This window comes from Bos grunniens, chromosome 27 (assembly GCF_055505025.1).
Source record: "Bos grunniens cultivar Pamir isolate PY7600 chromosome 27, Bosgru_T2T1.0, whole genome shotgun sequence".
Classification (NCBI taxonomy): domain Eukaryota; kingdom Metazoa; phylum Chordata; class Mammalia; order Artiodactyla; family Bovidae; genus Bos; species Bos grunniens.
The window spans coordinates 28,474,181-28,727,699 of NC_141191.1; the positions used below are offsets into that span (position 1 = coordinate 28,474,181).

Below are 253,519 nucleotides of genomic sequence, written 5' to 3' on the forward strand. Positions count from 1 at the left end.
ACAAAACTGAAATAGAGAATACAGAAAATGATTGACACTAAGTAGAAAGTGACATATGCGAGGTGAACACATAGTGTAGACCGCCTTATGTGACAAGGAATTATGGGAATACATACGCATAAGACCGTGAAAGAAGTCTTCACAAAGGCGGTGTTAGTCAAACATTGTAAAATGAGTAGATTGCCATTAGTGTGTGTGATTACAGATGGCCACAAATTTACCACTCTTCCCAATGACAGCTGAAGTCCAATTCACTCCCTCTTAAATCCTCTGTGACTTGCTTAACTGATAACACAGAGTATTAGTGACATTCTAGAACTTCCAAGGTTAGGTCATAGGGCTTGCAGTGCCTGTCTGGGAATCCTGAAACAATCTCTGGGAGCCCTGAGCTTCCATCTATCAACTCAGAGACGGCCATGCTAGAGAGGCCACACGTGGGCAGTTTGGTTGACAGCCCCAGCCGAGCCCAGCCTTTCAGCCAGTCACCCCTGTCCAAGTGTCTGACACATGGACGATTGTTTTAGACTCACTAAGCCAGCCCATCTGCCATATGAACACCACCAATTGACTTTTATCAACATCAACAGAAGAGTCATCCTTGCAAGCTCCGTCCTGCTCCAATTCCTGACCCGCAAAATTGTGAAGTGTAAGAAAATGATTGCTAGGTTAAGCCCGTTTTCAGGCAGTTCATTACGTATCAATATATTACCAGACCATCAGGTTTAACAAGTGGGAAAGAACATTCAGCTAACACATGCTCTTCAGCTCCAGTCAAGTTGAACTTTATCATTCCCCATGTATACGTGGCCATCTCTGCCCCGCTGTACCTCCCACATCCTCTGACCTCCTCCACAATCCCCAATTCCAAATCCTACATACCTCTTTCTTAGTTTTCCCAGAAAACTGGTAGTTTCTGCTTCCTCTGAACTTGTATCCTTCCACCTCTCCAAAGCCTCACTAGGATGGCACTGTCCCCTTTTCCCACAAGAGTACAAATTTGTGTCTATGGTCCCAATTAATTAAGAGTGCCCCTCCCACTCCCCAAGTGTCCCATTCTAGTCAATAGATTATACGGTCACTCTATGCTTAACACGCCGCTTTGAATCCCAGTTATTTGTGTAGAATTCTCCCTCTTATGCTAGATTATATGGTTACTTGAAGAAACCAAGTACTATAAGCTTTCCTTCCTACTGAGCACCTACACCAGGCTGCCTCATGTATCTGAGCCTTCACTCGCAACTTGGGTGATCGGCTTGCAGGCTGGACTGAGCTGAGGACTAATGAGAAAGATGACTAACACTTGGAAAAGGTTATTTCCAGGTTGGTGTACTCTGGAACCAGAAAAAAGGGAGTGTGGGGGGCTCCTGCGATAAAAGGAAACCCACCAGGTCAGCGGAGCCCAGGACTGCAGGCCACGACCTTTTGGCCAGCAGTGATTATGTCAGTTCACGTCCAGGTTTTTAGACCCTGTTTTCTCGATGACAGATATATAACCTGGTTACTAGTGACAGTTTTCTTTTGTTGAGACTGGACCTACTTAATCCATCAGTACAGTGGCAACCTGGTCATGGCTAACCAGGAAGACATTCAGTAAAGGCTTAATGACAGAAGTCAGTAGCACTAAGTCACTATTGAAAGCCATGGGAAAATGTAACCAGCTTACTTAACCTAGCTGGTAAAGGCTAATGGAAATAAAATGCTAAAAACTTATGATTTCTCAACCATTATATTCACTAAATGTTTCTATTATGCCTCTGGTCTTATAAAAGCAAAATCTCTTTTCTCTCCCATAAGGCCTTAAGCCTACTCAAAGTAGCTCACTTTGGCCATCTGACCCTTCAATCTGAAATATTCTTAGAAAATGAACTGTCACCCATTAACTCATAACAAATATTATAAGAAGAAAAGACTGTGATTTTATTTTCAGATTTTTGGAAACAGTTTTCAAAAAAATAAAATGACAAGAACACATACAAAAATTGCAACCATTCATTGAACTATGAGCTCTTGGCAGAGGAAAAGCCTTTGGAAGTATTTGAGTCCCTCTCCTGAAAGCCAGGATCACTTCTCAAATGTCCTTCACGCAACCAGCCTCCTCAAATCTTTCCCAAATTTGATGAACTTCATCTCTTAAAAGTCAACAGGAATCATTTTAAATCATTTAGAACAAAATAAAGAATAAAATACAGGAGGTATGCCTCTTAAGTTATATGTTTTTAAAGAAAACTCACATCCTTGAAATAGCTTTGCAATATGCAGAGCACAGTACTGGCTTCATAAAAAACAAAATCACTCTGTACTTGCATTCTTTAAATGTGAAGAGCAACTGTCATCTTCCTCTATAAAAATTAGCAAGCAATATTCATTCAGGAACATTCATTTAACTGTACTTCATATAGTTTTATACTTAGGATGAGGCTAAAACAAAAACACAAAAACCAGCCAGCCCAGAGCTACTAATAAAACAAACAGTAATTACTGAGAGATGTGACCAAGTGAAAAATCAATCCTGAAAAACAAAACAAATTTCTAAGTACAGAAATAGGCCGACTGAAAATTTCCACACTTGGAAGATCCTGATGACGATAAAGAAATACGGAAAGTGGGAACAGTAAGTAAACGTGATGATTTGGTTCCTTCCCGAAGGTCTACTGGTCCAGCTGCCGGCCACACAAGTCTCTGGGTTCTCAGCGAAGTGTGACCAGCTCTTCTGAAGAGGTAGGATGGATAGCAACCGTGTTGTCAAAGTCAGATTTTGTGGCTCCCATTTTCACTGCAACTGCAAAGCCCTGCAGCATTTCATCACATCCAATTCCCTGCATATGAATTCCAACCACCTGCAAAAGAAAAGAAAAAAATGTTTTTACCTCCACAATTGCATGAGCCAGTTCCTTGTGATCAATCTCCTTCTAGGCATGTGCACACATGCACACATACATTTGTACACTAATGATTTTTTTATTAGTCATGAGAAGTGAAGTGAAGTCACTCAGTCGTGTCCGACTCTTTGCGACCCCATGGACGGTAGCCTACCAGGCTTCTCAGTCTATGGGATTTTCCAGGCAAGAGTACTGGAGTGGGGTGCCATTTCCATCTCCAGGGGATCTTCCCGACCCAGGGATCGAACCCCCTTCTCCCGCATTGCAGGCAGACACTTTACCCTCTGAGCCACCAGGGAAGTCTAGTCATGAGAGATACCTGGTATTTAAAAACCTCTAAAAAAACTTACATCTTTAATCCTGATATAGCATAAAACAGCCTACATGTCCCTGCATAATTCTGCCCCAACATCCTTCCACTGTCCACCTCACTCAGCTCTCCCAAAGGCTCTCCGCTTTCCAGCCTCACCAGCTTTCCTCCCAACCTGAGGATTCACTACGCTCTCTCCTGATGGAACACAGGCTGTTCCCTCTGTCTGGACACTCTTTCCTCCCCTCTCAAGTGTTAAAGTCCCTTCATTCTTCAGATGGCTACACCTGCCTTTCCGACCAAGTTAAAGCACCCATGCAAGCACTCAGTCCCAGTATTACTCCATCATGGTTCTATAACAACTGCAAAGTTGTATTACTTGGGGACTGGACAATTACAGTCTGTCTTTCCCAGCAGACATTAATCTCTAGATGGAGGGGACTCTGTCCACTTTTGCTTTCCACTCTATCCATCTGGCCTAGCACAGAGATAGCTCTTAGAGGCACTCAACCCACACGTGCTGGCTGACTGCACAGATGACCATCAAGTGGCATTTGTTTCAAATCACACTTTCCAATGAGGTTTCTAAATATATTTGAAAACTAGTTAGTGTTCATCTAAATATATTTAAAAACTAGTTAATGTTCATCTCCAGCAAATATTTTTAGGGCATGTAGTCTGCTGAAAGACAAAGTTAGAGAATATAAAGTTTCACCACAAAAATATTGTGCTTCAAAACAAATCAGGAATATTCTTAATATACCTGAACAGTACACTTAAAGATGGTTAAGATGCAAATTTTGTTTTTTATATATATATATATATTTTTTTAACAGTTGAAAAAAAGTATATCTCAATATAAGACAAAGAAATCCCAAATCACACACTGCATATATTCAACATGGCTAAATTTTTAGATACGGTGATCTAAAACTGAGTTCACAAACAGCTTCTGGTGATGGCATGAGTCTTATGCTATTTCTGTTCATATCCCAGTTCTTAGCCTTTAGTTGACTGTCAGGTAATGTTTACCAAATAAATTAATGATAAACGGTATAAAGAAATAACAGATATGAAGAGGTAAGTAACGACCTCACTGTTTCAATAACTGGACATCTCAGGCTACTGAGAACATTCAGGGCAAGAAACGGCAACTTTTATCTTGCTGCCAAACTACTTACTTCTCTTCATACTGATTCTCTGCTTCTGTTAACTTTCAGTGATACTGATTTTCATAAGCCAGGACCTTGTCTCATGGCTTTTAGTGTAAGGGCCCAGTTGATTCAGATACAAACTATGTCCTCTTTCATAAGAAAAGTTGGAACCTACATCTGAATCTTTAGGTATCATTTCTCACAGAGCCATGTTCCCATATTGCTAAGTTCCACCTTAGTATTTAATTCAATTTCTAGAAAAGTCCAATAAGCTGACCTAATATCAAAACAAAATCCATTTTTTAAATTATTAAGAAAAAAAAAGGAAACTGTTCAACTTCAAACCAAAATCACAATGAAATACCACTTCACATCCATTAGGATGGCCACAATTAAAAACACAGTAACAAGTCTTGGTGGAGGTGAAGGGGACCTGCAACCCTCGTATGTTGCTAAAAGGAACATAAAATGGTGCAGTCACTTTGGAAAACAGTTTGGCCGTTCCTCAAAATGTTAAACCACAAAAGATTATCGATTATCTCAGAACATTTTACTATATAAACTTCTTCCTGACTGATTGGTTACGTTAAATCTAAACTTCTTACATTAAATTCTTACACTTACCAATATTTCTGAGTTGCCTATCTGTTCTGGCCTATTGGTCAATGACATCCTTTTCCACTTACACTTTTCTTTTTTGGGGCCAAACCATGTAGCTTGTGGGATCTTAGTTCTGCAACCGGGGACTGATCGCAGGCTCTAACAGTGAAAGCGCCAAGTCCTAACTATTGGACTGCTAGGGAATTCCTCTCCACCTTACATTTTCAATGCAGTGGAACCCTCTTTCTATGTGAAACATTATGAATAACTCCAATATAGAGAGACAGATAAAAGAGCCACTGTGCTGGCTGAACCAGAAAAAGCTTTACTAGGTCTCTTCCCTTCCCTCCTCATGAAAACACCTCCACCCCTGCCAATCTTGAAGACGCTCTTCGGCTTACTGGACTTGGCGCATACCTTTTCCTCTTTGTTGGCACAAACCATTTTCATCACACATTTTGTTTTCCTTTTGGTAACTGCATGATACATTGGGGTAAAGGTGGTAGAATAAGTCTTCACATTTTCTTTTCCATATTTATAAATGGCTTCATCTGTAAGGCAGGGGGGGAAAAGCACCTATCAGAAACTGAAACAATTCCACCGAGCAGTCAGAGAGATGGCCAGAAATACATAACCTGAATCAAGTCATAAAGGAAAATTACTCAAAACGACAAGGAAGGACATTCTACAACATAAACCTCAGTATCACGAAAGACAAAAGACAAGCTAAGGAATTCTGTCTCTTGACTAAAGGAGACCAAAGAGGTATCAAAAGTAAATATATTGTATTATCCTAGAATACATGCAAGACTTGGGGGGAAATGTTAAATATAAAATTATCTGAGGTAATTGGCAAAATTTGAATAAGGTTTAAAGTTTAGATAATATTGCATGTATTTAAATATTCCCATTTGAAACTGCTTCTGTAAGGCAATGGCCTTGTTCTTAGGAAATAGATACTGAAGTATGTGTATGCAAACAGCGAGAAAACGATAAAGCAAAAATGTGATCGGCAGACAGGAGTCCTCTGGTGTTTCTGCAACTCTTCCTTAAATTTGAAATTAGTTCAAACTAAAAAGCTTTAAAAAGTCAGACAGATAAAATGGAGTAGGGAAAAGGAATTACACTTTCAAAGTACTAACAGTTGGGGAAGAAACTGGAGATGTGATAAGAAGCTAACTACTGTGCTGGCCCAAAAGTTCATTCAGGTGTTTCTGTAACATCTTATGGAAAACCTCGAATGAATTTTTTAGCCAACCCAATAAAAAGAATTATAATTTGGGGGGGCTGAGATAGATTTAGTCAGCAGACAGACACCTAGCTAAAGTTAGCAGAGAAGGGGAAGAAACCATAAATGACCTTCGTTTTTAACCACCTACCTTCTGTGAGTCCCACTGTTCCAATAGGGGGGTGGCTGAAGACCACTGTGGGGATGTTGTCATAGTCTAATTTGGAATCTTCTTTGCACTCAAAAAGTCTATGGGCAAGTTTTCGGCCAGCAGCAATTGCAACTACAAAGATATTTTAAAATTAGTGTCTAGCTTATTGTTCATTTTAACATAGCAGAATTGTTCTACTAATCATTTATTCATCTGGCTTAACACACAAGTTTTAAGTTTTTCATCAGTGCTCATTACAATATTCATTTCTATATAATAAAGACCTATCAATGCCTTAGTTAACAATCCAAAACAATTTGCTTATACGAATTCTACACATTCCATTACGATCCCCCCACACATTTGCAAGAAACACATTTGCAAGTTTGCAAACATCTGGCAGTTATCTATTTTTTTAAATTAAACTTTTTATTTCATATTGGAATACAGCTTCTTAAAGGCTTCCCTGGTGGCTCAGATGGTAAAGAATCCACCTGCAATGCAGGAGACCTGAGTTCGATCCCTGGGTTGGAAAGATCCCATGGAGAAGGGAATGCCTTCCGTATTCTTGCCTGGAGAATTCCATGGACAGGACTCCGGCAGGGGTTGCAGAGTTGGACACGACTGGGCAACTAAGCACACACAATAGCTGATTAACAATATTGTGATAAGTGTCAGGTGGACAGCAAAGGGATTGAGCCATACATATACATGTTATCTATTCTCTTCCAGTGGCAATTACCTCTTAATGAGGATATTAGCTTTTTGATACAATATTTATGGAGCAAACTATCTCAAGCATCTATTTCAAGCATCTTTACTTCTACTTTACAATCAGCTACTTCACAGGAATATTTTAAGTTTCTTTTAAAAATTATTTTTATTTCTTATTAATTTTTAAAAAAGTTTACCTTCCTTAGCCTGTTTTTATTCCTAACAGTCTTTTAGAACAAATGCCTGAGTTCAATATAAGCTCTGGTTTTTAATTTTATTGACTTTAAATTGACAAAAAGTTTTTTTCCAAAGTAAGGCATCAGTAGGATATTAAAGAAATTTTCTTCACTCCAACAAAACTTTTGGCTGTTCAATTATGTTATGAAGTCTTTGAAACTTTGCTTGTTTTGCTTTTGTTGAAAGAACTTCCTAAAGGAGGTGAAGGGCTTGGGGGGTGTGACCAAGGAAGTTTCCATTGTGAGTAAGAACTGGGTGATTATGGAAGGGCGGGTGAGGCCCTAGAGGGGCAGAATGAAGGTGATGGAGGGATGCTGCCAACAGAAGCGGATAGAGAGCCTGAAATGACATCAGTTAACTCAGGCAGTAGGCTGAGGCATGAGATTCAGGGGATGGCGATCAGTCTTAGTTGTATCAAGACTAACACTGGGACAACCCAGAGGGATGGTATGGGGAGGGAGGAGGGTTCAGGATGGGGAGCACATGTATACCTGTGATGGATTCATTTTGATAGTTGGCAAAACTAATACAATTATGTAAAGTTTAAAAATAAAATAAAATTAAAAAAAAAAAAGAGAAAGAAAAAAAAAAAAAGACTAAATAGTCAGGGTAGGAAATTGGGAGATTGGGATTAATATGTACACACCACTACATATAAAACAGAAGGCAGAGAAGGGGACGACAGAGGATGAAGTGGTTAGATGGCATCACCAACTTGATGAACATGAGTTTGAGCATGCTCCAGGAGTTGGTGATGGACAGGGAAGCCTGGCGTGCTGCAGTTCGTGGGGTCGCAAAGAGTCGGACATGACTGAGCAACTGAACTGAACTGAATAAGAACTACTGTAAAGCATGGGGAACTGTTCTCAGTCCTCAGTAATGACCTATATGGAAAAAGAATCTGAAAAAGTGTATATATGTATAACTGATAACTTTGCTGTACACCTGAAACTAACACAAAACTGTAAATCAGTTATACCCCTATAAAATTCTTTTAAAAGACTAAATAGTATGTAAGAAACATATAAGATTAAAATATATATTTTCTTACAAAAATATAGGAAAGCCACTCTAAATCACTAGTTCCCAAAGCCACTTCCTTCCACGGTCATGAACACAACTCGGATTCTAATTTCCAGCACTGTTCAGAGGGTGACTGTATTATCTGTACAAAAGTTTCAGTCTTCACTAAGCATTTTAAAAATCTTTGAAAGAAAATTGAATACTACTAAAAAGCATTCTCCAAGCAAAAATGGAAATTATTCAGAAAATGTCAGGTACCCAACCAACATCCATATCAAAACATTTTTATCATAAAGACACTCATCTTTTTAACTTTGCTTGAGCTGATTTGACTGTAGAAAGCTCTATAGTTTTATATAACACACAGAGCCTCCCTTATCCGCCCCCAAAAGAAGAAACATTACCTGGAGTAAGAAGAGCTTTTCCACACACATCCCCAACTGCATAGACACCTTTTACGTTAGTATTCTGGAATTCATCTACTATGATGTGACCTTTGTCATCAGTTTGAATCCCCTAAAATTGTAAAGGGACATCAGGTAAGTATTTGGCCATCTATAAAACACAGCAGCTCACATCTCTGGATCCGCCTCACTTCAGGCACCTCTTCAGCCTGAATCTCTAAGAAACCACAGGATGAAAAACATCCTTTCAAGTTGGCAAGTTTGCTATCTTTTGTTGGACTTAAAAGGTAAATATTTTATCCAATTTTGAGGAGTTTTAACAGGATTTGACTTTGTGTTGTATGATTCAGTGGGCCAGAGAAGCCTGAGAAGGAATCACTCAGCTGTCATACATGGAAACTGGCATCCCTGTGGAGTCCATCTAACACAGTGATTTTCCATTTTTCCCTTGGAAGCACTGCTCCTGAAGCATGCTAACTCATACTTCAGACGGGCATAGCCTGAAGCAGTCATCAAAAACAGATTTCGTTGAAGTTTACAGTTTTATCTTTAAAACGCCAAGCAAAATTTCTATTCTACTCTAAAAACACATCAATGTTGCCTTTAACCAAATTTTTTTGCCTATACGTTGAGTTGAATTTTTGCTCCAAAAAGATGTATGATGCTTATCTTGTGGTTTTGCAGATCCCAGGTGTATATATCCCCAGAGGAGAAGTAGAGAGGCAGCAGGCATAGGGAGAAGGTAGTGTAGTGGTGAAAAGTACAGCCTCTGGAGCACGGAGATCTGGGTTCAAGTCCCAGCTCTGTCACTTACTACTGATAGCTATGAGACCTCCCGTTTATCGACAAATACTTGCACTTCAAAATGAGGCATTAATGTAGTCACTGTGGATACAGAGGTAAATAATACAGACATCTCTATTCTCTGCAGAGTTTACCAGCCTGGTGGACAATTTCTTATCTCTGTGCCCCTGGGCTCCTCACTCTTACCCCTGAAACAGTTGTTGGCAAGAATAAATTAGGCTAGTATAGCACAGCAAACTCTTCTCAATACACAGTAATGACCTATATGAAATAAGAATCTAAAATAAAGAGTGGATATATGATGCTGTGAAAGTGCTGCACTCAATATGCCATCAAATTTGGAAAACTCAGCAGTGGCCACAGGTCTGGAAAAGGTCAGTTTTCATTCCAATCCCAAAGAAAGGCAGTGCCAAAGAATGCTCAAACTACCGCACAATTGCACTCATCTCACACACTAGTAAAGTAATGCTCAAAATTCTCCAAGCCAGGCTTCAGCAGTACATGAACCATGAACTTCCAGATGTTCAAGCTGGTTTTAGAAAAGGCAGAGGAACCAGAGATCAAATTGCCAACATCCGCTGGATCATCGAAAAAGCAAGAGAGTTCCAGAAAAAGATCTATTTCTGCTTTATGGACTATGCCAAAGCCTTTGACTATGTGGATCACAATAAACTGTGGAAAATTCTGAAAGAGATGGGAATACCAGACTACCTGACCTGCCTCTTGAAAAATCTGTATGCAGGTCAGGAAGCAACAGCTAGAACTGGACATGGAACAACAGACTGGTTCCAATTAGGGAAAGGAGTACATCAAAGCTGTACATTGTCACCCTGCTTATTTAACTTCTATGCAGAGTACATCATGAGAAATGCTGGGCTGGAAGAAGCACAAGCTGGAATCAAGACTGCCAGGAGAAATATCAATAACCTCAGATATGCAGATGACACCACCCTTATGGCAGACAGTGAAGAGGAACTAAAAAGCCTCTTGATGAAAGTGAAAGAGGAGAGTGAAAACGTTGGCTTAAAGCTCAACATTCAGAAAACGAAGATCATGGCATCTGGTCCCATCACTTCATGGCAAATAGATGGGGAAACAGTGGAAACAGTGTCAGACTTTAATTTTTGGGGCTCCAAAATCACTGCAGATGGTGATTGCAGCCATGAAATTAAAGACACTTACTCCTTGGAAGGAAAGTTATGACCAACCTAGATAGCATATTCAAAAGCAGAGACATTACTTTGTCAACAAAGGTCCGTCTAGTCAAGGCTATGGTTTTTCCAGTAGTCACGTATGGATGTGAGAGTTGGACTGTGAAGAAAGCTGAGCGCCAAAGAATTGATACTTTTGAACTGTGGTGTTGGAGAAGACTCTTGAGAGTCCCTTAGACTGCAAGGAGATCCAACCAGTCCAACCTAAAGGAGATCAGTCCTGGGTGTTCATTGGAAGGACTGATGCTGAGGCTGAAACTCCAGTACTTTGGCCACCTCATGCGAAGAGTTGACTCATTGGAAAAGACTCTGATGCTGGGAGGGATTGGGGGCAGGAGGAGAAGGGGACGACAGAGGATGAGATGGCTGGATGGCATCACTGACTCCGTGGACGTGAGTCTGAGTGAACTCCCAGAGTTGGTGATGAACAGGGAGGCCTGGCGTGCTGCAATTCACGGGGTCGCAAAGAGTTGGACACGACTGAGCGACTGAACTGAACTGATAAGTATACGTAAAACTGATTCACTTTGCTGTACAGCAGAAACTAATACAAAATTGTAAGTCAACTCCACGCCAATAAATTTTTTTTAAAAGCTTAAAGTAGGCTAGTACCATATTGTGAAGACTTAAGCAGAGTAATCATTCAATTTGCAGTCTAAAAATATATCAACACTGAACTGAGGGAAAATCTTTGCCTCATTTTTTAAAAGTTCAGCAAATATAGTTGAAAACTGGACTAGCAAAGCTTAGGTCTGTGTAATGGCACAACATCTCTTGAAAGGTGAAAAGCTGGGTGAATAGCTTCATTAATATAAAAATAGATTACTGATTTTACTAACTTTCACTGAATAATGAGATTAAAATCAAGTAGAACATGTCCCTGGATATTTTATTCTTTTTAATTATGAAAAATGGCTTTTAGTGAAATGAAAAAGGGATGGAACTTAAAACAGATACTAATATTAGAATATAAACCAAACTGTCACACACTCCTCAAGAGGCTCCATCAAATACATAGTGAAAGTCACTCAGTCGTGTCTGACTCTTTGCCACACCATATAAACCTCCACCAAACATATAAAATATTCTATTATTACTAGTAGAAGAGTATAGCATATCAGAACAATTATCATTATCCTCACCATCAGCAGCAGCTGGTTAACACTGGCTGAGTTCATACTATAAGCCAGCATCTAGACAAGCTAGTTTGCATGCACTTTCTCATTTACTTTCTGTCTAACCCAATGTGACAAGTACTATTTTTATTTCCATATTTCCATGAAGCAGTTGAAACTTAAAGAGTAGCTAAGCGACTTTCCTAAGGCCATGAAACTAATATAAGGTTCAAAATTGGGTCAAACACTGGGACCCACACCCCAGGCTACTGTACCAGACTATCCTTTAAAATTTTAAAGGACAAGTAAGAACGATGGCACTGGTAGGTCAGCTTCACATGCGTACCCATCCCTGAGTGCCACAACGTCCCAGACAAGTCACACACCCATCCATCACGATGAGAGCTGCAGAGGGTAAGGAATAATTATCGGGCTTTAAAGAGACAGCTATCAGAGTACGAAGGAAATCTGTAATGAGGAGGCTAGTCAGGAAATAGCAAGACAACGACCTGATCTAGAGTGAGGACACCAGAAATGGAAAAAAAAAACAAAACAACTTTTAAAGAACTTTCAAAGGCAGAAGCAATGGGATTTGATGACAAATTAGACAAATGAAAAGAATTGAACAGAACCCACTCAAGTTTTGGGGGGTCTGGGACTGGATCAGGGGAAACCACAGGACTACCAACTGATTCAAGAATGTTTTAGGCAAGGAGGGTGGTCAAAAACAAACTTCTGGTTACAGTATAAGTAAGTATTAGGGATGCAGTATCTATAGTCACAAGATGACTATAGACAACACTGCTGTGAAGAGTGTATGTAAATCCCGAGTTCTCAACATACAGAGAAGTATTTTTCCTTTTCTCTTTCCTACTTTCTTTTTATCGTATCTGTATGAGAAGATGGATGTCAGCTGACCCTTCTGCGGTAATCATTTCACAATATACATAAATCAAACCATCATGCTGTATTCTCTAAACTTACACAGTAAAATATATCAACCATTTTTAAACAAAGTTGGAGTGAGGGGAAGAATATCACAGGCAGACTAGGTCAACTTACCAGTTTGTTTAAATTCAGGCCCCAGGAGTTTGGGTCCCGCCCAATGGCCCAGAGCAGGCAGTCAACATCTGCAATAGTGGTGAAGGTGGGTTCCCTACCCGGAACTGAAGTAACCATGCGGAGTTCCAGGCCCGAAGAAGTTTTTTTAACTTCCCTGACCTATTGGCAAATACAAGTTATTAACTGGGGGTGGGGGGAATGGGAAGGAAAGCAAATAAACAGGAAACTAGAATTCTTGACATTTAAAAACTCTCCACTGAATCCTGCAAATGATTCAGGATTCAGTGTGTGTGCTCAGTCATGTCCGACTCTTTGAGACCCCCATGGACTGTAGCTTGCCAGGCTCCTCTGTCTGTGGAATTTTCCAGGCAAGAATACTGGAATGGGTTGCCATTTCCTTCTCTAGGGGATCTTCCCGACCCAGGGATCGAACCCTCATCTTCTGCTTGGCAGGCAGACTCTTTACCACTGAGTCACCTGGGAAGCACATATATGAGTCCTGCTGCTGCCACTGCTAAGTCGCTTCAGTCGTGTCCGACTCTGTGCGACCCCATAGACGGCAGCCCGCAAGCTCTGCCATCCCTGGGATTCTCCAGGCAAGAGCACTGGAGTGGGTTGCCATTTGCTTCTCCAATCATACAAGTCCTACATGCTGACAATTTACTTCTGCCCAAAGGCTGCCCACACTAGAACTCTCTGGAGCCAAGACAGTATCCTTGGTGACCCCAAATCAGACAGCCAGTGGCCAGAAATGTCAACTCATGCCAAGACCCTAACACTTCAGCTTAAAAACAAAGTATTTTAAAGTGTACTTCCAAGTTGTGATAAAATTTTAAATCACAAATCTAAGCACAGTGATTTGCAACTGGACTCGGGGGAGGAAATGGGCTGTAGCAGCTTCATTAAGAATTTTCTAAACTGCACAGTCCTTGCTTCTCCCAGGACACTCTTAGGATCAGGGAGGAGGGTAGGATTAGGTCAGGAGAGTGAAGGACATACAATGTTTAGCGGGAGTCCCAGGGGGATTCTGATGTTGACTTTCACCACCAGTCTAGACTTCAGCATTTACAAAGCAACTTCACATTTATTATTTTGCTTATAATATGGCCTATGCTGAAAGGACAAAGCTTTTGGGGGGGAAATCATTATTACAAGGCTCATACTCAGGGAAAAAAATCTGACAAGTTGGTGATTCCCTGAGAATAAAAAAAAAAAATATATATATATATATATAGTCACTTTGTCATTGTTTTCATCTACAAAACTCAATGATATGCTTTCAAAAGAGATTCCATAATAATATTTCCTGAAAAAAGTATAAACCTGAAAAATAAGGATGTTCAATGAGGACTGTGGTTTTTTAAAAACATTTATTATTTTATCTATCACATATTTATCTAGCTGTTCTGGGTCTTACTTGTGGCAGGCGGGATCTTTGATCTTTACTGTGGCATGTGGGACCGAGCTCCCTGACCAGGGATCGAACCCAGGCCCTCTCTGCTGGGAGTGCAGTCCTAGCCACTGGACCATCAGGGAGATGAGGACTCCCTGAAGAGGAGGAATTGGAGCACAAAAATTATAGTTTTAGTTCCAACTAAACTAAATTCAACTACCAGATTCCTCATCTTTTATACCTTAGACTTCATTAAAACATCAGTGTGAAATACAGCTTCTTAGGGTACAGAAAAGACTTGGAAGTACTCTAGAAAGGAATAACGGACTGGGGTAGATGTAATCTGTCTTGATAGAACCAGTGAGATGCAGGACAGACGGATGACCAAGGGTGGTAAGCTCGCCCAGGGCTCGGTCGTACCTGGGAGTACTTCAGCACCTCAATGCCAGCGTTCTCCAGCTCTTCGGTACAGTTGGAACTGATTATTGAATCAAAAGTTCTGAGCACCTATATACAGAGGCAGCCGAGGGATGGGTGGCAGGAAAGAATAAAACCTGATTAAAGATATGCTACAAACCTGGGAGGAAATTTCAGTATCAGTCCCCCTGTCTTCTTCATTCATGGCCACACTGTGAGTTTTTTTAACCATTTAAAAAAACTAAAACACAGTTAATTTACAACGTTGTACTAAGTTTCAGGTGTACAGTAGAGTGAGTCAGTTATGCGCACACATTCTTCTTAAATATTTATTTGGCTCTTCTGCATCTTTCATCATGCCATGTGAACTGAGCTGCAGCGTGTGGGATCCAGCTCCCTGACCAGGGACTGAACCCGGGCCCCCAACACTGGGAGCCCTTAGTCTTAGCCACTGGACCACCAGGGAAGTCCCAGTGGCGAAAAACACAGAGCGTTAAATTTACCATATAACCATTTCTAAGGACACAGTTTGATGGTGTTACGTATATTCGCATTGTTGTGCGACCAGAATCTTCCCCCTTGCAAAACTGAGACTCTGGGGGTGGGGGAGCGATAAATTAGGAGGCTGGGATTAACATATGCACAGTAGTTTATGCAAAACAGATAACCCACAAAGACCCACTGTATAACACAGGGAACTACACACAGTATTGTGTAATAACCTATCAGGGAAGAAAATTTGAAGAATATATATATGTATGTATAACTGAATCAATGGTGAACACTTGAAACTAACATATACTGTAAACCAACTAGACTTCAATTAAGAAAAACTGAGACTCTGTACCCACTAAACAACTCCCCGTTTCCTTTCCCCCAGTCCCTGGCAATGCCACTCCATTTTCTGTTTCTCTGAGCATAGGTACTCCAGATACCACATGTAAGTGGAATCATAATATTTATTTTTTTGAGATTGGCGTATTTCACTTACCATAATGTCCTCAAGCTTCGTCATATTGTGTAGCATGTGTCAGAATGTCCTTCCTTTTAAAAGCTGAATAATATTCCATTTTGTGTGGAATGGAATACCATTTATTTATCTATCTAAGAAACCATACCTTTGTTTATCTATTCACGTGTCATCAGACACTTGCGTTGCTTCTACCTCTTAGCTATCGTGAATAATGCTGCGATGAACATAGTAAGCAAGTATCTTTGATGTTTCCTTTTAATGCAAAGAACGTACTAAATTTTGACTGAATGTTAATACTCCAATACTATCTGGCCAAATGAAATTGATTTTCAGAATAAGAAATTAACCTGGCAGTCTGCTCAATTTAACTAATATTAATGTTTAAGCCTGTGTGCCTTATTAGGCACTTATTAGTATACCCACTACTTCATGACAGAAACGCCAGCTGGGGTGCCCACTGTTCTCAACTAGCAGCTGGTGGCTGGGAAGAACACTGGTCCTAATCCTGCCTTCTGTGCAGCTCCATGAGGAACAGAATACACGTGCTGCACCTTCTATTTATTGACAGTGAAACAGGAAACGCTCCTTGTATTTTTATTTTTTGGCTGTGCTGGGTTTCACTGTTGCACATGGGCCTTCTCTAGCTGTGGCGAGCGGGGGCTGCTCTCTACTTATGAAGCACAGGCTTCGCTGACTCAAGGCATGTGCACTCTTCCCAGACCAGGGATCAAAACCCAGTCCCCTGCACTGGCAGGCAAATTCTTAACCACTGAACTGCCAGGGAAGCCCTCCCTGTAAAATTTTTAAAAGATTAGCATCAAGAACAGATTTTACCTTATCATGCCGTATCATTATTGATGTCTTAGAACCCAGGGCAGACAGGATGCCAGCTATTTCCACAGCGATGTAACCAGCACCAACAATGACACTGCGGCTATAAGAGCAGAGGGTTAAGATCGGGAAATAAGCTCATTTTTGAATAAATGTAGATTTATAGAAAAGCTAAGGATATCCCTGCCCAGGTTTTCCCAATGTTAACATCTTATATTCATAGCAGCACTACTCAGAATAGGCGAGACATGGCAACAGCCTAAATGTTCATCGACAGACGAATGGATAAAGAAAATGTGGTGCACATATACAATGGAATACTACTCAGCCATAGAAAGAATGAAACGATGCCCCTTGTAGCAGCATGGATGCAACTGGAGGTTATCATACTAAGTGAAATAAGAGAAAGAGAAAAACAAATACCGTATGACGTCACTTACATGTGAAACCTAAGATACGACACAAGTGAAACTTATCGACAAAGCAGAAACAGACTCATAGAGGACAGAGTTGTGGCTATGGGGGGAGGTTGAAGAAGGGATGGACTGGGAGTTGGGGTCAGTAGATGTAGAGTGGATGGACATGGTCCTTCTGTATAGCACATGGAACTATATTCAATGTCCTCGGGTAAGTCATGAAGAAAATCAGTACCAAAAACAACGTACAAATTGCCTAATGGGTCACTTTACTGTAGAAATTAACACAATATTGTAAATCAACTATACTTTAATTAAAAAAATAAAGTTAACATCTTACAAACCGTGGTTTCCGCAGGACTGGAAAAGGTCACTTTTCATTCCAATGCCAAAGAATGTTTTAACTACTGCATAACTGCACTCATCTCACATGCTAGCAGGGTAATTCTCAACATCTTTCAAGCTAGGCTTCAACAGTAGGTGAACTGAGAATTTCCAAATGTAAAAGCTGGATTTAGAAAAGGCAGAGGAATCACAGATGAAATTGCCAACATATGCTAGATCACAGAAAAAGCAAGGGAATTCCAGAAAAACATCTACTTCTGCTTCATTGACTACACTAAAGCCTTTGACTGTATGAATCACAACAAACTGTGGAAAATTCTTAAAGAGATGGGAATACCAGACCACCTTTCCTGCCTCCTGGGAAGCCTGTATGCAGGTCAAGAAGCAACAATTAGAACTGGACATGGAACAACAGACTGGTTCAAAATTAGGAAAGGAGTATGTCAAGGCCATATATTGTCACCCTGCTTATTTAACTTACATGCAGAGTACATCATGCGAAATGCCAGGCTGGATGAAGCACAAGCTGGAATCAAGATTGCTGGGGGAAATATCAATAACCTCAGATATGCAGATGACACCACCCTTATGGTGGAAAGCAAAAAGGAACTAAAGAGCCTCTTGATGAAGGTGAAAGAGGAGACTGAAAAAGCTGGCTTAAAACTCAACATTCAAAAAAAAGAAAATCACGGCATCTGGTCCCATCACATAATGGCAAATAGATGGGGAAACAATGGAAACAGTGACAGACTTTCTTTTCTTGGGCTCCAAAATCACTGCGGATGGTGACTGCAGCCAGGAAATTAAAAGACGCTTGCATCTTGAAAGAAAAACTATGAGAAACCTAGACAGGATATTAAAAGTAGAGACATCGCTTCACTGACAAAGGTCTATCTAGTCAAAGCTATGGTTTTTTCCAGTAGTCATGTACAGATGTGAAAGTTGGACCATAAAGAGTGGTCCAATAAGAACTGATTCTTTTGAACTGTGGTGTTGGAGAAGACTCTTGAGAGTACCTTGGACCGCAAGGAGATCAAATCAGTCAATCTTAAAGGAAATCAACCCTGAATATTCATTGGAAGGACTGATGCTGAAGCTCTAGTACTTTGGCCACCTGATGCTAAGAGCCAACTCAGTGGAAGAGACCCTGATGCTGGCAAAGACTGAGGGCAAGAGGAGAAGGGGGCAATAGAGAATGAGAATGTTTGGATGACATCACTGACTCAACGGACAGAGTTTGAGCAAACTTAGGGAGATAGTGAAGGACAGGGAAGCCTGGAGTGCTGCAGTTCATGGAGTTGCAAAGAGTCGGACACGACTGAGTGACTGAACAACAACAAACCGTGGAACAACTGTCAAAACTGACTCTGGTACATTACTGTGGACCAAACTCCAGACTTTATTCAGATTTCATCTGTCTTTTCATTCATTTCCTTTTTCTGTCCAGTTCGGGATAACATAGTCATCTTAAGCAGAAAATATCCTTCTGTAGAAGGGAAATATATTTTTAGGTGTTTAAAAAATTCCTTAGCTTCGTTTCTTCAGAGAGGAAATAAAAAGCCTTTGAAGCTAGAGATGATTCCTTATGCAATGATCTTCACACCTAAAACTAAAATTGGCATAGTTCTAAACACTATTATTCCCCTCTAGCTTAGTATTTCTCCTTGATCACTGTTAAATCCTATCAGTCTCTCCAAGATGATGAAAGGCCAATTGAAGCATTTTAACTTGTAGGATAGAGCTGCAATGAAACTAGATGTCCTGAATAAATTCTGGCCTAAGAAAGCAACTTAAATACTAGATAAATGTTTGGACGAAGGTCTGAGTCCACAACGGGGAAGCTAACCCCAGTCCCCAACTTCCCCACTGCAGCCTACAGAAAAAGTGCCCCCTCGGCCCCTTTTGGGATTGGCGTTCTCTCAAGCTTCGAACACGGTCGCACTACTAGCACAATGCTTGGGTAAGAAGTGAGCAATCAGGGGACAAGAAAGGAAACCCTTTTTTAGTATCTTCTACAGGTAAGGTGGGCTTCCTTTGTAGCTCAGTTGGTAAAGAATCTGCCTACAATGCAGGCGACCTGGTTCGATTCTTGGGTTGGGCAGATCCCCTGGAGAAGGAAATGGCAAGCCACTGCAGTATTCTTGCCTGGAGAATCCCACGGACTGTAGCCTGCCAGGCTCCTCTGTCCATGGGGTCACAAGAGTTGGACACGACTTAGCAACCAAACCACCACCACCACCACAGGTAGGGTATCCATGCTGTGAGTCCCTGTCTTTAGAGGGCTTCAGTGTGGATGGAAGATGTGGTATGAACCCGAATGGCTGGGGGGAGGTGGAGCACGGATCCTGTGGAACACTGTGGGGCAGGGAGTTCTCCCTATGGTATGACCAGAGGTAAGAACTCTCTTATACAACCCAGCGCACAAAAAGAGACATGTCTAACTCGGAAACTAGGAAATAGCTCTTCTTCCCTCTCTACCGTCCCTTTTTCTATGTTGACTCATTCCTTTCTTTGGGTCTTTGCTCCTGAGTCCCTCCTCTTCCCTCTCCATCTTCTCTCTCTTGCCCAAACATTTCTTATTTAAGTCCTACTTTTGTTAAGCGTTGCGCTGGACGCCATGGGTAGCAATCCCTGCACTTGAGGTTTCCTGAGGGGAAACATGCCCAGGGGTCCGCTAAAGCACAGAGAACGACATGCAGTTCCAGCGTGAGAGAGGTCACAGGAAACACTCCTGATTCAGAGATGTATTCTCAGCAGAAAGGATATACAAGAAATAGGTGAAAAATCTTCAAGGAGCTCAGTGTTCCCCTCTCAGCTTCCACAGGCCCCTCTTGTCTACTTTTTACCACTAAAGTAACCACTGGAAACAATCTTTTCATTTGCTTTGGTTTAGAACAAAAAAAGGAATGTATTGATTCATGTAACCAAGAAGTTCTGGCTTCAGGGATGGCTGCATCCAGGTGCTCAGATGCTGTGGTCCCTTAAAGCCGCTCAGCTTTGCGCTTCAGGCTGGCTTCATTCCCAGGCTCCACGCTGTGATACAAAGACTGCCAGAGGAATGAAGACACAGTGGCATGGTCTTAAGAAGCTGAAGCTCAGGCTGGGGAGCATACACCCAGGCTTGTGGAGTCTTGATTTAAAACACCAGTGTTCAGTAGATGAAAACTCAGTAAGTTAGGTAAAAATTGTGAACCAAGAACAACCTCCACATTCTCCTTCTTACCCTAAATGCCTACAGGTCTTGGAGAGTCTCCAGGAGAGGAGGGGGGTGGCCACGGCTCACCCTGGGGACACAGACACTTTGGCTGCCACCTATGGGAGGCCTCCACCACGTGGAAACAGTCTTATATTCTGCTAGGTCCCCAGAGCTCTTCTCTTTCCCTCATCACGGCCCTCAGAACTCCCTGCCCCACAGTATTCCACAGGGTCTGTGCTCAAGCTTCCCCTCAGCCATAAGCTCAACGAGGACAAAGCTGGATCATACAGCCCAGAGCACGTGTTAACTTCACCTACAGAATTTGTTCCTTCTTTGATTATTCACTTACTTATCAACATAACAATGATAAAGGAGTCTTAAAAAAAGACAAAAATCATATACCAATTGTTATTTTCCTGTGTTTCCAGAGTCTTATTTATAACATGCATATATTCACTTCTGAAACTTGCATTGCTACCTACACGTTTCATAAATGGTTTAAAAATATGTAACGGACAGATATCTAGAATGAAGCTTCTCTGAGTCTAGACTGAATTATATCATTTAAACACCATGAGTCACAACCACATTTCTGCATGTATTCTCACGTCTCACACCTGTCATCCCTAAAACTCAAAAGATCATGAAGAAAGGCTGCTCTCTTAACATGCTGCCATGTCCCAGCAAACCTAAACAATCTGCTTGCTCTTCTCAAAGTCAGAAGATGACCTGGTCTGAATATTGTAATGGGACATTTTCACAGCAGCCACGAAAATGCCAGGACGCCCTCTTGTCCCTTGTGGACAGTCTGCGGCTCCAGGTGAATCAAGGTAAAGGAGCGAGCAGGGATTATGAGTCACCCACCAGGAAGGCCTTTATGTAAAAGCTCGGGATTAAGACCTCACAGTGGACTGGCAGCGCCCACCGAGGGAGCAACAGAGTTGAGCAACAATAACAATGACTCCGGGAGTGAGTAAGCGCTACTCACAGAAGATAAAGGCCAGTCTCTGGGCTAACAGGGCCCCTCCTCCTGTTCCCTGGTGCCCCAATTCTTAGCATGACTGAGGAGAGCACCCCTCCCATCTAGGAAGCCTGCAACTGGGAATGTCTTCAATAGGAACTTCCCTGGTGGCCCAGTAGTTGGAATTCCATGCTTCCACTGCAGGGGCTGTGGGTTTGATCCCTGGTTGGGGAACTAGGATTCCATGTGCTGCGTGGTGCAGCCAAAAAAAAAAAAAGAGAAACCATCTTCCTTGTTATCTTTTTTCTCTGTGTGTATCTAAACCAGTGGCAGAGGTTTACAAAGGTTATTTGGATAAACACATATAAATGACACTTTCAGGAAACCTATTTTTGTGGGACTGACGGAGGCTTCATTTATCCAGAGGCCTCTGCACTAGCTGCTCTGAAAACCTGAATGAGTCACTTTAGACATATCATCAACGGATGCTCTGTCACGCTGAAGAGAGAAGACAGTTTTAGGATTTCAGTGCTTATTTTCAAAACACCCCTGCATTTGAGTCTGGTCCTAAACATCTTGGACTGAAAGCATGGCCTTGGACCGAAAGCATGAAAAGATTTGAGTCGTTTATTGAGGGGTGCTCATGGATGAGAGACCCAAGGTCATAAAAAGAAAAGAGGTGGGAGAAGAGAATCTAGGAAACACCTACACATAACATCTGGGAAGAGGAAGTAGAAGAAATGTTAGGAGACTGAGGAAGAATGAACACGGAGGTCAGGGAGGAAAACCGCTTACCGAGGCAACTCTTCCAGCTGAAAAAACCCATCACTGGTTATTCCTAGGCTGGCACCTATGTAGGGAAAGGCAATACAGGTCACACCAGTGGAGCTTTCTCTTGTAAAACAACCATATTCTATGCACAAACCAAACACCTCCTCACCTCATCACTGTTTTGATGACTTCTGTTGAGTCTCCACTCAGGAAGCTGCCAATCAAATCTTCCCAAAGTCAACATTGTAATTTCCTCTGCCATGATGACTAAATAACTATTAAATTTCTTTGAGAAATTAAGATCTCAGGTCCACCCCCAAATGGCTCACTATCTTGGTTCTCTTCTCTCTGCCTTTTTTCCTTCAAAGGTTTTAACCAACTCTCCCTTCATTGCGGGGAGACTTCCAAATGCATAGTTTCAGTTCTGACCTTCTCCCCAGGCTCCAGTCCCATATTTTTAACTGTCCGGCTATAAGATTCTACTCTGCTTCAAACTTGCTATTTTCTAAATTGAACCTTAGTTTTATAATATCTCCCAAACTATATCCCTTTCTCATTTACCACTTCAGTTAAAAAGACCACCCTCCATCAATAATCCAAAGTCTTGAGCTTCCCTGGTGGCTCAGTGGTAAAGAATCCGCCTGCCAATGCAGGAGACAATGGGTTCGATCCCTGATCCGGGAAGATTCGCGCACGCCCCAGACCAGCTAAGCCCGTGCACCACAACTATTGATTGAGCCTGTGCTCTAGGGCCCAGGAGCCAAAACTACTGAGCCCACGTGCCCTGGAGCCTGTGCTCTGCAGCAAGAAAAGTCACCGCATTGAGAAGCCCTTGTACCACAAGTAGAGTAGCCCCTGGTCTCCCCAACTAGAAAAAAGCGCACACAGCAACGAAAACCCAGCACAGCCAAAAATAAAGAAATATAATTATTTAAGAAAACAAATAATCCAAAGTCTTGAGTTCTCAATCTGTGATTCCTTCTTTAAACAACCATCTCATCAGTTATTAAAAATACTGCATTTTGCCAAATTTAATGCACAATGATTAAGGACACAACTTGATTTCAGAAGTGTTGAACATTTTCTAAAAATGTGTCTTGGAATCAATGAAATAGAGTAGCTGGCTTTCCCTTCTGTGTTTCCTGCCTGCTCTCTTCTCCTAGTGCCTGGCATAGACCAGTGGCTCAGTAACTGTCTGCAGAGCTGAACTGAGTTCTTCCACCACATTTCAGACACTAACACTGTAGTTCAGAACCTATTACCACCTCCTGCACGTTCTACTCTAACAACTTTCTAACTGGCCTTCCTCCTCTGTAAGTCACTGTCAGATTAGGTTTCTAAAATTACCACTTAGATCTTGTCACTACCCTATTTATAAGCTATTAATAATTGGTTTTCATGAATGACAGAGACTCCTTAATTTCACTTTGTAAGTCTTCACAATTTGGCCCTAAGCTTCTTTCAAGTTCAGTTCAATGTATTTTGGGGGGCTTTTTTGCTGTACTATGTGGCATGTGGGATCTGAGTTCCCTGACCAGGGATTGAACCTGAGCCCTCTGCCTTGGGAGGGCAGAGTCTTGACCACTGGATCACCAGGGAAGTCCCAGTTCAATATATTTGCTTCTAGATTTCACTGCTAGAAAACTGGTTGAACTGACTGAATGTCCCTTAAAGACCTCATCACCCACTGGTTCTTCTGGCCTTTTTCTTCTTCAGCACATAATACTCAAATCTGTAAGCCCTTCTCCTGGCAAGTCTTTTTGGTCTATGCTAGCTCATAGTAATCCATCCCCCCTTTCAGCGACCCAACGCTCACTGTCTGGCAATCACCTTGGAATATTTACATTTCTCTGCATTTATTATTTATTTATTTATGTTTGCATTTATTTTTATTACATGTTTTTAATAAATGTATGTTTTAAAAAACTCAAAAAGCACCAAAGGCCACTGTGTGAAAAGCAGGTTGCTTTCCCACCCAGGGCTCTGGTGCTCTCCTAGGGTTTTGTGTGCCCTTCCAGATACCCCGGTGCATCTGCACAGTTTCCCCGCCTTTTTAAAACAACACAAACTGCAGCATATTATACACATTGTTCTGTACATTGCTTTCTTTCTCTAAACAATCCATTTTTAAAGCTGTTCCCTATCAGGATGTTTATATCCCATCTCACCAACTAAATTTTAAGTTATTTGACAACAGTATCTTTAACATTTTTTTTTTTTATGCTATAAGTTTATTTACAAACATATCTAGGATGCTGAATTCAAGGGATTGATCCTTTTAAGAGACTGCACCTCTTAATATGCTCCTCTTCCTATCTGTCTCATGGATTACTTTTTAAGCAGTTGGTGTCTTACTATAAAGAAAGGTGCAGCAAATCCAGACCCAAAGAACAAAGTCATCATAGCTAGTAATCTCCACTTGTTTTCCACTGAAAATGGTATATTCTTCCCTGGACCCTCCTCATAGTGGCTCCGACGAACCACTGAGGTTGTGAACCTCCGGATGCTCTGTCCCAGCATAGCGATGTTGGACGCTCTACCAAAGATCCAGAGACCGGAGGCGGAAGAAATGGCGGCTGCAAACCTACCGCTCCTTGCCTCACGACCTTGCTCCTCTAACATTTTTTTTTTTTTTTTACACTAGTTGTTCTTTAGCTTTTGGGCCACATATCCCTTTTAAAAGCTTATGAAATTTTACAGATTCCCTCTCCAGAGAGAAAGAAATACCTACATGCATAGAAACTCAAAATTTTCCATATCAGTTCAGGTTGGTCGTGGGTCTTCAGAAGCCAATCCATGGAGAGACTTCCCTGGTGGTCTAGTGGTGAAGACTGTGCACCCAATGCAGGGGACCTGGGTTCAATCCCTAGTCAGGGAACTAAGATCCCACGCGCTACATGGCATGGCCAAAAAAAAAGAAGAAGCCAATCCATGGAGAATATAAAAGTTTTATAAACCACGATCATCATCTATTAAAAACAAAGGGCTTATAACTAGTTGGAGAAAAAGATACAGTGTTTTCTATGACAGAACACAGCAATACCTTATGATTCCTCTCTGTGTATACAAAGTAAAGGCAGATGACTGTCGGAGATTCATTACTGCTTTAATTTCTAATTCTTTACATGAGAGAAAAATACGCATATAAGAAGGCTTAATTAGCGGATGAAGTTATATCTATACAAGATTTCTCTCCTTTTAACAAAACAGTAAATGTCTCACAACAAACTGAGGCTAGAAACAGACTCCACTGTGCCGAGAGGGGAAGGATGGGGCACTTGCTGATTTTTCCTCCTGTGTTACCTGTAGCCTGGAGCTGGATGAAATATATCTTTCTTTGCCCCATCACTGAAAAGTCAAAGTGTTAGTCGCTCAGTCGTGTCCGACTCTCTGCGACCCCAAGGACTAAGCCTCTGTCCATGGAACTCTCCAGACAAGAAAACGAGTGGGCAAACCATTCCCTTCTCCAGTGGATCTTCCCAACACAGGGATCGAACCCAAGTCTCCTCACTGCAGGTAGATTCTTTACCATCTGAGCCACCAGGGAAGCCCTGCCCTGTCACTTAGGCACCACTTAAACCAGTTACATTCAGGTTCTGCAGAGGCCTCCTCTCAGGTGTCCAAGACAAAGAACTGGCAAGGGGCAGATGCCCTGCTGTGGCGGGTATGGTGGGAAACAACGGTAAGGGCTGTCTGACTGTTATTTGTTAGCAGATGCCTTTGGAAGACTCACCGGGGATCTGGCTCTCCTGAGGAACCGAGGGCACACCTCCTGTGGCGATCAGGATGTGAGGAGCGGTGTATTTTTTCCCGTTGACCTCCACTGTGGGCTGAGGATCGCACGTGAATGCTGCATGGCCATGGATGATGTCTATGTGGGACTGGAGAAGAAAGCACGGTAACATTAGCCTGTTTGTAGGACTGAAAAACAAGGGAGTGGGGAGGGAAGTACTGGGAGTTTGGGGTTAGCAGATGCAAACGATTATATTTTGGATGGATAAACAACAGGGTCCTACAGCATAGCACAGGGAGCTATAGTCGATATCCTGTGATAAACTGCAATGGGAAACAATATGAAAAAAATATATATGTATAATTGAGGTACTTTGCATTATAGCAGAAATTAACAGAACACTGTAAATCAACTATATTTAAATTTTTTTAAAAAAAAGAGAGAGAGATTAAATAAAAAGATTAAAAAATTAAAACAAGGGAATTCCCCAGTGATCCAGTGGTTAGGACTTGGTGTTTTCACAGCCAGAGCCAGGGTTTGATCCCTGGTTGGGGAACTGACCTCAAGCTGCACGGCACAGCCAAAAAAAAAAAGATCCTCCCCCCCCCCCGCAAAAAAAAGGCAAAACAAAGCTTGCAGCAACTTATTTTTTCCAGTCTCTATGGAGGATTTTGATTTATGGCTCGCTGATGCCAAGACAACTCTCTGACGTCCGAGTTTCTACAGAACTTCTAACTGTTGATTGATAGTTAGGTTGGGGGTTGCCATTGATGCTGAAGTATAAAGTAGAAATAAAGATGGAATCTTGGGTGAAAACCTAGAAACTAAAAAAGTATATATATATCCAAGTCATCCCATGAAGAAGAAGATTACATGTTTGTTCCCAAAAGGTGAAGGAGAAAGCCCTCCTCACTTGGAATGAAAACAGACTGAAGAACGATGTGTCTGGAGGAAAGAAGCCTGAGAAAAACAAGAAGAATAAAGGGGCAGGGAGCTGAGGCCAAAGCAGGGAGAAACACCATCCTTCTCTTCTCAAACGAAGAGGGGAAGAACATCACAATTACATGACTGTGAAGTTTTACACAGAAGGGGTTCAGAACTCAGATCTGATTTGCTCTCACTGGCAGCCTCCATGCCTGGGACTGAGTCTGAACTGCCAGCAAGTTTCTGCCAGCCATGATACATGCACAGGCAAAAAATGTGGGCAACCCACAAGGACACTGGAATCTTGTAAGCACGATCACGGAACAGGATGGTTTAAGTTTGAGCATACCTGGTTCTAAATTGAGCTATTTCCTCCTTTCTAATCAGCCCTCCAGGCCTGTTCTGCAGATGCCCTGCTTAATCAAGGTGAAACAAGATTGATGCCAAAAGCCACAAGGCTCCCAAAACACCTTCCTTCATGAGGTAATGATTTCCTATTGCCATGTTAGACAAAAAAGGGACTGAGTCGAGTGGCAATAAATATACGTAATCATTTAGGAAAGAAACTGATGAAATTTTACTTTTCATTCCCTAGGATATTTAACAGAAAGTTTCCTATTCTGAATTTCTGGATGACCTATGGTTCCTTTCCCATATGAGGTCATGGAAATTCTGCTACACACCAAGATTTGTGAGTATTAAAAAAATGTTGTTTCCTGAGTAGTTTTCCATTCTCTTTTGCAAAAGTATTTTAAACAAGTTCCATTAAAAAAAAATTTTTTTTTTTTTAACTTGGGTGTCTTAGCATATAGCAAATGGCATCTCACATTCATGTCTATCAGCCTTAAAATCCCATGAACTCAGTGCACAGGGATCTGAAGACCAAATATGTTCCCTTTGAACTGGGCTTAAGGTCCGAAAATATCACCTTCTCAAAAAGAAACCTATAAAAATATAAACATGCTGCTAAGGAGATTACAGTGGCCCAAATATAACCCAACTATACTGATCTAACATAACCTAAGCGATGCCGAAGTCTTAGAAGCTGCAGAGTGAGACCACAAAGACCAACGAAGGATGGTGAGAGTCATGCCGTCGAGAGAGTTGGGAATTCCCTGGTGGTTCAGTGGTTAGGACTCTGAGCTTTCACTGCCCAAGGCTGTGGGTTCAACCCCTGGTCGGGGAACTAGGATCCCGCAGGTCGTGTGGCCCAAAATAAATTGATTTAGAAAAAATAAATAAAAAAGAGGAAGGAGAGTTGGACGGTTCATGGTGCACAGTTCGTCGATGTCTCCAGCACAGTGCCATGGAAGAGGTGTGACATGGAAGCACAAAGGGGGGGCTTCTCTGGTGGCTCAGGCGGTAAAACACGAGGCAGGAAAGGCCTCAGGACAGCAAAGACCACCACAGTGTGCTGAAAGCAAACACACCGCGGCCTGATTTTCCTTTCACTTTTAGAGTCTTCATAGATATGTTTATTAATATACACATAGATAAGCATAAACACATGTATTTCCTTTCTTCATTGGCCAAGAGGGCCTAAAACCAATAGTAGTAGCAATGAGCACATCTACAGCCCAGTTTATGTCTGCCTAATTTTGCTGACCGAACTACGTTCACAAAAATGCCCTTCTGAACCACAGCATGTCCTGAGTAGATCCAGCCACCAAGGACGGGGCTGTTCTGAGCAGGTGAGCAGTGGCAGCGTTCCAGGGAGATAATGGTCCTGAATTTAATCCACAAACTGGCACACTGTTACATAAATCAGGCTCTTAGGTGCTTGGTTTCTGGAACTGAGTGGAGGGCCAGACAGGTGCAGGCAGGTATTCGCTGAGACCTGGCACATACCACCATCTCTCCACAGAAACAGAAACAAGATTGATCTACCGAGTCCAATTTATGCTCTGACAGATCAACATCAAAACCATTAATCATAAAGAAAGAAAAGAGATAAATGTAGAGGCTGTGTTTCAGCCTGGCCAGATTCAGTTCTCCAGCAGAGAACAGCTCCTTCTCAAAGTTCAAAGCCCGACACACTCACCTTGGTTAGATTATTTTGATAGATGGTGTTCAGGCGGCTCACATAGGCGTCCCGCTTTTCCTTTATAATCCTGCAATGAACCAGAGTCAGTACTGAGGATCCGTAGTCTCCTTGCTCAGTGGTAACTAGGGCCTCTGACCATGAACACCCCAGAGCAGAGAATCAGACTATCCACGAGAGCCCTGGGGGTGCGTGTCTCTAAAGGCAGGCGCCCCTTCCCCTGTGTCTGTCTGCTTTCCGTATGCATGCAGAGAAACCTTAATCTACTCCAGGGAAAACGTTCAGTTAACACAAACTGTTCATAAATTTTTTTCTGCACAAAAAGCAAGGACACTGCTTTGGCACAAAGCCTACTATGTCATGGCCACTCATTATTTGCTCAATAAATGAATAAATAAGCTAACTTTTAAAATGTATGGCTTCAGAGACGTTTATACGAGGGGATTCCCTGGCAGTCCAGAGGTTAGGACTCCCCATTTCCACTGCAGAGGGCATGCGTCAATCCCTTGGAGAACTAAGATCTTGCATGCTGCAAGACGCAGCCAAAAGGAGACCAAAAAAAAGTTTATGGCAGTTCCTTTAAAAGTTAAACATAGGGGATTAAGAGGTTCAAATTATTATGCATAAAATAAGCTACAAAAATATATTGGACAGCACAGGGAATATGGCCAATGATTTATAATAACTACAAATGCAGTATAACCTTTAAAAGGTGTGAATCACTATGATCTACATCTGAAACTTATATAATGTTGTATGCCAACTATACCTCAATAAAAAATAAACAACAGGTATAAAAGCTTCCCAAAAAAGTTAAAATATAAACTGTCACAAGACTCGGCAATTTTACTTCTAGGTGTAGACCCCAAAGAACTGAAAACAGGACTTGCAGACCAATGTTCATAACATCATTATTCACAACAGACAAAAGATGGAAAAAACCCAGGAGTCCATTGAAGGATGGATAAATACAACACAGTATATAAACATTAGGGACTATCACTCAGCCTTATAAGGAATGAAATTCTGACACATGCCACAGCATGGGTGAACTCTAAAAATGTTAGGCTAAGTAAAATAAGCCAGGCATAAAAGGACAGATATTGTGTCAGGTACCTAGAATAGGCAAATCCATAGAGACAGAAGATAAAGTAGAGATACCAGGGGTTTGCATGTGGGAGGGAAGACTGTTTAACAGGTACCCTGTTTCTGCTTGGGAGGCTGGAAAAGTTCTGGAAACGGATGTTGGTGATGGCTGTACAACACTATGAACATACCTAATGCCACTGAATCAACAACTTTAAAATAGCTAACATGGACCTTGTATGTTGTATATGTATTTTAAAACCACTTTACTGAGGTATGATTGAGACACAAAAAGCTGTATGTATCTAATGTATACAACTCGATGAGTTTAGAGACAAGTATACACCTATGAAATTATCACTGCAGTCAATGCCACAAACATATCCATCACCTCCAAATGTTTGTTATATACCGTTTACATTAATAATAATAATACGTCCCCAAAAGTTTATGGTTCACTTCATTATGAAAGAAAACATTCACGCTTATAAACAGAACCATCTCAGCATTTATACATACCGCCAATTGAATTTACTTTCACAACTTTGAAAGCCATAGTCAACGTGGTCATGCATGAATTCAGAGTGGACAGCAGTGTTCCACATTACCTATATCAAAAAAAAAAGTGGTGCCTGAGTCTTGAGAGAAAAGAGATATTTTTTTCCTATAGAAAAATATAACTATATAACAATAGATAAAAATACTGATCTTTAAGTCACAAATAAAAACATAAGAAAAATAAATAAATAACAAATAAAACTAAACATTTTTAAAGAGAAGTTCAGAAATATGACCAGATAGATTTTCTAGTGAGGTTTCTGAAACGTTGGGGGAAATTACTTCTGCTCTTGAATTCATTCCCTAGTTTATAAGCTCTATAAAAGCAGAATAGTATATGCCTCACAGTTCTATTCACTACTGCTTACATTCATTCTAAGTTTCAGATTTCTTTAACCTTTTGCATCTATAACTTTAAAGTGACTTGGAAGGAAACTGTGAGATAAAAGTGATCACTGGAAACTTTAAAAGAACGGACTCTTACTATGTATTCGGTAACTACAATATGTCTTTGTAAGGATATATGTAACCAGACACCTGGAACTCACAAGATTTGACTGGGATGTCGCCTATAATCTGTAAAAACTTTTTATACCAACTGATTGTCATGATAACTGAATTAAAACTGGCATCCAGAAGTCTAGATGGCAAACTGCCATTTTATTGGTCAGAAATGCCCGAGACTCCACTTTTAACAAGCCTTTGATTTCTTCTTTTTGCTTTTCTCCCCGTGTGCCTCAAAAAGAATAAACTGATGACTCTGCTGGACTCTTTTAACTGAGGTGCAGTTCTATCAACTGCTTACCACCATGGCATCCAAATACTATCCTCAGAAACATCATTCAAGCAACTTGAGAAATTCAATTTTAGAATGGCCAGGAGATACCCCAAGTCACATGACGCATGGTTTTAACATGGATAGTTTACAGGGCAATAGATTCCTGCTGAAAAACAAAAACTATCAACATCAAGATAAAACAAAACAAAACAAAACCCCGACAATCTTGACACATCTTTTCAGGAGAAAAACCGTTCTAGTCTCCCTGAGAAAAAAATCAGAGCTGCACTGGAGCAGGTGAAAGACCAGATGGATTGAGGCAAACACCCGACTCTGTGCAAAGTCACTGAGGGTTCCAGGTAATAACTGAAGCCATGTGTGTGAGCCACACCCATCCATTTGCTACCCTCAGCTACTAGGTCTTGGTCATTTCGGCACTTGGGCTTAGAGTTGGATATAATCGTTTTTATTTCCTGGCTGGACCTCCCTATTGAGAAAAGGTTATCCTGTGCAGACAGATAATGCTTTTCTTTAACGTCATGACTATGCACATTTGGTCGGCCTTTGTTCCTTCTAGACCATCAGAAGTTGGAGACGACACTGTGTTCTATTCCTGGTTATCTCCCCACTGTGTCCCCAAAGGAACTTTTTCCCTGTGAGAACTTAACCACAAGGTGAATGGTCAGGATGAATTTCCCTTGTATGTATGATGCAGTTAGTATCCAGGAGCTAATATTTTGTGGTTATCTCTGCAGCAGCCCCTCCCTCCCTTTCTCTGGGCTGAATATGCCGTTCACTTGCCCAGTCTCCTCTGCAGGGGTAGCTTGCCCTGGCCAGGAGAATCTAAAGCCATCTGTGGGGAAAGTGCTGGGTGAGGACATCCTGCCTGGAGCTCCACCAGCCATCCTGTGGGTTTGGGGCATGATACTACTGATCATACACTGAGGATACCAGAGTGGAAAGATGGAGAGAAGCCAGGGGTCTTTCAGATACTCTATCCCCAGGCATCTTTTCTCCCTCTTCAGGCTTCTTAATAAATGTTATCTGTGCATGCTCAGTCGCTCAGTTGTGTTCAACTCTTTGTGACCCCCTGGACTGTAGGCCACCAGGCTCCTCTGTCCCATGTGGATTCTCCAGGCACGAATACTAGAGTGGGTTGTCATGCCCTTCTCCAGGGGATCTTCCTGACCCAGGGATCGAACCCTAATCTCCTGTATTGCAGGTGGATTCTTCACAACCAAGCCACCAGGGAAGCCCGAATGATATTTACAAACACAAATAAAAACTATCCTGTGGTTACCGTTAGTAGGTTTCTCAGCTCTTTTTTGAGGCAAGGATTTTAACTGGTACATCTGAAAATAACCTTATTCTGATCACGATTCACCAAATATGCCCAAGGGGAATGAAAGGAAGGAGGAATAAAAGCTCTACCTTTTTGGGTACACATCCGACATTCACCTAGAAAAAAATAAGAGGGACATATTTTAGGAAGATTCAATTCAAAATCATCAAAGAAACCTACAAAAGATGAAACCCAAGCATCCACCCTGGAGATTTACTCCCTTTTTTCTATTATAGAGTTGAAAAACTTATGAACAATACTTCCTTGTGCGAGAAGGCAGAGAATTTTACTTATCAGCATTTTGTCAAGAAAAGCAGTGGGTTGCAGGGGAGAACAAGTCCATTTCTGAGGCAGGGCAGTGGGGAGGGAGGCACTCCGGGGATGATACAGATCAGGAGGTAGCCAAGGTCAGAGCTTGCACAAGCCAAGAGGGACAAAGCAGAAGAGAAAGAGCAATGCAGTGGCGAGAGGACCCACCAGCTGAACAAAGGCAACTGAATCATTTGAGCAGCTGTCCTAGAGGATTTCTGAGAAATTTACTATAGCTTATGCTGGGTAAAACACCCAGAATGTCTCCTCTGAGAAAATCTATAGCAGAAAATTACATTATTTTTCAAGATCAAAGTATGATGATGAATCAAGCAGTAAAGTTCATCCATTATCTCTCTCTATGCTTATATACATGAAGATAATACACCATTTATACACTTATTTTCATGTATATATATAGACCTTTATGTCTATATGTTAGAAACAGACCATAAACTTGACTCTTCGTCTTCTAGCAGCCAGTACAAAGGAGAACACAGATAGTAAGATTTCAGTAAAAACCAGCCAGATGTTTAAAAGCATACTATTAGATTGCCGGGAGAAATATCAATAACCTCAGATATGCAGATGACACCACCCTTATGGCAGAAACTGAAGAGGAACTAAAAAGCCTCTTGATGAAAATGAAAGTGGAGAGTGAAAAAGTTGGCTTAAAGCTCAACATTCAGAAAACTAAGATCATGGCATCCGGTCCCATCACTTCATGGGAAATAGATGGGGAAACAGTGGAAACAGTGTCAGACTTTATTTTTCTGGGCTCCAAAATCACTGCAGATGGTGACTGCAGCCATGAAATTAAAAGACGCTTACTCCTTGGAAGGAAAGTTATGACCAACCTAGACAGCATATTCAAAAGCAGAGACATTGCTTTGCCAAAAAAGGTTCGTCTAGTCAGGGCTATGGTTTTTCCTGTGATCATGTATGAATGTGAGAGTTGGACTGTGAAGAAGGCTGAGCGCCGAAGAATTGATGCTTTTGGACTGTGGTGTTGGAGAAGACTCTTGAGAGTCCCTTGGACTGCAAGAGATCCAACCAGTCCATTCTGAAGGAGATCAGTCCTGGGATTTCTTTGGAAGGAATGATGCTAAAGCTGAAACTCCAGTTCTTTGGCCACCTCATGCGAAGAGTTGACTCATTGGATAAGACTCTGATGCTGGGAGGGATTGGGGGCAGGAGGAGAAGGGGATGATAGAGGATGAGATGGCTGGATGGCATCACTGACTCGATGGACGTGAGTCTCAGTGAACTCCGGGAGTTGGTGATGGACAGGGAAGCCTAGCGTGCTGCGATTCATGGGGTGGCAAAGAGTTGGACACAACTGAGCGACTGATCTGATCTGATTCATCATAAAAAAATATATAACTATTCAGACTCCTTAGAGAGAAATTCCTCCCAACCGTCCTTGTAAATTGTGATGTATATGTATACACACACATTTTTGTGTACATTTGTTTACTTCCTTTTGATCACACCCTAAAACTTATAACTTGAAAAAAACTGTGGCTAAGAGTAAGACTAATTAGTACTTAGGCAGCAATATTGTACTATAATTATGTAACATGATAAATATTCTTATATTAGGCAATCATATTACAATCGATAAATACATCAAAGTGACAGGCTATACACCTTAAACTTACACGATGTTAACACATCAAACTTATTCAACTATAAATATGTATTTTTTAAAGAGTAAGCCATTAAAACTGCACATACTATTTGGCACACACCTTTAGAGGTTAGCAATTCTAAATTTAGGACTGTATAAACGGTCACATATTATGTTCCAGCATCCAAAGAAACATAGATAAGGATGTGCATTCACTGTCACAGGGATTAACCGGAAACAAGGTAACTATCCATCATTAAGGAAGCATTATTACAGGGAAATTACTGTACACTGAGCCTATGGAATACTTTGCAGTCCTTTAAAAGGCCACAGTGATTTCTATTTACTGTTACAGAAGGGTTTCTTAGAATATTAAGTGACAAAAAGAAAGCTGCAGAACAATTTGTTCTGTATATTCCAATTTACATTTATATATATTTGAAAATGTGCACATACAATTAAACACTTTGAGCACATACTCCATGTTATTAACAGTAGTCATTTCTGGGGAGGGAGAAAATGTTCATATTTTACTCCATATACTTTCTATAATGTCATTCCTTACTTGTGTAATTCATTTAGACAAAGAAATAAACCAAAATGATTTTATCTGGGTAGTGGAATTTAGATGGTTCATTCTTTGACCGCTCTTATCTGTTTTCAGTATTTTCTACTATACAATTATTTTTCTTTTACATGGAAACATTTGTAACATTGGAATAATTTATATCAGGTGCTCATAAGCTCTGCTGACCACGACCATAGAGAACTAGGCAGGCTCTCTGGATGCCTAAACATTACAGGTCTGGGGCCAAGTGTATGACTCTTGAGTAGTTTATTTTTTAGAAGTTTAACCATTCATTCATTCAGAAGTACTGATTAAGTGCTCACTCACTAATGCCAGAAATGATGCAAAACAGAGCACTAAATGGACGCAGACTCTGCTCTCATGGAGCCACAGTCCCAACCAGAAGGAGGTGCTTGGCCTGTCCAAGAAGCCGACTCCAGAGGCAGCAGCAGAATCACCCACATTCCCTAAAATCGCACACTCTCGGGCCCGAAGTCAAAGGAGGAAGCTGGTAGAAAATTATGAGCTTTAGGAGCCAGAGAATCTGTCTAGCACACTTTGGGACCTGGGGCTAGGGCTGAATGCAAACCCATGACCTTGACGTACTCCTCCTCCTATTTTGGCAGCTCCTAGTGACAGGCCTCCAGGGGTTTCCACTGGTTTCCAAAACCTCAAACACTTCAGCGCAACCCAACTATCAAATGCCTCTTTGACGTGGAAGGAGAAAATGATTCGTTACCTACAAAACTGAGGAAGCTGGGGTGGAGAGCTCTACGCAGCCCTGGTCAACCCTCCTTCCCACTCTCTAGCTGAGGTTGAGCACAGACATAGAGTCAGACAGACAGGAGCTTGAATCCTCTGCTTGCTGGTGGTTAGGGGTAAGTTTCTAAACCCTTCTGAGCACAGTTTCCTATCCCATAGAACGGGACTGATAATACTTATATTGTAGAGGTTTTGAGATGATCAGAGATGATGTATGTAAAGCACCTATTTTCTAATTCATGATACTTCTGATGATGCCACTGACCTCTCTGAATTATTTCTGCAGTCTGCCAGCTCTTCTGGTTATAGAAAAGCCATATGGAAAAGTGTGTGTTTTAGTCATTCAGTTGTGCCTGACTATGTGATCCCACAGACTATAGCCCACCAGGCTCCTCTACCTATGAGATTCTCCAGGCAAGAATACTGGAGTGGGTTGCCATTTCCTCCTCCAGGGGATCTTCCTGACCCAGGGATTGAACCCGCGTCTCTTGCATTGGCTGGCAGATTTCTTACCACTGAGCCACCTAGGAAGCCTGAGAGTCCAATGGTACCTGTGGCAAAATTCATGAGCTTCACCATTTAACCAAGGTCTGGCCTTCTAACCTACAATTCTGCCCAGACAAGTAAAAACGTCACAGTAACTCGGCTAATCTGCAATCTCATGGGTCAAGAATGTCACTGGTGCTTAAGTAACAGTAAGCTTCCTTCCTCTGGTTTCCCCCTTACTGCCTCCCATCACGAGTTGCCTATGGTTTCTTCCATCCATTTTCCTTCTTCACAGCCTAAAATCTAGCTCAGGACTGAGGCAGGAGCACTTAGCAAATGACAAATCGTCATTCACTAAGCAAAACTCTATCGGTTCATCAACAGCTTCTTTGAGCACAATCTTTCAGTCATGTTGCACAAGATACTGTTCTAGGGGCTCAGTGTTGATGACCAGAAGAGATAAAGATCTCTGTCTTTGGCGAGTCTCACCAGCTTTACATCCACAACTAATAAGCCCCTGGACATCACTTACCCACGTCCCTTCACAATTCTGACCACTCCTGATGTATGTTTTATTTCTCCACAATTTAGCTCCATTCTGACAGCATCCATTGGAGACGGGATCAGATCTCAGAGGTGAAGGGCTCAGTCCTACAGGACTGCCCTATCTCCCATGTCAGTCACCCAACACAAGTCCAGATTATCAGCTGTGCTTCTGACCAACCTGCTACAGATCCAAAGTTTCAATGACTCCACCTCCTACCGCCCTTTCTTGGGTTTGATCACTTTGTAAGAGTGGCTCACAGAACCTAGAGAAACGTGTGATAAAACATTTTACTCACGAGATTACCAGTTTATTGTAAAAAGCTATAACGTAACTCAGGAGCAGGCCAATGGAAGAGACGTGCAGGGTGAGCTATGTAGGAGTGTGGAGCCCTCGTGCCCTCTCTGGGCGCACACGCCACTCTCCTCAAATCTCCAAGTGTTCACCAACCCAGAAGCTCTCTGAATTCTGTCCTTTTGGTTTTCTCCGAAAGCTTCCATTACACAGTCAGGGTTGACTAAATCATTGGCCACTGGTGTTATTCGACCTCCAAACCCTTGTCCTTGCCTTCCCAAGGTCGGGGGTTAGGCTGATTCCTTTGCCAACCAGGACCTATGCTTACATTCTTTCCATCAGACACCTCATTAACATAAACCCAGGTGAGGCCGAATGTCAAGGCACTCATCATACAGTAAACTCCAAAGGTTTTAGGAGCTCTGTGCCAGAAATGGGAACAAAGATCGAATACGTATTTCTTATTATAAATCCAATTATCACACCCTGGCACATATTAAACATTTAATATCCATGTCTTTTACCTTCAAATTTCAGATGAAAGTTAGTCTGGGAAGGCATCTAGCTTGAAAGAAGAGTGAAGGTATTCTATATAAAACAGAATCTAAAGCAAGAAAATGAACTTATATAAGAGGTATTCAAATGTTAGAACTAAAATTGTTTGAGCTCAATTCTTATTTTAGCAGATCCTTAGATTAACATATAATCTTCCAGTCCTAGGGATCAAACACAAATGAACTCCTACTCTGGGGCAACCAGGAGAAATCAGATTCAGCTATGTGAGACAAGCTCCTCTAGGGTGTCACTTTTCTCTACCACCTGACACCCACTGAGTGATATCTGGTCCCACAGCTCTTGCTCACCCCCAAAAGAAAAAGGATCTAGGATCCCATATCCTATTTAATATCTCATGTTGCAACATTCAGTGAATAAATGGTTATTAATTGTGACTGTGTGAAATCTGCTTAGAAATGCGGAAGGTCACTCATATTTCCATAAAATTCTTTAATTCCACTCGACCAGAAAAATTCTGTTGCTACTTGTGCAAAATACCTTTTACACGCAAGCAGGAACTCTGAAGGATTAAGAGGCAGCCTTTCTTTTACCGGCCTTGCAAATTTAGTGGGTTCTGAGGTGGATGGCATAACAACATTACTAAGACTGTTGCAAAAGATTAAACAATCAACAAGGTAAATCAAAAGACTTCAATAATAGGATCTGCCTGCTTCAACGAACCCCACCCTTTCTGATCACTCCTTTCTTTGGCACTTATGAACATAGGTGTGCCTCATTTTATGAAACTCTCAACTCATGAAACAATCAGGATTATTTTCTGGTTTTGAGGGATCTTTGTCAATACTGAAGGAACTAATGGCAAGGTTCCCTAAACTGAGCTCTCCTTTTAATAAATGTTCATTTAAAAATGCATGTTCGACCTTGGGAAAGTGTTAGTTGGTCAGTCGTGTCCGACTCTTTGCAACCCCGTGGACTGTATAGTCTGCCAGGCTCCTCTGTCCATGGGACTCTCCAGGCAAGAATACTGGAGTGGGTTGCCATTGCCGTCTCTAGGGGCTCTTCCTGGCCCAGAGATGGAACCTGGGTCTCCTACATTGCAGGCAGATTCTTTACAATCTGAGCCACCAGGGAAGCCAACCTTGGAACATCGTAGTAAAATAAGACAGTCACAGAAAGATAGCTATTGCATGATTCCACTTACATGAGGGATCTAAGACAGTCAAATTCAAAGAATCGAACAGCGGAATGGTGGCTGCCAGGGCTGGGGGTGGGAGAGGGCAATGTGGATTTACCAATTAACAGGCTCCAAATCTCGATAAGCAGGATGTTTTAAAGATCTGTTGTACAACACTGTACCTACAGTCAGCAATACTGTTGTTGTTCAGTCGCTCAGTCGTGTCAGACTCTTTGCGACCCCATGGACTGCAGCATGCCAGGCCTCCTCCCTGTCCATCACCAACTCCTGGAGCTTGCTGAAATTTATATCCATTGAGTTGGTGATGCAGTACTGTACACTTAAAATTTTGTTAAAAGGGTAGATTTCATGTTAGGTATTATTACCATTAAAAAATATGTATGTTCAGCCTACTGGGGCTACAGATGCTATAATATCAAAGTACATGCTACTACCTCCAAGTTAGTGTATGATTTACCTGTTATACCACGTAATTGTTTGCAGCCTGAAGTGAAGAAGTGTTAAGTTGCTTAGTCATGTTCGACTCTCTGCGACCTCATGAACTGTAGCCCACCAGGCCTCTCTGTCCATGGGATTCTCCAGCCAAGAATACTGGAGTGGGTTGCCATTTCCTTCTCCAGGGGATCTTTCCGATCAGGGGCACATTCTTTACCATCTGAGCCACCAGGGAAGCCCTGTAAACAGCCTAGATGAATACAGACAACAATTTACCAGATGGCTGTTTCTCAGGCCTCTTTTAAAGCCTCTACTCCTCCTGCTGGTCTCTCCAACTGGTGTGTACAGCACAGCTCACTGTGACATTAATGATCAAGAAGACTTTTGCTAAGTGCAAACTTTCCATTATAAAATAAGTAAGTCACAGGGATGTAACTACATACAGCATGGTGACTACAGTTAATAACACTATTTGAAAGCTGCTAAGAGGGCAGATCTTAAAAGTTTACAAGAGGGGACTTCCCTGGCAGTCCAGTGGCTAAGGCTCCACACTCCCAATGCAGGGGGCCCAGGTTCTATCCCTAGTTGGGAAACTAAGATCCCACAAGCCACAACTAAGAGTTTGCATACAACTAGGACCTAGCTCAGTCAAATAAATTAATTAAAATAAAAGTGGGAAAAAAAAAGTTCACAGGAAAAACTTGTAACTATGTATTGTGACAGATGTTAACTACATTTATGGTGGTGACCATTTCACAATATATACAAATGTCAAATTATCTGAAAGTAATATAATACATATAAAAAAAAAGACTTTTTGTCCAGGGATCAACCTGGACAAAAAGTTACTCCCTAACTCTCATTGGTTAAGAACCTCATACTGATACACTAAAAACTGGGTTAGTCTTTATCGCTGCATCAGTACACTCAGCAAGAACTCCTGCAGGCCCTGGGGCAAGGGAATAGTAAGTCAGAAAGAAGGGCCCTGAATCACGGCGACCAAGCTCTCAGAAGGCTCTAGTTCACCCTGGCTTTGGGCAACCTCTGCATTTTCCCTTGGTCTGCACTTGATCATAAGACAAGCATGATACAGGCAGGCCTCGGAGATATTTCGGGTTTGGCTCCAGACCACCGAAATAAAGTGAGTACCCCAAGAGTCACGTGAATTTTTTTGGTTTCCTAGTTCATACAACAGTTATGTTTACACTACACTGTAGTCAATTAAGTGTGTAACAGCACTGAGAAAAAAGGCACAAAACTAAGAAGCACTTTATTGCTAAAAAATGCTAACCGTCATCTGAGTCCTCACCAAGTCGTGTAGTTACAATCAGAGATCACTGATGGCAGACCACCATAACAGATACAATAATGAAGAAAAAGTCTGAACTACCACGGGAGTTAAAATGACACAGAGACACGAAGTGAGCAAATGCTGCTACAGAAATGGCACCAAGAGATGCGGGCAACGCAGAGCAGCCACAAGCCTGCAGTTTGTAAAAAGGAAACACATACACAGAATCTGCAAAGTGCTACAAAACGAGTCACGTTCCTATTTACCTTTTTGGAGACTCCACAGAATGAACTCAAAAATTATCTCATGTATTCTCCAGCCCTCAGAAATGAATGACTTGCAGTAGGCAATACAAGATTACTTACTTCTGATTGAATGCTAAAAAGATGATTTCTTTCAGCTTCCCATTTTTAATGTCTAACCTGATCCAGAAAAATAAAGACTGATTTAAGAGTGGAATCATGTTATTAGAGCTGCACAAGCCTTTTTCCCTAGTTCATCCACTAGACGTTTAGTAGCAGTTCTAGCCTTCACTTATTTCCACACTGAACTTGAGGGCAACAGAATGTGGTACTCCAAAATAGTGGGCCACCCTACTGCCCATGCCACTCCTCCAGCATTATTTTGAGGTGAAGACAATTTAGAAACAGCAGACAGGAGGAACTCTGATCTCCCCACCTTTGTGCTGAAAAGCAAAGCTAACATTTCCCTTAGTGAAGGTGTTTCCCACCCAATCCTATACTAGCTGGAGAAAAACCCTTATCACTGGAGATGGAAAGGTAGCAATGAGAAGAATCTGTGCACGCACACACACACACACACACCTTATAAAGTAACTCTTATCTTCTATTAGTTTCCCCCCATATATTTACCTTCCCACAATTTATTGCCTCTAGATGTCCAAATCCCTCTTCCTTTGGTTACTTTTCCACAATTTGTCACCCTCTGTTAATTTGTATTAAGCTTCCAGGTCTACGAGTTCCTTTTTTCCCAATTCTTTTCTATGACACTCATGTGTGCATGTGAAATAAACCTTTTCTCCCATTAATCTGCCCATTGTCAAGTTTAATTTGCAGGCTCCAGCTACTGAACATAAAAGGGTGGAGGAAACGTTTTTCCTTCCCTACAGAACACAGTATGGGACATAGTCGTCTCAAACCTGAGTTAGTAACAGTTTAAGGTGATAAACTCCATCAAGGAAAAGTGAACTCTCAGTATACCAACACAGGTCACTCATCCTGAAAACACCTGTCTCCTTGGAAGGGGCCGACCCCATTATATCACAGAAGGAACAAAAGCATCCAGGAAAAGGAAAACTGTATATGTGGCAAGCAGTCACACCACATATACACCCATGGAAGGCATTTACTCTGGAAGCATGAAACTATGAAAGCAGGGAATGACTCTTGGACCAAACTCATTATCATCTGACCCCGACAACTGTGCAGGGTTCACCAGATTCGTTCTTGTGCTTCCATGGGGTCGAATTCAGTCTTCACACAGTTCCTGCTTCCCATAAAGCCTGCAGCATTGTGTCTGGCTCAAGTATACCAGAATCAGAATCGGGCTCTTCATAACAATACACCTGCCGGGGCTTCACTCCAGACCTGCTAAATCAGGAGCTCTGAAGTGGACACCCACCTGGTAGATTCCAAAGCAAGCGTTTTTTGTTTTGCTTTGGTTTTTAATTTGGCTGCATCAGGTCTTAGTTGCAGGATCTTCGTTGTGGCATGCGGGCTCTTTCGTTTTGGAAGGTGGGACCTAGTTCCCTGACCTGGGATCGAACCGAGGATCCCCACATTGAGAGAGTGGAGTTTTAGCCACAAAATGATGACTGATTCCTAAGAGGCAGAAGAAGTTTCCTTCTGTGTAGCTGAGAAGAGTGATTAAAAATGTTTATCAAGTCATAAATTACTCTACACAATGACACCAAAGCCACAGCTTCTGATGGCTGGGCTGCTAATTCCATAGATTATTTTATGCTTGGTTTGTTTTCAACCACATTTCAGCTGACACTCAATTTGCTCCTTGGTAAAAATGAGGGTCCTAGGCTAGAACATGGAGAAGGCCCTGGCACCCCACTCCAGTACTCTTGCCTGGAAACTCCCATGGACGGAGGAGCCTGGTGGGCTACAGTCCATGGGATCGATAAGAGTCAGACACGATTGAGTGACTTCACTTTAACTTTCCTGCATTGGAGAAGGAAATGGCAACCCACTCCAGTGTTCTTGCCTGGAGAATCCCAGGGACGGCGGAGCCTAGTGGGCTGCCATCTATGGGGTCGCACAGAGTCAGACACAACTGAAGTGACTTAGCAATAGCAGTAGCAGGCTAGAACAATGCTTCTAAATTCCTATAAGGTTCTATGTGAGTCTGATCCTTAATGAAATGAAAGCAACAAGGCACATGCCCCATTTTCATAAAGCTAAAAGTATTTAATTTAAAGGACTGTCAGGGCTTCCCTGGCAGTCTAATGGTTAGGGTTCCGCATTTCCACTGCAGGGGGCATGGGATTGTTACCTGGGCAGGAAACTAAGATCTCATAAGCCACACAGCATGGCCAAATAAATAAAGAACTGTCCTTTACTTAAAATTATAAGCTTCCTACTTTTAATAAAAAAAATTCTTGATAAAAATGATAGTAATACAATTTTTTCAAATGGTCATTAAAAAAAATTGAGTCAGCAAGCTTATGTTAGTGCTTCCTATTTAAAAAAAAAAACTATAGTAAGACTGAATTAGTAGAGCTCCAAAATCATTTCCAAGTTCATCAATCCTTGAGTCTAAGCTTTCATGAAGGAAGGCTAAAAACAAAAATGTATACTTTTTTATTTGTTAAAAACCACATGGAAAATTTAGAAATTACATATAATGAAAGGAGATCAGCCCTGGGATTTCTTTGGAGGGAATGATGCTGAAGCTGAAACTCCAGTACTTTGGCCACCTCATGCGAAGAGCTGACTCATTGGAAAAGACCCTGATGCTGGGAGGGATTGGGGGCAGGAGGAGAAGGGGATGACAGAGGATGAGATGGCTGGATGGCATCACTGACTCGATGGACGCTGAGTCTGAGTGAACTCTGAGTTGGTGATGGACAGGGAGGCCTGGCGTGCTGCGATTCATGGGGTCGCAAAGAGTCGGACACAACTGAGCGACTGAACTGAACTGAACTGATCACAATATAAGCTCCATGAGGATGGGGATTTTTATCTGCTTTGTCTGTTGCTATGACCACAGCATCGAAAAATGTACCTATATACCTGGTATACTAATAAACGAGCAAATAATTAAAAACAAAACGTAATCCCACTCCCTGTAAATTACCACCACCACTAGAAGGCTCTAACCTGAAACTTCTGTGTGAATTCACCTACAGCAAAAAATTTAAAAATCCACCAAGCTTGAGATCTATATATTTTTTAAAGTTTATGCTCTTGAGAATTTTTAATTTATTTATTATTTTTGGCTGTTCTGGGTCTTTGTTGCTGCGCATGCAGCCTTCTCACTGTGGTGGCTTCTCTTGTTACAGAGCACAGGCTCTGGGCGCCAGGGCTCCAGTAGTTGCAGCACGCGGCTCAGTAGCTGTGGTGCACAGGCTAAGTTGCTTGCTCCATGGCATGTGGGATTTCTGGACCAGGAATCGAACCCATGTCCCCTGCATTGGCAGAAGGATTCTCATCCACTGTGCCACCACGGAAGTCCCTAGATTTATATATTTAAGAAAAAAACTGGTTGGAGAGTCAAAAGTAAAGAAACAGCTATGTCAATTTCCCAAGGGACATCTCTCAACAGTATTAATACCTTGACCATAAAACCACTTTTACAGTGTCCTTTTCCTGCTCAAAATCCTTCCATAGTTAACTGTGCTTCCAGAAACACTATATTTTTACTACCCCTGCCCATCAGCTTCTCTCTCTCATTGGAGACACCTCTGCTCCAGTCAAATTTGATTACACAACACACCCTGCCTCTGTGCCTAAGCCCCTGACCTACCCTGTCAAAAAATGATATACATCCAGTTCAAGTTCACAAAGATATTATTATCTCCATCCCCAAACTATCCAATGTGCCCAAGCAGACGTGATCATTTCTCAACTACTCTAAGGGAACCTTACTCTGGTGCCATCGCACTCTGGGGTTGACTGTCTACAATACGTTTTGCTCCCCTATCATACAGTAAATTTCTAGAGGGAAGATACCTTTGCCCACAAATCTTGGTATCTACCCTTATCTCTCAACCACCTCCAGTCCAAATACTTCGCACTTAAGAGAAGTGAAGTGAAGACAGGAACAAATGAAATGTGCTTCCATTTTCCCTACACCTGTTTGGAAATCACTGCATGTAAGGAGTTTGTTATGGCACCTGCAGATAACCCAGATAATGAGAATCCTGCTGCTGCTAAGTCACTTCAGTCGAGAATCCTAGGACAAATCTAAACTCACGTTTTATCAATTAGTTACTATCTTCTCTGATAGTCAAGGCATACTACACCCTTCCTGGCATTTCAAAACCAAATCCAGTTTGATACAAGCCCAAATGGCACATCATAAAAATATGAAATGGGGGATTTTCCCCAAGAGATCAGTGTTTACTGAAAACTAAATTGTAGCAGCAGAATGGGATAAGGAAAGTGAAAGTGAAGTCACTCAGTCGTACCCCGATTCTTTGCAACCCCATGGACTATAACCTACCACGTTCCTCCATCCATGGGATTTTCCAAGCAAGAATACTGGAGTGAGTTGCTATTTCCTTCTCCAGGAGATCTTCCCAACCCAGGGAATGAACCTGAGTCTCCCGCATTGTAAGCAGACACTTTACCGTCTGAGCCACCAGGGAAGTCTGAGCCACCAGGGAAGTCCGAGATAAGCAAAGCCAGGTTCTTTATAAGGAAACAGTGAGTGGCTAATTCCTAAGCTGTCCTTTGCTAGCTCTCCAAAGTAGTTGATTTTTTTTTTTTTAATTGGAAGTAGCTGATCTCGTAATTCATCTATTTACGTTTCTAACAGGAATCTACAAGTGGGGGCATCCCCTTCTTGATTAATACCAATTAATCAAGACAATTTAATCAAGACAATGATAAAGGATGCCACAGGCTGATTAGGACATTCACGAGGAAGAAGGAAAACGGAAAAGCAGAGAGGGACTAAAATGGGCAGCTATCAAGTGATGTCACCGGCTGTCCTGGGGGCCTCTTACTGGCACCCCTCCATCTGCTTTCTGCAGTCAGACTTCTTCGAGGCTCCGTCTGGACTAAGGTGTCACGGTACAAGTTGATCATTAAACTGTCATTTTTCCTTTCGTCGTTCCCACTTCCGTTTTGAACTTCAAAAAAGAGCACTGGACACTGGAGACAGTGTCCTGTCTCCTTTAACCTTTCACAGCTGTTAATTTTGAATTTCATTCACATACGGTTACTGAGCAGGGACTTTGTTAAAGTGATAAGAGGCTGAAAACATACAAACCCGCTTCTGCCTTTAAGGAGTTCCCAATGTAGTGTCATTTAAGCATCTCTCTCCAAAGGAACTTCAAGAACCCATTCCCAAGTCAAGGGACTCTTAGATACAACTTTTCTTTCTTTCTTTTTTTTTTTTGGCCGCATGCGAGGCACGCGGGATCTTAATTCCTGACCCAGGGATCGAGCTCACGACGCCTGCAACGGAATCGCGGAGTGTTACCACTGGACCGCCAGCAAAGTCCCTGGGATAATACCAACAGCAAGTACCTCACCCAAGTCCTGCAACAGAAAAGCCCTCATCAAAAACTTGGAAACTAAACTTGTTTTTTAAATGAATAGTTTCTGAATCGCTGGACTTACAACCCTCTTTGGAGGAGAGGTAGTTTTAAAATTCCGCACCACCACCCCCCCCCCCAACGAAAGATCTGTAAAATCATTTAATAGTAAATCCTACATCCACGTAAACTGCAGTCGGTGATTCTCAACCTTGGCTGCAATTCAGAATCGCCAAAGCCGAGGCTGCACCCGGGTTAGGCAGAATTTTTTTCAACTCCTCAGGTGACTTGAATGTGTAGCCAAGAGAACCGTTGCTGTAACTCATTCTGCCCTTAAAACTGAAGGGAGAGCCCCATGATCCCCAGTGAACTGCACACGCTCCATCTTTCCTCCCCCCGTCCCGGAGAGACGCGGGCGAGCGGCAATTATTCTCCACGCAGTTTTACGTTTCAAGGGTCTGGTGTTGAGCTCCAGCATGGAATACAATAATACCCTTCCACCCAGAGGAGTGAGGATGTAGGAAAGTTCTGTTAAATTTAATCACCTCGGGCCACCGTTAGGATGACACCTGCGCCAGAAAGGATGCAGGCTTAGCTTCGGGGGTCGCGGATAAGTCCTTTTATACTTCCTTCCTCTATACTCGCTGGGATCCTGACTCTGACCGGCGAGGCGAAGCGGAAAGCGCTGCGCTGGCGGCGGGGGGCGGGGGTGGAGGTGGGGGTGGATCGCACTAGGGAAGAACGGAGGCTGTTCCTGCAGAAAGCAGCGGACACAAAGCGGGGCTTCGGAACGCTGCTCAGCAGGGACCCAGGAACGAGGAGAAGCGCCAGGAACCAGGGATACTCACGCATGTGCCGCCCAGCTTGTGTCTCTCCACCACGGCCGCCCGGGCGCCCAGCTCCGCCGCCCGGCGCGCGCTGGCCAGCCCGCCCGAGCCGCCGCCGATCACCAGGTAGTCGTACGAGATCTCGGCGCCGGCGCTGAGCGGCGGGCACGGCGGCTGCGGCTCCTGCTTGCATGCCATGGCGCGGGAGAAGGCGCGGGCTGCCCTGGCCGGAGGTGGCGCGGAGCTGGGGAAGGCGCGCGCCACCCGCAGCCAGCAGTGTCCCGCGCTCGCGATTAGAGTCCGGGCCAGCAGGGCCATGCGCGCGGAAGTGCGCGCCTTGGGGGTGCGGCCGGGGGCGGGCCCCCGGAGGGAGGGGGGCGTGCTGGCCCCGGGGCAGGCGCAGCCTCACCGTGACTAAGCACTCAGACGCCGCGCGGTGCTCCGCTGGGAGCGGGGCGGGGTGGGGGTGGAGCCCTCGGGCACTGCTGCCCTGGGGCGGACCGGCGCCGAGGGGCGGTGTCGACCCCTCTGCGTCCCCTCGCGCTCGGGAGCCAGCCCTCCCTGCTCCAAAGGGGGATGTCTTTCCCGATCTCGCCGCCTACGTGTTCTCCCCAGCACCTGGGTCCCCGCACCCGAGTGGCATCAGCCGGATGTAGGTTTCTGAAGTCGGATGGATGGAGGAAGGATGAATGCCCCTTTTTGTTCCCCCAGCCTTTTCTGAGCGAGCCCCTTGGGAATTGCCAGTGGCGCCCGACTTCTCCAGGAAAGGAGACTTGCCCACAATCATTTTGAGGGTGATGTTTCTCAAGGTTTAATCCGCAGGCCACCTGATCCCTGGACCCTAACCCAGATCTACTAAATCGGAAGCTTTGGGGCAGGACCCGAGCAATCTACATTTTAAACCCTCCACCCAGCCCCCATCACCACCACCAGATGATACTTTAAGCACGGTTTGGAAGGCTTTGGAACAAATGTTTTTGTGTTCAAAAGTTGAAGCATAAAGATAGCGTAGAGGTGGACACACAAAAGCATTTCCTCCCAGGGTGTAGAGACTGGGGTGTCATTTTAGAATATCTGGAGGCTCTCAACGCCACTCCACTTTGTGTGGCCAGCGCCCGTCACTCACGAGGCTGAGAGCGTTGTAGGCAGAGGAATAAAGGTCCGGTCTGAGAGAAGCTTAGGCCCTGCATGTGCCAGGGGAAGGAGAATCAACCGCACTCCAGTTAGACTAGTATCCGATTCTTTAAGTTTTTGTTTGGATTATTTTTGTTTTCTTTGCCTGACTAAAAAGGAATACAGAAAAAAATGGGAAAGTTCCTCCTTTCACTAGACGGCCATGTAGTAAATGTAGATGAAACTGTTGAGTTTTTAAAAAAAATCATTTTACAACTATCATAGTGATCACTGTGTCATTAAACATTAAACCATTGGGTGAAAGTTTGAGGAGGAAAGTTATTTACACAGTCAGAATATGTCCCCAAAGATTGCTTACTGATCACAAAGGGGAAACTGGTGGCTTTGCAGTAGTCCACACACCACCCTATTCCAGTGGTCAAAGGCGAATATAGTGGGACAGCTCTCATTGTGTGCCTGGCGATGCAATGCAGTAAGAAGAATACAACTTCACTTATGTAGTATTCCTGCTAAAAATCTATAACCTGAATCTATTCATGAAAGCCACCTGAATCTATTCAGAAAAAGCCACAGGGTTGGAAATTATACAAATAACTGACCTGTACTCTTTAAAAGCTGTAAGTGTCTTAAAAACAAAGCAAGCTCAGGAACTATTCCAGGTTAAAGAAGATTGAAGAACTAAGAGAATGAAGGGCCAAGTTTGATCCTAGATGGGATTCTGGATGGGGAAATTTTCCTATAAAGGATGATTGGTGAAATTTGAATATGGCCTGTATAATACGTGAACTGTGAACTTCCAGATGTTCAAGCTGGTTTTAGAAAAGGCAGAGGAACCAGAGATCAAATTGCCAACATCCGCTGGATCATGGAAAAAGCAAGAGTTCCAGAAAAACATCTATTTCTGCTTTATTGACTATGCCAAAGGCTTTGACTGTGTGGATCACAATAAACTGTGGACAGTTCTGAAAGAGATGGGAATACCAGACCACCTGACCTGCCTCTTGAGAAATCTGTACGCAGGTCAGGAAGCAACAGTTAGAACTGGACGTGGAACAACAGACTGGTTCCAAATAGGAAAAAGAGTACGTCAAGGCTGTATATTGTCACCCTGCTTATTTAACTTCTATGCAGAATACATCATGAGAAATGCTGGGCTGGAAGAAGCACAAGCTGGAATCAAGATTGCCAGGAGAAATATCAATAACCTCAGATATGCAGATGACACCACCCTTGTGGCAGAAAGTGAAGAGGAACTAAAAAGCCTCTTGATGAAAGTGAAAGAGAGTGAAAAATTTGGCTTAAAGCTCAACATTCAGAAAACTAAGATCATGGCATCTGGTCCCATCACTTCATGGCAGATAGATGGGGAAACAGTGTCAGACTTTATTTTTTGGGGCTCCAAAATCACTGCAGATGGTGATTGCAGCCATGAAATTAAAAGATGCTTATTCCTTGGAAGGAAAGTTATGACCAACCTAGATAGCATATTCAAAAGCAGAGACATTACTTTGCCAACAAAGGTCCGTCTAGTCAAGGCTGTGGTTTTTCCAGTGTATGGATGTGAGAGTTGGACTGTGAAGAAAGCTGAGCACCGAAGAATTGATGCTTTTGAACTGTGGTGTTGGAGAAGACTCTTCAGAGTCCCTCGGACTGCAAGGAGATCCAACCAGTCCATTCTGAAGGAGATCAGCCCTGGGATTTCTTTGGAAGGAATGATGCTAAAGCTGAAATTCCAGTACTTTGGCCACCTCATGCAAAGAGTTGACTCATTGGAAAAGACTCTGATGCTGGGAAGGATTGGGGGCAGGAGGAGAAGGGGACGACAGAGGATGAGATGGCTGGATGGCATCACCGACTTAATGGACGTGAGTCTGAGTGAACTCCAGGAGTTGGTGATAGACAGGCCTGGCGTGCTGAGATTCACGGGGTCGCAAAGAGTCAGACACGACTGAGCGACTGAACTGAACTGTACTGTATAATATACAATAATACTACATTGATGTTAAGTTTCCTGAGTTTGAGAATTGTACTGTGGCTAAATAAGAGAATATCCTTGTTCTTAAGAAATATTCGCAAGTACTTAGGAGTAAAGAGTCTGAGTCAGAGAAACTTGGTTTCGTATATGCCTCAACACCGCCTCCCCCACCCCAAAGGCACTATCATAGTCACTTAATCCCTCTGAGAGTCATTTCTTCATGTGTGAAGTAGGAAGACTGACAGAAAGAAGACAGGCATGTCAAACAAAGAAAATAACTTAGAGTGGAGGAAGTGAGCTAGCAGTAAGAGGAAGTAGTAAGCAGAGCAGTGCTGATTGGCTGAACCATAGGCAGCTTGAAGCGGGCGATGGGAGATGGGTGGAGGAGTCCTGGAAAGCCTTGCTAGTAAGCAGGCTAAGGTGTTTAGACATTATTCCACAGGCAGTAGCCTCTGGAGATTTCTCAGAGGTGTCTTTCCCTGGAAATAGATGAAATGGATTGGAAATGGTGAAACTGGCAGTGTAGGAGGCAAAGCTAATAGGTATTGAGAACAGACAGGAAGGAACAGATTGGACAAACTAAGGAAGTGAAATTGACAGATTGGGGAGAGGGCACAAGAGTCAAAGATGACAAGTCTTGAACCAGGAAATATGGGAGGACAATGATGCCATAAAGCAAACATAAAGATGATGAATGGAGGTCAAGGTCTATATCTCTGCTGGTTTTAATAGAGAAAACTTTCCATCCCCTAAGTACATAATCCCATGCAATATGTTGAACAAAGATTCATAATGTATTATTTGAATCTAAAATATTTTATGGTCAGGACTTCCCTGGTGGCCCAATGGCTGAGACGTCATACTCTCAGTGCAGGGGACCCGGGTTTGATCCCTAGTCCAGGAACTAGATCCCACATGCTGCAACTGAGATTGAAGATACTACATGCAGCTAAGGACCCAGTGCAGGCAAATAAATAAATAGATAAAAATATTTAAAAATATATATTATATTCATGTAAATGTTTTTCCTTTTTGAACTTCTGACTTAGGTGGGAAGGAACAGGAAGACTTCAGACTGTACCTAAACTCTCTCTTCTTCAATCAAAGAAATATTAGTTAAAGAAAAAATTTAGTAAATGTAGCTAATAAGAGGTAGTTTCAGGATGCTGAGAATGAAAATCAACTAAGTTATTCAAGTGTGGCAGTCTTATGACATCATTATAATCTACCATAATTTGTAAGGAACAGCAGAGGAAAGCATCTATTTCATGTTTTAATAATTTCATCATTAATTTTTTCTTTTGACCACTAGACAATTTTAGGTGATTTCCACAAAGACACTGTGAAATATTTGTCAAAATAATAAAGTGTAAGTGAAAGTTAGTCACTCAGTTGTGTCTGAATCTTTGTGACCCCATGGACTGTAGCACACCAGGCTCCTCTGTCCATGGAATTCTCCAGGAAAGAATATTGGAGTGGGTTGCCATATTGCCAGTGATTAATATGGATTGAACCAAGCACTGTCCTGAAGAGCTTTCTTAGGGATTTCTCTGGTGATCCAATGGCTAAGATTCCACGCTCCCAATGCAGGGGGCCTGGGTTCGATCCCTGGTCAGGGAACTAGATCTTGCATGCCACAACTAAAGATCCCACAAGCTGCAATGAAGATTGAAGATCCCACATGCCACAAATCAGGCCTGGCACAACCAAATCAATCAGTCAATATATATATATTTTAAACATAGCTTTATTAAGCATGATGGTAAGAGCTTTCTGTTATCCCCTCCTGAACCCAAGAAATAAATAATATTATCATCTCCATTTTGGAAATAGAGACCAAGGCGCAAAGACAGTAAATGCCTTAACTTGAATAAGATGACACAGTTGGTGAATGGCAGAGCTGGGATTCAGATCCTGACTCTAAACCATATTTTCTTGACCATTACTGGAAAGAAATCATCAAAGATATTGTCTCAGTGAGAATACAAGATCCAAGTTTTTTTAAGTGGTTTTTTTTTAATTTGTTTTGTAGGAGAAAATGTTCAATATCGCTTTTTATTTTGTTAAAAGAACTTGTAGCCTCATACTTCCCTGGTAGTACAGAGGTTAAGAATCTGCCCACCAATGCAGTAGACACTGGTTCGCTCCCTGGTCTGGGGAGATCCCACATGCCTCAGGGCAGCTAAGCCCATGCACCACAACTGCTGAAGCCTATGCGCCGAGAGCCCAGGGTCTACAAGAGAAGCCTCCACAGTGAGAAGCGCAAGCACGGCAACTAGAGAGCCACCCCTGCTCACCACAACTAGAGAAGGCCCTCACACAGCGACGAAGACCCAGTGCACCCAGTAGAACATTTCAAAAATTGCTCTTCCCTTCTGTGGCCATCGCTGAAGCACTATCGGCCAAAATGAAGTTCAATCCCTTTGTGACTTCTGACGGAAGCAAAAACCGAAAAAGGTATTTCAATGCGCCTTCCCACATTCTCAGGAAATTTATGTCTTCTCTTTCTAAAGAGCTAAGACAGAAGTACAACATTCAGTCCATGCCCATCCGAAACGATGATGAAGTTCAGGTTGTATGAGGGCATTACAAAGGGCAGCAAATTGGCAAAATAGTTCAGGTTTACAGGAAGAAATACGTCATTTGCATTGAACGAGTGCAGTGGGAGAAGGCTAATGGCATGACTGTCCATGTGGGCATTCACCCCAGCAAGTAGTTATCACCTGACTAAAACTGGACAAAGCCTGCAGAAAGATCCTTGAACGTAAACCCAAATCTTGCCAAGTAGGAAAGGAAAAGGGCAAATATAAGGAAGAAACAATTAAGAAGATGTAGGAATAAAGTCATCTTGTCTATAGCTTTCATTAAAAACTGTTAAAATGAAAAAAAAATTTAATTGTAGCCTCTCCCTATGCCTCTCCCTTTTTTCTAAAGTGTAATTTATAGGAAATGTATTCATGACTCATAAGAGATATTTATATTACAACTCTGTCTTCTTGTAAGCTAATAGGTCAAGAGCTATTGTTAGAAGGAAGGTAGAAATGGTACTCCAATAAACAATCTGAGAAGTCCGTACAGGAAATAGTAGTACACAAAGAAGCTTGCACATCCCAGTTGCTCAATGAAATATAAATTTCTCATGATGCATATGTGAAAATAATTACAGTTATTTATAAGAGGGATAGAAATAATGAGAAAAGAAATAATATAAGGATTACTCAATTACACAATTTCATTGTTTCGTATTGAGAAAACAAATGAATACTGAAGAGACAGAGAACAATAACTATAATTGAATGTGAGATTAACAAAAAGCAAGTTTTATAATAAGAGGAATTTTTCCAAGGGAAAGAGCAAGGCTCCTTTGTTGGAAAATGGGCCACTCCCTCAGAAGACATATCGAGACAGAAATCATATACGCACTGATTACCCTTTTGATCTCTAATTGTTTTGCTAATGTATTTTCAAAGAATATAGGTGGGGGAGATTATTAAAAAGCTTTAGAAATAACATATACATATTCTGAATCTAAACACGTTTTATTATTTCTGTAATCACTTCTTTTTTTACAATGTATATTTCATCCCCATGACTTACTTGTTTTGTAAGTTTATGCCTCTTAATCTCCCTCACCTGCTCATTCCTCTACCCATCACCTCCCACTCCAGCAGCCACCTGTTTCTTCTCTGTGTATATGATGGTTTCTGTTTTGAGTGTCATTTGTTTTGCTTTTTAGATTCCACATATAAGTAAAATCATACACTATTTGTTTTTTTCTGTCTGCCTTATTTTACATAGCATTGTACCCTCTAGTTTCCTTCATGTTATCACAAATGACAATATCCCATTCTTTTTTATGACTGGGTCATATTCCATTTCATTCTTTATCCATTCATCTATCCATGGGCACTTAGGTTGCTTCCTTATTTTGGTTATTTGAATAAGACCGAGATGAACTTATGGTTGCATATACCTTTTCAAATTAGTGTTTTTGTTTTCCTTGGGAAAATATCCAGAAGTGGAATTGCTGGATCATAGGGTCATCCTATTTTTAATTTCTAGAGGAAATTCCACACTGTTTTCCATAGTCACTGTCCAATTTATATTTCCATCAAGAGTACACAAGTGTTCTCTTTTCTCCACATCATCACCAACACCTGTTATTTGTTGTCTTTTTGATAATAGCCACTCACAGGTGTGAGGTGATATCTCATTGTGGGTTTGATTTACATCACCCTGATGATTAGTGATGTTGAGCATCTTTTCATGTGTCTGTTGGCCATCTGTATCTCTTCTTTGGAGAATGTCCATCCAGATCCTCTCCCATTTTCAAATCAGGTTGTTTGGTTTTTTTTTGATGTTGAATTGTTGGAGTTCTTTCTATATTTTTGATATTATATCAGATATATCTGGACAGATCATCCAGACAGAAAAGCAGTAGGGAAACACTGGCCTTACACAACACATTAGATCAGATGGATACATGTAACACTCCTTCCAAAAGCAGTGGAATACATTCTTTTTTCAAATACACATGGAACATTCTCCAGGATACATCACATGCTAGCCACAAGTCTCAATAAATGTAAGAAGACTGAAATCATATCAAGCATCTTCTCCTACCACAACGCTATGAGACTGGAAATCAACTATAAGCTAATGGGCTTCCCTGGTAGCTCAGCTGGTAAAGAATCTGCCTGCAATGTGGGAGACCTGGGTTCCATCCCTGGGTTGTGAAGGTCCCCTGGAGAAGGGAATGGCTACCCACTTCAGTATTCTGGCCTGGAGAATTCCATGGACTTTCCATGGGGTCACAAAGAGTTGGACACAACTGAGCTTTTATGTAACTTTTTAAGTTAATAAAAAACCTGCACAATAGCACAAATACATGGAAGGCTAAACAATGTGCTACTAAACAACCAATGGGTCAATGAATAAATCAAAGAAGAAATTTTTAAAATACTCAGAGATATGTGAAAATGGAAACACAATGATTCAGAATCTATTGCTGTTGCTGTTTAATCACTAAGTGATGTCTGACTCTTTGCAATTGCATGCACTATAGCCCACCAGGCTCCTGTGCCTATGGAATTTTCCAGGCAAGAATATTGGAGTGGGTTGCCTTCTCCAGGGGACCTTCCCGACCCAGGGATTGAACCTGCAGCCCCTGATGCATCTCCTGCATCGAAGGCGGATTCTTTACCCCTGAGTCAAATCTATCGGGTGCAGCAAAAGAAGCTCTAAGAGGGAATTTTATAGCAATACAGGCCTACTTCAGGAAACAAGAAAAACCTCAAATTAGTAACCTACCTTATACCTACAGAAACTAGAAAAATAAGAACAAATATTACCCAAAGTTAATAGAAGGAAAGAAATAAGAAAGATCAGAGCAGAAATAAATTGAGACCTAAAAAAAATTTGGAAAGATCAATGAAACTAAGAGCTGGCTCTTTGAAAAGATTAGAAAAAAAATTAAAAAAAACAGATAAACTTTTACCCAGATCCATCAAAGAAAAAAAAAAAAAAGAGCAGGCCCAAATCGATAAAATCAGAAATTAAAAAAGAGACATTATAGTTGACACCATAGAAATATAAAGGATCATAAGAGATTACTATGACCAATTATACACCAATAAAATGGGCAATCCAATCATTCCAATCCCAAAGAAAGGCAATGCCAAAGAATGTTCAAACTACCGCAGAGTTGCACTCATCTCACCCGCTAGTAAAGTAATGCTCAAAATTCTCCAAGCCAGGCTTCTGCAATATGTGAACCGTGAACTTCCTGATATTCAAACTGGTTTTAGAAAAGGCAAAGGAACCAGAGATCAAATTACCAACATCCGCTGGATCGTGGAAAAAGCAATAGAGTTCCAGAAAAACATCTATTTTTACTTTATTGACTATGCCAAAGCCTTTGACTGTGTGGATCACAATAAACTGTGGAAAATTCTGAAAGAGATGGGAATACCAGACCACCTGATCTGCCTCTTGAGAAATCTGTATGCAGGTCAGGAAGCAACAGTTAGAACTGGACATGGAACAACAGACCGGTTCCAAATAGGAAAAGGAGTACGTCAAGGCTGTATATTGTCACCCTGCTTATTTAACTTACATGCAGAGTACATCATGAGAAACACTGGACTGGAAGAAGCACAAGCTGGAATCAAAATCGCCGGGAGAAATATCAATAACCTCAGATATGCAGATGACACCACCCTTGTGGCAGAAAGTGAAGAGGAACTAAAAAGCCTCTTGATGAAGGTGAAAGTGGAGAGTGAAAAAGTTGGGTTAAAGCTCAACATTCAGAAAACTAAGATCATGGCATCTGGTCCCATCACTTCATGGGAAATAGATGGGAAAACAGTGGAAACAGTGTCAGACTTTATTTTGGGGGGCTCCAAAATCACTGCAGATGGTGATTGCAGCCATGAAATTAAAGACACTTACTCCTTGGAAGGAAAGTTATGACCAACCTAGATAGCATATTCAAAAGCAGAGACATTACTTTGCCAACAAGGGTTCGTCTAGTCAAGGCTATGGTTTTTCCTGTGGTCATGGATGGATGTGAGAGCTGGACTATGAAGAAGGCTGAGCACCGAAGAAGTGTTGGAGAAGACTCTTGAGAGTCCCTTGTCCTGCAAAGAGATCCAACCAGTCCATTTTGAAGGAGATCAGCCCTGGGATTTCTTTGGAAGGAATGATGCTAAATCTGAAACTCCAGTACTTTGGCCACCTCATGCGAAGAGCTGACTCATTGGAAAAGACTCTGATGCTGGGAGGGATTGGGGGCAGGAGGAGAAGGGGACGACAGAGGATGAGATGGCTGGATGGCATCACTGACTCCATGGACGTGAGTCTGAGTGAACTCTGGGAGTTGGTGATGGACAGGGAGGCCTGGTGTGCTTCGATTCATGGGGTCGAAAAGAGTTGGACACCACTGAGTGACTGATCTGATCTGATGTGAAAATGGGCAATCTAGGAGGAATGGAGGAGAAGGCGATGGCACCCCACTCCAGTACTCTTTCTTGCCTGGAAAATCCCATGGATGGAGGAGCCTGGTAGGCTGCAGTCCATGGGGTCACAAAGAGTCGAACACGACTGAGGGACTTCATTTTCACTTTTCACTTTCATGCATTGGAGAAGGAAATGGCAACCCACTCCAGTGTTCTTGCCTGGAGAATCCCAGGGACGGGGGAGTCTGTTGGGCTGCTATCTATGGGGTTGCACAGAGTCGGACACGACTGAAGCGACTTAGCAGCAGCAGGAGGAATGGACAAATTCTTAGAAACGTGCAATATCCCAAAACTGAACCAGTAAAACTTACAAAATACGAGCAGACTAATTACCAGTAAGGAAACTGAATCAGTAATTTAAAAACCAGACAAGAAAAAGAAATAAGAGCAATTCAAATTGGAAAGGAAGAAGTAAATCTGTCCCTGCAGATTATACTATATTTAGAAAATCCTAAAGATGCCACCAAAAAATTATTAGAACTATATATATATAAAATTAGTTCTATATACTATACATATATATATACATATACACAGTGAAATACTACTAAGTCATAAAAAATGATGAAATTTTGCCATCTGTAACATCATGGATGGACTTGAAAGGTATTATGCTAAGTGAAATAAGGGGTGGGATGTGGGAGGGAGGCTCAAGGAGAAGACATATGGTTGATTCATGTTGATGTATGACAGAAATGAACACAATATTGTAAAACAATTATCTATGCTTCAATTTAAAATACATTTTTTAAAAAGACAAATACTGTATGGTATCACTTATATATGGAATCTAAAAATAAAGCAAACTAGTGCATATAACAAAAAGGACTCACAGATATAGAGAACAAATTACCAGTTACCACTGGGGAGAGAGAAGTGAGAAGACGAAAGATATGATTAGGGGATTAAGAGGTACAATAGATACACTGTTAGGTATTAAATAAATAAGCTACAAGGATATATTGTACAACATAGGGAATATTGCCAATATTTATTAATAACTATAAGTGGAGTATAATCTTCAAACATTGTGAATCACTATGTTGTACACCTATAACTTATATAATATTGTACCTCAACTATATCTCAATTTTTTTTATTTATTCTTTTTTCAATTTTTTAAAAGGGAAAAAAAAATAATACAGTGAACATCCACACATTTTGGCTTAAGAAATGAAGTTTTACCACACTGTATAGCTCCAAATATCCATCCCTTTTCCATCCTCCTTCCTCTCTTCAGAGGTAATCACTATCCTCAACTGGGTCTTTATCACTTCTCTTTTCTTGGAATTAAATGTTCCTCATCAGAAAAACAGACATCCATGTTCTTATATTGGAATACTATGCATAAGTGAAAATAAATTCAGTTCAGTTCAGTTCAGTTGCTCAGTCGTGTGCGACTCTTTGCGACCCTATGAATCGCAGCACGCCAGGCCTCCCTATCCATCACCAACTCTCAGAGTTCACTCAGACTCACATCCATCGAGTCAGTGATGCCATCCAGCCATCTCATCCTGTCGTCCCCTTCTCCTCCTGCCCCCAATCCCTCCCAGCATCACAGTCTTTTCCAGTGAGTCAACTCTTCACATGAGGTGGCCAAAGTACTGGAGTTTCAGCTTTAGCATCATTCCTTCCAAAGAACTCCCAGGGCTGATCTCCTTCAGAATGGACTGGTTGGATCTCCTTGCAGTCCAAGGGACTCTCAAGAGTCTTCTCCAACACCACAGTTCAAAAACTTAGGGCTATACATATTAACTTTGAACAATTTAACATAACATTAAATGAGAAAAGAATATATTAAAGTTTGCAAAACAATATTATTTTACTTAGAGTTACATAATATGCTAACATTTGAAACTTTTCCGTATATATATATATATATATATATTTAGAAAATTTAAAAAATCATCCATAATTTCACCACTCTGATGTAGCCATTTTTCCTTGTTGGCCTATTTTAAAGTCATGTCTGCTAATTCAATCATCTATGTAATTTCTGAGTCTGTTTCCCCTGCTTTTCTTCTGCTTATGTGTCACCTTCTCCTGCTTCTTGTCATACCTAGTTATTTTTTAATTTAATGGCTGAGGGACTTCCCTGGTGGTCCAGTGTTAAGACTCCAGACTCCCAAGTCAGGAGGCCCAGGTTTGATCCCTGGTCATGGAACTAGGCTCCTCCCTGGTGGCTCAGATGGTAAAGCATCCGATTACAATGCAGGAGACCCAGGTTCAATCCCTGTTTCGGGAAGAACCCCTGCAGAAGGAAATAGCAACCCACTCCAGTACTCTGCCTGGAAAATCCCATGGTTGGAGTAGCCTGTTAGGCTACAGTCCATGGGACTGCAAAGAGTCAGACACGACTTAGTGACTTCACTTCACTTCATGGAACTAGATCCCACGTCCTGCGAGAGCCAAAAAAGCTGCCACAGCAAAAAAAAAAAAAAAAGTATTTTAAAAAATGTAATGGTTAACATGATATTGAATATCTGAATTTTGTTCTTTTTCTTTAAAAGTGTTGCTCTTTGTTTTTGCAGAAAGTCGTTACTTATGGATCAACTTGATCCTTTTATGACTTCTTTTCTAAAGTCAACTTGATCCTTTTGTGACTTCTTTTCTAAAGTTTTTTTAGAGCAGTTCTAAAGAAGCCTTTAAGTAAAACTCTCTTGTGGTCTCATAAATGCCTCACAGAATGGTCAGAAAATCATGGTCTATAGGCCAAATCTAGCCCATGGACTGTTTTTGTAAATAAAGTTTTATTGGAACACAGCCATAACCATTTGATTATTTATTACGAATGGCTGCCTTTGTGCCACAATAGTAGAGCTAAGTATTTGACATAGAGACTACATGACCTGCAAAGCTTAAAATAATTTGCTATCTACTCATTTATAGAAATGACCACTACCTGGTCATTTACATAAAATGTTTGTTTATTCCTCTCCTAGAGGGGGGACTTCCATGCTGGTCAGTTAGAGTCTAAATGTTTCCTTACTAACATGAGCTGTATGGTTCAATCACCTTACAGCTCCCTGATTAGTCTTTGCCTGCCCTTGTGGAGTTTCTCCCTCCACCTGTGGAGCTTAGGATCCCAAGTAGATTTCTGGAATCACTTTGAAAAATAAATATGGCATTTTCTTACAAAACTAAAAGTGTGTTTACTATCAGTTCAGTTCAGTCACTTGGTCATGTCCAATTCTTTGCGACCCCATGGACTGCAGCAAGCCAAGCTTCCCTGTCCATCACCAACTCCCAGAGCCTACTCAAACTCACGTCCATCCTGTCAGTGATGCCATCCAACCATCTTGTCCTCTGTCGTCCAATTCTCCTCCCACTTTCAATCTTTCCCAGCATCAGGGTCTTTTCAAATGAGTCAGCTCTTTGCATCAGGTGGCCAAAGTATTGGAGTTTCAGCTTCAGTCCAATATTCAGGACTAATTTCCTTCGGGATGGACTGGTTGTATCTCCTTGCAGTCCAAGGGACTCTCAAGAGTCTTCTCCAACACCCTACTTCAAAAGCATCAATTCTTCTGCACTCAGCTTTCTTTATAGTCCAACTCTCATATCCATACATGACTACTGGAAAAATGATAGCTTTGACTAGAAGGATCTCGGTTGGCAAAGTAATGTCTCTACTTTTTAAGATGCTGTCTAGGTTGGTCATAGTTTTTCTTCCAAAGAGCAAGCATCTTTTAATTTCATGGCTGCAGTCACCATCTGCAGTGTTTTTGGAGCCCCCCAAAATAAAGTCTCTCACTGTTTCTATTGTGAGAGAATAAATAATGATACACTTAACTTGTATAAATCTCAAGGAGTGTATATTGAGTAAAAAAAGACCATGAACTCCTTATTGCCAAATTCAGACTTAAATTGAAGAAAGTAGGGAAAACAGGTATGACCTAAATCAAATCCCTTATGATTATACAGTGGAAGTGAGAAATAGATTTAAGGGCCTAGATCTGATAGATAGAGTGCCTGATGAGCTATGGAATGAGGTTCGTGACATTGTACAGGAAACAGGGATCAAGACCATCCCCATGGAAAAGAAATGCAAAAAAGCAAAATGGCTTTCTGGGGAGGTCTTACAAATAGCTGTGAAAAGAAGAGAAGCGAAAAGCAAAGGAGAAAAGGAAAGATATAAACATCTGAATGCAGAGTTCCAAAGAATAGCAAGAAGAGATAAGAAAGCCTTGTTCAGCGATCAATGCAAAGAAATAGAGGAAAACAACAGAATGGGAAAGACTAGAGATCTCTTCAAGAAAATCAGAGATACCAAAGGAACATTTCATGCAAAGATGGACTCGATAAAGGACAGAAATGGTATGGACCTAACAGAAGCAGAAGATATTAAGAAGAGGTGGCAAGAATACACAGAAGAACTGTACAAAAAAGATCTTCACGACCCAGATAATCACAATGGTGTGATCGCTGACCTAGAGCCAGACATCCTGGAATGTGAAGTCAAGTGGGCCTTAGAAAGCATCACTATGAACAAAGCTAGTGGAGGTGATAGAATTCCAGTTGAGCTATTCCAAATCCTGAAAGATGATGCTGTGAAAGTGCTACACTCAATATGCCAGAAAATTTGGAAAACTCAGCAGTGGCCACAGGACTGGAAAAGGTCAGTTTTCATTCCAATCCCAAAGAAAGGCAATGCCAAAGAATGCTCAAACTACCGCACAATTGCACTCATCTCATACGCTAGTAAAGTAATGCTCAAAATTCTCTAAGCCAGGCTTCAGCAATATGTGAACCGTGAACTTCCTGATCTTCAAGCTGGTTTTAGAAAAGGCAGAGGAACCAGAGATCAAATTACCAACATCCGCTGGATCATGGAAAAAGCAAGAGAGTTCCAGAAAAACATCTATTTTTACTTTATTGACTATGCCAAAGCCTTTGTGTGGATCACAATAAACTGTGGAAATTTCTAAAAGAGATGGGAATACCAGACCACCTGACCTGCCTCTTGAGAAATCTGTACACAGGTCAGGAAGCAACAGTTAGAACTGGACATGGAACAACAGACTGGTTCCAAATAGGAAAAGGAGTACGTCAAGGCTGTATATTGTGACCCTGCTTATTTAACTTCTATGCAGAGTACATCATGAGAAATACTGGACTGGAAGAAACACAAGCTGGAATCAAGATTGCCAGGAGAAATATCAATAACCTCAGATATGCAGATGACACTACCTTTATGGCAGAAAGTGAAGAGGAACTAAAAAGCCTCTTGATGAAGGTGAAAGTGGAGAGTGAAAAAGTTGGGTTAAAGCTCAACATTCAGAAAACGAAGATCATGGCATCCGGTCCCATCACTTCATGGGAAATAGATGGGGAAACAGTGGAAACAGTGTCAGACTTTATTTTGGGGGGCTCCAAAATCACTGCAGATGGTGACTGCAGCCATGAAATTAAAAGACACTTACTCCTTGGAAGGAAAGTTATGACCAACCTAGATAGCATATTCAAAAGCAGAGACATTACTTTGCCAACAAAGGTCCATCTAGTCAAGGCTATGGTTTTTTCCTGTGGTCATGTATGGATGTGAGAGTTGGACTGTGAAGAAGGCTGAGCGCCGAAGAATTGATGCTTTTGAACTGTGGTGTTGGAGAAGACTCTTGAGAGTCCCTTGGACTGCAAGGAGATCCAACCAGTCCATTCTGAAGGAGATCAGCCCTGGGATTTCTTTGGAAGGAATGATGCTAAAGCTGAAACTCCAGTACTTTGGCCACCTCATGCGAAGAGTTGACTCATTGGAAAAGACTCTGATGCTGGGAGGGATTGGGGGCAGGAGGAGAAGGGGACGACAGAGGATGAGATGGCTGGATGGCATCACTGACTCGATGGACGTGAGTCTGAGTGAACTCCGGGAGTTGGTGATGGACAGGGAGGCCTGGTGTGCTGCGATTCATGGGGTGGCAAAGAGTCAGACACGACTGAGCGACTGATCTGATCTGATCTGATCTCAAAAGCCAATATTAAAATTTTTAATATGACTCAATATTTTTTTAAAGTTTTTAAAAAATATTTATTTATTTGGCCGTGCCAGGCTTTAGTTGCAGCATATGGGATCCAGTTTTCTGACCAGGGACCAAAGCCAGGCCCCTGCACTGGGAGCACAAGAGTCCCAGTTGCTAGTTTGTTTTTAAACATGCTTATGTGGGTACTCAAGGAATGGTACAATTAATATAAGTGAATTTTAAAAAAAGATGTGCATTTCGTTGTAGTTAATGAACTCCAATATTCTGGCCTGGAGAATTCCATGGGGTATAGTCTATGGGGTCGCAAAGAGTCAGACATGACTGAGCGACTTTCACTTCATGTCAATGAATGCTGTACAATTTCACTTTACATAATATTCTTGAAACAACAAACTTAAAAGATGGAGAACAGATTACTGGTTGCCTGGGGTATGGTGGTGATGAAGGATAGAAAATGAAGTGCCTGTGGCTATAAAAAAGTAGGGCAAGAGATAGTGATGGAGCTATTATTATGTGTTATGTATCTCGACTAGTGGCGGTCACAGGAAACACAGGTAATAACACCGTATACAGCGAAATACCCACCGACAAATGAGTGTACGTAAAACTGGTAAGATCTGAGCAAGCTTGATAGATTGTGTCAATATAAATTTCCTGTTTATATAAATCCTGTACTATAATTTTGAATGAATTTGCCAGTGGGGGAAACTGAGTAAAGAATGCATGTGCTCCCTCTGTATTCTCTCTTATAACTCTATGTGAACCTAAAATTATCTCAAAATAAAAAGTTTAAAAAATCGTTATGTGTATACAAAGCTTAATGAAAACAGCACATTTTCTATCATTCCATTTATAGAAGTCCTGTGTGTGCGCAGTTGCTCAGTTGTGTCCAACTCTTTGCAACCCCATGGACTATAGCCTGCCAGGCTTCTCTGTCCATGGGATTTTAAATGTTTTAAAAGAGACAGAGCTAATCTATAGTAGAAAGAAAAAATCAAAACAATGGTTACTTTCTGGGAAAAATTTTGTTATCTTGCACTAGTATATGAGGTTAAGAAACAAGACAAGAGGCCTAAAACGGATTGATTATGAGAATCCCCACACCACCAAATGCAGAATTTACTTACAGCTTCAGCTCTCCCAGAAATGGAATCACCTGATCAGCACTAGGTAGGGAATCTACTTCTTGGACCGCTGCCATCCTCTAAAATAGCCTTGCAATAACCAACCTGCTGTTTTGCCTAAAATAACTTCCGTGTTGCTCTTCCCTTTTGCCTAGTAAAGTCCTTCATTTTCTTGGCTCCCCAGAGCTCTTTTCTATCAGGAGAGAAGGTTTGAATCAACTTTTGCTCAAACTCTCAAAATTTTTAACATGTTTCAGTTTATCTTTTAACAATGATTATGTTGGAATCCAAGGAAGGGTAGAGTTAAGATGTTAGCTTTTCAGTGTAGTTAATGAAATGCATGCTGAAGTATATATTTGAAGTATGCAGACACATATGATATAGTTAATGATACGCACAGTGAAGTATCTTGGGGAAAATGTTCTAAAGTCTCCAACTATGAAATGAATCAAAATAAGACCTATTGATGAATGGATAGATTGACAGATATATGATCATATGTATACATATGATCATATGTATAAATGTGGGCTTCCCGGGTGGCTCAGAGGTAAAGAACCCACCTGCCAAACCAGGAGATGCAAGGACACAGGTTTGATCCCTGGATTGGAATGATCCCCTGAAGAAGGAAATGGCAACCTACTCCAGTATTCTGGCCTGGAAAACCCCATGGCAGGCTACAGTCCATGGGGTTGTACAGTCATACATGACTTAGCAGTTAAACAACAAACGACATAATAAAATGTGGGTGTATGGATAGTCATTTTAAATTTATTCAACTTTTTTGTCTGAAAATTGTCATAAGCTATAGAAAAACTTAACTAGTTTTTTTTAAATACAAAAATTTCAAATATTAGGTAACATAAGCAGTTCTGTTGTTGTTACTCAGTCACTCAGTCGTGTCTTACTCTTTGCAACCCCACGGACTGTAGCACACCAGGCTTCCCTGTCCTTCCCCATCTTCCGGAGTGTAGATTCTCTTAATACATACAATTCATGCTACGTGTTAATAAACATTTTCCCCCCAATCAAATATGATTTGATTTTAAAATGTGATGGCAATCCTACTTAAATTTTTTTTTAATTTATTTGGCTGCACCAGGTCCCAGCTATAGCACACAAGATCCTTAGTTGCAGGATGTAAACTCCTAGCTGTGGCATGTGGGATTTAGTTCCCCAACCAGGACCAAACCCTGGCCCCCTGCATTGGGAGTACAGAGTCCTAGCCACTGGACTACCACAGAAGTCTCGACAATCCTACTTTTTTACACATAAAGAAAACTGGTAGCATCACTTCTTAAATATAAAAAAATGTGAAATTTGTGTTTTAAGAATGCTAATAGAGAATGACTTAATATAAACTATCAAGATTTAAAAGTCCCTTCCTCTTATACCAGGGTTTCCCTGGTAGCTCAGATGGTAAAGAATCAGACTGCAATGCAGGAAACCCTGATTCAATCCTGGGTCAGGAAGATTCCCCCAGAGAAGGGAATGGCAACCCACTCCAGTATATCCATACCTGGAAAATCCCACGGACAGAGGAGCCTGGTGGGCTACAGTCCATGGAGTCACAAGGAGTTGGAGATGACTGAGCAACTAACACATCATTTCTTCCTCTTATGCAATACTCAAAGTGTTCATATAAGATTTTATTGTAAGAACTGAAACACCTATAAACAATAGCTTAATTATGATCACTGAGAACTGTGACCTTACATCAATCAACATGACTTTCCTTTTTGTTCCAGGAAATTCTTGCCAACAAGGATAGCTGTAAATCAGCACATAACTTAATTGCCTTCACTGTTAGCTTTATAAACTTCCTGAAAATCTAATTATGTGAACAACAGGTTACTCATCTGGGTAAAAAGCTTCCCTCTCATGCACTAAGAAGCTGAATTGGTCACTCAATTGGGAAAATTCCCGTTCTTATCAAAAAGAGGCCACATCTGCCGTCAAGTCCTGCATCTTGCTATGTCCACCAGAACTAAACTCTTATACCATGTACTATGTCTAATCCCAGTTAGAGCTCAACATCAAAAAGACTACCTTAAACCCTTCCAACCTAGATTTGAAAAGCCTTATAAAAATCATCCTTGAACTCCCCTCTAAGACACTACAAAAATTATGATACATCAGTATTCTCCCTTAATGCAGTGAGAAACTTGGTTTTAGTTGAATAGGTTAGTTTGGTGGTCTGGTGGGAGGAAGGGGTGGATAGAAGTAGATAACTGCGGTGAAGAGACTTCACAGTCAACAAAGTTTGGGAAATGTGTTAAAACATCATGCAAATCTTAGAGTATGTGGGAAGCTCCACTTTACTGTTCTGACAGAGACTCATTGCTGTCATCAACAGATTATACTAGGAATACAGAGAGAGGAAGCAAAATGCTTAAACAAGGAAATCACACCAAAATGAAGACAGATAAGAAGTGTGGAACTTCCTTTCTTTCCTTTCTTCATGTAGACAAAAAATGAGAAGCTCTGAGTCAATATAGTTAATTACTTCATTGGTATGCCATATGAAAATTTATAATACTTCATCTAGACTCATTTTGAGTTTGTGCCCTCCTATTTTGCACCTTTACTTCCAGGATAAAGTTCTTAGCCTACAAAGCCAAGCCCTGTGTGCTCCTAACTGCAACCTACCTCTAGGCACCTCCACTCAAATTTGAAACTGCAATATTTTAATTCCTGGATTTTCTGCATTCAATTTCCTAAACTTGAAATCCCACTCTTCCTCTTGCCCCCTTTCCCAATTCCTAACCTTTAGGACATAATTTAGGCATGATTTCCTTCAGGAAAGCCTTCAAGCCCTCGCTGGGGATAGGGTTCTACAGCCCCGTGCCCATCCTTATCACAACACTCAAGCACTGGCTGTATTTATCTGTTTACAAGGCTACTAAACCGAGTTTCTGAGCTTTCTGGGGGCAAATTCACTAACTTACACGTATTTGAGTCTCATAAATCCTCCGGGCAGCAAACTGTGGGGCTCAATAAATGTTAGCTGAACTAAATGCCAGGGTGGGGAAAATTGATGGCTAGGTCAGAAAATGAACTTTCAAAGCATGAAAGCTTGTAAACTGCAAGGATCTCCCTAGCTTAATTGCGCTGTAGGTTGGCAGAAGCGCCGTGGAGGTGAGTCACGGGATGGCAATGAGGTCACAGAACTGTGAGGCCGAGTTAAGTCTTTAACAATAACCCTGCTGGCCAAACTAACCCGGAGCGGAGAAGGGGTGGCGGGTCTCCAGGATTAGGCGCCAGGTCTCACTTTTGAATCACCTTTCCACAGGAACCAGAGACCACGAAATGGGCCGGAGACCGTTGAGGCGATGAAGAAGGTGCTGCGGCAGAGTGGCGCTCAGTTGCTCGGACCCAAAAGTCCAAAAGCACCCTCTACGGACACAAGGCTAAAGGGCCAGGCTGCCTCCTCACAGCGTCAACTGCCCTATCCTTTCCATTACGCCTCATTTTACTCTTGACAACTCTTTTTCACAGTCTCCGGAATCCAGGTGCGGTCAGCCTCGCCAGAGCCCACGTTTGACTTGACAGAGAGCACGTTTGACAGGACTTGACTAGGCGGGCGCCAGCGAGGCCGTCTTACCGCCCACGTGACGTGAGGTGTCCTGCATTTGTTCTAACGCTACAGATTATGAGTTCAAAAACCTGGGCTCATCTCAATCTGACCAACGACCCGCCGGCTTCAGGGTCTAGCTGTCTCCCCAAATTCCTCCCTTAACAAGGGCTCCACTCCACTTTCCCAGGGAGGCGTAGCCGGAAGGGGCGGGCCTTCCGCCCGGAAACGGGGCTCCCGTCACTATGGCTTCTCGTGGGGTTGTTGGTATTTTTCTACTCTCTGCTCTCCCCCTCTTGTGTCTGGAGCTCCGACGTGGGAAACCAGATCTCGGTAAGTGTTGGCTTTTCCCTTTTGACCCTCATACTCGGGTAACGGCCCCATGAACACTGCATTGAATTCCCGTTTCCCAGCCGCGATGCCTCTGGGCGGCTTTGACTACGACTCCCAGGTTGCACCGCGCCGGCCTCCCTCTTCCGGATCCAGGTCTGGATCGGGTCCGGGTAGGGGTTTGGTAGGGGGAAAGCGAGACTCCCGCTTCATTGAGGAAGTTGACTGCAGGTGGCTGAAAAAGTCGCCCTTGATCTGGAAGTTTTGCGTGTAAGGGAACAAGAGGCAGAAAGCACAGGAACAAACATATACAGGACTTTCAAATTGTGTTGAATGCTCAAAAGGAAATAAACTGACGTGAGGTAAACCTGCTGAGGAATTTAAGCCGAGATTTAAATGATAAGGAATCAACCCTTTGAAAAGCCGGAAAACATTCCAGACAAAGGAACTGTGACGCGTTGGAGGGAAAGGATGAAGATCATTGAGGCTGGATCAAGGAGACATAGAGGGAGATTGGCTCAAGATAGTATCAGTAACATTCATTTAGCACCAAATTCTAAATGCTGTTCATTCATTATTTCATCTAATCCGCTTTACAATCAATATGAAAAGGCAAAAAGATGGGTATTATTATAATCCCTATTTTTGTTGTTCAGTCGCTAAGTGGTGTCGGACACTTTGACAGTGACCCTATGGACTTCAGCACACTAGGCTTCTTTGTTCTTCACTATCTCCTGGAGTTTACTCAGACTCATGTCCACTGAGTCAGTGATGCCATCCAACTATCTCATCCTCTGTCACCCCATATCCTTCTGCCTTCAATCTTTCCCAGCATCAGGGTCTTTTCAAATGAATCAGTTCTTCGCATTAGGTGGCCAAAGTATCGGAACTTCAGCTTCAGCATCAGTCCTTCCAATGAACATTCAGGGTTGATTTCCTTTAGGATTGACTGGTTTGCTTCCCCTGCATTCCAAGGGACTCTCCACAGTCTTTTTCAGCACCACAATTGGAAAGCATCAAGTCTTCTTGTCCTCAGCCTTCTTTATGATCCAACTCTCACATCTGTACATGACTACTGGAAAAACCATAGCTTTGACCATACAGACTTTTGTCAGCCAAGTGGTGTCTTTGCTTTTTAATACACTGTCTAGGTTTGTCATAGCTTTTCTTCCAAGGAGCAAGTATCTTTTAATTTCATGGGTGCAGTCATCATCCGCAGTGATTTTGGAGCCCAAGAAAATAAAATTTGTCACTGTTTCCACTTTTCTCCCATGTATTTGCCATGAAGTGATGGGATTGAATGCCATGATCTTACTTGTTTGAATGTTGAATTTTAAGCCAGCTTTTTCACTCTCTTCTTTCACACTCATCAAGAAGCAGTTTAGTTCCTATTTGCTTTCTGTCATTAGAGTGGCAGAAACTGAGATATGGTGAGGTTAAGGGACTTCCTTAAGGCTTTTTAGAGGTCTCTGGGTTCTGTGTGGAGAATGTTTTGCAAGGATGCTACAGCAGAAGCAGTGAGGCATGTTAGGCTTCTGAAGTAGGGAAGTCATGATGACAGTTGGCCCGGACTAGGATAACAGAGAGGGCAATGGCACCCCACTCCAGTGCTCTTGCCTGGAAAATCCCATGGACGGAGGAGCCTGGTAGGCTGCAGTCCATGGGGTCGCTAAGAGTCGGACACGACTGATCGACTTCACTTTCACTTTTCACTTTCATGCATTGGAGAAGGAAATGGCAACCCACTCCAGTGTTCTTGCCTGGAGAATCCCAGGGATGAGGGAGCCTGGTGGGCTGCCGTCTATGGGGTCGCACAGAGTCGGACATGACTGAAGTGACTTAGCATAGCATAGCATAGGATAACAGAGGAGGTGAAATGCGCACAGATTTGGGATTTTAGCCAAGTAGAATCAGCAGGGATGTTGATGGATTAATGATTTGGGTGATGGAAAGCAGAGATTCAAGGATGACTCCTACATGTGGCAAAGAACAACTTCAAGCAGTTGGTGGTACCAGTGATAAAGGGAAAAATGAAAGGAAACGTGGACTGGTGGAGAATTCGTTCATTTTTGGACATATTAATGATCTGTTTACATGTCTGTCTCCCTTATTAAACTCACTTCTAAAATTGGCCACTGTGAGAATTCCCTGGAATTGGTTAGGATTTGCACTCTCGCTACAGAAGGCAGGTGTTCAATCTCTAGTCGCTGCATGCATGCATAAATCAATGACTGGATGAGAAGGAAAGAGAGAGGGAAGAAGGGAATTAAGAGACCATGATGAAATTTAACTCTGTATATTTCTTCTCGTTACCCCTACCCCCAAGAAGTCAGGTACCCAGACGTTGTTTAAAATAAGAAATTAAAAAAAATGCCTTTTAAAAAATCTATAGACATTCTCTAGAAGTTCCCAGCCATATTGGACTCTAACAAGACCTTTATCTAAATGATAGACAGAAATGTTAAATTCACGCTTATTCCAGAATCTACCTGCTTCCTTACCTTACAGAATTCACCGTTACTCTGCTCATCTATAATCTACTTTGCACTATTATTTGAGTCACTAGTCCATGAGAAGGTGGTTACTCAGTTGCAGAAGGAGATGTTCACACGATAAGCTCTGACCACAGGATAATATCCTTGAGCACAGAGCCCCCCCACCTCCTTCTTTTTTTGTATTCCCATCACTTATCACAATATCTAATTTAATAAAAGTAAAAAATTCTGGAAAATGCAACTGGCCTCCTGGTAGCCTTTCCACTTACAATTGTGAACTGGTAGTTGTCTACTTTGGTTTCTTGTTACTGGTTCTGCAAATATCCAGTAACAGTGTTTTAGTCTATTTTAAAAATCATACATCTCAGTGCAACAGCTGCAGGGCTAGTTATGTTTGGACCAGAACTTAGAGATACTGCTACTTTTAGCTGGAACTGCTAATTGAATTACCAAAGATAATTCAGACATGTTCATTCACCTGTGCTATATTTTTGGACATATATTGAGAAATGATCCGTTTTTTTTCCACTCTGTAAAAGCATTCATTGCTGATACATTTTTACTTATACTTAAGCTAAGTGTTTTAATGCTGGTTCATCACATTTGTTATCCTTTGAAGTGTCCTGCATATGGGCTCTTGAGCATAGTATAAACAAAACATCTCAACTTAATTTAAAAATTTCTTACTTGAGAGGTGTACACATAAATCTAGTTCTTTTGTATTCCCATTTGAAATTGCTTGCTTGTTAGAACAAAAAGCAGTGTTATAGAACATAAATTCCATAAAGCATTTGTTTCTCTAAATATGAATACTCTAGGTATCAAATTACTTTTACTTTTGAAATGATCATAGTTACTCTAGAGTTAATTACATGTCATACTGAACAATACTTGAATCAGTAGTTAATGCTGGCAAAGGTTGGAAGGACTGTAATGCAAAAGAAAACAAAAAAACTTTAAACAAATTTAAATTGCTTATTTTTTTAAGGATGATACGTGTGTGTGTGTGTGTGTATATGTATGTGTGCGTGTATATATGTTTTCAGTTAAAAATAAAATATTTAAGTCTGTATATATGATTCCTTTGTAAATTCTTAGTTATTTGACTAACTGCCAGCCCCCATCACACTGGTAAGATGGTTCCTCTGTACTTTTGCCTGGTAACTTTTGAGAATTACAAAACAAAACTAGAAATTCATGGAGGGTGGAAACCATTTTTAATCCAACTTTATACGTACACTCTCTACCATTTGGCAAAGTGTATTACACAAAGAAGGTACTTGTTACATTTTTGCTGGTTAATTTTCATTTGGTTCTTAAAATAATAAAAGTACTGAAATTTTAATTTTTTCTAGGCAAACGTGTATCTAGTAAATTTATTTACAAATGATGAAGTAAATATTGAGCAATAGAGAAGTACAGAGTTGCATAATTTACCTGTGAGAAGAATTTCGTGTTTCAATGGGAGTGGCTTTTTTTAAATAGAACTAGAATCTGATAAGATGATACTATCACAATTTAGTTCCCAATTATGTGGATTATTTTCTTTCCTTCTCTGGGCAGAAAGGAAACCAGAATTTATGCATTATGGATAGTCATATATTTATAATGTAGCCAGTCACTCAGATTATACTTATATTCCTGAGAGATAAGATGTTCTAGAATCGTTTTCTGAAAACTTGTTCTGGTAATGACAGTCATGATGAATTTTGTTGCCCAAAGGAGACTATATGAAAAATCTTAAGACAGTTACATACCTTAAATTTTACTATACTTTTCTAGACAGATAATCTTCTGTCTAATGTATTAGTACTCATTATTAGTATCAAGAAAAATGTTTTGAATTGTAATTGTAATTTTTTTTTAACCTTTATAAGGAATCAAAGATCTAATTTTGCTGTGTGGCCGGATTTTCCTACTGCTTGCTCTTCTTACATTAATTATTTCTGTGACTACCTCATGGGTTAACTCATTTAAACCTTCCCAAGTTTATCTGAAAGGTAAGTTTACTCTTTATGCTACCCTTTTATACTTTTCTACTGAAATTTCTTTCCTTTATTCGAGAACTTTTGCACAATAAGCATTATTTTACCATTCATTTGTGCTATGTAATTTTATGGTAGAGTAATACTTACAACTTTAGTTAACAATTTTGAATGGGCTATACCCCAATATTTTTATGAGAAATTGTTCTTTTTTCTTATATATATGTCTGAAACTGTATCATTTCTAACCCAAACTTTAAAAGGTCTCTACAACAGCAGAGATCCCTTCTCTTGACATTCAGTGGCTTATAATCTAATATTGGTTAAGTCACCGAAAGGGTTGCCACTCACACCCCACGTTGAGAATCTAGGCGTATTGCTTTTACCGTCATGTCCAAGGGTGACCAAATAGCTGGAGCACAGTATTCCACACCTCATGTGTGAGAATGGGCTTCTGTAGAGCTGCTAAAACCCTATCTGGCACCTGCAGGAAAAAACCCCAACATCATTATTCTTGAAGTCTCCCTACCAAAACTGTAACACGCAACATTAATACATGTCAGAAAGTTTTTGTTTCAGAACAGACCTTTTCCTACAGATTGACATTTCTTACAGAAAGAAATTTCTTGCGGATTTCTTTGTTTCAACTGTCTCTGTCTATCTGATCTTTATTATTTGAAAAATAAATCTGTTTTTTGAAAGCTTTTCTCTCCCCAAATGTGAGGATCTACAGATGATTTTCAGAGAAAATAACATTCAACTTACGGATACATGGGAATTAAAAAGCACTTATATGTTTTGATATCTTAGAAGAAGAAGAGAAGAACGAGAAAAGGCAAAAACTTGTGAGGAAAAAACAACAAGAGGCACAGGGTGAAAAGGTAAAGCCTACTGTTTGGAAAGTATTATATAGAGAAAATACAAAAATATCCGGGGGAATTTCAAATTTAGGTCACAACTGAGCGACTTTCACTTCACTTCAGAGAGCCGTCTTCAGACTTCACGCCTGGCCTTACTGCCTATCACCCTTTTAGCCCATCTAAAAAATTAAGAGGTTTAAACATTGAGAAGTGAAAGTCGCTCAGTCATGTCCAACTCTTTGCGACCCCATGGACTATACAGTCCATGGAATTCTCCAGGCCAGAACACTGGAGTGGGTAGCCGTTCCCTTCTCCAGGGGATCTTCCCAACCCAGGGACCAAATCCGGGTCTCCCGCATTGCAGGCAGATTCTTTATCAGCTGAGCTACCAGGGAAGCCCGTGATTCAGTGGCGTTTAGAATATTCACAATGTTGTACAACCACTGCCTCTGTCTCGTTCCAAAACATTTTCATCACCCCAGGAGAAAACCCCAAACCCATTAAACAGTTGTGTCCCCATTCCTCACTCCTTTCATCCTCTGGCAGCCAGCAATCTGCTTTCTGTTTGTATGGATCTGTCTGAATGTTTCATACAAGTGAAATCATATAACATGTGACCTTTTGTGTCTGACTTCTTTGCCTTGCCTAATGTTTTGCAGGGTTCATCCATATAGCATAAATCAGCACTTCATTCCTCCTATGACTGAGTCATATTCCACTGTATGGATGGATCAAAACTTGTTTATCTGTTCACTGATGGACAGTTAGGTTGTCTCCACCTTTGGACTATTGTGGATAGTGCTGCTGTGAATATTTGTGTGCAAATATTTGAGAACTTACTTTCAATTCTTTGGGAGTATATACATAGAAATGGAATTGCTGGGTCATGTGGTAATTCTATATATTAACTTCTTGAGGAACTGCCAAACTATTTTCCACACCATTTTGTATGTCCACCAGCAATTTCTGAGGGTCTCAGTTTCTCTACATTCATTTCTGATTTTGGTAGTCATCTCTTTTTCTTAGTCAAGTTAAAGGTTTGTTAATTTTTTTTCAAAGAACCAATTTTGGTTTCATTGGTTCTGTTGTTTTTCTATTCTATCCCGTTTTTATGTCTTCTTTATTATTTGCTTTCATATGCCAGCTTTGTGTTTAACTTGTTCTTTTTCAAGATTTTTAAGATGTAAAGTTAATAATTTGACATCCTTTCTTCTTTTTTAATTAGATATTTATAGCCATAACTTTACCTCTGAGCACTGTTTTTGCTTCATCCTATCCAAGATTGGTTTTGCTAACTAGAAGTTGCATTTACCATGGATGATCATTTAACAGTTATTTTCATGATCTTGAAATATCAGGTAGCACTTGGGCATACTTATATCTCCAACCCTAGTAAGTTTTTGTTGCACTGAAAACCCATTAAAGGATGTATCAGCAGACTGCCAGACAAGCAGAAGGACAGAACATTTGGTTTTCTTTGCATTGTGTACAAATGCAAATTTTTAGAGAGTAATGCAACAGTGGAGGATGTAGGTTTTTTGGCAAAACTGAATTAGTGTTAAAACACCACTTCTTACCTGGTTCTTATTTACAACTTTATAGACAATGTAAATAGAATCTTAGGGTTGTTAGTGTATAGTCACCTGATTTTTTTTTTTTTGAACAGGTCAGCAGATACATAGAGAATGTTCTAAAACCTAGCCAGGAAATGAAACTGAAAAAGCTGGAAGAACGCTTTTATCAGATGACGGGTGAAACCTGGAAGTTAAGCAATGGTCATAAACTTGGGGTTAGAAAATATTCTCATTTCATATTTTTTAATTCTGCTATTGTTTATGTTTAACATATACTAATTATTTTAAAAATTGTAAATTATTATTCTAGTCTATTTTTAGGAGTCTTTATTAATAATGCTTATATATCAGTTATATATAGAGAGAGTTTTTATTGATCATATTTGTATGTCAAATGTTTAAGTGGTTTTTGGTGCCTAAAGAGCATATAACTTAGATCCTTGAAAAGTTCTAACTTAAGACAGTCTGAGAAAACTGTTGATTAAATCACATCTTTTATATGAGGGCATCCAAATCTCTTGGGTATTACAAGCTCACATTATATTCAATTTAGCTCTGTTTTTTGAAGCCAAATTGACCTTTGACTCTCTTCCTTTGGCACTGAGTATGAATTTTGTCATTTGCAAGTGGAAGTTTAAAATGTTAAGTTTTCTTCAGAGAAAAAAGGATATTCATAAATTCATTTTTAGAGGAACTGGCTGTAGATTTTTTTGTGTAAGATGCTTTCTGTCCCAAAGACTTCTTTTTTGGCTTTCTATTTACACTGTACCTTTCATCATCTCATAAAGAAGATGATCCAGTAGGGGTAAACAGGATTCTGACAGTGAAGCAGAATGTTTGTATCCATTTCATAATGGTAAATACGTCATGAAACCGTTAAGGGTTGGTAAGAAAGGTAATGTGAAAGATGGCAACAGAAGATACAACTGCTCTAGGTAGTGACTTCACTTCTGAATTGAGTTTGCTTTTGACCAGGGTGATGAAGATTTGGAGCTGGACAGTGAGAGTCAGACATCTTTTGAAACATCAAACAGAGAAGCAGCAAAGAGACGGAACTTGCCCAAGCCTGTAACCAACGTTTCACCACCCGCTGAGCAGCCCATGAAGAAGGAGGTTCATTACTTAATAACTGTTCACTGAGCTGTATCTGCATACAGTAGGGATATTGTTTTTTGGGTGGAAGTGGTATATGGAGGGAATCCAGATGGTGTCTTCATTAAGAATCACTTCAGCTTCATTAAAAATCACTTTCTTGTTAAATACTAGCATTCTGAGCCAAACTTACAAGGAATCTAGGAAGATAAATGATAGTACATTTAGTAAACAGTTCTTTTTAAGGAAGTAATTTAATTATGTAGAAACAAAAAATGCAATATTTACTAACGAAGACATTCCTTTGGGTAGCTAAGATATAAGGAAGTCATATATTTTGTTGTTGAGTTGCTCAGTTGTGTCTAATTCTTTCTGACCCCATGGACTACAGCATGCCAGGTTCCTCTGTCCTCCACTATCTCCCAGAGTTTGCTCAAACTCATGTTCATTGAGTCAGTGATGCCTTCCAACCATCTTTTCTTCTGCTGCCCCCTTCTCCTTTTCCCTTCAGTCTTTCCCAGCATCAGGGTCTTTTCCAATGAATTGGCTCTTTACATCAGGTGGCCAAAGTACTGGAGCTTAGTTGAGTGGCTAACGTTATTAACATGAATGTATCATTGTCCCCAGTACCCCTTTTAGGGAATGAGTTAGCAACCATTCACTCTGGAGCAGTGTCCAGGTTTATTATTCCTTCTTTTCTTTCAAATCTTTAATCCCTAAGAAGACCAATTTGGAGCTGGTTAAGGTTGAAATAAGTGTGTTTCTATTGAGTCTTAGGGAAAGCTGCTAAGCTATGTGTTCCCTACAAGTAGTTTTCAATGTATTGCTTCTCAGTCTGAGGTTTCCTGGTCCCTTCATAGAGCTTGAGGGTAGGAACTGGGTCTTTGAACTGTTTCTAACATTTGAAAAAGATCTAGAGAGCTACATGGACTCATTACATTTGTAAGATTCTTTGCTATTTGTTAATAGCATAGATTATCTCATGCTGATGGTAAATTCTAATTGACCATCACATATGTTTTTGATACCAAACAAAAACAAATGATTTATTTAATAAATGCAATGAATATTTGTTAGATAAAATGTTATAAAATATGGAATCTATGGTATTAAAAAATAAAAAGCATCCTTTGAAGGTGAAATTGTTGTACACTGTTTTAGTGAGAGAAAATGCTTTGTACATCTGGTTTTTTAATAGATTAACAGAAATAGGGAAACGTGGATAAATCATGAAAGCAACCAAAGTGAATGGTGGTTTTCCAGCCCCTTAGAAGGCGCCAGTAAAGAGAAATATATATGTACTCATCCTGATGCATATATGTGTGAACCTAAATAATCACGGAGTTTTACTGAATTTAATTTTTATCCTCTGTTTCTTTAGTAGTACATTTTTATGTAATATCTTAGAACAGCATAAACATAATGTTCTTTAAATGTGTATAGATTAGCAGCTGTCATCTGAGATCTGTTTTTTTTTCAAATCCTGTTTTTATGATGTATTGTTAGCACAGAGTTGCTTATCCAAAAATGTTTATTGAGTCCTCATTGTAAACATTTTATAAATGTATATTAAAAGAAAAGATTTCATTAAGCATAGATATGTCCAAACTCTATGTTGAAAGGAACTCTTCTCTTCGAGGTTATTTTTTCTTCTTCTGTTTACATTCCTGTTACTAAATACTTACTTTTCTTTAGGTTCTTGATTTACCTGAAGAACCCCCTGAAACAGCTGAAGAAGTAAGCTTATCTTTTTTTTTCTTTGAAAATCAATGTATTTTTAATTTTCTTTAACATCAAGTAAGTACATCTTACCTACATTTGGGTTTAGAAAGAGAAAATAGTACAGTGTTTATGTGTTTGCACCATGATTAGGTCTTGTTTCAAATATGGGGTGGTATCAAATGCTTCAGTCAAGCCCTATTTTGGAAGCCTGCTGTCTGCTGAGCTTGTGTTTCAAAGCCCTTCCACTTCATCGGGCAGAGATTGGATATGTGGTCTTTTCTAGAATGTTGGGTCATCAAATGAGTTGCCTATTAAAATAGAATCAAAATAGGCAGATGACTTCAAATTGTGGTTTTTCCATTAAAAAAGAGAAAATGAAGGATGCAGCTACTTTGTAGGCGTTTGAATTGAAAGATGGTTTGCTGTTTGGGGTCAGGGTTGGACTGAATCCCAACTCTGCATTGTGTCCTCTGCCCAACTGCTTTGCCATAATCTGTGCCACCTTCTTGCGGTTGCCCAGCTCAGTTTCACTCAGTCTCTGAGGTACAGAAGCACATTTTTAAAGCTGTGAAATGGCGTAGGCAAAGGCAAGCTGGATGGTTTTCCATTTCTTGACTCTTCAGCGACTGTTACAGTCCCTGAAAACCATTTCTGAGGCAGCCATGAACGTGCTGGAGGCCACGTTCATTTTTGCCAACACATTTGCAGCTCATAAGTTAGTATTTTGGATACTAAAATACTGAGGAAAATTCTGAAAGTCTTACAGAAATAGAGACAATGAAGTGTGCAATCAGTCCTAGGAGAATCATAGTCCCAGGAGAAACACAATTTAAGAAAAAGCCAAAGGTCTGATTCCTCCCTGTTACACCCATGACATCCACACCCATGATATGTCTGTTCTGACCCTCCTACATCCTCACCTCTCCTCAAGCTCTGGGTTGGTATCCGTGACAACCACTTAAAATACGGGAGTAACTAAGTACAGCTCGGGTTGACAAGGAACGCCTTTTCTCCAGCTTTAAAGCACATGACCTTATTCCCACAGAACACCAGTCTGTCACCAGTGACGACAGACGTCAGGTGGTCAGTGAATCCTTTGAAATTGTACCTTTTTGTGACTACAGGTAGGAGTGTGCTCTTCAGAATCTCAGGTCTGTGACCCTAAAAAGGTCAACACATCTCCACCTGGAAGCAGTTGGTGTTGCTCTCCTCTTTATAAGAGTTATTCATAGTCATTCCGTTTTGTTTCTTTTCTGCTCTTTTCCCATACTTGGACAGATGACCTGTGCTACACTCATTAAAGTGTCTGTCACAGTTTTGGAGTTTTAGAGCTGGGATGAACCTCAATCATGTCTCATCCCATCTCCTCAACTTGAGGCTGAAGCCACAGGCAGGATTTTGAGGTCCCTCCTCGGGGAGCCCAGGCCCTCTGGTTGTGTGAGACCTCTGGGCTTAATTCCCTTGTTTACTCTAGAAGCAATACTATCCCTGTTTGCTTCTCCTTGCTCCTATTTGCTTCTCCTTGCTCCTATTTGCTTCTCTTCTGGCCTTGCTCTGATTTTTGGTCCTCTTTGCTATTTTTGGTTAATAAAGTCAACAAAATCATGGTAAAAAATTGTTACTTGAGAATTACATGTTACCTGAGAATCACATACATACATAGTATCAATCAGGTATAAGCAACTTTAAATTATATAATAAAGTTTTGTGAAGAATGCCACTAATGCATAGTTAATACCACTTGATACTTGTCTAGTGTATATTCTACACTAATCAAGAAAAGAAAATAAATTTTGGAAGATTTTGATTCTGTCAGAATCATCACTGGGCAAGGCGTTTTCCACCTGTGCAGTTGCTACTGCGCATAGATTTCTTAGAATTCAAAGGATAAATTCCTAACTCTCTGCTAGCCATTCATCAGCCCTTATTTTTACCTCCCTGGATGACTCTGGGTGTCCCAGTTTATTCTCCTTGACCTAGTCAGCCAACGCTTTGATCTAATGAGCTGTTTCTGAGCAGTTAGCCTGGTCCCTCCGGGTGTCTCTGCCTGACCTTTCCCCTCTGTTGTAGTTGGACTGTTTAATAATAATGAAAGTAGACCTTAGGCGTGGAATGTCGTCATCGTGATAAAAGTTAAAAACAAGAAAAAGGAAGCATTCTAGTTTGGAGAGTGTGCCTTTCCTACCTATCCTTCACCCCGTCACCCTAAAAAAGTGCTTTCAGAGTTAAAAAGGCACAACTGGAGTTGGCAGTGAGCACTATGCCACAGTAACCCCAGATTTTAGGATGTCTGTCTTTGTCAGTCACATAGTCATACTTGTTTCTGGCTTTCTGCAAAGTACCCTTTTGTATTTTGTCAACTTTGAAGCTTTGTTCTGATACCATAATCATGATCTATCATCATACATAAAGCTTGCCCATCATAACTAATATATTTTAATACCTAAGCCACACAGCTGTTTCATGAATCCATATATAAAAGAATAATTTCACCTTTAGGAATACTGGAGATTTTCATTTTCAGGACATTCTCTATTTTCTTATTAAAGTTGGGCCCATTAAGTGTGTGGTGTCACCCACAGAATAGAGGGACATCTTAATAAATCTGTGTTGCTCAGGGAAGGGACTAACATTCATCTTAAAGGTTATCAGAACAGGATGAAGTTTTCACTGTGTGAGTGTGTATCCTGTATATGTAGTAGCTGTGGCTCTGTAGGCTTTGCAATAGCCATGTGAGAAAATTCCTGTTATAGTGGAAGCCTCCTTGGACTTAGGAGCAGACTAATAAGTGAACTAATGGCTGACATGGATTCTGAAAGGGGGGCAGTATCTGAAACAATGCTATTCTTAAGCCTTACACCCTGATTTAAGTGCTTGTTATGTATTTCATATTACAACTATCAAAAGAGTTATAAGTAGTCTAGAATTCACAACAGAATAGTCACCACATGTTACTGTTCTGCTTTTAAACTGAAAAGACAATAACCGTAGAATTTAAGATAATTTGAAAAGAGTTTTGTAAATCATCATGTAATTACCATAGTACCATAGCAACTATTTTCATTATTGTATGCTATCTTATTTCATTTTAAGGGGGGCCAAATTTTAATTAGTGCTGCCCCTTTTCATTTAGATTTCATTTAACACTCTGTGTTTGGGACAGAGATTTACTTTACAATTTGGACTGTGTTCCAGGCCTTTGACCTGTTCATAGGTCAGTCCATTGGATGTCAGTAGCCTTAGGAGAAAATTACACACCCACCTTTCACAGTAACTGTTATAACAGAACAGTAACTAGGTTTGAAACAATGATTGTTCATTTCTCTTAAGTATTTATCTAATCACAATGGTAAACATTAAGTCACTATATTTTAACCTTAGTTTCTTTGAAAGCTTTTGGCCTTAATTCTCCTCTTAGATCATTAAAGTTTGAACAAAACCTCACTGTAAAAGTTAGGTTTTATTGTTCTACAAATAAGCAAAATTGGCTTTTGTGATTGTTAGTTTGTGTTTTATTATAAAACTTTCCTTTAGTAGAAGTAGTAACAGAGCTCAACATCACACCAATCTGGATGTGAATAAAACACTCTACCTACTTGCATGGAAATAGTGCTAACGTGGCTTTCCTGAAGCGGGTGGGTGCTGCTATAAAACAACCACTTCCACCATTTCTGTAACTGTGCTGCCAACAAAACTCCCAGGACAGTTAGGATAATGTTCATAAAAGTTAAAGACAAGAAAAAGATAGCATTCTAGTCTGGGAAGTGTGCCTTTCTTACCCATAAGAAAGGGTTAAAACACTTTCCATAGGACCATCAGAAAGGGTTTCCTGAGGGTGAATAATGAATGTCAGAATTAATGACTAATTTGTCATCTTTTCTTTTTTTTAAATTGAAGTATAGTTGATTTCCAATGTTGTGTTAGTTTTGGTGGACAGCACAGTCATTCAGTTATACATCTATACATATTCTTTTTCATTATGGTTTATTACAGGATATTTAATATAGTTCCCTGTGCTATACAAGTAGGACCTTGTTGTTCATCTATTTAGTAGCTTGTATCTACTAATCCCAGACCCCTAATCTAGCCCTCCACTTTGGTACCCGTAAGTTTGTTTTCTATGCCTGTGAATCTGTTTCCATTTTGTAAATAAGTTCATTTGCATCTGTTTGTAGATTCCCCACATAAATGATACCATATGGTATTTGTCTTTCTCTTTCTGACTTTATTAATATGATCATCTCTAGGTCTTTCCCACTCTTTTCTTTTTTAGAATGTTCTTTAAAATACTAGCATGTTGCAAGCTCTTTTTAGCTATTTAACACTTTTATCAGAGGAAGAACTGTGGGGGAACTCAATATGTAGAACAAAGCTGCTCAGGGAAAGGGGGTCTCCTAGATCCCCAGCAGCCAGGACTAACTCCAGGCTCATCTCTCGTTCTCATGAGGGAGACATGGTGCCCAGCCTACGGTGATGGGGTGGCCTGGGTAGCGTTTTGTTTCCTTCCAGTCCAGTGTTTGTTTTGCCTGCAGACTCTGAGGCGGCTCTGGATCATCTCGGCTTGGTAAGGCCTCTTTCGAGGCCCAGCTGCCCTCTTGGTGTTGTCTGGGCAGACAGAAACCTCGGGTCTCTGGCGCCCTCTCTGGAAGACTCCATCACTGGTTTCCTCAAGCAGTAGGAAGATATTTTTCAGGTTCAGAAGAATTATTTCTGTGTTTAAGGTGAATTTTCACTGGACCTTAATGTTGGCGTGCAACTCTGAGAGCTAAATTTCTACAAAACCCCACATGAGTGCTTAGAACTGGGTACAGGTGTTTCACAGGAGTAGTGATTTTGGAATTACAAACAGCCGTGGTTGGAATTCTCATCTGAACACTTTTTTCCTCAGGTTGTGACTGTAGCTCTCCGCTGTCCGAGTGGACGTGTCCTGAGGAGAAGGTTTTTTAAGTCTTGCAGTTCACAGGTGAGGAAAAATCATATTCGGAGAAATATTTGTGTTGAATTTGGCAATAGTTTATTCCCATGCAGGGAGGATGTGTTGTCTGTTGTCTGCATTACCATCAGGTCAGGGTAAATGGGATTTATGTATGCTTTACGTGACAGAAATTTGGAGAATTAGGCTTGCTGAGCCTTCTTGAATTGTGATTTCTGCATTCAAATTTTTTTCAGTTCTTCCTTGTTTTGTTTTTTAATTATATTTTCACAGCTCAGTGGTAAGATGCTTTCAAATCTTTAGGAAGCAGCTATTATTAACTCTGTTCTTATTAGCGCTAATGGATTATTAATCTAAGAAGCCCCATTGCTTGTATGTGTTTTCAGATCATTCTCTAAAGCTTGTTTCTTTTTGTTCTAATAGACTTCTTTTTCTTTTAAAAACAATATTGTGTTCACTAGCAATGATTTGGAAAATACAGAAAAGTAGAGTGAAAAACAATTTTGATTTGCCATCTGACACCAAAGCCAATTACTAATATGTTGGTGTATTTCTGATTTTAAGTACATTTGAATTTATCATTATGCATGCATTAAAAATCTAAGTTATTATCTAAATAAATTTCTCCTTATTGCTGCATTTAACCTTCTATGTCTAGACTGCTATAAACTATAATAGGAAATACTAGTAGGTTAGACTACATAAAAATTTTAAATTCTGTAAAGCTCATCAAGTTAAAAATTTGGCAGCAACAATTTAATAATTATTTATAAAGTAATGATTATGCTAGCTAGAGAAAAAAAACTTGCCTGGGAAATCCCATGGACAGAGGAGCCTGGTTGGGGGTCCATGGGGTTGCAAGAGTCAGACATAACTTAGCAACCAAACAACAACACTTTAATAAATATTTATAAAGTAATGATGATTATGCTAGCTAAAAAAATTTGAAAAATTTAAAACCAAGTGATAAACATGAAAAGAATGTTTGGTCTCACTTAGAATTAGAGAAGTGCATATTAAAATGGATACCATTTTCTACCTATCAAATTGTCAAAGATTAAAAAGAAGAGTACCCAGTTTGGGGCAGTGTGTGCAGAAAACAGGGATTCTTATTAAATTACATTCACATTATTCATGTAATGTAATTTAGACTGCTGTTCTTGTGGGATAATTTATCAGTATATATTTTAAAATATATCTTTTGGCCCAGTAATTTCATTTATGAGAATTTATTCTTTGGGAATAATGACAGATGATCAAAGGTAATAATATAAGTGCTTATGTAGGCATTGGTTAAACTAAGGCTCATTCACATACTGGAAAATTATGGCATTTTGTGACATAACGCACATTTATTACATGGAATATCAACAGGGACATGGATGGTGGTAGAAGTCAAGGGTTACTTACAATTGATATAAGTATCACTTTGATATAAAGTATAATTATTGATATAAGTTGATATATGTATAATTGATACCAGCATCCCCTGAGAACATTCTGTCATTGAGCTTTCTTCCTAAAGCAACACACCATCCTTTAGCAGGAGTCTTAGTGGAAATTTGGACAATTACAATGGGAATCTTTATGACAGGAAATGCAATACATTCATAGGGATGGGCTATTATCAAAAGGCAGAGTCTCTGGGCCGTGGACATGTCTGTTTTGACTGTTCCTGGGTGATTTTGATGTGGAGTATTGGCTTTGATTGTAATCTAAATGACTTTTTTCCCAAATGCTAACCCTTTGTTCTTAGCCTTTTTAATGAATAATCTCCCCATTCCCAATGATTGGAGCTTTCCTAATTGTTAAATGCTTCTGCTGCCTGTAGGTGTCAGTAGTCCCTAGGCCTTCTTTGAAACAAAAGGTATCAAGGGTCATTCACATCTCAAAATTCATGGCATGCTATTTTGCTTTAAACACTGGAAAGTTCCTTTGAAAGATACGAAAGTTCTGTTTCATGACTCCTAGGGGCATGATGTAACAATGAGAGATCATAAACTATCATGAGGGACAAAGCGTGTGCAGTATTTATAACAAAGCTTTTTGTCTTCTAGGTCTTGTTTGACTGGATGATGAAGCTTGGGTATCGCACATCCCTATACAGCCTTTCTACTTCCTTTCCCAGAAGGCCTCTGGAAGTGGAGGCAGGCTGGTCACTGCAGGACATTGGAATAACTGTGGATACTGTACTCAACGTGGAAGAGAAGGAGCAGAGCAGCTAGTTTAGAAATGCCAACTAGCTGTTTTACATGAAATCAGTTTTTCATGAAATCAGTTACACCTTGACCTTACAGGACAGTAGAGGATTCACATTAAAATCATGCCATACATTGATTGAGCTCAAGGCCGTAAACATTTCAGTGCTGATCTCCATGGAAATGTATGGACATAAAGTATTAGAAAAGGATTGCTTTCTACATGTAATAATCTGGGAGTGTGCCATATTACAATGTACCAAATGAGGATGAGATAGAAATGTATACAGTAAGGTGCTCATTAATTTGTATTTTCCCAGCTGACATCATTTATCAGTTTCTTCTTTCAGTGTGCCTTGCCATAGTGAACATTTCACCACTCAAACTCTTTAAGGTCTTCTAAGTAGGAATGTTTAGTCTGCTGTATTTCTAGAAATTAAACTTTGAAAATATGTCAAAGCTCTTTTTAGACTTCCAAGTTCTTTTAGTAAACACTACTCATGTTTACTTAACTAATGTTTGAGATTTATTTTGCCTTGCATTGAACTGTAACATTTACAACATTCCAGGTGGATCAGTGTTTTAAAGATAAAACAATGAAAACAAAGTGAAGGTGAGTTTTAAAAATATATCTGGCACTTCACTTCCCTGCTTATACTTCTATACTGGTGTATTCACACTATAACAACAAGTTCAAACTCCAAGGATGGTTTAAAGGTTGTCTATTCATCCCTTTCCTATGCTACCACTCTTTTTTTTTAATAGATTTTTTTGTTTGTGTGATTGGCCGTGCCCCAAGGCATGTGGGATCTTAGTTCCCCAATCAGAGGTCAAACCCATGCTCCCTGCATTGGAAGTCTTAACCACTGGACCACCGGGGAAGTCCCTGCATGCTATCTTAAGGGGTCCGTTTAACTTGGCTCCTCTGTGTATTGCCCTTTATTTAAGCTCCTTTCATTCCTCTTCTGTAGAATTTATTACACTGTATTATAGCTGTAATTCCTTAAAAACAAGGATTACATCCTTTCCCTTCAGAGTACCTAGTGTCTAGTAATGCTTAGTACAAAATGTTTGAAAATAATAAATTGTCCCAGCCTTTAACTTCTTTTTCCCTGGAATATTCCACACTGGGAAAAAAAAAAAAAGAATGTTTTCTGATTGTAAATTATTATAAACTCATTTGGAAACAAAGTTACAAAAACAAAAGTAAAATCACGCATAATCTCAATACCCAGAAATAAGTATGACTGACGTTGTGATTCTGTAGGTCCTGCCAGGTTTTTCTGTACTTACATGCCATAGATTAAAAAAACAAGACCTCATATTTTTAGACCTTTTGGAAAAAATGATTATTGTCAAACCTACCAAGTAATGATGCTGCGTAGGAAATGTGGGAGCAGGCTCCATGGTGGTCCCCAATGATCCCTGCCCCCTGGCCATCATACCACAGTGTGATTTCCTACATTGTACCAGGGTGGTCGGTGTGGTTAATAAAATTCAACAGAAGTGGTGTGTGTCACTCTGAGATTAGGTTATGAAAGATTGTGGCTTCTGTCATGAGTTGTCTCTGGTCACTCAAATGGAGAAAGAAGTCATACTGTGGGTGGCCTCATGGAGAGGCCTGTGTGGCAAGGAAGTGAAGCCAAAAGCAAGAGGAAGGAGCTTGTGCAGTTATGTGGGAACTGGAAAATGCAGCTAACAAATTAAGGAATCTAGCTAAATCTGTTTGTAACCAGAGTACTGAAAACATCAGCCTATTTCTTCTTGCTGCTTATAGTAAACTGTGAGAAGAAAGAGAAGTTCAAGAAAGGACTTAAAAAGGAACCAGGGTTCACTGGTTTGGAAGATCCCAAATAATGCCAAACGAAATGGCTTCAGAGCAAAGTTAAATCAAGGACACTCTCAGGAAGTGTGAAAGTGTTAGTAGCTCAGTCGTGTCTGACTCTTTGCGACCCCATGGACTGTAGCCCACCAGGCTCTTCTGTCCATGTGATTTCCCAGGCAAGAATACTGGATGGGTTCAATTCGTTCAGTCGCTCAATCGTGTCTACTCTTTGTGACCCCATGAACCGCAGCACACCAGGCCTCCCTGTCCATCACCAACTCCTGGAGTCTACCCAGACCCACGTCCATCGAGTCGGTGATGCCATCCAACCATCTCATCCTCTCATCCCCTTTTCCTCCTGCCCTCAATCTTTCCCAGCATCAGGGTCTTTTCAAATGAGTCAGCTCTTCGCATCAGGTGGCCAAACTATTGGAGTTTCAGCTTCAACTTCAGTCCCTCCAATGAATACCCAGGACTGATCTCCTTTAGAATGCACTGGTTGGATCTCCTTGCAGTCCAAGGGACTCTCAAGAGTCTTCTCCAACACCACAGTTCAAAAGCATCAATTCTTCAGCGCTCAGCCTTCTTTATAGTCCAACTCTCAAACCCATACACGACCACTGCAAAAACCATAGCCTTGACTAGATGGACCTTTGTTGGCAAAATAATGTCTCTGTTTTTTAATATGCTGTCTAGGTTGGTCATAACTTTCCTTCCAAGGAGCAAGCGTCTGTTTAATTTCTTGGCTGCAATCATCACCTGCAGTGATTTTGGAGCCCAGAAAAATAAACTCAGCCACTGTTTCCACTATTTCCCCATCTATCTGCCATGAAGTGATGGGACCGGATACCATAATCTTAGTTTTCTGAATGTTGAGCTTTAAGCCAACTATTTCACTCTCCTCTTTCACTTTCATCAAGAGGCTTTTTAGTTCCTCTTCACTTTCTGCCATAAGGGTGGTGTCATCTGCATATTTGAGGTTATATTTCTCCCAGCAATCTGGATTCCAGCTTGTGCTTCTCCCAGCCCAGCGTTTCTCATGATGTACTCTGCATGTAAGCAGGGTGACAATATACAACCTTGACGAACTCATTTCCCTAATTGGAACCAGTCTGTTGTTCCATGTCCAGTTCTAACTGTTGCTTCCTGATCTGCATACAGGTTTCTCAAGAGGCAGGTCAGGTGGTCTGGTATTCCCATCTCTTTCAGAACTGTCCACAGTTTATTGTGATCCACACAGTCAAAGGCTTTGGCATAGTCAATAAAGCAGAAATAGATGTTTTTCTGGAACTCTCTTGCTTTTTCGATGATCTAGCAGATGTTGGCAGTTTGATCTCTGGTTCCTCTGCCTTTTCTAAAACCAGCTTGAACGTCAGGAAGTTCACGGCTCACATATTGCTGAAGCCTGGCTTGGAGAATTTTGAGCATTACTTTACTAGCGTGTGAGATGAGTGCAATTGTGTGGTAGTTTGAGCATTCTTTGGCATTGCCTTTCTTTGGGATTGGAATGAAAACTGACCTTTTCCAGGCCTGTGGCCACTGCTGAGTTTTCCAAATTTGCTGGCATATTGAGTGCAGCACTTTCACAGTGTCATCTTTCAGGATTTGGAATAGCTCAACTGGAATTCCATGACCTCTATTAGCTTTGTTCATAGTGATGCTTCCCAAGGCCCACTTGACTTCACATTCCAGGATGTCTGGCTCTAGGTCAGTGATCACAGCATCATGATTATCTGGGTCGTGAAGATCTTTTTTGTACAGTTCTTCTGTGTATTCTTGCCATCTCTTCTTAATATCTTCTGCTTCTGTTATGTCCATATCATTTCTGTCCTTTATTGAGCCCATCTTTGCATGAAATGTTCCTTTGCTATCTCTAATTTTCTTGAAGACATCTCTAGTCTTTCCCATTCTATTGTTTCCCTATTTCTTTGCATTGATAGCTGAGGAAGGCTTTCTTATCTCTCCTTGCTATTCTTTGGAACTCTGCATTCAAATGGGTATATCTTTCCTTTTCTCCTTTGCTTTTCACTTCTCTTCTTTTTACAGCTATTTGTAAGGCCTCCTCAGACAGCCATTTTGCTTTTTTGCATTTCTTTTTCTTGGGTTGGTCTTGATTCCTGTCTCCTGTACAATGTCACGAACCTCCATCCATAGTTCATCAGGCACTCTGTCTATCAGATCTAGTCCCTTAAATCTATTTCTCACTTCCACTGTATAGTCATAAGGGATTTGATTTAGGTCATACCTGGATGGGTTGCCATTCCCTTATCCAGGGGATCTTCTGGACCCAAGGATCGAACCCAAGTCTCCTGCACTACAGGCAGATTCTTTACCGTCTCAGCCATCATGGAAGCTAACACTCTCAGGAAAGCACAAGAGTACAACTATAAAGTCATTTGTTAAGATCTGAAAAAAGATAAAAAATGATGCCTCAGAATAAGACTCAAAGAAGATTCAAAGTTTTAAAAATATATCAGCAGGAACCTGGTCAACTTGGACTGAAAAAGACAGAGAAGTAAAAGTACAGGGGGGCCTTTGGACCCCGAAGATTCTACTGGTGGGAAGCAGCTGAGAAATGGCTCCCCCATAAACCGTTCATGTAAAAGGATGACTCAGAAGATGAGGCCAAAGCCTCAGAGGGCCCAAGTCAAGAGCCATTTGAAAGTCATTTCCTGGCAGGAAGACTGAATTCTAGTCAAGGAATTTCTAACACTTGCCCAGCTGGATTTCAGAACTACTCACAGAGCAGTAACTTCTGCGTGCCATTCATTGTGTGTCTTTCTGAGCAGGAATCATCCTGTCTGATAAGCATGTGTACAGGGCACCGGGAGGGGGATACCATTGCTATTCACAGGCCTACAGAACGGGGGGAACTGTGCGTAAGTGCTGCAGACATCCTCATAGCTCCATCTGCACCTGGACCTGATTTAGATCAGACTCTGGACCGAGCTGATGCTGGATGGGTGGAGACTTTTGTCTTCCTTGGGAGGGGCAGGCTGTGGGAGCCAGCCTCCCAGGTGGCCCTAGTGGTCCGTCTGTCCTGGTATTCACACTTCTGCACTGTTCCCGCCCACAACGTACCAGGGTGGATCACAGGCCCAACAGGATAAACTAGAGTAATGCTGTGTCCCTTCTTACCTTAGATGACAAAGGACAGCTGCTTGTCTCCCTGGCTTTGTTTCATCAGTTACTCTGATGGAATCATACTGTTCGCAATCTGGTGGAGATGACCATGGGTCAGGCAATGGGAGCCTCTCGCCAACAACTCTGTAAGTGAGCTTGGGGAGAATCCTCCAGCTTCAGTTTTATCCAGAGACTGCAGGCCTGGCTGACACCTTGACTGCAGCCTAATCAGAGACCCTGAGCCAGAACCACCCAGCTAAGGTGCTCTGGAATTCCAGACCCATGGAAACGGTGGGAGAGAGAATCCACATTGTTTTAAGCTATACTGTTTTGGGGAAATTTGTTATGTGGCAATAACTAGTACAAGCAATATTTGGGGCATTGTCCCCAGCAATATAAAGACCTTCATCCTTAGGAATGACTTTTACTTTTCCGGATTCTTTGGTTCTTCTGGCTGTTCAGATCTCTTAATCAGGGTCCCGTACAAAGACTCAGGAAGCTTCCGTTATTCTTTGAAGTAGATTCAAATGCAAAGAGAAATGCAAAAGAAAAAACCCAAACATTTCCGTATTTACCTGTTCTAATCACAGGTTCTATTTTCAGTTGTCCATCCACATCCATTTCCAAGGATACTGGCTGCAGAAAAAAATTATTACCATTAAAAATACAATCTGTGGTTTTTTTTTAAAAGCTAAAATTCCAGACATTAACAAATAGGTCCTAAAATTTGTAGGATAAATATTCCTCCAACCCTCTAATCCCTGATTTTTAATACAAAAACGTTAAGGCCATTTCTTTGCCTGGCAATACACTTGTCTTTAACACAAAGGAAAAACACTATGAGTTGCATGTACAGCTAAAGCGCTAAAAATAGATGGTTAATTGTTTCCTTGGTGATAAAAGCTAATTCTTCTTAATTTAGGGAAACTGCAGATGCCTTAAATCTTCAGATTCTTGGTTAATAATACCATTCTCTTATACTTGCAATGAGTTGGAGAAATTAGAAACATGATTAAGGACTTATTTTTTTCTAGATGTGATGATGGTATCATGGTTAGGTGAGAAAAAAAGAAAGCCTTTAAAGATACAATACTACAATATGATAGGAATTATGGTCAAAATCTGCTTCAAAATAATCAGAGGGGGACAGTAGGTAGGGATACATATGAATAAATGTTAAATTTAAGTAAAAGATACATTGAGGCACCTTATACTCTTATTTCTACTTTTGTTTAATTTTCCATGATAAAATGTTTAAAGATATCACCAGCTTAAGACAAAAAAAGAAGCAGACTTGTAAATTGTCAAGTGATTTCTAAGAGAAGTGTGACTTAAAATGCTTTAGATTTTTTAAAAAAGAATAGCCTGAGGGAAAACTAACTTGAATCCTATTTCAACTTAGCCTATGTATTATTGCTTTTAATAATAAAAACAATGCTAACAGTGAAGGAGCGATACTGAAATATTTAGAAGACATTCATCTTTAGTGTACTAACGAAGAGTCTGAGTATCAACTGAAAAAAAGCAAAACATGAGAGTTGTGGGCTATGTTTTTATTTGGGGGCAAAAGGAGGACTAAAGCCCAGGAGACAGCATTTCAAATTGCGCTGAGAAATCACTACCAAGAGGCAGGAGGGAAGGTCAGTGTCATATATGATCTCAGTGACGGGCTCAGTACAGTCAAGCTCACATTTTATCAGAGGCTTGCTGCTAGTCATAGGGAGCAGGTGTCACCATTCATGATGTTATCATTTTTCAAATCATAAGGAGATGCAAGAATTGGGCTCATAAAGTCTTCTAAAGATATCTAACTATTTGAAGACCTGTTATGCCAGTTTTTCCCAGAACACAGAGTGGGTCATACCTGTTTTCACCCTGAGCTCTTTTAAGGGGGTGTTGAAGGTCAGCAGCTGCAGCAGCTCACGATTTAATCCTTGTCGAGTAGATGGCATATGCCAGTTTGTAGCTGGCATGAGTATTTAAAAAGAGTGTGCAGTCAATATGTGTACTATATAACCTATTTATCTCTAGCACACAAGCCACATATCCTTATTTAGAGAATTTCCCCTAATTTTATTACTCCTCCTCTCTGTTCACGCTTCACTTTGTAACTTTCTCCCTGTCATGAGCTAATGGGGGCGCTCAGTTGAGTAATTGGGTTTAATGGTACCATAGCTGCCTATTATCAAAATACTGTAATTGTCATTTCAGGTTGTTCTACTATTGACAGTGATACGAACACATATTTTGTTGTGGGCAAAAGAGAAAATAAAAAACATAAAACCATCTTTTTTTCTGTAGGAAATTTTAAAAGAAATGTGATATTCCCTTTTAAGGTGGGGGGGTGGGGTGGGGAGTCGGGGGTGGGAGAGGGAAGACGCACCTTAATCAGATAATTGTTCTGTTGGCTGAAATTTTGAGATCCTGAAAAGAGCAAGTTTTGAACCATACAGCAGTTTTGGACTTCCACTTAGGATGTGAAAAAAATTCCCTTAGAAACCTACAAAAATGTTTCTCCTACCCTAACAAACAGCTTGATGAAAGACACAATGGCAACGTTTTTGAGCCCTCAGAGGTTGCAAGGCAACCACAGAAACTGAACTCTAAGATAATCCACTGGGAAGAGAGACAGGATGGGACAAAAGGTAGCTGCTCTAGAAGTCGATACGAAAAACTCAGCAAAGATTCTAGCATCTGTAAAGGCTACCACATCACTTTGGAACAGGACTGGCTACTTCATCTGTGGGTCTTAGTGCAAAAGGAAAATACGAGAACTTTTGCTCAAAAATAAAGAATTCAGGATGCTGATGGCACAGCCTGAAAGCAGCTGCAAGGATCTTCAAAGTGTGGGCTGTCTGTGATGCACAGATCACGTGCCTTGAAGCCAGTCCTCGGATATAAAGGGAGTTCTCACCTACCTGAGAGCTCTTCGCCCTCTGCCTTCACCAGGTGTCCCTGAGGAGGAGAGCATGCGGTGCTGATCTCCCTGCAAACGTGGAGGTGATTGGTGGCTGTGGAGGACTGAGGAGGTGACTGGTGGCTGTGGAGGAACAAGCTCAAAGTCCCACTAGCTTCCCAGACTCCCTCTCCTCTGCAGAGCCCAAGTCATGACGTGCTGGGCATGGTACTTTCTGGAGAAGCAGCAGAAGTAAAATCCATCTGCCTCTCCTAGAACGTGGGCAAAGACTTGTTGCCTCAGGGGGAGGGTAGAAGCCAGAAGTCTCTGCTCCTGGTGGTGGGGCAGGTACAGATCCTGGGTGATTGCTCTCCTGGGGGTGTGTGTGGAAAACAACCACCCCAGGCCACCGCAGTTACAAGGCAGCATTTGGAGGCCACGGGTAGGAGGAACAGGAATGCCAGGAAAACCTCACCCCTGAAGCCAGAGGGCCTGCCTGAGATTTGAGGCTGAATTGGGACAAAACACATCTCACCTGGTCCTACCACGAGCTTAGCACCAGAGTCATAAACAACAGCTGTGGACAACCGGGGACGGCGTCAGAGCCTGGAGAAAGACTCTGATGCATGTATGCGGGGACAATGGCAAGCTGAGGGGGGCACAGGGACCCCAGGAAACCCGACACCCAGCGCCTACCCTGAGCACAAGGGGCAGCAGCCTGCCCACCTTTAATGGAATTTGAGGCCTATGGGCCTTGAGACTGTGAGTAATAGAAGTCTATACCTAGTGAAAATATCTTTCAAAAAATGAATCATGAGGGAATTCCCTGGTGGTCCAGCAGTTAGGGCTCGGTGCGTTCACTGCCGAGGGCCCAGGTTCGATCCCGGGTTAGGGAACTAAGATCCCACAAGCCGCAAGGCATGGACACAAAAAAATTAATAAGTAAAAGAATCAGGGGATACTTTCTAAGACATACAAAAGCTGAAGGAATTGCTCACCAGTAGATTTGCACTACAAGTAAGTCTTTAGGGTCGAAGAATAATTATACCAAAGGGAAATATGAACGTAAGCAAAGATATGAGAAGTCCCGGAAATAGTCTACATTTAAACAAGCAAATACATATATACAAGTCTTAAACATTATTATTTCTATTTCTTTAAACAATAATCTTGTCTAAACAAAAGTAATATATGGTTTTTAATATGTGCAAAAGCAACATGTATGACAATAGTACAAAGTTTGGGTGGGGATAAACATAAGGCTCTAATTCTGTATGTGGCATGGTGGAATACTATTTGAAGACATTGTTTTAAGTTAAAAGCATACCACAAGTCCCAAAACTACCAGTTAGAGTAACAAAATTATAAGCTAATAAGCCACTAATGATAAATGGAATAAAAAATATTCCATTAATCCAGAAGAATTAAGAAAAAAAGAATGTATGAGACAAATAGAAAACAAATAGCAAGATGACAGACATAAAGCTAACTGTACTGATAATCACAATTAAATGTAAATACTCTCAATATTCCTAAAGACAGAGTATTAAATTGGATTAAAAAAATTAGTGCTCAACTGTATGCTGCCTAAAAGAAACAGGATGGGGCAAGAGCTGATGCAAAAACGTTGGAGGTGGTTCTCTGAGCCTCAGTTTTCTTATCTGTATAATGGGAATATTTAGAGTTATGAGGATTAACTGAGTTACTATGTATAAAGACCATAGAACAGGTCCTGGAACATAATAAATTTTCTATAAGTGTTAACTATAATAACAATAATTTTTTTTTTCGAAGTGGAGAACTGTTGGAAGGCTGTCAGGAAAGGAGATATTATAAATCAGAAAGTACCATTTTTTTAAAGGTCATTCTAGCTGCAGATTGGAACAAGGAACGAACAGACTTGGGGGTTTAATAAGGAGACTTTTGCAAGGGGTCCATTGAAAGCTATGAGACAGTTAAACCAAGGAGGCAGAGGGGACTTGGAAAGATTTTATGAATTAGGTGGTGGAAACTACCAGCCTTGATGTTTGAAGTGGTGGGAGGTGGCAAGGGGCCTCTCCAAACTGTGGCCCTGACAGCAGGGGCTGGTGGTAATGTGCTTCACCGGGTCAGGGGGGCCTGGAGGAGGACGAGGTCGGGGAGGTGCTGAGCCCAGTCCTGGACGTGCTCAGACTCAGGGACCATGGGGCATCCTGGTGGAGGGGCTGCAGAAGCAGTCTGGGGTTCAGAGGACAAATTGTGGCTGGAGACAGAAGATTGAAACTGTTGGCAAATAAATGAAAATTGGACCACAACCAACCAGTCTGGAAAAGGTGGGAGGAAGGAGATAGCTGGATGATTCTTAGTTTCTCCTGGTTCCCACATGTGTAGGATCCAAGTGTTGAGATTGTTGAGGGACAAAAAGATACACACACAAAAAAACGTTAAATGGCAAGATTTATACGCCAAATAGTATAGTAGGACGCTGAGAGAAACTAAGACTTGAAGGGGGCATGTGCCATCTCCATGGACTGGAAGGCTCTATGTGTCAGCATCTATTCTCCCCCAGCGATAGACACTGCAGTCCTGCTCAAAAGCCTAGCAGGTGCTTTTTTTCTTCTGCATGTATGACTATAAAAGCTGATTCTAAAAAAAAATTTTATTGTTGTAATATATATCTAACAGAATTTACCATTTTAGCCATTTTAAAGTGTACAATTCAGTGGCATTAAGTACATTCACCATGGTGTGCCACCATCTATTTCCAGAATTTTTTCATCATTCCAAACACACCAGGCATTGAAAAGTAACTCCCCATTCCCTTCTTCCCCAGTCCCTGGGGGTCTCTATTCTACTTTCTGTATCTATGAATTTGCCAATTCCAGGTACCTCATATAAGTGGAATTAAAACAATATTTGCTTTTTTGTGCCTGGTTGTTGCACTTAGCATGTCTTTTAGGGTCATCTGTGTTGTAGTATGTATCAGAATCTGACCTTTTTATGGTTGAATACTATTCCATTGTATGTATACACCATATTTTATTTTTTTTGCCAACTGATGGACAATTGGGTTATTTCCACTTTTTGGCTATTGTGAATAATGCTACTAAGAACTTTGGTACCTCGTGTATTCTTTGTAATATTTAAATGAGTGATTCAATTTAATAGTAACAGCAGGTTGCATTGTTTTCTTTTCCATTACAGCTTATTACAGAACATTGAATATACAATAGGACCTGTTTATCCATCCATTCAATATATAATAGTTTGCATCTGCTAGTCTCAAAATTCCAGTCCACCTCTCCCCCCCGCCACCCCCCCATCCCCATTTCCCTTGGCAGCCACAGGTTCTTTATGTCTGTGTAGACTCATTTATTCTTGAGTCAGTTTCATAAGGTTAAAATATCCTAGTCATTTGCTCATTACTTCTGTTTTCAGATTTATCATTGTTCAGTCGCTCAGTCATGTCCGACTCTTTGTGACCCCATGAACTGCAGCACGCCAGGCTTCTCTGTCCATCACTATCTCCATTCTTCCTTAAATTCATGTCCGTTGAGTCAGTGATGCCATCCAACCAAGTTATTGGCAAGTATTATTCATACTACCATCTAAATGTTTTAATCATTTGTTTTTGCAAATTCATGGTTTTTTTGGTGCGAATGCTTTCTTTCATTTTATCTTTTGAAGTACTTTCATTCTGTTGATATTTTGAGTCTTTTGATATTTGCTCTTAATTAAAAATTTTTTTTTAATATTTTCTTTTAATCTTCTAACTTTTATGGAATAGTAAACACAGCTCAATTAATTTTTAGCTGTTCCTCTATTACAAGCACTTAATTATAAATTTCCTGTAGAGCCTGGTTTGGTTGCATTGCACAAAGTTTATTTCTGTGAACAACTTCATTGAGGTATATTTTACATATGGAATTTTCCCATTTCAAGGGTAAAGATTTTTTGTAAATTTACCAAAAGGAGCAATTATGACCATGAACCAGTTTTAGAACATTTTCTTCATTCTAACAGGTACCTTTGTGACCGTTTGCAGTTAGTTCCCATTCCTACTGGCTAGGCAACCACTCAATCTACTTCTGTCTTCATAAGTTTGCCTTTTTTTAGGCATCTCCTAGAAATGAAATACGTGTAGTGTCTCATATCTGGCTTCTTTTATTAGCATGTTTTGAAGTTCATCCATGTTGTTATGTTTCAGTTAACTTGGAAAATCCCATGGATGGAGGAGCCTGGTAGGCTGCAGTCCACGGGGTCGCTAAGAGTTGGACACGACTGAGCGACTTCACTTTCACTTTTCACTTTCATGCATTGGAGAAGGAAATGGCAACCCACTCCAGTGTTCTTGCCTGGAGAATCCCAGGGACGGGGGAGCCTGGTGGGCTGCCGTCTGTGGGGTCGCACAGAGTCGGACATGACTGAAGTGACTTAGCAGTAGCAGTTACCACTCTGTAACATTTTTGTCTATCCACTGTGCAGTTAACGAACATTTAGAATGTTTCCAGTTTTGGGCTATAATTAATGAACATTTGCATGCATGTTTTGGTGTGAACATGCATTTTCTCTTGGGAAGATATGAATGAATGGAATTGTTGGGGCATAGTTAATTTACGTTTATGAAGTTGTCAAGTTTTCCAAAGTGGCTGCACCTTTTTAAATTAACTGATAGCAATGTATGAAGGCTCCAATTTCTCCACATTCTCACCAATATTTGTTATTTGTGAATAAATAAGGAAATCCTTACACTTTTTCTGATGAGTGTGAAATCTCAACTATGCGTAAGTTTGCATTTTCCTAATGACTGATGATGTTGATCTTTTCACATACTTACTAGCTATTTGTGTATCTTCTTTAGTGAAATGTCTATTCACATCCTCCACCCATGTTCTAACTGGGTTGTCTTACTGAGTGGTAAGAGTTCTTTTAAAATCTGGATATAAGTCCCTTATTAGATATGTGATGCAATCTTCTAGTTTCATTTAATTCTGTCCTTTGAAGCACGAAAGTTTTGAATTCTAATGAGGCTGTTTATCAACTTAAAAATTTTATGTACCATTCTTCTGATATCATTGACAAAATCTTGGCCTAACCCATTCTCAAAGGAGTTTTCTTTTTAAAGTTTGTTTGATCCATTGTTACTGAATTTTTGTGTGTTAAGCACCTCAGTTCACCCTTTTGCACGTGGACATCACTTTCCCAACACCATTTGTTGAACAATTCTTCCCTTAATGAATTGCCTCGCTACTTTTGTTGACTATAAATAGAAGGATTTATTTCTGGACTCTCAATTCTGTTCACTGATCTATATGTTCATCCTTATTCCTAAACTACACTGTCTTAAAAACTGTATAGTTAAATTCTGACATAGGGAAGAAAATGTACTCTTTGTTCTTGTTTCTCATAATTGTTTTGGCTGTTCTAGATATTTCATCCAGACTTTCCTGGCAGTCCATGGTTAAGACTCCATGCTTCCAATGTAGCGGGCATGGCTTCAGTCCCTGGTTGGGGCACTATCGACCCCATGTGCTGCAAGGTGAGTTCCAAAAAAAATTAGATATTTTATTTATATAATTTTATATGTATTTTCATAACCAGTTTTTCTAAATTCTATTTTATGGAATTTTAAATTTCCTTTAATTCTTCTTTGACCCTTGGCTAGTGGCTAAGTCACTTCGGTCATGTCTGACTCTGTGTGACCCACACAGACGGCAGCCCACCAGGCTCCCCCATCCCTGGGATTCTCCAGGCAAGAACACTGGAGTGGGTTGCCATTTCCTTCTCCAATGCATGAAAGTGAAAAGTGAAAAGGAAGTTGCTGAGTCGTGTCCAACTCTTAGTGACCCCATGGACTGCAGCCTACCAGGCTCCTCCGTCCATGGGATTTGCCAGGCAAGAGTACTGGAGTGGGGTGCCATAGCCTTCTTTGACCCTTGAGTTATTTTTTAATTTCACTATTAACCTCTAAATTAACTGCACTACAGTCAGAATTTGGTGTCATGTATCAGTTCTTTGAAAGTTTCTGAGACTTGCCTTATGGCCTAATAATTGCCAATTTTTATAAATGTCCCATATAAATTTGACAAGACTGTATTCTCTATTGGAATACAGAGATGTATATATGTTTATTCTATCAATTTTATTCAAATATTTTCAAATCTTCCACAATTTGTGTTTTACTGTGTAACAGAGAAGTGAGTTGAACTCTGCCACTGTAATGCAAACTTGTCAATCTTTCTCTGCATTTCTAAGGCTTTTTAACATATTTGAGGCTATTTTGGTATGTGCATAAAAGTTTAAATTATGTGTTAACTCCATTTGTATTGATCTTACACTGTTAAAATTGTCTCCAACTCTGTTTTAATATTTATATAGCTACTCCAGATTTCCCTCATTTAACATCTTTTCTTGGTCTAATCTATTTTTAATTTCAACCTATCCAAATAATTTGCTATTGGTATGTGTCTTGTAATCAGCTATATAGCTGGATTTTCTTAAAAAATCAAACTTGACCCTTTATGTCTTTCAACTAGAAAATATAGTTCATTTACATTGATTGTAATTTTGAGATGTTTATACCTATTTTTACCATGTCATTTTCTTATATAAAGATGAAAAAATTCAAATTTTTTTTTTTCCCCTTCTTCTTCACACCACATAAGGACTCTGTATTTTCCTTTCTACTACTTGGGATTTATACTACACACTTAACTAGTCCTACCAGTTGTACTAAAGTTTATCTGGAGATTATTCTCATTTCTAGATTAAAAGGTAAAGATAAAATAACATATTTTTGTCTTTAAAAGCGTTTACCCAGCCATATGCTATCCTACAGTTTTAGCATATAATCCACCGTTTAAAATGTGAATAACAGGGGGACTTCCCTGGTGGTCCAGTGGTTAAGACTTCGCCTTCCAATGCAGGGGCTGCAGGTTCTCTTGGGAGCTAAAATCCTACATGGTTTACGGCCAAAAAACCAAAACATAAAACAGAAACAATATTGTAACAAATTCAATAAAGACTTAAAAAAATCTGCATAATACAAATTACCTAATGAGATGATGTTTACAAATAATAATCTATTATGGCCTTAAAGTTATTGGGTACTATCAAAATTTTTTTCTTCTGAAAATAAGTTCTATACAAAGAACACCACATTTAAAGTACCTCAAGTGAAGTGCAGTCGCTCAGTCGTGTCCGACTCTTTGCGACCCGTGGACTGTAGCCTCACCAAGCTCCTCCGTCCATGGGATTCTCCAGGCAAGAATACTGGAGTGGGTTGCCATTTCCTTCTCCAGGGGATCTTCCCGACCCAGGGATTGAACCCAGGTCTCCCACATTGCAGGCAGACGCTTTAACCTCTACGCCACCAGGGAAGCCCTTAAATACAAGAATACAGTCTCTCAGAAAACCTCCTAGAGACACAGAACTTCAGATCCAAGTACTAATATCAAAGATTTGAAAGGGAGGAAAGGAAGCCAGGTTGAAAGAAGGGGGAGGAGGCAGGAGAGGGGGGCGAAAGTACCTCAACACAACTATTATTACAAGTCAGAGATCTATGAAATTTCAAGCAAGTAAAATGTTCATTTAAAGTGTACCACAGTAACTCAATACATTTTTGTTTAAAACAGAAAGTTTATTTGCTCAGTACACCAAGTAGAATGCAAGCACTATCATGACAAATATACAGAAATATGCAGATCAACATAAAACAGTAATTTAGTTTTAAAGAAGGGAAATCTCTTTAAATGTTATGACAACGTACTCCCAAGAATCCTTTTTTCAGTTAATTATACATTTCAATAAAATAAATGGTAATGAATTAAGTGGAAGTTAGCTTGTGAATTTTTCTTAAAAATCCAACCCTATTAATCCATGCCAGTTAAACACTCTTAACTAAAATTTCCCAGTAAGTGCAAGAGATGGAGTTAGTTACCTTTTTTGCTTGAACAGTTCCAAGGAAAATGGTTACTACACATACAGCAGGCAAACTGTTAAGACCGACTGATCTAGAACTTAGTGTTGCACTAATTTCAGTCTCAAATTGTGCTGAACGCTCATCATTAGTATGGCACATTTTGGTCCATGATGTGGTTTAATGCCAAGACAGATCCCAATTTGTTACAGAAACACATAGATTACTGTTGCTTTTTTTGTTGTTTTTATATATATATATTTATATATATATATATAAAAGCCAGATATACTTCCACATACAAAGGCAGGTTTTCCCAAGAGGGATTTACAGGAAGTAGTCTGGGGTGCGCCGGGTCACATGAGGCTCTCCACGACGAGGTGCTGGGTCAAACTGAAGGCTATAAATGGCAAAAAAAAAAAAAACAGAAAGAGAGAAAGCAATTGGTTACAGGTTTTGACTTTGCAGGCATACAAATCAATTAAGAACAAGACGTTGAGGCAGAAAGAGCAGTGCTCGTCTCCCACCTTTTCTGTGTTGTGACCCTGGGTAGTCACTGCAGGTGTTCTCTTCCACAAAACCAGCTCACTAAGCCACAGTGAAGATTTAAGCTAACAAGCTGTCTGGCTCACGTCTGACATAAGAGGTCTGTAATATTATCATCAGTTGAATGGAAGCAATGAGAGCAGACATGCTTGTTTTAGATTTTAAGGGAAAAGCATTCAGTCTTTCACTATTAAGAATGATGAAATTAGCTATGGGGGTTTTGTAGATGACCTTTATTCGGATGGGAAAGTTCCCTTCTTTGACTAGGTGGGTACAGCTGACCCTTGAACGAGGGAGGGGTTGGGGTCCCGCCCCTCTGCAGTTGAAAATCCGAGTATAACTTACAGTCAAGCCCTCTGTATGTGTGGTTCCTGCCTGTGGTCCCAAGGATCCTGTAATACTAGTGTTAGAGAACTAAAACAGGAAACCACATGTAAGTGGACTCATGCAGTTCAAATCTGTGTCGTTCAGGGGTCAACTGTATTTTTATTGTGAATTTTGACAAATGGCTTTTTCTGGCCTTACTGAGACGATCATGTGGTTTCTGTCCTTTGTTAATATGGTTTATTATAAGGACTAATTTTCCTGTTTTGAACCAACTTTGCATTCCTAGGATAAACCCCACTTGGTCAGTGTATAATCCTTTTCATATACCGCTGGACTTGGTTACTATTTTGTTGCACATCATTGCATCTGTATATGCATAAAGACTATAGTCTGTAGTTTTCTTAAAACGTCTTTGATTTCGGTATTAGGAAATATCTTTAAAGAATGGCTGGGGAAGTAATCCTTCCTCTTCTGTTTTTTTGGAGGTGTTTGTGCAGGCTTTTCCTTTTAAAAAAGGTGCTAACTCCTTTTTTTAATCATCTGGTCAATTCACAACTGAAGCCAACTGGGCTTGGGCTTTTCTTAGTAGGAAGTCCTAAAATTATTAATTCAATTTCTTCACTTGCTTCAGGTTTATTGAAGTTTTCTATTTCTACTGAGTCAGTCTTGGTAGTTTTTCTTTTTGTCTTTCTAGGAATTCATCCATTTTATCCTACTTACCTAATTTGCCCCCATACAGTTATTCCTTGTATTCCCTTGCAATTCTTTTTATTTCAGTAAGGCTTGTGTGGATTTTGCTCATGTTGGGTCTTCACTCTTTTTTTTTCTTGGCCAATCTACTTAAGGCTTTTCAATTCTATCAATAAGAAACGTTTGGTTTCACTGGTTTTCAGTATTTTTCTATTTGATTTTATTTCCACCACTAACTTTATTTCCTTCCATATGCTTGCACTAACTTTAACTTGCTCTTCTTTTTCTAGGTCCATAAGATGTAAAGATAGGTTATGGAGGCTGGATTTGGAGATGAGGGTACCAGCACGAGTGAGTTCTGGTGAGAGCCCTCTTCTGGGTTACAGACTGTCAACTTCTAATTCTACCTGATTTCTAATATAGGCATTTACAACCATAAATTTCTCTGAAAACACTGCTTTCCCTGGGATATCCTGTAAGTTTTGGTACACTGTGTTTTCATTTTCACTCATCTCATTTTCTTTTTGACTACCTGAAAGGTTATTTAGGAGTGACTTTATTTCTACCTATTTATACATTTTCCTAGTTTTTCTTTTGTTGTTGATTTCTAATTCATCCAACCATGTTTGGAGAATATACTTTGTATGATCCCATTCTTCTTAAATTTACTGAGGCTTGGCTTGTAGCCATGCACATGGTCAGTACTGGACAATGTTCCAGGCGTGTTTGAGAAGACTGTTCTGCTGTTGCCGGGTGGAGAGTTCTGTAGATGTGAGGGAAAATGTTTCTCAAGCCCTCTATTTTCTTGCTGGTCTTCTGTGCACTCCTGTTACTGCCAAGTGGCATAATGAAGTCTCCAGCTATGGTTGAATTGTCTGACTCTCAGTTCTGTTCCTTTTGCTCCATGTATTTCAGGGCTCCACTATCAAGTGCCTATCTTTGTGACATATTTCCCTGACAGTCAGACTCTTGATCACTGTGAAATATACTTCTTCACGTCTAGTAACAATTTTTGTTTTGAAATCTGTTTGGCCTGACATTAGTATATCCAGTTCAGCACTTCTGTGGTTCTTATTTGCATAGCATATCTTTTCTCATCATGCATCTTTTAACCTATTCATGTTTTTGAATATAAATTATATTTCCTATAGATATTATAAAGCTAGATATTTAAAAACAAAAACAGCAACTTGATAATTTCTGCGCTTTGGTAGCATTATGTTGATGACTCATTCAGTGCTACTGATATCGACTGGATTTTATACCTGTCATTTTCTTTTTTAAAATTATGCCTTTTGTTTCTTGGTTCCTGCTCTCACTGCATTCTTTGTAGTAAAATATTACTTTCTAACATACTATTTAAATTCCTTAATAACTGTACACTTATTTTATTAGCAGTTGCTCTAGAACCTAGACTATACAACTTGCAAAATTCTACTTCAGATTTGTAAATTCTAGTGAATTAAGAGGTGTTCACTCCTAGATAGCATATAGCTCCTTTCCATCTGTACTTCCTTTTTTTTTTGCTACTGATGTTATACACACATATATATATGTTATAAACCCCTAAATTATATATAATACTATATAATTAGTATACTATGTAATTACTATTTTACACACTCTTACAACCTTAAGTTGAGACAGGAGAGTGAGTATATATTTATAGATTTTGTTAAATATCTTCCTCATTTTTTCTTCATATACTTCCTTTAATTCAAATTTACCATCTGGTGGCCCTTACTTTAGTACAGCTTTGTTCCCCCCCACCTCTTCTGTGCTGTTACTGTCAAATCTACATTTCTGTATATTCCATTTCTTATAAGTTCAACTATACTATAAATATATCCATACTGTGTCATGCAACTGATTTTTAAATTCATTAAGAAGATGCAATTACTATTTTCCGTGTGTAGCAGACTTACTGTCTGGTGTCCCTTGCTTTCAGCCTGAAGTGTATCTTATATGGCAGGTCTGCTAGCACGGAATTCTCTCCGTTTCTGTTTATCTGAGTATGCCCTTTTTGCATTCATTTTGAAGTTGTGCTGGTTATGACCTGGATTTTTTTTTATTTTTAGCACTTTAAGAATGTTTCATTGCCTTTCTGAGGCGATGTCAGCTGATTACTCCATTGAGGTACTCTTTTGTAAGTCATTTTTCTCTTACTGTTGCCAGGATTTCTTCTTTTAGACTCTCAGCATTTTGACCGTGATGTCTGACTACACCTGTGTCCATACAGCCTAGTAACTGAGTACTGCCTTCTTTTCTCCCAGTTGTGATGATCTCAGGAAAGCTCTTCTTCTCTTTTCCTGGTTTTATCTGTTAAAGTTCTCCTTGCTTTCCTCTTTTGCTTACTGCTACTAATATTGTGGGAGCTATGAGAGCCTTCTTCATTGGTCTCCACCATATTACCCATTGTCTTCAACACAATACTTAGGCTTGCAATTCTTGACCCTCTGTTCTAAGTAAGGTCAGTCCCCTCAGGCAAAGGTGAGGAACTTTTCCCTGCATCTCTCTGAACAGAACTTTCATTTCACTGCTAAGAGATGCAGGCGGGTATGAAGGCCCACTTCTTCGTGGCATCCCCTGTTCTAGAGCCGGTGCTGGCAAAAACCAGGGATGCAGCAGTCTCTACTCCTAATGTGCCCAACTGGAATACAGCCTCCATCCTAGGACCAGGAAGGGGAAAGGAGTCTCAGCCTGACTGACTGTACAGAACTGGACTGGGGAGGCTGAGATATGCTGGCATCTGCCTGTGTCGGGGAAGAAGCCCCGTCTTCTTGGCCACACCTACAGAGTAGCTTCTGTACCAGGGATCTGGAAACAGGAGAGAACACACTGTGACTCAAATTCCACAGACTCAGGTGTTATGCTGAGAGTCAGCAGATCTTCTAGAATCAGTGTGTCTACATTTGCTGTATACATTTAGGACAAATCTCAAAAACGTGAAATAACAGTTTAATGTAACATTCTCCAGTCCAATGGTGGGTTCTGTTGGGGAGAGGATTTGCCATGTTTCTTGGCCCACTAATCCAAAATCAGAAATCTTCTACCTCTAATTTTCATAATCTACATTATAGTTCTCCTTTTAAAAGTGATTCCATACAATTAAAATTTAAAGGTACTTACAAGGAATATTTCAAAGTGTCATCTAATTCCATGATAGCAGCCTGGTTCCCACAACGATAACAGTAATTGGGTGCACTGAAAATGGTAACCACGTTCCGATCGTGACACCAATTGTATCCCTGCAACATTAAAAAGTAATAAAAAAACCCAACCCATCAAAACCAGTATTTCACCGTAAAACTGTTACGCTGACAGATGCAACCTTTATTCTGTGCATCACCTGATGTGGTGCCCATCTTTTATACTAGACATCTGCACTGAGGCTCACCTGTGGACACTGTTCTGTTACTTAGGGCGCAATACCTTTTTCTGCTTGGTCTATGTTTGACATCAGGGCTAGGATGTGTATTCAGATTTCTCCCACAGTGATGGAAGAGGTCTCAATTCCTCCTCATAAATTATGTCAACTTTTGCTTTATGAATTTTGACTCTATTACTAGGTAAATTAAAATTTAGAATTATTCCCTCCTGTAGAACCAGATCAGTTTTCATCAGTGAAGACTTCTTTTTATTTATAAGTATCTAAAGCCTTGCTCATATTATTAGCTATACTTTGGATAATTATCTAATTGATATACTGATACACCATTTCCCATCCCTGTACTTTTGGTCTATGGTATCAGTATGTTTTAGATAAATCCCAAATAACAGATGAATTTTGATTCTGTATCCAATCTGAACGTCTCAGTATTTCAGGGAAGTGCACATTTCCATCCATTCGCATTCCTTACAATGACTGATGGAATTAGGTGTATCTTTACCACCCGCATTCATGTTCTTTATTTAACATGCTGTTCCCCTACCTGACTCTACTGGATTAGTGAAGTTTTCTCTAACATCCTGAAGCCACTCCCTAATGGTTTGGAAGGATTATATTCTATTTATATTCCTTTAGTGTTTAAAAAAAATAGTAACATCATGGTAGAGAAATCTGGCAGGCACCACCTTAACTAAGTGATCCAAGTGAATGCCACCAGCAGTGGGACAGATCTCATGACCTGCTATGATGTGCCGAGAAGGACACAAGCATCATGTCATACTCTGATATGCCCACCAAAAATGCCTGTCCTGAATCATAAGGAAACATCAGCCAAACCACAAACAAAGGCGATTTCTACAAAACGCTTGTAGTCTTCAAAAATGTCAAGATTATCCAAAACAAAGAAAATCTGAGGAATTATGTCCACGTCAAAGAGGACTGAATACAGCATGAGCCTGGATTAGACTTACACGCACAAATATAGTTAAATTTTGCTATAAAAAATTTAGCTATAAAAGGACATTGGTGAGATAATAAAAATTTGAATAAAGTATTTAGATAATAGTACTTTCTCAATGAAAATTTCCAGACTGTGATAACCATACCATGGTTATTTAGGAGAAAGTCCTTATTCTTACAAAATACACACGGAAATTTGGATGTAAAGGAGCATTTCACCTGCAACTGACATTCGAACAGTTCAAAAGTCAGGGGAAAGGGGAACAGGAAGAGAGAGACAGAATGATGAAGCAAACATTAAAGTATACTCAAGGAATCTGAGTGTAGGATACAAAGGAATTTTTTTGTTACTATTTTTGCAACTTTTCTCTAAGTCTTAAAGTGAGTTACAGTTTTGCTCTGGTCAACAATATTTTCCTTACTTGCTAAAACCAGCCAAGTTTTTTCTCCTTTCCTTTAGGTAATGGGGAGGGATGTTTCTGACACTCTAAGTCATGAAGCCTCATCGAAACACTTATTGGAAGCAGAGATCGTCATCCCACAGGAGAAGCACATACCTCCATTACAAGTTGGTGAGCACGAGAAACCAGTGTGAGACCATTAGCATGGTTAAATGTTTCAGAAATATCTTGTCCAAATGTGTAGCCAGCACCACGTGGTGAAATACCCCACCCACCACGATCATCTGGATCTGACCATAAGAGATCACACATCGGGCCCTGGCAAGGAAAATGGAGTACATAACACACATTATTAGCACTCACACGTGACTAATCTAGGGCTACCACATGTGGTTATATTTCTTTCTTTTTCATTAAAACTAAGTTTAAGTTTACCTCATGTGGAACTTCTTGTAAACGATCCAGGGCTCTTATATGATCCAGTGTATCTATGGATGGAGAGAGGCCACCATGGAGGCAGAATATCTGTTTAGGAATTTAAAAAAAAATGAACTTGTTTTATTAAATGCTAAATGTCAACCTTAGTAGCTTTTCTTTTCAAAATAATCTTTCATAATGTTCATAGTGGAAAATTTTATAAAATACAATGAAAAAACCAGAAAACATTATTAGAGAAAGCAGTTAATATTCAAATATATTTCTTCTATCTTTTTTCTTTATAATCCTAGGTATTTTATGTAGTGTGTTTCTGCTTTCTCTAGAATGCAATTTCTGTGCTTGTGACCACCCACCATTACCTTTTCTGTTGGTTACTGCTGACAGATAAAAATTTAAAATTTCTCTTACAGCAAAGACCCTACTGATGCCTGTTAATGATTCTAATATAACAGCCTGTCAGTTTTCTAAGAGTTTTCTGAGTACATAATCATGTTATTTTCAAATAACAAAATCATAATTTTGTTATTTTCTTCTCAAATGTTTGGGCTTCCCTTGTGGCTCAGCTGGTAAAGAATCCGCCTGCAATGTGCGAGACCTGGGTTTGATCCCTGGGTTGGGAAGATCCCCTGGTGAAGGGAAAGGCTACCCACTCCAGTATTCTGGCCTGGAGAATTCCATGGACTGATGGGGTCACAAAGAGTTGGACACGACTGAGCGACTTTCACTTTCACTTCTCAGTGTTTATACCTTTTAATTTTTTTTTTTTTTTTTTTTTTTTACAGCTCAGTGCATTAGCTAGGACTTCCAAAAACAAAATTGAAAAATAAAAGATTTGGTGGGAGGGAGGGGAGACAGTACTCCCAGGTCCAGCCTCCAGGGATTCTTAGTCAGAGATAGTAATAATAAAGTTTTAGAGGACACTTTCTTCCTGATTTTGAAGAGGTTTCTGATGTTTTGCTGATAAGTATAGTCAGTCGGAGAAGGCAAAGGCACCCCACTCCAGTACTTTTGCCTGGAAAATCCCATGGATGGAGGAGCCTGGTGGGCTGCAGTCCATGGGGTTGCTAGAGTCGGACACGACTGAGTGACTTCACTTTCACGCATTGGAGAAGGAAATGGCAACCCACTCCAGTGTTCTTGCCTGGAGAATCCCAAGGACGGGGGAGCCTGGTGGGCTGCCGTCTATGGGGTCGCATGGAGTTGGACACGACTGAAGCGACTTAGCAGCAGCAGCAGCAGCAGCAGCAGCATAGTCAGTGGGGGTTTTTTTAATCCAGTTAAGCTATTTCACTCCTTAATGGAGCTTCAAAAATACAGCACGTCATTCAGATGGTTTTGGTCTGATTTTATCTTTCTGTGCTTGCCATGTCTGATGTTATATTGGGGCTATACTAGCTTTACAGAGTGAGTTTTAAGCTCTCCATCTTTTCCTAAGCTCTAAAACATGGAAATGTTGTATTTCTTAAAGGTTTGGTAGAATCTGCCTATAAAACTATCTAGATCTGGTAACTCTTCAGTTTTTTCTTAGCCTGGTAGTTATTTACACTGATCTAAATTCTTTGAAGCAGTTTAATAATATTCTGCTATAATAAATTTCACCTATCTTTTCAACTTTATTGAAGTAAAGCTGTACCTGTGATATGCAAGTACCTCCATACTTAACAGTAATGCTTTATTTTTCAATCCCAGTGTTTTATGCGACCTCCTCCTCTTTTTCTGGATCAGTTTTTACTATTATGTTTCCCAAATAGACTTTTCAAACCTTGCTTTTGGCTATATTCATCAACTCTGTATTTGTTGGTATCCATTTCTGCTTTTATTTTGAATTAATCCTTTAAATTATTTAGTGTTTCACTCTTTGAATTAAATGTTTATTTTACATTTCTTTTCTATTTTTCTACAGATAAAATGTGATTTATAAATAAATGCATTTCCCTGCATTGCATCCCTTACTACACCTAAAAGTTTCAGTCTGCACCATATTTCCACTTGGTCATCTGGAAATAATTTTTATCTTATGAGTGTTAGTAGAAGACTGAAAGTTTCCAAGGAGGGAGATTTGTCCGATTACTTAGAATCAGACTGTCACTTAACGCATAGTGTATAAATAGATGGATCAATAGGTGGAAAGGGAAGCAGGAAGGTGAAGAAGGATGAAAGAAAGGATTTGCTGTCTCACATAAAACTCACCCAACGCCCTGTTCTGAAACTTTAAGGGAAAGACACAGACAAGGCCAGGGAGATGCAGAAAGAATGTCACAGAAACCTAGCCCCTAAATTACTAAGAAGAAAGCTTTTATCCACCCCTGCATACATACCTGTCCATCTACTAAAGCTGTAAGTGGCAGATAATCAAAGAGATCTGTAAAATATTTCCAAACATTGGCATTTCCATACTTTCGCAGACATTCGTCATAAAAGCCATAAACTTGGGTAATTTGTCGGCTTTCGTGGTTTCCTCTCAGTATTGTAATGCGCTCTGGATAACGCACCTGGAGGGAAGGAAAAGGAACCCATGGTATACCTGGTAGCTACTAGTGTTAGTTAAGCACATTAACCTCTGACCCGCTTCATTTAATGGCCAATACATTAAATGTTAATTCTTTCTCAGAATAAAAAACTATCTTACTCATCACCAGGTCCCCTCTTGCTTACTTTGAAATATTTTTTTATGGTCATCTTTCTTCATTACTATGTACTCATACTCCCCTCGCTGGAATTTCTTATTTAACCGATATTTGTACCTGATTCTTTGTCTCCAACACTTTCTCATACTCATATTATCATTAGTCTTCCCAGTGTTTCCAGAACACTATGACTTTTTAATGCTCAGTGGACACAGACCAGAGATCTGGACTTGAGATAAACTCTACACTCTTCCTCCTTTTTCCCACAAGGAAGAATGTATTTGCTAACAAAACACAAAAACAGGCTCTGAAAAATCTGGGCAAAATTTCAAATGTATTTATAGCTTCCTTTCCATGACAGAACATAGACATGTACTTTATGGAATAATTTTTAGTTAGGAATGTGTCTGATAAGTATGAAAAAGCATCAGATTCTGTAAACCAAAAAGCTGCAAGTGCATACTTCATATATATTTACTAAGCAACCACTGTGTGTCCAACACTGAGCACAGAGTTCAAAGCTAGATGCCAGTTCCACAAAAATATAATACGTGAATTCTGCTGGATGGGGACTAATTTCATTTAAGGAAGAATGAGAAATAAATAAAACAAGGCAAGAAACCACTATGTGACATAAATAAGGGATGTGAGCAAGTTTCATGATAATCTAGAGTAAAAAGAGGAAGGCTAACATGGAAGCAGTAGGACTTGAGCCGAGTTGTGGCAGAGGGGTAAGAAATAAGAGAGACTGATCTTCTGAAGAAATCAGATAAGAAAATATTTGGAGACAGACAGCACGTTTAAACTCTCTGATTTGAGGCAAAAAGTTTATGCTACCAACTCTGAGCAGCAAATTCAGGCTAGACAGTAGAGGATCAGTCAAGGAGTATAAGCCTGATTCTAAAGGTAACACAAAATCATTGAAAAGCTGGGAACAGTGAAATAAGATGAAAGTTAAATGAGAGATTTAATCTGGCAGCATATGCAAGGTAGATTTGGAGGGGTCAGGTCTTGGAGACAGAAATGTAGGTTACCACATTACTGTACTAATTAAAATATTACTGTACTAATTAAAGTGACATGATGAAGATATGCATTAAATGACAGTAAAAATAGAAAAGACACAGGAATAACAGATTTCTCAAGGCAAGAATTTTAAAAATACAGTATCAATTAACTATATATGCGGGCTAAGTTGACTAAAAATGATTCCAAGACTTCAGCTATGGATTACAACCTATAGAAATAATTTGCCAGAAATAGGCAAGAGATGTTTAATGCATCATTTTCATATCTTTTTCCCCAAAGATGTAAAATCAACCATTATTTTAAGGGGCTATAAAATGAATGGATCATAAACTAGAACATTATGATATGCAATGCCCACTCTGTCTTTTGCTGATTTAAAGCTTGGGGGAAAAAAAATGCATTTCTTTAGTCATACCTTTAATGCCACAAGAAGAGTTACCGTTTCCACAGAATAATAACCTCTGTCTACATAGTCGCCCATGAACAGATAGTTTGTGTCTGGTGACTTCCCACCGATTCTGAAGAGTTCCATAAGGTCGTGGAATTGGCCATGCACATCTCCACAGACGGTGACAGGACAACGGACCTCTTGTACATTTGATTCTTTTGTTAAGATTTCCTTAGCCTGTTAAAGAAATGAAATCAACAATTGAAAAAAAAGATTCTACCACAAATCTGAAGGCATCATTTCTTGTCTATTTAAGAAAATGTGGAGAAAAAAATCAACTGAAATGTGCATTATAAAATCGTAAACTAAAACCACAAGAAGATACCACTGTACACGTCGTAGAATTAGAAGTGTTTCTGAGGATGTGGAGAAACTGGGACCGTTCACACAGTGTTGGTGGGAATCCAGAACGGTACACCTGCTGTGGAGAACAGTCTGGCAGTTCCTCCGAGTGTTACACACAGAACTACCGTGTGATCCAGCAATTCACCCCTAGACAGACACTCGAGAAGTGAAAACTGCAACTGACACACGTTCATGGCAGCATTACTCACAATGGACAAAAAGCGGAAACTACCTCAACGTCCATTAACTAATGAATAAATAATGGTATTGTTTGTTCAGTGGAGTATTATTCAATAATAAAAGCAATGAAAGACTGATTACACGCTATTAACTTTGAAAACATACTAAGTGAAAGACAGTCACAAGTGGTCATATTGGATGACTCCATGGATGTGAAATGTTCAGAACAGACAAATCTACAGAGAGAGAACATCAGGGCTGCCTAGGGCTGAGGGGTAATAACTAAGGGGTATGAGATTTCTTCTGGGTTAATGAAAATATTCTAATAGGGCGGTGATGGATGCACATATCTATGAATGTACTAAAAGCCAGTGAACTGAACACTCAAAATCAGTGACTTGTATGGTATAGAAATTTCATCTCAAAGCTGTTTTTTTTTAAATGAACAATATTATTTATAGATTACAAATATCAATATTAAAGAAAAAGTCACAATTATTCAAATTCTTTCACAAACACCTTACACCAACTCATAGGACAATTTTCAATTTATTTCAACTATTCCATATTTAATAACTCAAGTTACTGTTCAGAGGCCCTAAAGTACAGAATTTATACATAAACAGTGACAAATTAAATATATTGACTAAGTTCAAGTTCATGACACCTCACTTATCTAACAACTTTTCCTATAAGAGCCCAGAATCAGAAGTAAATGAAAAAATACTCTCAAGTAATGAGCAAATATGGTAAAAATATATGTACCAACTGAGACATGAGCTCCCTGCTGCCCAGTCAGTCACTGGGATGGGGCAAGGAGGAGGGCAGAGCTGCTACAAGGTGTAATTCCAATTAGCACCAAAGAGATTATCAAGTATCTCCTATGAGGTTTGACAAATGGCTCAGAAATGTCCAAGTTCACAAATGAAACAGCATTTTTATCAAGTTTAGTCCATAAAAATAGCTTCCTAATTTTGTTCAGGAAAAAAAATCAAACTGAGGAACATAAATCAGAGTTCAGTTGGACCTGATGTCTATTTTTTTTTTTTTTTTGGGCTGTGCCGGCTCTCTGTGGTGCACAGGCTGAGTTACCCCAAGGCTTTCGGGATCTTACTTCCTCAACCAGGGATCAAACCCACGTCCCCTGCAATGGAAAGTGGTCAACCGCTGGACCACCAAGAAGTCCCTGGACCTGATGTCTTGTACTTATTATTACTGAGAAAACCCCTCAACATTCAGCTGATGGTTCCAAATCTAAACAGGAAATCTCCTTCATATACAAACACTATCTTCAGTACCTTATTTTAAACATGGAAATAAAAAGCACCAAAATGTAAATATTATCCAATTCAACTGTTCTTTTAAGGACATATGGTTATCTTAACCCAGCACAGGTTTTATAAAACTATGAAGATGAGTTAAGAGACATCATTCACAGTGTGTGTTTGCTTTACATTAATAGCTTCCTGAGGTTTTATCTTCATACAATGAAGTACTTCATCAGGCCAGACAAATTTTTATCTTTACAGTACAGATCCCTGATGTTTCTAAATGATTTATAACTCACACCCTTTATTGTAAAGTGCTCTTATTTTGCGATCACTCTGGGTCCCTTCAAGCAAAGGGTGGGCTGGCCTGGCAGAAGTTAAGTATACAGTTCACCTGACAGCCAGAATTCTCAATGTACAAACCTCTGTGTGTCAGGGGTCCCCAAAAGCGCCCCAGGTTTGCTGGTGATTCACAAAAGACGATCCACAGATCTCAGCACACAAGTGTACTCACAGCTATGACTTACGACAGTAAAAACAGACACAGCACAATCACCAGACGGAAAAGGCCAGACGCACGGCCCTGAGCAAACCAAGGGCAGGCTTGAGTCCTCTCCAGGCGGAGCTGCACAGAACGCACCTGACGCCCATGCGCAACCTGCCCGTCACCCGGAAGCTCTTCAGCCTCGGCGCCCAGATGGGGAACTGGGCCCTCTGCTGCTGCTGCTAAGGCGCTTCAGTCATGTCCGACTCTGTGCGACCCCACAGACAGACGCCCACTGGATTCCCCCATCCCTGGGATTCTCCAGGCAAGAACACTGGAGTGGGTTGCCATTTCCTTCTCCAATGCATGAAAGTGAAAAGTGAAAGGGAAGTTGCTCAGTCGTGTCCGACTCTTTGCGACCCCATGGACTGCAGCCTACCAGGCTCCTCCTTCCGTGGGATTTTCCAGGCAAGAGTACTGGAATGGGGTGCCATTGCCTTCTCCACTAGACATTCAAAGAAAACCACGTGTCCAGCATAAATCACACTGTTTGCATGAATGGTTTAGGCACAGTGAGCCATTCTCAACAGGGAATGGTGTGAAGCCTCCCCAAATCCAAGCTTCCAGACACCAACGGCAACCCTGACACCCAGCCTTTAATCAGACAGCGGTCTTGGGGCTGCTATGCCAACTCTTTTCTGTACACTGTGTAACTCTGCATGTAATTCTCATGACTGTTTCTTTAATGTGACTTAGTACTCAAAGCTTAATTATCTCTACGACTCTGACAGGGGCTTCCCTGGTGAATCAGTGGTAAAGAATCCTCCTGCCAATGCAGGAGACACAGGAGACTCAGCTTCTATCCCTGCATGGGGAAGATCCGCTGGAGGAGGAAATGACAACCTGCTTCAGTATCCTTGCCTGGGAAATCCCATGGACAGAGGAGCCTAGCAAGCTACAGTCCATGAGGGCGCAAAGAGTTGGACATGACTGAACACGCGTGAAGACTGACGATAGTTCGGTTCAGTTCAGTCGTTCCCTCGTGTCTGACTCTTTGAGACCCCATGGCCTGCAGCACGCCAGGCTTCCCTGTCCATCACCAACTCCCAGAGCTTACTCAAACTCATATTCATTGAGTCGGTGATGCCATCCAACCATTTCATCCTCTGTCGTCCCCTTCTCCTCCTGCCCCCAATCCCTCCCAGCATCAGAGTCTTTTCAAATGAGTCAGCTCTTCGAATCAGCTGGCCAAAGTATTGGAGTTTCAGCTTCAACATCAGTCCTTCCAAGGAATACCCAGGACTGATCTCCTTTAGGATGGACTGGTTGGATCTCCTTGCAGTCCAAGGGACTCTCAAGAGTCTTCTCCAAAACTACAGTTCAAAAGCATCAATTCTTCAGAACTCTACTTTCTTTATAGTCCAACTCTCACATCCATACATGACCACTGGAAAAACCACAGCTTTGACTAGCTGGACCTTTGTTGGCAAAGTAATGTCTCTGCTTTTTAACAGGCTATCTAGGTTGGTCATAACTTTTCTTCCAAGGAGCAAGCATCTTTTAATTTCATGGCTGCAGTCACCATCTGCAGTGACTTTGGAGCCCCCCAAAATAAAGTCTGATACTGTTTCCACTGTTTCCCCATCTATTTGCCATGAAGCGATGGGACCAGATACCATGATCTTCGTTTTCTCAATGTTGAGCTTTAAGCCAACTTTTTCACTCTCCTCTTTCACTTTCATCAAGAGGCTCTTTAGGTCTTCTTCACTTTCTGCCATAAGGGTGGTGTTATCTGCCTATCTGAGGTTATTGATATTTCTCCCGGCAATCTTGATTCCAGCTTGTGCTTCTTCCAGCCCAACGTTTCTCATGATGTACCCTGCATATTAGTTAAATAAGCAGGTGGACAATATACAGCCTTGACGTACTCCTTTCCTGATTTGGAACCAGTCTGTTGTTCCATGTTGTTCCCTGTTGCTTCTTGACTTGCATACAGATTTCTCAGGAGGCAGGTAAGGTGGTCTGGTATTCCCATCTCTTGAAGAAGTTTCCATAGTTTGTTGTGAGCAACATAGTCAAAGGCTTCAGCACAGTCAATAAAGCAGAAATAGATGTTTTTCTGGAACTCTCTTGCTTTTTCGATGATCCAACAGATGTTGGCCATTTGATCTCTGGATCCTCGGCCTTTTCTAAAACCAGCTTGACCATCTGGAAGTTCACAGTTCATGTACTGTTGAAGCCTGGCTTGGAGAATTTTGAGCATTACTTTGCTAGCGTGTGAGATGACTGCAATTGTGTGGTAATTTGAACATTCTTTGGCATTGCTTTCTTTGGGATTGGAATGAATACTGACCTTTTCCAGTCCTGTGGCCACTGCTGAGTTTTACAAATTTGCTGGCATATTGAGTGCAGCACTTTCACAACATCATCTTTTAGGATTTGAAATAGCTCAACTGGAATTCCATCACCTCCACTAGCTTTGTTCATAGTGATGCTTTCTAAGGCCCACTTGACTTCACATTCCAGGATGTCTGGCTCTAGGTGAGTGATCACACCATTGTGGTTATCTGGGTTGTGAAGATCTTTTTTGTACAGTTCTTCTGTGTTTTCTTGCCACCTGTTCTTAATATCTTCTGCTTCTGTTATGTCCATACCATTTCTGTCCTTTATCGAGCCCATCTTTGCATGAAATATTACCTTGGTATCTCTAATTTTCTTGAAGAGATCTCTAGTCTTTCCCATTCTGTTGTTTCCTCTATTTCTTTGCATTGATCGCTGAGGAAGGCTTTCTTATCTCTCCTTGCTATTCCTTGGAACTCTGAATTCAAATGGGTATATCTTTCCTTTTCTCCTTTGCCTTTTGCTTCTCTTCTTTTCATAGCTATTTGTAAGGCCTCCTCAAACAACCATTTTGCCTTTTTGCTTTTCTTTTTCTTGGGGATGGTGTTGATCACTTCATCAGGTATGACCTAAATCAAATCCCTTACGATTATACAGTGGAAGTGACAAATAGAGTCAAGGGATTAGATATGATAGAGTGCCTGAAGAACTACGGATGAAGTTTGTGACACCGTACAGGTGACAGTGACCAAGACCATCCCCAAGACTCTGATAAGACCTAGTTAAAACTGTGAAGTGAAGGACTGTGGTGATGCAAGATGCCACTTGGTCCAGATGCATGCAGGCAGACTGCTGTTACTACTGATGCACTGCTGTGTTCCTATCCATTCAAACTTGTTTCGTTTCTCACCCACTTAAAACATTCTTCCTTGTTGCCATCAAATCAAATCTATGAACAGAACTGAAAAAATAAGTTTGGAAATGACATTCACATATAATTCTTTATTTTCACTCTACCTATGTTTAAGAATACACAAAATGGAAATGTCAAGTCTTCCCAGCCCCTCAACAGGTGACATGCTATTGACATCTCTATTTCTGTGCTGGTGCCCATCACTGGAACCAAAATACCACAAAGCTACTGAATTTGGTTTTGGGATAGCCAGCATACAAATTCCTTTCCCCTCTATTTATACATAAATCATCTGCTATTAAAAAGTGATTACCTCTTACTCCTAGGCAAATTCATCTAAAGAAAGCCACAGAACAGAGTGATCTCTGAAAAAGATGAGATCAAATAAACCTCTAAATCTCATGAAAGTCACTCAGTCATGCCCAACTCTTTGCGACCCCAGGAACTATACAGTCCATGGACTTCTCCAGGCCAAAATACTGGAGTGGGTAGCCTTTCCCTTCTCCCGGGGACTTGCCAACTCAGGGACTGAACCCAGGTTTCCTGCATTGCAGGTGGATTCTTTACCAGCTGAGCCACAAGGGAAGCCCTCTAGATCCTACAGGGCAAGGTTAATGTAAGTATGGTGGCCTGTCCTCCTGCAGTTATGAGGTTTCTTCCAAAAATGAGAATTGACTTTTTTTTTTAAAGGGAACCAACTTTTTCTTTCAGTTCAATGACACTCAAGTGTCTATATGCCAAGTAATATCAAGCTTGGAAACACAAGTAAGAAAAAAATCATATACTCTGTTAAAATTAAGAAAGAATGAGGCATGCATATGTACACAGAACAAGACACTGTGTGGTTAAAAAGGTTTTAGGATAACTGTGATCCCATCTTAATAAAAACCGTACATCACAAACATCCTCACTAGCCCACAAAACACATGCTTTTTGCACAGAGAGAACAAAAGGCTGGAAAATCACCTCAGGTTTGTCTCTGAGGTAGGGCGGTAATGGGAGGGGAAGGTGGGTTTAACAGTGGAGCCTGCTGGTTTCCTTCCCTACATTTTTGAGATGCTTAAATTAAAAAAAAAAAAAAAGTATTACTTTTTCAATGGGCTTCCCTGATGGCTCAGCTGTTAAAGAATCCGCCTGCAATGTAGGAGACCTGGGTCTGATGCCTGGGTTGGGAAGATCCCCTGGAGGACAGCATGCAGCCCACCTCAGTATTCTTGCCTGGAGAACCCCCATGGACAGAAGAGCCTGGCGGGCTACAGTCCATGGGGTCGCAAAGAGTTGGACATGACTGGGTGATTAAGCACTTTTTCAATCTTAAAAAATAACTTTTTGAACTTTGAAACAAATTCTAGATGGCAACAACCTAATTATTATTGTTGTTTTTAGGCAATAACCTAAAAACAACCGCAGTGCTATATTCATATAAGGGAATTTTATTCAGCCACAAAAGAGAATGAAATACTGACACAGGCTACAACGTGGAATCTTTAGCCAGACACAAAACAGGATGTATCACATGATGACGCTGATATAAAGTGTCTAGAACAGGCAAATTCATAGAGACAGAAGTCCATCAGTGGCCGCAGGGGATGGAGAAGGAAGAGTGAGGACTGACTGCTAGTGGGCACAGGGTTTATTTTCCGGAGTGATGAAAATGTTCTGGAATTATATGGTAGAGATGACCGCAAAACGATGAATATACTAAAACCACTGAGTTGTACACTTTATAGGGCAAACGTTTATACTATACGAATTGTACTTCAATTTAAACATACAAGGAAAGCCCAAACCTAAATGTGAAACACTGCTGTGGCTCTGAACTAGCCTTCTTGGAAAGATGACAGGGATCTTTTTTTTTTTTTTTAATTTTATTTTTTGGCAGCAGCACACAGCATGCGGGATCCTGGCTCCCTGAGCAGGGACTCAGCTGGTATCCCCTGTGGTGAAAGCGTGGCATCCTAACCACTGGACTGCCAGGAAAGGACGACAGTGATTTTAATGCCATTTTTTCTTAGAAAAACTGAGTTCAGGAAATACACATAGTTTATGTAGTAAAATGCAGTGACTGTTTTGGTATTAATTTTAACTTCAATTTATGGCATTTTGATTTCCTTTAATCAAAGAAGACTTCATCCACCAAGCCCTTCATAGCACCTAAAAGAAAAAGTGAAGGAAAAATCTCTGCAAGATCTTCAAAGTAGAGTAAGACATATGTTGCAAATAAAACTATTCCATGTGAAAGTAGTTTATATAATTATCTTCATTTTATCTGTGAACATGATTTTACACATCCTATGGACAGCTGAGAAATGATGAACTGATTTTAAAAAAGGCTGCTTTTTAGTCGGAGCAGTAGTTCATGCTAGTCCAGTCTGGTTTAGTTTCTTTACCTGTCTGACATGAAGGATGGCTTAGATAAGCACGGAAAATGATTTGTTCAGTTGGTAATACTGGGTTTTAACCTCAGACTTCACCGCAGTCATGCTATTTTTTGTTATAGTAAGACAGAAACACGCTACTCTCTCTCTCGATCACTGAATTAAAAGAATGACTTATTTGTATCTGGCCGTGTCAGGTCCTGGGTGTGGCTCGGGAGCTCAGCAGCTGCAGCTCGTGGGCTGTTTCGCTGCGGCACGTGCGATCTTAGTCCCTGACCAGGGACCGAAACGGTGCCGCTGAACTGGAAGGCAGGTGCTTCCTCAGCGGACCACCAGGGACGTCCTCTCCATCACTGCATTTTCAACTCTATGGGCCACCAGAGCTGGCTCAAGGTAAGTTAAAATGAAAGTAACAGGCTTTTTGGCTGTTAACACCAATTTTAAGTACAAACTATTAAAGAAAACCATTCGAGAGCTTTTCTCAACTCAGAAAAATCATTTTTACCAGGACCTAATTTTCATTAAGATGGTTTTAGGCATTCATGAATTTACGCATGCTATTTCACATCAGTGAAGTTAATACCCTACAGAGAATTCTGCTTCTTTCAAGGCTGAGGCCAGGACCCAGGAACATATCCATTAGACCAATACAGAATTTACATATTTATCTATACAAACCTCAAATTGTTTCTAAGTAGCCACTGTATAATCATCAGCATAAAGCTCTGCTTGCACACACATGGGCTAAAATTTCCCTCCCTGCTTAGAATATCATCGCCAAGGTTCTACAGAATAAAATAAAGTTTATCAGGTCGAAGAGCCTAAAAATGTCTCCTCCTGAGACTCTACCAAACGTTAAATATAGTTCTAGTCAGAATGTGCTCAGCTGTGCCAGGCTGGCTCTCCAGGCCCCTATCCTTATAAATCACGGTGCACACCGTGCGCAGACGGAGAAGCAACCGCTCTGCCCACCAAGAGGGCAAAACGTGCAACTGGCCCCTAAGTTCGACTGCTCGTTTTTTTTTCTTAATTAAAACTTTTTTTATTTAATTTTTGGCTGTGCAGGGTCTTCGCTGCTTCACATGGGCTTCCCCTTGTTGTGGAGCAGGGGCCCTAGGAGCACGCAGGCTTCAGTGGCTGCGACACGTGGGTTCGGAAGTTGTGGCGAACGGGCTTAGTCGCTCCGTGGCGTGTGGGACCCAGATCAGGCACTGACGCTGTGTCCCCTGCACTGCAAGGTGGATTCTTAACCACTGGACCACCAGGGAGCCCCTGGACTGCTAATTTAAGTTCATGTTAAGAGTTGGTCATCTTCTTGGAAGACATGCCTTAACTATTTTATGCAAACAGTTTTTCTCTAGACAGAAACTAACCTTGAAGGCCAGACATACCATATCATGCATACCCATATATATTTTTTAATCAATAGTTATTCTCCAATTGGCATTTGGACGGATTTTATTTTGCCACTACCTCAAAACAGGGCTATTTCCCAGTACCACTCTGGTCTTTAATTTCAGCTGATTAAGATTCAGGCAATCTGAGTTAGAACAGAAATTTAATTTTGAGGAAGAAATCACCATCCTATGATGTAACTTTCTATAAAATAATATTTCTAATAGACTCTCAAAAAATGTTTTTAAAAAAACTAAAATCTAGTCACAAAGAATTAAACAAAAAGATGATTTTTACAGTTTTAAAACATTAGGCTTAACTTTTTATTTTCTCTTATATTCTTTATGCCTGCCATTCTTGACCTGGAAGGGGAGAACACATATTAAGTAGACCAAGTGAGGAACTACTACCAATCCCAGCAGTTTGTGCTTCAGGTAACAGGGATCACAAGAAATAACGAAACTTTTTCAGAGTTCTAGAGCCACTAAATGGAAAACCTCTCTTGAAGTACATTTTCCACAGAGAAGTCATATCGACAAATCTGTTTATTTTGCAGCTTCTTCCAAAAGAAAATAGGATGACACTTAAAAGAAGATAGAACAGCTGTTTTTTTTTTTTTTTTTTTAGCTTTTCTTCATTTAGTATCTACTGCAAATTTCTTGTTAGGACTTCACTCCAGTGGAGTCTTAATACAACTGCCCCAGGAGGTCAGCAAACCAGGAGGTCAGTAATCACCCCAGCCTTAGCGATAAGGAATAGGAGGGGCAGGGCTGGGCAGCCATCAAGCTGTGGAGCCAGGGTCTGAATGCAGGCTGGCCATTACAAACAAATCCTGCACTCAGCAGGAAAAAGGAGGGCAGAGGTAGGGAAGTAAAATGGAACTGTAAGGTTAGGTGACAGAAAACCAACACCACAAAGGTCTGCCATAGCTGCTGGAAAGGGGCTCCACACCAAGCACTGCTGAGAGGGGCGGGGGGCGGCGGAGCACTCCACGTCCCTGGCAAAAGTGGAGGATAAAGATAAATGACAGAGCTGCCACTTAAAAATTCATGCTTGGTGGAAAAGTACAAATATTCAGAGAAAAAAGTGGGTAAGATATAAGCTTAAATATACCTCAAAGATTCTAGGGACTGGCAGTCCAATTTATTTAGGAGCTGAAGTCAAAATAATCTCTCTGGACAAATTCAGAAAGCTTGCTCAGGTGATTAAAGGATCGTGTGATCGAGGAGGGGTGCAACATTCTTCTCCGGAAAGACATCTTAAAATTATCAGACAGTCAGAGAGAAGAGCCGATTCAACTACCACCGCTGCCCACCGCTTACAGTCCACGTCTACTAGTCACAGTGAGGCTAACGGACTCAGCTAACTGCAGAACTGGGTTATTTCACCTGACAGGAGAGCCTGAGAGACAGCGATTTAAAGCAAATTTTAAAACGTGAAATTACAGGTTATCACACAAGAAAACTGAATGCAGCCAGAACTTGAAGCGGTCCATAAGCAATTTGTCTCAGAAACACAAATATACCACTTTTTGCCAGTTCTATTTACAGAAATACATCCTCCTGTATCAATAGTTATTTAGTAGACTCATAGACATAGAAAACAAACTAAGGGTTACCAAAAGGGGATGGGGAGGGGATAAATTAGCAGTTTGGGATTAACATATACACACTACTTTACTATGTAAAAGAAACAACAAGAACCTTCTGTATAGCACAGGAAACTATACCCAGTGTCACGTAATAACCTATAATGAAAAAGAACCTGAAAAAGAATATTGTATGTTTATAGCTGAATAAGTTTGTTGAACACTTAAATGCAACATTATACTTCAAAAAAAAAAATGTTAATAAAGACCCCAAACAGCGTTACACTTAATTTAAAAAACAAAACACTATTTTCAACTTAGTACTAACTCTTCCATTTCTCAGACATTTAATTTTAAGGGTCCTCTATAAGTAATATTAATAAAATCTTTCCTTCAATGCCTTTCTGAGGCATCCTGCTTTCCAAACAAAATCAAGAAAGTCTTAGGGATTATGGCTTAAAAATACGTAACAATTCAAAAGCATTAAAGGATAAATAATTTTGTTACTCCTTCACGAGACCTTTTCACATAAAAATAGTCTAGGCTATAAAAGATGAATGAGAAAAAAAAGTAAAGTCCAAAATAATTCCAATGGTTAAGAAAAAAATGGATACAGAATTCAGAAGATTGTCTACGATCACACAATCAAGAGCGACTGAAAACAGTAAACCATCTGCATATTTTATTACTTTTTGGCAATGAAAAAAACCTTACAAGTAACAGAAACAGAAATAACCTTCTGAAAAGTGCTACCCTGCAGGAGAAACACAGACCCCACTTATCATTTCAGGTAGGCACTGTTGCCAAACTGAAGACTTGCCGTCTTGTTTCTGAAAAATCAAACATTTTTGCTTCCAAAGAGCCTCTCAACGTGAAGACCAGCCACCATCTGTCTCAACTAGAGTCAACTTCTATTTTAAAAAATCACAGTCTGCAATCACACCCACCTCTCTACAAACAAATGCCTGACGCATTACCAAGTATTAGCGATGTTTGAAGGGCCAAGTCACCTGAGAAAAAGCCTCTGTTTCTTACCACGCGCGTTGATAATTCACAACACCCAGGCTCATTTCGGTGCACTTTCCATTACGAGGCTGCAGGAGATTAATCTGCCTGGCGGTTGAAGCTTCGGGATTGCCAGTCCGCCGGGGTTAATAATGGGGTTGTCAGCAATCCTCACTACAGCGCCGGTCACCCCACAATCACACTCGGGTGATGAATTCCAGGTGCCACGGAGCCCCCGCCCACCCATCCCGGACGCCTTAGGTCTGGATCCGGGGCGGAGCGGGGGTCTGGGCCTAACCAAGGGCTGTGTCCCGAGAGGGGTCCTGGAAAGGCCCGGCCCCGCCCGGGGTCTGATGCCGAAGCGGGAGACGCAGCTCCGCGGGTGCCTGGACCGGGTGCCGGGATGAAGGCGGGCGGGCGGCCCGAGAGGGGAAGGAGGAGGGGTTCCCCCACCCAGCCGAGGCTCCCCGGCCGCACCTCGCCCCTCTTCTCGCTCACCTTTTCACACAGCGTCCGGACTTGGTTCTCGTTGAGCTGTTTACACTCATTCAGCTGTTCCACCCACTGGTCCAGGTCCTTAGTGAACGCCTTGTCGTCCATGGCGGCCCCCGCCCCTCCGCCGCCGCCTCCTCCCGCCCCCCGCGCGCCCCCGCCCCGGGCGCCGCTCCCCTAGCCCCCCGCCGCCGCCGCCGCCAGCTCCCGGCGGGGGAAGGAGGAGCCGGGCACTGCGGACCCCGCGCCCCGCCCAAGCCCCTCGGGCGGCTCCGAGCGCGCGGCCTCCGGGAGACCCCCGCCCGCCCCGGCCCGCCGGCCCGCGCGCCCGGAGAGTCGGTGAAGGACGCGGGGACGTGCGGGGCTTCCGCGCAGCTGCCGCCGGAGGATGGGCACCCGCCGCCTGCCGGCCGCCGGCCGCTCTCGCCTCCCAGGCTCCTTCTCTCTCGCTCTTTCTCTCCCCTCCCTCCGGCTTTCCGTCATCGCCTGGGCATTTCCGCCGGGAAAAAAGGCGAGCGGGTGGCGCCGCCGGGCCCGGGACGCGAGCAGGCTTGCAGCGCCCCCGTGTGGCGCGGCGGAGAAACAGGCCGACGGGCGCGCCGCTGTCTCGCTTTTCCCTTTTGTATCGTACTTCTCCACTCGGGTCCACACCAGTCTCTCCTCGCTCTTCTTTTACGTCCTTTTCTCTGAGAATTTTCTTTCTTCTTCTTCTTTTTTAGTGCTCTGGAGAGGGAATTGGGAAGCTTGTGCTTCTCCTTGACCACATAGTCTCCCCAGAGTCTAGCACTCTCCCATAGCAGGCGTTCATTATCTATTAAACAGATACATACGTAAATTCTTCCATATCTTAGCTCTGCCATTAACCTGCTGTAGGGCACCGACATCTCGAATCCTCCCTTTAGGTATCAGAAAAACGAGTCGATTACTCTGTGATTATCAATCAGTTGTCCCTTCCAGCTCCAGCATTCTTCACCACATTTATGCAGTGTTTACTGAGTTCTAATGATTTGTTCACTCAGCAAATGTTCATCGAGCAACTACTAACTGCCAGATACCCTGGAGAGCAGGTGGTCACCAAGCATACTTCCTCTATTAGACAAGTGGCGGCAGGCAGCATCCTTTACCAGGGGGCAAGGGCCCCTTGTTGGCATCGCCAACCTCCTCGCTGTGTCCTTGGACAATGACCAGATTGCCCCCAGCCTCTGAGTCCTCATTTGTTACAAGGGTGCGGTAAGGCCTGCCTTTTCAAGTTGTGAAGATTAAATTCTACAAGAGCTTATCCAACAGTACAGAATGGAACTCATGTTCCTTGCCTTACTATCCCTACTAGGCTACCGAAAGCTTCTCTCCCCGGGGCAAAACCTTGAAGTTGCCTGGAGAAGAGGAAAGAAATTACACAGATTTGTTTTTTGGACGGTGGCAGAGGACAAATGTGTGAAAGACTAAGGTCTTTTTGGTAAGCTATAAATACTCCTAGCACCAGCAGTCAGTCATATGGTGGGAAATATGGCTGGAAAGCTCCTGTTCTCAAGTGCCTTGTAAATAGCAGCAAAGTAGTTGAAGGACAGAACGTGAAAAGACCGCGAAACAGTACTGAACAAACGGGATACCTGCCTTGATTCAGGAGATTTGCGATCTCCGAGGAGGTTCGTCTATAAAGGTTGAAAGGAGGTTGAGTTTCAGCTAAACCTGGCAAGCTCAGAATGAAAATGAGAGTAAGAATAGTATTTTTTTTGGAGTTCCTAAAGAAGATGGATTGAGAACCAAAATATACCTTGAGGAGAAATGGGAAGGACAGATTGTGTTTAGGGAGGGAGGTCCTTGACATAAAAGCAAATGTGTTTGAGATTAATGTGAGAGAATGCTCTTAAAGCTGGGAGTAGGGAGCTGAGTTTGTGAGGATGATGCTTCAGAAATGAGTGAAAAAGAAAATTCATAATTTGTTGAAGCTACGTTTGGGGATTTTGTTACTGCCATCTAAACACAAGCCTGAATGATACATTCAGATACTACTGATTTTTAGCATTGACTAAATAAATAGGTGAAAAATTATGATTTTTTAAAAATATTTTTTGGACATCAATACTGTGTGTGTGAATTGAGTGTTTACTAGCTTTTTCACATCCTTATTATTGATTTCTAGGCTGTTTGACATACTTGTTTCAATATTTCACGCAGTGTGTTACTTGGATTTTATGTTTGTTTGTAAGAGTCTTGCCATTCATAATAAGAGTATTTACTATACCAGACGGTATTCTAACTTCTTAGATTGTTACCTCATTTAGTTGTGTCACTACAACCTTATGAAAGTAGGTGCTATCATTATAGTTTCAATTAATTAAATGAGGGTACTGACGTAGAAAAATCACTGCAGAAGGTGACTGCAGCCATGAAATTAAAAGACGCTTACTCCTTGGAAGGAAAGTTATGACCAACCTAGATAGCATATTCAAAAGCAGAGACATTACTTTGCCAACAAAGGTCCGTCTAGTCAAGGCTATGGTTTTTCCTGTGGTCATGTATGGATGTGAGAGTTGGACTGTAAAGAAGGATGAGCGCCAAAGAATTGATGCTTTTGAACTGTGGTGTTGGAGAAGACTCTTGAGAGTCCCTTGGACTGCAAGGAGATCCAACCACTCCATTCTGAAGGAGATCAGCCCTGAGGTTTCTTTGGAAGGAATGTTGCTAAAGCTGAAACTCCAGTTCTTTGGCCACCTCATGCGAAGAGTTGACTCATTGGAAAAGACTGATGCTGGGAGGGATTGGGGGCTGGAGGAGAAGGGGATGACAGAGAATGAGATGGCTGGATGGCATCACCGACTTGAAGGACGTGAGTCTGAGTGAACTCCAGGAGTTGGTGATGGACAGAGAGGCCTGGCGTGCTGCGATTCATGGGGTCACAGAGTCGGACACGACTGAGCGACTGAACTGAACTGAACTGAGGTAGAGAAAATAAGTGAGGGGCCTGAGCCCAAACATTCAGAGCTGGGAAATGAAACCGGGTAGCCAGAGCCATGGTCTGTTATGCTCTGCCACCAGTCCTGTCAATAACTTTTAAGGAGATTTTAAATGTCTCCTCTGCCTCAAGATTACATGGGTATCTTATTAAGTATTTTAATGGAGAAGGCAATGGCACCCCACTCCAATACTTTTGCCTAGAAAATCCCATAGACGGAGGAGCCTGGTAGGCTGCAGTCCATGGGGTCGCTAGAGTTGGACACGACTGAGCGACTTCACTTTCACTTTTCACTTTCATGCATTGGAGAAGGAAATGGCAACCCACTCCAGTGTTCTTGCCTGGAGAATCCCAGGGACTGGGGAGCCTGGTGGGCTGCCATCTATGGGGTCTCGCAGAGTCGGACACGACTGGAGTGACTTAGCAGCAGCATACATGTATAAATGACATACAGAGTTTACTCTAAATTTTCTACTAAAATTTCCTTACAATAATTTTTTGGGGGCAACTTTTGAATTGTGGTAAAATATATTTACCATTTTAACCCTTTTTAAGCATATAATTCAATAGCATTAGGAACACTCACAGTGTTGAGCAACCCTCATGACAATCATTTCAATACTTTTTCATCATCCCAAACATAATCTCTGTACCGATTAAACAATAATCTACTATTTCCCCTAACACACACATACTTTTCTATATTACTTATCATAAATATCAGAAGAGCCCTTACCCTGACAAGTACTTCTTGGCATTTATTCTGATACTTTAAAAAAATTAATTTATTTATTTAAATTGGAGGCTAAATACTTTATAATATTGTAGTGGTTTTTGCCATACATTGACATGAATCAGCCATGAGTGTACATGTGTTCCCCATCCTGAACCCCCCTCCCGCCTCCCTCCCCATCCCATCGCTCAGGGTCATCCCAGTGCACTGGCCCTAAGCACCCTGTCTCATGCATCGAGCCTGGACTGGTGATCTATTTTACATATGATAATATACATGTTTCAATGTTTCTCTCAAAATCATCCCACTCTTGCTTTCTCCCACAGAGTCCAAAAGTCTGTTCTTTACATCTGTGTCTCTTTTGCTGTCTTGCATATAGGGTCATCATTCCATCTTTCTAAATTCCATATATTTGCATTAGTATACTGTATTGGTGTTTTTCTTTCTGGCTTACTTCACTCTGTATAATAGGCTCCAGTTTTATCCACTTCATTAGAACTGATTCAAGTGTATTCTTTTTAATGGCTGAGTAATATTCCATTGCATATATGTACCATAGCTTTCTTATCCATTCATCTGCTGATGGACATCTAAGTTGCTTCCATGTCCTGGCTATTATAAACAGTGCTGCGATGAACATTGGGGTACACGTGTCTCTTTCAATTCTGGTTTCCTTGGTGTGTATGCCCAGCAGTGTGATTGCTAGGTCGTATGGCAGTTCTGTTTCCAGTTTTTTAAGGAATTGCCACACTGTTCTCTATAGTGGCTGGACTAATTTGCATTCCCACCAACAGTGGGAATGCACCCTCTCCAGCATTTATTGTTTGTAGACTTTTGGATAGCACCCATTCTGACCAGCGTGAGATGGTTCCTCATTGTGGTTTTGATTTGCATTTCTCTGATAATGAGTGATGTTGAGCCTCTTTTCATGTGTTTGTTAGCCATTTGTATGTCTTCTTTGGAGAAATGTCTGTTCAGTTCTTTGGCCCATTTTTTGATTGGGTCGCTTATTTTTCTGGAACTGAGCTGTATGAGCTGCTTATATATTTTTGAGATTAATTCTTTGTCAGTTGCTTCTTTTGCTGTTATTTTTTCCCATTCTGAAGGCTGTCTTTTCACCTTGCTTATGGTTTCCTTCATTGTGCAAAAACTTTTAAGTTTAATTAGGTCCCATTTGTTTATTTTTGCTTTTATTTCCATTACTCTGGGAGGTGGGTCATAGAGGATCCTGCTGTGATTTATATCAGAGAGTGTTTTGCCTATGTTCTCCTCTAGGAGTTTATAGTTTCTGGTCTCACAAATAGATCTTTAATCCATTTTGAATTTATTTTTGTATATGGTGTTAGAAAGTGTTCTAGTTTCATTTTTTCACAAGTGGTTGACCAGTTTTCCCAGCACCAGTTTTTAAAGACATTGTCTTTTCTCCATTGTATATTCTTGCCTCCTTTGTCAAAGATAAGGTGTCCATAGGTGCATGGATTTATTTTTGGGCTTTCATTGATCTATAGTTCTGTCTTTGTGCCAGTAACATACTGTCTTAATGACTGTAGCTTTGTAGTATAGTCTGAAGTCAAGCAGGTTGATTCCTCAAATTCCATTCTTCTTTCTCAAGATTGCTTTGGCTATTCAAGGTTTTTTTTGTATTTCCATGCAAATTGTGAAATTATTTGTTCTAGTTCTCTGAAAAATACCATTGGTAGCTTGATAGGGATTGCATTGAATCTATAGATTACTTTGGGTACTATACTCATTTTCACTATATTGATTCTTCTGATCCATGAACATGGTATATTTCTCCATCTATTTGTGTCATCTTTCTTTCATCAGTGTTTTATAGTTTTCTATATATAGGTCTTTTGTTTCTTTAGGTAGATTTATTCCTAATATTTTATTCTTTTCGTTGCAATGGTGAGTGGAATTGTTTCCTTAATTTCTCTTTGTGTCTTCTCATTGTTAGTGTATAGGTATGCAAGGGATTTCTGAAACCCCTTGCATTCTTATTCTGATACTTTAAAAAAAATTCCCCCCCCCCTTTGGCCACTTGACAGGTGGGATCTTAGTTCCCTGACTAGGGGTCCACAGAGTCAACCACTAGACCACCAGGGAAGTCCTGTTTGGATACCCTTGAATTATCTGGATTATTAATTGAATTCTAATTTTCATTTTCCCATACAAGATTCCATTTTCTTGCAGCTTAACGTCTCTGAAATTGAGTCCCAACCTACAACCAATGACATCTTAGATTCAATCAAATTTCCTTAGAATGAGGGTTTATGGCCCAAGGGCTGTGCTCAACTTTAGTTTGGTCTCTCCTCACTCTTCATTTCAGTGTGATTACAGGAGTCATTTAATGGCTAATTTATTTCTGCTTGCATATAGTTTTACTCCCATTCTTATTGATTTAATTTTCTTTTCAGTCTATAAAACATTATAGGAACTTCTCAAAGTAAAGTTTATACTAAAAGGTGAATTCAGAAAATGTTTTTCTTACACCCCTTTCACTCTCTTCTCCTTTACTCTTTGTAGTAATCAACTTCACTATTTTCCATTTTTACTGTGTTCTTTTATGCAAAAATATGCACATATATCTCTTTTTATGCAATGGGTAATACATTTTATGTATTCATGTAAAAAATATTAAATATTTCACAGAAAACACTCCTTAATGGTTCCTATGTATTGTTCATTTTCTGTTTATAAATTCATGGTCTTCCATTGGTAAGTATAACAGTTTCCTCAATCAATGTCTTGTTTGGGCATTTTGATAATTTCCAAGATTTTCCAATTCAAGTAATACATTTATATTTTTAGTGGAGAGTTTCCATCAGGATAAATCCCTGGAAGTAAGGTTCCTGGGTCAGAGATTAAAGGCATATGTAGTTTCATTAAATATTGAAAACTGTCTTTAGATGTTGTACCTGTTTATACATGCCCACAGGCAGTATGAAGAGAGCCTGTTCCCCTACAGCTTCTCCAACAGAGAACATGGTCCAGCTTTGAATCAGAACCAATATGATAGGCGAGAAATGGTATCTCAGTGTATTTTTAATTCACGTTTCTGCTTTTTTCATTTTTTTCTAAAACTAGATTACTATGACTGTATTATTCATTTGCTAATAATTCCCTAGGTCTGGAGCAGGGATGTATCACCCCTTAATTTCAAGCACTCTCCTTTCCAGTATCTGAAATCAGGGTTTGGTTAACAGCCAATGAATACATTTGTTGGAATTCCAGATGGGTATCAAAATATAAATTGACTTGTATGTATTGCTATTAAAAGGTCCCTATATAATATTAAATGGTGAAAAAGAGACTGCCCAAATAGCACGGTCTCATTCCTGTAAAACCACACACATACAAATATGCCACAGAGAAAATAGAAGGATATTCCTCTAAATAAGAATAGGTGCTATTTCTTGGGAGAGATGTAGAGGTTTTGTCAGATTTTTATTCTCTACTGTATTGGAATTCTCTACTGTATTGGTGAAATTTTTACAATGAGTACAAAGTCATTTTATAACTATAAAATAACTTAAATTTTAAATTTTGAAAAAAATTTAAAAATCTCAGTAAGATCCAGAAAAGAACCCATTTGTGACTAAGGATAATGGCTGATGGTAAGTGAATAACAGAGTACTACAAACACACAGCTGTTCTCACCTGACCTCTCAAGGAAATGAAGATGCCAAAATCCAGTGAGTAATTGGGAAACATCCTGCTACATTTATAAATGCTAAAATGGACTGGCAAGTTAGGAAGTAAATGTCAGAACTAAATGGTTATTCACTTAAAAATAATAAAATTGTTTAAAAATTAGGCTTGAGATACACTTTGAAAACTAATATCTGAAGGCTAAGAGTTACTGGAAACTGGAAACCAGAAAGACCTCAAGAGTGATCAAACAGAAACATGGATACAAATAACCAAAAAGTGATAACCAAAGGGGAGGACAGTAACATGTGATTCTGTTTGCAACTGTGAGCACCATACAGAAAGATACTGTGGCTAAGAATTAAAAACAGGAAATACAGTAAGTACAAGCAGAAGTGAAATATTTCACTTAATGTATCACTTGAGATTCTGACAGCTGTTTCTGGGGAGATACATAAAACAAAAACATGGAGAACATTTGAGAGGAGTATCCAGCAATAATCTGAGTCAACAGATACTGAGATTAAATCACCTGAAATTGCTCCATGTTTTTCCACATAAGCCCATTGATCATAATGCTGAAATGCTAGAATGACAAAAGTTCCTCTGAGTCTATTTGTATATATTGTCATTTTTTCTATGGCTTTACTCAATCTATTGTCACAGGTCAATACGGTGAAAAACCTCCCATAATAATCCTATTTGTCCACTTCTGGATTTCTAAAATTTTGCAAATTTATTTCCAATTTTGAACTACACTTTAGTATTCTGTGTAATATATTTATGTATTATGTATTCATAGTAATATTAACTTTATAAATTATTGCTCTGAAACTTTTCCTTAATGTCACTTTATTAGTATTAGCATCAGTTTTCTTTTCTGCAAGGCAAATGGTGAATCTCTGTCCAATATTCAAGTATAAGGTTCATCTCTTCATTTATGTTTTTTATAAGCAGCAATGCTATAATAAAGAATATATCTAACTGTTGTCCCTGGTTCCTGGAACCCACTTCAGTATTCTAACTGGAAAATTCTATGGACAGAGGAGCCTGGCAGGCTGCAGTCTGTGGGGTCACAAAAGTCAGACCAGACTTAGCAACTAAACCACCACCTGCCACACAGTGGCCAAAATCCTTCATATTTGGAGTGAGGGGAGTATCTGTTATACTGATGAGGTGACTCAGGATGGCGTCTGGTCACCAGGAAGATCAACCCCATGTCAGGCCAGCCAACTTTGGGCCAGCCTGACCTTAGGGGAGGGCATAGGGCTGGGGACTGAACTCATCTGTGTGACCAAGGATGTAATTACACGTTCATGTAATTAACGGAGAAGGTGATGGCACTCCACTCCAGTACTCTTGCCTGGAAAATCCCGTGGACGGAGGAGCCTGGTGGGCTGCAGTCCATGGGGTCGTGAAGAGTCGGACACGACTGAGTGACTTCACTTTCCCTTTTCACCTTCATGCATTGGAGAAGGAAATGGCAACCCACTCCAGTGTTCTTGCCTGGAGAATCCCAGGGACGGGGGAGCCTGGTGGGCTGCCGTCTATGGGGTTGCACAGAGTCGGACATGACTGAAGTGACTCAGCAGCAGCATGTAATTAAATTCCAATAAAAACTCCGGTCACTCAATCTCTGTGGAGCTTCCAAGCTGGTGAACACATTGATGTGCTGGGAGGGTCTGATCCAGAAGAGACACTCATGATGAAGTATCATTCATTAACAGATTATTTTTACTTTGTCATTTGATGGATACCAGTAGAGGCTGTATGAAAATTTTTTTCATTATTGCAGGTTCCTGGGTCAAGAACCCAGAAAGCCAGGCAATAAAATTAGTCTTTAGTCTGTCCTAATATTTTGCCCTGAAAAATTCCACCAAGTGGAAGACCACAAAAGAAACCTAGCTGACTCAGCAGGTTCTGTGTTCATTTTCAATAGATGACATATCTGAAACATTTTTATGACTAACCTGTAAGAAAGGTTAAGAGGGTGGGTGTATCTTTAAGAAACTGTCACAAAAGTGAACGATCTTGGGTTAGTTTTGAAAACAAGGAGGGGGAGATGGAAAGTAGAGAGTCTGCCTTTCACCAAAGCTTACTGGAGGATAATCTTCAGGATAACATTTGAAAAGAAAAGTGGGAACACAGCCAATTTTGAGGAAATTGTTTTCATTAATATTCAGATGTAGTTGTAAACACCTTGGTTGGGAGTTATTAGTTACTTGATTTAGCATAACTCTCAATATGAAAAATAATTCACTTCTCAGTATAACTAAAATGATCTTTGCCAAGGGACTAGATTTGTATGCACATAGAGCAATTGTTTCTTAATCAAGTATGAAAAATCTCAAGTTACTGTATTGCTCTTTGCACACTGTGTATTCAAAATTTTCAAGGGATTATATGTATCAGGTTAACAAGCTGATGACTGGAATTAGAAAGCAAATAGCACTGAGATACGTCTTATATTCTTTTCAAACCAACAATACTGAAGACTATTAACTGATGTTCACTAAGATGACTCTAGGGGCAAAATATCTTGAAGGGCCTTCTGCATGAATGCATTTATAAAATAAGGGAATAACATTTGCCTGTATGGGGCTATATAAAGATTAGCTGATGCATGCACACAAGCAAAACAACATACTTTAGGCACAAATCAGATGTTCAATAATTGCTGACTGAACACAACCTTCAAATAACCAAACATGCTCAACTGACTATATCAGGTCAAAACATAGATTCTCACATTTAAGAAAAAGAAATGAATCTGTCATAGATCTAAATTATTCTTACCTAACCAAGGAAAATAGACTTAAGTATAGACTTATAAATCCTAAGATAAATGCAGTTTCCTGTGACAAGTAAGAATGCAGTGTGTTTTAAGGGTTCCACAGGGTATTTTAAAGGAGACTTCTTATAAATACCAGTTCAGTTCAGTTTTCTTTAACGGTTAAAAGATTCAGAATTATGATGCTAACAATAAAGCAGACAACAGATCTTATACTTCAAGGAATGAGTAAAATTTATATCATCACAAAATTTTCCTATCTTAATCTCTATCTAATGAGTTCTTTTAAATCTTCTTCCCACATTGCATTACTAATCAACACTTTACTTTCCAGTTTCTCTTCATTAGCTCTGCTAAGAATCTGCAGTCACTCCTCTTAGAACTGTGTCCATCAGATCTAATTTAAGGAATGCTTGTCTTATAAAAATAATTTAATTTTCTTCCTCCACACTGCTTTTTTTCAAACTACATTGATAACTGGGAGTTAATCACACTACTCAAGCAATATCAATATGGTAAGAACTGAAATCAAACTATGCCTGTAAAAAAATTTAATAGCTCTAAAATACCACATATACTTGAATGCAAGTCAATTCTTCTCCTAAAATTATTCCCATTGAGAAGAATATGGAGGGTTACTTTATTTTGAAGTCTTCAACCATTACTTTAAGGAAGGTCTTTGGGAAGGAAATTAACTTGAAATGACCTCAACCAAAAGCAATTTTAGATACATACCCAGGTTTAAAAAGCATGTATCTCAAAGAATTTAGAAGTAAGGATGATATGCTTTGGAAAGCTCTGTAATAGGGCTCCAAAAGGATCTGGTGATGTCAAATGTGCATAAAAAGTGAAAGTGAAGTCATTCAGTCATGTCTGACTCTTTGCAACCCCATGGACTGTAGCCCACCAGGCTCCTCCATCCATGGCATTTTCCAGGCAAGAATACTAGAGTGGGTTGCCATTTCCTTCTTCAGGAGATCTTCCCGACCCAGAGACTGAACCTGGGTCTCTCGCATTGTAGGCAGACGCTTTACTGTCTGAGCCACCAGGGAAGTCCCAAATATGCATAAGAGGACTTGAATACATCTGTTTATGAGTTAATGCATTTTAATATAACACACAATTGACATTTAAACATACATATCGCTAAAAGTTTATATATTTTAGTTTACCAAAAAAATTTTTTGAGGAATTCTCTCATCAGAGAAATGAAAGTATAGCCTTACATTTGGCTGGATTCAGAATTCAAGTTTTAGAAGCACTTTTATACTAGAAATATTAACAGAAGGCACAGTGACAGAATTAAAATATATGAAGTTAATTTGATTACCTCATCAGAGGCCCCCCTGAATATCTCAGCCTATGGGTCATGCAGTCAGGCTCTACTGCATTACTTTATTTTGTACGTGTCAATTCTCACAATGTGAAATAAATTACTTATATATTTATTGATACTTGGCTGTCTTGACTGGAGTGAGAGTCACTCACTCATGGAGTGAGTCCCTGCGAGAGGGCAGGGACTGGGGCTGGTCCTGTGAACTCCGGGCAGGAAGGAAGGTTGTCAGAGTCGGGAAAGGGAAGGAGGAGGTGAAGGCAGAAGCAGCTGGAGTAGAAGCTTATTGAATCTACTTAGGTCAGCAATCTGTGGGCTCTTCTTCTTGCAATGAGCGTATGTACAAACCAAAGATCATCCATATATTTCCGTATTAGTCAAGAAACACAAAACGGAAAGAAAAAAAAAACATGAAACTAGAAGGACTAGAAGGAATTCAGTTTATTCATATAATTCTTCAAGTTCCAAGACAATAATATTTACAGACAAGCAGTTTTTTATTAATAATGCTTGCTCAAACTTTAATTTGTTCTATTTTTATTTTTAGAGCCAAAACACAAACTTGAGAGGAAGAAATGCTTCATTTTTTCATGTTCTGTTTCAAAGTGCAGGTTTTAAAATGTAACTCAATGTTTATAAGGTTTTTTTCATTACACTTTTTGCAAGAAATTAAAACTCACGAAATAAAAATATCACAAAGCCAATATTCAACAAAATCTGCGAGTTGTTTAAAGAAAGTATCTTTAATCAGAATACTGAATTTTTGATTAACCTAATAGAAAAAATTTTAATAATAAATCTGCAACATCTTTCCCTAACCAAACATTAAACAAATGGGAAAAGCAAAGTCATTCTTTGAAAAACAGCTGATATTACTGCTTTAATACCTTTTCAGGAGTTCTGATTTTTACAGAATTTTTCCAAATGTATCAATTATCTGGGCAAAACATTTATGTTATTTTTGTACTACTTTAGTTCTAGAGTATTTTTCTAATTCCTGTTTCAGTTGCAGTTCTTTGCTTGACTTTCCCCTTTTAAAATCTATTTGTTAAAGAAGAACCCTGAAATACTCTGAATTCCATCTTATTTGGTTAATGTGACTAATGAGACTTACCCTGGAAGATCTTAGTGTTTTTCTAAATTGAAAAATTAGCTACTCTACAATAAATGTGGCTGAATCACACTCTCTTTGGATACCTATACTAGATAACATAAAAAGTTAGCCAACATAAAAAAGTTGCCAAAAAAAAAAAAAAGTTGAAAAAACACTTTAGCTTTGCTAGTTATTTAGATTTAGCCAATGCAAATCTCTTTACCACATTTTAGGGCCCACTAGACTTGGGAAGGGGCTTACCTGGTGGCTCAGATAGTAAAGAATCTGCCTACAACGTAGGAGACCTGGGTTTGATCCCTGGGTGGGGAAGAGCCCCTGGAGAATTGAATGGCTACCCACTGCAAGTATTCTTGCCTGGTGAATTCCACAGACAGTAGCCTGGTGGGCTACTGTCCATGGGGTAGCAAAGAGTTGGACGCAATTGGGCGACTAATGCTTTGACCTTCAGACTTGGGAAAGTCTATCCAGTTGTGAGGGATCTTTCTGACTTGGATCTTACAGAGACAGGGAATGGTTGTTGGTGGGCAGAGCACTTGCTGAACACACTAAGCCCTGTTGTTTAACGACAATTATTACTCAAATACTTTTGTGGAATGTTGAAAAGGAAAAAAAAATCTATGATCACACCATTAAAAAACTTGTGTTGCCTTATTTAACTACTGAAATATAACTCAACCAATGGCACAAGCTAAAGACATTATCCTCATTATTTGCTATAAAATCACTAGAAGAGCCGTTTCAATTATAAAATACAAATAAAAAAGAATCTGGTAGAAAGGGCTCTTCTGGAAGAAGGTGTTAATGTGCTTTAAATTTCAATATCATGATCTAAAACTGCTTCAAACATAAAGATTTTTAAAGTCTCTACTCAAGGACAAACACTGAAAATATGCGAACCTCCTTCTCTGTTAAAATATATTATGCCAGTTAAAATTAGAAAATATTGAAATTAAAGGTATTTCTCATATTAGATAAATTATATGAAGTTTCAAAAATTATAAAATTATTGGTCTAATGACTGATCTAAGTAAAAAAAAAAAAAATGCTTAAGTCATATGGCACAACACTACCATAAATTTGTATCAAAAAATATCAGAGACAAAAATCTTGTTTTCAAGAATTACTACTATTACTTACCCTTAATCATATTAAATGTTACATTTACTCTCCTTATTCCATTAGCATAATCCCAAAGAGATTCTTTATATAATTATAACAGCTCTAATAGCAACATCTCAAAAAATAAATTTCACAATATAGTTATTGGTTCTGAAGGCTAGATGAGTACTGAAAATAGCCTAGTATGCAGTTCACAAAATTAAATGGAAATTCTTTTGGCATTTAGATGTCAGAGGTTGATTTCTTATTGCATTATATGATATACTATTGCATTTAAATATTTTATCAAGTTTGTAATGTTTATAATTTCTTACTAATTGACATATTTTTAAATGTTAAAAATAAAAAATACATAAGTAAAAAAATACTTGGATAAACTTGTTAAACCCCCTTTATTTTAGTAGACAGAAGACAATTCTCAATGTCCTGGCTCAAAGGGTTCTTGATGGCATGGACCTGGAAGAAAAAAAAGCATGAGGATTTGAGATGAGTTAATGATGCAGACAGACGGCATGTTTAATAGGAAAGCGGAAAGAATCCAGTTAAGTTATAGCCAAAGAAATCAGAGTTCGGACTGCACATCTGCCCTTCACTAGCCGTGGGATCCTGACAAAACTACAATATTTAATCCTCTCCAAAGAGTAGCTTCCTCATCTGTAAAAGGGCAATAACATCCCTGTATCTCTCTCATGTATCTTGTGAGAATTAAGTGGAATAAAGGATGTAACTTGTCTTGCACAAGGGCTCTTTCAGCTCTCCCTTTAGTTCCACTATGGTGCTACATACAAGCAGCAAGAGCAACAGCAAGGAAGTGGGCCACAGGGCTTCTCACATCTTAAGAAGGATACGGTTTGTTTTAGTGTGATGTGATCTCTATGGATTATTTTCACTCACAAAAACTAAAAGATGTGCTTACTGTCTTCTAATTGTTTTAGAGTTACTCTTTGATACGATAATAAGTGCTTCCCTGGTGGCACAGAGGTAAAGAATCTGCCTGCCAATGAAGGAAAAGCAAGAGACGCAGGTTCGATCTCTGGGTCAGGAAGATCCCTTGGAGGAGAGCATGATAACCCACTCCAGTATTCTCGCCTGGGAAATCCCATCGACAGAGGAGCCTGGTGGGCTACAGTCCATGGGGTCATAGAGAGTTGGACACGACTGAGTGCACACAGAGGCACATATTTATAAGTAAGCAATTGTTTCTTTTCCTTTTATTTTCACAATAATATAAGTGACAGAGAAGGCAATGGCACCCCACTCCAGTGTTCTTGCCTGGAGAATCCCAGGAGCGAGGGAGCCTGGTGGGCTGCCGTCTATGGGGTTGCACAGAGTCGGACATGACTGAAGCGACTTAGCAGCAATGTAAGTGAAGTGAAAGTCGCTCAGTCGTGTCTGACTCTGCGACCCCATGGACTATCCATGGAATTCTCTAGGCTAGAATACTGGAGTGGGTAGCCTTTCCCTTCTCCAGGAGATCTTCCCAACCCAGAGATCAAACCCAGGTTTCCTGCATTGCAGGCAGATTCTTTACCAGCTGAGCTACTAGGGAAGCCCAAGAGTACTGGAGTGGGTAGCCTATCCCCTCTCCAGCGGATCTTCCTGATCCAGGAATCAAACTGGGGTCTCCTGCATTCCAGGAGGATTCTTTACCAACTGAGCTATAATATAACCCAAGGAAACATGTAACCAAATATAATAATAATATAACCAAATATAACCAAAAGGAAATCAACCCTGAACATTCATCGGAAGGACTGTTGCTGATGCTCCAATACTTTGGCCACCCAATGGGAAGAGCCAACTCATTGGAAAAGACCCCAGTGCTGGGAAAGATTGAGGGCAGGAAAAGAAGGGGATGACAGAGGATGAGATGCTTAGACAGTATCACCAATGCAACGGACATGCATTTGAGCAAACTCCAGAGATAGTGGAGGATAGAGGAATCTGGAAGGCTACAGTCCATGGGGTCACAAAGAGTTGGACACAACTTTAGCAAATGAACAAGTCAAAGTGATAACAATTAAAAATTTTGAGAAGTAAAGCTGGATTTGATTCCAGAGATAGCTTTTTTAGCATCACAATAATTATTAAGAACACAAGAAAGTTCAAACTATGAAAACCTTTATGCAGCAACTACATTAAAGATTTCCTCTTCTGACATTTCAAATGTCTTTTTTAATTCATAGGTTTGCCATGTCTACTACACTGTGTTTATCATTAAAGCAGCAACAGCAATGTATCAAACTGAGCAAAAAGGAAAAAGCATAGTCATATACCCTCCCCGCCCACTTCTTTCCCTCCTCCTTTATAGTTTTTTTTCAGGCTATGATTTAGGTGAAAACTTTCCAATCCTGTTTAAACTTACTTGGTGGAGTGGGATGGGAACGAAAGGATACAGAGATAATCACACCACCACATAACACTTTTTTTGTGTGAGAAATGCACACAAAAGGACTATGGAAATACAAGAGGAATGGTCACAGGAGAGAACAGTAAGCAGTTCACTGTGGTTTGAATATAGAGGTGGAAGTGATGGGAAATGAGGCTGTGTATGCAGGGCTGTGAAGGGCCCTGCATTCCAACCTAACCTATTTGAGTTTTGTCCTATAGGTTAACGGGCACTGGTGGCAACTCCAATATACAGGTGCTGCTGTGATGAGGTTTCCTAATTAGAAACAGAACTACCCTAACTTTCCCTATTCAGACAAATGAGTGATAATCCATTCAATAAAATTTTCTCCTTTAGTTTGTAAAAGATCCCAGGATTGAGAAAGAACTTTTTAAAAAAACACAATTCAGCAATTTATTTATTTAAATTTTTAGCCACACACCATGGCATGTGGGACCTTAGTTTCCTGACCAGGGATCAAAGCCACGTCCCCTGCATTGGAAGGCAGAGTCTTAACCGTTAGACCACCAGAGAAGTCTCTCAACATGTTTACTGAACTCTCTATTTTAACAAATACAAACCCTTGATAGTGTTAATATATTTTCTTCCTTCTTTTATATTGCAGTTAATACCAAGTAGAGGCAAAAAGTCAAATCAAAGCTTCAAAACTAGTTTTTGTCTTAATTTGCAAGTGGTATTTTTCACCTTCTATATCTGAAGACACACACAACTTACAAAACTATGATTTTCCTTGAGAAACAACTTTTCACTTTAAAAGAAAATCTTTTATTTCCCTGTTTAAGACATTAAGAGATGATTACATACAGTACCTTGTACCTCTGATGGTAGAATGCTGCTGCTGCTAAGTCACTTCAGTCGTGTCCGACTCTGTGCGCCAATAGATAATTGTAGTTTTTGCAGAACTATTAATAATTGTTTTCAAAGTTTGCTTTAACTATGGTAAATATGCCTTTCATTTTAATTAAAACTATATTCTACAAGCAGAACTGTTTCAGAAAAAAAATTTCAAGTTCCAGTGGCAATCTACCAAGTTGCTCTACCAATACACTTCAATTAACTTCCATTCACGTAGGCCACGATATTATATTAGAATACCATATATCTGATTGAAGTTCCCTTTTCTACCTTCTTTTTACTCTATTTTTTCCTCCATTTATCAAAAAATGTATGTTCACAATAGGAAACCTAGGAAATAAAGAACACTCTCCACAAACCCGAAATTTTATCACTCAGTGAGACAAGTTAAACTATTAGTGTATTTCATTTCAGTATTTCTAACCGTTTATTTACATAAGTAAATTTATATGATACAGTTTTGAAAACTGTCACCAGAAACTTTTACAAACCCTTCAATGGTTGCTTCATATTTCATTAACTATAATTTACTTAACTATTATTCCTTGAAGCTGGGTTTTATTGAAGAACAGCTTAGTGATATTACTTATTTTTTCCTCTCAGTCTTTGATAACTAGGTTTCCACTGACAACATAATTCAGCTGCCTGATATTTAAACAATTCTACAAGCCTTCACAGAAAAATGTTATCTCACCACTTGCTGTAAATTCCACTTACAAAAATGTACAAAGATAAAAGTGAAAACTCTAGAAAGCAAGCATTAAGGCTTGTGAAACTCACCGTAAGTCCAAGGAGCTTCTAGAAGCGCATCTAAATCAGGAGAGCAAGGGTACGGAGTAGATGGTTGATGCGGAGTATACTGTGAAAAAACTGGCTGCTGAAAATTGTAGACAGGCATTTGAGGTGGGAAATAGTCATTCACTGGCGCAAAGTCATTTGCTTGTGGCTCCCCAGCAAAGTATCCAAAATATTGAGAGCACAAAAGATGAGAAGGGGTATTCTGAAAATGACTTGTAACTGCAGTCAACATCCCAGGAGGAGGTGGCTGTACTTCATAGAATGTTACTCCCTGGTATGTCTGGGGAGTGGAACTGCCATCGCTGCTGCTGTAACGATAAACACACCAAGAATAGTAAGGATGTGAAGTTTCAAATGAGCACCCAGAGAGAGTCACACTTTGGGGTATATGTAGACTGTGGAATTTCATTCAAGTATGTGGCAGCATTCTGAGCTAAGACTTTTGAATTCTGTTGTTCAGACAAAGAGTATTCTACTGTTTGATTCACATTAAGGGTGATGTTCTCAGGCTTCTACGGGTATAGTACTGAAATTCAATGTGTCCTTCATGTATTTTTCTTTTGACTCAGTTTTTGCAGGTCGTGCTTTATTTATTTGCACAACAGGAATTTTGTTCTGGATATGCATGGGTTTTGGAGAACTGGTGCATGTATAATTAATGGATGAATTTAATATTTCAATATCCTGAGGTTCAAAGTCAGTCATTTCTAAAGTGGCATGGCTATCACTCACAAAACAAAACCAGGTTCTGATGCATTCAGAGAAGCATCAGTTCCTGGTTTTATGTCTGAGGGACAGGATTTCTCTGCAGTATCTGGGGGATTTTTAAGAAATTTCTGTGGAGGCATCTCCTGGTCTTTTGAAAATGTGTCATCTATACTTTTTTGGTCAAAAACTGCCAAAGCAGAGCAAGTTTTCTTCTCACTTTTTGTTTGAGCAGCACTAAGATTTCTATTTCTTTTCTTTGTGCTACTTAAGTTCCCTTGTTGTCTGGTGAAATCTTCTGAAGTAGCAAATGAAATATTAGTTAAATCTTTTTCATCTTCTGAATCTTTCAGGTTCATTAAAGGTACTGATTTTTGAGTTTCAACTTGTTTTGGAGAGATGTGGCTTCTTTTCAGACTGCCAGATGAATCCGGTCCTACTTCATTTTCACTTTCAGAATGAGACCTCAGAGTCCTGTTACGTGTCCTGCTGCTGCTGCTGCTGCTCAGTCGCTTCAGTCGTGTCCGACTCTGTGCGACCCCGTGGACTGCAGCCTACCAGGCTTCTCCGTCCATGGGATTCTCCAGGCAAGAACACTGGAGTGGGTTGTTACGTGTCATACATACATACAAACAACTGTAAACATACAGTCACAAAATTTCAATATAAAGACACAGTTGAAAATTTTACTTGGGAGAAGAATTCTTAAGATTTCACATTTTTCTCTTTGTATTGGCACTATACAAGAAACACTTCCCCAGTTTTACTCCCTTGATTTGAATTTAGCTACTTTTCATGTTGAAGGTGATACATTCCACATTTCAAATATTTTTCCAATACATCTGAAAATATAGAGTGCTGTCAATATTGTAATAAATTATTTTATGCTTCAGACATTTCCTGATTTTAATTTTTTTGCAGTAGTTTCTAATTCATATACCTCCAGCCTAGTGATACACAGAGCTGGTGAAACCACCAGCTGTGACTCCCTGCTCAAAGATTATCTTCTGTTTTCACAAATGACTGAGGTATTTTGTCTGTTTAAGGTCAAGAATAGGAGAAGCAGACTTCCAAAATTTCTTGCCAACTGAACATCCTTGGCATTCCTATCTAAATGAGACAGTCTCAATGAAGTCTGAAGGAAGCATTCATTATGGAATGTCCAGAACAAAAGAGTCCAATAGGTCCCCAAGGTAATTATACTTTTTGGTGTCTCAACCAATTCTTTGAATTACAAGTGGAAAAGAACAAGTTGAAAGATAAAGGTGACCATTCTTCCACAGTCAAGACAAATTCATCTTTGGCCTGGAATTTGTATATCCCACTCATGAAACTAAAAGCCCTTATTTTACTTAGTTTTTTATTTTACTTAGTTCAGCCTCCTTAGCCTCCTTAAAAGGCACTTGAATGACAACCTGCATTGTCATCAATATAATATTTGACAGTTTCCACAAAGTGCAATTTTGATTTTATCACATTTCCAATGATGTTTCAGTGACGTCTCAACCTTACAGATTGACAGTTGCCTGTATGATCTGTCCTTTTAGTGCAGTGAAAGTCACTCAGTCGTGTCCGACTCTTTGTGACACCATGGATTATACAGTCCATGGAATTCTCCAGGCCAGAATACTGGAGTGGGTAGCCTTTCCCTTCTCCAGGGGATCTTCCCAACCCAAGGATCGAACCCAGGTCTCCCTCATTGCAGGTGGATTCTTTACCAGCTGAGCCACAAGAGCAGTAAAGGGGATGCTGTGGCTGCATGGGCTGGGACGTGAACCCAGGCCTTCCGCGTGGCAGGCAAGATTTCTACCACTGAACCACCCATGCATCTAAGGCACACTCTTAGAGAATGTTCTTCTAGGACAATGACACCCTATATTGACTTTATATTAGAATTCATTCCCCTGCCAAGGGAGGCAGAGTTTGATTTTTTGAATAGCAAGTACCTACTTATACTTAGTAACAAAACTGAGATGGTTACAGAACTGGTTTCTGTTATCCTTCTGATAGCCTATTCATTTTTTAAAAATTAATTATTTGGCTGTACCAGGTCTTAGTTGTGGCATGCGGGATCTAGTTCCCTGACCAGGAATCAAACCCAGGCCCCCTGGATTAGGAGCACAGGGTCTTTAGCCACTGGATCACCAGGGAAGGGCCTCTGAGAGCCTATTCATCTTAATGCCACTCCATGATTATTCACAGAGTCATCTGTGCCAGGTAGAAGATTCTAGAAATGGAGTAAATAAAAGATTGTATTTAGAGAGGCAAAACCAAACGAGACAGATGACATGCTTATCTTTTTTCGTTCCTATTATTCATTTTCCTTCATAGGATGGAAAAAAATGGGAAAAATGCAGCTTGTCATAAATTGAAAATCTTACAGAGTTGAATGAAACAAGAAATGGTCAACAAGTCCAGTGGTGCTACTTCATGTCAAAATTAGAAAAATATAAATAATGCAGTTTGTTTTTACTAAAAATAACGAATTAAAAAAGTATTTAAAGATCTAGCATTGTGAAGTCATGTTCTTTCTGTACTGTGGTGTTAATACAATCCTTTCATGGAACAGTAGTATAATATGTGTATGTTTGACTTAAGTTCTCAGTAATATAACTTGGCAATTTGTATCTTTTAAACCAGTCTTGAAATTTGACAGGTCTGTGAAATTCACAAGTTTAAAAAACTCAATTTGATCACTTGTCCCATTCTGATGTTCTTTTTACTAAGCCAGTCATGAAGCCCCATCAATTCATTAAATAATGTCTGTCAAATATGACTTTTACTTTCTTACTCTGTAAAGCATCACTCTTTTCTAAGCTCTAGCTGCCTTATCACTCTTAACTGAACTTAGACACTCCTTACCCTTTAAATCACTGTAAAAACACCTTTTATGGGACACCCCTTTTGATGCATAATGAAACTCAAACGAAGAGACTGAAACAACCTCCCCCCTCCTTAGCACACTCTTGTCCCTGAAGTTACATGTAAACCCCAAAGAGGTAGTAAGTAAATGTTCAAGTATTGCTCCATAATACATGCTCAATTTTATTCAATTTTTCATCAAACAGGGCTGATGGCAACTCCTACCTTGCATGCTTGAATGTTGACTTTTCTCTTTTGATTTCTGTGACATGTTTCATGCTAACCTATGTTTAAAAAATACAAAAACCTACATTGTTGATGGTTTAAAGTACAATATATTAATTATTTTATTTATCAGACATCTGCAATTGCTTGTTCTGTCATCCTCTAAAAGGCACCATCTGAAACTATCTTCATTAATGATCCTCTCCTTTAAAAATCAGTGACTCTGTTGAACGTCTCATATTTGAAAAATGTTTGGAAAAATTTTGTAAAAAAGCAATTAGCAACGTTCTCTTTACCCACGTCTTACAACAAGTAGGAAGCCTACTCTGTGTTTATCTCCTTCTCAGTAAGCCAGTCACCCAGCCCCACGGTATGTAACGTCAGTCAAGTGTGGATTTTTCTTATTCTGTAAAACAGTACTTTTTTCCTAAGACCCGGTGACTTACTACTTATAACTACATTTAGAACCTCTCCCCTTTAAATCATTGAAAAAACATGAAAAAAGCACTTTGTGAAGAATAAAAACAGTTAATGTTTGTACAGTCATTACAACATTGCCAACTATTTAATAAATGCTGTATAAATTTTGTTAAACAAAATGTACTTATGTATGACAACTTCTAACTCCTTCATAATTAAATATTTTAAAATATTGCTACTGTTTCTCTGTGTGGGTGATAATGGTCAAGAACATAGACTTCACTGTCAATTTTTAATATTTATAACATTAAGTATAGCCTTGTTGTACAGAAGCTATTCAGTAAATACTTAGTCACTCACTCAATACAGCTCACTCATAATATAGACTTTCTCTTAAGCAATTATTAAAATTCACAACCTTCCAAGAAGCGTTTTCTAATAAAAAATTAATTTGTAAGTTTAAAGTTAGACATTTGTTAAGGCATCTCTCATATACACAGTCATTCATATCATTTTACAGATAATATGAATGGTTTAATCTAAAAGGTTAATTAGTAAATTCATTTTGCAAGGCAACATTTAAAGTATTCTCAATATTTACAATTCTGTAAACTACATACTTGTTTGCTTCAACAAGTTCGCTCTCTTAGACTTACAAAACTCACTTTAAAACATTCATTACCTTTTGTTTTTTACAACTGGGAACAGCAGTATGTTTCTCTTGTTCCTGAGAGTCTCCACATTTGTCTACAGTGATAGGTCGTTTTTTAGAGGAATTTGAAACATTTTTAATTGTGTACTCTGAAACTAAAGGCACCTTCCCACAGGTACTGGATTTTTTGATACTCTTCCTACATTTTATATGACTATTCGCATTTTTCTTTCTCTTTGGTTGGGAAGTCTTTCTGTTGTGCAGCATTTGGCAAAGGATAAAAGAAATGGTTAACTGAGCATTTTTAACACATATTATCTTCATATGTTCAATCGTTTTCATGACTTTCGTAATATGGACCATTTTCCCTAAATCCTTCCGAGGGGTGGCTGTTATACTTCCAAGCAGTGTGGAAAACTGACTGTAGTTGTATTCTAATTCTGTCACAGTGCTTCCATAATTTATGGATGCTATACATGGCACAAAGTTGATGTATGTGGAAATGGAATACTCCGACTTCATAAGAAGGTTTTTTATTTCTGAAAGTTCTTCAAGTTCTCTTGACAGCAAACGAACAGCATAGGAGCAGTTAACAGCTTCATTATATTTGTAGATAATATCCAGATCTTTCTTAAGCTCAGAAATAGAAGTCTCTATCACCTTCCAAAGACAATCTGTTGGATTACCTTTTAGAAATGAGAAAGAAGTCATTTTTTCTTGGCAGTGAACCAGTTCAGGAAGAAGTGACAAATCAAACCAAAGCATACTTCGAAACCTCTGCTTGTCTAGTTTCTTTGCCACTGAGTTTTTAAGAAAGTGAATTGTTTCTGAGAGCATGACGATTTCAATATAGGTTTCAGTGGCCTCAGGTTTTAAAATTACTGCCTTATGGCTGTAGTTTTTCATCATGTACAAACTATTTTCTTCGGTGATAAAAATATCATCTGTGTTTTCTTCTTGCAGCAACTGAAAATATTTTTTTAAAATTTCTAAGTCATCAGTACATCTCAAAGTGAGTTCCTGTAATTTTTTCACATCTGCAAATTCAGCTTGATCCAGTATTTCACTAACACAACAGATATCTGGATGTGAAAGCAAAGTACCATTAAGCCTAGAGTTTTCCATGCTAACTGTTGCTTTGTTTACTACAGCATTGGACTCTCTGGAAGCAATCACTGAATTCTCCTCAAGTCCAATAGTAGAAATTTGTTCACTGCTTAAATCTTTAGACAATGTATCATATATCTTCTGCAACTTAGAAACTGCACATCGATTCATTCTAAGTACCATTTCTTTGTTCCTTTCTGAGTATTTTTTGCAGAAAGACTGTCTCTTTTCTTTCCAAACAAGACTTTTTGAAGCATCAAAAAAGATATGTTCCAGACCATAAAGAGCTATTTTAATATTTACTGCCTCATTGCTCTTGATAAAATTAACTTTTGAGGAGATCATTTCTAAGATAATCCACAGATGGTCTTGTTTTCCTGGACAGGAATCAATTTGGGGATAGTCCCCATACATACTGATCAGGCTTAATGTACTTTTCCTCAAGGTTTCTAGGTCTCCTAAATTATCTCCAAAGTTAACTCCATAGGTAAATGGCACAGAAAGAGAAAAGTCAAAGCAATCTGAACACTGCTTCATTACTGCTTCACATTCATCAATTTGTCGCTTGTATTTTAAGTATGCGTAGTATGAATTGTTTCCCCTTTTGGTTTCTTCAAACAGTTCGATTAATTGATCATGATAGCTCTGCAGCTCAGAGAAGGCATTATATTTTAATCTGCATTGAAAAGCCGGATAGAAACTGGATTGTTGCTGAAATCCACGCGGTCTGCCAAGCAGCTCGCTGTACAGTGTCTCATCATACCAGAGCAAGCTCCGGAATGTTGGTTCACCTCCCAGGAGCCTTTTTTTGTTTTCAATGAATTGAATAGTTTCCATCATCATCTGGAGTTCTACCAAGGAGTCAATAGCACACGGTTTTAATCTGTGTTTGCAGTTACGCCACAGGTTTTCTTCTACCAACAGGTCTCTTGAAATCAAGATTTGTTTAAATGAACATTTTTGTCTTCTTTCAAAAGCTTCAACAAACAAAGGAAGAATATTTTGACAAACTTCACTTTCTTCCTGCAGAATCTGTACAGATGACGTTTCATCTGCCCTCCTCAAAATTTGAGTGAGCTTAACTGTAGGAGCCAAATTATTACTTGGACAATGTTTTTCTTTGAATTCATTCATGTATGATGTAGACTTCTTCTTCAGAGGAGGAGAGACTTTGGAGGGTTCAGACTGGCCACACAGATGAGGCATACGATTCCTCCCTGTAATGCCTGGTTTGGAGTCACAGGCTACTTCTGAAGGTAATGAGGAGTCACACTGAAGGTCATGGCTAACTTTTCCCTCCTTTTTCTTTCTTTTGTTACGCTGATTAGAAGCAATGTTTCTCAAAGAGACTGCCTCAGTAGCCTTTTTAATCTTTACACGAGAATCAATCAAGTTGTTTTTCATCGTTTTCTCACTTAAGCAGGAGGAGCCTTCTAATATCTTATTCTTTTGATCTTTGTACTCAGTCTTAACATTTGATCCTTCAGTCACGTTCATGTGAACTGAATCCTTTCTTTTTTCTGCTTGTTTATCTTTCCACATTTTTCCGTCCTGAACGTCTTTCTCTGCAATACCTTCTTGGGAAGAAGAGCCCTTTACGTTATCTTTTACGACCAGAAAACTATCATCGGGAAATACTTTCTTCCTCTCACTGTCTTTACTTTCTTCGGTTTCTGATGTGACAGTCACCTCAGAATTCTCAACATTTGTTTCATCCCCATCGATATGAACGCATTTACTTGAAGAGCAATATTCTGTCTTTTGAAGTTCGTTTCCACCACATCCTTGCAGACAGTGTGGTGCAATGGTAGACACTGCTGGAAAATCTACAGCAGTAATGCTCTGTTTAGCCATGGAAGACTTTGGAGATTCTCCCTCACTGTCTGTTGCTGGAGCGGCTGATAACAATTGAGGAATACTGTTAGACTTTTTGCTTGTTATCAGAGTTTGACTTAATGGATCCATAAGGAAGTTTCCTGTAGTAATTCCTGGTTTGGAGATCTCCTTAGGAGTTGTCCATTTTTCTATGGGAAAATTTACCTCCAGGTTTCCTTTATAACCAGATAAAATAAGGTTATTTGGTTTGTAGATATCAATGTTGAAAAAATGCTTCACCTTTGATTCTAAGACGGAAATAACTGTGTCAGTTTCCACTTTTGGGTGGGCTATACAAGTTGCATCATAATTTTGGTCCACACTAAAACTTATGTTGTTTTCTTCTATGCAACTTAAAGACATCAAATTCCTTTTACTTATTATTTCTTTAGCCTCAGAATTGTTTACTTTTGTTGTATACTGATTATTATCAAGTGCTGAATGGTTCTCAAGTTTTTCATATTTACTAATGTTAGATGAAAACTCTCTATCAGTTTCATTTTCTTTTTTAGTGAGTTTCTCATCTGGGCAGTCTGGGGAAAAGAGACATCCAGTTTTTCTAGAAAAGGGCTGAAGTTCTGATGATTTCGGATTTCTCACACTGCTGTTAGTATAAGCTGACTGACTTGTACTTTGAGACATGGAGCACAGGGCCAACTGTGATTCTGGACACACTTGATCACAATATTCTCTCATGTGAATTGTTGTGTGACTACTGGAGACACCGGACACATTTTCAGAAAGGCACTCTGTGAGTCTCTCTCTATTTGCTCTATAAAAGTTGTACTTTGATACATGAGTTAATGATTTATCAACTTCAAATCCCAAAGCTCTATTCTCTTCAGGTATATTGTATTTTCTTTTTGACAGAAAATGTTTAGTGGAATAATACCCTCTTTCAGACACAGAACTATAACCTTGAAGGTCACAACTTTCCCAGAAACTATTGCATATTACTGCATATGCTCTTGGTAAAGGGCCCCCTCCATTTTCTCCCACTTCAGTTATCAGCTGCAAAGACATGTAAACTCTTCTGTGAGCATCTTTTAAGTGAAGAATGGCTCTGTCAAGTTTTCTGGAAAGACACTGGCTTTTGCACAAAGATGCTTCTCTATTTAGAATATCCAGGACACTCCCAATGTGTTTTTCTGACTGTGAAAAGGTTTTAATTCGTTCTTGGGATAACGAAAAAAAACATTCCAATGAGTCTTGACTTGTTAGCTTCCTCCTCTTCTCATAAATTTTGTGATGTCTTAAATTTTTATCTGGTATGTTCTGGTCCCTGAAAGGTGTACAGGGCTTTCTCTTGCCAATTCTTGATTCTGTCTCCTTCTTACTTCTAGTATCAGCACCACTGGTTTTTGACTCTGTCAGGGAACATCTGTTTTCCTTGTTTACTGTTGTGACATCAGAAGGTTCAGTTAGCAAAGGTCTGTTTTGTTTTTCAGACATGTGATTCACATGCATATTATGACTCAAGTCCAAAGAAAGTGAGGTTTCAGATTTACTTGCTAGTCCAGATTCTTGCCTTATATTACCAAATTCACTTTCAGAGGGATGATATGAATTTTTAGCAGAACACTGAGAATGAATTTCAAATTCTAGAATTTCTTCCTCCTCATTTATTTCTGATTTTGTGGCTTCAGTTACATATTTGCAGAAATCATCTTTCGATGCAAGGGACTCAACAGTAGGACTGAATCCTTTCACAAATGTATTAGTAATCGTAACTTGCAGATCAGGAAGTAAAATTGGTTGGACGAGCTCTGGTTCATAATTTTGTGTAGAGGAAGAAGCACAACTGTGTTCCTCAGAGCAATGCTGGTCCTGATTCTCACCTCTTGTGGTGCTTTTCAAAACTTCCATCTCCCCATTACTGCTTCCCAACAGACCTTCCCAATCGATGCGAGACTTTAGAGCCTCATAGGAGTCCTCGAATTCTTCATAAAGTACATTTCCATGGCTATAAGCATCCTGTGGAATACTCACAGGAAAAGCATCATCACTCTCTTCTGATCCTACTTCAGTCTCATTATCCAATTTGAAGCTTTGAAGAACTGAGTTGGCACTTACTGTTTGATAAAATGAGTTGTGGAATCGATTTTTATCTGTATTTATTTCAGAAGCAGAAACCTCAAGTTTGCTTAACAAACCAAAATCAGAACAAGTTTCTTTAAACTGGCCTCTTTGGTGATCTTCAGGATTTGTGCATACCACAGGAATTGCAGCATCGGCTATCTCAACTGCAGCATGTGAGGCTACATGTACCGAAGAACTTGCAATTTGAAGAAATGCTGTGGAAGTCAAATGCTCTCCAGTCCTTTCAGTATTCTGAATATCTTTTTCTTTTATGGCGGTAATGGGATCTTCATTTTCTAATGATGTAGACTCAGGGCATATATGTTTTTTTCCACTAGCTAACTTAAAAGCAGTAGAAAATTCTTCAGAACTCAGAATTTCAATGCTATTGTCATCTTTATTCACCCTCCTTTCACCTATGTTGGTAAAAAATTTTGTTTTGTGTGTCTGAAAACTCTGCTTCTCATCTCCATATATATTCCCTATGTTGTTTTCTACAGATGAAGCAATGTTCTCCATTTCAGCCTCATTCTGGCTTTCTTTATCATTATCACTTTGTTCTCTGAAATCAGTATTCCGGTGCACATCATTGTTCAACTGTGCAATACAGAACTGAGTATGATGCTGACCTTTATTGTTAAATAGAGGAGTTTCTTTGCAGTCTCTTTGAATGTTTTCTAGGGACACTGGATCATATTCATTTCTCCTTTGAACACAGATATGTTCTCTAGCTATGCTGCAATTTGCATCATGAGCTGTTTTAATATCATGACATGAAGTAACAGCTGGCAGTTGTGTGGTCTGGGGAATGTCTTCTGCTTCCTGGAAAGCATCAGCTGTAATGTTAACACAGTTTTGATCTGGTTTTTCCAATTTCAGCTCCATTAGTTTTTGAGAAATGGCAAAATCTGTATGAGTGTTATCTTTATACTCTAGAGAGTTTTTAGGAGGCTTCTGTGGAAGTCTCTCTACTCTTGGAGTAAGATTGTTTTGTATTTCCAATGCTAGGTGACCTAGCTCATACTTCTCTTCTGTGGTAAATGGCAAAGATTTTGGTTTTTCTAACCCTTGAGTAATTAATATTTGATCACAATTTTCCTGCAAATAATCAAGACTCTCATCCTCTTTGTTGTCTTGGTTCAAAGAAATGTAATTACCTATTCTTTCATTAGTAAAAGAACGATCATTTCCTTTCCACAAACGTTGCTTTCCTTCATGTTTGGCATTGTCTTCCGGCTTGGTGAAGTTCCTTATCGTCCCAGTATTCTGAACGTACTCATGTATGCTTTCTTTACTTTGGAGTGGAAAAAGTGTAGACATTTGGTGACCAGTCTCACATACAGTTTTAAAATTAGAAAACTGTGATTCTGGAGAGATGGGACCACTGTACTTGTCTGTACAAATATTCACTGATTCATAAGAGTCATGTGACTCACTGCTTTCGTCAGTTAAAAATGGGATGGTGTCTCTCTGCTGGGATCTCTGAGCTTTTTCTTCCTCGTGTTTTTGGATTTCAACTTCTGAAACTACATTTGACAAAAACATTGGGAAGGAAAAATCATCCTGGTTCTCACATTGTCCTGCCATGGTAATTGTATTGGGAGCTGTACAATCAGAGGTCTTAGAGCCCAGGTTGTGAGCCTGGGTTTGTGAATCATCCAAAGAAATTCTGAAGCAAGAGGCATCCAAACAATTAGTAACAGTCTGATCACCAGGCACGCCTTCAGATGTGGAGGCAGGATCAGTTGGCATAGATGACAAGTTTATTTCTGAATTAACAAAATCTAAACTCTTCTCAAATGGCAACATCTCACTTAAACCTGTAACAGTATTATGTTTTCCCATGCTTTCTTCTCTCTTCATCAGTCTTGGGTCTTTGATGAGTTTTGAAGTGATTACTGTGCTTGAGTCAGTATTGTTATGAAGGGGAAAAGCAGCAGCAAGACTACTTAAAATAGCTTTAAGATATGTCAGATTTAGGAGGTCACCATTATTAACACTTCCTCCGGTATTACTGGGAATAAATGAATAGCCTGAATCACATGCAAGTAATTGAGAAGTGTCTCTGCATTCTGCTGAATTGTACTCCATATGTCCACTGCATGTTTCAAGTACAGAAATGTTTCCATTTTGCGTATTTCCATAGCAATTAGAAATATCTGAGTTGGAAGGATTTATCTCTGAATTTGACGCATCGCATAAACAGTTTTCCTGAACAAATGGATCTATAGGTTTCCTGAAATGCTCAAAGATGACAGTAGCATCTTTTCCTTTTCCAATTCTTTTGGCCACTGTACAGTTATTCAGAGAGCATGTTCTTTCTGTGGAAATAATAAGAAAGTAAGGAAAAGTAGGAAGAAAAAGTATTCCTACAGGCAACTCTATTAATGCAAGTAAACCATGTCATGAGTGGCACTGACTAAAAAGTCTATCAAATAATCTAATGATGATTAAAGTATGTTCTCAGCAGAAAAAGCAAGAAGAGAAGAGGATGAGTAACTGACCAATAAATGATGTAGCATGAAATTCTGTCTTTTAGGCCCCTTACCAACATGTCTTTGCCATAAAAATTTGAATTCTGACAAACACTAAGAAATAGAAAAATTAAACAGGAATTAAAAACATACTTTTATCAGAGACTAGGTCTTTCTTCTCTTAGTTTCCTACAAGCAGATATTCTATAATAGAGTCTATATAATGATTAGGTAAAATTATCTCCCTGTATCTACTGTTACCTTGCTTCATTTCCCTCTACCACAGGAGAACAAAAACAGAAAGGAAAGGGGAATTAGGTGAAGAAATGGGGGTGGGTGGAAGATCAAAAAGTTTGCACAAAATCCTTCCTAGAAGCCAAAGCAAACCACTACCCCTGCTCCACTATGAAATAAATATTCTGGCAAATAATATATGTAAATAAAAACCTGGAAAATAGAAGCAAATTTTCTTTAAATTTTATAGAGATTATTCCTAAAACTTCATAAAGAATTTCACAGAATAACAAAGGAACTTATAAAAATGCATAATGAGCAAGTAAAATGTTCACAAAGCATTCATAGCTAAGTGAAAGTGAAAGTCACTCAGTCATGTCCCACTCTTTGCAACCCCATGGACTATACAGTCCATGGAATTCTTCAGGCCAGAATACTGGAGTGGGTAGCCGTTCCCTTCTCCAGGGGATATTCCCAACTCATGTATCAAACCCAGGTCTCCCACATTGCAGGCGGATTCTTTATCAGCTGAGCCACAAGGGAAGCCCAAGGATACTGGAGTGGGTATCCTATTTCTTCTCCAGCGGATCTTCCTGACCCAGGAATTGAACCAGGGTCTCCAGCATTGCAGGCGGATTCTTTACCAACTGAGCTATTGGGTACATAAGTAAGCAGTACCATGAAAATACCATTATTAAAACAGACTAACAATGAGAAACTGCTCATGAATAATATATGAAGTCATAATCATATCATTGAGAACATGCCATTTAGTTTTGACAAAATGTTAAAAAAAAATAGCTCTGATGAAGATTCCCAAATTATATAACCATTGTGATTATACTTTCATTTATAGTAAGCTATAGTGGAAATATGTTCAAAAATGGGGATGAGACTAACAGTATATTATTCCATATACTGGAATACACAAAAATATATAGTATCTTCAAAAGATTAATAAAAAGACAATACAGTAGATAGTTGGGCAAAGTATATGACTAAGAAAATCATGGGTTAAATAAAAATTGTCAACAAATACAAAAAGATGTCCAACCCCACTAAATGCACAAGAAGATTCACATTAAAAAACCTTTTAAGATTCTGAAGGATAATTAATTTCCCTTTTCAAGATAAAAGCACTCAACTTACTAGGAATAGAAAGGAATTTCCTCTACATGGTAAAGGACATTTTAAAAAACCCACAGCTAACATGATACTTACTGGGGAAAAATAAACACTTTACCCCTAAGTTTAGGAACAACACAAAGATGACCACTCTTACCATTTCTATTTAACATTCCACTGGAGGTTCTAGCCAATGCAATTAGACAAGAAAAAGAATAAAAAACATCTAGATTAGAGAGAAAGAAGTAAAACTACCTCTATTTGCATATGGACCCTATCTTGCGTATAGAAAATCCCAAGGAAATCACTATTGAGAAAACAACTCTATTTACAAGAGGATCAAAAAGAGTGCAATACTTAGGAATACATTTAACGAAGTATAAAACTTATACTCTGAAAAACCTCACCTTGTATCCACAAAATGGCTATAATAAAAGTCAGATAATAACAAGTGTAAACAAGAAAAGTGCAGAAATTCTAATCCACATACATTGTTAAGGTAAATGTCAATGGTGCAGCCACTTTGGAAAATAGTCTCAGTTCCTTGAATGGTTGATACAGACTTACCGTATGATCACATGACTCCTTAGCTATATACCTAAGAGCAAAGAAAACACATCTATACCTAACCTTGTACAAGAAAGTTCTTAGCATAAATATTCATAATTGCTAAAAGGTGGAAACAACCCAATGGCCATCAACTGATGAATGAATAAACACAATGTAATGTATCTATGTAACAGGATATTATTCCACAAAAAGGAATGAGGTACTGATACATGCTGCAACATGCCTGGGCCCTGAAAACACTGTTAAGCAAGTCACCAGTCACAAGAGGCTACTGTTTATGACTTCACTCATATGAAATGGCCAGAATAGGCTTATAGAGACAGAAAGCAGATTGGTGACTGTTTAGGGGTAGTGTGGGGCTTGGGGAAAAAGACAAATAATAGCTTTTAATGGGTAAATATTCTCTTTTTGGGAGAAGGCAATGGCAACCCACTCCAGTACTTTTGTCTGGAAAATCCCGTGGACGGAGGAGCCTGGTAGGCTGCAGTCCATGGGGTTGCTAGAGTCGGACATGACTGAGCGACTTCACTTTCACTTTTCACTTTCATGCACTGGAGAAGGAAATGGCAACCCAGTCCAGTGTTCTTGCCTGGAGAATCCCAGGGACGGGGGAGCCTGGTGGGCTGCCATCTATGGGGTCGCGCAGAGTCAGACACGACTGAAGCAACTTAGCAGCAGCATCAGCATTCTCTTTTTGATCTGATAATGATAACATATCCCACTCACTATGCTGGCAGAAACTTTTTAAATTTAATTTTTATTTTATATTGGAGTATAGCTGATTTACAATACTGTGTTAATTTCAGGTATAAAGAAAAGTGATTCAGTTATACATATAAATATATTCATTCTTCTTCATATTCTTTTCCTGTATAAGGTTACTGAGTAGAGTTTCCAGAGTAAGTCCTTGCTGATTACCTATTTGATATATATTAATGTATACATGTTAATCCCAAACTCTTAACTTACCCCTCCCCCTTAACCTTTACCTTTGGTAACCATATGTTTGTTTTCAAATCTGTGAGTCTGGCAGAAATATTTTTTTAAAAAAGTATATTGTGCTGGCAATGATAAAGAGTAATTAAGGTAACCTGATGGACTAATGTTGAAACTGAAATTCCAATACTTTGGCCACCTAATGCGAAGAGCTGACTCATTTGAAAAGATCCTGATGCTGGGAAAGACTGAGGGCAGGAGGAGAAGGGGACGACAGAGGATGAGATGGCTGGATGGCATCACCGACTCAATGGACATGGATTTGGGTGGACTCCAGGAGTTGGTGATGGATAGGGAGACCTGGTGTGCTGTGGTTCACAGGGTCACAAAGAGTCGGACAAGACTGAGCGACTGAACTGAACTGAACTGATGCAACCACTTTTGAAAACCATGACATTGTTTCTACATTAAGTGGTACATTCCTGATGTAGATATATACTCTGTAGAAAAGTTTGCATATACGCACTGAGACACTTATATGAATGTTTAAAACAGCAATGCTTGGAATATGAAGAAAACCACAAAATGTCCAAATATACTCAGAGGTATAATGTATAGTCATAAAATTGAATATTATGTGTGTGAGTGTGTGTGTGTATATAAACATAGATATGAGTGAAAATGAAGAAACTATGGTTATATATATATCAACATGGAAGAATCACACATAATGCTGAGAAAAAGAAGTAAAAAGTAGTTACAGCATTAATTCTAGATATATAAAATCAAAAACAGGGAAAGCACACCTATTTTGCTTAGAGATTCATGATGTATTAGAAAATAATATTCAGCAGTAAGACCACCACAGATGCTACTTAAGTAGAAAAATATATGTTTCTTACCAGTTTTCTTAGGAAATCCTGTTGAGAGGGATCTCAAAGATGTCATAAAGTGTCCATTATCTACTTTTTGACCAATAAATTTTACTGTTACTATTGCATATGGAAGACACTGCCTAGGTTTATCTACTGGCTGTGAAAGAATATTATATTCATATAAGTATACCTAGAAGATAAAGAACATTTTTATGATGATTAATTTTTACAGACTTGAATAAGCTTCTATTTTAAAAAATCTATTTAACTCCATGTTGCTATTTGTTAACCATCTTTCACACATCTCCCCTCTCCCTGTCTTCTTCAACTCTAGTTTTCTTGAAGATGAATTTTTTTCTCCATAACATATTTTTTCCTTGATAGGCTTTGAATATCAGCAGAAACAGATACAATCTATGTTTAAATAAAAAAGTATTTCTCCATTAAAACTTCAATGTTTTGCATATGCTAGGAACCACTATATTGTGTTTTATCTAGGAGGAAAAGTCAACTAGAAAAATAACAATAGCTTAATACATCTTACATGTGGGAGCATGCTGCTAAGGCACTTCAGTCATGTCCGACTCTGTGCGACCCCACAGACAGCAGCCCATCAGGCTCCGCCCTCCCTGGGATTCTCCAGGCAAGAACACTGGAGTGGGTTGCCATTTCCTTCTCTAATGCATGAAAAGTGAAAAGTGAAAGTGAAGTCGCTCAGTCGTGTTCGACTCTATGCAACCCCATAGACAGGAGCAGCCTACCAGGCTCCTCTGTCCATGGGATTTTCCAGGCAAGAGTACTGGAGTGGGGTGCCACTGCCTTCTCCGATGTGGGATACTTCTAAAATATCCTCATTTAATCATATATATATGATTATATATAATGATATTTATAATTTAATCGTCTATAAAAGGTTAAAAGTCTATAAAAGGTTAAAAGGTTAGAAAAGTGTCTCTTTTAGATATGATAGAAAATTACTGTTTAATAATTAGTCTACTATCTAATGACTAAAACATAAGCCTTTTATCCTTGTACAAAGTACAAAGGATCAGTAAGGTTATTTCAAAGTATCTTTCTTTTGCAAGTTAGGCATTAATCTATGAAACATTTAAATAAAAGTAGTTACTTGGAACAAAATTAAATGCAAATCTAGAAGCTTCTTTACTAATGTTTTCAGATCACAAATATTAAATCAGCTTTAACTATTTACTTATTTAGGTCATATTACACGGAAAAGGGGTGCCAACAGACTTGGCAAAGTTGCCACAAACCTTTAATTCATAAAAAAATGCAGTATCTGTGAAGCAGATATTCTTTGTGTTACCTTGTCATCTTATTGGCTTATTTGGTATTCAGGTCATATTACATGACCTAAACAAATATGAATGAAGTAAGAGATTTCCACTTAATATTTTGGACAGTTGTTTTAAGAGTTGTATCATACAATGTGAGGCCAGTGACTTTCAAACAGTCAAGTGAATCAAAAAGTTAACATACTGCTGAACTGTAGGCTTGTAGTTCAATGGTATCCTTCAGAGAAGGTATATTTCTTGACATATGGCAGTCAAAATTAGGAGAAGGATCCAAAGAAACCTTGCTTTTATCTAGTGAAGGCTGAATTTTCTTCACTTTCCCAAAAAGAACCTGGGGAGGAAAAGGTAAAAAGAAAGTCAATAAAGATATACCAGAACATTTTAAACTCTCATACCAGGAAAGTAAAACTAGCTCCTATTTTAAGGAAAGAGATTAGAATGGGGAGATAATTCATGTCCCAGATGAATGGGATGACTTATTAGAATTATGTCAATTCCTCCCTAAATCGACTCTAAGACTATAGTAACAAAATTTAACAAAAATTTCAGAAAATCCATTTACAGAAATGAGTTTTAGTTTAAAAACTTCCCTGGAAGATGAAACAAGAATAACCTACAAAATTTTTGAAAAAAATATTTGAATCAGAAATAATGATGGAATAGGAAAAGTGACATGTACTTCCAGATATTAAGTACTTTTTAAAAGAATACTACCACTTTTAAAAAGAATACTACCACAAAAAAGAGATGGAAAAAACTGTACAAAGTAAAAAGTCCAGATAAGTCCAAGCAGCTATAAAAGTACAGCATAATATTAAAAGCATCATTTGAAACAGATGAAGCAAAACCGGATTATTCACTAAATGGTGTGGACCTGAAAAACATTAAATTCGTCTCTTAATCTATAAACCAAAATAAATACCAAATAAATTAAATATTTAAGTAATGTAAACACTTAGAGAGAAATACAAATATTTATCTACTCTCAAAGAGAATTCTTTTCTAACCATATTGCCAAAACCCACAAACCGAAACCGTGCTTCTTTGTAAACAGTCCAAAACTTCTGTACATCACAAAAAAATGATCAAATTGTACGGCAGAAAACAATACAATTGTAAGCCAATTTTCAGGACTGGGAACATGTGTACACCCGTGGTGGATTCATGTTGATGTATGGCAAAACCAATACAATACTGTAAAGTAATTAGCCTCTAATTAAAATAAATAAATTTAAATTTAAAGAAAAAAAATGAGTATAAAAATTTTAAAGACTATGAACCATTATGTGATAAAAGGTGGGGAAAAGTGCAGTTAATATGAAAACATGTACAAATTTTAAGTCAGCAATTCTATTACTTTTATTTTTTCATGTGCTAATAATTCATTCAAAGTTAAAAACAACACTAAATGTAGTGTGGTACTATGTACTTGGACACTGGAAGAGGAAAAAACATTAGTAGAAAAACTGGCAGAAACCAAAAATTTGTAGCAGACAGTACTGTACCAATGCTGATTTCTTTCATTTTATTATTTTTTTAAATTGAGATATAATTGATATATATACTATTAGACTCTTAGTTTTAACAGAGTTGGCATAGTTACATGAAATGGTAACATTAGGGAAAACTGTATACAGGAACTGTCTGTACTATCTTAATAACTTTTCTGTAAATTTAAATTTATTCCAAAATTAAAAAGTTTATTAAAAAAAACTTAAAACTTTTTTATTTTAAAAAAGAAAGCACTAAGTGATAAAACATTATACAATGAAAACCCTAACTCTCCAGATTCACTTTAATGAATTGATAATGCTGATGAATCAATTATAAAAAATAGAAAAACAAAAATCTAGCAAAAGTTATTAATATGCAATTCACTCATTATCAGTGAATACCTGCAGAATGTTAAGCTGGGCAGTAACTATGAAAAAGAAAAAACTGAACAATGAGAAACTACCACATATTAGACTGGCAAATATTTTTTAAAAAATATAATACACAGAGATAGTAAAGATAAGAGCTAATAAACATTTCCCATGCTTTGCATAGGAATGGCAGTTAGTATAACCTTTCTCAGGACAACTGGGCATTACATAGCAAAAGCTGGGAAAGTGTACACATACCTGTGACTCCTAACTTGACACATAAGAATTAATCAATTAATTCTTAGCAAATAATCACAGGTGTGTGTAAAATGTACCTACATGAATAATCCAAGTACTACTTGAAAGTACAAAACAAAACAAAGCAAAAGTAATTTCTATCCCAACATTGAAAAATTTGGTAACAAATTTATGGTAGTGCTGTACAGTGGAATATTATATAGTCATTCAAAATGATATTACAAAAAATATTGAATGGTATGGAAAATGTTGATTTTATAATCAGTAAAAAAGTTATATAGTATAAAAGTAGTAACGTATTTTAATGACCATTGTACAATGCATATCCACATATATGAGCAGAAGACGAAGTATAGATATACAAACAAATTAACTATCATTATCAATGGGCTTTTCAGAGCTTCTGAGTATGTTCCAAATCTCCTAAAATCAGTATTTTAATATAAATTACACTTTATGACTTTGATAATACCCAAGATCTAAAAATAATCGAATAAATGCATATATATGGAATTTAGAAAGATGGTAACAATAACCCTGTGTACGAGACAGCAAAAGAGACACTGATGTATCGATCAGTCTTATGGACTCTGTGGGAGAGGGAGAGGGTGGGGAGATTTGGGAGAATAGCATTGAAACATGTATAATATCATGTATGAAACGAGTCACCAGTCCAGGTTCGATACACGATACTGGATGCTTGGGGCTGGTGCACTGGGACGACCCAGAGGGAGGGTATGGGGAGGGAGGAGGGAGGAGGGTTCAGGATGGGGAACACAGGTATACCTGTGGCGGATCCATTTCGATATTTGGCAAAACTAATACAATATTGTAAAGTTTAAAAATAAAATAAAATTAAAAAAATAAAATAAACTAAAATATATAATTACAAAATAAAATAAAATAAAAATAACCAAATAATACCAAATGAACCATTGGTTTTATGTGGATGTATACACATCCTAAGTTACATAACTCAGGGTCTTTTCTACCTACTGTGATTTTAGTAGTCTTGGCAAAGCTGCAATTAACCAGAAAGTATATCTTAGCCTACCTGTGTCTGTTGATGCTTACAATTCAACTGTAAGACTGATTTTTTTTTTCCTCAATTTTGAATAACTTCAGACTTTCAAAAAAGTTACAAAACAATTCAGAGGTCTATATACTTCTAACCCAGTTTTCCTAATGCTAACACCTTATATAAGATAGTAAAATTATCAAAACAAAGTAATTAATATTGTCTAACACTGTTAATTAAAATAAATAGTAGGAGTTTAGTAACTTTAGCTAAACCAGAATTATTAATACCAATGTTCTGGAAAAAGACATTGAAAACACTCTGATATTAATTATAGTCTGAACAAAAGAGAGAGAGAAAGAGAATAAAGTCAATTAGAACAGAAAAAATATACATTAGGAAACCAAGATGATAAAGCCTGCCTTTGCTTACTTGAAGATTTTATGCTGCATATTCACTAGGGTCAAAAATAGGGGAAAATTTCAAATGGTGATGATGATGATAACTATTATTTATTTCATACAATGTGAGTTTAAAACAATAATTCATATTGAAAGTAAAATAATGTTTAGGTCAATTAAAGCAAACTGAATATTAGTTCTTTCATGCTACCAACCTTAAACATGATAATACTTTCTACAGTAATGCTTCTACTATGAGCATAATTCAAGGCAACATCAACGTGTCTAAATATATAAATTCCAAGAAGAGGGTTTCCTAGTATCCTCAATGAAGATGCTTTGGTACTTATTCCATTGTGGTATATCTCAGCCACATCCTTCTGACGAAGTGCTAAAAAGCAGAAATGTTCTTCAAGTTCTCTGCCATGCCTTCCAATCTCACGCATCTCTGACCTAAAGCAAAACAGTGAATAGTTAAAATGAGAACATCAACAGAATTTTCAAGAAGACAAATACTTCAAGCTTGCTAAAGACAGAAAACAAAATCTATAATCTAAACTCCTGAAATCTCACCTACATTCCACAAGAACTACTGAAACACTGGTGTATTAGGTAAGGAGTTCTACATGGCTGGTTCAGCAGTAGTAACAGTAGCAACTGCGACACCAGGTGATTCACGCGTGGTTCAGTCACTAGGACAGAGCTATAATTCCAAAAGATTATCAGCAGTGGAGAAGCTATAGAATCTACAAAGTAATGTGTATACCAATCAAAGGAAAACTCCTCTTCAACACCACATGCTACTAATATTTATTATTTCCTGGGACACCACTCACAAATATTAATATTTATATGCAAGAATAATTCACCTTTAACAGTAGACAGCCATGGCAACAAAACGCACAGCAACAATTACAAGCAAGACTCACCGATGAGATCATGACCACTTCTCTTTTCCCAGAGATGTCACCTTAACTTTCAACTTCACCGTTGTTATTTCCTGCTCATGTTTTCACCCTGATGTCAGGCTCTATAAACCACTAAGATCTCTATGTTTGATTGTTAAGGTATATTCTTAACAGTCAGAAGAACTGAAATACTTCTTTCTGTTTTCCTAATTTCTCTACTGGTTTTTCTTACGATCTAAGTTCAGTTCAGTCAATCAGTCGTGTATGACTGATTTTGTGATTCCATGGACGGCAGCACTCCAGGCTTCCCTGGCCATCACCAACTCCCAGAGCTTGCTCAGACTCATGTCCAATGAGTCAGTGATTCCATCCAACCATCTCATCCTCTGTCATCCCCTTCTCCTCCCGCCTTCAATCTTTCCCAGCATCAGGGTCTTTTCCAAAAGGTTCTTTGCATCATGTGGCCAAAGCACTGGAGCTTCAGCTTCAGGATCAGTCCTTCCAATGAACATTCAGGACTGATAACCTTTAGGATTGACTGATTTGATCTCCTTGCAGTCCAAGGGACTCTCAAGAGTCTTTTCCAACATCAAAGGTCAAAAGCATTAATTCTTCGGCCCTCAGATTTCTTTATGGTCCAACACTCACATCCATACGTGACTACTGGAAAAATCATAGCTTTGACTAGACGGACCTTTGTTGGCAAAGTAATGTCTCTGCTTTTTAATATGCTGTCTAGGTTGGTCATAGCTTTTCACTGAGGAGCAAGTGTCTTTTAACTTCGTGGCAGCAGTCACCATCTGCAGTGATTTTGGAGCCCCCCCAGAATAAAATCTCTGTTTCCATTGTTTCCTATCTATTTACAAAGAAGTGATGGGACTGGATGCCATGATCTTAGTTTTCTGAATGTTGGGTTTTAAGCCAGCTTTTTCACTCTCCTCTTTCACTTTCATCAAGAGGTTCTTTAGAACTTCTTTGCTTTCTGCCATATAGGTGGTGTCATCTGTGTTATTGATATTTCTCCCGGCAATCTTGATTCCAGCTTGTGCTTCATCCAGTCTGGCATTTCTCATGATGTATTCTGTATGTAAGTTAAATAAGCAGGATGGCAATATATAGCCTTGACATACTCCTTTCCCAACTTGGAACCAGTCTGTTGTTTCATGTCCAGTTCTAACTATTGCTTCTTGACCTGCACACAGATTTCTCAGGACACAGGTAAGGTAGACTGGTATTCCCATCTCTCTGAGTATTTTCCAGTTTGTTGTGATACACCTGGAATGTTAGGTCCATGAATTAAGGTAAATTGGAAGTGGTCAAACAGGAGATGGCAAGAGTGAGCATTGACATTTTAGGAGGCAGTGAACTAAAATGGACTGGAATGGGCGAACTTAATTCAGATGACCATTATATCTACTACTGTGGGCAAGAATCCCTTAGAAGAAATGGAGTAGCACTCAGTCAACAACAGTGAAATGTAGTACTTGGGTGCAATCTCAAAAACAACAGAATGATCTCTGTTCATTTCCAAGGCAAACCATTCAATATCACAGTAATTCAAGTTTATGCCCCGACTAGTAATGCTGAAGAAGCTGAGGTTGAATGGTTCTGTGAAGACCTACAAGATCTTCTAGAACTAACACCCAAAAAAGATGTCCTTTTCATCACAGGGGACTGGAATGTAAAAGTAGGAAGTTAAGAGATACCTGGAGTAACAGGCAAATTTGGCCTTGGAGTACAAAATGAAGAAGGGCAAAGGCTAACAGAGCTTTGCCAAGAGAACACACTGGTCATAGCAAACACCCTCTTCCAACAACACAAGAGAAGACTGCACACATGGACATCACCAGATGGTCAACACCAAAATCAGATTAATTATATTCTTTACAGCCAAAGATGGAGAAGCTCTATACAGGCAGCAAAAGCAAGACCAAGAGCTGACTGTGGCTCAGATCATGAGCTCCTTAATGCAAAATTCAGACGTAAACTGAAGAAAGTAGGGAAAACCACTGGAACATTCAGGTATGAATGGTCTAAATCAAATCCCTTACAATTATTCAGTGGAAGTGACAAACAGATTCAAGGAATTAGATCTGATAAAGTGCCTGAAGAACTACGGACAGAGATTCATGACATTGTGCAGAAGGCAGTGATCAAGAACATCCCCAAGAAAAAGAAATGCAAAAACGCAAAATGGTTGTCTGAGAAGGCCTTACAAATAGCTGTGAAAAGAAGAGAAGGGAGAGGCAAAGGAGAAATGGAAAGATATCCATTTGAATGCAGAGTTCCAAAGAATAGCATGGAGAGATGAGAAAGCCTTCCTCAGTGAACAAGGCAAAGAAATAGAGGAAAACAAAAGAATGGGAAAGACTAGAGATCTCTTCAAGAAAATGAGAGATACCAAGGGAACATTTCATGCAAAGATGGGCTCAATAAAGGACAGAAATGGTATGGACCTAACAGAAGCAGAAGATATTAAGAAGAGGTGGCAAGAATACACAGAAAAGTGTACAAAAAAGATCTTCACGACCAAGATAATCATGACGGTGTGATCACTGACCTAGAGCCAGACATCCTGGAATGTGAAGTCAAGTGGGCCTTAGAAAGCATCCCTACGAACAAAGCTAGTGGAGGTGATGGAATTCCAGTTGAGCTATTTAAAATCCTGAAAGATGATGCTGTGAAAGTGCTGCACTCAATATGCCAGCAAATTTGGAAAACTCAGCAGTGGCCACAGGACTGGAAAAGGTCAGTTTTCATTCCAATCCCAAAGAAAGGCAATGCTAAAGAATGTTCAAACTACTGCACAATTGCACTCATCTCACATACTAGCAAAGTAATGCTGAAAATTCTCCAAGCGAAGCTTCAACAGTACATGAACCAAGAACTTCCAGATGTTCAAGCTGGATTTAGAAAAGGGAAAGGAACCAGAGATCAAATTGCCAACATCCGTTGGATCATCAAAAAAGCAAGAGAGTTCCAGAAAAACATCTACTTCTGCTTTACTGATTATGCCAAAGCCTTTGACTGTGAAATTATGGCAAATTCTTAAAGAGATGGGAATACCAGACCACCTTACCTGCCTCCTGAGAAATCTGTACGCAAGTCAAGAAGCAACAGTTTTTTTTTTTTAAGAAGCAACAGTTAAAAGTGGACATGCAACAACGGACTGGTTCCAAATGGGAAAAGAGTACGTCAAGGCTGTATATTGTCCCCCTGCTTATTTAACTAACATTCAGAGTACATCATGAGAAACACTGGGCTGGATGAAGCACAAGCTGGAATCAAGATTGCCAGGAGAAATATCAATAATCTCAGATATGCAGATGACATCACCCTTATGGCAGAAAGCAAAGAGGAACTAAAGAGCCTCTTAATCAAAGTGAAGAGGAGAGTGAAAAATCTGGCTTAAGACTCAACATGCAGCAAATGAAGATCATGGCATCCAGTCCCATCACTTTATTACAAATAGATGGGGAAACAGTGAAAACAGTGACAGATTTTACTTTCTTAGGCTCCAAAATCACTGCAGATGGTGACTGCAGCCATGAAATTAAAGGACACTTGCTCCTTGGAAGAAAAGTTGTGACCAACCTAGACAGCATATTAAAAAGCAGAGGCGTTACTTTGCCGACAAAGGTCCATCTAGTCAAAGCTATGGCTTTCCCAGTAGTCATGTGTGGATGTGAGAGTTGGACCATAAAGAAAGCTGAGTGCTGAAGAATTGATGCTTTTGAACTGTGGTGTTGGAGAAGACTCTTGAGAGTCTCTTGGACAGCAAGGATATCAAATCAGTCAATCCTAAATGAAATCAGTCCTGAATATTTATTGGTAGGACTGATGCTGAAGATCAAGCTCCAATATTTTGGTCCCCTATGCAAAGAACTGACTCATTGGAAAAGACCCCGATGCTGGGAAAGATTGAAGGTAGGAGGAGAAGGGGACGACAGAGGATGAGATGGTTGGATGGCATCACCGACTCAATGGACGTGAGTTTGAGCAAAGCTCTGGGAGTTGGTGATGGACAGGGAATCCTGGCATGCTGCAGTCCATGGGTTGCAAAGAGTTGTACACAACTGAGCAACTGAACTGAACTGAATATACTGGCAAAGCCAGGGCATATACTGATGCTAGGAATGAGAAGAAAGGCAGGGACTACCCAGCAGCCACACAGCAAGAGACTGCATTTCCCAGTGACCTGCTCTACAAAGGGCCCTGACAACTTTCACCACCAAAGAAACCAAAAGCCAGCACAGATTTGCCTGACCCCTGCAAATTTCACCAGGTTCTGTCCACAAGTATTCTCATTTGCTGATGCCTGTCTCCCGAGTCCCTCCCCCACCCTCTCCTCTCTTGGATCCCCGATTATCAGCCAGTCTGTGCCTCTTCTACTGCAGAAGTGCAACACACCACCCTGAACTGACCCCACAACCACATAGGTGCCTGGGACTAGTCCCTCCAAGTGTGTACTTACACCTGTCACCAGCCTAAATTGCTATGTGAGCACCACGGTGAGACCCTGCTGAAAGCCAGGGCCCTCCAGAAGCATGTGGGCCCAGATCCAGCCCTGTCTGGAGCCACTGACCTGCACCTCTAAGCTCACCTGAAGCCAGCCCCTCCAGCTATATGCCTGGACACCTCTGGTCCCCACCACTGGGCTCCTCAGCTATGTGTCTGTGGCAGGATCCAGCAGTCATAGTGCTGCACACCAACAGCCAGGACCCCCCCAGACGTCAGCACACCTGCCACTGGCACTTGCCTTGGTATCAGCTGTGGCCCCCAGGGCTACATGTGTGTTTATAACCAGCTCTGTCACCACACAGTACCTGTACCTGGCCTGCATGGCCGAGAATGTGGACACCAAGCAGCTTGGCCCACTACTGCTGCCTGCTCTGGCGCTCTCCCTCGTTTACGACAAGGAGGTGCCACTGAGAACCCCAACAGTCCTTGGAGCCTCTGCAGATGCCTGGCAGTGCTTTCCAAAGACCACACAGTTGTCAATGTTGTAGATCCCAATGGCTTAATCCAATGAGTTACACCACAATCCCCGAGACATGGAGCTACACACGCCCCTTCACTGGGAACCCTGCACCATTAACCCAGTGTCACAGCAATCTTCAGCATGTCCCCACCCGCAGGGGAATAGGTCTTTTCTTAGCAAAGTCAGTCCATAAAGTATTTTCTTTACCATGCAGACACCTAAGCAAGGATACAGGACTGTGGAGAGTCAGGGAAACAAGACTCCACCCAAGGAACACCCCTTTTTCCAGGGTGTCACTGGCCCAAACTGATTTAGTTTTACTTCATCTTGGAACCAATCATTGACATAGTAAATGAAATTAAGCATGGATGGTTCAGTCTACTCATCTGGGGTGGAATGTAAACTGAGATGCTGAGTACAAATTCAACCTCAGTGTCAAGACAGGTATTGACGGTCTTTAAATAAATTTGAAATGTGTAAAGGAGAGTTATCTTAAAACAAAAAAGGGTCAAACTGATACAAATAGGGCAATATACTTAAAAAGAACTGAATTCAGTTCTCTATTATCCACTGAGACCAGCTAAAGCTCTTAACTCTTCAAAACACCTCTCAAGACTCTTATGAAGAATGCTCAACCCCACATCTATGCACCTACATCTTTATTATAATATATGATTTTACATTTAGCTGTATGTCTTCTCTACTGGAATATAAACTCTCTAAGGTTGAGGAGAAAACATTCATTTTTCTCTGAGGGTGATAAAATGAAGAACTGACTCATTTGAAAAGACCCTGATGCTAGGAAAGATTAAAGGCAGGAGGAGAAGGGGACAACAGAGGATGAGATGGTTGGATGGCATCACTGACTCAATGCACATGAGTTTGAGTAAGCTCTGGGAGTTGGTGATGGACAGGGAGGCCTGGTGTGCTGCAGTCCATGGGGTCACAAAGAGTCAGACACAACTGAGCGACTGAACTGAACTGAACTGCATTACATACATTTTCTGACACAGTAGGCACTGAAATGCTCAATGAGTGACTGAATACACATATATTTAGATGATTAACGTGTTTCTGCTGATTTAACACTTAAGTAGTAGTAGATGCAATGTGGATGAGAAATGGAGACTGGTGCATTTTTGGAACTACTTGCTTTTGGTAAGACCAGAAATTATAAACTCCTCTAAGGGGAACAACAAAAAGAAAAGCTAGAGGCAGTCAATGTTATTAACACTTTCTCTTTTTATCTGTCTATCCTATTTTTCTCCTCTGCTAACCATTCTGGTATTTCTTTTCAAAAACCTATGCCTTAAGGCTACTTAAGGGTATCTTCTAGCATCACTCATTTAAAATGATGCCATTAAAATGTAGCTTAATTTAACAATTAATTGCTCACTGTGTTGCCAGACTCAGTTCCATACTATGGACACAAAAACAAGTAAGATAAAACTCATAATGTAGTAAGAAAGTCAGACAAAACCAATATAAAATGAGCATCAAATACTATGGGATATAAATGAGTTCATCTAATTGGGCAAATACATAAATCCTACACCTACTAGTCATTTAGAATGTTCTGTTAGGTCTTGTATTGTTGGGGAGTTGTTTTAACTCTTTTGTAATGTTAACAGGGAGAAATAAATGGTTGAAATGAAGTATTAGGGGGCATTGTGAAAAAGTACACAAATTAAAATGCCTAATATAACTCATGGAGAAGGAAATGGCAACCCACTCCAGTGTTCTTGCCTGGAGAATCCCATGGAAGGAGAAGCCTGGTAGGCTGCAGTCCATGGGGTCGCACAGAGTCGGACACGACTGAAGCGACTTGGCGGCAGCAGCAATATAACTCAAATCAAGGAACAATGCAAGAATTAATTTTTGATCAAACCATTATTTCAATCTGGAGGGGGCAGCATATAGTCAGTCCATTCTACTTTTGCTCAAAAGTATGGTTTTTAGGAAAGACTATGCCATCAACTAATTCTGTCATTTCTACCCATTCTCCCAAACTGACACCAAGTGGGGCAGCATGTTTGAGTCAAGAGGAACTGATTCTACAACAAAAAAAAGAGATCAAACACATTCTGAAACGAGTTCTCAATGTGAGTCCATCAAGCTACAGTTAGGTTCTAACTTAAAATGCAAAATGGTGAAGGAAGCAAGTTCAGAAAATGAAAATGCTGAACCGTGTTCACACAAGATCTGTACCTATAAATACAAAACGTTTACAATGAGAACTTCCCATGTGCTGTTATTTTTTCTTATCAAAATTACCTAATGGAACGTGTCTTTCCTCAAAACAGAGAGGGTACTTTTTTTCTTTTGGTCCTGCTATGCGGCATGTGGGATCTAGATCCCCGACCCGGGATCGAGTCAGTGCCCCTGCGCTGGGAGCATGGAGTCTTAACCAGTGGACCGCCAGAGAAGTTGGAGAATGGGTACTTTTTTTTTTTTTTCTATTATATTTTCTAATAAAAGAAAATCCATCCTGAGTCTACAAATAATAAACGCTGGAGAGGGTGTGGAGAAAAGGGAACCCTCTTACACTGTTGGTGGGAATGCAAACTAGTACAGCCACTATGCAGAACAGTGTGGAGATTCCTTAAAAAACTGGAAATAGAACTGCCTTATGATCCAGCAATCCCACTGCTGGGCATACACACTGAGGAAACCAGAAGGGAAAGAGACACGTGTACCCCAGAGTTCATCGCAGCACTGTTTATAATAGCCAGGACATGGAAGCAACCTAGATGTCCATCAGCAGATGAATGGATAAGAAAGCTGTGGTACATATACACAATGGAGTATTACTCAGCCATTAAAAAGAATACATTTGAATCAGTTCTAATGAGGTGGATGAAACTGGAGCCTATTATACAGAGTGAAGTAAGCCAGAAGAACAAACACCAATACAGTATACTAACGCATATATATGGAATTTAGAAAGATGGTAACGATAACCCTGTATACAAGACAGCAAAAGAGACACTGATGTATAGAACAGGCTTATGGACTCTGTGGGAGAGGGAGAGGGTGGCAAGATTTGGGAGAATGGCACTGAAACATGTGAAATGTCATGTATGAAACGAGATGCCAGTCCAGGTTCAATGCACGATGCTGGATGCTTGGGACTGGTGCACTGGGACGACCCAGAGGGATGGTATGGGGAGGGAGGAGGGAGGAGGGTGCAAATCAAAACCACTATGGGTACTTTTTAAAAGTTAAGTGTCACTGGGATGACCCACAGGGATGGTATGGGGAGGGAGGAGGGTGGGGTGTTCAGGACTGGGAACACGTGTACACCCATGGCGGATTCATGTTGATGTATGGCAAAACCAAAACAATATTGTAAGGTAATTAGCCTCTAATTAAAATAAATAAATTTAATTTGAAAAATAAATAAAGATTAACAAATATTTGTATAGTACAAAAAAAAAAAGTTAAGTGTCAGAAATTGTGGCTCTAGTGGAATAGCTGGAAACAGCCAAATACAACTGTGCCAGAATAAAACATCAACTCAGTCTCTGAAGGATTGAATCAAGAAAAAAAGGTACATTCTACATACTTTAATGCTGTTTTATACTATGCAAGAGGCACAAGGCATCTACAAAATACCTGTTTAATTAATGTGTTGATGTTATGCTTCTGAAAAATTTACGAAGATTAAAAAATTAGAAGGGTGTGTCTGAAACCTGGCTACAATAATGTATAAAAACTTACTAATCAAATCTCACATGTACCTCTTTACTGTTACAAAAAGCTATGAGATGGCAACAAAATAATGAATAAAACACTTCTGTACTTATTTTCTTGGTAACACTTATAAAATCTCAAATGGCAGAAATAAAAAATTTGTATAAACACCTCACAGAAAAAGCAAGCAAAATCTCAAACATCTTTAGGTCACAGTAACTTACCTCTTAGAAGTAAAATTTTTTTCTAGACCCTCATTGTGAATCAGTTTTGTATCCCCAAACTGCCACGAAGACTGCAGGTCACAGCTTACATCAAGCCGGCACTCGTTGAGAGTATCATGTATGAAACTATACTCTCTGGTATTGGTGTAACAAGGTGACAAGTAAACTAAAAATAAAGGAAAGGGTAAGCGGTTATTCGTGTTTAAAATGACATCATTGTAGGATAGTTAGGGTCTTTGGGAAGGTCATGTACACACTGCTGTATTTAAAATGGATAACCAACAAAGACCTATTGGACAGTCCATGAAACTCTGCTCAATGTTATGTGCTAGCCTGGATGGGAGAGGGGTTGGGGGATGAATGGATACATGTATATGTAAGGCTAAGACCCTTCATTGTTCACCTGAAACTACAACATTGCTAATCGGCTATACTACAATACAAAATGTTTTTGGTGTTATAAAAAATAAAATAAAATAATATTGTTGTACATCTGCACAATGACAACTATAGATATGTATAAGATACAAAATAACCAAGTACTTGGAAGTTTCATTAACGTCTGGAGGCATTTATATATATTTAAGACTTTATAACAGTAATACAGACTTCCTATACCCGGTATAAATGAAAATAGGAATCCTGTCTTACTCCACTTACCTACTGGGAGTTCTTAAAAGCTGACACAGATATTCTAGATAGAGGGATTGGGGGCAAGAGGAGAAGGGGACGACAGAGGATGAGATGGCTGGATGGCATCACTGACTCGATGGACGTGAGTCTGGGTGAACTCCAGGAGTTGGTGATGGACAGGGAGGCCCGGCATGCTGCGATTCATGGGGTCGCAAGGAGTCGGACACGACTGAGCGACTGAACTGATCTGATCTGATCTGATACAGGTGACTCATTTTCAACTTAAGATGTACAGGCTCTACAACATACATTGTTACACAAACCTTGTAGCTCATGTTAGGTCATGAACATTTGTTGTATTTCCCCCAAATAAGGCAACCTATATACTAGTAAACTATTTGGTTATTTTGACTTCAATAATACCAGAATATCTTTGTTAACTCTTGACTGACACAGTGGCATGAGTAACAAGCACAGTCTTTTGGAGGACAGTGAGCAATGTTTCAAGCATTGTTATATTAAGTAGATGCATTAAAGAATCAAAACCCTTAAGGAATAGGACCCAGAGGAAATTGGGGAATACAGCTGATTCTTGTTCTTTGTGGAAGTTACAGTATACTAAAGTTGCTGCCAACCTTGAATCAGTGAATACTGAACTATTAATATTAGTCTTAGTAGAAATACAGGCTTAGGTTCCTGTGGGCCTCTGGTGACATTTTTGACAACTGGAATGCCATGTGCAGTAAGCTTGCCTGCCAACATCTCTGTAAAATGAGCCAGTCTCATCCAGGTTGGAAACCTGCCACATAACCTTTTCCTGTATAACACTTAGCAGGTGTCTTTGAAATTCTTCCCCAGTCTCCTGTTCTGCAGAACCTGCCTGCATCCATTATCACCTTCTGAAGCGTGGGAGCCAGCAAGCTCTAGCCAAGAAGGGCTTAACATTCTCCTGACCCTTGGTGCCATGATCAAATGTCTCTTTGGCTTTCCACCTTCCAACAATGCTGCCCACAAGCTTTTTACTGGTGGTCATCTCATGAGTCTACAAATGTAGATTCTACTCTCTCCACAGGAAAGGTACTCAAATGTTCCTTCAACATTTTCTGCAGAGGTTTGATGTACAAGTTGGTGAATTTTGTTTTCCTTTTTCTGAATGTGCCCTATTTTTAGCCAACAGTCCTGTAATTTTGTGTTATAGTGTAGCTTATGTAACATGCATTTTCTCTGTAGGGCACATCATAGACCTCCTGAGCTTAGGAGCACTAGACAGCATTTTAGCATGACATGGTGGAGGCTGTTTATAAAAGTGCAAACAACACAGCACAAAGCAGGTGACGAAACGGACACTTAACTATAATATGACAGCTGGAGTAAGATGCAGAGCACTCTCTCATCTGGATACAAGTGCATCAAGTGACTCAAATTTTTCACCATTCTGCATATGCCTAAAATGACTGAAAGTGCTGTGCTGAGTACTGGTGCTGTGGTTACAAACACATTTTAGCAAGCAGGAGAGTTTGAAAATATGGCAAACATGGCATCTGTGAATAATGAGGATCAGTGATATATATAACTTCAGGCAATTTCCATATACATGAATCTAACATAAACAATGGTCCTCTGTATTTAATAATCAACAGGATAAGACAGTGGCAAAACTAATACAAAATACTACAAACCACTGTTTTTCAAAAACAACGTATTCTTCACCTCCTTTCCATTTAATTTTCACTTTAATATTTGCAACAATTCATTACAAAATTTGGTCATTTCATAAGATATATGACTTTGTGCATGTGTGCTTGTGTTTAACTTATGTTGAAGTGAATATAGATCATATGACATTTTTATAGCAGCTCTATGTATATACCCCTCGCCCAAACTCCCCAGTGTCAACACTTCATGTAACTATAATGAAACATGAAAACCAGAAAAATGACATTGGTATAATACACAGACCTCATTGATATTTTACTAGTTTCATGTGCAGTTATGTGTGTGGGGGTAGTTCTATGCAGTTTTATCACGTGTGTAGATTCATGTAACAACCACTATAATCAAGATACACAACTGTTCCATCACCACAAAGATCATTCTTATTCTACTCCTTTATATATAGTAATATTGATAACCTTATTCCTCTTCTCTGCCTCTAAATCCTAGAACTACCAATCTGTTCTCCATCTCTAAGCTGTCATCATTTCAAGAATGTTTTATAAATGGAACTTTATATTATAAAGTTCTGTTATATTTAAATTAATATTTACAACCTATGGAGACTGGCTTTTTAAATTCAGCATATTGCTTCTGAGATTCAATCAAGCTGCTGATACAGTAAATCTTTTTTTTTTAACTTGCTAAGTATCCCACAGTATGGATGCATCATACTTTAGCCACTTACTCAATGGAAATCAGGGTGATTAACAATTTTTGGCTACTACAAATAAAGCTACTATAAACATTTCCATATAGGTTTTAGTGTGGCCGTAAGCATCCATTTCTCTGGGATAAATGCCTCGTAGTACAACAGCAGGGTCATATGGTAGTTGCACGTTTAGTTTTTCAAGAAACCATCAAACTTTTTCCAAAAGTGGCCGAACTATCTTACGCTTCCATTGGTTGCATGACTGATCTGGCTTCTCCTATTCTTCCTAGCTTTTGGTACTGCTATTCTTATTTCGGCTGTTTTAACAAGAATAAAGAGAGCCCCTTTTCATTAGCATTTTGTTAATGGCTAAGATATTGAATATCATTTTTGTGCTTATTTGCCAATCTATACATTCTCTTTAGTGAAATGACTATTCATGTCTTTTTCCTGTTTTCTGGTTGATTCCACTTTATGGTTCATCTAGCCCAGCATTTCGCATTATATACTCTGCATATAAGCTAAATAAACAGGGTGAAAATATACAGCATTGACCTCCTCCTTTCCCAATCCTGAACTAGTCTGTTGTTCCATGTCCAGTCCTAACTGTTGCTCTTGACCTGCATACAGGCTTTTCAGGAGGTGGGCAAGGTGGCCTAGTATTCTCAACTTTTAAGAATTTTGCAGTTTGTTGTGATCCACACAGTCAAAGGCTTTAGTGTAGTCAATGAAGGAGATGTTTTTCTGGAACTCTCTTGCTTTTTCAATGATCCAACGGATGTTGGCAATTTGATCTCTGGTTCCTCTGCCGTTTCTAAATCCAGTTTGTATATCTGGAAGTACTTGGTCACGTACTATTGAAGCCTAGCTTGAAGGATTTTGAGCATTACCTTGCTAACACGTGAAATGAGCTCAACTGTGCAGCAGTTTGAGCATTCTTTGGCATTGTCCTTCTTTGGGACAGGAATGAAAACTGACCTTTTCCAGTCCTGTGGCCACAGGTTTTCCAAATTTGCTGGTGTACTGAGTACAGCATACTCACAGCATCATCTTTTAGGATCTGAAACAGCTCAGTTGTGATTTCATCACCTTCACTAGGTTCATCCTAAGGCCTACTTGATTTCATACTCCAGGATGTCTGGCTCTAGGTGAGTGATTATCTGGGTCACTAAGACCTGTTTTGTAAAGTTCTTCTGTGTATTCTTGCCACCTCTTCTTAATATCTTCTGCTTCTGTTATGCCCATACCGTTTCTGTCCTTTATTGTGCCCATCTTTGCAAGAAATGTTCCCTTGGTATCTCTAATTTTCTTGAAGAGATCTCTAGTCTTTTCCACTCTATTGTTTTCCTCTATTTCTTTGCATTGTTCACTTAAGGCTTTCTTATCTCTCCTTGCTATTCTTTGGAACTCTGCATTCAAATGGGTATATCTTTCCTTTTCTTTTTTTGCTTCTCTTCTTTTCTCAGCTATCTGTAAAGCCTCCTCAAACAACCATTTTGCCTTCTTGCAATTCTTCTTGGGGATGGTTTTGGTCACCGCCTCCCGTACAATGCTATGAACCTCCATCCATAGTTCTTCAGGCACTCTATCAGACCTAACTAATCCCTTAAGTCTATTTCTCACTTCCACTGTATAATCATAAGGGATTTGATTGAGGTCATACCTGAATGGCCTAGTGGTCTTCTCTACAGTCTGAATTTTCCAATAAGCTCATGATCTGAAGTCACAATCAGCTTCAGGTGTTTTTTTTTTTTTTTTGCTAACTGTCTAGACCCTCTTCATCTTCAGCTGCAAAGAATATAATCAATCTGATTTCAGTATTGATCATCTGGTGATGTCCATGTGTAGAGTCATCTGTTGTGTTGTTGGAAGAGGGTGTTTGCTATGACCTGTGTATTTTCTTGGCAAAACTCCATTAGCCTTTGCCCTGCTTCATTTTGTACTCCAAGGCCATATTTGTCTGTTACTCCAGGTGTGGCTTTCTACTTTAGCATTTTAATGATTTTAATGAAATTAAAAATTTTAGCATTTTAATGAAAAGAACATCTTTGTGTGTGTGTGTGTGTGTGTGTGTTAGTTCTAGAAGGTCTTATAGGTCTTCATAGAACTGTCTAACTTGAGCTTCTTCAGCATTAAAGGTTTGGGGCACTGTGGTATTGAATGTGGATTACTGTGATGTTGAATGGTTTGCCTTTGAAACAAACATATTGTGTCGTTTTTGAGACTGCACTCAAGGACTGCATTTTGGACTCTTCTGTTGACTATGGGCTACTCCATTTCTTCTCAGGGATTCTTGCCCACAATAGTAGATATAATGGTCATTTGAATTAAATTTGCTCATTCCCATCCATTTTAGTTTACTGATTCCTAAAACGTTGATATTCACTCTTGACATCTCCTGTTTGACCACATCCAATTTACCTTGATTCATGAACCTAACACTCCATGTTCCTATGCAATACCGTTCTTTGCAGCATCAAACTTTACTCTCACCACCACTGTGATAGTCGCCTGACTCCTTGCAACCCCATGGACTGCAGCCCGCCAGGCTCCTCTGTCCATGGTATTTTCCAGGCAAGGATACTGGGGTGGTTTGCCATTTCCTTCTCCAGGGGATCTTCCTTCTCCAGGGATCAAACCCAGGTCTCCAGCACTGCAGGCAGATCTTTTACCGACTGAGCTACTAGGGAAGCCCATCCACAACTAGGCATCGTTGGTTCTTTCTGGGGCCTGTTTCTCCACTCTTCACCAGTAGCATATTGGATACCTACTGACTTGGGGGGCGCATCTTCCAGTGTCATATCTTTTTGCCTTTTCATACTTTTCATGGGATTTTCAAGGCAAGAATGAAGTGGTTTGCCATTCCCATCTGAAGTGGACCACATTTTGTCAAAACTCTCCACCATGACCCATCCATTTTGGGTGGCACTGCACAGCACAGCTCATAATTTCATTGAGTTACACAAGGCTGTGGTCCATGTGATCATTTTGGTTGGTTTTCTGGGACTGTGGTTTTCCTTCTGGAAGTTAGCTATATGTATTTTTTACATACTTTTTTTTTTTTTTTTTTAAATCAAGCTGAGTTCTGTATTCCTAGAGTGCTGAGTCTTTATCATGAATGTTGCTTTCTGTCAAGTTTTTTCTGCATAAATTTATATGACCATGTGATTGTTATTCCTTGTCCTGTGAATACACATTGACTTTCAGATACCAAACCAGTCTTGCATCCCTTGAACAAAACTCCCTTGGTTATAATATATAATTCATTTTATATACTGCTGAATACTACTTCTTTATATTTTGTATAGAATTTGTGTGTTAAGGTTCATGATGGGTATTGGTCTGTAGTTTTCTTTTTTTGTATTACGTTTAGCTTTGGCACCAGGATAATACTATACTAGTAGTTATTCTTTCCTCTTCTATATTATAGAAGAAATTGTAAAGGATTTGTATTAGCTCCTTTCTTTAATCTTGAGTAGAATTCTCCAGTGAAACCATCTGGGCCTGGGGATTTCTTTTCCAACAGATTTTTTTCAACCATGAATTCAATTTCTATAATACAGACATATCTTGGAGACATTGTGTGTTCAGCTCCAGACCACCACAATGAAGTCTATTAAGTGTGCAACAGCATTATGTTTAAAAAACAATGTATATAACCTTGATTTTAAATATTTTATTGCTACAAAAATGCTAACAATCATTTGAGCCTTCAGTGAATCATAATCTTTTTGCAACAGTAACATCAAAGATCACTAATCACAGATCATTAACAAATGTAACAGCAAAGAAGTTTGAAATACTGTGAAAATTACAAAAATTTGATACAGAGACACAAAGTGAGTGATTACTGTTGGAAAATATACACCAATAGACTTGCCTGATACAGTGCTGCCACAAACCTTCAATTTGTAAAAAACACAGTATCTGTGAAGAGCAACAAAATGAGGAATGCCTGTAGTTATAAGGCTATCAAATGATCTATTTAGTACTGTGTGAGTTTTGGTAATTTGTACTTTTAAACAAACTGGCCCCTTTCATTTAAGTTGTAAAGTTTATGTACTTAGATCTGTTCATAAGGCTTTCAATTCTGTGGCTCAGTAGTGATATACTATGTCATTTCTGAGAGTTGTAGTTTGTGTCTTTTTTGTCAGTCTCACTACAGGTAACCTTCCTAAAGGATTATCACCTTCTTTTTTTATCTTTGCAACCAGCTTCTTAATTTCATTTTTTTTCTTTGTGCTTGTTATGGGCTTATCCTGTTACTCTTTTCCTAGTTCCTTAAGAAGGAAACTTAGACTACTGGTTTGAAACCTATTTTCTAATGGAAGTATTTAGTGTTATGAATTTGTCAGCCATGATTCAGTTTTCCCCTCAAATTTTGATAAGTTACATCTCCTTTTTTTATTCAATCCAATGTGTTTCTAAAATCTCATGAATATTTAGAAATCTGTTGTTTACTCTCCATGTGTTCAAAGACTTATCTAATGCTTTCTATCATTAATTTCTAGATTATTCGACTTCAGTTCTTTTAAATACGTTGAAATGTGTTTCATGGCCCAACACATCGTCTATCTTGATGAGCATCAACTTAGATCTTGAAAAGAATGTCTGTTCTACTGTTGTTGTGTAGAGTATAATGTCGTAATAATGTACAAATGCCAATCAGATCTTGTTAGTTGACAAAGTTCAGTTCTTCTGTATCTTCACTGATTTTTGTGTCTCTGTGGTTCTACTGGTTGTTGACAGAGGTGTACCGAAATCACCAACTGCCATTCCAGATTTGCCCATTTTTCCTTTCAGTTCTATCAGTGCTGCTTCATGGTTTCTGAAGCTTTGTCATTTAGGGATACAGTTAGGACTGCTGAATCCTACTAGTGGATTTATGCAATATCCCCTTCTGTTTCTGGAATTTTCATTCCTCTGAAGTCTACTGATACAAATAGCCACTCTGCTTTATTCTGATTGTTTGCATGGCTTATCTTTCTCTATACACTTACTTTAAACCAACTTATATCCCTATATTTAAAGTGCATTCGTCAACAGTCTATAGTTGGGTCATGGTTTTTTGTCAATCCATTGTGTAAAAGTCTTAACTGGTATAAATTATATTTAATATAACTGATACAATAGGGCTTAAGCCTGACATTTTACTGTTTATTTTTCCCTCAGTTGTTCAATTCTCTACTTCACTTTTTCTGCCTTCCTGTGGGTTATGCAAACATTTTTAAAATTCCATTTTGATTTATCCATAGTGTCTTTAGAAACAACTTTTAATTCTGAGATAACTGTTTGTACATGTGCTCGTGTCCAACTCTTTATGACCCCATGAACTGCAGACCACCAGGCTCCTCTGCCCTTGTTCCAACCGTCAAACAAAATTAGAAAACTCAAGAGGAGGACTGTCAATTGTATTTCCCTGTATTTCTACTCTCCTTTGTCCCTCCTTCATTCCTAATGTTCCCAGCTTCTTTCATCATTTTCTGCTTGGAAACTTTGTTTAGCCATTCTACACCAAGATTTACTAGTGAAAAATTTTGAGTTTTACTTCGTCAGAGAATGCCTATTTCAGTTCTACTCCTGAGGATATTTTTCTGAGTATAGTTCTTTTCATTCTGCACTTAAAAAATGTTGTGCCACTTCTTCTGGGCTCCATGGTTTCTAATGAAATATCTGCCATTCAATTTTTCCCCAATAAAAACATTTAGTTGCTCTCAAGATTTTTTCTGTTCTTAATTTTCAGAAGTTTGATTATGATGTGCCTTGTGATGGACTTCTCTGGCTTTATCCTGTTTAGGGTTCATTCAACCTTTTGATTGAATGTTGTTTAGTTGTTAAGACATGTCCGACTCTTTGCGACCCCATGGACTGTAACCTGCTGGGTTCCTCTGTCCATAGGATTTTCCAAGCAAGAATACTGGAGTGGGTTGCCATTTCCTTATCCAGGGGATCTTCCCAATCTAGGCATCAAACCCATGTTTCTTGCATCTCCTGCATTGACAGGCAGATTCTTTCCCACTGCACCAGCTGGGACTGTATAGGTTTATGCCTTTTGCCAAGTTTGGGGAGCTTTCAGACAGTATTTATTCAAATACTCTTTCAGCTCTATGCTCTCTTCTCCTTCTGAAGCTCTGAGAACAAAGAAATTAGGTCTTTTATTATTGTTCCACAGGTTCCTGAGGCTTTGTTATTTGATGTCTTCTCTGTTGTTTGGGCCAGGTAATTTGTTACTGTATCGTCCAATTCACTACTTCTTTCCAAAATCTCAATTCTTTTCTGGAACCCATCCAATTAGTTTTTATTTCAATTATTGCATTTTTCAGTTCCAAAACTTCTACTTAGTTCTTTATTACATTTTTCATTTCTTTCTTGCAATTTTCCATTTGTTTCAAAACTGTTTGTAATTGGTTGTTGAAGCATCATTAGAATGACTTTAATTTTTTAATTGGTAGAAATGATGACTGGTTTAAAAGCTTTGTCAGATAATGTCAACATCTGTTTTATTGTGTTGCTGCCATTTGTTGATTCTTCTTTTCTCATTCAAGTTGGGATTTTCCTGATGGGTGGGGTAAGATGATTTTTTAAATATTTTGGTCATTTGGGATACTGTTAACAGACTCTAGATCATATTCAATCTTCTGTGGTAATAAGCCTCTACTAAGACTAAAGTCACAGGGATAACTGTGCCTGTAGTAGAAGGCTGGGGGTGGGGACACTAACTCTTTACCACCAGAAAGTACTGGCTCTCTACAGGGTCTCCACTGACACCCTGGTGGGGACGGGGGTGAGGGGTGGTGGGGCGGTCGGAAGGGTGGTGGCGGGGCAGGCGGCTGTCTCGTTACCAGGAGAAAGAGGCAGAAGTCGATGCTCCTGACTCAGCCTCCCCTGACACTGTGGGACGGGGACAGCTACCCTTTTACTGGTGTGTGTGACAGTCTCGGCTCCCCTCTTGGTCTTCGCTGACTCTGCTCCTACCAAGTGTTTCATCCCCACCGGCAACTCATCACCACAGGGCAGGAGCAGAAATCCACAGACACTGCAGGGGACAGCAGAGAGGGGGCCATGGTTACATGCAGGGACAGGCACCGGCACAGGCGGAGGTGGAGGCGAGCATCTGGGCCCTCCGTTCACACTGCTGAGAAAAGGAACAGACGCTGTGCTGTTTCCTCCTCCAGGTGTTTTGCAGGAATAGAGTGTTCACTGTTAAACAGGTTTCCCACATTCTAAGTCGCCCTACTCCCAGCCCTTGGCAAAACAGAGCAGACTTTTCTTAGGGCTTTTTGTGTCTGTAAAAGTTGGCATTTCTCAGTTGTGGTCATCCAGTTTGAGACATGAAGGAAACAAAAAGAAAATCTGAAGAACTTTATGCTATGTCAATACTTAACTCCCAGGGTCCCACACAGGCTCATCCTCTTCTCTCCACCCTTCCAAGTCTTGTTTGTTTTATGTGTGATGTCCAGTGTTTTTAACCGTGTACTTAGTGGGAGTGATAGGAGACATGTGTCTATCTTACTCTGTGTGGGAAAAAAGTACATGTGTGTTTAAGGCCTAACTTAAGCTAATTTTATGAAGAGTCAAAATTGAAGATGAGCATAAACTAAGATCAGAGAAATGCAGTAATAGTTATGAAATAATCCCATCTTCCATAGAATTACCTTTCCCAGCTGTCCTCCTGATCTTGGGAATGGTGAATTTTTTCAAAGGATTGCCATTTCTGCCATTAACAAATAAAGGTTGACTGGTTGAGTTCATTTTCCATAAAGTATTGTGTTTACCAATCTCTTTCATTTCCATTTTGTTGGTGGCCTAAAATCAACCCAAAGTTATTAAACAAAAGGTCAATAAATAATAAAAGGCAATGTCAGTAAAACTGTTTAAAAGTTCTTATATGGAATTGAATACAGATATATTTTTAGTCATACAACAGATTTCAATCTCATTTTGCAGGTTACATAGAAAATTAATTAACTTTCGATTTTATATACTATTTAAAATATTTTGTAGTTGTTTTTTTTTTTTTTACTCATTTATTTATTGATTTTAATCTGGCTGCACTGGGTCTTAGTTGTGGCATACAGGATCTAGCTCCCTGTCCAGGGATCAAACCCAGGCCCCCTGCATTGGGAGCGCAGAGTCTTAGCCTTTGGACCACCAGGGAAGTCCCTGTTTTGTAGTTTCTAACAGACATTTTCCTGGCAGTTTAAACCTTCTGTGTTTCCAAAAAGCTTAATAACTTCTAAACAACAATTTTTATTAACACTTGGTAAAATTCTTGTCAAGCACCTATTTTTTAAAACATTTTTCCTATGGGCTTCTGCGAATTTAATATATTCTCTAAATTAGAGTCTTTGGCTTTTGGAAAAACCTTTATAAAGGTTGTAAATCTGCACTGGTATCCCTACAGCTGATGGGCTAAACAGTCAACCACTACTGTTCCACAGTATCACTGCCAATAGATTAAGACATTATACATTGCCACACCACTATTCCTTTTCCTCCTTTCAACCTTTTCCCCAAACATACACACATACATTAACCTCCCAAGGAGAACTCACACACGGTATCAAAGGAAACCTATGGTGCCCACACACAGAGAAATATATGCAAAGATATATTGTTCATGCCATTTCATAATATGGCTCTGGGCCTCCTGAAACCAACTGTTTTGTTCACAAACAGGACATCACATTCCAAATTAAGAGCTGCCAAAATTCTACAGAAGGGTCACAAAGGAAAAGATTCTATAGAAGGTTCACAAGCAGTTACTCTCCCAATCCCTACTCCTCCAGTCTTTGTGAAAGATGATCTCTCAATCTCACAAACATGGACCGAGACGTCTGGAAAGAGAAGAAAACCAGCCTTTCTCTCATCCAGTCACATGGAGACACACCAGTGGTGGTGCCTACTAACAAGAATCCCTCAAGATATACCAGCTCCAGAAATATTTGTCAAGACTTCCATGGAAGTTTCATGAGGCAAAGAAGAATAATTTATAGAATAACTCACATTACAAAAAACTCTTTGTGATCTATACCTACTCCACACAAAGGTATACAACCATGTTGAATACACTTAAAGAACTTCATCCTGTGACAATACTTTCTTTAACTACAGTTACACCGTATTTTCGTTAAGATGGGTAATATTTCAGCTGTATGGTTCCTTATAAAATGTGTTCCTAGTGGAATTAACTATACAGTAAAGACTTCTGAGATTTACTCATTTTGTTCCTCAGTGCTTGGGATAATACTTAGCCACAAAGTGGCTAAAAAATGTATGCTAAAAACTGTCTGATGAAAGATGAATATTCAGGGAACAACAGTATTCAACTTTCTTCATTAAGTTGTATCCAGTAAGTTTTCAAGGGTAACCTTTCAAGTAAGAATAATACATCTTTAAATTCAACCCAAACAAATCAGCGACTAAAGTGATAACAAATTTATAACTTCTTCATACTCATATATCACAGTCCTATATCCATTTATATTATTTATTTTTACATACAGATGCAAAGATACATCACACTATACTGTGAAATATACACAACAGTCCTATAATCATTATCTGTGTATTTACATATATTGTTTATTTTTCTATATGTAAACATAAAATCAGGAAGTATGAACCCAGCAGGTTCATATTATGGCTGTCCTACAAGGTCCTGGATTATCTGGGTGAGAGTAAAGAAAAAAATCAACACTAAAAACTTTAAGAATAGTTAATGCACAGGACATTGAACTTGGTAAGTCCTTAACAGATACTAAAATGAATGAATGAACTGAAGATCAAACAAAGAAACCAAAACCAAAAAGCTTCCCCCACAACTAAAATGTCTATTCATACAGATCCTAAGGGTGTGTATGTTATGAACAACTTTAAGCCAAAACACTTAAAGATTACACAAAACAATAAATTCTAGGAAAAAATTAATTTACTAAAGTTGCAAGAAGAAATTAACATAATGCATTATCCTATCCATTAAAATGAAGTTGAATCAGTAGTTACAAATTGATTCTAAAGAGAAAAATAATGATATTAATATATCATAAGCAAACCAAGTATATCCAAGTATGCAAGAGAGATTTAATATGTATGTTTTATTTACTAATATAAACCTATTGAAGGAGGAAAAAAAATCAAGTGATTATCTCAATAAATGAAATCAGCTAATCAAATTCAAAATTCACTTGTGATTTTAAAAAGTTAAGAAAGTATTCATTAACTTGATAAGTTATTTGCCAAAAATTTACAGCAAATTGGTAAATATCAAATGCACTCCTTTTAAATTTAGAATAAAACAAGGATACCACTATCTCTGCTTCCTTTGAACAATGTCCTGGAGGTGCTCATGAGGGCAGAAGACAAGACGTAAACAGTATAAAGGAACTAAAAAGCTGAAGGGGAAAGGAAAACAGCTTGAGAATTTCTTGGAGTGAAAGAAAATGATTTTTGGCTTGTAAGAGAAAGATTAGACTCAAATAACACAGATTAAGAATGAATTTTACTTAAAACAGGTAAAAAATCACAGTGGTTCAATTTTTGGTTCTACCATTAATTAGATATGCTGTGTGTGGCAAAAGGTCTAACTTCTCTGAGCCTAACAGTATCCATACCTCACATGGTTGCAGAAGCTGGTACAAAACAACTGCATACTATGAACTGTTAAGTGACAGCCTGAAGCCTATAATATGGAACCAAGTTACAAAGTTCATCAAGCAGTATTGCAAAGAAGGTTCAAAGTCAAGTGATAATGGTTCTAATTCTCAATCTGCAATTAACTAACTTTATTTCCTCTAATAATTTTCTAGAAAACTTACTTTACTGAATACTTTGTAGTGCATGACTCTGCTGGGATTATGAATCCTAACACACTTTTCAGAGGCAACTTAGTGGCAAGGGAATAAATCCCTTCTATGTCAAATAGACAGTCTAAAGACAGGCCTTGTAAAGTTTTCTTAAAAGAACATTTGTGCCGAGTTTCCTAAGTCTATCATTAAAAATTAAGGACTTCAGACCACTGGTTATGAATTATAGATTACTACACAGACCTCCAAAGTCTCCTACCTGATTACGATCCAAAAATCCTTAATAACATAACTTGGTATTTCAATTGAATGACCTAGAGAGCCTTAGAGTTATTTATTTACTTGGCAGTGCTGGGTCTTAGTTGCAGCATGTGGGATCTAGTTCCCTGACCAGGGATCGAACCCAGGCCCACTGTATTGGGAGCTCAGAGTCTTAGTCACAGGACCACCAGGGAAGTCCCTGCTTCTGCTAAGTCTCTTCAGTCGTGTCCGACTCTGTGCGACCCCATAGACAGCAGCCCACCAGGCTCCCCCATCCCTGGGATTCTCCAGGCAAGAACATTGGAGTGGGTTGCCATTTCCTTCTCTAATGCATGAAAGTGAAAAGTGAAAGGGAAGTCGCTCAGTCGTGTCCGACTCTGCGCGACCCCATGGACTGCAGCCCACCAGGCTCTTCCATCCATGGGATTTTCCAGGCAAGAGCACTGGAGTGGGGTGCCATTGCCTTCTCCAGGGAAGTCCCTAGAGTTTCTTAATAAGACTCAAGTGCTATCAGTTATGAAAAGGTTTCCTAGTATAAAGCAATTAAAGATGAGTAATACATGAAGCATTCAGTTAGAAAGTTTTTTTCAGTTCTCTTTCAAACTTTCACATTAGCTTGCTAACTTACTTTTAACATCTCTAAAAGTTTGCTAATCTCTTTTTAACAAAAAGAAACAATGTCTCAATTTCAGGATCTTCTGGCAAATGACACTGTTCCATCTAATTTTTACAATTATCTTTTTGATTTTTACAAGTAATACCGATTTTCTACTTACTTTCCACCCCCAAGTATGCTTAACTAAACAAGAGGTCTATTATAAAACATTAAAGATATTATTGTAATGGTGATATGCAGATATAGCAAAGATCATCCCTTTTCCAGTAATCTCAGGAAAGAGTATCCAATGAGTAAATAAATGATGAATAAATAGTCTTGGAACTTGAGTCACAAACACATAAATTCTAAATTCTTCAGCAGAGTTCTAAATAGTTGAAAGTAAGAATTCTGATAAAGGGTTCAATCAGATCTATACATGATAAACTACATACACATTTAATGAGATTAAGTCAAGAATCCCCCAGCTAGGACAATATGATGCCAAGATGAAATGTTTTATAAAACTTTTCATTTTATAGACCAGGGGTTGGTAAACTATAGCCTGTGCATTCAATCCAGCCCATTACTAGTTTTTGTAGAGCTTACAGCTAAACAGTTAAAAAAAAAAATCAAGGATAGTTATTTCATGTCACTTGAAAAATTATATGAAATTCAAATTTCAGGATCTGTAGGAAGTTTTACTGGAATATAGCCACTCTTATAGTCTATGGCTGCCTTCCTACTAGAACAGCTGCTGCTGCTACTAAGTCGCTTCAGCCGTGTCCGACTCTGTGAGACCCCATAGACGGCAGCCCACCAGGCTCCTCTGTCCACGGGATTCTCCAGGCAAGAACACTGGAGCGAGTTGCCATTTCCTTCTCCAACTCGTGAAAATGAAAAGTGAAAGTGAAGACGCTCAGTCGTGTTCAACTGTTAGCGACCCCATGGACCGCAGCCTACCGGGCTCCTCTGTCCATGGGATTGTCCAGGCAAGAGTACTGGAGCGGGTTGCCATTGCCTTCTCCGACTAGAACAGCAGGGTTGAGTAAACATGAGACCCTTGGCACACAAAGACTAAAATATTTACCATCTAGCCCTTTACAGAAAACGTTTGCCAACCCCTGTTGTAAATGAAACAACTAAGTATCAAAGAATCAGGATGATAAAAACTAGACTTTATAATTTCCATTTTAGGGCTTTTTCTCCTACATTCCCATTGTTTCAATTATCTTTCCACTGTATCCTGAATTTCATTCCCACCCACTTTGCTTCTCTGTATCTACCCCCATATTTAACAGGTTCATAGCTGATCAAGTAAAAAAGCAAAACAGACAAAACCCGCCAGGGTCAGATTTGTCCCTCTCTAGATCACCATGGGGGTCACAAAGAGTCGGACACGACTGAGCAACTGAACTGAACTGAGATCACTTCCTACTTCCTCCGCAATTTACTTCTGTTTCTACCTCATTACTCTACCTAAACAGCAGTCTTCAGTCACCAATGGTTTCTACATCAGTCTCTCATTCACATACGTTTCTGATTCACAGCTTACTTGGCCCCTCTACCTTTGAAACTGGTGACCAGTCTCTGCTTGAAATAAAAGCCTGGCTTGAAATAATGCCCTGACTTTTGTGACTTCATAATCCTGATTTTACAGCTACTGCTCAGGGGTGTTTTCTTAGTCTCTTAGCAACTCACCTGTCTTTAACCTGGCCTTTATTTTAAGTTTTACTTGTATAAGATACATTTAAAAATATTCTCTTAAATTTTCTTTTAGTATTTTGCCAAACTAATCTTTGTAAATAATAAAAATAATACTCAGTAGTTTTAATTAGCATTTCTTTCATTATTAGTGAGACTGAGTCATCCTGTTTATTCTCTGAATCACTTGTTCCAATCTTTTTCTCTTGCTTTTCAGCTAAAATGGTCTTTTAGTTAATGATTTGTAAGAACTCTATATTCACAGAAATTAACTTTTGTCTGTCATCAGTGTTGCGACATTTTTGTCTTTTAGTTTTGTTGACAGCATTTTCCTCCCATAGAAAAACTTTAATTTTTGTGTAGTCTATGGATGAGATGGTTGCACGGTATCACCGACTTGATGGACATGAGTCTGACCAAGCTCTGGGAGTTGGTGATGGACAGGGAAGCCTGGCATGCTGCAGTCCATGGGGTCGCAAAGAGTCAGACATGACTGAGCGACTGAACTGAACTTCTCAGTCTGTTAGTATACTGGATTTTCATATTATCACCAGAAGCATATACGTTCCAGTTGCTCAATACCCTAACTGACACTTCATATTGGCAAACTTTAATTCTTGCCAATATGATGCACATATCTCATTGTGCTTAGTTTGCACTAGTCTGGTTTTTGATGACATCAGTCATCTCCTGGGTATATTTATTGGTCATTTGATGAAAACCTTTGTGAAATGCCTGTTTAAGTTTTTTCTCACTTTTCTGTAAAGCTGTTTATTCTATTCAATGTATTTGTAAGAAAAGAGAGACTAACTCTTGACCAAGTATACTTGTTGCAAATAATTTCTCCCATGTTTTTAAAACTTGTGGTTACACTTCTTTAAACAAAAAGATCTAATTTTAATGCAGTCAAAATTATAGATTTTCCTTTACATTGGTACTTTTTCACTTTTGATTAACTTTAAGAAAGAAGTGCTAAAGATGGTAGAGTAAAAAGACCCTGGGCTCACCTCCTCTCACAAGCACACCAAAATAACAACTATCTGCAGAATAACCAGTAATAAAAAAAGACTGGGACCTACTAGAAAAGATCTGCTACAGCTAAAGACTTAAAACACAGAACCACACCAAGACCACTAACATCATACTCAACAGTGAAAAGCTGAAAGCACTCCCTCTAAGATCAGGAACAAGACAAGAATGCCTACTCTTGCCATTTTTATTCAACACAGTTTTGGAAGTCCTAGCCATAGCAATCATGTTTTAAAGAATTTATTCCAAGGTACTTTATGATTTTTAAATTACTACATGGTATACAATGGATTTTTCAAATTTACATTTTATTCACTGCTAATGTTTTAAATGGTGTTGACAATAATAACATAAACACTTACTAGTGCTTTAGATACAGACTGATCCATTTAATCCTCATTATATCCCTATGAGATATCCTTTTTTTTTTAATTAGAAAAAGAAGTCCAGGGAAGTTAAATTATGTTCCCCAGGACACAAAGCTAGAAAGTGTTGAATCTGGAATTCAAAGTCGGGCAGTCTGGCATCAGACTGAATGCACTCAACAACTAGGCAAGTTGACATTCAGTGAAACTGATGCCTGCATATTAACTATCCAGAAGCCTTGGTAGGCACCTGTTAGTTCTATTATTTTCGCATATGTTTGCATTTTTCCATAATAAAAACAGAACTATAAGAGTGCTTATTAAAGTGCATGAGTTATCCACGAGAAACAGCTGCCTGTAGAGAATGGAACACTAGAAGATTTAGGAATGGGGAGGAGGGAGATTTATCAGTTTCTACCTTTATTATCTTTTAAATCTTATCTTTATAACTGTATATCCTCTAAAAAACTGGAAGACTTCCTTCACTCTAAGTGAAGACTCCCTTCATTCCCTCTCTATAGATACAAAAAAAAATACCTAAAAATAAATTTAAAAATGGCCTGGGCTGATATGAAGACTTGTAAAAAAAAGACTTGAGGGTTATAAAATTTTTGCTTAAAAGGAGAATATCCTCACACTTTATTTTTGAGAAGGAATACTTATAATATTGAATAGACAAAAATCTTCTCATATTAAGCCTTTAAAGTTGATTCCGTCTTAAAGTGGATTCAACCTTCAAGGTGACAAAAATAATACTAATGGCTACATGGAAGAAAAAACAGAATGATCAAGGAAATTCCTAGAAATGATTGGAGGAGGAAAAATGACACTGCTGCTGCTAAGTCACTTCAGTCATGTCCGACTCTGTGTGACCCCATAGACGGCAGCCCACCAGGCTCCCCCGTCCCTGGGATTCTCCAGGCAAGAACACTGGAGTGGGTTGCCATTTCCTTCTCCAGTGCATGAAAGTGAAAAGGCAAAGTGAAGTCGCTCAGTCGTGTCCGACTCTTCACGGTCCCATGGACTACAGCCCACCAGGCTCCTCCGTCCATGGGATTTTCCAGGCAAGAGTACTAGAGTGCGGTGCCATTGCCTTCTCCCCAAAAATGGCGCTACTGAATATTAAAATTTAGTTAACAGGTACAGCAATTATAATTAGCTTGGTACACAACTACTCAATTAAATCCAGGCTCTATTAATAAGAAAGGGGATGATGAATAATAGGCAACTTGAAACTGTGCCACTGACTCAAAAATAAACAATGGACACTGTGGTCAGGAAAAAGTCCAAAAAATCCTATGACTTTGAAGATGTTAATGTTGATATTTCAAATCGGTAGGGAATCTATGGTATTAATTATGTTAGCAGATTCTAACCAAAATCTCTAAGAACAATTGCCCTAGAAAAGCTCTTGCATATGTCTACCTAGAGGCAAGTAGAGGAATGTTCAAAGCGGCACTGTCACTGAACAACTAAAATGTCTTATCATCAACCAGCAGACAAACATGTTGCAGTATATATACAAGGAAATAACAACACGAGTGAAAAGGAATGAACCACAGTCATAGAAACAACATGTCAAATCAAGTTACAAAGATTAAAGCATGATTCCAATTATCAATGGATAATTTCTGTAATCGATTAAGTCAAGAAATACTACTAAACCCATGTTGTCTCTAAGTGTGGAGAAGGGCCAGGAGATTAACTCTGAGAGTCGAAGCTGGCAGCCCCAAGGAAGTAAAACTAGCAACAGAAGAGACTGGGGCAAGGGACGACTGCTTTTCGGTATACACCTTCAGTCCTGTGACTTTGTAAATAATCATTAATTTGATTACAAACAAAAGTTAAGAAATGTCTATAGCTCATATTTTGATAAAAATACAGATGAATGTATATACAAAACAGAAACAAGACTCACAGATAGAGAAAGCAAACCTGTGGTTACCAAAGGGGAGAGGGAAAGGGGGAGGGAAAGGAGAAGGGGAAATTAGGGTTATGGGATTCACAAACTACTACACAGAAAAGGGAACGGCAAACCACTCCAGTGTTCTGGCCTTGAGAACCCCATCAACAGTGTGGGGTAAAAAGGCAAAAAGAGGACACTGAAAAATGAACTTCCCAATATGCTACTGGAGATCAGTGGAGAAACAGCTCCAGAAAGAATGAAGAGACAGAGCCAAAGCGAAAACAACACCCAGTTGTGGATGTGACTGGTGATGGAAGCAAGTCCAACGCTGTAAAGAGCAGTACTGCATAGGAACCTGGACTGTTAGGTCCAGGAATTAAGGCAAATTGGAAATGGTCAAACAGGAGATGGCAAGAGTGAACACTGACATTTTAGGAATCAGCGAACTAAAATGGACTGGAATGAGTGAATTTAACTCAGATGACCACTGTATCTACTACTGGGGGCCAGAATCCCTTAGAAGAAATGGAGTAGCCATCATAGTCAACAAACGAGTGTGAAATGCAACAGAAGAATCCGAAATGCAGTACTTGGATGCAATCTCAAAAACAACAGAATGATCTCTGTTCATTTCCAAGGCAAACCATTCAATATCCAGTAATCCAAGTCTATGCCCCAACCAGTAATGGTGAAGAAGCTGAAGTTGAACAGTTCTATGAAGACCTACAAGACTTTCTAGAACTAACACACAAAAAAGATGTCCTTACCATCTTAGGGGACTGGAATGCAAAAGTAGGGAGTCAAGAAATACCTAGAGTAACAGGCAAATTTGGCCTTGGACTACAGAATGAAGCAGGGTAAAGGCTAACAGAGCTTTGCCAAGAGAACGCACTGGTCATAGCAAACACCCTCCTCCAACAACACAAGAGAAGACTCTACACATGGACATCACCAGATGGCCAATACCAAAATCATATTGATTATATTCTTTGCAGCGAAAGATGGAGAAGCTCTATACAGTCAGTAAAAACAAGACCAGGAGCTGACTGTGGCTCAGACCATGAACTCCTTACTGCCAAATTCAGACTTAAATAGAAGAGGGTAAGGAAAACCACTAGACTATTCAGGTAGGACCTAAATCAAATCCCTTACCATTATACAGTGGAAGTGACAAATAGGTTAAAGGGATTAGATCTGATAGAGTGTCTGATGAACTATGGACAGAGGTTCATGATACTGTACAGGAGGAAGAGATCAAGACCATCCCCAAGAAAAAGAAATGCAAAAAGGCAAAATGATTATCTGAGGAGGCTGTACAAATACCTATGAATAGAAGAGAAGTGAAAGGCAAAGGAGAAAAGGAAAGATATACCCATTTGAATGCAGAGTTCCAAAGAATAGCAAGGAGAGTTAAGAAAGCCTTCCTCAGCAATCAATGAAAAGAAATAGAGAAAAACAATAGAATGGGAAAGACTAGAGATCTCTTCAAGAAAATTAGAGATACCAAGGGATCATTTCATGCAAAGTTGGGCACAATAAAGGACAGAAACGGTATGGACCTAACAGAAGCAGAAGATATTAAGAAGAGGTGGCAAGAATACACAGAAGAACTATATGAAAAAGATCTTTATGACCCAGATAATCACAATGGTGTGATTACCAACCTAGAGCCAGACATCCTGGAATGAGAACTCAAGTGGGCCATAGGAAGCATCACTATGAGCAACGCTCATGGAGGTGACAGAATTCCAGCTTAGGTATTCAAATCCTAAAAGATGATGCTGTGAAAGTGCTGCACTCAATATGCCAGCAAATTTGAAAAACTCAGCAGTGGCCACAGGACTGGAAAAGATGAGCTTTCATTCCAATCCCAAAGAAAGGCAATGCCAAAGAATGCTCAAACTACCACACAATTGCTCTCATCTCACACGTTAGCAATGTAATGCTCAACATTCTCCAAGGCAGGCTTCAACAGTACATGAACCGTGAACTTCCAGATGTTCAAGCTGGATTTAGAAAAGGCAGGGGAACCAGAGATCAAATTGCCAACATCCAGTGGATCATGGAAAAAGCAAGAGAGTTCCAGAAAAAATATCTACTTCTGCTTTAGTGACTATGCCAAAGCCTTTGACTGTGTGGATCACAATAAACTGTGGAAAATTCTGAAAGAAATGGGCATACCAGACCACCTGACGTGCCTCTTGAGAAATCTGTATGCAGGTCAGGAAGCAACAGTTAGAACTGGACACGGAAGAACAGACTGGTTCCAAGCAGGGAAAGGAGTACATCAAGGCTGTATGTTGTCACCCTGCTTATTTAACTTACATGCAGAGTACATCATGAGAAACGCTGGGCTGGACAAAGCACAAGCTGGACTCAACACTTCCGGGAGAAATATCAATAACCTCAGATATGCAGGTGACATCACTCTTATGGCAGAAAGTGAAGAAGAACTAAAGAGCCTCTTGATGAAAGTGCAAGAGGAGAGTGAAAAAGTTGGCTTAAAGCTCAACATTCAGAAAACTAAGATCATGGTATCCAGTCCCATCACTTCATGGCAAATAGATGAGCAAACAGTGGAAACAGTGACAGACTATTTTCTTGGGCTCCAAAATCACTGCAGATGGTGACTGCAGCCTTGAAAATTAAAGACGTTTGTTCCTTGGAAGAAAAGCTATGACTAACCTAGATAGTATATTAAAAAGCAGAGACACTACTTAAATGACAAAGGCCCATCTAGTCAAAGGTATGTTTTTTCCAGTAGTCATGTATGGATGTAAGAGTTGGACCATAAAGAAAGCTGAGGTCCGAAAAATTGATGCTTTTGAACTGTGGTATTGGAGAAGACTCTTGACAGTCTCTTGGACTGAAAGGAGATCCAACCAGTCCATCCTAAAGGAAAGCAGTCCTGAATATTTATTGGAAGGATTGATGCTGAAGCTGAAACTCCAATTCTTTGGCCACCTGATGTGAAGAACTGACCCATTTAAAAAGACCCTGACACTGGGAAAGATTGAAGGCAAGAGACAGGGACGACAGAGGATGAGATGGTTGGATGGCATCACAAACTCAATGGACATGAGTTTATGTAAACTCTGGGAGTTAGCGATGGACAGGGAGGCCTGGCATGCTGCAGTCCATGGGGTTGCAAAGAGTTGAACACAACTGAGCAACTGAACTTACAAAGACAGATAAGCAACAAGGATAAAATGTATAGCACAGGAAATTATACCCATTAACTTGTAATAACATATTATGGAATATAACCTGCAAAAATACTCAATCACTATGCTGTAGACCTATGTACTACTGCTGTACACAATACTATAAATCATTTATATTTCAATTAAAAAATAAGATATAAGGTTATGCCATTAAATATGGTGACAACTTTGATAAGAATCAGAGTATCTAGGAAGAACAGTACAACATCTTTCAGAAAGAAGAAGAGTATTCACTTTGATGAAAAAACATGAATTTTGGTTTATATATGTCAAGGAGTTATCACAGATCCAGGTAACATCCTGAGATTATGGGAGAAAGTTTGTTTTTGTTGTGGTGGTGATTGTTATTGTTATATAAATGTTCCAGGTCCTTTTGCTATTTGGCTATATGTATCATTTAGTTTTTGGAATACACTTGACATTCTCTATAAGCAATGTTTGTCTTTTGGAATTGTCTAGTTCACTTAATGCTAAATAGAAAATAGTAATATTTTGTATATGAAAGAAAATTAAGGCTAAAAGAATAGCAACTATAAGCTAGGACGTGAAAGAAAAGTGTCCACCGCTAAGTGCATTTATTTAAGTAACAAAATCTTGAAGAAACAGGGATTAAACAAAGAAGCATGAACAAAGTTTAAAAAATCTTTTCTCACTACAATTTACCTGGAAAGGAACTCTTCTTGCCATATTCCAACCTGCCCACTATAAGAACTACAGTAACAGTAACAGCTTTTCAACGTAAATGTGTTACTTTAAACTCAAGGTCTGGGTTGTCACACAATTCTTCATTAAGAAGAATGCATAAGGAGACCATCTGGGACACTTTAAGCAGGACTGGCTTGTTTCTATTAGATGGAAATACCATGGGTCACAATGTAAATTCAGCAAGGAAAAAAAAACTGGCAGATAATGTAACAAAAGTTAAAGACTAATTATACCTTGAGTTACTGGAAATTTCCTTTCCATGGTCTACTCTCATATTTTATTTTCTAACATATTAAGTTCAGAGGGATAGAGTTAAGACTGTTCTTTAAAAAAAAAAAAAAAAGAATGTTCTTTAGTCCTACATTACATAGAAGGATAAACATACCGATTAACTTCAGACTTAAGTTACAAATGCATGTTTTAATTTCTAGGCTGTCAGGATAGAGGAATAATTGGTTTGGTGAAAAGCTTGAGTTTAAGAGAAAGCTCTGGGCCCTGGCCCTTGAATTATAAACTCTGGACATTAAAAATAACTATGAAAGTGAAAGTGAAGTCGCTCAGTCATGTCTGACTCTTTGTGACCCCATGGACTGTAGCCTACCAGGCTCCTCCGTCCATGGGATTTTCCAGGCAAGAGTGCTGGAGTGGATTGCCATTTCCTTCTCCAGGGGATCTTCCCGACCCAGGAATCGAACCTGGGTCTCCCGCACTGCAGGCAGACGCTTTACCGTCTGAGCCACCAGGGAAGCATGCTGGCCAAAAAAAAGGTTTAAAGTCAACACCTTGTGAACACATGTATTTCAAGAAAGCTCAATTTCACTGTAGTGACTTAGAAAGTTCTATTTTTAATTCTTTCTTGAGTTCTTCTTCAACCTGAGGTTTAGCAATGGGTGACTTAGAGCTTGGGAGGAGAGCAGGACATCTGGAATGCCTAAATGCAGAATGTTCATCATAAAGTCGTTGTGTTTTGTTAAACTGCCCCTCAGTCTTGTATACAGAAGGTGTGCTAAGTCGCTCAGTCATATCCAACTCTTTGTGACCCTGTGGACTGTAGCCCACCAGGCTCCTCTGTCCATGGGATTCCCCAGGGAAGAATACTGGAGTGGGTTGCCGTGCCCTCCTCCAGGGGATCTTTCCAACCCAGGGACTGAACCTGTGTCTCTAAATTCTCCTGCACTAGCAAGCAGGTTTTATACCACTAGCACCACCTGGGAAGGTGGAAGTTATGGAATCAAAAATGTTTTCTATAACATCTCCATTCTCTTCAAATAAAGTTATCCCCAAATTGGAAATAAAATAGCAAAGGAAGTTCAAGAATAGTTTTATTTTGCTTTTAATTTTCTTAAAAATGGCCATTAGGACTATCTTCTCATTTCTTTCCACTCATCATATTTACTTTGTCACTGCCACATCTCAGTCTTTCAGAAAGGGCACCATGTGGAGATAATCAAATTCTTTTGGAGAACAGGGGCCATCTGTTGAGTCCTATTTCCCCAGAGGGCATTATTCTAAAGCTAGACAAGCTTAAAACAACTACACAGTAATTCCAGTAGCTACCTGTACTCACTGGAGAAAATAACAAGGATGATTAAAAAAAAAAAAAAAAAAAAAGCCAAAAACTCCCAAGAGAATAGCTCTACTTGTTTGACCCAGCTCTGCTTGTCTGACACTTGTTTCACTAGGTTTAAAAGATTTAGACAAACAGAATTGCATACTTCTGAATTCAGCGCCCGTATCAGCCACTTCCCCCAGGAAGCACGCTGTTATCGAAATAAAGTATCAGACATTAGAACACACTATATCTTTAAACTTCTAGAAATGTACAGTAAAACATTATTATCTTGAACTATTTAGAGAATAAAATCTTATTACCTTGGAGTGACCTTAATAAACATAGAATGTTAACAGGTAAAAATCTGAGAGAAGCTCTCAGATTTGTTTTGAAGACTTTACCAGGATTGAAAAAGTAATTTTTTCACAACGCAAAAAAAGTCCAGAACTAATCACTGACCAGTTGAAATATGAGGAAAAAATCTAAATTGCCAGTCAGTTACAGAAAGCTGAGGGTAGCCTGGCTAGACAGCTCATATTCTCGTGATTTAATCCAACTGTTCACTTTCCTTCTAAATCTTATGAAACTGGTTTGAAAAATAATTTTTTTTCATCAGTATTTATGATATAATATATAAGAGACTGAGGGCTTCCCCGATGGCTCAGTGGTAAACAATTCGCCTGCCAATGCAGGAAATGCAGGAGACGCGGGTTTGATCCCTGGGTTGGGAAGATCCCCTGGAGAAGGGAATGGCTAACCAGTCCAGTATCCCTGCCTGGAAAATCCCATGGACAGAGGAGCCTGGAGGGCTATAGTTCATGGGGTGCAAAGAGTCAGACACAGCTGAGCAACTGAGCATGAAACAAGAGATCAGCAGACAAGGATTTCTTGTCCCAATCCTGCGACTCACTACATATCTGTTCCTAAGCTTTACTGTTCTCCTCTGTGCTTCAGGAAGGGTTAAGGCTGTGTTATAAACTGTGCCTTTCTCTCTACCACTTAATTTCATCTTCCCTGTAGTTCCATATATATGTAAGAAATTGTACACTGTATGCAAGCCAAAGCCATAAAAGTTTGATAGCTTTGTAAGTTAAACATCCCTGATCCCTCCTCTAACTTTCAAGTGACTTAGAAATTTTATTTGCCTCGAGTACTTCCGTCTATGACTATGGCACTTTTTTAGTTTTTAAATGTGAACAGTTGGTTCAATTTCCATCATCTGAGATGTTTTGTTTTTAGAATCAACTAAATATCACTTAAACCCCATCTGATTAATATGTGGGTGATGAAATGTGGCGATACCATTTTTGATTAAAAATATGTAAAAATAGAAAAAATCTGGATGCAAAAGAACTAAATTTCTTATTCTGCTTATATTCTGATTCAAAAGACAGTTCCAAACCTTGAATACCACAAATCTTCCAAGTGATATTTGCATACTGACCTGACTTTCCAACTTATTAAAAAATGTGTATCTTTGCTAATTAAAGTTATTTTTGTATGGGCCAGTCTTCTCCACTGAACTACAATTTACCCATTTTTCTATCTCTAGCACCAACTATAGTTCCTTACAAAATAAGTACCCAATAAATATTTACTGCAAAAGATAAATGTGTATAAACTTTAACATATTCCAACTTCAGGTATCTTTTTTTATTGCCAATTACCCAAGTGGGTTCAAAAAAGTAGATACAGTATTAAAAGTAATAGCAGTAGTGAAGCCGTTATTTGAAACACTTATCACTCTTCAATGGAATTTACCATCATATGGTTATGATTGAGACTCAGTTCATACATGAAAAATGACAAAGGGGTATCTACAAAAAAAAAAAAAAAGGCAGAAATATGTAGAGAACTACAGTCATAAACTCCTTCCAGACTCACCTCTTCATTGTCCTCTTCATTCACTTTTTTCCTTCTGGTTTCTGCTTGCCTTTCACTCCTGTTTGGGGAGAAGAGGGGTTGATGTTCTGCATGTCTCAGTGTCTTCTCTCTGAGACCCTTGCAGCCTCTTCTCCTCCCTCGTTCGTCTTTCCCCACTAAGTCTCTCTCTGCCCTTCAGTACATTCTCACCTGCTTTTCAGAATCATCTCACCACCAGCCACCTAGTAGGGAAAACGACACTGCGACAACAGATGAGCTGGCCCTTGGATTTTTACAAACAGCACAAAACACTAAATAACATAGATAGTTTTATGTCACAACTGTAGTTAACAGTCACTGTGAACAGTTGTGATACACGCTGTGCTCTGTGTAGGTATTTTAGATACAGTATCTCATACAATTTCCACTGGTTGTAGTATTATTCCCATTTTCCTGCTGAGAAAACAGACACTCAGAAAGTTAAAATACTTGCCTAAGGTTACCCAACTGTGAAGTTGGTTTTCAAGTCCAGGCCTGATGTCTGGATTCTAAACTACTACATTATCTCAACCAGTTCTTAAATTTCTTTCTAGAGGCATTTAAATCCTAATTTCAAGATAATACTATTTATGCCCTTACTATGAAATACCAACTTATGCTTGGATTTCAGGATAATACTACTGATTAGATAGCATATTGAAAAGCAGAGACATTACTTTGCCAACAAAGGTCCGTCTAGTCAAGGGTATGGTTTTTCCAGTAGTCATGTATGGATGTGAGAGTTGGACCATAAAGAAAGCTGAGTGCTGAAAAATTGATGCTTTTGAACTGTGGTGTTGGAGAAGACTCTTAAGAGTCCCTTGGACTACAAGGAGATCCAACCAGTCCATTCTAAAGGAGATCAGCCCTGGGTGTTCATTGGAAGGACGGATGCTAAAGCTGAAACTCCAGTCCTTTGGCCACCTCACGCAAAGAATTGACTCACTGGAAAAGACTCTGATGCTGGGAGGGATCGGGAGCAGGAGGAAAAGGGGACGACAGAGGATGAGATGGCTGGATGGCATCACTGACTCGATGGAAGTGAGTTTGAGTGAACTCCGGGAGATGGTGATGGACAGGGGGGCTTGGTGTGCTGTGATTCATGGGGTCGCAAAGAGTCTGACACGACTGAGCAACTGAACTGAACTGAAATGGTAGTAGCTACACATCACTAATCCATACATTAGTATGGGTCCATGCTACATATTCTCTAATGGGTTGCCATTCTCTTCTCCAAGGGATGTTCCTGATCCAGAAATTGAACCTGGGTCTCATGAACTGCTGGCATATTCTTTACCAACTGAGCCACTAGGGAAGCCCTCTCTAAGATATGGTATCTTTCCATGGTGAAAACATCCAGCAAAATTTTTGACTAACTTTAAAATCTACATTTTTTTCTTTCACCAAATTAAACATTCAAGAATATAAAAATGTATTTAAAACAGACACCATAGATCCCTTTTTGAAAAAATCATGACCACACACTTTAATTTTTTTTGGCTGCAATATGTGGTTTGTGGGATCTTAGTTTCCCAACCAGGGATCAAACCCAGGTCCATTGCTGTGGAAATGCCAAGTCCTAACCACTGGACCACCAGGGAATTCCCCATTACTACACATTTTAAAACTCAGTATATAAACAGAAAATTTTACCCTTTACTGAATTTATTGCCTATGTTTCACCCAATTGCTTTAATTAAGTGTCACTGCCCAAGAGACCCAAATAAAGAAAAGGTGAAAACAAAAGTCGCTCAGTTGTGTTTGACTCTTTGTGACCCTATGGACTGTACAGTCCTTGGAATTCTCCAAGCCAGAATACTGGAGTGGGTAGCCATTCCCTTCTCCAGGGGATCTTCCCAACCCAGGGATTCAACCCAGGTCTCCCACATTTCGGGCGGATTCTTTACCAACTGAACCACAAGGGAAGCCCAAACAAAAGGAGAGAATACAAATAATCAAGGGTAAGCGTAATCAGGAAAGTTAAAGTGTTAGTCGCTCAGTCATGTCCGACCGACTCTTTGTGACCCCATAGACTATAGTTCGCCAGGCTCCTCTGTCCATGGAATTCTCCAGGCAAGAATAGTGGAGTGGGTTGCCATTCCCTGCTCCAGGGGATCTTCTTAACCCAGGGATCAAACTCAGGTCTCCCACACTGCAGGCAGATTCTTACCATTTCAGCTATCTAGGAAGCCCTTGAGTAGTCATGAAGTATCAAGGCAATAAGGATGAGAGTCTGGTGCGTAAAATGAAATGCTAAATAATCTAGGTAACAGAAATTCCGAGCAATCTGATAGTGATGGTTTATCCTATAGTGTGAGCTGGCAGTCACATAAGAATATAAAAAATGGTATGAAATGTTTAGTAATACTTATATGGATATGTGCATTTTGGAGTTAATGATTAGTAGCATATGTTTACCTACTATAATTACAGTAAGTTAAAATATAATTGCTAAGTCAGTACAACAGTAAGAAGCTGAAGCAAACTTGTAAATTAATATGACTGGCATGTCTAAAAAGTACATATGTATGAGGAAGTAAACATTTCCAATTTTCTTTTAATTTGATCATGAAAGTTGTTTAAGGAAGGATGTTAACATAATGATTTTTGCACAGAGTTGTCCCAGACTTTCTGGAAGGGTAAAAGAGTGGCAAACAAACCCCTGGAACAAGAAAATACTGGTATGGAGACAGTGAAATTACAGAGCAACATCAACCACAGGTTTTTACAAAGATGGTAGGGATCTGGTAAGCCTTTCCACAAATTCATGGGAGACAGTCTATTAAGAGAAAAACTATTAACAAAAGTGTCTTCAAGACTTTTTTTCTCTACTACAAGCTATCTAGTATAGAAACTCTGACTTGAATCTGCAGAGAATGTATGCATTTGATTTGAATGGGTATGGCTAAAACACCTAACTAAGGTCTCTATTAAACTTAATTCTTGAGATTCCCCGGAGGTCCAAGGTTAGGACTCAGGTCTCACTGCTGAGGGCCTGAGTTCAACTCCTGGTTGGGGAACTGAGAGCCTACATACAAACAAAAAACAAACAAGCAAACAAAAAACAACCAATAACAATGAACTTAAGAATTCTGTATTCACTGAGCTCTTTTGAGATTTTTTCTTTAGAACAATTTAGCAAGAAAAAAATATCTTATAAAAGATTTGGGGGAAAAAGGCTCAGTTTCACCTCATTTTAATCTATTTCAGGAGATGCTATAATACTAGAAAATTGTGTTTAGCTGTGGGAAAAAATCCAAATGAAAGAAATGTCAACTTTCCCATTCTTTGGGAAGTTGTATTAGAGAACAGAAAACAGAGAAATAAATATGGACTCCAGAATATAAACAACCAACACATGTTTGGGTATAAAATTACACTGGAAAATTAGTAAGTGTGTTATGAATTTGTCACATTAACACATTAAGTGGAGCACAGGGAGCTGGGTGGTAAGCCAAGGTTCAACAACAGATCACAAGAGGAAATGAAAGAAAGAAGTTAGTTCATTCTTCACAAGTCCTAGAGGAAGTACTTGACAAGCCTTAAGGAACCACAAGGGGAGGTCAAGGCAGAGAGCAGACAGAGACAAGACCTGAGGCACAAGCCTTTCTTAGTGTCTGTGTGAAGCGCGGAGAGCTGACTCATTGGAGAAGACCCTGATGCTGGCAAAGACTGAGGACAGGAGGAGAAGGGGACGACAGAGGATGAGATGGCTGGATGGCATCACCAACTCAATGGAATAGGTTTGGGTGGACTCCAGGAGTTGGTGATGGACAGGGAGGCCTGGCGTGCTGCAGTTCATGGGGTCAGAGAGAGTTGGACACGACTGAGCGACTGAACTGAACTGAACTGAAGTGCTTTGGGCTTCCTGGGTTAAGCCTATACTGATAAACTGAAACCAAATGACCAGGGTTTTGGTAAGCCACATGGGCACAGAAGGGCAAGGCAGTGGGAGGGAGAGGGCACAGCTGACTAGCAGTCCTGTCAGAAACCCGCATGTTCCTGAGTGTCACTATGCAGGGTATGCACTTGCTTGAGGGGGCAAGTGTCAGTTTAAGGTCACTGCAGGCTGCTGGGCCAAACCAAATGGATGCCAACGAGAAATACCATGGAGTAGTGTAGCTAAACTCTCAACCAAGCTTTAGATGAAAAGTAGAGAAATGATCAGTGTGGCAAGATTTGGGTAAAGAATCTATTTCAGTCAATTAAGTTCAATTATCTAAGCAGATGAGTTTTAAAATAGTTTTTAAAGAAGTCTGAAAAAAAGAAAGTCTTGTGTTGAGACAAAAGATCTTAACACCACCTTTGGGGGAAAAACACTATTCAGTAAGTTTGTTAGCCAAGTACATGTACTTTCCAATTACAGATCACTGGCTACGCAAACACCAGGAACTAATATTCACATGCATGAAATGACCTATATTTCTAACCTTGGAGAACTAAAGGCAGCAGTTCTCAAATTACAGTCCCAAGACCAGCAGCGTCAGTATCACCTGGAAATTTACAGGCAATGAAAACCTTCTGGCTGGATCCTAGACCTATTAATCAGAAACTCTTGGAGCTGGGCCCAGCAATCCGTGACTCGACAAGTTCTCCAGGTGATTCTGATCTAAGCTAAATTTGAGATCTACTGATAGATAATGCTGAGGAAAGCATCCAATCAGCTACATAAGAACCATTGTTTTCTTTCTTCTTTTTAGTGTTAGCAGTCTCTTAACCGATATCACTATTAGGTGAAAGAAATGCTCTTAACTGGGAACCTCACTTTCAGACTTAACGCTCCTGCAAAGGATGAATCCAAAAGAAATTTTATAAGAATGTGGTTTTGTTTTGGGGGAAGGGAAGGGAGGCAATTATTCATTTAACCAGTATTTAACAAGCAGCTACTTTGTTCCAGGCACTTACCAAGAAGGAAAGACAAGGAAGTAGAGAAGAACTCTGAAATCCACCAACAATTCTATCCTGGGTACTATTCAGTGTATTACTAATAACAGGCTGTCTATTCTGGGAGTACACCTAGACAGTAATACCCACATGAGTAATAAGGTATATAGATTGAAAGCAATGGACTAGCAAAGCAAAAAAAACCTTGGTTTATCCCAGATGATCTAGAATCAGTGATTCTCAAACTTTTAACATTTATCAGAATCACCTAGAGGGCTTATTAAAACGGATTCCTAGGTCCCATCTCTGGAGTTTCCAACCTCAGTATTCTGAGGCCCCCAATTTTTTACTTCTAATAAATACCCAGGTGATGCTGATGGCCCAGGAACCACATTTTGAGAACCCCCAATCTAGATGATCAGGCACAAAAAAATGTGGGCATTCCACGTAGGAAAAGTCTAGGGATTACCAGTACATTCCTCAAGACTTATTTCAATTATATTTATTGCTCAGATTTAGTCTGTTGCCCTCAGGGCAAAGATAATAGGCAAGAAAGAGATTACCTTTTAAGCAATTTTATCATGATAAACTGTGATCAGCTGTCTATGTTGGATCAATAAATCTCCAATATGAGGGATTTCCTAAAGTAGAAGCAAAAACTGGTCCTCAAATATTTCCATAATTGTGATGCAGAAATCCAAATCTTGTTTTAATATTCTGTATTATACGGATGGACTTCTCTAAAAATTTGAGGCAGGCTCTCCCTTCGGGCCCAAGGAAAATCCTGTATCTACCTAATTATATGCAGTCAAATGAGAGTAAAGTTAGAAGTAATTTACATGCTTTAAAGACTATCCCAAGAGCCTGGGCTATGGGGAAAGAGCACTTCCAGTTCAGCTGCTTTTCAACAGGAGAATAATTAAAGTTAAGTAGTCCCCAAGGCTTAGGAGTCCCCTGGTTCCTTTCCCTTTAGAGTCTAGAAGCTTTGAGAAAAATAGATCAAGTTCCACAAAGAGGTCAAAGTCATTCTGGCTACAAAGGTGAGAAAACAGACCAACTTTCACTAACTCAATCCTCCAGTCCTTAGTCCTTCCTTCAATCTTCTCAAATGCCAAATTCTGACTGGCTCGACCCAAACAGAATCATTCGACTAGGGAGTAAATTAGCAAATGTTAACTTGAAACCTACTGCATAACAAGGAAAATAACCTGGATTACCTAACTGGATTATTTACCCTTATCCTCCATATCAACCTTGTTTTATAATATTTATAGATAAATACAACTTGGGAGTAACTGTTACTATTAGTGACTCCAAGTATTAAATATAAAAATGCCTTCCTCTAAGATACTGAAACACACTGTATTGTAAACACAGTGAAAAGTCAATGACAACAGCTAGAAAGTTGCCACCTTGCCTGCTTAAAGTTACTTCTTGTCCCCTCTATGCAGAAACAAGAAGAGAGATGAGTGCTTAGTCGAAGTCCTAGAAAGTAGATGTTTTGCTGAAAAGTGTAAAATATGTAAGTTGTGTTACCAGACTGTGGAAGATGAGTGCCTGGAAATTATTTGTAAGAGGAGTCAGGGAATTGTTGAAAAGCACAGGGATTAAAATTAGTAGGTAATCTATTGTGGCTATGAGACTTTTTAAAAGACATTAGGGAAATACGAAGTAATAATCAGATGACTAATGATAATGACATACAATTTCCAAGAGGCTGAAAAAAAAAAAAAAAACACCTTGGAAGAGAAATAACAATAAAAGCATCCTATAATCCTGGTAGAAAGATTATTAGTTACTTTCTCTAACAACAAAATAATCTCTAAAATTGGTCAGCTCCAAAATCCACACAATTCTTTTTGTTTAATATTCATTTATTTGGCTGCATCGGAGCTCAGCTGTGGCACGTGGGCTTAGTTGCCCTGGTGACACGTGGGATCTCAGTTCCCTGACCAGGGATTGAACCCGACTATCCTGCATTGGAAGGCAGAGTCTTAACCACTGGACCACCTGGGAAGATCCCCACACAATTCATTTTTATTTATGTAGAAAAGATACCTAGATATGAGGCATCCCTTGGTAAGTATCTAACTAGAACTGAACCAATGCTGAATCAACTTTTCTTCCTGCACTGGCCTGTTTTCTAGTTAAAAACCAAGAGATTCTTCAGACTGCCCTCTAAGATCAATGAACTGTGCACTGAATCATTCTTGCTATTCAAGATGTTCCTCTTGTTTAAGAATAGTAAGCTATCTTTCTTTATTGGTCCAAAGAATTCAACAGTAATTTAATTTGCTACATATCTTGGTATGGAAAATACAGCCACCAATCATATTCACCTAATATGGTCCACTGAATGTAAACGTAAAACATCAGGTAAAAAAATTTTTTTTAATAGTTAATACTAAACTATGTATATTTGTAATGGAGTCATGTCCAGAAAACACTAATACACAATTATAACTTCTAAATGAATTTATTTAATTATCCATCGTTCTCATGAAAGAGGCAAACCATTCATTTAAAAATTAATCTTTTTCCCATGTTTAAATTTGAGAACCAGCAATTATCCAATATTCTTTCACCTTAGCAACAAACTAATAAAATGTGCACCCTTACTAACATCAGAACAGATTTTAATATAAAAAGAACAAACAAGTAGTTACCAGTGAGGAGAGGGGAGACAGACATAGACACAGACAAACTAGAAACTTAAAAGGCTTCAAAGAAACCTGTAGGCAAACCTCGCATATTATCCAGTTCCCAGAAAAAAGGAACTAGAATGCAAGTCGTAGCACCTCAGACAGAGAAGTGAAGTGAACTTGGATCAGCTTTCCTGACTTCTGTGATGTTATCCTTTTGCTAGACTTTCAGTCCCACTTTTGGATAGTCCATAAATACCACAGTGACCAAAACAGAATCATGTGCTATTAGCTTTTCTTCAGACTCAGCAAAGTTGTAGCAAATAATTCTTTAAAAAAATTAGCATAAATAGTTCCTACAGATTGTTTTAAAGAGATTATTATTTAACTTATGCCCTAGATCAGCAATAAATATATTTTTAGCATCAGTTTGGTAAAGCCAGATCACCTGGTTCAAAATCCTGTTCTGCCTCTTCCTAACTGCGCAACTTTGGACCACTTAACCTAAAGCTCTCTGTGCCTGAGCTTCTTCATATATAAAAATAGGAAAATTAGTATCTATTCAGGGGCTGCCCTAGTGACTCAGTGGTAAAGAATCTGTTTGCCAATACAGGAGACACAGGTTTCATCTCTGATCAGGGAAGATCCCACGGGCCATGGAGCGACTAAGCCCATGTGCTAGGATTACTGTGCTTCAGAGCCCGGGGGCCCGAACTACTTACTGAGCCCTCAGACCTAGAGTCAGTGCTACACAGGAGAAGCCACTCCAACGAGAAGCCCACACGCCACAACTGGAGAGTAGCCTCCACCAGCCCCAGCTGGAGGGAAAAAAGCCCATGTGGCAACACAGACCCAGCACAGACAAAAATATGTAAATAAAAATTACTAAAAAATACTCAGTAAGTTAATCCAGTTAATCAACACTCTCCTATTGTACTGGTTAACTGAATTAACATATGCAACACAGAAAAATGATTGCTTTATAGTAAAGTGCTCTATGCTGCTGCTAAGTCACTTCAGTCATGTCCGACTCTGTGTGACCCCATAGACGGCAGCCCACCAGGCTTCCCCATCCCTGGGATTCTCCAAGCAAGAACACTGGAGTGGGTGACCATTTCCTTCTCCAATGCATGAAAGTGAAAAGTGAAAGTGAAGTCGTTCAGTCGTGTCCGACCCTCAGCGACCCCATGGACTGCAGCCCACCAGGCTCCTCCGTCCATGGGATTTTCCAGGCAGGAGTACTGGAGTGGGGTGCCATTGCCTTCTCCGAAAGTGCTCTGTAAGTGCTGGCTATTACTGGTGTATATTTAAATCACATAAAGAAGTTTAATTTTTTAATCCTTACAGTTTAATATTAAACATCTAACATTCCTCCATCCTTTTTCATCTAGTTACATTATTTATCAACCTGTGAAGCCCTATGCTCTTTTTAGCCTTAAGAAAGAACAAGAATTTTTAGGAGCTAAATGCCTCAGATAGATAAGCACAAAGTATTTGAAGAAACTAAAATACTTAGTTTAATTGACTGGATGGGGCTTGAAAGATGCCTGCAAACACAAAATCTGGGTCTTCTAGAAACAGAGAGATGGATTTGTGGAATGTTTAAAATGTGTTAATTGAAGTTACTTCCTATTCCCCGGCAAAATATGATACCATACAAACACACCCCACAGAATCTAAGGGATGTATAAACTTTAAATAAGATTGTCATTTCAAGGTCAAAAGGGCTTACAGACTTCCCTGACCACCACTACAATATGTAATTCTACTAACAAAGAATCTGACTTTACAAAAGCTTTGTCCCTTTTGGACTTGTTCAATTATTAATGGCACAAGGAGTGGTAATGTTTTCATCTATATTAGCAAGTGTTTGTTCGTATCTTCCTTTACGAATGATCATTCATTTTTTGCTCATAGTTTCTGTTAAGATCAAGCATTAAAATGCTTATGTGAGCTTTAAAGATCTCTCTAAACAAGGCTTTACTTGTAAGTCAGAGTACAGAACACCCTTATCAAAACAAGAGGCCACAGAAGGTGCAATAAATGTGGATTAATGGGAAAAACAAAGGATTGGCGGTCAAAAGCCTAGGCTTGAGGTTCCTGCTCTGCTACCAACTAGCTATTTCAGTTTATAAAACTGAAAATGTGTTCTGAAAATACCCTCTCTCAAGTTCACTGCTAAATTTATTTTGGGAGGAGGGAGTCTCACACTCTTTAGAAAGTCTATTAAGCTATATATCTTCTCCACCAAAAAATGAACACAATTCACTCTTTTTTTGGCAAAGAATTAGGAACTTCTGTACTCAATGAAGTCCGTGTATCCCAAGTTTAAAACTTTTATTTATTTATTTATTTAAATTTTATTTTTAAACTTTACATAATTGTATTAGTTTTGCCAAATATAAAAATGAATCCGCCACAGGTATACATGTGTTCCCCATCCTAAACCCTCCTCCCTCCTCCCTCCCCATACCATCCCTCTGGGTCGTCCCAGTGCACTAGCCCCAAGCATCCAGTATCTGAAGTCCGTGTATCCCAAGTTTAAAACTTTTAAATGAGACAATTACAATGGTACCTGCTGATTTAATATAAAAAATGCCACTTACCCATTTTCATTACCCCCACACTTCGCAGTTTTGCTGTTCAACCTGTAAATATACCAGCACTAATAAGCTTATGCTTAAAAAACTGTAAAGGAAATGCCACTTCATCCTCATCAGCAAAAGGAAAGTGTTTCCCCCACTTGAGGAGTACGTGCTCACCTGGGAGGTTTGCGATTTCTATCCGGAAGCTAGACCCTCAAACCAGTGATTTTCTCTATTATATTCAAAGTGTGTTAGTCACTCAGCCAAGTCTGACTCTTTGCGACCACATGGACTTGCCCACATAGGCGGCCAGGCTCCTCCGTCTGTGGGATTCTCCAGGCAAGAATACTGGAGTGGGTTGCCATTCCCTTCTCCAGGGGATCTTCCCAACCAAGGGATAGAACCCAGGCCTCCTGCATAGCAGGCAGATTCTTTACCATCTGAGCCACCACGCATTATTGTCCTCAAAATTCTCAAGTTGAATTACAGTAAACCTCTTGAAGACACTTAAAAATCAAAAAAAAATTTTTGTATACCTAGGGTCTAGTAAGCACTACCAAAGCTATCCAAAAAGGAAACTTAGGTTCTGATAAGGACTGAACCGTTGATATGTATTCACAGCCGCACTGCTGAAAGCCACAGCAAGAGCTTTGCCAGAGTCTCAGCTGTTGCAATTAAAGACAGACCCTCAGGAGCAGCTATCATTAGTGTTGAAGTGCTGTAATTACAAAGGCTTTGCATTATGTGGATTACAGATTTCAGGCATACAGAGTTGCTCCCAGACCTCAGGGACGATCTTTACCAGCAAAACTGCTCATTAAAGCAATCGAGTTTTCTCTATGCATGTGTTTAAAATTTCCTAAACTTCGCTTAACTTGTTGTGCCGCTTTTCCTAACCATGTAAAACAGAGACATCTCCATAGAAGTTCTGACAATCTAACTCTACTACTTGACTAATTTTAAAAACCAAAGCATTACAAAGTAAAAACCAACCACCCAAGAACATCACTTATAGACACATCAGATCAACAAATAAAATACGGCTGCTCTGGAAATAATTGTTGGACCAAAAAAATCACTTTTTTAAATAATAAGTATAAGCAACAAAATATGAATAGAATCAAACAAAGATTTAGAGGGAAAGCAATTCCAACTCTGCAACACAATCACGGTTTGTGATCCAATAGAAAAAGTGCAGGTACTTCAAACCCTCTAAATCATCCTTCAATAAAGTACTGCTGCTGCTGCTAAGTCACGTCAGTCGTGTCCGACTCTATGCGACTCCATAGACGGCAGCCCACCAGGCTCCCCCGTCCCTGGGATTCTCCAGGCGAGAACACTGGAGTGGGTTGCCATTTCCTTCTCCAATGCATGAAAGTGAAAAGGGAAAGTGAAGACGCTCAGTCGTGTCCGACCCTCAGCGACCCCATGGACTGCAGCCTACCAGGCTCCTCTGTCCATGGGATTTTCCAGACAGGAGTACTAGAGTGGGGTGCCATTGCCTTCTCCATCAATAAAGTAGATATTTCTAAATAAATGAGAAAGGAAACAGGAACACAGAAAAGCAGACCAAAGTAGTATGCTTACCAAAAAACCATAATTGCCAGTTTTCTAAAATTAAGCACTGTGAAAATGGTGACTATTTTCCCAAACTTAAGATTTTGCAACCCAAGTACAGTATGATTATTGTTGTTTAGCCCCTAAGTCCTGGCCGACTCTTGCAACCCCATGGACTGTAGCCCGCCAGGCTTCCACATCCATCTTTCTTGGGATGGAGTGGGTTGCCACTTTCTTCTCCTGGGTATCTTCCCGACCAAGGGATAGAACCCCTGTCTCTTGCATTGGCAGCTGTATTTTTTACCACTGGGAAGCCCACATTATGATAGCCTTCAGGATCAGTTCAGTTCAGTTCAGGAGTTCAGTCTCGTTCGACTCTGTGACCCCATGAATTGCAGCACGCCAGGCCTCCCTGTCCATCACCAACTCCTGGAGTTTACCCAAACTTATGTCCATGCCTTCAGCATAATAAAACATAATTTTATAACTTAAAAGTGCCCATGTACACTAGTTGTACTCAGAAAAAGTGATTCTCATATAACTTGTCATTGAGTAAAAGTACAACAATATTTTTTATTAACAAAAGTACTATAATTATATTTTACTGGTTCTATAAAGTAATTTTTACATATTCTTGACATACATTGAGCTATAATTGACATATCACTTTCAGGTGTACAACATTCCATATGTATATACTGCAAAGTGGTAAAAACATTAACATTAAATGATAAAAGTAAAAAACGGCTAAAATTCTACTAAAATTGAAATTATCACTAGCCACTATTAAAAATTCCAGAAAATGTAAACAAAAGTTATGCTATTTTTTTCTCATTGTTCAACAACTGAACTCTACAGATAATTCCTATTTTTTCCCCCTAGTCATATGAATTCTTCCATATGTTTTTTAAAAAGAAAATGTGCATGGGTATTCAAGATACTTGAGCATTCTCTCCAAATTTTGACATCTTTATGTTTCAGTAAGGTTCGGCTATTTAAGCATCTGGGCAATAAAGCAGACTTGTTTTTGTTTTACTTGAAAGCTTTTAAGAAACTGAGCAATGACCCAGTATCGAAAATGTTTCTAAATTCTGACTTCACTCCTCCAGTCCCCTTGGGCCTCAAATGGCAAAACGGTACCCTCCTTTCCAATCAACAATATCTTTTGAATGAAGCCTAAAACTTTTTAAGAATATCTCATAAACGAAATTAGAAATTAACAGTTTTCTAAATGTGAACGCAAAGACATTTAAAGCCTGTACTACTTCTATTCCCTCTAAACATACACGACACACTGTCGAAAGGAGAATTCAAAAACTTAAGTTTTAATTTTGTGCCACTCTGACTTCGTACTTTGAAACAGTCCCATATTCATCTGTCGCTCCCAAAAGCGAATAATGCACTCACAGTTAGGATGCTTCACATCGCACTTGGAATCCACAATTTTGAAAATTTGAGGGAACTTGCAGTTACCAACAACCTCAGCCGATTTTCTGTAACATCAATAATCATTACTAAGTCGTTTCTTTCTACACAGCCATGACGGCGGCCAAGTACATCAAATAAATACTGAGAAACTAAGTGGAATACTGAGCATTCCAAACAAATGGAGAAAATTCAACCCTAAGCAAGGGAAGGATGGAAACCGCCTTGAAAGATCTAAGTGGGCGCGAGTTTAGGAAATGGCTCAAACTTAACTACCTGGCAGTCGGGAGACGTTTTTGCACCCACACCACCGTCGCATCTTAGGCGTTTCACGAAGTTCAGAGGACTGAATCAAGAAGTCAAGAACTACCGACGACACAGCAGCCTCGCAAACACTCCACCCGGCCCTTACAACGGCCGCATCGCTCGGGACACGCGGCGGCCGCATCGCCGGGCGCGTTAGGTCCGCCCGCCCGGCGGGGCTGCTCACCCCTCGCCGGTGCCCGAACACCCTTCGCGCCCCGCTCCCGAGCCGCCCTCGCCTACCCGAGCGCCCCAAGTCCACCCGCTCCTGCAGCGAGACAGCGGAGGGCCAGCGCCGGCGGGCATCGTCCGGAGAGCGCGGGCTCTGCCCCGAGGCGACGCGGCGCGCGGACGGCCCAAGCGGCCCGGGCGGCTCAGCGCCTCGGGGCGCCGCTTCGAGAGCAGCCGTCACCCCGGCGGCTTTCGGCGTTTCGCGCTCCGCAGCCGCGGGCGGCGTGTGAACCTGAGGGGGCGGCCGGGCCCGGAGAAGCCACGCCCACCAGAGCGGCCCCAGCCCCGCCCCCAGGATGCCGCCCTCCACCCCCCCGAAACAATCCCCAGCCACCCATCCCCCACTTCAGCCTCTGCGGCCCGCAAAGAACGCCGAGTGGCTTCCTTCCGAAGGCCCGCAGGATTCCATGCGCTCTTCACTGCTTTCGGGCGACAGAGAACCGCGGGTCTCCCGGCGCGGGCGAGGCCGCGTCCGAGCTATGGGGCTTCCCCCTCCCGCTGCCTCAGCGTCACCCAAGAGAAGCTAAACGTTCACTTTAGGCATCGGGGCTTTCACTCCCCTCGCAGGCCCCACCTTTGGGTCCAAATGCTGAACATCGTGATAATTTAACATTCTCTCTTGAATTCAACCTGGCACCTTGCTGGCTTCTAAATCGCCTCTCCGCAAACGCCACATTTGCCCCACAAACCTTGAGCATCCTTTGCCCGGCCAGTTCTTCAGAATCCAAATTTTCGAGGCGATACAGCCGATACAGAACTTCCACCAACCTGCAGCCGAAGAAGCTTCAGGAAGGAAGCGGGCGCTTCTCAGACACGTGTACGTACGCACGCGGAGGAGTCTGCCCCGAAGATGTCACTTCTGAGCCTGCGCAGACAGGAGCCGGCGGCCTTGGGGGGCGGAATCTGAGGATGGGGGTGGGGGGAGGGGGCGATTGGATCCTGAGCATGGGTTCAGTGTCCCAACGTGAAAAGAGTGTTCACCACATACGCTATTTGTACATGTGAAAGTGAAGTGAAAGTCGCTTAGTCTGTTGAACTCTTTGAGACCCCTATGGATTGTAGCCGCCCCCGCTTTCCCACCCGCCCCAGGCTCCTCTGGCCACGGGATTCTCCCAGCAAGAAGACTGGAGTGGGTTGCCATGCCCGTCTTCAGGGGATCTTCCCAACCCAGGGATCGAACCCAGGTCTCCCGCATTGCGGGCGGGTTCTTTACAGTCTGAGCCACCAGGGAAGCACACAGTAGACCTTAAATAAAGATCATTTTGTCAAATGGCTAAATGGTCTATGCCTGCTACTGGCATCCTTTCCACTCTGTTGGGGGCCTGGGTTCTCTTCCACAAAACTGAGTAGAGTGGGCACTGTGGAAAAAAGTTTCCAGGCATCCGCAGAAGGGGCCATTCTGGTACATTTTTGATGACTGTAATTCAAAAAGTTTTTGAAAAACAGTGTTTGTTAGATAGCTAAAGACCAACTGCCTTAGCTGAAGCTTGTGCTTGGAGGTAGCAAACACTTCACAACAAGTTTGAGGGATGAAAATGACAAGATTTTAAAGACTTCTTGCGTTAATTATAGCATGGCCTATTATAGCCAGATTTAAGGATTATCTAGATCATAGAATCTAGCTACTCCAGTCCAGTCACTTAAACTTAACTTTCCATTCGCAGGCCTGCACCATCCTTCTCTATTCATTTTGGAACAGGGAACCCAAATGATGCTGAGAGAGTTAACCTCGGCAGGTTGATAAGGAATCCAAGCCTAAGTCCCCTTTAAGGAGGAGGTGAACATTCTTTCTTCTTCACATTCTTTTGCCTTAGATAAGTAGGGCTTGTAGGCAGCAGTATCTCTTGTTCAAGGACGTGTCTTTTTTGAGCTTTGGATGAACATTACTGGAGAAGGCCTAGGGAAAACTTCCACAGCCTTGAGCTCTGGATTAAGCTGTTCCTTCTGGCTATTCTCATGCTGATGTCATCCCAGGATGTATGTTACTGGGAAAGGGTCTGGGCAAAATTCTCACAACCTTGAGGTATTTTTTATCTATTCTCAGCAGCTAGTTGAGAAGTATATAAGGCCCTGCTTCAACTAATGAGGCGGGTACTCTCCTGCACCCTTCTGATGTCTATGTCAGAAGCTTTTTCTGTCACTTTCACTTTAAATAAAGTGGACACAAAGTTCTGAGTGACTGAGACTGTCGTTGGTCCCAGTGTTAAATCTCCTTTGGAGACCATGAATCTGGGGGCACCGTTCACCATTCACCATAAGCTATCATCTTGGGGGCTTGTCCAGGATCTTCAAAACAAGGTAAGGACCCTTGGAGTACGTCAGGCTGTATATTGTCACCCTGCTTATTTAACTTATATGCAGAGTACATCGTGAGAAATGCCAGGCTGGGTGAAGCACAAGCTGGAATCAAGATTGCAGAAAGAAATATCAATAACCTCAGATATGCAGGTGACACCACTCTTATGGCAGAAAGTGAAGAAGAACTAAAGAGCCTCTTGATGAAAGTGAAAGAGGAGAATGAAAAACTTGGCTTAAAACTCAACATTCAGAAAACTAAGATCATGGCATCCCGTCCCATCACTTCATGGCAAATAGATTGGGAAACAATGGAAACAGTGAGAGACTTTATTTTGGGGGGCTCCAAAATCACTGCAGATGGTGATTACAGCCATGAAATTAAAAGACACTTGCTCCTTGGAAGAAAAGCTATCACCAACCTAGACAACATATTAAAAAGCAGAGACATTATTTTGCCAACAAAGGTCCGTCTAGTCAAAACTATGGTTTTTCCAGTAGTCATGTATGGATGTGAGAGTTGGACTATAAAGAAAGCTGAGTGCAGAAGAATTGATACTTTTGAACTGTGGTATTGGAGAAGACTTGAGAGTCTCTTGGACTGCAAGGAGATCCAACCAATCCATCCTAAAGGAAATCAGTCCTGAATATTCATTGGAAGGACTAATGCTGGAGCTGAAACTCCAATACTTTGGCCACCTGATGTGAAGAACTGACTCATCGGAAAAGACCCTGACACTGGGAAAGATTGAAGGCAGGAGGAGAAGTGGATGACAGAGGATAAGATGATTGGATGGCATCACTGACTTGATGGACATAAGTTCGAGTAAGCTTTAGGAGTTGGTGATGGACAGGGAAGCCTGGGGTGCTGCAGTCCATGGGGTCGCAAACAGTCAGACACGACTGAGCGACTGAACTGAACTGAAGGACACTTCGAGCTCTAGTTCTTTTGTTCCTCTAGTAAACACATTTTCTATTCTACTTTACTAACTCTGTGGTGTGCCTACATGAGTGAGTGATTGAAAGCCAGAGATGCACAAAACAAGTGCGAAACTAGAGTTAATTCCAGCTTTGCGGTTCCGAGACGCCTCGTAACAACTGAAGGCATGCCCAAAAGGGGAGGCTGTAGTGGGTTTACACTGACCTGCCAGTGCCAAGAGGGACCCAACGTCCCTACAAGGGGAGCAACCAGAAATGGGTAAAGCATGTGGACCAAACTTTCCTTTCTCTGTCAACTTCTCCTGGTCTCTTTGACCATTTCATAACTGCCTGGGGAGTTGAAACCACTAACCTAATCTGTTGAATGACAGACTTTCAAGGGACTTGCCATCCATGCTGTTACTTTGTACTATTACTTAGACCTCAAATTTAGATTGATAGTTACCAAGCTCGGAGAAGGCAGTGGCACCCCACCTCCAGTACTCTTGCCTGGAAAATCCCATGGATGGAGGAGCCTGGTAGGCTGCAGTCCATGGAATCGCTAAGAGTCAGACATGACTGAGCGACTTCACTTTGACTTTTCACTTTCATGCATTAGAGAAGGAAATGGCAACCCACCCCAGTGTTATTGCCTGGAGAATCCCAGGGACGGGGGAGCCTGGTGGGCTGCCGTCTATGGGGTCACACAGAGTTGGACACGACTGAAGTGACTTAGCAGCAGCAGCAGCAAGCACCTAGTCTTGCTAGAAGCCAAAAGTTACACCTGGGTTGTCTTTTCATGCACGGCAGACAGGCACATGTTCGGGAGCTGGGTGGAGCTCTGGCTTCAAGAACGTCTCTCAGGCTAGAGGTTGGTCTCTTAGCTGCCTGCTTCAGGGGCCAACGACCTGAAAGTGAGTCCTTGTCACAGCTGTGCCTCTGGTCTATATGAACGAATTCCTAGGTCAGGAATCCTAGGATCTGGTCAGATTGGAAGAGCTTCTTCCTTTGGTAACACTGGACCTTAGCAGACCAGAGGTGGCTTTTGTCTCTACTCCTTAGATATTCTTTCTGTGGAATCTGTGGAAATGAACTGGAATGATTGGCCCTCATAGCTCAAGGACAAAAATCACTTTTTCCTTGCTGCCTGGCCCTTCACCACCTCTTTTGCTGTCACATATCACCCCGGGTGGCACCTGAGGAGGAGCAGAAATCAGGCAAAGGTTTTAATGGTGAGGATGCCATTTTCCACACACTTTTGCTGGGGTTTTTTTGTTTGTGTTATATCTTTTGATACATGGACTACATTTTCTTTCCTTTTCCTCTAATGTTTTGGCAGCTACAGATACTTTTGTTAACTAAATAGTAATAGGATTTGTTCTTTCTAATCATAACAAATGAAAACTCTGCCATTTCTTCCACTTGACTACTAATTCAATTTCTATTTCCCCCTGCTTTCTTTTTCGGAGAAGGCAATGGCAACCCACTCCAGTACTCTTGCCTGGAAAATCCCATGGATGGAAGAGCCTGGTAGGCTGCAGTCCATGGGGTTGCTAAGAGTCAGGCACGACTGAGCAACTTCACTTTCACTTTTCACTTTCATGCATTGGAGAAGGAAATGGCAACCCACTCCAGTATTCTTGCCTGGAGAATCCCAGGGACAGAGGAGCGGGCTGCCATCTATGGGGTCGCACAGAGTCCGACGTGACTGAAATGACTTAGCAGCAGCAGCAGCTTACTTTTTACCACAATCTATTGATCTGATGACTCAGAGGTAAACAATTTGGCTGCCAGAACAGGAGAGGCAGATTCAATCCCTGGGACGGGAAGATTCCCTGGAGGAAGAAATGGCAACCCACTCCAGTATTCTTGCCTGGTAAATCCCATGGACAGAAGGGCCTGGCAGGCTATAGTCCATGAGGTCACAAAAGATCAGACATGACTTAGTGACTGAACAACAGCAATTGATTTATAATCTCATCTCATTTAAAAATTTTTAGCATTGTAAAAATTATTTAATACTTGGGGAAAGTTCATCACACAACTAATACGTAGAAAAAAAAACATTGAGTGCAACTCAAAAGTGAGTTCAATTATCTAAGTTTATAAATGGGACCAAATGTTTAACAAATGTCCTTCAAAGTAATTTTTGTAATTTACTACATTTATAAATTGAATTTATAAGATTGTAAGGCAAATCATTGTGAGCTTAAGAGTTAAGTTTATGATTATAGTCTACATCGATTATTCAATTATACAATTTCAACTACATTCCTAAGACTAATCAGGTAGATGTATTAAAGTGCCTAAATTCTCTTAAACATTTTTATACTTAATTCTTTTTTTCTGTAATCATCACATGCATTTATTTATTTACTTTAAGCTTTTTTATTTTGTATTGGGGTATAGCCAATTAACAATGTAGTGACAGGTGAACAGCAAAGGGACTCAGCCATATATATCCATGTAACTATTCTCCCCCAAACTCCCCTCTCATCCAGTCTGCCACATAACATTGAGCAGAGTTCCACGTGCCATACAGTAGGCCCTTGTTAGTTACCCATTTTAACCCATGTTAAACCATGTTAGCATTTTAACACGTATACAAGCAGTGTATACATGTCCATCCCAAACTCCCTAACTATCCTGTCCCCCGATCCTTCTCTGTGGCAACCATAAGCTCATTATCTAATTCTGAATCCCTTCGTTTTGAAAGATGTTTACCTGCAAAGAAAATAATGATATCAACACAAACAATCTGGGTTATTTTTCCATATAACTTCAGGGGTCAGTTTATCTGCTTTCTGCTGTTTCTTTTTATAAAAAGAAATGTATATACAATTGTATACAATTTTGTTAATTTGTGTATTTTTGGCTCTGCTGAGTCTTCATTGCTGTGCAGGCTTCTCCTTGTGGTGGCTTCTCTAGTGGTGGAACATGGACTCCAGAGCTTTCGGGTTTCAGTAGTCATGGCTCCTGAGCTCCAGAGAACAGGCTTAATAGTTGTGGCACACGGGCTTAGTTGCTCCCTGGCGTGTGGGATCCTCCCAAATCAGGGATCGAACCGATGTCTCCTGCATTGGCAGGTGGATTCTTTACCCCCGAGCCACCAGGGAAGCCCCTTTCTGCTGTTTCTTAACGAACAGAAAGTCTCCTGGCCCAGACACCAACAGAATTCTTTTCCACAACCCAGATTATGAGGTGAGTTTCGAAAGCAACAAATATCCTGATGAATCTTTTTCTACTTAAATTTCACTGGATATAGGTGAGGATTTCATGTTTTCTTCCAGCCTGACTTGTCTTCCTTTGAGTCAACAGACTTACTATTTCCTCAGTTGGTTGCTGATTGACATCTGCTCTATCTGGGAACTCCTCAAACATTGTCAACTCATTCTGTCTCTCGTTACTGGGATGAAATTTTCCTTTATTCTATACCTTTCATCCTAAATGTGGAAATCTTGTTCTATTCTAAAATTCTATTCTAACTTTAAATAGGTGCTTTAAAAATAATTTCTAAGATTAACTCTGATTTCTTTTCTAGATGTCACTAGCCACCAGGTGTCACCAATGTGAATGCATCTTTTTTTAATCAAAAGGCTGTAGGGTTAACAATAAGATTTTACCAAGGTAACGGTGAACTTTAAGTATAATCTACATCCGAGGCATGAAAAGTTCCATGTTGAAGAGTTGGCAAGTACTTCAGAGTTTCTGGAAACCGAGGTCTCAGATGTTAAGTAACTTGCCCAAAGTCATATAGCTATTACTTTATTAAATATTTATAAGTAAATAATATTCTTTTCTTCCTAGTAAGAAATCCCTTACTCCCCACATACTGTACTCCATGTGAAACTAGATTGAAGAGAAATGGGCTATTGAAAGACTCAGTGTCTTTCTATACAGAAAGACAGTGTTAATTTCCAGATATATTTCATGGATAGTTAATTTATCTAACTGGGTTTTAACCCCAGTCATCCTTGTATCAAGACATATCAGTCTGGGGGACTTCTCTGGTGGTTTAGTGATTGATTCCACGCTTCCAGTGCAGGGGACGTGGGTTTGATATCTGTTTGGGGAACTAAGATCCTGCATGCGCAACAGCACTGCCAAAAAAAAAAAAAGAAACATTGGTCTGTTCTCTCTCTCCCTCTCTCTCCAACACAGAGACAAGATAAAACTAACTTTTGACACTTTCAAACAGTCAGATCGAGTTGATTTTCTGTTGAATATTTTCTAGTCCTTAAGGGCTTCAGTAAATTATTTTGGAGAGACACTACATTTTGTATGTCTTACCAGACACTGTGCCCTTTACATATTCTTATCTTTTTCTGACAACAATCCTGAAAAAGTGGCATTAATTTCATTTTACAGTTGGAGAATCTGAGGCTCAGATCAGCTAATTTCCTAAGCACATACCGCTAATAAGGGATAGAGCAAGCATTCAAATCTAAGAGCTTTGGCTCTAAAACCCACTTTCTATTATACTACACTGAATAGAAATTTGAAAAGAATAAGTAATTTTTTTAACCAAATTTCAAAAGTAGAGGTAGTTTATTTGTCAAAGTTTTTAGCATCTAACAATGTTATAACCTTCATAAGTTCAGGTCTTTGATATTCTGTAAGGTAATTACTGTACTTTCAGGGTAGTGCTAGGCACTGGAAAAAGCTGCTCAACAAATGCTGTTGACTGAAATCCAAAGAAATATTTTCTCTTGAATGATTATTTATTAATTTCCTGGGAAGAAATCTATCATGTAAAACTTTTCAGCATCTTCTCCATATAGAAAGAATCACTTGAGTAATTTTGTAATTATATGGCAAATATGCACCCAATTCCTTAGGGAAAGAGTATAGTAGTAACTCTTCCATGACTTAAAAATGGCTGCAATTTCCATTACCCTCTTGGTGTGAAAATCTTGATACTGGGAAGAATATGTACAGATTTAGTCCAAAACAAATGAGCTACTTGAGAGCAAAGAGATGGAGGCCTTGACTAACTCTAAGGTCAATATAAAACTTCTCTGATGATCTTAGATGTCGCTACTGGGATATGCTGAAAGGGCAGCTCCCTGAAGGACCCCCAAGGATGAGCACAGGATGAAGGATGGGAAACTGCTGACAATGGCCAGCATCTATACTCAGCCTGGCCTGAACGTGGAAGCTCTTCCAGACAATGTGGGATTATCCTGGTGTTATAATGGGGTTGTGTAGCCTTAGGAGTACAAGTTTGGGACATCAAACTGGAGAAAAAGAGTCTTTCTCTGGAAGAATCTATACATCTTTAAGAAGCTAGATGATCAGTGGCTCTATCACAAACATTAGCATGGGTGCAGAGGTTGGGAGTAACAGGAGCGGTGCTGGCCATGACAGACCCATTGGCTGCAGAAGAAACCAGAAACAGTTCACTAGTATGCTGATCACAGAGTTCTTTCTCTGGGTAGCCTTCCTGAAGAAAAAGTGGCCCCTCTGTTACTTCCGAGGGCTTCCTAGGTGGCACAGTGGTAAAGAATCTGCCTGCAATGCAGGAAACAGACATAGGTTCCTTTCCTGGGTCGGGAAGATCCCCTGGAGGAGGAAACAGCAACCCACTCCAGTATTCTTGCCTGGAGAATCCCATGGACAGAGGAGCCTGGTGGGCTACAGTCCATGGGTTCACAAAGAGTTGAACACGACTGAGCTATGCATGCATGCATCACACTTACTAAGTTCCTGGAGTCCTTAGACAAATCATGGTTAGGGAGGTGGTCAGATTTAGCAAACAATAAACATAAGTATAGGGTGCCAAGTTAAATTTAAACTTCAGATAAACAAGAATTTTTTCAATTGAAGTATGTTCTGTGTAATATTTATCTGAAATTCAAATTTAACTGGTACTTTTTTTTAATCTCTCAACACCCCACGTCCAAAGTAAAAATTAAGGAATTTCTGGATAATTTTGTCAGACGAGGGTTTAAACATGGGTCATACCAGTTAATAAGCCAAAGTAGAATATAAAGAATATTTTGTCTATAATCTACTAGTATCTGTGCCTACTACTATTTTAGCACTGTACCCTGTACCGCAAGCATCAATTTTCTTAAGTCTCCTCCAATTTTCTGTGAGTTATCTGAGGGAAGGCATTGTGTTTTCCCCATATCTGTATCCCTGAAGCTCAACACAGAACCTAAGATAGCCGTATTTGTTAAATGCCTGGTGGCTCAGATGGTAAAGCATCTGCCTACAACACGGGAGACCTGGGATCGATCCCTGGGATGGGAAGATCCCCTGGAGGAGGAAATGGCAAACCACTCCAGAACTCTTGCCTGGAAAACCCCATGGACAGAGGAGCCTGGTAGGCTACAGTCCATGAGGTCGCAAAGAGTTGGACACGACTGAGCGACTTCACTTTCACTTTCACTTGGGACTTAGCTGGTGGCTCAGTGGTGAAGAATCTGCCTGCAGTGCAGGAGACCTGGGTTTGATCCCTGGGTCAGGAAAAATCCCTGGAGAAGCAAATGGCAACCCACTCCAGTATTCTTGCCTGGAAAAATCCCACAGACAGAGGAGCCTGGCAGGCTAAAGTCCATGGGACTGCAAAGATTTGGACATGACCTGGCAACTACACAGCAACAAAATGAATATTTGAAAAATTAGTTCCAGTTTCAATGAACCTGGGCGAATTGTCATTCTCTCCAGTAGAGGGCAGCTGTGCACATAGTACTGTATAGAGCAACCTGTCCATTAGAGCGATCCAGCATTCTTAGCTTGAAAAATTGTAAACCATCAGCTCTCTAATTACAGCAATTCCAGCCACTCCCCACTCCCACCCCTACTCCTGTGCCTGTGTCAGTTCATACAGGAGCCAGATCAGTCTGTGGGAAAGGCTCACACATCTTCCAGTATTCTTAATGTTCATTGTTAAGACTTTGATCTAGATAGGGCCATACTCAGCCCTACAGCTATACTGCATTTTATATAGATGTTGACTAAGTTAACGACTAAGTGTTAGCACTAAGTGTCATACTAAGTCATGTTTGCGACCCCGCGGGCTATAGCCCACCAGGCTCCTCTGTCCATGGAACTTTCCAGGCAAGAATACAAGAGTGGGTTGCTGTTTCCTTCTCTGGGGATTGAACTTGCATCTGTTCCATCTCCCATGTTGGCAGGTGGATTCTTTACCACTGTGCCACCTGGGAAGCCCCACACCTATATTAGTGGTTCTCAGTCAGGGTCACTGTGACCTCCAGGGGACATCTGGCATTGTCCTCAGACTTGCTGGTTGTCACTTCTGGGTCAAGAGAGAAGTACCATTGGGAATACTAAAGACCTTTAATGTACTGGGTCCAGAGATGGTGTTAAACATCCTCCAATGCGCAAGACAGCCCCCTACAACAAAGAATTACCTGGCCCAAAATGTCAACATGGCTGAGGCTGGGAACCCCTGATCCATAGGATCACACTTTGTATTCAGTTTTGTAGTCACACTTAATAATGTATCACGGACATTTTCTCATGTCAAAACGTATTCTACCTTTTCTCTTTGTATTCTTCATTCAATAATAAATTTTTAAATAAGAAATGAATTTTAAATTTTATCCAGATATGTCTCTATCCATTGAGATAACATAAGGTTTTCTTTTATTAGGTTAGTAATATACACTATGAATTCATTTTCTAATGTTGAGTCAATCTTATAATTCTCAAATAAACCTTTGTGATAAATGTCTTTAATCTCCAAGAACTCTCCTTTCTCAACATCCTTTACAAAAAAATTTTACAGCAGTTTGAATCTTTTGCAAGTTCTCTGTGTCTTCATATTTGAGGACAATAATGAGAAGTTTTTACATGGTCTCTTGTTTTCATGAAATACCCGTTTCTTCTGGAGTGGGTTGTTCCACTTTGTTTATCTTAAAGCTTTTCTTCAGGCTCTTGTTTTGCTTTGACTGTCTGCTTTGAGTAACTTGTTCATGCATATTTTTCAATGACAGACTTGGTCATGCAGCATCCAGGCTGGCCCAGGTACCCCAGGGCACCTCCGCGATGGCTTTTCTCACAATAGGAGAATGGTCAGAAATGTGCTGACAGACAGGATTCCATTCAGAGGGGGTGAAGATGGCACAGGTGGGAGAAGCCAGCTAAGCTTAGGTCCCTTATTTGCTGCAGCAAGAAAGCCCTGATGTGGCATCCGAGTGCCGTTGTGTATTTCATGCCCAGCATGTCGCTCCGCTTGCTTTCTGCCTTTGTGTCTGCTGTGGGGTTGCAAAGCTTCCCTGGGTTTCATTTAACTTCTCTCGGATTCCAGTGCTCTCCTTGGCAGTCTTCCCCTTTTACGTATTTAGAATTTTTTTCCGATCATATCTAACTTGCAAGCAAACGCCTCCTCTAGGTATTCTATCTACAGACAGTACAATTAATTAAATTATCTCATTCCATGACTTATCCCAGCTCTAACTCACTCTGAACTTGGAGTTCCTCCTGGAAACCATCGGGGGAGGTGCTGTTCAGCTGTGTATCAGGCCTTGATTTTGGACAATGGGTTTCTTATTCAGTTTCCTCATCAGGCAAAAAAAAATTTCCTTTTGTGTATTTTCTAATTCTTCAGTTTGATTCTGGCAGATACGAGAAAAAAACACATTTGCTTAGGTCACCACCTTGAGCAAGTTAATACGTGTTTTAAATTTCAAAACATATATTCAGTGTTCACAGAGAGTCGGACACAACTTAGTGACTGGAAAATAACAAGAGTTACAAAATATTCAGTACAGCCTTCTAAAATAAAATTTACACTGGTTTACACTTTTATCAATAGTAGATGAGCAGGTCAACTTCCCCATTCGCATATCAGCTCCTGGCAAAATCTGGACTTTAAAGTCTTATCTTCATAGATTCAAACTATTTTCATTTTCTTTTGATTTGTATTTTTGTCAAATATGGATTTTGAATTTTCCATCTTTGTAATAGCTTGTTAGTTTCTGTTTCTGTCAATTTTCGGTTTGATCTGCATTTATTGTTCTATTGATGTGTTTGCTGATTTTTATTAATTTGAAAATTATTTGTATATACCAAGTGTATTAATTATATCTTTACCATGTTACATGTATTTTTCCCAGTTTGTTACTTGTATTTGGTTTTTATTTATGACCTGTTTTGCTCCAGAAGTTTAAAAATAAGTTCTGTAGTCAAATCTGTCAACATTTTCCTTTATGGTTTCTATTTTAGTATATTGCATAGAATACTCCTTTATCTACTTTCTTTTAGTTGTTTTTTGTTTCTTGAGATAAATGCATAACTGATCGATATTTATTATTTATTCATATAAATATTAATATTTACAGCATTGAATTTTACATAAAAAGCTTCAGAAAATAACCAACAATATTTTTTTTTATTAATGTTGATGGTCAAGGAAGAAATGTAGTTTAGCATTTAGGTTTGTATGGCCTTTGCAGTATTTGCCTTTTTCTACTGTATCAGATACCAAGAATCCATTGCATCAGTTTTATTGTATATGCTATCAATATAACCATATGTAGACAATTCACAGTATTGCCAGAAGAGAAAATAAAACTAAGCTATTCAGTGATAGCAAAGGCCTGAACAAAATTATGGGTATGGCTGGGAGTTGTTAATAATTGGTTTGATCAGTGCAGAGTGGGTTGTCACGGAATATGACAAGTAGCAAATCGTCTGTACCGCATTTATGTGAATAGGAGATGAATTCAGGTATCGCATGCTCCCTGGGGGCTGACAAGCCCATTACTCACACAGTACACGTTGTGCAATGATGGCAGAGTTGTTGTTACCCTGACAAACACTAATTCTTTGTTGTCTCTCCTTTGAATACATGAGACAACTTTCAGGAAAAGGAGTAAGTTTAGTGCATACTATTGAAAAAATGCTGAAGAAGTGCCTGTTATGGACTGAAATGTGCTCCCCTCCCCCAGTTCATATGAAGCCCTAACCTCTGTATTTGGAGATTGGGCCCTTAAGAAGGTAGTAACGGTTAAATGAAGTCAAAAGAGTGGAGCCATAATCTGATAGAACTGATGCCCTAATAAGGAGACACTAGAGATCTCTCTCTTGAACTCACAGAGGAAAAGCCACAGAGACACAGTGGAAAGACAGGTGTCTACAGGTCGGGAAGAGAGGCCTTAGCAGAAACTGATCTTACCAACGCCTTGACTTTGGACTTCTAGTCCCCAGAACACTGAAAAAGCAAATCTCTGTTGTTTACACCACACAGTGTGGTGTTCTCGAGCGGCAGCCCAAGCAAACAAATGTCCAAGCATCTTTCTTTCAGCCTCTCTTTTTATTAAACTGCGATCCCCTCTTGTCTTTTTTCAAGCCATTGTATTCAATCGTCAGTCTCATCTCTGTTTTTTGTTCTCAATCTTGCTCTCTTTCAATCACTTCTTATCATTTTTATCTTGCTAGCTTTTATTAAAATTCAGTCTTTTGCTCTTTAGATAAGAGACTGAGAAAAATGTAGTACAACGTTATTTCATTCTTTGAAAAAACTAGTTGGGAAAAGAACAGCTTAAGACTCTGGTTTAGAACCAAATTGCTAAAATACCTTAGAATCCATGCACATTTGTATTATCTTCTTTGTATGCCCTGTATTAGCTTTATTCATCTGAATCTTTGGAAAATGGTGACCCTCACCATCAGTCTATCAGGGTTACCATTTCTATGCAAGAGTTGTTAAACACACTTAACTTTTTTTTTAAAACCTCAGGAGTAAAGAATTCTGTCTTAAATATTATCGTTTCAGTTCCTAGCATGATCCCTGAAAGAGATGAGCAGATATTTTAAAAGTTGAATTTAATTGTGCGCACACTAACTCTCAAAATTCTCATCAGTAATAAGCTCAAGTCACCAGAAGAAAGATCCAACTGTTAATGATATACAAAATCTACTAAATGCTAGGCAATTCGTTCTTAATCGTAACTTGTTTTAAGACCTTTGGTAAAGCACTTAGTTACTGGGCTCGTTTTCTTGTCTATAAAGAACAGACACCCATTGCTATTTGCGTGTTTCCCTCAGATGTGTGGTTCAAAGAAAAGGTAGACGAACAGTCAACAAGATGATCTGTAAGATTCCTTCCAGTTCTAATATTCTTTCGGTCATGTGTCACAATCCACAGCCTGTGCTGCACGGCATGCTGGGACATTCCACTGTCAGAAAATGGCAGTGCTGTAGAGAAACCCCCCAGGACATGAGCTCTCTCTGCGAAAAAGATGTGCCTTCAAATCAACAAGTCCATGGAGATGCAACAAACTCCAGGTTGCTCTAGGTCAATGGGTACTCTCCAAGAGGGGAAACTTGACTCAGAAAACTGGGCACAGCACAGGATTTCTGGACAGCAGTGATTCTCAGTGTCAGGTGGGTTTCCAGATTTGTAAGTCAGGGAGGACTCAGTCAGAGCAAGGAATAGCAAGAGTCCTGGAGGGAAGCTATGACCAATCTAGACAGTATATTTAAAAGCAGAGACATTACTTTGCCAACAAAGATCAGTCTAGTCAAGGCTATGGTTTTTCCAGTAGTCATGTATGTAGGTGAGAGTTGGGCTATAAAGAAAGCTGAGCAGTGAAGAATTGATGCTTTTGAACTGTGGTGTTGGAGAAGACTCTTGAGGGTCCCTTGGACTGCAAGGAGATCCAACCAGTCCATCCTAAAGGAAATCAGTCCTGAATATTCATTGGAAGGACTGATGCTGAAGCTGAAGCTCCAATGCTTTGGCCACCTGATCCAGAGAACTGACTTATTGAGAAAGACCCTGATGCTGGGAAAGATTGAAGGCAGGAGAAGGGGACGACAGAGGAAGAGATGGTTGGATGGCATCACCAACTCGATGGATGTGAGTTTGAGCAAGCTCCAGGAGTTGGTGATGGACAGGGAGGCCTGGGGTGCTGCAGTCCATGGGGTCGCAAAGAGTCAGACACAACTGCGGGACTTAACTGACTGACTGAAGGGAAGCAAGCAGAATACACTTAGTGAAGGGAACCTGAGTTATGGTCTACCTAGCTCCGATTCAGGGTCGAGCTTCATTCCCAGTGGGGCAGTTGCTTGGGGGCAGAGAACCCTAGTGGGCAAACCAGACAGACTGGCTATACCTGGAAGCCACGTGAGTGTCTCTTTGCTGGGGGTAGGATTAGAGGCAGGCTACTGCTCAGTGTCCACATCAGGAGTCTCTGCATCTTTGGTATAGCAATTATTTCCATGCTCCTACTCATTACTGGGGAAAGCTCTCATTTCTTGCCTGACTGAGTTTTCATGGGTTTGAAAACTGCATAGGGCTGAGCCTACAAAGAGAAGGATGAGAGCAAGCAGTGACTGACATCTGACAAGTGGAAGAGGGAACTGACTTCTCTGGGGCCATCAGAGGCTGGAGGTTTCGTGTTGGTCTTACCTCTCCATAGTGATCTATGGGCTAGAGATGCCTGGGGGCACTCCCAGGGGAGCCACCGAAGACATTTCTCCTTTCAGAATTAATAGTGTGTTTGTACTGGCCATTGTGGATCTTATTATGATTGCAAGACACATAGAGGTTATCAAGGAGGAGTTCAGGAGGCAAGGGGAATGAGAATTAGTATTTAATGGATATAGAGTTTCTGTTCAGAAAGATGAAAAAATTCTGGAAATGGATAGTGGTGATGGTTGTACAACACTGAATATTCTTAATGCCATGGATTTATACACTTAAAATGGTAGTGTCAATGTTTTATATGGGCTCCCCAGGTGGTGCAGTGGTAAAGAATCTGCCTGCCAATGCAGGAGACCCGGGTTTGATCCCTGGGTCAGGAAGATCAGCTGGAATAGGAAATGGCAACCCACTCCAGTATTCTTGCCTAGGAAATTCCATGAACAGAGGAGCCGGACAGGCTACAGTCGTGCTTAGACACCACTGAGCACACACACACGTTTTGTATACTTTATTACAGTCAGCAACAACTATCAGGGACGTTTTGAAAAACAAAATTTATTACCCTTAGGTCCTAGATGGCCCATGGCACACGTGGAACTGCACAGTAAGGTCTCTGGTAGAGAGAGTCAACGTGGGCCCGGAATTTCTTTGGAGGCTGAGGGTGGGGTACCTAGGATTTCACAGATTCACTCCTGTTGAATTTAAATGTTAAAGAGTGGGAATTAAAGATGGCAAAGGCAAAACAAGCAAATAGGGTCAGTTATCTAAGTCAACCAGAGATCTCTAAAACAAAGGAACTTCTCTACATCTATACACCAATAAAAATAAATAGAACACAGGAACTTCAGGGGTGGGGTGGCCTGGCTCTTCAGGCAATGTGTTTATTGAAGTGAATGCCTCAGCAATCAAAGCTTAATGTCAGAGACACCGGTATCAAATCAAAAAGGTGAACTTTCAGGCATTTATACTATGCTGAGCTAGGACCCGGAGAAGGCAGTGGCACCCCACTCCAGTACTCTTGCCTGGAAAATCCCATGGACAGAGGAGCCTGGAGGGCTGCAGTCCATGGGGTCGCACAGAGTCAGACACGACTTCACTTTCACTTTCACTTTCCACTTTCATGCATTGGAGAAGGAAATGGCAACCCACTCCAGTGTTCTTGCCTGGAGAATCCCATGGACGGAGAAGCCTGGTAGGCTGCAGTCCATGGGGTCGCACAGAGTCAGACACGACTGAAGTGACTTAGCAGCAGCAGAGCTAGGACCACGTGGCAGAACCATATGAGGTGGACTTAGCTCCCACAGAAAAGAAGATAGTCAATTAGACCTGTCTGAAAATGAATTCTCCATCAGTGTTAGCTGAATTAGAGTTGATTGAAGAGCTGTAAGGGTTGCTGTTGAGGGAATTCTTCCCTAAGCCATTAGCAAGCCAGTCAGCTCGGCCTCCAAAATTTGTCTGCAACCTGACCACTTTTCTCCATCCTCTCCCCAGTCCAGCCACTTTCACTTCCTGCCTTGACCACTGCAGACACCTCCTCGTTGGGCTCCCTTTCTCAGGAAAAGCCTAGGCAGTCTTTGAAAGGCTCACCTGATTAGGTTAGGCTCACCTCAGATTCTTGAGTCAATGGACTAGGGACCTTAACTACAACTGCAAAACTTCTTCACCTTTGCTGTATAATGCCACACAGTCACAGGAGGGATATTCCATCATAATCACAGAGCCTGTCTACACTCAGGGGAAGGGATCATGCAAGGATGTGGGTCATTGGCAGCCATTGTAGGGTTCTGCCCACCATGGATATATTGTTATACCAGCCTCAACAGGACCCCACAAGGAGCTCTGGAGCATAAGTCACACCAAGCCAAATCAGTGTGAGAAAGTCAGTGCTGTTGGGTTCTACAGAGCCTCCATCTCAGCCATCTTTTTTTCAGGTACCAGGTGGCTGGTGATAGAAGTCACCAGAGATTTTGGGACTTCCCTGGTGGCCCAGTGATTAATACTCTGCCTTCCAATGCAGGGAGCATGGGTTCCAGCCCTGGTGGGGAAACTGAGGTTCCATATGCTGTGTGGTGTGACTACATTTTTTTTTTAAGTCTGAAATTTTGGGAAACTCCTGTTTAATGTCTCTTCTGCAATGGATCTACTCTGGTGAACATTCATGGGGCGTGCAAAGACCCCTCTCACTTTAGCGCATTCCTCTAGGCCCCCAGGCTTACTCTTTCCAAACCTCTGACAACCTATTGAGTTATTCACCACAGCCAATGAGCAATGCTGAACCTAGGGGATCACCACTGGTGGAAGTGGTCCACACCTGTTTGAGCAAGAAGGGTCTATAGAGAATTTATGTAGAAATTCTTAAAAGACAGGTCACGTTTTATTATCACTGGGCAGTGGCAATTATAACAATGTCAGTATTAAACTATTTCTCCACGCTGGGGTGGATGGTTCCCACTACTCCCCTCCCAACAACTTGGTAAGTCCCAATAGTATCTGCTCAACCTTGCGTGATACCATTACTCAGACATTTCTCTCTTCCACAAACAGATGACCGGTTGTGCTGCCTGAAACTCAGCCCGTCAGGAGGGCCTCCACTCACTACTCTCCTTGAAGAACACTCCTGAATCAGGTTGGAGTGCAGCGCATTCTGTTTGTGGTCTTCCCTGGTGGCTCAGACAGTAAAGAATCTGTGCCTGCAATGCAGAAGACCCAGGTTCAATCCTTGGGCTGGGAAGGTCCCCTGGAAAAGGGCATGGCAACCCACTCTAGTATTCTTGCCTGGAGAATCCCATGGACAGAGAGGAGCCTGTTCATGGGTTGCAAAGTATTGGACGCAACTGAGCAACTAACACACACACAAACATACACACACTGATGAACTGCCCCATCCTTCCTCATCAAATATTACAGTAATTAAGTTCCCCTTGTTGTTGGTAGTTAAGGTCTACCACCTGGCTTCTGCTATTCCAGAATCCTGCCATCCACATTGTCATTAAGGAGGACAGTTGCGTAACAGCCTCTGGAATGGTGAGCCCTATGCAGTGGAGGACTCCACGACCAAGTGTCTCAGGAGTGCTCTGTGCTCTCATTTGTACATCCCTTATTGCATAAGAGAAAGAAGTATCATCTGGACCTTCTCAAGGAACAAAGTGAGTCCTTGATTCTAAATAATTGATTCATTCATCTCTGAGCCTTCAGATGCCATTCTGAGCACTCTGCCAAAGCACTTCCAACATCTCTGCTTCTTTTAATGTGGATTACTTCCCCCCCGTAATTTCTAAAAGCCATCCCAAGAGCACATTAGGGTGGGCTCCGCTGCCAGGAAATTAATTCCTGAGTCACAATATGGTGCCCTCAGCGTTTCAAACTGTCCCTTATCCAGACTAGTGCACTGTGCCCCACTCAGGTCTTGAAGCTTCACGATCCAGGTCTTGAAGCTCCTTCAGCGTGTATTCTCTTTCTCCCTGTGGCAAAAACAGCTCTTTCTCAATCAGGCCACAGTGAGATTTGTCCTTTGTTATCGGTCTAGTGGCCAGGAGGGGAGGAGACTGCTGAATCTGAGGAGGATGGCAAATATCATCTTTAAAAAAAAAAAAATTCATTTATTAATTTGACTGCACTGGATCGTACTTGTGACACACCGGATCTTTGATCTTAATTGTAGCATATGGGATCTTTAGGTGTGGCATGTGAACTCAGTTGCAGCATGTGGGATCTAGTTCCCTGACCAGGAATCGAACCCATTGGGAGTGCAGAATCTTAGCCACTGGACCATCAGGCAAGTCCCAGTAAATATCATCTTGAGCACAGGGAATCAGCCATACTTGAGGCCTTAGGTGTTCTTCAGGTGAGGAGTGGGCTGCTATTCTCTGACCAGGGGCATAGAGGCCACTTCTGCAGACCCAGAGGGTTCAAGGTTCTCAAGTGCATCTATCCAGATGTCACCATTCCAAGATTTAGGTTTCCATTGCTTCCTGAACACATCCCTGGCTCTGATCTAGGTGGCTTGCCTCTAGTGTCTGGTCTCTAGACACTAAATTGCTGTCCAGCTTGCAGACAGCAAACTGTGGGACTTAGCCTCCGTAACCAGGTGACCCCAGGCCTGGTTATAAATCTGGTTATAAATCTCTCTTATGTCTCTCTTTATAACCCTATGGATTCTGTTTCTCTGGAGCACCTTAATAATAAGAAAAACATAGTAACATAACAGGATTCAATTGATAGGGAACTTGGTTAAAAAACTTTAGGTCAGGGACTTTCCTGGAAGTCCATTGGTTAAGACTGTGCTTCCCTTGCAGAGGGGAAAGGTTTGATCCCTGGTTGGGGAACTAGGATCCCACATGCCACGTGGTGTGGCCAAAAAAAATTAGATCAGTGATAATTAACCTAACTTTACAGATTTATTTATCAGGAAATGCTAATGCTAAGTCACTTTAGTCGTGTCCGACTCTGTGTGACCCCCATAGACGGCAGCCCACCAGGCTCCACCGTCCCTGGGATTCTCCAGGCAAGAATACTGGAGTGGGTTGCCATTTCCTTCTCCAACGCATGAAAGAGAAAAGTGAAAGTGAAGTCGCTCAGTTGTGTCCGACTCTTAGCGACCCCATGGACTGCAGCCTACCAGGCTCCTCTGTCCGTGGATTTTCCAGGCAAGAGTACTGGAGTGGGGTGCCATTGCCTTCTCCTATCAAGAAATAAAGATGATCAAAATAGATATGATTCCTGCTCAGACTACCACACAAGTGCACTCATCTCACACTCTAGTAAAGTAATGCTCAAAATTCTCCAAGCCAGGCTTCAGCAATACATGAACTGTGAACTTCCAGATGTTCAAGCTGGTTTTAGAAAAGGCAGAGGAACCAGAGATCAAATTGCCAACATCCAGTGGATCATGGAAAAAGCAAGAGAGTTCCAGAAAAACATCCATTTCTGCTTTATTGACTATACCAAAGCCTTTGACTGTGAGGATCATAATAAACTGTGGAAAATTCTGAAAGAGATGGGAATACCAGACCACCTGACCTGCCTCTTGAGAAACCTGTATGCAGATCAGGAAGCAACAGTTAGAACTGGACATGGAACAACAGACTGGTTCCAAATAGGAAAAGGAGTACGTCAAGGCTGTATATTGTCACCCTGCTTATTTAACTTATATGCAGAGTACATCATGAGAAATGCTGGGCTGGAGGAAGCACAAGCTGGAATCAAGATTGCCGGGAGAAATATCAATAACCTCAGATATGCAGATGACACTACCTTTATGGCAGAAAGTGAAGAAGAACTAAAGAGCCTCTTGATGAAAGTGAAAGAGGAGAGTGAAAAAGTTGGCTTAAAGCTCAACATTCAGAAAACTAAGATCATGGCATCTGGTCCCATCACTTCATGGCAGATATATGGGGAAACAGTGGCTGACTTTATATTTGGGGGCTCCAAAATCACTGCAGATGGTGATTGCAGCAATGAAATTAAAAGATGCTTACTCCTTGGAAGGAAAGTTATGATCAACCTAGACAGCATATTAAAAAAGGAGAGACATTACTTTGCCAACAAATGTCCATCTAGTCAAGGCTCTCCAGCTTGAGAGACTACTGGTTTTTCCAGTAGTCATGTATGGATGTGAGAGTTGGACTATAAAGAAAGCTGAGTGCCAAAGAATTGATGCTTTTGAACTGTGGTGTTGAAGAAGACCCTTGAGAGTCCCTTGGACTGCAAGGAGATCCAACCAGTCCATCCTAAAGGAAATCAGTCCTTGGTGTTCTTTGGAAGGAATGATGCTAAAGCTGAAACTCCAATACTTTGGCCACCTGATGTGAAGAGCTGACTCATTTGAAAAGACCCTGATGCTGGGAAAGATTGAGGGCAGGAGAAGAAGGGGATGACAGAGTATGAGATGGTTGGATGGCATCACTGACTCAATGGAGATGAGTTTGAGTAAATTCCAGGAGTTGGTGATGGACAGGGAGGCCTGGTGTGCTGCGGTTCATGGGGTTGCAAAGAGTCAGACACGACTGAGGGACTGAACTGAACTGTCTCATGGAGTAGTAGTGGGGAAAAACAACATTAAATAAAAACATATAACTACAACTATCATAAACAGTACACCTAGAGAGTATATGCGGAGAAGGCAATGGCACCCCACTCCAGTACTCTTGCCTGGAAAATCCCATGGACGGAGGGGCCTGGTAGGCTGCAGTCCATGGGGTCACTAGGAGTAGGACACAACTGAACGACTTCACTTTCACTTTTCATTTTCATGCATTGGAGAAGGAAATGGCAACCCAGTCCAGTGTTCTTGCCTGGAGAATCCCAGGGACGGGGAGCCTGGTGGGCTGCCGTCTATGGGGTCGCACAGAGTTGGACACGACTGAAGTGACTTAGCAGCAGCAGCAGAGAGTATACGGCAGGAAGTTTGTGACAGAGAAGGCCTTCTTTCAGAGGAAACCAACAGGCCAGGGTACTCTGAGAAGAGCAGGAAGGAGAAAGTGGTACGAGATGAAAACTCTGAGAGACCAGATCACTGGGCCAGGTGGGATGACACAGAAATGGGAAATACTGAAAAGTTTTGCACAAGGGAGTGATGACTTTCGATTTGTGTCTTTATAAGACCATTTAATGATGTAATTTCTGTTATTCTAAATAGTATATATATATGCTCTTAACAAACCAGGAATAGAGGATAACTCCTCAACTTTGTAAAGAACATCTACAAAAACAGCAACAGCTAACATCATAGTGAATGGTGAGAGTTATGGGCTGAATTGTGTCTCCCTCCCTGCCCCCCATTCATGTGATGGAAGTCCTAACCACTAGAACCTGGAACTGGGACTGTATTGGGGGGTAAGGTCTTTAAAGAGGTAATTAAATTAAAATGAGCTCATTAGGGTGGACCCTAATCTGATTGGTTACCTATCTAAGAAACGGAAATGGGGACACAGAGAGGTACAGAGGGAAGGCCTTGTGAAGACACAGGGAGAAAACAGGCATTCACAAACCAAGGAGGGAGAGCTCAGAAGAAACCAACCCTGCGACATTTTGATCTCAGACTTCTAGCCCCCAGAATTGTGAGACAATACATTTCTGCCTAAGTCGCCCCGTCTGTGATACTCTGTTATGGCAGCCCTAGCAAACTAATACAGCGAGAAACTAGATGCTTTGCTAATGAAATCAGGAATAAGGCAAGGTGTCCTCTGGTAACACTGCTATTCAATAGCATACAGAAATAACAGCAACAGCAGCCAACATCGCACTGGAGCTCCTAGCAAAAGAGTAAAAAAGAAAAGGAAATAGTACAGATTGAAAAGGAAGAAGCAAAACTTTGTTCATAGGTGGCATGCTTGTCTATGTAGAAAAATCCCCCCAAATCAACCAAGAAACCATGGGAACTAATAAGCAATTAGAGCAAGATTGCAGGATACTAGGTTAATGTACAAAAAGTCAATTGCTTTCTTATATACCAAAATTTGAAATTTAAAACCCAAAGTCATTTACACTAGCACCTCCAAAATTAAACACTTAGGTATAAATCTAGCAAAATATAAGAGCTATATGAGGAAAACTGCAAAATGCTGATGAAAGAAATAAAAAAAGATCTAAATAAGTGGAGAAAATATCCCATGTGTAAGAATAAGAAGATTGCAGAAGATTGTCTCAATACTGACAAGATGTCTGTCCTGCCTAACTTGATCTATAGATTTTATGCTATCCCAATCAGAACCCTAGTAAGTTATTTTGTGGATATTTGTACATGCTTTTGTGTATATGTAGACTATATTCAGAAAGGTTCATTATAAACTGCTAACAGTGATTGCCTCTGAGAGTGAGGAACACAAGGATATGTGAGGGGAGAGACTTGTTTTTACATTTTGTGTGACTTGAATTTTATACCACACACATGCTATGTAGATAAAAAAATGTAAGCTGGAAAAGAATTTGCACAAGGTCGCACAGGTAGTAATGGACAAAAAAGGAGTAAATCTGGGTCTTCGGAACTGTAAGGGGGACAAGAGAAGGCGTTTCTCTTTGTGCAGGGGGGTAGGGACATCAGTAGGATTAGGAATGGGCTTGGCGGGGTGCCAGGCTCAGGAGTTTGGATGTCATCCTACAGATTACGAAGCGCAGGCCGAGTTTTATGCAGAGGAGAATTCGATCAAAGAGTATGGGGAACTTGACTCCTCTCTTCTCTGATGACTGCCCAGAATCCACCTAAACTGATTTCAGAGGGGGTAAATCAGGAGAAAAAGGAATTCTGTAAGGATTGAAAAAGTGAGATATAGAATGATTCTCTTTTATTTAAATAAGCCTCAAAGGGCTGCAGGAGTGATGGGACAGTGACAAAGGAATAACTTGGTAAGTTGCTAAATAGACAGCATGTGCATAACCAGCGAGCCATCAGAGGGCAGGGAGCAAGTCTGGGGAAGACAGTCAGGAACAACTCTAACATTCCTGGCTACCCTTCACAATGGTTGCTTTTTCTACTGGACAAAAAAAAAAAAAAAAAAAGGAAGCTGTGTTCAGATTAGAAGCACTTCTCAGTGTTATGAGTGAATTGAGGATCTAAAGTCATTGCATTTGTACATGGAAGCCTAGCTGTAATGCAATCATTTGCATTTATATAGAAACATTCATCTAAGGCAGAAACGTGCTTCCCAGCATTAACTCATTAATCCTCACAATGTCCTTGTGAAGGAGCTGGTGAGTATGATTATCTCCATTTCACAAAGAGGAAAAACGGAGCCGCCGAGAGGGTAAGTGATTTGGGTGAGAAAAGGTTGGGTCTGTACAGGGAATTCATACTGGTATTAACATAAGGCTTTTGAAATGAGTTATAAATGATTGATCGGTTCAACACAGCTTAGTGTTCAGATTTCTCAAAATTTTTAATAAATGAAGGTCTTGCTTTGGCTTTATAAACAAGAGAATCTGATTATTATTCAGTCTTTATTCACACTGATGAATAACAACATTTGTCTCCTGGGATTCAAAGCCACATTTCTCCCTGACTAATAACTTTGGAGCCCAGGAGTCACAGACGCCGTGGAAGGAATTGCAAGGTTGGGGAAATAATAACGGAAAGTCTCTTGGCTTAGTAGGTTATTGGCAATTAGTTTTAGTTTCTGAACCTCTCCCCCTCACACACACACAAAACAACTTTAAGATAAAGATTTGAGTGCAAGCAGTTTATCCAGAGGGTAAGCTTGTTGAAGGAGTGTGGAGACAAGGGACGAGAGGAAAGTTAATAAAGTGTTGAATGAGCAGCTTGCAGCTGTGGAGTGGACCTACAGGGAGACTGCATATACCTGCACCTCAAAAGTGTCCCATCCAGGAGCCAGGAAGTTAGGTTTTGATGACCTAACTCCCAGACCTCTTTAATTGATCATTTTTCCTGCAGCAGTCTATGCAGGTAGAAGGGCTCCTGGAGCCAGAAAGCCCTCAGAGAAATGCTATGAGGCTGTAGTTTAAGTGCCTCACTTTACTGGTTTGGTTTCTGAGGCATCCATTGCAAAGACAGCCATAGATAATTGCTGGCTGTGTGACACAGCAGCAAAACAACCATGTAAGAGAACAGGCTGCCCCCACCTTGGTAAGTCCCTGTAAGAAAGCCCTGAGTGGCTAGAGAACTAACCGCTGGAGTGACCTGGCTTTTCTTTTCCAAAGCCCCAATTCCTGATCTTAGGTTTGAATTAGACACTGATGGGACTTCCCCGGTGGTCCAGTGCAGGGGGCACGGGTTCGATCCCCCGTTGGGGAACTAAATCCTGCAAGCCAAAAATACACAAAATAACTTAAAAAAGAAAGAAAGAAAATAGCCAGTAAAGAGTGAAACCAGGAAGCCCTAGATACCCCACCCTGGACCCAGTTCTGTGTTCACTCCCTCTCTCTTCCTGCAATTATGATAAGGACCACAAGGGGCGGTCTAGGCACATCGTAGGCTCTGGGAAAATGCCTGGGGGCTGCCGAGAGTAGTAGGAGCCCAGGTGAGTGCCTCAGCAATCCTAGCTGAGAGCATCACTATCAACAGCCAGATGAACACTACAGAAGGCTTCAGTAAGTCAGGGATGTCACACCTGAAGCTGCTGGTGACCTCAGGGCAGGTCAAGAGGAAAAGATGAATGCCCTGACAGCATGTGTTACAATATTCAAGTAGTCAACATTTACTTAATACCTACTATGTGCCATTTTGCTAGGTGTAGGAATACAACATAACTAAGACATGGCATTTCTCAGAAACATAAATTCTGAACATGACACTCTTGAGAATCTCTTTAATAGTTCAGATCTGCTTCAAACTGCTACAGTATTATGAAAGATGCAGAGAAATTTGACAGCTTGAGATGGAAAAACATTAAATTAGCTTTAATATATTCTATTCAATTGGGCTTGACTGAGGGAGTGACTCCCCAGCCTGCTTCTCCAATCTCGTCCCAAAATCTAAGCTATAAGACTTTGGCTCCATTCTAGAACATGGCAGAATCCTCTCACTTTATGAACCTAATTTCACCACATTTCAATGACTTCTTCCTTACTAGGCACAATATCTATTTGGCTTTAGTTTTTTCCATTTGTCCTAGATTGAATCACAAATATACTGGTTTCTCTCCCGTTAATTTCTTTGCCTATTTTTTAATCTTTCCAATGTGATTCTTCCCTTAAGAAATATTTTCAATGACTATGAGTTCATTTTGAGTGTTCCTTCCCTATTCCAGTGACCTGATAATGACTGCCCCTCCCAGACAATTTCTGATCTCCATTTAAACTGAATGACATTGTTATGTAGTCCTGAAATTCTAATGCTCTTTTCTGATTTCTAAGGTAAAGCTAAGTGAATTTTTCCCTGGGTTAGTAGATTGTGAGTGAGAAAAGACAAGCCCTGCTGCTCTGCCTCACAAACATACCCTAGGTAGTGTTTATGGATTTTAATCATGGCTCTGCCAGCTGGAAAAAAATGCACAAGAGTTGTGAGTTAAGTTTTATTTGGACTATAAAGTATTATAAAAAGTATTATAGCCTGAAAGACAGCATCTTAGATAGCTCTGAGTAACTGCTCCAGAGAGGTGAGGAGGAAGGTTGGTATGTTGCAGGAAGGGGGACCCCTTCCAGGGCTGGAAAGTGGGCTCTTGTCTAACACTTGGAAATGAATCGTCTGAGGAGACACATGTGCTGATAAAGCAAGAGGAAAAGGCGCCTGGGCGGAGAGCAGTAGGGTAAGGGAACCCAGGAGGACTGCTCTGGCAGTCTTGGATTTTATGGTGATGGAATTAGTTTCAGATTGTCTTTAGCCAATCATTCTGACTCAGAGTCCTTCCTGGTGGTGTGCGCCTTGTTCAGCCAAGATGGATGCCAGCGAGGAGGATTCTGGGAGGTGGTTGCACACGTGGTGTCATTTTTTGACCTTTCCTGAATTCTCCCCGTTGGTGGTGGCTTATTAGTTCCGTGTTCCTTACCAGGACCTCCTGTCGTAAAACAATTCATGCAAATGGTTACTATGGTGCCTGGCCAGGGTAGGGGGGTTTCAGTCAGTGTGCTTCCCCTAACAAGTATATGTGTGATTTTGGTCAAAGTAGAGTACATGCAATCAAGCACTTTTTTTTTGGCAGGTCACTGCTAGTCACAGGGAGCAAAAGTCATCATGAAGGATTTTAGTGCTTTTCTGGGAGATACTGGAATTGGGCTCACAAAAATCTCCTCCTGAAAATGTCAATCTGAAGTCCTGTCCTGCCCACTTTTCCCAGAGCACTGAGTGCCTCATTTCTGATCCCCACCCTGAACTCTTTTCAGGGGGTGTTGATGGTCAGCAGCTTCAGCAGCTCATAATTTAATCTTTGTGGAGGTAGATGGCAAGTGGCAATTGGTAGGTGAGAGCTCTTAGGAGTCAGCCTTCCCCTTTCTGACCCTATAGAATAGATTGACCCAATGGCATAAGGGTGCCAAGACCCTCAGTTTAATGAAAGGCAGAGGAAACATGTTTTCTAGACCTAGGGTTATTTCTGCTTAGAACTTAAATCGTGTTGTGTATATGTCCCGATAGTCTTTTGAAGAGGAGAAATAAAGTAATTTGGTGTGGTGGGCAGGATTCAAGTAATATTTCTGTTAATATTTCTATGTGGTTATTTTGATTCAAATCGTTATTAAATTGTGTCCAACTTCTAATGTCAGAAAATGAAGTTTAGAGAATAGAGCCCATGTGAACACTGGGTTTGCATGTCCATGACTTGGTTGTTGTTGGTTAGTCAATAAGTTGTGTCCAACTGTGCATGACCCCATGGACTGTAGCCCACCAGGCTTCACTGTGCATGGGATTCTCCAGCCAAGAATACTGGAGGGGGTTGCCATTCCTTTCTCCAGGGGATCTTCCCAACTCAGGGATTAAACCTGGGTCTCCCACATTGACCATCTGAGGCATCATTTTTTATTGTGGTAAAATATACATAACATACGGAGAAGGAAATGGCACCCCACTCCAGTACTTTTGCCTGGAGGGTCCCATGGACGGAGGAGCCTGGTGAGCTGCAGTCCATGGGGTCGATAGAATCGGACACGACTGAGCAACTTCACTTTCATGCATTGGAGAAGGAAATGGCAACCCACTCCAGTGTTCTTGCCTGGAGAATCCCAGGGATGGGAAGCCTGGTGGGCTGCTGTCTATGAGGTCCCACAGAGTCGGACACGACTGAAGCAACTTAGCAGCAGCAGCATACATAACATAAAATGTACCATTTTAATCACTTTAAAATATACCATGCAATGGTGTGAAGTACATTCATAATATTGTACAACCATTACCCTCTCCATTTAGCTGAGCCTTCTTTAAAAAAAAAATTCTTCTTATCACCTCTTTCCTAAGAGATCAAGTCAATTACAGTAATACTGGATTACAATCATTATGTAAAATTAACTTACAAAAGCAATTCTGTGCAGGCAAAGAAATAAGCCATCTATAAGTCACGAAGGAGCTGTTTCTCCCAGATTCATATTAGTGGACAGATCTTGCTGCACCCTGAATACCTCTTATCCTAATTGTCTTAGTTTGGGCTGATGTGTAACAAAATACTGTAGGCTTGGTGGCTTCAACAGCGAACATTAATTTCTCACAATTCTGGAGGCTGAGAGGTCCAAGGCTAAGGTCCCAGCTGATCTGGTTCTGGTTTCTGGTGTGGTCCCTCTTCCTGGATTGCAGGTGGTCACCTTCTTGCTGAAACCTCATGTGGCAGAGGGATCATTTCTCACATGTCTTCTTCTGAGAACATGAATACCAGTCATGCACTACTTAACCTCCTGAAGACCTCACCTCCAAACACCTCGCCACCAAACACCATCACATTGGAGATTAGAGATGCAACATGGGGATTCTGGGGGACACATTCAGTCCATAGCACTGATATTAGAGAAAGATACGTGTATTTCCAGTACATGGAAAGCAGCTACACTAAAACTCAAAATCAGAGACTCTGTGGATGTATAAACATCATTGGATTCCCACTGGCAAATCAAACCATTCCAGGTCCTTGATACTATCATCTGCAGTGTCCTCACTCTCCTGAGCCTTGAAAAATAATTTTGAAAGCATTTTAAAACTTGGAGGGAAAAAATTGGACCAAAGAGAGAACAAGGCACTGAAATGAACAGCTGATGGGACACACACATTAGAATGTATTAAATGGCCCTGTGTGTTTCGCTGTGTGTGTGTATCTGGTGGTGAGGGGAGGGGGTTTAAGGGAGGCAGAATTTAGAGAAAGCTGAGAAAGACACTGTTTTGTTCATTTTGGTAGACCAGTGGTGGTCTTCATTTAGAATCCTAAAAGGGATTTCCTTGATGGTCCAGTGGTTAAGACTCTGCACCTCCACTGCACGCCTATTTGATCCTTGGTTGGGAACTAATATCCTGCATGCTATACTGCTGCTGCTAATTCGCTTCAGTTGTATCCGACTCTTAGCGACCCCATGGACTGCAGCCTACCAGGCTCCTCCGTCCATGGGATTTTCCAGGCAAGAACACTGGAGTGGGGTGCCATTGCCTTCTCCGTGCATGCCATGAGGTGCAGCCAAAAAAAATTAAAAAAAAAAAAAGAATCCTAAGGGATTGTTAGAGGTGATCTTTCACTTCCCATCCCTCAGTTATACCTGTTTCCTTTGCTCTCCCCACTGTCCCTCTCCTCTTTGCTGACCAATTTTCTCTCCCACAAGTGTCCTTTGCTCTTTCATTTTTTTCTTTGCCTAAGTCCTGTGCTCAATATCACAGGCAGTAACATAACATTTAAACAAGTCCCCAAAGCCTCTTAGAAATCTAATGGATCCATTCAGGTCCAGAATCTCCTTAATTTCCCTAAGGAACTCAAGATTTGCCCTCTTCTCATGGCTGGCTGCATGGGAGTTCAGAAGTTATATTCTCTATTATAAGTGCATGATATTTCCTTGTCAATAGTGGATAACTGTGATTTCTGATATTTCAAGCCTTCAGGCATCCTTCAGTGAAAGATTCAGGAGAAATAATAATGATCCCAGACACCTATTTTTATTAAAAGTGAGTGTAATGTTCGTATAATTTTTTTCAAATCTTAACTAAAGACAACAGTAGGAACTAGTGATCAAAGGCAATTAGGAGTAATTCCCAATGATTAGAGCATCTGCCCTGCTTGTTACTCTACCTAGGATTCTTTTGTGATGTTAAGGTTAATGAATTAAATCGAGATTTGACTAATATGTGGCAGATGTTGGGGAATCAGACACCCTTGTAAATAGAACAAGGATTTTCTCTAAAGGGATCAATTATTTCTGACATTATATATTCAGTTGGATTTAGTAAATCAGAACTTAGAATGTAGAGCGGGGAACAGGTATCTAATTTGAGGTCTTGTTCTTTTCAAGGACAGATTTTAAAGAGGGCGCTCTGTGAGGTGAGTGTCTGGGTGTAGGATCCTGGGCAAGAGATGCAAAGATGGTATCTGTAGTAAATTGGACAGTCATCACCTACAGGGGTCGGAGGGAGCCTCAAGAGGGACGGGATATATGGATACACATCGCTGATACATTTTGTTGTACAGCAGAAATTACAACATTGTAAAGCAATTATCCTCCCCCCCTCAAAAAAAATTGACAATCATCACTTTCTGATCCACAGTGCTATTTTCAAGATATTGTTCTGCCCACAAGCACTGGAATAAGTGCTTATAGGACAAGTTGTGGATACCCAACACTAGATAATGCCAATTAAATTTTTGTTTTTGAGAAGTTGGAATTGTGACAATGAGAGTTTGAGTCAATTAGATGGTTGGGGGTGTTTGAACTAAAAGGTCAGGACAGTCAGGACTGAAGTTGAATTTAGGGAAGCCCTGTGTTATAGCCAAAAATTATAGGGAGCTGAGAATTTATCCTCAAAGAAAAGCAGGAGACTGGCAGAGCAATGCAGCCAACAAGGCACTAGAGATCATTCAGCATCCGTGATTAGTTAGGGGCAGTCAAGCTAACTGTAGTTTGGTTCTTTTCATGGCTGAATAGTACTCCATCCAACATACTACACCATCCCATGGTAAAGCATGACTCATTTCTTCATTGATGAATTCTCTAGTATGAAAGCTCATTATATACCCAATAGACTTGCCAGGTTGTTCAGGCAAAAAAAAAATTCATATCACAAAGAGATTCTTCACTTTCAGAAAGATTTTCCCCCAGAGATTCTTTAACCAGAAATGACCCTAGCAGCACTTAAAATGTAGATCGATTTACCAAAAACCAACTTACAGGTTTTTTAATGTAAAGATTTTGTTTACATGTTAGTGTTCTAGTCCAGAAGACCCTTGGTAAAATTCCTCATTCTAGTCCTGAAGTTTATTGATACTCATTATGCATTTAATAGTTTTTCCTCCTCTCTGAGTAAAAAAACAAAAATACAAAACCACGACTAATGAGATTTCTCAAGCAAGTCTCACCAAGATTTGTGTGCACATTTCTTGGGGAAAAAATTTCATACTTCATTACAAATAGCACATGCAAGGTTTGCAAAGTTCCTACAGGTGTGCGTGTTAGTTGCTCAGTCATATCTGGCTTTTTGCAACCCATGGACTATAGCCACCAGGCCCCTCTGTCCATGGGATTTTCCAGGCAAGAATACTGGAGTGGGGAGCCATTCCTTTCTCCAGGGGATCTTCCCAATCCAGGGATTGAACCCAGGTTTCCTGCATTTGCAGGCATATTCTTTACCACCTGAGCCACCAATATTTGTACTGACATTAATATAAAGTATACCATATTAACATTATACCAGTGTTTGAACTAACATAAATACTAAGTACTAAATAATAGAGAGGGACCCACCCACTGAATCCTTCTTAACTGAGATAATAGAACTACACTGAGATATTATCATTGTCCATCTTTTCTGCATCACAAGTTTTAAAAAGGACCTGAAATGAAATTCTGCCCGCACCACAGCCAACTAGAAAGAAAAGGAACTGGAACATGTTCCCCCTTTGAAGCGGAGGAAAACCAGTGCAGACGAGAACCACTGTTAGAACCACTGGTTTTTGTCTCTTCATTGGAATATGGGGAGGGCAACTTCTAATTAAACATATGAAAAAAGAAAACTCCCATGAGCAGAAGGCTAAGCTTAGAGTGGTCATACCTGAATGTTGTTTCATTTTGTTTTGGTTAAAGAATAAATAGGCATTGAAATTTCTTTTTACTTGTCTCAGAGTCTTTTGGCATTTTAAAACTTTTTCCTATAATGTATTTTAAAATACCAAACTTCCCCCAAAAGGAGTAAGCTCTGATTTTAAGTAGTGTTGGGCATAGATCCTAACTGATCCTCTTACATTAGTCTTTAAAAAGTCATCCCTTCTGAGCAAGCAGGAGAATAATAATTTGCAAGATTGCATTGCCTGCTTCTAAGTACTCACCTGGAGTGATGTATTTCTCAGAATTCTCTTTGATTAGATGCCTACATTGCACATATCTCTCTTGAAAAAAATAAGAAATCATTCAGCATTCTTATTTTCCTGTAACAAATATGTGCTAGGTGTCAAGGGTATAGTAGTGAAAAAGCAATAAGTTTATCATGAAAACGCTGTGAATGAACAGTTTCCAAGTGAGAAATGTGTCATGCTGAGATTTTGCTTTGGGGGAAAGATGCAGAAAATGAAGAATAAAGACATAAAGTGAGACTTCTTAAGGAATAACTTTCACCTTCACCTCCCTAAGCTTGAAAAGTCTATAAGTTTTTTAGTGCAGAAGCTGATGATGGGAATTAAAATCTTCTTCATTCAAAATGATCTCAATTTCCTCTCCCCAACATAGACTATTGTTTCCAAGTTACAACATACCAAGAGTGGTATTTTTTAAACTTAAAAGAGAAACGGAAGATGTAGTTTGGATTTTGTGTATGAATTCCACAGATCAAAGAGCAAAATAAATTTGCTTCATCTGCAGAAAAAAAGTGAATTTCACTTGAAATCATCCTTTCAAGATAAAAATCGACAGAAATTCAACCTTAAAGAAATATGTTGGGTATTTTTTGTCTTCAATGAACGAATTTGCTTAGCTCCAACACCTTTTTACTATTTCATAATGAGAATGAGAGAGAAAGCCTCATATATAAATACTGGCACTGACCTTTTTTTTGCTGCTACCTAATCAGCAGGCTTTGTCCAGAACTAGCAGGAAATTGGCCCAGAAGACAAAAACCACCCCTTGCTTTTCAACTGACTACTGCTGTTGGCAGTAATTATCACAAAGAGAAAACATTGGCTGAAAGAAAAGGGAAGTTCTTTTCCGTCGTCTATTCCTTTATAATACCAAAAATAATCTGCTGAAATGCAGTAGGGGAAAAAAAATCTAACAGACAACTGGTGCTTTGACTGTCCTAGATCAAATGATTTTTCTTTCTGTCTTTTTTTTTAATGAATTCATTGCAAAGAATGGTTGTTTCTGCATGGGGTAGAAGCAACTTAAGATTTCAAGATTTATCAACTAACAGATTTTGCTAGCCCAATAAGGATGGTGGTGGTGATAGAAGATATTATATACTGAACGTTTACAACATGCCAGGCATTCTTCTGCCCATCATCTAATCCCCAAAACCTAATGTCTTCATAGTGCAGTGAGAAAATGCCCAAGATCACACAACTAATATGCAACAGAGCTGGAATAGGAACTCGGGTTAGTGAGCTTCAAAATACACATGTACAGTAAACCATAAAAGGGCTCATCTTTATTGATTTTGGATAAAAAAACATGACTTAATATTAAAAACCTAGTAATAATAGGGCCCCAGGTGTCTTGGATTTAAATAACCATTTTTTTCCTGAATAGTCATCTTTGGAAAGCAATTTACTATCACAATTTTCTACCACTTAGTCATCTCATCTTGAAGAAAGTGCAGAAGAGGATTTTTATGTCTGAAAGTTCCTAAAAATTGAAAGTGGTGTTCATCCATTTAGGTAATATTTCACAGTATATGTAACATACTTTTGGATGATAATGGTGCTACAAGTGGGCAAGAGAGATGAGAAGAAAATAAATGAGTTTGGAATGAGAATAAGAAATGACACATCTTGTATAAACGTGGGCAAGCCAGCCCATTGCTGAGGGGTTCAACATATGTATACTTGGAGTAAAAGAGTAGCATAAATTCCTGGGTTACCTGACAAAGATAGATCACAAAAATGAGATAATGTACAAGAAGTATTTAGAATGCTAAATACAAAGTGACTGTTGCTCTATTTCACGTATATGACATATAAAACTGCACTATATTTTTAGACATATGTCTTCTCTTTTTGTAAAAGGGCTTCACCTTTCTGACAGTCCTCTTTTTCTCTCATATCTCACTTACTACCCAAATCCTCTAAGCTGCATCTTGAGGACATATTTATTTTCCTTCTGTTTCTCACTTTCTCTACCGCTCCCCTGGTTTAAGCCACTGCCATCTCTTTTTTGGGTTACTGCAACCTGCTAACAGAATTCTCTGCTTCCCTCTGGCCCTCTTGTGGTCTCTTGGGTCCTATGAAAATGCAAGTAGAAAATAAAATAAAATGCAAGTCATATCATGATACTAAACATGCTTAAAACTCTCCAGTAGCTTCTTATTTTGATCAAAGTACACATCACTGGTCTACACATCACTACAGGGTCTGTCTCCTTTCCCCATCAACTCCTCTCCCATCTTATCTCTTATTTTCTCTCATTTTTTAAAGAATGATTTTTTTTTTTTTTGAGTTTAAGCAGACCTCACTTTTATTTTTTTTTATTTTTTTAAATTTTATTTTATTTTTAAACTTTACATAATTGTATTAGTTTTGCCAAATATCAAAATGAATCCACCACAGGTGTACATGTGTTCCCCATCCTGAACCCTCCTCCTTCCTCCCTCCCCATACCATCCCTCTGGGTCGTCCCAGTGCACTAGCCCCAAGCATCCAGTATCGTGCATCGAACCTGGACTGGCAACTCGTTTCATACATGATATTTTACATGTTTCAATGCCATTCTCCCAAATCTTCCCACCCTCTGCCTCTCCCACAGAGTCCATAAGACTGTTCTATACATCAGTGTCTCTTTTGCTGTCTCGTACACAGGGTTATTGTTACCATCTTTCTATATTCCATATATATGCGTTAGTATACTGTATTGGTATTTTTCTTTAATTGGATTTTTAAAAAACCGTTTATTTGGGTTTTTTTGGCCGCACACCGCAGCGGTTCCCTGGCCAGGGATTGAACCCACACCCTCTGCACTGGAAGCTTGGAGCCTTAGCCACTGGACTACCTGGGAAACCTCACTTATTATTATTTGTTAACTGTCCCAGCCACACAGACTTCACTGCTGTCCCTTGAACACTCCAGGAACAATCTTGCCTCATGGCCTCTGTACTTGCTGTTTCCCCTGCCGGTAATGCTCTTCCCTCCGTATCCAGATGGCTCAGTTCCCCACTTCCTTCAGGAATTTGTACATGTCAGCACGTCAGAGACCTCTTCCCTATGGGCCAGGACTTCGTCTTACCCCTGCACTCCTTATTCTTCATATTCTGCTTGATTTTTTTCTCCATTCTAGCACTTTTGGTCACCTGACAAATTCTTGTTTGCTTACTGTCTGACTCTCTGCTCTAGAACATAAGCCGTAGAAGTAAGAACTTGTTCAGTTCACTGCTGTATCCCCAGGACATAATAAACATTCGATAAATAATTGTTTTAAAAAATGAATGAGTGATTTTGTCTTCATGATAGTTTAGGGTTGAGGACAGGATGGAAAGCAATTTCCCCTTTTAAAAAAATTGACTTGAAAGCAGATTTCCAAGACATGAATTCTGTTTGCATGTTACATAAACTTCTACATGATTTAGGAAAACTGGTTCTAAATTTCCAAAAGTTTCAACCCGTGGCTGATTCAAGTCAATGTATGGCAAAAACCACTACAATATTGTAAAGTAATTAGCCTCGAATTAAATAAATTAAAAAAAAATTTCCCAAAGTTTCCATTTTGAGTTGGTGACAACCAAAGTGATAAAAGTGTAGGAGAGAGATGCATTAAAAGTTTGAGGCAAGGGACTTCCCTGATGGTCCAGTGGTTAAGACTCCTTGTTTCCACTGCAGGTTTGATCCCTAGTTGGGAAACTAAGATCCTGAATGACTCTAGGGATGCACCCCCCCAAAAACAGATTTGAGGCAGATCTATGTAAGCTGTATGAAAGCAGAGACTTTTTCCTGTTATAGTCATTGCAGCTTTCCTGGAACTTTGAACACACAGAGTATGCAGTAGGTGCTCAACAAGTATTTATTGAACAAATAGACACATTTTGGGCTTCCCCGGTGGCTCAGTGGTAAACAAGCCACTTGCCAATGCAGGAGACAGGGGTTCGATTCCTGGGTCAGGATGGTCCTCTGGAGGAGGAAATGGCAATCTACTTCAGTACTCTTGCCTGGAAAATTTCATGGACAGAGGAGCCTCCATGGGGTTGCAGAGTCAGATTGACTGAGTATGCATGCACGCGCACATACACACAGATTCATTTTGTATACATTCCCATTAAATTGAGTCATAGAAGCAAACAGCAACCTCTTTTCTTTTGCCAATGCCCATAGATAGCTTCGTCAAAGCTGTATATTGTCACCCTGTTTATTTAACTTATATGCAGAGTACATCATGAGAAATGCTGGACTGGAAGAAACATAAGCTGGAATCAAGATTGCCGGGAGAAATATCAATAACCTCAGATATGCAGATGACACCACCCTTAGGGCAGAAAGTGAAGAGGAACTAAAAAGCCTCTTGATGAAAGTGAAAGTGGAGAGTGAAAAAGTAGGCTTAAAGCTCAACATTCAGAAAACAAAGATCATGGCATCCAGTCCCATCACTTCATGAAAAATAGATGGGGAAACAGTGGAAACAGTGTCAGACTTTATTTTTCTGGGCTCCAAAATCACTACAGATGGTGACTGCAGCCATGAAATTAAAAGACACTTACTCCTTGGAAGGAAAGTTATGACCAACCTAGATAGCATATTCAAAAGCAGAGACATTACTTTGCCAACAAAGGTTCGTCTAGTCAAGGCTATGGTTTTTCCTGTGGTCATGTATGGATGTGAGAGTTGGACTGTGAAGAAGGCTGAGCAGCAAAGAATTGATGCTTTTGAACTGTGGTGTTGGAGAAGACTCTTGAGAGTCCCTTGGACTGCAAGGAGATCCAACCAGTCCATTCTGAAGGAGATCAGCCCTGGGATTTCTTTGGAAGGAATGATGCTAAAGCTGAAACTCCAGTCCTTTGGCCACCTCATGCGAAGAGTTGACTCATTGGAAAAGCCTCTGATGCTGGGAGGGATTGGGGGCAGGAGGAGAAGGGGATGACAGAGGATGAGATGGCTGGATGGCATCACTGACTCGATGGACGTGAGTCTGAGTGAACTCCAGGAGTTGGTGATGGACAGGGAGGCCTGGAGTGCTGCGAGTCATGGGGTCGCAAAGAGTTGGACACGACTGAGCGACTGATCTGATCTGATCTGATCTGATCTGATAGATAGCTTTCCAAACAATGTATTTTAGTAGGTACACCTACACTTTTACATGATTTAGGAAAACTGGTTCTAAATTTCCAAAAGTTTCAACCCATTGCTGATTCATGTCAATGTATGGCAAAAACCACTACAATATTGTAAAGTTTGGATTATTATGTAACAAGTTTGATATCTCAGCTGAAATCTGCAGTGCTATTTCTTAAATATTTTGAAGGACATAATGCATACTCCAGTTTTGTTATATATATTTTTGATTTTGATTTTGGGCTGTAATTCAGTTGATTTATTCCCTGAATTGTACAGGGAATACACCTGTACGTCTGTGTACAGAGTATGGATCAATGCAGTTATTGGGCTTTTGCAGAGCCCCATGAGTGGGAATGGGCCTAAACTAGGCTATTGGCCACAAGGGTATATAGAAGGAGCAGATACTAACTTCATTATGGCAGGAGTCTGGCCTGGACTGAATGTGAGGGCCAAGAGGAAGAAGTATTGACTTTTCTTGACCTTGTTACTGTTCATCCTGCCCTTCAAATGGCTATATGGAAAATGTCCCTGAACTTCTTCAACTGGAGGCCCTATGGAAAAACCTGCCTGCTGTACACAGTGTGAGAAAGCTTACAAACAAGTCTCAGATGGGACTTGAGACTCCAGGGACAGAAAAGTTTATGACACCATCCTTCTGTCTTTTAAAATAAATATTTACGTATTTATTTGGCTGTGCCAGGTCTTAGTGGCTGCATGTGGGATCTAGTTTCCTGACCAGGCGTTGAATCCAGGCCCCTTGCAGTGGCAGAGTGCAGTCCCGGCCCCTGGACCACCAAGAAAGTCCCAGTGCAATTTTTATGTTAGGATGTCTACACTTTGCTTGAAGATAATTCAGCCCTGACTGCGTGTCATTATGGATGTGTTACTTAAATTAAGCTACAACCTAGTTACAGCTAGCATTCTGATCAGATATTACTGGGGATGGCTATCCTACACAGATGATATCCACTCATAGTTACTCTGTTACTTAGCAGAGTGTCGAAAAGGTCATTTTCCTGGCCAGGTTAGGGAATTGTTAAATAGCATAAAGAAGGTAGAAATGGGTCATCTCAAGATATATTGACTGGTAAATATTTTGGAGACATTCCCTGCAGTTACCTGGAGAGAACAACAAGAATCTACAGAATACCTTCTGGGGGTAACCGTAGGCTAAGAGGATTCTTATTATCTAATGTTCTGGCATGTCCATCTAGAGTGGTAAGAGAATCTTCCAAGAAAGAAAAGGACAGGAAGGGAGGAAGCAAGCAAGCAAGCAGGAATTTCTTCTTCTTTTTTTAATGGGAATAGAATTGATTTTTGCTGGGAGTAAAACTTTAATGGGAGTAAAATTGGGCTGCCCAGGTGGCTCAGTGGTAAAGAAGCCACTTGCCAATGAAGGAGACGGGGGTTCGCTCCCTCGGTTGAGAAGATCCCCCGGAACCAGAAATCGCAACCCACTCCAGTATTCTTACCTGGAAAATTTCATGGACAGAGGAGCCTCCACGGGGTCACAAAGAGTCAGACATGGCTAAGCGCGAGCGCACACACACACAATTGTTTTACAATGTTGTGTTAGTTACTGCTGAACAATGAAGCAAATCAACTGTGTGTGTGCATATACCCCCTCCCTCTTGGACCTCTCTCCCCATCCCCCCATCCCACCCTTCCAGGTCACCACAAGGAGGAATTGCTTTTGAGCACAGAATGGGTTGTGTGAAAGGCTTTGCTCTTGCCTGTTCAGCAAACGGTTCAATACAAATGCATGTGCGGATGATCTTTTATTTTTATCTAGTTTGTTTCACTTTTTCTATTTCATATTCAGGGCTCCCATTTCATTTAGTTTATATTTTCCAATTTCTCCATCTCTTTTTCTTTTTGATGTTCTTTCTCAAGCCTTTATCAGGTGTAGTAGAAAAGCTTTTGTATACACATATATAAATAGTATGTAAAATATACATGTTTTAGAAAACATGAATTTTTGGCTAACTAAAAAATGTATGACATTTTGATTCCACTTGTTTGACTTAGTATGGATACAATGTTAGATTTCTAATTAAAATAAAATAGATGTGCAACAAAGCTTTACTGCATAGCAGAGGGAGCTACAGTCAATACCTTGTCATAACTATAATGGAAAATAATCTGAAACAGTATATGTGCATATGTATAACTGAATCACCTTGCTGTGCCCCTGAAACACTGTAATCTATTACACTTCAACAAAATATATATATATTAAGAAAAAAAAGAAATGTGAGTGTGTAGGCAGAATGTGGTCTGAGGGCTCCTTTCCTCATATCCAGGCATCAAGGAGTCAGCTGAGTGCTAATCCTCATTCAAGGCAAACTTTTGGGCAGCTACTGCCATCTTTCCAAAAGAACCCCAGTGTTTCAAAGCAACTTGGATCAGGTGGCAGCCCCTCACCACCATGTGGTG

General features: G+C 40.1%; 4 protein-coding genes, 1 long non-coding RNA gene and 2 pseudogenes across 18 annotated transcripts; 2 read left to right on the plus strand and 5 right to left on the minus strand.

Moving 5' to 3' along the window:
* Positions 1 to 1,893: 1,893 nt before the first annotated feature.
* GSR (glutathione-disulfide reductase) lies at positions 1,894 to 66,086 on the minus strand. Of its 4 annotated transcripts, none has more exons than XM_086380916.1 (13): positions 65,989 to 66,086; positions 32,747 to 32,773; positions 30,499 to 30,587; positions 28,894 to 28,963; positions 25,929 to 26,076; positions 22,220 to 22,274; positions 16,510 to 16,609; positions 14,706 to 14,792; positions 12,893 to 13,051; positions 8,701 to 8,812; positions 6,323 to 6,454; positions 5,361 to 5,494; positions 1,894 to 2,837 (listed from the first exon to the last, which is right to left on the minus strand). In XM_086380916.1, exons 1-13 carry the CDS (start codon positions 66,031 to 66,033, stop codon positions 2,688 to 2,690), a joined length of 1,308 nt encoding a protein of 435 aa, XP_086237042.1. In that variant the 5' UTR covers positions 66,034 to 66,086; the 3' UTR covers positions 1,894 to 2,687. The 4 variants fall into 4 exon arrangements, with proteins under 4 accessions (XP_086237042.1, XP_086237041.1, XP_086237043.1 ...); XM_086380915.1 differs by lacking the exon at positions 65,989 to 66,086 and adding an exon at positions 47,267 to 47,577; XM_086380917.1 differs by lacking the exon at positions 65,989 to 66,086 and adding an exon at positions 46,964 to 47,217.
* LOC147343704 (cytochrome c oxidase subunit 7C, mitochondrial pseudogene) lies at positions 24,404 to 24,826 on the minus strand (annotated as a pseudogene). Its single transcript, XR_015156448.1, has one exon. The product of XR_015156448.1 is annotated as a cytochrome c oxidase subunit 7C, mitochondrial pseudogene (transcript).
* On the plus strand, positions 52,630 to 53,252 carry LOC147343705 (large ribosomal subunit protein uL24 pseudogene; annotated as a pseudogene).
* Positions 66,087 to 67,681: 1,595 nt separating the features above from the next.
* Positions 67,682 to 85,744, plus strand: UBXN8 (UBX domain protein 8). Its single transcript, XM_086380921.1, has 8 exons — positions 67,682 to 68,376; positions 72,746 to 72,868; positions 73,664 to 73,734; positions 75,380 to 75,502; positions 76,263 to 76,400; positions 78,075 to 78,116; positions 82,990 to 83,064; positions 85,092 to 85,744. The coding sequence occupies exons 1-8, from the start codon at positions 68,289 to 68,291 to the stop codon at positions 85,257 to 85,259; spliced, it is 828 nt and encodes a 275-aa protein (XP_086237047.1). The 5' UTR covers positions 67,682 to 68,288; the 3' UTR covers positions 85,260 to 85,744.
* Positions 72,063 to 100,355, minus strand: LOC147343707 (uncharacterized). Its single transcript, XR_015156449.1, has 3 exons — positions 100,226 to 100,355; positions 90,756 to 90,816; positions 72,063 to 73,337 (listed from the first exon to the last, which is right to left on the minus strand). It is a non-coding gene; the product is annotated as an uncharacterized LOC147343707 (long non-coding RNA).
* A 318-nt stretch (positions 100,356 to 100,673) lies between these two features.
* PPP2CB (protein phosphatase 2 catalytic subunit beta) lies at positions 100,674 to 124,354 on the minus strand. The gene is made up of 7 exons (XM_086380919.1): positions 124,222 to 124,354; positions 111,795 to 112,004; positions 110,042 to 110,215; positions 107,721 to 107,810; positions 107,442 to 107,603; positions 105,666 to 105,784; positions 100,674 to 101,373 (listed from the first exon to the last, which is right to left on the minus strand). Exons 1-7 carry the CDS (start codon positions 124,321 to 124,323, stop codon positions 101,301 to 101,303), a joined length of 930 nt encoding a protein of 309 aa, XP_086237045.1. The 5' UTR covers positions 124,324 to 124,354; the 3' UTR covers positions 100,674 to 101,300.
* Positions 124,355 to 138,285: 13,931 nt separating this feature from the next.
* TEX15 (testis expressed 15, meiosis and synapsis associated) lies at positions 138,286 to 214,508 on the minus strand. Of its 10 annotated transcripts, none has more exons than XM_086380924.1 (12): positions 214,138 to 214,288; positions 209,954 to 209,995; positions 199,804 to 199,861; positions 183,429 to 183,579; positions 172,776 to 172,941; positions 163,185 to 163,422; positions 159,612 to 159,758; positions 158,142 to 158,304; positions 146,870 to 154,221; positions 145,768 to 145,826; positions 141,958 to 142,283; positions 138,286 to 138,368 (listed from the first exon to the last, which is right to left on the minus strand). In XM_086380924.1, the coding sequence occupies exons 4-12, from the start codon at positions 183,565 to 183,567 to the stop codon at positions 138,331 to 138,333; spliced, it is 8,628 nt and encodes a 2,875-aa protein (XP_086237050.1). In that variant the 5' UTR covers positions 183,568 to 183,579; positions 199,804 to 199,861; positions 209,954 to 209,995; positions 214,138 to 214,288; the 3' UTR covers positions 138,286 to 138,330. The 10 variants fall into 10 exon arrangements, with proteins under 10 accessions (XP_086237050.1, XP_086237049.1, XP_086237051.1 ...); XM_086380923.1 differs by lacking the exon at positions 214,138 to 214,288 and adding an exon at positions 213,461 to 213,657; XM_086380925.1 differs by lacking the exon at positions 209,954 to 209,995 and having other exon boundaries at positions 214,138 to 214,508.
* Between the last annotated feature and the right edge of the window lie 39,011 nt (positions 214,509 to 253,519).

What these genes read in the sequence shown, in the direction of transcription:
- GSR (XM_086380915.1), bottom strand. Translation starts at nt 47,563, where the DNA reads ATGGCCCTGCTGGCCCGGACTCTAATCGCGAGCGCGGGACACTGCTGG. An exon ending in ATCAAAATAATCTAACCAAG is followed by an intron (nt 26,077 to 28,893) that starts GTGAGTGTGTCG and finishes TTTCTTCTCCAG; the next exon opens with TCCCACATAGACATCATCCA. An exon ending in CAGCTGGAAGAGTTGCCTCG is followed by an intron (nt 16,610 to 22,219) that starts GTAAGCGGTTTT and finishes CTGCTCTTATAG; the next exon opens with CCGCAGTGTCATTGTTGGTG.
- UBXN8 (XM_086380921.1), top strand. Translation starts at nt 68,289, where the DNA reads ATGGCTTCTCGTGGGGTTGTTGGTATTTTTCTACTCTCTGCTCTCCCC. An exon ending in TTCCCAAGTTTATCTGAAAG is followed by an intron (nt 72,869 to 73,663) that starts GTAAGTTTACTC and finishes TTGATATCTTAG; the next exon opens with AAGAAGAAGAGAAGAACGAG. An exon ending in AGCAGCCCATGAAGAAGGAG is followed by an intron (nt 76,401 to 78,074) that starts GTTCATTACTTA and finishes ACTTTTCTTTAG; the next exon opens with GTTCTTGATTTACCTGAAGA.
- PPP2CB (XM_086380919.1), bottom strand. Translation starts at nt 124,323, where the DNA reads ATGGACGACAAGGCGTTCACTAAGGACCTGGACCAGTGGGTGGAACAG. An exon ending in CAGCTTTAGTAGATGGACAG is followed by an intron (nt 107,811 to 110,041) that starts GTATGTATGCAG and finishes ATTCCTAAACAG; the next exon opens with ATATTCTGCCTCCATGGTGG. An exon ending in TACAAGAAGTTCCACATGAG is followed by an intron (nt 107,604 to 107,720) that starts GTAAACTTAAAC and finishes TTTCCTTGCCAG; the next exon opens with GGCCCGATGTGTGATCTCTT.
- TEX15 (XM_086380922.1), bottom strand. Translation starts at nt 205,288, where the DNA reads ATGATAAAATTGCTTAAAAG. An exon ending in AAAGTATTATCATGTTTAAG is followed by an intron (nt 159,759 to 163,184) that starts GTTGGTAGCATG and finishes TTTCCTCCCCAG; the next exon opens with GTTCTTTTTGGGAAAGTGAA. An exon ending in CCAGTTGTAAAAAACAAAAG is followed by an intron (nt 145,827 to 146,869) that starts GTAATGAATGTT and finishes TTTTAAACATAG; the next exon opens with GTTAGCATGAAACATGTCAC.